The sequence below is a fragment of the Dunckerocampus dactyliophorus genome, chromosome 6, assembly GCF_027744805.1.
Source record: "Dunckerocampus dactyliophorus isolate RoL2022-P2 chromosome 6, RoL_Ddac_1.1, whole genome shotgun sequence".
Lineage (NCBI taxonomy): Eukaryota > Metazoa > Chordata > Actinopteri > Syngnathiformes > Syngnathidae > Dunckerocampus > Dunckerocampus dactyliophorus.
This window is the reverse complement of record NC_072824.1, coordinates 4,251,938-4,540,295: the sequence shown is the minus strand read 5'-3', so window position 1 is coordinate 4,540,295 and position 288,358 is coordinate 4,251,938. Positions and strand designations below refer to the sequence as shown.

The 288,358-nt window shown below is 43.0% G+C and overlaps 12 protein-coding genes and 2 long non-coding RNA genes across 29 annotated transcripts in view; 6 read left to right on the top strand and 8 right to left on the bottom strand.

Annotated features, from left to right (window-relative positions):
- Positions 1-17,998: 17,998 nt before the first annotated feature.
- LOC129182611 (organic cation/carnitine transporter 2-like) lies at positions 17,999-31,708 on the bottom strand. The gene is made up of 10 exons (XM_054778981.1): positions 31,301-31,708; positions 29,955-30,058; positions 29,720-29,874; positions 29,402-29,573; positions 22,910-23,036; positions 20,755-20,855; positions 19,867-20,081; positions 18,383-18,565; positions 18,162-18,297; positions 17,999-18,071 (listed from the first exon to the last, which is right to left on the bottom strand). Exons 1-10 carry the CDS (start codon positions 31,706-31,708, stop codon positions 17,999-18,001), a joined length of 1,674 nt encoding a protein of 557 aa, XP_054634956.1.
- Positions 31,709-69,495: 37,787 nt separating this feature from the next.
- On the bottom strand, positions 69,496-73,621 carry LOC129182199 (uncharacterized). The gene is made up of 3 exons (XR_008570587.1): positions 73,328-73,621; positions 69,696-69,821; positions 69,496-69,632 (listed from the first exon to the last, which is right to left on the bottom strand). It is a non-coding gene; the product is annotated as an uncharacterized LOC129182199 (long non-coding RNA).
- LOC129182198 (uncharacterized) lies at positions 71,225-73,059 on the top strand. 2 transcript variants are annotated; one of them, XR_008570586.1, is made up of 2 exons: positions 71,225-71,508; positions 71,902-73,059. It is a non-coding gene; the product is annotated as an uncharacterized LOC129182198 (long non-coding RNA). The 2 variants fall into 2 exon arrangements; XR_008570585.1 differs by having other exon boundaries at positions 71,225-71,733.
- A 1,618-nt stretch (positions 73,622-75,239) lies between the features above and the next one.
- LOC129182197 (cytochrome P450 3A40-like) lies at positions 75,240-93,719 on the top strand. The gene is made up of 13 exons (XM_054778001.1): positions 75,240-75,377; positions 75,461-75,554; positions 79,710-79,762; positions 79,847-79,946; positions 81,593-81,706; positions 81,777-81,865; positions 81,958-82,106; positions 86,000-86,127; positions 86,205-86,280; positions 86,349-86,509; positions 87,585-87,811; positions 87,891-88,053; positions 93,409-93,719. Exons 1-13 carry the CDS (start codon positions 75,253-75,255, stop codon positions 93,484-93,486), a joined length of 1,557 nt encoding a protein of 518 aa, XP_054633976.1. The 5' UTR covers positions 75,240-75,252; the 3' UTR covers positions 93,487-93,719.
- A 1,617-nt stretch (positions 93,720-95,336) lies between these two features.
- On the top strand, positions 95,337-107,940 carry foxk1 (forkhead box K1). Of its 2 annotated transcripts, none has more exons than XM_054777999.1 (9): positions 95,337-95,900; positions 99,236-99,451; positions 102,356-102,560; positions 102,643-102,789; positions 102,866-103,059; positions 103,229-103,401; positions 103,862-104,122; positions 104,190-104,360; positions 105,410-107,940. In XM_054777999.1, the coding sequence occupies exons 1-9, from the start codon at positions 95,455-95,457 to the stop codon at positions 105,529-105,531; spliced, it is 1,935 nt and encodes a 644-aa protein (XP_054633974.1). In that variant the 5' UTR covers positions 95,337-95,454; the 3' UTR covers positions 105,532-107,940. The 2 variants fall into 2 exon arrangements, with proteins under 2 accessions (XP_054633974.1, XP_054633973.1); XM_054777998.1 differs by lacking the exon at positions 105,410-107,940 and adding an exon at positions 104,491-105,378 and having other exon boundaries at positions 95,339-95,900.
- On the bottom strand, positions 100,346-146,549 carry radil (Ras association and DIL domains). Of its 4 annotated transcripts, none has more exons than XM_054777994.1 (21): positions 146,265-146,549; positions 141,584-141,668; positions 141,366-141,474; positions 140,475-140,982; positions 137,629-137,736; positions 137,224-137,339; positions 136,989-137,159; positions 132,920-133,559; positions 124,770-124,900; positions 123,877-123,914; positions 123,655-123,806; positions 123,441-123,553; positions 122,322-122,438; positions 119,039-119,162; positions 116,332-116,504; positions 116,110-116,260; positions 115,840-116,042; positions 111,041-111,347; positions 108,627-108,766; positions 108,412-108,551; positions 100,346-108,200 (listed from the first exon to the last, which is right to left on the bottom strand). In XM_054777994.1, the coding sequence occupies exons 3-21, from the start codon at positions 141,447-141,449 to the stop codon at positions 108,101-108,103; spliced, it is 3,516 nt and encodes a 1,171-aa protein (XP_054633969.1). In that variant the 5' UTR covers positions 141,450-141,474; positions 141,584-141,668; positions 146,265-146,549; the 3' UTR covers positions 100,346-108,100. The 4 variants fall into 4 exon arrangements, with proteins under 4 accessions (XP_054633969.1, XP_054633970.1, XP_054633971.1 ...); XM_054777995.1 differs by having other exon boundaries at positions 111,041-111,344; XM_054777996.1 differs by having other exon boundaries at positions 100,347-108,200; positions 108,627-108,679.
- A 507-nt stretch (positions 146,550-147,056) lies between these two features.
- On the bottom strand, positions 147,057-173,487 carry LOC129183068 (monocyte to macrophage differentiation factor 2-like). 2 transcript variants are annotated; one of them, XM_054779895.1, is made up of 7 exons: positions 173,218-173,487; positions 158,512-158,593; positions 156,990-157,150; positions 156,835-156,909; positions 153,977-154,078; positions 153,829-153,898; positions 147,061-153,227 (listed from the first exon to the last, which is right to left on the bottom strand). In XM_054779895.1, the coding sequence occupies exons 1-7, from the start codon at positions 173,229-173,231 to the stop codon at positions 153,024-153,026; spliced, it is 708 nt and encodes a 235-aa protein (XP_054635870.1). In that variant the 5' UTR covers positions 173,232-173,487; the 3' UTR covers positions 147,061-153,023. The 2 variants fall into 2 exon arrangements, with proteins under 2 accessions (XP_054635869.1, XP_054635870.1); XM_054779894.1 differs by having other exon boundaries at positions 147,057-153,227; positions 153,829-154,078.
- A 906-nt stretch (positions 173,488-174,393) lies between these two features.
- Positions 174,394-186,754, bottom strand: LOC129183111 (actin-related protein 2/3 complex subunit 1B-A-like). 2 transcript variants are annotated; one of them, XM_054779992.1, is made up of 10 exons: positions 186,441-186,754; positions 185,943-186,063; positions 179,275-179,379; positions 178,735-178,957; positions 178,513-178,620; positions 177,169-177,405; positions 177,003-177,078; positions 176,716-176,915; positions 175,193-175,283; positions 174,394-175,088 (listed from the first exon to the last, which is right to left on the bottom strand). In XM_054779992.1, the coding sequence occupies exons 2-10, from the start codon at positions 186,004-186,006 to the stop codon at positions 175,050-175,052; spliced, it is 1,143 nt and encodes a 380-aa protein (XP_054635967.1). In that variant the 5' UTR covers positions 186,007-186,063; positions 186,441-186,754; the 3' UTR covers positions 174,394-175,049. The 2 variants fall into 2 exon arrangements, with proteins under 2 accessions (XP_054635967.1, XP_054635968.1); XM_054779993.1 differs by having other exon boundaries at positions 185,943-186,024.
- Positions 186,755-191,485: 4,731 nt separating this feature from the next.
- On the top strand, positions 191,486-203,424 carry LOC129182610 (lipopolysaccharide-induced tumor necrosis factor-alpha factor homolog). The gene is made up of 4 exons (XM_054778980.1): positions 191,486-191,585; positions 202,248-202,373; positions 203,046-203,220; positions 203,307-203,424. The coding sequence occupies exons 1-4, from the start codon at positions 191,486-191,488 to the stop codon at positions 203,422-203,424; spliced, it is 519 nt and encodes a 172-aa protein (XP_054634955.1).
- On the bottom strand, positions 192,835-201,801 carry LOC129183122 (actin-related protein 2/3 complex subunit 1A). The gene is made up of 11 exons (XM_054780013.1): positions 201,522-201,801; positions 200,825-200,918; positions 200,594-200,698; positions 200,293-200,515; positions 200,079-200,186; positions 198,100-198,203; positions 197,920-198,028; positions 194,039-194,114; positions 193,773-193,966; positions 193,604-193,694; positions 192,835-193,513 (listed from the first exon to the last, which is right to left on the bottom strand). Exons 2-11 carry the CDS (start codon positions 200,886-200,888, stop codon positions 193,475-193,477), a joined length of 1,113 nt encoding a protein of 370 aa, XP_054635988.1. The 5' UTR covers positions 200,889-200,918; positions 201,522-201,801; the 3' UTR covers positions 192,835-193,474.
- A 25-nt stretch (positions 203,425-203,449) lies between the features above and the next one.
- Positions 203,450-259,322, bottom strand: abcg2b (ATP-binding cassette, sub-family G (WHITE), member 2b). Of its 5 annotated transcripts, none has more exons than XM_054778730.1 (18): positions 259,189-259,322; positions 258,755-258,980; positions 258,631-258,675; positions 232,323-233,266; positions 226,421-226,557; positions 226,195-226,254; positions 224,603-224,720; positions 224,382-224,537; positions 224,148-224,305; positions 221,791-221,942; positions 221,620-221,712; positions 221,402-221,553; positions 220,413-220,564; positions 214,825-214,914; positions 214,638-214,762; positions 212,846-213,184; positions 212,717-212,769; positions 203,450-212,645 (listed from the first exon to the last, which is right to left on the bottom strand). In XM_054778730.1, exons 4-18 carry the CDS (start codon positions 232,380-232,382, stop codon positions 212,325-212,327), a joined length of 2,166 nt encoding a protein of 721 aa, XP_054634705.1. In that variant the 5' UTR covers positions 232,383-233,266; positions 258,631-258,675; positions 258,755-258,980; positions 259,189-259,322; the 3' UTR covers positions 203,450-212,324. The 5 variants fall into 5 exon arrangements, with proteins under 5 accessions (XP_054634705.1, XP_054634706.1, XP_054634707.1 ...); XM_054778733.1 differs by having other exon boundaries at positions 212,358-212,645; positions 212,846-212,935; positions 213,030-213,184; positions 221,620-221,942; XM_054778731.1 differs by lacking the exons at positions 258,631-258,675; positions 258,755-258,980; positions 259,189-259,322 and adding an exon at positions 245,769-247,134.
- Positions 206,840-212,477, top strand: LOC129182504 (proline-rich protein 18-like). The gene has a single exon (XM_054778735.1). It carries the CDS (start codon positions 206,876-206,878, stop codon positions 207,794-207,796), a length of 921 nt encoding a protein of 306 aa, XP_054634710.1. The 5' UTR covers positions 206,840-206,875; the 3' UTR covers positions 207,797-212,477.
- Positions 229,251-236,336, top strand: hapstr1b (HUWE1 associated protein modifying stress responses b). The gene is made up of 4 exons (XM_054778736.1): positions 229,251-229,751; positions 232,230-232,310; positions 232,390-232,665; positions 235,288-236,336. Exons 1-4 carry the CDS (start codon positions 229,556-229,558, stop codon positions 235,524-235,526), a joined length of 792 nt encoding a protein of 263 aa, XP_054634711.1. The 5' UTR covers positions 229,251-229,555; the 3' UTR covers positions 235,527-236,336.
- A 14,767-nt stretch (positions 259,323-274,089) lies between the features above and the next one.
- The window catches only part of grin2ab (glutamate receptor, ionotropic, N-methyl D-aspartate 2A, b), a 225,499-nt gene continuing 211,230 nt past the window's right edge, over positions 274,090-288,358 (bottom strand). For 2 of the 5 annotated variants that reach the window (XR_008570670.1, XR_008570669.1), the window contains exons 15-21: positions 286,513-286,700; positions 286,030-286,268; positions 284,864-285,047; positions 282,981-283,728; positions 278,287-281,999; positions 275,295-275,348; positions 274,090-274,142 (exon numbers count right to left, since the gene is read on the bottom strand). Coding sequence is in view for 1 of the 5 variants with exons in the window: in XM_054778990.1 (XP_054634965.1) it covers positions 281,045-281,999; positions 282,981-283,728; positions 284,864-285,047; positions 286,030-286,268; positions 286,513-286,700 (2,314 nt within the window). In the remaining 4 variants the exon portion in view is untranslated. Of the gene's footprint in view, positions 274,143-275,294; positions 275,349-275,856; positions 282,000-282,980; positions 283,729-284,863; positions 285,048-286,029; positions 286,269-286,512; positions 286,701-288,358 lie in introns of those variants that run through there. The other 3 variants (XR_008570668.1, XR_008570667.1, XM_054778990.1) reach the window with 2 other exon arrangements.

Sequence of the window (288,358 nt, the reverse complement as noted above, 5' to 3'; positions counted from 1 at the left end):
CCATATTGAACCCAACTGAGACAATTGAACCAAACTGAAGCAATTTAATGACACCTGGGGAAGCCTGTGCAGGTGATTTGAGTTTAGTAGATGATTAGTGTGTGACACTCAGTTTAAAACATTCATGCCCTGCAAAATTTGGGCTGATTTCTTCACAGTATTCTAATTTTTTGAATTCCTTTTTTCGTGGGTTTAATGAGCTGGAAGCCCAAATTATGTAAAAATAAACAAATAAATACTTGAAATCGTTTAAATTGTGGGCCCTGAGTCTATAATCTATGAAAGTTTAACTTTTTGAATGGAATTATGGAAATTAAACAATTTTTCCATGACATTCCAATTTTTTCTGGAAAGGGTCTGTAATAGTCACAGACAGGTTATTAGCTGGACAAAAGTCTTGTCACGTTTTACACTTTATTGAAATTTATTCAACAAACATTTCTTTGTTTCAGAACAACATCAAAGCATCATAGCAACAAGCATGTTGAACATTTTTACCATGAGAGATTTGATCCTTTCAGTATCGGCTGTGGCTTCCCTTTGCTTGGATGACGGTTGACATTCGGCTGGGCAGGGACTCGTACAACTGGTTGATGATGGCATAAAACACAGCCTCACATGCCTTCCGCAGGTCATCTAGATTCTTTGGCTTTGTCTTCCAGGTGTCTTCCTTCATTTTTGCCCAGACTACAATGCTAAGACTACAATGATTCATATGAACCATAGTTCTCAACAATAGGATTAGTTAGGGAGTTATGAGGTTTTAACTTTATACTGTCTACCTATGACAAGACTTTTGTCCATGACTGTAAAGGACACTATTATACACTGCTCAAAAAAATTAAAGGAACACTTCGAAAACACATCAGATCTAAACTGGGGAAAAATGATCTTGAATATCTTTCCTGATAATAAGTGGGTGATGTATTAGTAACAAAATGATGCCACATCATTTGATAGAAATGAAAATGATCACCCTATAGAGGGGGAAATCAAAGACACCCCAAAAATGAAAGTGAAAAAATGATGCAGCACACTGGTCCATTTTGCTAAAATGTCATTGTAGCAACTCAAAATGATTCTCAGTAGTTTGTGTGGCCCCCACGTGCTTGTACGCATGCCTGACAACGTCGGGGCATGCTCCTAATGAGACTACGGATGGAGGAGATTCCAGGAGACGGGTAGTTACTCCAGGAGAGTTGGACAGGGCCATAGAAGGCCCTTCAACCCTCAGCAGGATCGGTATCTGCTCCTTTGTGCAAGGAGGAACAGGATGAGCACTGCCAGAGCCCTACAATATGACCTCCAGCAGGCCACTGGTGTGAATGTTTCTGACCAAACAATCAGAAACAGGCTCCATGAGGGTGGCCTGAGGGCCCGACATCCTGTAGTGGGCCCTGTGCTCACTGCCCAGCACCGTAGAGCTCGATTGGCATTTGCCATAGACCACCAGAATTGGCAACTACACCACTGGTGCCCTGTGCTCTTCACTGATGAGAGCAAGTTCAACCTGAGCACATGCGACAGACGTGAAAAGGTCTGGAGATGCCGTGGAGAACGTTATGCTGCCTGCAACATCATTCAGCATGACCGCTTTGGTGGTGGGTCAGTGATGGTCTGGGGAGGCATATCCCTGGAAGGACGCACAGACCTCTACAGGTTAGATAACGGCACCCTGACTGCTATTAGGTATCGGGATGAAATTCTTGGACCCATTGTCAGAACCTACGCTGGTGCAGTGGGACCTGGGTTCCTCCTGTTCCACGACAATGCCCGACCTCATGTGGCTAGTGTATGCAGGTAGTTCCTGGAGGATGAAGGAATTGTTACCATTGACTGGCCCCCACGTTCACCTGACCTAAACCCAATAGAACACCTCTGGGACATTATGTTTAGGTCCATCCGGCGCCGCCAGGTTGCTCCTCAGACTGTCCAGGAGCTCATTGATGCCCTGGTCCAGATCTGGGAGGAGATCCCCCAGACACCATCCGTAGTCTCATTAGGAGATGCCCCGACGTTGTCAGGCATGCGTACAAGCACGTGGGGGCCACACAAACTACTGAGAATCATTTTGAGTTGCTACAATGACATTTTAGCAAAATGGACCAGTGTGCTGCATCATTTTTTCACTTTCATTTTTGGGGTGTCTTTGATTTCCCCCCTCTATAGGGTGATCATTTTCATTTCTATCAAATGATGTGGCATCATTTTGTTACTAATACATCACCTACTTATTATCAGGAAAGATATTCAAGATCATTTTCCCCCAGTTTAGATCTGATGTGTTTTTGAAGTGTTCCTCAAATTGTTTTGAGCAGTATGTATTTGTATTAACAGCTCAGAATAGTTTAATAGTAACATTGAGTCCACGTTATGAGCCGTGAAGGTTGCCCTCAAGACACTACGTTAAGATGAATTCAGTCTGTATCGCGCAGTTGTCTAGTAACAATGAGGAAGTGTCTTTCCAAGGACGACTATAGACAAGTGATGTACAGTATGATACCAATGGTTTCGTTTCTGTTCCAACACTGATAAAATTCAGGTTGGTATCAGCAATACCGATCCGATAATGATACTTTTCAAATTCAACTAATGTGTCTGGTCGATTTTAAAAAGTGTATTTCATATCAGCATAAGGAATACATTAATTAACTAAATACATTTCGAATTTCAATTAATTTATTTTAAACCCTGGATTACATTGAGGTGTCAGGGTGGTTTACAATATAGCCAAAAAAAAGTGAAGTGGAAAATCCTTTTTTTTTTGCAGTGTTCTATCATCAAATACATGTAAAAGATAAAACATTTTAAGTTCATAAAAAGTAGTGGCAAAGAAAACACTGAAATATGTCAGTGATGATAATCTTGATGATTTTTAGATATCTACATAAGTTAATGTTTTATTCACGCGGAGTTATTGGGGCCCCATCAGTATCGCCAAGCTTCTTGCTTTGCAGCTGGTGTGTGTTAGAAGCAAAATGGAAGGCGTTCAAGGCGCATCCCATGCCACTTAACGCATGTGATGGTCAGCAGACACGATTGTTATTTACTGTCCAAGGTTCCTGTACTTGGTCAAGACCAACTGTTATCCAAGATTCATTGTATCATTACACGTAATGTACCAATTACGAGCATGGAATTTCCATTTCACCTACCACTATTCATAAATACACATAGAATAAACATCTCTGCAGGTTCTGAGAGCTTGTCAATATAAAGAAATATACTGTATGCGTTTGAATGTGGAATGTGTGAAAATGCTTGCAGCTTGTTGGCAAGCTTCTGATGCTAGTCATTAGCCACTTGCTATTTACGTTAGTGCCTGCTTGCTGTGGGTTTGCCTTTGGCTCCTCTTTCCAGTGTGTCATGGTGAGTGCCATTTGTGGTTCTATGCTTATGGTCGCACTTTGCCTTCGCTTACACAAAACATTTTGTAGCACTTTTTGTAGGGAAGTTGGCTGGAGGAGCATTATTCCCGGCGAGTGTCTCACATTCCTACTTTACGGCCTCACGTCACGCTGATCACAGGTTCACTGGAGACAGATAACGAAGAGGTCTCTCACGGGTTTGGAATTAAAGGGTGCCCGACATGATTGATCAACTTTGCTTAAAATATTATGAATTGTTTGTAATTATGTTCTACATTGTTGGTTTGTTGAAAACAAACGGTAGTTTAGCAAAAATGATATTTTTAGTTCATGGCGCAAGCCATGACGAACTAGCTCGCAGCTCAGCCTCATTTTTGGAAGTGACGTAGTGGGGCTTTTTTATAGCCTGTTTTAATGTACACGTGGCCTCACGTCATGATGAATGTTCGGCGTTGCTGCCCACAGTGAACAAATGGCTCTGAAAATATGTTTCTATAACATTTATAATGCTTGCAGCCTTGTCGCTATGGTGGAATAGTGTTTAGAAGACATGTAAACCAGACATGACTCAAGGCTGGGTTATACTTTCCGCTCGAACGAGAAATACGCTCGAGAGACCGTGTGTGACATTTCTACTCCGTGCGGCGTCTGCTCCCAAACTGCAGGAGGCAGTGTATCGAAAACAGGTACACTCGTCCTTTGAATGGGAGTGCTGCAATCACAGCTCGTCATTCTTCCCACCACGGGACTTGTACCCCGGCAGGAGAATGTGCGTACAAAAGGCATGCTGAACACGGCAAAAGAAAATAAAAACCAAACAACTTGACTTAAAACGCAACTTGTTTCAGTGTTTCTTTATGCTGAACCTACTGTGCGTCAGGGTAGGCTGCCTCAAAGCAAGGAAGCATAAAACAGGCTTTACTCTCTTGTGCCAACTTTGACGTAGTGGTCATTCTTCGTTGTCTAGTTTTTCTCCTGTGTACCGGCGGAATAGCATCCTTTTTCAAAATGCGTTTATACCGTACTTTCAAGCTAAATCCTTCATGTAAAGAAGGTGTTCTTTGACGCATTTGTCAGTGAAGTGATCACTGCAAAGGACAGAACTTGAGGTGGGTGTCCATCTCTCTCTCGTTCTCTGCACTTGCTTCGTGCATCGTTGTCTTAAACCTTTGTCTTTTGGAAAAGAAAGGAAACTTACTGTATCATTTGGATGCTATGAACATCCAGCAGCAACACAACTTTTTGGCATGACTATTTTTTTGTTTGACTAGTATTTTTTAGTATTGGCCCCACTACGTCACTTCCAGAAATGACACTAAGCTGCGAGCTAGTTCGTCACGGCTGGCATCATGAACTATAAATGTAATTTATGCGAATTTAATGTTGGCTTTCAACAAATCGAACAATGTAGAACATCATTACAAACAATATACAATATACTGTATAATATATTTAAGCAAAGTTGATAAATCCTGTACGAGACCCTTTAGGGACTCCTTTAGCAGCTGACCAGAAGTCAGCATTGAGACGACTGAAGTGTCAGTGGGGCTCCTGTGGCTGGATTCTATTCATAGAAGTTCCACTGTACAACGCATGTCCATGTGACTGTCCCTCACACGTACACGTCTCGTGTGGAGAGGAGACCATGGACACCACCTGGAAGCTTAGTGCTCCTAAATGTCAAGGTCGGATTGGAAGGAAGTTAGTTCTTCCTCAGCCAGATTTTCCATTAGGCAGACACAGGCAATTGCCAGGGCCCCATACGTCTCCCAAAAATCGATTATTATTTTTTCTTTGGTTTAAAGTACATATTACTGTTTTAATCTTAATTCACATGCTTGAAACAACATCAAAATGTGTAATCTATCATGATCGATTTGACTGCGTCCCGCTTCCCCCTCCCTTCTCATGCAATGGACTATTCCGTGTTGCTGCGCATGTGAGATTGATTCCGGAAGAGGGGAGCAAAACAAATTTGTTGGCATGGTTTGGATAAAAATTAAGCGGAGGTACCCCTGTGGAGCGGAGCACAGCAAGTATCGGTGTCACCTGCACAGAATTCAGTACAGTCGTCCCTCGTTGATGGCAGCGAATTGGTTCCAGACCCGGCCGCAATAAGTGAATTTCCCAGAGGTAGGATTTAGTATTAATAAATGGAATGTTTTCATAGTTATGGCATAGAAAACCTGTTTAAGATCTTCTAAATACATTTTTTAATCATTATTAGAGCTCTGAAGACATGAAATAGGAACGTTACAATCCCCGTATTTTAGTGATGCAAAAATCTGACTCAATGTTAAAGCAATGGGATCCAAATGCACAGTTTTCTGGTATGAAATTTACTTGAGCTTCTTTAAAACTTGGAGTAGAGAAGTCAATGAGGTATCAAATTAAAGTTCAGGTCATGTTTGATAAGAATTAATCACAGACTTGATTTTACATATTTCAAAATTTTGTACCATTCCTACGTGAAATAACACCCACCTTTATACTCCCATTACCCAGTATAGTATATAATCAGAAAAATAAGACACATAAGACATAAATAAGATAACATAGACACACGTTAGCGGTACTTTGTTTTTTTCTGGACAGCATACTTCCTCCATTAATAGCAGCTTTAAACTTGTGTTACCCAATGTGGTACGATACGATGTACATAAAACTCCTGCTAGAGCATCAGTGAGTGTCAGTGACACCTAGTGGCCAATGTAGAACACTGTACTACATCCACAATTAGAATGCTTCTGCCTTGTATTTGTATTTTTGTTGATTTATTTAGTTCATTCAGGCATTTTTATGCTTGAATGCTTAATTTAGGCCAAGAATAAGTACAATTTGCTTAAATATGCATTTTTTACAGCAATCATTAATACATTAATGCATGAATTAATACATTTTTGAAAAAACGCAATAGAGTGAGGAAGCGATATTCGAACCACCAACAACGACTTGTACTGCAGTTGTAGAGATGAAGATGAGAGTGACTCTTTCCATCACAAAGATGCAAGTATGAAGGCAGTAAAGTAGATTAAATGTTGCTTAATGTTCTTATCAATTACAGTAAAAGCGTTGAGATGAGTCACTCGTCAGGGAAAAATAATCCCCCAGGAGCTTAAGGACTTTATCTACCTCAGGAAATAGGGCAATTTTCTCATATTAACACTTGTTAGTAGGTGATAAACATTAATACAGTATTTAAAATCATTTTTTGGAGGGTGGGGAAAAGCAGGAAAAATTGGCCTATTTTCCACTGCCCACAAGGATGTGGAGAGCCCCAGTGACTGGGTTTGCCTTGGGCCCCCAAATGACTAAATACATGTATGCTGTATTATTATTATCACAACCGGGGGTCTTTGGATGACCACTGATGTCTTGCAAGCTAAGAATGCATGAAGGAACGGAGCCACGGCTTCAGGAGGCACTTATATTCTTGCACACAGCTTCAACTGTCAAGCCACGGTCTCCACACACACACACACACACACACACACACGCACACACAACACACACCTGTGGCCTTCAAAACAAGAACGCTGCAAGCCATACCTTGTCTAATTGAAGTAGCTTAGAGGATTAAAAAGATGATTAAAAAATCTGCGACTGTGCAGGGTAGCAAATATCGAATCTTGCTTTAAAAAAAAAGTCACTGCATTAGGCCTTTTTTGCCCTGTTTTCCATTTCTGCTGCTGTTTTTTATTAGTTTATTTTTTGGTATTAATTAAACAAGACGACTAAAGAAACAGCAAAAATGGGGCGGGGGAAAGCATAACGCAACGAGAAAATGTAAATTAAAAAAAAAACATTTGTTTTTTTTGTCTTTGACCTTTTCTGGCAGGCATCGCCACAGTGAGGCAATTAAACGTTTGATTTTTTTTTAATGCCAGATGACCTTCCATCCCATTTACCCGGGCTTGGGACCGCCACTGAACATCTCCGATGCTGGTTGTTCCCTGCCCGGGAAAGGAAACCGTGCCATCTGCAGAAAAGTCAGCAGCGTGTAGCATGAAATGTTGATTTACTAATAACGCTTTGTGGCACAACATATATGAATTTGTATGTGATCATGAATTTTATCCAAGCAGCCAGACCCTTTACTATGTGGCAATAAATTCCATTTCCTGTTTGATGGTTACTGTCACACTTTTGCCGCTTCACGTTGGCGTCACAGCAGAATATTTTGCTCCGCTTTTGTAACGGTGACATTTCCAGCAGATTCCAAGGCACAGGGGACTGCTTTGATTTGCTGTGATGCATGAAATCAGCCATGACCATGGCATTCTGGCTCGACAACATCATCTCTCCCAGCGTTCACGCTCAACTCGTGGCGGGAATGTAACTCACAAGAGTCTTTTATTTGAGGCTCACTATAAAGTGCACGTGCACGTACTTTTACTTTGGCATTTGAGAGCTAAACGGACGTCCCCGTGAGAGACCTTGCGTCCCACATGACTTAAGACATGGCTCATCAGCTGACGCTCGGCAGTGAGCAGATGACCTCAATGCTGCAGATTAGCGAGACACTTTTGTCGTCTTGTGAGTCCTGCAAGACGGAATAAACACACACAACTTTGACTGCATTCAATTTCACTCACTTCCACGGGTTTCTGCCCAACATGAATTTGATTTATTTCTCTGTTATGGCTTTACTTATTCAAATGTAATTTATTTTCTATTTATGATTCATTAGATTTATTCCCTGTTAGATTTTTTTTCTTTATTTTTAACATCTTTAATCATTTTATTTCTTTCAACACTGCACAAGCTACAGTATATACTGTCAGTTTTTTAAAATTTATTTTACTTTATTTTTTATTTGTTACTAATTATATTTATTCTTATTCATTATATCCATCCATCCATTTTCTATACCGCTTCTTCCTCATTAGGGTCGCGGGGGCATGCTGGAGCCTATCCCAGCTGACTTCGGGCGACAGGCGGGGTACACCCTGGACTGGTGGCCAGCCAATGGGAGGGCACATATAGACAAACAACCATTCACACTCACATTCATACCTATGGACAATTTAGAGTCGCCAATTAACCTCACCTGCATGTTTTTGGAATGTGGGAGGAAGCCGGAGTACCCGGAGAAAACCCACGCGCACACGGGGAGAACATGCAAACTCCACACAGAAATGCCCAGGGGAGAATCGAACCCAGATCTTCTCGATCTCCAGGCTGTTACTGTGTTGGCCAACGTGCTAACCACTAGACCACCGTGCGGCCCCCTTATTCATTATATTTATTATATAAATATTCCGGATTTCTTATTTTTTGTTTGTCACACTTAAATGTTTAAGATCGTCAAACAAATGTAAATATTAGTCAATGACAACACAACTGAACACAAAATGCAGTTTTTAAATGAAACTTTTTATTCAGGGACAAAAAAATACAAACCTACATGGCCCTGTGTGGAAAAAGTAGTTGGCCCCTGTTAAAACATAACTGAGATGAATTGAGATCTATCAGTGTGTAAAAGGTTATTAAGCCATTTGTAAAGCTTTGGGACTCCAGCGAACCACAGTGAGAGCCATTATTCACAAATGGCAAAAACATGGAACAGTGGTGAACCTTCCCAGGAGTGGCCAGCTAACCAAAATGCCCCCAAGAGCGAAGCGACGACTCATCCAAGAGGTCACAAAAGAGCCCACAACAACATCTAAAGAACTGCAGGCCTCACTTGCCCCAGTTAACGTCAGCGTTCATGACTCCACCACTGGGCAAAACCGGCCTGCATGACAGAGTTCCAAGACCAAAACCACTGCTGAACAAAAAGAACATTAAGGCTTGTCTCAATTTTTGTGATGATTGTGATGATCCCCAAGACCTTTGGGAAAATACTCTGTGATCTGACGAGATAAAAGTTGAACTTTTTAGAAGGTGTGTGTCCCATTACATCTGGTGTAAAAGTAAGGCCACATTTCATAAAAAGAACATCACACCAACAGTAAAATATGATGGTAGTAGTGTGATGGTCTGGGGATGTTTTGCTGCTTCAGGACCTGGAAGACTTGCTGTGATAAATGGAACCATGAATTCTGATGTCTACCAAAAAATCCTGAAGGAGAATGTCCAACCATCTGTTGGTGACCTCAAGCTGAAACCAACTTGGGTTCTGCAGCAGGACAATGATCCAAAACACACCAGCAAGTCCACCTCTGAATGGCTGAAGAAAAACAAAATGAAGACTTTGGAGTGGCCTAGTCAAAGTCCTGACCTGAATCCTATTGAGATGCTGTGGCATGACCTTAAAAAGGCGCTTCATGCTGGAAAACCCTCCAATGTGGCTGAATGACAACAATTCTGCAAAGATGAGTGGGCCAAAATTCCTCCACAGCGCTGTAAGAGACTCATTGCAAGTTATCACAAACGCTTGATTGCAGTTGTTGCTGCTAATGGGGGCCCAACCACTTATTAGGTTTAGGGGGCAATCACTTTTTCACACAGGATCATGTAGCTTTGCATTATTTTCTCCCTTAATAATAAAAAGTTTAATTTAAAAACTGCATTTTGTGTTCAGTTGTGTTGTCATTGACTAATATTTACATTTGTTTGATGATCTGAAACATTTAAGTGTGACAAACATGCAAAAAAAAAAATAAGAAATCAGGAAGGAGGCAAACACCTTTTCACACCACTGTATTTACTCCTATTATGACATTTTTAGCTTTATTTTTTAACATTTTGGGGTTTTTTTTAAAAACTATTTCATTTTTAACTTCAGTATTTCTTCTACTACTTCTTATTTCTTTTTTTTTTTACTCCAGTATTTACATGTAACTATAATATATTTATGTATCAGGGTTTTATTCTGCCGTTTCCAATGATCCATGAGTGAGATCATTCATCATACATTTTTCAATTTATTTATGATGAGTGCTATTGGCCAGGGCTGTCTTTAGACAATTCCAATGGCCCCTGGCAAATGGGTAATTATAAAAATAAACGTTTGGGCTGATTGACTTCTTTTTGCCTTTATCTGTGTGAAAGGATTTTTGTACTGTTTGACACAACCCTGAATTTAATTTGAGTGTGCAATTTTTATCACCGTTAGAGCTGTCAACTGTTTGTGTTTTATTTATGACAGGCAACATTTTAGTTGTACTCTACTTTATTTGCCAAGCACATCTCCACTCAAACAGTGTGGCTGTCGTCTTTATGTTATTTTGTGCTCATTTGTCATTATATAAAGGCATAAAGTCTGAATTCAACACTTATAATAATAAACTACTACAAGTTGAAGCAAATATTCTTTGGGCCTTCGGTGAGCTACTCAAAATCAGTGGGCGAGCTCGAAGCCCCCTGTGATAATGTCACCATCATAAGGCTGGACACACTAAATTACAGGTTTGACTGTCAGCCTATTAGTTTGAAATAGAAAACACTGATACCTTAGCCACCATTTACATTTAATTTGATGTCATTTTGTAGCATGGTGATATGAATTTTAGGACTTTAATAGTACACTAAGTTCACTAGCGCCATGAAGTGTAGGGTTATTAAGCTAGCAAGAACTTTATCGTTTTTTTCAGCTCAATTGTAACCTGTTGGGATCATCAAAAAAAAAATGTCAGACAAGATCAAACTTTCATCTTTAACAATCTCATGTGTACAAAGCTCCACACGGTTATTATTTCGCTTCAGCGCCACTTGAAATGTTTCAGTTTAAAGCCAAGCTAAGGTAGTTAGCATAAATTAAAGTAGTTTTCACAGGCCGGTTTCTGACGGTTTTATGTCGCTCTCTAATGGTTGGGAGGGTCATTACAGTGCTGGATGTCCACAGCTGTTATACTCATTGTACACTTTAAAGGGATAGTCGGGATTTTTTGACATGAAGTTGTCTGACATCCCCATCAGCAGTGTCGTGCATCAACAATGAGGTTTCCACCACTTCATCCTGTGAGCTGAGTTCTGGTTGGTTTTCATTGTGGAGGAAAGTAGTTCCGGCAAGTTGCTGGGGTCTCTTAAATTAAGCATTTGGCTTCTCAAAACAATATGCGTTCAAAAGAGTAATACATATGCATCACAAAACTGTTGCCCACAAAAAAGTCAGACCTCTCAATCAGTCTGTGTTATTTTCTCTCCATTTGTATCACTGCGTGCTTCCACTTGTCCATTGTTGTGTATGTTCTTCCAGTTTTTACATGCACGGATGAAGACCGATGCGACTTAGCATCACTGTTGATGCACCATTTTAAGCTGAATGTCTGGACATAACCTGGTCTTTATTTATTTATTTATTTCCCTCTGTCCTGTCCAGCCTTTAAGGCAGATAGAATTGTAGATCTAAATACCCTCAAGTGCTCAACAAATTTACTCTGCCAGGGAAAAGTGAGATACACTTCCCCTGTTATACAGAATTTATTTGACTTGGATGCTTTGTTATTATGCAAATTTGGAGCAGCCGGACCGGAGCAGGAGGGGACAGAGAACAAGAGAAAAGAAAACAGAGGGGGGGTGCAGGGATAAGAGGGGGACAAAAAAAGACAGAGACAAGGACAACAGCAGCAACAACAATTGTGACAACAAGAACAGAACAACAGAAACATACAATAGTACATCAGCAAATAAATGTCTGTGACAACTATAAAGACCCTGACGGAAAGAACAAAATAATATCAACAACCACAATGACAATACTGCATTGAAACAGTCACACATGATAGTAGTCATGGAATTATTAACTATGATAGTGATCACAATGACAATACTGCATTGAAACAGTCACACATAATAGTAGGAATGAAATTATTAACTATGATAGTGAACAGAATGACAATAACTGTAATGCACATCATTGTAAAAACTATAATCATATTGCTGACATCTCCGTCACTGTAATAAAACCAACAACATAATAACACCCTGGTTAACTCAGTGAGTAATGTGGGGAAGTACGTATGTACTGTGAGTGTGCATATGTTCAGGTATCTCTGTATGTGTGCAAGTCTTCATATATATGAAGGTGCGCGAGTGGGTGAGTGTGTAATTGTCACTGAAAGTGCATAAAAGGAGAGGGGCCCTCCTCCACCGCCATGAAAGCTCCGCCCCAAATAGCCAGGCCGAGACCCCACCGCCAAAAATCCACCAGGCCCACAGGGGCAGGCAGCACAAAGATCAGCCCCCCAAGAGCCAACCCAGAGAGCCCTCCCCGCCAGGAAGACCAGCAAGGGGCTGCAGAGAGGCAATCCTAACCAGAAACAGGGCTCCGGCGGGCTGGAGGACAGCCAACCCCTGAGACCGGCGAGACATCACACCCCACAAAGGCAGACGGACACCGGGGGCTGCACACCAGCAGGCCCAGAGACGCCCCCGCAACCGGAAAGAAATTAAATTAAATTAAATTAAATTAAATTAAATTAAATTAAATTAAATTAAATTAAATTACATTAAACTACATTAAATTACATTAAATTAATAAAAGCACGCACGCACGCACACGCTCATGCGCGCACGCACGCACACGCTCATGCACACACGCACGCACACACACACGCACACACGCACACACACACACACGCACACACTCTGGTCAACTGCTCGATACCCAGAACGTCCCCCACCAGGGACCCAGGGCGCAGCGAAGTAGTCCCAGACACACAACCCAGAACCAGAACGTGGACAACCAGGGAGTAGGAAGACCCCAGGCCACCCCATCCCACAGCAGGACGCTACCAGCAAGGCAGACAGAGGAGCTGGCGAGGAGGAAAGCCAGCAAATGAGCAAGCGGGTGGGCAAACGGGCGAGCAGCCGGGCGAACCACCACACAGCGCCAACCAGGGAGGCTGAGCACCAGAGCCAGGAAGGCGAGACCAGGAGCCGGACCCCACCAGCCACCGGGAGCCAGACCACCCACATGCCACCAGAGCCGACGGCTCACCACCCATGCACCGGAGCCCCACCCCCGACAAGCCTGCAGACAGACCGGGGGAGGCAAAGACGCAGACAGTGGCCCAGTAGAGCACAAGAACCAGTGGCCCCAGGGCACACGCCGCCCCCACCCCCACCCCACCAGACAGCCCGGCGCCCCAGCAGCGCAGCATCCACAAGCCACCACGGCGGCATGCGTGCCATCCTTAGTACCGGTACCCAGGTCAGTCCGAGGGAAGCACAGCAAGCCGACCCCCCGGCGCAAGCCCTGGCATCAACAGGCCCCAACGGCCCACCCCAGGGAAGGGCAGGCAAACCAGACAAAAGCACCCCACAAGCTAGGCCACCCCGGGCGAGCCACTGCACCGCGACGGCCAGTGGACAGGTCCATGGGCACATCCCCGACCCCGGTGGACAGGTGCCGCGGCAGGAGGTATCGCAATCCAGCCCGCTCCACCCGTGTATGTGATGAGGTGTGATTGTGTCTATTATACAATTAAAAATATAAATAAATAAAAGAGGACAGCTCTGAAGAACTGGTCTCTGTGTCCCTGAGGGGTGTATGTGTGTGCATGTATATGATAGGGGTGTATGTGGCTCATAGCGAACAATGCAACGATACAGCCGCTTTAAAAGACTGACAGATTCATTGTACAGGCAAGCCCGGCTTTAGACTCAGCATACCTCGCTAGCCTGCTAAACTCGCTTGGCAGTATACCCCCTGAAGTAGAGTTAGGTTTTAATCTGTGATTAAGAAAAAACATCACAGTTTTCATGAAGAATTTTGTGAAATAACTGTGATGTTAAAATTAGGGCCTATTTTTTTTGACGTTCGAATAACGTGAATACGTCCTGTTTGACCCTCGGCCCACACTGTAGTTTGAGAAATGCAGCAGTGGATGTGCAGCCACAAGCGGGAGCAAATATTGAGCAGAAATGGACAATGAAAAGGGTATTTTAATAGTAACTTATTTGTATCTACTGTCGCTGTGAGTTGAGTTATCACAGAGTACGTCGCCTGCCAGAGAGAAGTGAGAAGAGAACTGCAAGCTAAAAGCTGGGTTACGAGCTGCTAGTTAACGGCAAGCATAGCCGAGGACAGCTGTTTTACAGCTTGTGTCATTGTGACCATGACAGAAGATGAGAATGGACGTAAATAGCATGAGCAGCGCTAGCTTTGGCAGCGTGCTACAGTAGCTAGCCGGAGAAGATTTTCAACACATCAGCAAAACGTAAGTACATTATAGCCATCTAACGGATGTTATTCATAATGTATTGTGTAAAATTAAGACTGGAACAACATCAAATTAAAAGCGACCAGTTTCCTTGTTACCTCAGTTTTCTAAAATTATGAAGAAGCTATTTAATAACAGGTTGGACACATTTATTAATGAGAATGAATTACTAGCAAGCGGTCAATATGGTTACCGAGCTAACATTTCAACTTCTATGGCACTGATCGAAATCACGGAGGAAATTACAACTGCTATAGACAATAGAAGATGTGCAGCTGCAGTGTTTATGGATCAGACAAAAGCCTTTGATACAATTAATCACAATATTTTAACAACAAAATTAGAAAGGTATGAAATCAGAGGATTAGTTTTGAATTGGGTTAAAAGCTACCTAGCAAACAGGAAGCAATTTATAATGCTAGGAGAATATACATCCGGGAGTTTAAATACTACGTGTGGAGTACCCCAGGGGTCCATATTGGGACCAAAACTGTTTAATTTGTATGTCAATGACATTTGTAAAGTAACAAAGGACTTAATGTTGGTATTATTTGCAGATGATACCGCTGCCTTTTGTATTTTTATGAAGGGTTCTTTTAGGTTCTTTCATGTCGTTAAGTCCGGCAACTTTCCAAACCCTCTTGGTGACTTATTTTCTCAAAGGCACCTAGCAACAAATGTAAGGTTTTCTGGTAAATTGTTCTGCGGTTGGTGCTGTAACGTCCGCCCCACCTCACAGCGGCAGTCACAAGCAGCGAGTGCACCGTCAGCTCCCTCACGGCACACACAATCTGCCTATCCCGGAGTCACCACCTCGGCAATTAGCGTGTCACGGGCACCGAGCACATAATGTAGCTACTGTGCGCGCCTCTTTATAAAACATGTTATGCTCTCATTAATTACACACAGTTTTATTTTACAGCGCACTAACTTGCCTTGACTCATCTCAAAACTTCCTCACTTAGTTTTCTCTCCCATGCAGTGAGACTCACTGCATACACTAGCCTACCTCCCCTTGCCTTGCCTATCCAATCAGTGGTCAGAACACAGTCTAGATGCATTAACAGATTTGCGATAATTCGGATATTTCACATTCTTTTCGGAAATGCATGTCTCCTACTTCAGTGTTAAAAAAAGCATTGCGCTCGGCGAAGGGAGTCGCAACTAGGAGGTTGGTGAGCAACATGCGGCTCCGGAGCCGCGGGTTGCTGACCCCTGACATACAAGGTGTGTCTGAAAAGTAATGGACTGGTGTCACAAACAATTTATTTCAAGTCCAAACAACAGTTTACATGGTTTCACCTTCGAAGTAATCCCCCTCAAGTCTAATGCACATTCCATTCCTTTGATGCACTGCTGGAAGGATTCTTCTGGAATGCTCCTTAGCTCCGTCATTACCGCCTCCACGTCTCCAAAACAGGTCCCCTTGATGACTCCCTTAACTTGGGGAAAAGATAAAAGTCACATGGAGCAAGGTCAGCTGAGCAGGGAGGTTGTTCCAGCACGGTGATGTTCTTCTTGGCCAAGAACTGCCGGATGCTCTGGGTATTGTGAGCAGGTGCATTGTCATGGTGAAGCAGCCACAAGTTGTCCTGCCACAACTCTCGTCTCTTCTGGCGAACTGAGTGAAGCAAATGCTGCAGGACCTCTCTGTAGACATGCCGATTGATCATCTGGCCCCGTGGCAAGAACTCACGGTGGACGATGCCTCTCACATCGAAGAATGTGATGAACATGACTTTGGTCAAAACCATGCTGATCACATTGCAGTCAGGTTGGTCAAGATTACAGAAAACTGAGATTACAGTTACATAGTCCCAAAATATCATGTTAGATGATAACACAATTTGCTAGTCCTTCTTTTGCCCTGAGCTCATACCGCACACCCAGTCCTGTTACTTTTCAGACACACCTGGTATACCAACAACAATGTTTCATTAAACTAAGGACAGAGAGCCCGAACTAAAAAGGGAAATGACTCATACTACAAACAGGTGCTAGTGATTAACGTAAAGCATGGGAAACAGAAAACAGGACAAGGCAGGAAATATATTACAAAATAAGAGTCTAACCATAGGCATCAAAGGAAACATAAACACACTGTCACGCCTGCTAAATTACGGGCCGTGACAGGAAGGAGGGAGAAGCCATTCACAGATGGAGAATACATGAAACAATCGTTCATAAAAATATCAGCGCATCTATTCTCCAAATTAAAAACAATAAACAGGAAATGATTGAGGAAATGAAAGAATGCCTCTCTGCAAAGACAGTCAAGGACAGGACCAACAGAGTGGTTATTGATGACAATTCAGCACAGGTGTAAACGCAAACACCACTGATATGCACAAATGTGAACTCTGATGAGCTTTTTTATCGTAAAGTTGGCTACATTTTCTTTTCATTTTAAACAAATATGGGAACCACTCAAAAAGGCTTACAGCACATGTGTCAAACTCGTGCCATGGAGGGCCGAGACGCTGCAGGTTTTCTCTCCAACCAGTTTCTTCAGCAGGTGATTTAATTGATGAGCTCCTTCCCTCAAACTGAAGGTGTTGATCATTACAATCACCTGCTTTAGTGACTGGCTGGAAAGAAAACCTGCAGTGTCTCGGCCCTCCATGGCATGAGTTTGACACCCCTGGTTTACAGAGTTCAGTGTTTAAATGATTTCAGAGTAGGCCTACACATGCTGGCTGTACTTCTGTGTGTTGAATTTTGTTGTTGTAACAGGTAACATTTAAAAAAGATTACAATTTTATAAGCTGTGTAATGTTTTACAGCTCCTGACTATTGTTTTTTTGTTTTTTTTTTACTGGAAGAGGAGGCAAAATGGCTCTTTTGATGCTAAAGGTTGCTGACTCCTGGTCTACATCAACAAACGTAACCATTGAGTCATATCAAATCGTATCATTTGTACATGGTATCGAACTGTATCAAATAGTTCTGTTTTTAAAATATCTTGTCGTATCTTAACAAAGGTTGTTATTATCACAAAAGACAATTACATCCCTACTTATTATGCTGTAGATAAAAACTTCTTTCTATCTGCGATTAATTGGGATTGATTTATGAGTTAACTATGGACAAAATGTGATTAGTCGCAATTAAATGTTTTAATCGATTGACAACACTAGTTACAATACAAACAGGTGGATGTTGTTTTGATATATTTGATATATATATACACACATATATATATATATACATATATATATATATATATATATATATATATATATATACTTTATAGCTATATTTCTGATATATTTGCTGTTTGTTATATATCAAGAGAGAAATATCTTAAATAAAAAAATGTTGAGGAGCACAACTGATTCCCAGGTACCGTCCGTCGGTACCTTATCGGTTCAAATGTGTCAGGTACCCATACTTACTTTCAAGTAATAATGATAAAGTCTCATATGGGAAAACATGTCTTTAAGCCCATTGCCAAACCTAAGTACATTTTTATTCACACTATCAGACGATAAACTAAGTTAAGAAAATCCTTTTGAGTCGTTAAAACTTAGATTCATTATTCTGATAACCCTTTTTGCTCACTGCATGCTCCTTTTCTTCTTTGCCTTTTTGCCTGTGAAATATTGAAATATGTTTGGTAAGTTTGATAGTGTAGGTGTACCTAAAGAATTGGTCCTGGAGTGTACCTTGTATGTAAACTCACCTGCACAATGTTTGCATTTGCGTCATGGTCTCCGGTAAAGGCTTCCCAAACGTCTCTGGCAGCAGGAGACAAAGGAGAGCTCCGAAAATGCCCAATGTTCCCATGAGGATGTATGGAAGGGCTTTATAATACTGGCCTAGTGAGAAAGTATTGACACAAACAACCCGTTTGCACACCTCGTTAGGACTTAAACTGTACGACATGGAAAATTTAACACACACCGAGGTAGATGATGAAGGGGGAGATGATGGTTCCGACACGGGCGGCCATGGAGCAGCACCCCATGGCTGTGTTCCGAATAACGGTGGGGAAGAGCTCTGACGTGACGGTGTACACCACGCAGAACGCAGACGTTACGCCAAATTTGCCCAACATCTCCAGCAGCACGGCCACCCACTGTAGATCTGCAAGGTGCATGAAATCATTTGTGCTGTGATTAGCAGTGTCAAATTTACATGAGGCGGGCCCTCCAGGATTTTGGCCATTCACACAAATCCAACCAATCCCTGCAAATTCTGGAGGCCTCCCAGCTATGGCCAATGCCCGCAACTTCCCCGCACATTTTGGCCAATCATCGTCATTTTCGCCAATTGGAATTTATCCCCCCCTGCGATTGACTTGCGACCAGTCCAGGGTGTACCCCGCCTCTCGCCCGAAGTCAGATGGGATAGGCTCCAGCATACCCGCGACCCTAATGAGGATAAGCGGCATAGAAAATGGATGGATGGAATTAATCCCTGAGTAGCGCTCAAACATGCACCTCAACTGTCTAACCCAGGGGTGCCCACTATGTGAAGGTAGTTTGGGTCAATCACATAAACGTCACTTTGTATGACATCAGTCAGCTGACATAAAGCTCCCTTCCTGATTCGCTCTTGCTCCCCCGCGGCAATGGTGAGCAGACATCTCAAACTACACACAGAGATGCAATTTTTATCTTTATAATTACGATTAGGGCTAAACTAGCCAAGCGGTAAGGTCCCGACCAGCTACCGTCGCTGAACACGCAAGTCTGTGCAGCTCGCTAATCCACTAAACTCGCTTCGCCATATATCCCCCTCAAGACATGTTTGTGAGTTGGAGATATGCAGGTATATATGGGGTTGCAATTGCACTGCTGTTCATGTGTCCAGGTCAGAATAAAGTTATGAAAGAGTGTCAGACTCTGTGTGACTGTGTGGGGACACTACACTATGCTGTCTGGCGTCATAACAGAGATGCGTGGCTTGACATGATGTGCATATGTTAATTACACTCAATTTTTTATTCAAATAATGAAATAAATTAGTTGCCACTGTTAACGCGCTATTTTTGGCAGCTGTAGTCATGACACAGCCATACAGTGCAGTCAACAACGTCATGACTGGATGGCGGATACCCGGAGTGCACCAGCAGAGGGCGCTGTTGATTCAGTCTTATAATGCAAGGACATTGACTTGCTGATGTTTATGCTTCAGTTCTAGTGTCACACTGAAAAGAAAGGAAGTTATAACACTGAGGAATAGTGACAGAATTACAATGACTCAAATAATCACAATTACTCAAATATGGCATAATAGTATTCTTGAAAAGTGCAGCTTCCCCCAGTTGCTGACTATGCAAAAGATGAAAAGAAACCATAAAAAACAGGAAGCCAATAAGACTCAATGCCTGCCTAACTGCTAAACGACTGCTTCCTCCTTAACAGAAAGTCAGGTGTCGTTACCTATGGGAATGAGGTGAACACACAGGATCATGACTCCGCCCATCAGCAGCGTGGACGACTGGCACACGCGGCAGTAGCAGAAGTGCAGCAGCAGTAGGGCAATCAGGTAAGCCGGCACCTCCGTCACCGCAGACAGGAAGCAGTTGAAGTAGGGGTCACCATGCAGGTTGGAGGTGTTGAGGATCAACGCATAATAATTGATGGTGACGACAAACCTGCAGGAAAATGCATAAATAACGGAATGATGTCATGGAACAATGTAGGCAGCAAGCCTCGCTACATGAGCCCCGTCCTGCGTGTGCACCCACTACTTTATGGACAGCTTTGAAATAAAGCGGGCTTCTCTGCACATCTTAAAATACAAGTGTGGCTACTATTCATCAGTTTGTTGCAGACGTGGGAGCTGTAAGTTTGAGTGAATACACTAACCTAGCATGAAATCGTGTTAGCACTGTAGCTCACGTAGCTATGCTAGTGTTGTGCCCTTAATGGTACGTTGTTGTGTGTGATATATGGCATATATTACATTGGACATGTGCAGAGTTACAGTGTGTATGTCAAAAAAGTGGCTGAAGTACACAATAATGCTTCTTGGACACACACTCTGTCGGAGACAAACACAGCTCATTAGCATTAAAGCCACACACACACACACACACACACACACACACACGCACACACACAGTAGGGCTTATTAAAAGTACTTCTAAACGGTCTCAATTCCAGCATCAGCATCCAATACAGTATTGTGGACTCTAACGCTTACGTATAATTGCTGAAAAATGGTATAATGTGGGCCCTTTAAGGTTGGCAGCAACACAGATATTTGAGTTGCAGCACCGCATAAAGGCAAGAAAGTTAGTTAGAACACACGAATAATGCACGTACCACAGAAGTGAACACAACACGGTGATGGTTAATACGTTACAGCTCCTCAGGATGTCTCGAATGTTGTATTTCTTGTCTTTCATCGTCAGTGCATCTTCAATCTGGAACACAAACCAAAGATTTGAATTAGTAACTCCCTAAACATGTGTGGTGTTCTTTTTAGGACAAAAGAGAAACTACTTTTAAAATCTTTCTTAACAATATTTGTATTATAACCATTGTGTGGCCGCATGTAATCATGCATGTTAAACAGTTTAATTCCAGTAGATACAATAATTTGATTATGACCCCAAGTCGCCTCTGTGATGGGAGTGTCGGCCCCAAATGATCCCTTAGTAACTAACTTAGTCAGTACCCTTTTGTGTGCAGCAGAGGCTGCCATTGTGCATACAGTAGGTGTATGAGACAGCATTGAGCACATATGGCTATTACCAGAAAAATATCACGTTACAATGGTGGGACTTTTGCTGAGTGAGGGTCTCTGGGCCACTCTGGTTGTGTGTACTATGTGTCTTAGCACTGACAAAAGATTTAGGATGACAGCAGTACGGTACCTTGTGTGCACAACAGTCTCCTTTTAACCAAGTAGATGCTGAGACAACACTTGGCAACATTTTATGGGAACTAGGCCTGTCACGATAACAAATTTTGCTGGACAATGATTGTACTACAAATTATTGTTAATTATTTTGAGACCATTTTTTCACTAATGTAATGACAATGTATGGCATAATAATGTGAGTACACCGTATGAAAAGCAATAAACTTTCATTTCTCGAGAGTATTTAACATTGTAATTGGAATGTCAAGAGCTTTTAAAGACAATAAATTGAACAAATAAACAACATAATCAATTAAACAAAACAAAACCCCAATAAAAATAAAATTGACTCTGTCTATTTTAGCAAAAAATACAGAAATTGCACCTAGATAAAAATCACAATCAATCATAATATTTCGGATTTGGAATTAGTGTCACTTTTATTATTTTCTGAATATTGACAAAAACTGAGAAATAACCCGGAAATTTGTTGAAGTTGACATTTTGTGTCAATGCCGATGTCAGCTCATTTGCATATACACTTCTTTGATTCACTTTTAGCAACATTGTGTGTGGAATACACCGTTTATGTTGAATGAGGTGCGACATTTTGTCAAGGTTTGGTCACAGTGGATGTTTTGGATGCAGCAAAACGTGAGTTCCACTGTTTTGTAACATTTATCATTTCTTTGCCTTTGCCACAAACGTTTTCATGTTACAAATATACACAACTGGCACGAAGAAAGTACTCCGTCGTATATCACATGACACACACAGCTAGCGAGTAGTGCACTCGGTAGCGCGTAGCGCGCCTCTCCTCACTGGGACAAAAAGACTGAATGACTGACAGGAGGGTTCACTCGCTCCGTTCATTCCGCTGTAGAAGCAACACACCCAGGTGTTGACACAGATACACAGACTGAACCCTCTTGTCATCCAGCCTGTTTGGTCGAGAGAGAGGAGGAAAACATGCACATTTGAACATATAGAGGCAAAATTATCGAGTTTGTTTTGCGGGTAATTGATTTATTGATAATTGTGACAGGCCTAACGGTAACACCATGCCTAACCTTTAACTATATAAGGAGTGTGTATGAACAAAATGTGATATTAATATGACATCATAATTTTGGCCAATCAGAATAGCTACTAGAGACAGCTAATACCCTCTGCCTTAGCAAGAGGTCGTAAAAGGTGAAAAATTCAGTTGTCTTGGAATGAACTTTTTTGATTGTAGCTGGAACCTGCCTACAGTGCTTCATTTTGGACTTTGAATTTTTCATCAACCTGCAAAACTTAGAAATATTTTCACCTGCTCAAAACTTTTTGAGACGAGTCAGTCGAGATCCACATTTCTCTGAGACTTTGCTCTTGGACTTGGAAAACGTCTAGTTTCCTCCAAAGCAAACTTTAATTTGGACTTGAATCAACAGTGAAGAAAAGTACGACTATTTCTACAAAAAGGAACAATTTGACAAGAGAGTTAAAGTGACAGTGTGAGCGCCTCTTCGGGCAGGCCGAGACCCTAACAGCCGGCCCCATGCACCAAGTCTTGGCCGCCTGGATATGACGCTCCATCACATGTATACGAAAAACAACCTCAACCTGACATACCTCAGCTTGCGTAAATATTGCCTCTGGGATGGCAACTTTATTTCTCTTGGCAGCATCTTTCAGTATGGCCTCAGCCTCGTCCACACGGCCCTGAGAGAGCAGCCAACGAGGGGACTCGGGTATGAACCTGCAAGACGTTAATGCTTGATTTTTAGGGCGCTGAGAGGAATAACGGTGTAGTAGAGACAGAAAGTAGGTAGAGAAAAAAAATTCTCATTATCATGCTTCCAGGGCCGCACGGTGGTCTAGTGGTTAGCACGTTGGCCACACAGTCACAGTCTGGAGATCGGGAAGAGCTGGGTTCGATTCTCCCCTGGGGCATTTCTGTGTGGAGTTTGCATGTTCTCCCCGTGGGTGGGTTTTCTCCGAGTACTCCGGTTTCCTCCCACATTCCGAAAAAAAAACATGCACGTTAGGTTAATTGGAGACTCTATGTTTGTATATGTGCCCTGCCATTGGCTGGCAACCAGTCCAGGGTGTACCCCGCCTCTCGCCCGAAATCAGCTGAGATAGGCTCCAGCATACCCTCGCGACCCTAATGAGGAGAAGCGGTATATGGATGCTTCTTTACCAATACCGAGAAGTGATAACTTACAGTCATGGAAAAAATGATTAGTCCACCCTTGTTTCTTCAGTTTATTGATCCATTTTAATGCCTGGTACAAGTAAAGGTACATTTGTTTGGACAAATATAATGATAACAAATAAAGCTCATAAGAGTTGAATTTAAGAGCTGATATAGCAACTTCCATGGTTTTCTTGATAATAACCAAAATCACTTACGTTCTTACATGAATAGCGATAGCATTGTACTGCCAAAACATTTAACTCTTTTGGGCTATTTTTGTTGTTATATTTGTCCAAACAAAGCTACCTTTTAGTTGTGTCAGGCATTAAAATGAGCAAGAAACTGAAGAAACAAGGGTGGTCTAATCATTTTTTCCATGACTGGGGCGCCAGTGGTTCAGGAGGTTGAGCAGGTCATCCAAAAACCGGAAGGTCGGTGGTTCGATCGTGGGCAAGACACCACCTTGCCACCAGTGCTGTCCATGAATGCTGCCCATGAATGCAAATGAATGTTTGGTGGTGGTCAGAGAGGCTGTGGTGAGAATTGGCAGCCACGTTTCCATCACACTACACCGGGCAGCTGTGTCTACAGATTTACGTACTGTAGATTACCAACACCAGTGTGTGACTAAGGAGTGACTGAATAATGGGTTCACACTGATCCAAAAAATGTAGGATTATTATTTTGGTGTCAATTAAAATATAGGGGGAACTATGGTCTGCTCTCTCTGAGTGCTTCTGTAGTTATTCATGTCATCGTTATGATGTTATAATTCTGCATGTCGGCCCGCTAACTATCAGTCTAGTAGTATTCACTGTGCACCCCGAGTATAAAATATGGCAAGCAAAGCAAATACAGTGGAACCTTTGTTGGCATCATTAATTTGTTCCAGAAGGTTCGACTTTAACCGAAACGGACGCTAACTGAATAAATTTTTTCATAAGAAATAATGTAAATCCAATTAATCCGTTCCAGAAAACATGTTTTTAGTTTTACAATTATAGTTTTGCATGCAGTAAACAACTTCAAAGGCATATAAATGCATATAAATGATGAATGAACGGGATAAATTAACATTGAAGGTTACTTTTACCTTCACTGAAGAAATGATTCTTGATGTGAGTGTTCCCAAAGACATGATATGGCAGCGAGACACCACACGGACACCACCTTCCTGTTTTGCCATGAGTTATTTCTTCGATTCAATGGTGTTTCTCACCTCTGTAACCCAAGATCATCTTCTTCTTCTCCTTTCGGCTTTTCCCTTCAGGGGTCGCCACAGCAAATCAATTGCCTCCATCTAACCCTGTCTTCTGCATCCTCTTCTCTCACACCAACTACCTTCATGTCCTCTTTCACTACATCCATAAACCTCCTCTTTGGTCTTCCACTAGGCCTTCTGCCCGGCAGTTCCAAACTCAGCATCCTTCTACCTACATGTATATATTCCTTATCTCTCCTCTGGACATGTCCAAACCATCTCAGTCTGGCCTCTCTGACTTTATCTCCAAAACCTCTAACATGGGCTGTCCCTCTGATGTACTCATTCCTGATCCAATCCTTCCTGGTCACTCCCAGAGAGAACCTCAGCATCTTCAACTCTGCTACCTCCAGCTCTGTCTCCTGTCTTTTCCTCATTGACACTGTCTCGAGTCCAAACAACATCGCTGGTCTCACCACAGTTTTGTACACCTTTCCTTTCATTTTAGCTGAAACTCTTCTATCACACATCACACCTGACACTTTTCTCCACCTGTACCATCCTGCCTGTACACGCTTCTTCACCTCTTTTCCACACTCTCCATTGCTCTGGACTGTTGACCCTAAGTACCTAAAATCCTCCACCTTCTTGATCTCTTTTCCCTGTAAGCTCACTCTTCCACTTGGGTCCCTCTCATTCACACACATGTACGGTGTCTTACTGCGGCTAACCTTCATTCCTCTCCTTTCCAGGGCAAGCCTCCACCTCTCTAGCTTCTCCTCCACCTGTTCTCTGCTCTCACTGCAGATCACAATGTCATCTGCAAACATCATAGTCCATGGAGATTCCTGTCTAACCTCGTCTGTCAGTCTGTCCATCACCATAGCGAACAAGAAGGTGCTCAGATCTGATCCCTGATGCAGTCCCACCTCCACCTTGAACTCCTCTGTCACACCTACAGCACACCTCACCACTGTCTTCCAGTCTTCATACATGTCCTGTACCGCACTCACATACTTCTCTGCCACTCCAGACTTCCTCATACAATACCACAGTTCCTCTCTGGGCACCCTGTCATAAGCTTTCTCCAGATATACAAAAACACAATGCAGTTCCGTCTGGCCTTCTCTGTACTTCTCTATCAACATCCTCAAAGCAAATACTGCGTCTGTAGTACTCTTTTTTTTTTTGCATGAAATTATAGTGCTGCTCACAAATGCTCACTTGTGCCCTTAGTCTTGCTTCAACTACTCTTTCCCATAATTTCATTGTATGGCTCATCAGCTTTATTCCTCTGTAGTTGCCACATCTCACTTGTTCTTAAAAATGGGCACCAGCACACTTCTCCTCCATTCCCCAGGCATCTTTTCATGATCTAAGATCCTGTTGAACAACCCAGTCAGAAACTCTACTGCCACCTCTCCTAGACACTTCCAAACCTCTACAGGTATATCATCAGGACCGACGGCCTTTCCACTCTTCATCCTCTTCAATGCCCTCTTCACTTCATCTTGACTAATATTTGCTACTTCCTGGTCCACAAAAGTCATCTCTTGTAGTCTTTGTTCTCTCTCATTTTCCACGTTCATCAGCTCTTCAAAGTATTCTTTCCATCTTCTCATCACACTACTGGCAGTTGTCAATAGCCTTCCATCCCTATCCTTAACCACCCTAACCTGCTGCACGTCCTTCCCATCTCTGTCTCTCTGTCTTGCCAACCTGTATAGATCAGTCTCTCCCTCCTTACTATCCAACCTAGCATACAAGTCATCATATGCGCCTTGTTTGGCCTTTGCTACCTCTACTTTCACCTTACGCTGCATCCCCCTGTACTCCTGTCTACTCTCCTCAGTCCTCTCAGTGTCCCACTTCTTCTTAGCTAACCTCTTTCTCTGTATACACTCCTGTACCTCCTCATTCCACCACCAAGTCTCCTTGTCTACTTTCCTTCCAGACGACACACCAAGTACTCTCCAACCTGTCTCCCTGATCACATTAGCTGTTGTTGTCCAGTCATCTGGAAGCACCTCCTGACCACTCAGAGCCTGTCTTAACTCCTTCCTAAAAGTCATGCAACACTCTTCCTTTTTCAGCTTCGACCATTTGGTCCTCTGCTCTGTCTTTGTCCTCTTCATCTTCCTCACCACCAGAGTCATCCTACACACCACCATCCTATGCTGTTTGGATACACTATCGCCTACCACTACTTTACAGTCACTGATCTCCTTCAGATGACACCGTCTACACAAGATGTAGTCTACCTGTGTGCTCCTACCTCCACTCTTATAGGTCACCCTATGTTCCTGCCTCTTCTGGAAGAAAGTATTCACTATAGCCATTTCCATTCTTTTTGCAAAGTCAACCATCATCTGTCCTTCTGCATTCCTCTCCTGGATACCAAACTTGCCCATGGCCTCCTCATCACCTCTGTTTCCTGCACCAACATGTCCATTGAAGTCTGCACCAATGACAACTCTCTCTCTTCTAGGTATGCTCTGCATCACTTCATCCAAGTCCAACCAGAATTTCTCCTTCTCCTCCAGCTCACATCCTACCTGTGGAGCATACCCACTAACAACACTGACCATCACACCTTCGATTTCTAGCTTCAGACTCATCACTCTATCTGACACTCTTTTTACCTCCAGGACATTCCAAACCAACTCCTCCTTCAAGATAACTCCTACTCCGTTTCTCTTCCTATCTACACCATGATAGAACAACTTGAACCCTGCTCCTAAACTTCTAGCCTTGCTACCTTTCCACCTGGTCTCCTGGACACACAGTATGTCTACTTTCCTTGCTTTCCTTCCTTCCTCTGCATCATGTTGACCAACTCTCTACCTTTTCCTGTCATAGTTCCAACATTCAGAGAGTCCCTACTCTCAGTCCTATACTCTTGGTGTTCCTCTTCTCTCTCTTTCTACGGACACACTTTCCTCCTCTCCTTCTTCGACCAACAGTAGTCCAATTTCCACCGGCACCCTGTAGGTCAATAGCGACGATGGCGGTCGTTGTTAACCCGGGCCTCGACCGATCCGGTATGGAAGTCATAGGTTTGATTCGCATGTTTGATTTGGCAAAAGTTTTACGTCGGATGCCCTTCCTGACACAACCTACTGTATTTACCCGGGCTTGGGAACGGCACAATAAGACACTGGCTTGTATCCTCTTGCGGCTACATTACCTCTGTAACCCAAAATGAAGCCACAGAATGTTTCATGTGCCAGCATTTTGATAAAGAAGGTGGAAAACACGACTGAATTGAATTGAATTCAAGAAATGACAAAACAAGAAGGTGGTGTCCGTGTGGTGTTTTGCTGCCACATAGTGTCTTTGGGAACACTCACATCAGGAATCACGTCTTCAGTGAAGGTAAAAGTAACCTTAAATGTTTATCCTTTTCATTCCTCATTTATGTGCATTTTTATTTTATGAATGAAAAACTGTAAAAATTTGTTTTTTGTTAACATTTTTGAGAGACAACCACTGATGACATCATAGAGGGGCTACATCGCTGACCCCCAAATCCGGTTGCCATTTTGTAACTTAGCAAGGTAGCTTCTTTGTTAGAAGCTAAGGATGTTTTGTGATTAAAAATACATTAACAACATAGCTGTACTCATGTAATGTGTTAATAACAGGGCAAGACTCGCAACGTCTTGTACGCTAACCGGAAAATGTACATAACCCGAGGCAAAATTTTGGTGTAAATTTATGACCTTAACTTAAAAATACGCTAACCAGGGGTACGCTATCCGAGGTTCCACTGTATGTATAGAAATATGGTCAAACGCCACAATTTTTGAATGATTCCGTTTTTGCAAAAATCAAAAATTTTCGCTGAAATTTTTGCTTAGGTTTTCGTAAACTATCTTGGTTTTAATAGAATATTGCACGTAATAAACTGGTAGTTCCGCAAACAAAGCACCCTCCGCATTGCTGACTCGCTATCTGTGTATTTTTTATTGATTGCTAAATAACCCGCCATGTGTCAACAGTTCAATAAAGAAGGTGAGAAACACTATTGATTTCAATCTGGCCAGGATGTACGGGTCTGCATCAACAATAAACTCCATCTTTTCCTCATTTATAATTATTTTGCATTGTTTTCTGCATGTAAAAAAATAATTATTCTGTAAAAAGAAATGTTTTTTTGTTAATAGTTTTGAGTGTCTGGAACGGATTAAAGGGATTTACATTATTTCCTATTGAAAGAATTGTCAGCCAGTCCAGGGTGTACCCTGCCTCTCTCCCGAAGTCAGCTGGGATAGGCTCCAGCATTCCTGCAGCCCTAGTGTATAAAAAATAGCAGTATTAAAAAATGGTCAGATGGAAGGGACGAACTACCTCAGTTTTTGTATGTTTCGGTTTGCCTCAAACTTTTGGAACAAATTATTGACACAAACCGAGGTTCCGCTTTACAAATGAACTTTCGTCGCTTCTTTTTGTGTTTTTTAATGTCACAAACCAGACTGAGCCACCTGTGAGTGTTTTGAGATGGATGAGGGGTCCACAGCAGCGACACGTACCTTCATGTTAGAGTCTCCAAAAGTCTCCAATAACACGAGATAAAAGTCGCTGTTTTGAAAAAGAGCATCTTGAGGGGCCTGAATACTTTTTGTGATTAATTGGCCAGTGAATGTATGAACACACTGGAAAATTCTCTTAGTAAGAAATGTGTTATTTGTCAGGAGATTGTTGCGTGTTCACACGTTCTCACCACCATAGCGGTATGTATATCAGTCCTGATGCGGCCATTGGAATCAGCAGCATCCGCCATGACCGCAGAGCGTACGCCACCAGTGGCAAGAGCATGTATCCTATGGCTGCGCTCATGAAAACACCGAGGGAGCTGAAGACCACCCGAGCTTTGGAGTTCAGGATTTCTGTTCCTAAAAGCAAAACATTCACCAGTTTTTAAATAGCAATATGTCCTGATATAATCATCTGTCCTAATAGCTAATGTTAGCATTAGAACCCCACCAAAGCAGCCACCACAGCCCTTGTTTTGATAAAATCCAAAAAGCCCATAACATACCCAGCACAAACGCAATGATGTAATTGGAAAACCCTCCAGCACCGGCGAAAAAGAAGGTGAGAACAAAGATCTCCCAACTGGGGGAGAATATTTGTGCCGTCACAGTCACTGTCTGAAGGACCATCATGGTGAACAGGGCTGGCTTCCTTCCGTATCTGTTGTTAGAAAGGCAGAGAAATCCTTTTGAATGTGTCTCCAACGACAATGTGATGACGACGTCTCGTGATGCACGCACCTGTCCGACATCTGGCCTGAGACGAACGCTCCCAAGAGCAAGCCACAGTAATGGATGGAGGAGGACAGTGGGATTTTGTGTGCATCCCCACAAACCAGGTCCCACTAAACAATATACACATGTCAATTATTTGCAATGAATGAATCAGTTTATAAAACACACAAGTATGCATTGGGTAACTGCACCACTCCAATGCAATCAGACTGTAACAGAATAAACTTAAATTCAATTTACTGGGGTCTTGCTAAGCCTCTGTACTTGCCCCATAAGATTTCCCGAAGATCAACTATATAGTTTTTAAAATACAATCTGTGAGGTTGACACGCACATCGCTGCAGTGTCTGCAGTAATGTGGTCACGTGGTGACGACAGAGCTGACCCAGAAGGTAAAGCTCTTGATTTACCGGGCGATCTACATTCCTACCCTCACCTAAAGTCATGAGCTTTGGGTCGTGATCAAAAGGGCAAGTTGGTGGATACAAGTGGCCGAAATTAGTTTTCTCCGTAGGGTGGCTGAACTCACTCTAAGAGATAGGGTGAGGAGCTCGGTAATCCTGGAGGCTGCTTCTTCGCATCAATAGGAGCCAGTTGAAGCGGCTCGGGCATCGAGTCCAGATGTGTCCCTGGTGAGATGTTCCGGGCATGCCCAGCTGGGAGCGAGGAGGAGGCCCTTGGGTAGGTCTAGTAAACGCTGGAGTAATTACGTCTCACAGCTGGCCTGAGAATGCCTCGGTGGCCCCCCGGTGTCGTTGAAAGAGGTGGCCAGAGACCAGGAAGTCTGGGCATCCCTATTGAGACTGCAGCCCCTGAGACCCAGACCCCATAAGCAGGAGAAAATGGATGGATGGACTAAAACAAAAAAAAAAGAAACAAACAAACCAACCAATAATTAGTGAATTTAACGTTAGTTGGCGCAATTAATCAAACTACTAAACTTTTTGATTGTGTAACCATTGTGCTAGCCATTGAACTAAAAGCCCAGACTGACAACAGAATGTCTATTGCAACTCTTAAGGCATCAGGGAGCGATTACCAACATACGCTAAGCTGGCATCCATTAACTAGCATGTCTTTATATATTTTAGTTGTCAGCAATACCTCTCCGATTTGAAGGGATGCTACAAATGACTGTTTTAGGCCTTTAGTCTTTTATCTAGCTTTATTACATTTTAAATGAATACTATAATACTAAATAAACCTTATTTTGCAGCATTCTTGTGTTTGCTGTGTTTAGCTCAGACTTTGTACAAAGCTCTGGAGAGATGCATCATTCATTCTATTGATGTCAGAGTTTGAGATTCATCTTAGATTATCTTAAAAACATTGACTGAAGCTCTGCAGCTCACCTCTGTGATAATGGTCGACTCGTAAATGTCTTTGCTGTACGTCCACCCGTCTCTGCAGGCCTCCAAAGGAATCTCTGTCACGTTGCCGCCCATGTTTGGGACGATGCCGTTGTGCAAGTAGTTCTTGACCATCTCCAGGTTGGGTCTCGAGCAGGAGCTGCGCCTCTCCTCGCCACCCACCGTCTCCATGGGGATGGTCACGTTCCTCCACGCCTCGCTGAGGTTGGAGCTTTCGGGGATATAGCACTGGTGAGGCGGAGTGTCGCCGACAAACACGATATAGATGCTAATGAAGCCATTAGGATAAATACTGATGGCCAGCGCTATGAAAACCCTTCGGTGAAAGGCTCCCCAAGAGCCCAGAAAAGACGTGATGCTGTCATAGTCTCGAATTTTCAGGTTGGCCATGATTAGACTCTTTGTTTCTAAGTTACCGTCTGTGCTGTTAAGAGCAACTAAAGATCATGGACCTGAGACTACAGATTATAAACTTGCGTCATTAGACTGGTTACACAATTACAGCTGTAGGAGCTATTTATGTTGCTTTGGGTTTAGTTCACCTGGTTTGTGTTAGGGTAATTGTGGCGTGTTATGATTGGTTGACCACTGGTGGCGGTGTGGAGGTGTTGCATATATAGGTGCAGACGTGATAGTGCATGAAGGGAGGGTGACGGGAGGTCACACGGTTTTTACCGCTCACACATCATTGCACCGCTTTTACACCCTCCATACATTGAACCAGCCATAACATTTAGTATCTTCAACGTGTAATTCATTGTTTTATTCCTTTTATACTTAACGCATTGATTCCAACGTAAGCATCCGTCTGGACATGGCATTATTGGAGCGCGTTATTACCTGAATTCCCCGCACCCAGAAGCGACTAGGACGAGACGTAACTGTCGCTACAAAGTAAAAACCGTCCTCGTGGAAAAGGTAAAACGGATCTTTTGGAAAAGGAGCAAGCCACCTTTGGAATCACCCGGAAAGTTGGACACGCTGCACCTGCACCTAATCACCTGCACGACGGAGAAAGACGCTACATTCCCTCATCATCTATCATCGTTTTCTCAAGTGAGATCGATTAATTAGATGTGAAATACAATGCCTGTAGAAGACTTCTCCGGTGAGTGCAGTTATTCCTATTATTTATATATATATATATATATATATCTATATTTGATGGCCGTTTGGATCGGCTTTGAGGTGCTGTGGATTTCGGCGTCTTCCGGGAAATCACGCTGGCTCGATAGATAGCTAGTCTTTAGTGACGGTGGCACCTGTCAACTATTCACGTTTTAAGTGGACTTTCAGCTGCTCTACGTGTGAATATTTCGTGTTGGTGGCATTTCTGGGGCACATCTACCGCGCGTAAAGGCAGAGAAAGCACATCGTAGGACGTCAATGATGGCCGATTTACAATTGAAAATGAATGACATGGACAATGATAACACCGTAGCTGGACAGTCAGGTATACAAGATGAAAAAAGACAAGGAAAGCTTTCATGGAAAGGTGCCTCTTATGCTATTGAAAGAGCTCAAAAGCAAAGGAGTGACATTTTTAAACATGAGAGCCAAATCAAGGCACAAGTAAGACAGCTCTTATCATCAAGTACAAATGTTTCTGTGGTCAAACAGAATTTAAAAGATTTAAAGGCTTTGTGTGAAAGTGCTTCCGCTCTACATTCCACTTTGTTAAATGATTTTAATTTGCCTGAGGAAGAGCAACATAGGCAAAAGGTCTGGTTTGAGTTAAAAAAGGACGCTAATGATGAATTTATAAAAGATGTGCACCTTTGGTTGAACAAAAATTGTGGGGGCGATGGTGAAAATACATGCAATAATGTTGAACAAAGGAACACGACGACGTACGTCCAGAGGACAGTGTTTCCAGTGAGTACTCAAGCAAGCACAGCCACGCTTCAGGATCCAGCACGTGTATGTTACACCAGCAAGCCATGGCAGATCAAGCTGCTTTATTTGCAAAGGCTGCTACTCTTAAAAGGAAACATGAGTTGGAGGAAGAGGAACAGAGGCACAGGTTGGAAGCAGACAAAATAAGGAAACAGAAGGAACAAGTTGAAATGGCTGCTGTGGCAGCACGTTTGTCCGTGTTGGAGAATGGAAGCATAGGCGGAACATCAAGTGTAAATGGGAGGAATTCCTTTGTCGTCAAAGAACGTATTTCTCAAAGACGTAGTAGCCTTAACACACAATCAAAGGAGTGTGTGCCTGAACCTACCACAGTGACTGCTCAGCTAAGCTCAACAGCGCCCCCAACATCCATGCCTCGTATGGAACCTAAAGGATTCAACATGATAAACTCGAGTGCACAGGGACCTTTGCAATACCATAACCAGCCACTAGATGTCAACGTCAAACTTAATTCACAAAAAATAAAGGATGAGTTGGCTACTTGTAGGAACCAGTTGGGAAACGGTATGCCAATGTCAAGGGCAGTTTCCATTCAGCCTCCAGCACCACAACCACAAGCTTTGCATAACATACCGATACAGCAGTTACCCACGCTACAAGCTTCAGATGTAGCCACTAGCCCAATCTGCACCATCATGCAATGGCAGAATGAGATTACTGCCATGCTTGTGCAGCAGCAGTTGGCAGCTACTTTGCCTCAGCGTGACATTCCAGTTTTTGACGGTGACCCCTTGCAGTGCATTCCATTTATGAGAGCATTTGAGCATCGTGTTGAGCAAAAAACCAACAACTATTTGGATTGTCTGCATTTTTTTAGAGCAATACACCACAGGGCAGCCAAAGGAGTTGGTGAAGAGTTGCATGCACATGCCGCCACAGCAAGGCTACCAGAAAGCTAAAGAACTGTTAATGGAGTACTTTAGAAATGAACATCAGATAGCCTCTGGTTACATGGACAAGGTTTTTACGTGGCCAACTATAAAATCAGAAAACGTTCAAGAACTGCAGGACTTCACTTTGTTTCTTCGCAAATGCTGTAACGCATTGTCTGAAATACAGTACATGGAGGAGATGAATGCCCTGTCCCACATGAGGCAAATAATCATGAAATTGCCCTACAAGCTGCGAGAAGGCTGGAGATCAGCAGCTTATGAGCTGCAGGAGCACAGAGGCTTCAGAGCTACTTTTCTTGATATGGTTAGTTTCCTGGAGCGGCAGGTGAAGATCTTGTCCCATCCTCTGTTTGGCGACATCTCTGACACTAACTCCCGCCATGTAATTACATACAAGACAAAGGGTAACATCAAAGGCAGCAGCTTCGCAACATCCATCACGACCACGGTCACACCCCCTTCACCAGCAGTGTCCGAGTCACCTAAGCAGATGTTAGATTCAAAAAATATTTCCTCAGAAACCTGCCTTTGTTGTGAACAGTCTCATTCTCTGCTAGAGTGTCCAAAATTCAACATGGTTTCTCGTGAAGAGAGAGTTGAATTCCTCAGGAAAAAGGGAGCATGTTTTGGATGTTTGAGGGTTGGTCACATTAGCAGGGAATGTAGAAGTCGTCTCACCTGTGATACCTGCAATCTAAGGCACCCCACTATTTTACATTTGGCAAGAGATCAAGTCAAAGCAGCCGTGGCAACAGTGAGCAGGGCGCTTGTTTCTCACCGGACCAGTGTTTGTACTGGGGCCGGGGACCAGGACTATAGTCTCTCCATTGTTCCCGTTGAGATCAAGGCTAAGAAAGGAGATAAGATTCGGAAGACTTATGCCTTTTTAGACTCCGGGAGCACAGCTACTTTCATCACCTGCAACCTAGTAAAGGAGCTGAACTTGCAAGGCGTGAGAACAAACATCATGTTGCGGACAATGGGTCAGGAAAGACGGGTCACCAGTCATCGTGTGGTGGGGCTGGAGATCTCAGAGTTAGGAGAAAATAGATTTATAGAGCTTCCAGAGGTTTACACTCAAGACACCATCCCTGTCTCGACCGGCAACATTCCCCGTCAACAAGACTTGGAGAAATGGGAATATTTTAAAGGCATTAAGATCCCAGAATTGGACGCTGATGTGGGACTTTTGATCGGGATGAATGTACCAAAGTTATTTGAGCCATGGGAGATAATCAACAGCCAAGGTAACGGACCATATGCTGTGAAGACCTTATTGGGATGGGTAATAAATGGACCCTTGAGAAGTGCCGAGAGTGGTCCAGGAAGCTGCCCAACTGTTTATACCAACAGAATTTCTGTTGCCAAACTGGAGGAGCTGTTGGTGTCTCAGTACAATCAGGAGTTTGCTGAGAAGGCATTAGACGAGGAGTGTGAAATGTCAATCGAGGACAAGAAGTTGATGGAGGTTATCGAAAGATCAGCTTGTTTATTAAAAGGACATTATTGCATGGACTTGCCTTTTAATAAGGATGACATCATTATGCCCAACAACCGGTGTATTGTGGAGCATCGTCTTCAGAGCCTCAAAAGAAAATTTGGAAAAAATGAGTCTTATAAGAAGGAATACACAGCATTTGTGACTGAGCTCATCGACAAAGGCTATGCCGAAGTGGTACCTCAGTACCAGTTGAAATCAAAGGATGGGCATGTGTGGTATTTGCCACATCACGGTGTCTACCACCCAAGAAAGGGGACTTTGCGAGTCGTTTTTGATTGTGGAGCAAGCTATAAAGGCACCTCACTGAACGGTCAGCTTCTACAGGGGCCGTATCTTACCAATTCTCTCTTTGGGGTGCTGACTCGTTTCAGGCAGGAAACAATTGCCCTGATGACTGACATCCAGGCCATGTTTCATCAGGTGAAAGTGTCTCCAAAACATGTAGACTTTCTCCGCTTTCTGTGGTGGCCATGTGGAGACACTTCAGTTAGCCCGGTGGAGCACCGCATGACGGTTCATACATTCGGAGCTGTTTCATCTCCAAGCTGTGCCAACTATGCTTTAAGAAGGATAGCGGAAGATCATGCAAGATGGTACGAAAAACAAGTGGTTGACACTGTTTATTCCAACTTTTATGTTGATGACTGTTTGAAATCCGTGGCCACAGAGCCCGAGGCGGTGAAGTTGATGACAGACCTCATTGACCTCTGCTCAAAGGGTGGTTTTGAGCTTTTGAAGTGGACCAGCAACAGTCGGGCTGTTTTGTCAGCCATTCCAGAGAGGAGGCGCTCAAAGACCACCAGGCAGCTTCACTTGGAGCAAGATCATTTGCCTGTAGAGAAAGCTTTGGGTCTGAGCTGGTGCGCAGAGAGTGATACTTTCATCTTTCAGCTCAAAATGGAGGAAACACCGCACACAAGACGGGGTATTCTCTCAATGATCAGCTCCATCTATGACCCATTGGGTTTCTTGGCACCATACATTTTGCTACCGAAGCTGTTGTTGCAGCAAATGTGCAGACAAAATTTATCCTGGGATAATCCCATTCCAGAAGAAATGGCAAAGTGTTGGACTTCATGGCTCCGGGGCCTGGAGAAAATCGCGTCCTTTAAAATGGAGCGCTGCATCAAGCCCAGCAGCCTTAAAGGATTTCTGCAGGCCCAGTTACATCATTTCGCAGATGGAAGCCATCACGCCTATGGAACGGTGTCTTACCTGAGGCTACAGGTCGTGAAGGGACGTGTGCACCTGGCTTTTATGCTGGGGAAGGCTAGAGTGGCACCGTTGAAGCAGACAACTATTCCTCGCCTTGAGCTTACTGCTGCTGTACTGGCGGCCAAAGTGGACAAAATGTTGAAAAGGGAGCTGCCACTTCAGCTGAACAGCTCATGCTTTTGGACCGACAGTCAGACGGTTTTGAAGTACATCTGTAATAATAGCAAGCGATTTCACACCTTCGTTGCCAATAGAGTGGCTGTTATAAGGGAGGCAACAGAAGTGTGTCAGTGGAGATACATAGAGTCAAAGCTCAATCCAGCAGACGAGGCATCTAGAGGACTGAATGCAGACAACTTCATATCCTGTCACAGGTGGATAAATGGCCCTGACTTTCTCAGAAATCCAGAACAAGAGTGGCCAGAGCCCTTTGAACCCCAACTGGTTTCATCTGAAGATCCAGAGGTAAAGCGAGAGATCCTGATTAACGTCACTGATATACAGTTGGAAGACCCTACCACCAGGCTGTTGCATTATTTTTCGAGGTGGGCTAAGCTTAAGACTTCAGTTGCTTGGTTTTTGAAGCTAAAGGATGCTCTGCTGGGCTTGAGTAGAAAAAGAAAAGAGGTATCTGCTCTATTGGTTGCTGACCCTTCAGCTTATGAGGAGGAAATGAAACGGGTTAGAGTTGCTGCTTTTAAACAAGCTCTGTCAGTGAGTGACCTCCACAGAGCAGAAAACGCCATCATACGATATAGCCAGCACGCAAGTTTCAAAGACGAAATCAGTGCATTGCGAAGCGGAGCATCAGTTGTGAAGAGCAGGAGCACCATCTCCAAGTTTGATCCGGTATTACACCATGGTTTATTGAGAGTAGGTGGAAGACTCAGGCGCTCAGCCCTACCTGAAGAACAGAAGCATCCTGCTATCCTTTCCAAAAACCATCATGTTTCCAAACTCATCCTGCGATATCTTCACCAGCAGCTTGGTCATGCAGGAAGAAACCACATGCTCTCGGTTCTCAGGGAAAGATACTGGATTATCAATGCCAACTCAGCGTGCAGAAAGGTAATTTCTGAATGCGTGTTTTGTAGACGCTACAGAGGACAGCCATCTAAGCAGAAGATGGCTGATATGCCAGAAGAAAGAATATGTTCAGACTTGCCACCCTTCACCAACGTAGGCGTGGACAATTTTGGGCCTATTGAGGTCAAGAGAGGCCGAGCGATGGTCAAAAGATACGGGGTTATTTTTACCTGTATGGCTAGTCGGGCTGTACATTTGGAGATGGCACATTCATTGACAACTGACTCCTGTATCAATGCCATAAGACGTTTTATATGTTGAAGAGGTGCGGTACGCCAAATAAGATCTGATAATGGCACAAATTTCATTGGTGCGGAGCGTGAACTCAAGAAAGCTTTATTAGGAATAGACCACACTAAAATCCACCAAACTTTGCTGTCACAGGAAATTGACTGGATTTTTAACCCTCCTGCTGCGTCCCATTATGGAGGTGTGTGGGAGCGTCTCATCAGAATGATCCGAAAGGTGCTTTCCTCTGTTCTACGACAGCAGACACTAGACGATGAAAGCCTTCAAACCATCCTATGTGAAGTTGAAGCCATCCTCAATGGCCGTCCCATCACAAAGGTCTCAGAAGATGTACACGATTTGGAAGCCCTCACCCCGAACCACATTTTGTTGCTCAAAGGGAATCCTATTCTTGCTCCTGGTGCTTTTCAAGACAGTGACCTGTACGTCAAAAAACGTTGGAGGCAGGTTCAGTACCTCTCAGACCTGTTCTGGAAGAGATGGACAAGAGAGTACTTGCCTTTGTTGCAAGAAAGGCAGAAATGGTCCAAAACCCGGAGGAATTTTGCAGTTGGTGACATTGTGGTGATTATGGATCATACTGCCCCTCGTGGTTCCTGGATTGTGGGAAAGATTACCAGCACTTACCGGATAAAGATGGACTTGTGAGGGCAGTACAGTTGAAGACAAAGACTGGACTATTGGAAAGACCCATTCGCAAGATCTTCCTACTACAAGAAGCCCTTTGAGAAAGGGCGTTAAATTACTCACTTAAGGCTCCTTTTTTTTGTTTGAATTGTGCTGTGTACACAATTGGGGCCGGTGTGTAGGAGCCATTTATGTTGCTTTGGGTTTAGTTCACCTGGTTTGTGTTAGGGTAATTGTGGCGTGTTATTATTGGTTGACCACCAGTGGCGGTGTGGAGGTGTTGCATATATAGGTGCAGACGTGATAGTGCATGAAGGGAGGGTGATGGGAGGTCACACGGTTTTTACCGCTCACACATCATTGCACCACTTTTACACCCTCCATACATTCAACCAGCCATAACATTTAGTATCTTCAACGTGTAATTCATTGTTTTATTCCTTTTATACAATAAACGCATTGATTCCAACGTAAGCATTCGTCTGGACATGGCATTATTGGAGCGCGTTATTACCTGAATTCCCCGCACCCAGAAGCGACTAGGACGAGACGTAACTGTCGCTACAACAGCCAAGCCTGCACTTACTTGAGCAGTAAGAAATGGCGTCCACGAAATGGCCTTGTAGAATTCATGGAAAGTATGTTAATATTTAGCAAGATATTGTAAAACAGTACAATTATCGTCTTATTCCTGGTAGAACATGTTTTCACCACCATAGTGGTATGTATATCAGTCCTGATACTGATACTGGTGATGGGAGTCAGCAGCTTTCTGCCTTGAGCGCAGAGCGTACGCCGCCAGTGGCATGAACATGTATCCTATGGCTGAGCTCATGGAAACACTGAGGGAGCTGAAGACCAGGGAGGGAGCTTTGCAGTTCAGGAATTCTGTTCCTAAGAGCAAAACATTCACCAGCCACTTTTTAAATAGTGATAAGGCCTATTATAATGATCTATCCTAATAGCTAACATTAGCATTAGAACCTCATCCCAACAGCCACTACAGCCCTTTTTTGATATAATTTAGTAGTTTGGACAGCAATTTTCTAAACTTCTCATTTATATGAGATAGAACTACCTCATGTGCAGTTAAAACAAGTTTGTATTGTTTCAGGGTATTCAGTATGCTGTTGGGTTGTTGAAAAAACAAAACAACTGTTTTTGGCCAAAATTTTAATTGGTAGGTCAGGCTTTTTAAAATATCGGTGATCGGCCACAAAATTGTAATAGGAGCTCACTTCTAAATAACTGTTCACTGTTTCCGAGGAAAACATTTTGCCTGCTTGTTGCGCCAAATGCTCTGTGATGAGCGAAAAAAAAACATGGAGCTTCAACACACCTGCGTCGCGACGGAGCTTGTTTGTTTGGCGTGGTAGTGATGTGCGATACCACTGATTACGTTTCCAATACTGAGTAAAGACTAGTGTATTTCATATCATAGCTGTATTGATTAAATAAATTATAAATTTAAAGAAATTATACATTAATAATTTAATAATTAATTGAAGTAAATTATTTATTTATTGTAAGCCCTAAAGTATATGGAGGTACAATACATAGCCAAGCTAATCTACAACAACAGAAAAAACAGAGGACAAAATCATATAAAATATGTGAAAATGGTATTTTAAATAATAAAAAAAGACAATAAGTTACATTAGACTTATACAGACTTGATTGATCCACAAGGGAAGTTGTTTGGTTGCAGTAGCTCAATTACAGAAAAAACACTCTTAAATAAAATGCAGTGCAATATGAATAAAATATAATATAAGATAAACAAGATTTGCATATTTACAAATAGTGAGTAAAAATATACAGTAAGTAATACAAGTAAATTTACTCTTTATACCAGGGAGGACAGACAGTACAGCGCAGTGATGCTGTGAATTATCTTTTCCAGACAGAGGTGAGGTATTGCAGAACTGGATGGCAAGTAGAATGAATGAAGTCCTGTAGTGTTCACTGTGGGAGCAGAACTGGAGGAGTCTGTTGGAGAAGGAGCTCTGCTGCCCCTCTATTGTCCAATGGAGTGGGTGGGTGGGTGTGTCCTTCTGTCTCTCACTGTCACAAACGGCTCCAACTGTGTGCCGATAATTTGTCCAGCTTTCTGGTGCAGTTTGTCCAGACGGTTTAGATCTTAAAAAATAATAAAAGTTTTAAAATAAATGATTAATTATTAAGAAATACTTTGAGAATTAGGGCTGTCAATCAATTAAAATATTTAATCGTGATCAATCACATTTTGTCTATAGTTAACTCATAATTAATCGCACATAATCGTAGACAGAAATAAGTTTTTATCTATAATAAGTAGGTATGACAATGTCTTTGTGGTAAACGATTTGACACGCAACTACGATAACTACATACAATCGTATGTAAGAGGATAGGAATTTTGGAAAATCCTTGAACCCACCTTCTGACTTTGTCCCACGCGGTACAGATAGACTACTATAATGTATACTGTAAACTTACCCCATATGTTTACTCTGCCACGGTCGAGTTCCCATGCTGCTTTTTTAAAAAATCTCTATGTTCTTTTTTAGAAATGTCAAATAGCTCCGGGAAATCTGACACAGCAAGTATAGCGTACTGATTAGCATCCTGCCTGCTCATTGGTCGATCAATGAAACTCCCGCTGATTGGTCCTTGTCTGGGCGACAGCGATGAAAAGTTGAACATTTTTCAACTTTCTGGGATCGCATTGCAAGCCAGCATGTGCACGATGACACGCGAACACAAAATTTCACACGCACAAATTTTGCGTGTCGCTTGGCTGGACGGTGACACGCGATAATCGCCCTATCGCGCAGGTTCCATTGAAAATGAATAGCGATGTCGCCTCCCCTGTGTGGCGCCCATAACAATGAAAACTTTATTCACAATTCACACATAACTCTGTTTACGACTGTTTCCATTGTCTCAAATGACCGAAGTACAGTATCAAAAGTATTGATATTTTACTTTGACAATTGATTTAGAGCACGAAGAGCTGTATCGGAAGTATGTGTGATTTCATCATGGATATGACGGCAGTGGACCACCAGTTGACGTCACTTGGAGTCACGCTTTGTACTTTTGAGTCACCGCTACTTTTTTAAATGTTTTGTTAACAGTGGCGATGTCATGATATTTGATTAGGGCAAATCTACAGGTACAGTTTGTCAAATCCAGCTGTGTTTGAGTCATTCTTACCTCAAGGTGTGCATAAACTGTTACACTCTTGTGTGAGGTGCTACAATGGGGGCACTCCTCCAAGATGGTCTGTCATCCTGGGGTCAGACGCACACAGTTGGCGGTGGTGCAGAGGTTTTGGTGGCCTTCTATGGCGGAGGACGTCAAGAAATTCGTTGCGGCCTGCTCCGTCTGTGCCAGAAACAAGACTTCTCATCGCCCTCCCTCTTTTTGCTGTTTTGCCCCTACCCATCCCGTCTCGTCCTCGGTCTCGCATCACCCTCGACTTTGTGACCGGACTACCCTCCTCCCGGGGCAACACAGTCATCTTGAACATTGTGGATGACTTCTCTAAGATGGTTCACTTTGTTGCCCTGCCAAGACTGCCGTCATCCTTGGAAACAGCACGCCTATTTGTGACACATTTGTTTCGTATTTATGGCATTCCGTGTGACTGTCTCCGACAGAGGTCCTCAATTCGCCTCCCAGGTATGGTAGAGTCCCTTGATAGAGAGAGTTACGACATGACGAGTCGAAAAAATACGGTCACGTGACTCGTGGAGCCATCTTGGGGCCAAATTTGGGTTTGCGTTCGCCTTTATACAACAGAATACAACAGTATTCTTGGCTGTATTGTTGTTTATTCATCAAAAATGCCGGGTTGTTGTGCATTTGGATGCACAAATAGACACGACAAGGGTTTCAAGCTGTACAGATTCCCTTCAGATATCAACAGACGGACAATTTGGGAGAATAAAATCAACCGTTTGGACTGGAAGCCGAACTCGTCTTCAAAGCTGTGCGAGGTAGGTCAATTGAGAGTGTTCGGTCGCATGTGTTGTATTTGGTGTCCTCATTTTCATTTAAAATGCTTCAAAATTGTAGAAGGAATTCGCAATGTTAGATGTGAAGTGCAATAATGAAAAAAAAAAATTATAAAAATCTTATTATACTGTTTATAATCTGGCCCAATTTTAGATTTATATTGATCTGTATGGTCGGGGAACTTAATCTAAACTGCAGTTATTTTATGGGTATTACATTGAATACCTTAATATTCTTTATACCACTTTTTACATGCATTGTCGTACTGTGCACGCTTGAATTGGCTGCAACATGGCGGCGTAATCTCAGTTGTCATAACTCTCTCTATCAAGGGACTCTAGGGTATGGAAGTCCTTCTGCAAGAAACTGGGCGTCAGCTTAGCCTCAGGTCACCATCCGCAGACCAACGGCCAGACAGAGCGGGCCAATCAGGACCTTGAAGCGGCACTGCTCTGTGTCTGCCACCAGCATCCCCCGTCCTGGTCCTCCCACCTCCCCCAGGTGGAATATGCCCACAACACCCTCGTCAGCTCAGCCACAGGTATGTCGCCATTCAAGGTTGCCTATGGTTACCAGCCTCCGCTGTTCCCTTCACAGGAGGTGGAAGTGTCCGTACCATCCGTGCAGGTCCATCTGGCGGGAGACCATAGCTGCACTCAACCGGACGGCGGCACGTAACCAACGCCTGGCAGACTGCCACAGGGTTCTGGCACCTAATTACCGGGTAGGCCAGGAGGTATGGCTGTCGGCCAGGGACTAGTAAACCAGGTATGTCGCCAGGGGGCGTCTTATAAGAGGGGGGTATAATGTTACGCTCTTGGCCGTCGTGCTGCTGCCGCCTGTATGCTTTCTGTTGCAGTGCACCCTGTACCGTGGGGGCGGAGAGTTGCACACCTGCAAGCAATTACTGGGACTTTCATGAGCTCAGCAGCAGCATCTACTCGTTGCCAGATTGTACTACCTGTTACCACTTAGTTCGACTCCGGCACCCCTTTTCCCTGCTTTCTGGCTTCTGTACCTTGTAACGTGAGCTATACCTTACCAGCTAAATACCTGCCTTGTATTGTTATACTTACCTGCCTGGGTTAGCGCGCAGTGTTTTTTGTTACTTCTGTGCCGGTATTTTCCCTATCAGCCTTTTACTGACAGCATTTTCTGTTCACTACCCCATTTGTAGAGTTTCTGATTTGTGTTGTACTTTTCCCTTCGTGGACACCCTTTGTTGGATTAAATACCCTTTTTGTTACACTTTTGTCTGTGCTTCCCTGCGTTGGGATCCGCACCTTGCCAGTGGCGTTTGCCAGGCCTGACATAAACTACAGTTAAATCTAAAAAATAGACATAAAACAAACACAAAACAATCGGTTATCGTGTCTATCGGCCTTGAGAAGCAGAAAGTAATCAGTATCGGCTTGAAAAAAAAAAAATTGTCCATCCCTACTATTCTTAAGCTGTAACTCTTCTCAATGTGGTCTCGTGCTTATGGTTTTTAATTAATTTATGGAAGCTTATACATAACCACTATTATTTGCTATTATTAAAGTTTGTGAAATATAAGTGTAACAGTCAGTTACGCTGCGTACGTGTGTTTGTATCAGTGTATTGATTATCAGCCCCCCCACAGACACATAGTGTGCATGAGACGGCAATCCAGTCAGCTACACTGCATGCTTGCAGGCACACACACCACAACTGAGGGTGATAATTGACACTTGAAGTGTCAAGCATACAAGCACCCCAGTGCCTGGGACATGCGTTTTTATCTCTCTGGAAGATAGGACGACCAAAACAGCTAAGCAATTCATTAAAAATGCAGCTGACTCAGCGCCGTTATAGATAGAAGACCGGACTTTATGGTGCACAATCCTTTTGTAAGAGGCTCCCATGAGCTGCATGAGTGTACAGTGGAACCTCAGTTAGCCCCGGTTAGTGTGTTTTTCGCTAAATGTTGAAAATTTACACCAAGATTTTGCCTCAACAGGCTGGCCCTTGCAACTTTCTTTTGCGCCATTTAGGCGCAGGATAAAAACATTTTGCTGGACGATAATGGTCCTAAAAATTACTGCCCATTAACAATATTATTGTCAACATTATTTTGAGACCACTTTTTCATTCATGTAATGATAATGTATGGTACACCGTATCAAAAGCAACTTTCATTTCTCAAGAGTATTTAACATTGGAATTGGAATTTCCAGAGCTTTTAAATAAAACAAATTAAACAACATAACAAATTACACAAACAAAAAAAGAAAAAAAAACTGTGGAAATAAAATGGACTCTCAGTCTCTCTTAGCAAATGCTGCACTAAAATAAAAATCACAATATTTCTGATTTTGAATGAGTGTCACTTTTGTTATTGAATATTGACAAAAACAACCCTGAGAAATCACCCGGAAATACTCTGAAGTTCACACTGTGTGCCGATGTAGACGTCAGCTCATTTGCATATCCACTTCCTTGATTCACTTTTAGTAACATTGTGTGAGTTGGTCAAAGTACATGTTTTGGATGCAGCAAAATACGTTTGGTACACAATGAGGTCGTATACTTCGGGAATCACTGAAACGTAAGTTCCACCGTTTTGTATTATTAATTTCATTTAGCTAGCAAGTAGTGCACTCGCTAGCGCATAGCGGGCTTCTTGTCACTGGGACAAAGAAACTGAATGACTAACAGGAGTGTTTACTCACTCAGTTCAGAACCACCACGCTCACGTGTTGAGACATGCAAAGAGTGAAGCCTCTTGTCATCCAGCCTGTTTGGTAGCGAGAGATAGGAGGGAAACAAACACGCATGCGCATGTCAAAATACTGAGGTCAGGTTCATTTTTTGTGGTTAATTGATTTATTGATTATTGTGACAGGCCCAGCAACATTTTGGTCATGGTGGTTTTGAGGAGGAAGGTGTTGATCTCGTTGCCACGTTGTGACTTTGGGAACACTGACGTCAAGAATCACGTCTTCAAAGAAGGTAAAAGGACCCTTAAATGTTAATTTCTCACTTTCATTCATAATTTATATGTATTTATACAAATACATATAAATTCTTTTCTGCATGTAAAACTATTTTAAAAAATGGTGTTTTGTGTTAACATTTTTGGCTTTCTGTAATGGTTCCTATGGGAAAAAATGATTCGGTTTTCCTCCATTTCAGTTTGTCATCTGGAATGACAAAGTTACACTGGAGTTCTACCCCCAATAATCAACATCATTACAGGACTGAGATGAGCAGAGCATGTATTTTAATGGTGACGCTTTATCTGCAGTATTTATGGACTTAACAAAAGCATTTGATACAACTAATCACAGTATCTTCATTAATATATTAGAACGGTATGGAATCAGAGGGTTAGTCCTGAACTGGATAAAAAGCTACTGTCAGGCTGTGAGGAGCGGCGTGATTGGCTCCCAGGATGCAGACACAGGACAGGTCCAACAGTTCAAGACAATTTAATGAAAAAGCATAGATAAGGCAAAAAAACAGGAACTCAGGACAACGGTACAAAACTAAGAAGGGCAGAGTGGGCGAAAAACCAAGAACTGCACTCAGCAAACAAAAGATAACTGGAACTACCAATTGAGCTGGACGGATTACTGGACTGCAGGACAGCTGAGCAGTTTGGAGTGGAATGGCAAGCTGCAGCAGAAGGACAAAGGTGAGTGATAGCAAGATGTGTAGCACATGGTCTGGAAGAGCAACCATGGAGAATAATCCAGCGCTGGCTGGCTGCAGGTGAGGAGACTAAAAAGGGAACAAATGAGGAACAGCTGCAGGGATCCAGTAGCTCCGCCCAGCTCAGGAGGTGTCAGTATCTAAACAAGCCAACAGAGGAGGAGTGAGCCACAACATAAAACATAAATGGAAAAAACACAAACTACAATAAGTGACTGGCCAGTGTCACCAAAGAGCGTGGACAGCAATATGAGAAGCTAGGAGAACATACATCCGCAAGCTTAAATATCCTCACAGATATTAGACTCGACAGGGATAAGTCCATTTCTGCAAAGTAGGATTCGTTATTTATTAATAAAAACCTGTTTAAAAACCTTACAAATACGCTTTTTAACATTAGAGCCCTCTAGACATTAAACTACACCCCTATGGTCACCTTTACACTCCTATTACCCAATACAGTAGAAATATTACCCAATATTGTAGCCATAACATTACCCAGTATAGTAGACATAATATTACCCAATACAGTAGAAATATTACCCAATATTGTAGCCATAATATTACCCAGTATAGTAGACATATTACCCAATACAGTAGAAATATTACCCAATATTGTAGCCATAATATTACCCTGTATAGTACAACTATTGGGACTTTCTGGCTAATGTAATATTGCTGACCCCTAGTGACCAGTGTAGAATACTACATGGTGTCGCAACATCTTTGAATGCTGCTTCTTATATGTGTATTTTACTTCATTTAGCCATTTTTATGCTTGAAAATTCTTCATTTAGGCCAGTGGTTCCCAAACTTTTCACAGTTGCGTACCCCTTCAGACATTTGAACATGATGAATTGGTTAATTAATTTTATAGCAAGTAATTCTGGTTCAAAAATGTGTACTGTATTTTGCATGGTCACATTTTGATAATAGTTGAACATGAGCACTGATAGGTATTAGTCCTGTATATCTTTTACTTCAGCTGGATGTTGGTATCCTTCTGTTTGATTGGGTTGAACTTGAGCTTCACTTTTGTCCACTTGCAATCGCTATGATTTAAATCTGCATATTAATTTAATACCACATTTGAAGGGAAACTTTAGCAAACATGGTAAAGCAGTATCCAAGTACAAAAATACATAAAATCAGCGATAAAGCCTAATTTTCGAGAGAATTTCGTTTTTCATCCTGACACGTACATACACTGGCAGGTTTTCACAGTACGGCGACTGGAACATCAATATAAATTAAATCTTCACGATTAAACACTCTTAATGCACAGCATAATGATCAAACTAACTTACTTTTTCATATATTTCACACAGAGCAATGAACAACTTCATGCTCTGTCTCCTTCCTTCTTTCTGCTCTGACTGTGCTCTGCTCTGTGAGGCGTTCAGGCACTCTCGTAATTGTGAGTGTAAGCTGCTAATTGTTTCTCATTTTTATTCACATACCCCCTATGACAAGGGTGCATGACTAGGGTGTACACATTAGGGCTGTCTTAAAGGAAGTTTCCTTTAACGGCAGTCATTTTTTTGACACGCGATTGACTTGTGCACGTTTGACCCTCGGCCCACACAATAGTTTGAGGAAACGCAGCGGTAGATGTGGAGCCACAAGCAGGAACAAATATTGAGCAGAAATGGAGAAAGAAAAAGGTGTTTCGAAGGGTAAGTTCAGCTTCAAAGCCCTGTTATTTGTATGTAGAGTTACTATGAATGAGTTGTCACAGACTATCGACCATCGACTGCCAGAGAGAAGTGAGATGGTACTGGAGCGCTGCTGTTTTTTAATTGTCATACAGTGGTACAGTCAAACCTGTCTTAGCGGCCACCTTTATAGAACGGCCACCAGCCTATAGCAGCCACTGAAAAATCCCCCGCAGCAAATTTACATGTTATAGACCCTGTGTATAGCAGTCACCTGTCCAACGCGGCCAGCGGCCACCCATTTTGTCTCCCTTGGTCAATATCTGACCGCATATAGCGGCCAAATTACCGACTCAAGTAGAAGCTTCATGCACGAAAAAGTTTTGGTTTTCAATCAATGAAACCGTCGTGTGTAGACTTTAATTACTGAGTCCTAGCTCAGTCACAATCATTCACAAGATCCACACAAACTGTCAGTTGTTCCACATAAAAAAGCCGTCTTCTTTTGAGCTTGCTATTTCCTGGTCAAACATGTAACTTTAAGAGCATTTGCACCAAAACATTACCTGGCTGGGAACAGGACGTGCTCCCAGCGACGCTACAATAAAAAAAAAAAACATACGCTAGCATGCATGCGGCAGCGGGAGCAAAACTGAGTTCGGTTGTACTTACAGTAATTGAAGTATTTTAGAATGTACTCACGTTATTTTTCATCAATCCTCATCCACAAATCCATCAAAGTCCTCATCTTCTGTATTCGACACAAAAAAAGCCGTCTTCTTTTCCGTTCGCTACTAGTCTGTTAACTTGTCAGTGTTATTCAGCTCCGAAGCAAAGTAGGAAACTTCTCCTGTTGCTTCTGCCAACTTTATTTATTGAACGCGGCCACCAGACAGCAGCTCAGAACACACACACATCTCTCAGCATCGTCTCTCCTTCCTGCTTGCCCACAAGGCAAAGGTTAAACAAGCCCCACTACATAGCTGTCCAGCCAATGCCTGTAAGAAATGACAACGTTTATTTCCTGGTGTGCACTGGTCAATACTGTAATGCCGCTTGTTGTGGGGAAGGAGAGACTCACGTCGCCGATGCACTTTAATGGCTTTATTAACAGCGGAGAACACTGCAGGACTTTACATCCACGCCAACATAAACACACTTCCCAACTCTCTCCAAACTCACAGCTAGCACTGAGCCTAGCTCTCCTGCTCGGGACGCCCACCGTCACTTCCCGTCACTTCCTGATGAACTAAAGCTGTAATGACACTCTGCCATATAAAAAGTAAAATATAAAAAACAAGACATTACTAGTACAGCTTTGTTCTGTGGGTCGTGGATATATTCTATCAGTTATTATTAAGCCTCTAGCTTCCTTTTAGTAAGTAAAACCTTGGCTATGATTGCACTACATTGTCATGTAGACCTACAAAGTACACTTGGAAGAATAAGAGGTGAATAAATGTATTGCAACTGATGTGAAACTGATGAGGGGTAGGATTAAATAAGCTTTGCTTCTTCCTACTCCTTTTTGGACATGCAAAATTGTGAATTGTACTATGTGATGTGCTACTGTTTGACTTGTATGCATGTTCAGGATTAAAACCATGAACCATGATAATAACAAGCCTAGTAGTGCTGTACAACTTTTATCCGCAGTCCGCAGTGCCCTCTACTGGTCAACATTATTATTATTTTTATTTTTTTTAATTTTTTTTCCTCTACTGGTCAACATTCAAACTGGACCCCAACCTGTCTATAGAGGCCACCTGTCTATAGCGGCAACTTTTGCAGACTCCCGCTAGTGGCCACTATAGACAAGTTTGACTGTATCTTGGCATACGTGTGTGCCAGCTAATGAGTGTTTTTTAGACGCGAGCTGTCTCTCGGCTGATTTTTGCTTTGAACTGCCAAGCTAAATATTGGGTTACGAGCTGTTATTTACTGGCAGGCATAACCGAGGACAGCTATTTTGGGGGCTTGTGTCAATGTGACCATGACTGAAGATGAGAATGGATTTATATAGCATTAGCAGCGTGCCAGCTAGGCAGTTTTCAACACATCAGTAAAACACATGTGCATTATAGCAATCTCAATGATCTTATTTATTATGTATTGTGTAAAACTAAGACAGCAACAACATCAAATTAAAAGCACTAACTGAATACAGCCCCACCATCCACCAGTACGAACTTGGACTTTGTTTTTCAGAGGTGCACCACACAAATATGCACCTTAGCACTTACCTTTATGCATTCCCACATAGTATCAGCATTTGGACTAAGAAAAAGGGTGAAAGGGTAAAAATACAGTATAGCATCTGTGCTGCATGGGGGGAAAGTTATATGGTGCGTTCAAGGACTGTTGAACAAAGTGGGACAAATCGCCACTCGCATTAAACATGCAAAAACTGGGGGATTTCTAACTGTATATTATTTTTCGAATAGAATAATAGCCCATATTTCGAAAATGGATATCCCTTTACATAAAATTTGATATAGTTACTTACAAATTATTTCTTTTTTTTTTAAGTGTTTTTTTTTAATTTATGATTGCGCTTGAACGTTGGGGACCCCTGCCTTACACCGATTGATAGTACACATGTGACGTACTGTAGGTGTTACATCAGCACGTGAAAAGCCGGCCAAGTGTGTGTGTCCAAGTAGAAGTCGGTGCATTTGGTGGTACCACAGCACAGCTTCATCACTTTGACATTTACTAGTTGCTGGGCCTTTGGAGGGTTGTGTGGCATGTGTTCTCTGACCTGCTTACTCTGCGACAGGCAATCAGCCTTTCTCCATGATGTCTATGCCGTCTGAGGGGGTGACGAGGACAAGATTGTCAGTGCTGCTTGTGTTTCAACATGGCGGGGGGGCACTTTCAGAATGAAAAGTCTTTTACTGGGACATGTTGGGAAAGGCCAGTAATGCACTTGAAACGCCAATTGACATTTTATTGGAACAACATTTCAATCAGTGATATGTTGTTGTTTTTTTTCCATTGAAGTTGAACAGCTGCCACGCGTGTTAATATCCAAGCAGAAGCTGTAGTAATCCTACACTTGATCAAAGTCACTAGATTTGTCAGATCAAAACACGTAAATGTTCGGACTTGTCTGTAGCGAGCCTGGAGTGTGTGTCTGACATGAAGGAGTAGTGTGGCGACCGAAACGCCACTTCATAGCACACCTCATATGTAGAGGAGATCTGTGTTTAACAGCACAGTCTCTGTACAGTTTGTGGTGTGCTGTGTACTGCGATACTGCCCTCTCCTGTGCTCTTTTTGCAGTACACCCTGCACACCAACACGAGGAGATGATTGGCAACACCTGGGGCTGATTACCTGTGCTGCTCTTAAGATGCAAGCTCCCCAGACGATGTTGCCAGATCGTTGACTTCTACTCCTCGACCCAGGCTCCTCTGCTACCACTTCATGCTACTAGCTACTCGTAACACTTGCCTAGCCTTTGCTGTTTTTCCCCTGCGTGGACACTCCAGCAGCGTAAGCATCCTGCTAGCCTTTTCCCTGCCTGATTACTCGGCAGCGCCTTCTGTTACTTGATCTACTCTTTTGGTAGCACCTTTTGTTATATTGCCTTTTCCCGTCTGCCATCTGGGTCCCCCTTAGTTATTTGATCCTTGTTTGTACTTTTGCCTGCGTTGTACCTTTTTTCCTTTTGAGTTTCTGGAATAAACACTTCTTCCAAGCTCACGTCGTCTCCCGCATCTTGGGGTTCCAACCTGCGGCTCACTCCGTTCCCTGACAGAACGATCTGGCCAAAGATATGGACCCCGCGGAGATTGACCATTTTCGCTCAGCTCTCTCGCACCAGGGTGCGCTCGTGGGAGAACACTCGCGCTCCCTGCGAGAGATTATGGAGGCGCTCACTGCCATGTCCACCAACTTACAGTCGTTGGACTCACGCATGGAACAGGTGCTCGCCACCAGCGGCACGGGAGGCGCCAGTTCCGCCTCGGAATCAACCGCTACCCGCGAGTCCCAGGCCTCACGCTCTCCCCCTACCTCACACAGAGAGCCCAACATTCCACCGCCACCTCGCTTCTCAGGTAATGAGGCTTCGTGCGAACAATTCATCCATCAATGCACTCTGGTATTCGACCAACAGCCTAGCACATATGGCTCAGACTCAGCCAAAGTGGCTTTTATCATGAGCCTATTAGTGGACAAGGCAGCAGCGTGGGCTATCGCTTTGAGTAAATCTAACCCAGCGATACGCACCTCCTTGACTATTTTTTTGGCTGAGTTACGTAAAGTTTTTGAGCACCCCGTCGGGGACCGTGAGGCTGGCAGCCGCCTTCTGGACCTCAGACAAGGCAACCAGTCTGTCGCCATCTTCTCGGTGGAGTTCCGTGTATTAGCGGCAGCGAGCGGCTTTAATGATGCAGCCCTCCGCGGCATATTCCGCAAGGGTCTTCAGAGCCGTGTTATGGACGAGATCACCGTCCGGGATGATACCACCACACTCGATCAGCTGATCGACCTCGCTATCCGCCTCGATGACCGTTTGAGGGAAAGGGACCGCGCACACCGGGAACGGACCAATCACGGCGGAGCAACTGCACCCACGCCTCGCCGAACCAGGACCCCGCCTTCCAGAGGACACTCCCACAGCACCTCGGATTCGGGTTGGGACTCCTCCTCTACCGACGAACCCATGCAGCTTGGGGGACGACGCCTTTCATCGGCTGAACATTCCCGCCGGTGGCGCTTGCACTTATGCCTGTATTGTGCTGGAGACAACCACTAACTGTCGAGGTGTCCAGACAGACCCAGACGCCGTTCCGGATCGCCCGCGGGTTCGGAGAGCCCCGACATGCCGGTATCACCGCAGGATCGACCCTCGGGGGGGGATCGATCCAAACCACCTATCTGTGAGTATGCGGCGAGGGAGCCGTCCAATAAGACAGCTCCCTCGGGCCAACGTCGACTCCAATTGGCTGGGACTATAACGGGGCAAGGAATAAACATTTCCGTGGTTGCGCTCGTCGACTCGGGCGCCGACGACAATTTTTTGGATGCAGGCTTTGCCAAGAAACACAGCTTAGCTACTATTAGGTTATCTAACCCCAAGGAAGTTCACTCCCTAGATGGTAAGCTATTAGCCATTATTACCCATCAAACCGAATCCTTATCCCTACAACTCTCCGGTAACCACCTCGAGAGGATTAGGTTTTATGTCATTCCTTCTCAGTCGGCCCCGGTCGTCCTGGGTCTTCCCTGGTTGCGACTACATAACCCCACCTTTAACTGGGAGTCAGGCAGGGTTATCAACTGGGGGGGGAATTGCTATGCCCGGTGTCTCGTTTCCGCATTTTCTAAGGACTCGCCGCCGAAGAGGCGCGCGGAAAATATTAACCTCACCGGGGTTCCCCGGGACTATCACGACCTTAGCGCTGTTTTTAGCAAAGACTTGGCGTTAAGCCTGCCCCCTCATCGCCCGTACGATTGCGCCATTAAACTTGTTCCGGATGCGTCATTCCCTAGTTCTAAACTGTATAATGTTTCCCAACCGGAACAAAAGGCCCTGAGAGACTACATCTCTTCAGCCCTCGCTGTAGGTCTTATTCGGCCATCCTCCTCGCCATTGGGGGCCGGTTTCTTCTTTGTGTCGAAGAAGGATGGTTCCCTCCGCCCATGTATCGATTATCGGGGACTAAATGATATCACCATTAAAAACAAGTACCCTCTTCCGCTTATGGACACCGCCTTTTCCTCGCTCCACTCTGCGAGCATCTTTACTAAATTAGACCTGCGAAACGCCTATCACCTGGTTCGCATACGGGAGGGAGACGAGTGGAAAACAGCCTTCAACACACCTTTGGGTCATTACGAGTACCTTGTGATGCCGTTCGGGCTCACCAATGCACCCGCCGTGTTTCAAGCTCTTATTAATGACGTGCTGCGAGACATGATTGGCCAATGCTGTTTTATATACCTAGACGACATACTGATATTTTCCAATTCTCCACAGGAGCATGTGCAGCACGTGAGACAGATCCTCCAGCGGCTCTTGGAGAATAAATTATTTGTAAAGGCTGAAAAATGCGAGTTTCACTCCTCCTCCGTCACCTTCTTGGGCTACATTGTGGAGAAAGGCAAGCTTCGCACCGATCCCGCCAAGGTACAGGCGGTGGTCGATTGGCCTTCTCCTAAATCAAAGAAGCACTTGCAGAGGTTCCTGGGCTTCGCCAACTTCTACCGCAGGTTCATTCGTGATTTCAGTATCAAAGTGGAACCTCTGACGAGGCTTACATCTGCTAAAATACCCTTTGTTTGGACTCCGGAGGCGGAGAAAGCATTTAATAAACTTAAAACGCTATTTACCTCAGCGCCCGTACTCACGCACCCTGACCCATCCTTACAGTTCCTCGTGGAGGTTGACGCGTCAGACACAGGAGTGGGCGCCGTTCTCTCCCAGAGGTCCCCGGTCGACCAGAGGCTGCACCCGTGTGCATTCTTCTCGCGCCGCCTCACACCACCAGAGAGGAACTACGACGTGGGTAATCGGGAGCTGCTGGCCATCGTGCTTGCCTTGCGGGAGTGGAGGCATTGGCTAGAGGGCAGTACCCTGCCATTCCTGGTCATCACGGACCATAAAAACTTATCTTATATACGCTCAGCTCAGAGACTGAACTCTCGCCAGGCACGCTGGGCATTGTTTCTCACCCGTTTCGAATTCTCCATAACTTACAGACCAGGCTCCCGGAGTACGAAGCCCGATGCGCTGTCCCGGATTCATAGCCCTGGGGAGGAGACAAGGAACCCTGAGACCATCATACCTGTGACCAAGGTACTGGGGGCGGTCCTATGGGAGGTGGAGAAGCAAGTCACCGAGGCCTTAAGGGAGATCGACACGCCGGAGGGGTGTCCTAGGGGTAAGCTGTTTGTTCCTTCCAACCTCAGGTCAGAGGTCCTACAGTGGGCACACACAGCTAAGGTGTCATGCCACCCGGGCGTCCGACGCACCCTATTTTTGGCTTCTCAACGCTTCTGGTGGCCATCCATGGCCAGGGACGCCAAGGAGTTCGTGGCAGCCTGCTCTGTCTGTGCCAGGAGCAAAGCTTCCCACCGTCCTCCTGCAGGCCTGCTCCAACCACTTCCGGTTCCACCCAGACCCTGGTCCCACATTGCGCTGGACTTCGTCACCGGACTACCTGCATCCAGGGGTAACACTGTCATACTGAATATCGTGGATCGTTTTTCTAAGATGACTCACTTCGTTGCACTGCAGAAATTACCCTCGGCTCTAGAGACTGCCCGCCTGCTCGTCAGACACGTGTTTCGCATCCATGGCATTCCTATGGATATTGTGTCGGACCGGGGTCCCCAATTCACGTCACGAGTATGGAAGGCTTTTTGCCGGGCGCTGGGCGCCAATGTCAGCCTGTCTTCGGGTTACCACCCCCAAAGCAACAGCCAGACAGAGCGGGCTAACCAAGACTTGGAAGCAGCGCTACGTTGTGTGTGCCACCGACACCCCTCCTCCTGGGCGGCACACCTCCCATGGGTGGAATACGCCCACAACTCCCTCATCAGCACGGCCACAGGCATGTCCCCGTTCAAGACGGCCTACGGATACCAGCCCCCCCTGTTCCCCTCACAGGAAACGGAGATTGCCATCCCCACTGTGGACTCGCATCTCAAGCGAGCACGCCGTGTCTGGCGGGACACCCGCACTGCGCTGGAGCGCACAGCGGAGCGCAATAAGAGACTCGCCGACCGTCATCGCATCCCGGCTCCCACATTCCGACCTGGACAGGAGGTATGGCTCTCCTCCCGGGACTTGCCACTGGCGGGGACGCACAGGAAACTCGCGCCGAGGTTCGTGGGACCTTACAGGGTGGAGTCCATAATCAACAAGTCTGCAGTCAAGCTCAAGTTACCCCCCGCACTGAAAATACACCCGGTCTTCCACGTGTCCTGCCTCAAGCCTGTCAACGCTAGCCCTCTGTGCCCTCCGGCTGAGGCTCCGCCCCCTCCTCGCATCATCGATGGCCAGCCAGCGTACACCGTGAGAGCCATATTGGACGTGAGAAAAAGGGGGAGGGGGGTGCAGTATCTGGTGGACTGGGAGGGTTATGGGCCTGAGGAACGCTCCTGGGTCGCCCGCTCCTGTGTTCTCGACCCGCAACTTATCCGCGATTTCCACTCGTCTCACCCCAACAAGCCAGGTATACCGCCAGGGGGCGTTTTATAAGAGGGGGGGATACTGTGGTGTGCTGTGTACTGCGATACTGCCCTCTCCTGTGCTCTTTTTGCAGTACACCCTGCACACCAACACGAGGAGATGATTGGCAACACCTGGGGCTGATTACCTGTGCTGCTCTTAAGATGCAAGCTCCCCAGACGATGTTGCCAGATCGTTGACTTCTACTCCTCGACCCAGGCTCCTCTGCTACCACTTCATGCTACTAGCTACTCGTAACACTTGCCTAGCCTTTGCTGTTTTTCCCCTGCGTGGACACTCCAGCAGCGTAAGCATCCTGCTAGCCTTTTCCCTGCCTGATTACTCGGCAGCGCCTTCTGTTACTTGATCTACTCTTTTGGTAGCACCTTTTGTTATATTGCCTTTTCCCGTCTGCCATCCGGGTCCCCCTTAGTTATTTGATCCTTGTTTGTACTTTTGCCTGCGTTGTACCTTTTTTCCTTTTGAGTTTCTGGAATAAACACTTCTTCCAAGCTCACGTCGTCTCCCGCATCTTGGGGTTCCAACCTGCGGCTCACTCCGTTCCCTGACACAGTTGCTGGTCAATAAATTAGAATATGACCAAAAAGTTAATTGATTTCAGTAATTTCGTTCAAAAAGTGAAATGTGTATATTATATACATTCATTAAACACAGACTGAAGTATTTCAAATATTTATTTCTTTTCATTTTGATGATTATAACTGAAAACTAATGAAAATCCCACATTTAGTATCTCCAAAAATTAGAATATTGCTTATGACCAATAACAAAAAACTGATTTCAGAAATGTTGGTCAACTGAAAAGTATAAAGATGAAAAGTGTGAACATGTACAGCACTCAATGCTTGCTCGGGGCTCTTTTTGCCTGAATTACTGCAGCAATACAGCATTATTTTTGCATCACTGCAAAAATAAAAATGGATAAAGGATCAATTAAAATAACTGAATAAGTGTAATCAATTACAGCAAAACACTTAAACAAGTATTATTATTCCTTTGGATCAATTTAGCTATACAATATATTACCCCCTCACGGCATGAAAGATTTCTAACAGAAAATGCAACACACAAGAAAAAAATCCCAAAAGGTACACGTACCAAACCTGCTAGAAAAAAATGCCTTTTTTTAGCCATGCCATGCACCTTCCTTTCCTTTCGGGTTGAAAAGCAGTGAAAAAGTGTTGAATTAGATTTTCTTACTTATGGCCATGCAGGAGAATCCCAGGATGGCACATGTTATTACAATTGTTATTAAATGCATTAAACTCACGGCCATTATTTCTGTTTGAAAAACATTTTTATCTCTGTGCCGATAATATCACCCAAACATAAAAATGTATTCTGATTGCAGAGGTCATATTTTGTTCCTTTAATCCCGCTTATTATCTACCGACGAAATATAACAATGACAACAAAAATAGCTCACAAGAGTTAAATTTTTTGTCAGTACAATGCTATAGCTAGTCATGTAAGAACTTAAGTGATTTTGGTTATTATCAACAAAACCATGGAAGTTGCTAGATATCAGCTCTTAAATTAATCTCTCATGAGCTATATTTGTTACCATCATTATATTTGTCCAAACAAATGTACCTTTAGTTGTACCAGTCATTAAAATGGATCAATAAACTGAAGAAACAAGCGTGGTCTAATAACTGTATTTGTAGGAAACAGTCGGACCCATTTCCCGTGAGGGTTGGACTCTGCCAGGGCTGCCCTTGTCACCAATTTTGTTCATTACTTTTATGGACAGAATTTCTAGGCACAGCCACGGTGTTGAGGGGTTCCGGTTTGGTAGCTACAGGATTGGGTCTCGGCTTTTTGCAGATGATGTGGTCCCACTGGCTTCATCGAGCCGTGGACCTTCAACTCTCACTGGATCGGTTCACAGCCGAGTGTGAAGCGGCTGGGATGAGAATCAGCACGTCCAAGTCCCTGGTTCTCTTTCGGAAAAGGGTGGAGTGCCATCTCCTCGTCGGGGAGATGAGATCCTGCCCCAAGCGGAGGAGTTTAAGTATCTTGGGGTCTTGTTCACGAGTGAGGGAAGGATGGAACGCAAGATCAACAGGTGTCTGCAGTGATGTAGACCCCTGCATTGGTCCGTTGTAGTGAAGAGCCAAAAGGCAAAGCTCTCAATTTACTGGTCGATCTATGTTCCTACCCTCACCTACGGTCATGAGCTTTGGGTAGTGACCGAAAGGACAATATCGCGAGTACAAGCGGTATAAAATTATTAATATGAACTTTGCATAATAAAAATGAACTTTGAATTAAAAAAAAGAGTAAAATTAGCATGAAAATACAACATTTTCACAGCCTTAACTTTCAAATAATATATTTCAAGTATCTTATTTTTACTTTCAATAAATAAGATATTTCCAACTATAATAATCCTGAAACAATGTTTAAGTGCAACAGAAAATAAATAACAATGAGGTAAAATGCTCTTAAACAGTATTGCACTTTAACCTGAACTTTTTTGCACTCTTTCCAACATAACAGAAGTTCTTTTTCTGAACCAATTTAACATTCAGTCATGTCTGCAGTGGTAGAAATATATTGTAACTGTTCAAAGGATGTCTTCAGTTGCTTGTTCATTTTTGTGTATTCGTCGTCAATGTATTTTGTAAATGTTTTTCAGGACGGCAGAGTCACCCCCGCTCTCATTGGGATTTTCGACACGAGGGCTCCAAATGACTCAACGGTGGATAATGGAAGCATGTTTTCTACCACGTACCTTGCGACGAGTGCATTGAGCTCTGTGCGAGTTAGATTGAAGATTGAAGATTTTTATTGTCATATGCATAGTAAAACGGACAGTTATACTATGCAATGAAATTCTTATTCCGTTCATTCTCCCAAGAAAACGAAACGAACGAGCACGTAGCTTAGCCCTTACATCACAGTTCATCCAAGATTTTTGATTGGGGTATTTTCTGTAATACTTGGTGGTGGTAACAGTCTCTATGCATGTGCTAATGTAGCCAGTAACAGCGGAAGCATATTCATCCAAATCAACATGTACAATCTTCCCTCCCCGCTGCAGTTCTAAACACATCCCAGTTTGTGCAGCCAAAGCAGTCCTCAAGTACTTGATCAGTTTCTTCATTCCACACTTTAACTGCTATACTTACTGGGGGAGCTTGTTTAAGAAGTTGTCTGTACGTTGGATAAAGGAATATGGAGATGTGGTCGGCCTTTCCAAAGTGGGGTCTTGGAACAGCCTTCAAAGCACCTTTCATGTTGCTGTAGACTTGGTCCAGGATGCTATTTTTCCTTGTGGGAAAGCTTACATGCTGGTAATATTTGGGGAGAACAGTCCTGAGGTTGCAGTGGTCGAACTCGCCAGATATAATGAATACAGCGTCCGGGTGTCTGGTCTCGTGTTTATCAATGATGTCATGCAGGAGGCCTAGTGCGTTAGCGGTGTTAGCTCGTGGTGAAATGTAAACAGCAGTTAAGTACACAGCGCTAAACTCATGAGGCAAGTAAAAAGGTCTGCATTTTACCATCAGCAGCTCAATGTCCTGCGAGCAGTGCTTTTCCATCGTCTGTACGTCTATGCACCACCGTTTGTTTACGTAAACACAGACGCCGCCACCTTTGTGTTTACCAGACGCGAAAGTCCGATCACCCCGATACGCAGCAAATGTTTCCAACTGGATCGCCGAGTCCGGTATATCCTCCGTCAGCCAGGTTTCTGTGAAGGTGAGCACACAGCATTCCCTGATCTCACGTTGAGCTGTAATCCTTGCTCTTAGTTCGTCCATCTTGTTTTCAAGAGAGTGGACGTTGGGTAGCAGCAGGCTTGGTAGCGGTGGCCTAGTCGCTCTAGCTTTTAGCCTAGCATGCAGGCCGGCCTGCTTGCCTCGTTTACGCCTCGGATGCTTTGCTCGCCGGGTATTCAGCTCACCAGGCCCGCAGGCTGCTGCATTCTCCCGGCGCAGAAGAAAGCCAAAGTCTGAGAGGCTGAATGAAAGATCATGATGAACCCTGCCGATGTTCAAGAGTGTCTCTCTCTTGTACTGTAATATACTGCGTGAGTGCGTTGAATGTCCAAAATGAACAATAAAATAGCAAAAAATAGAAAAAAACGGGAGAGTGAGACAGAGACGTCTGCCATGGAGGGCGCCATCTTGCATCTCAGAGTTACATGCTGCTGGACAGTAAAATCGAGGTTGGCTTGTTTGTGTGGCGTTGGAGCTTTGTTTCCGTCACTGGGGCACACGCTAGCTGCAGCAGGCGGGCGAGCAATGAGCGGAGTTGTACTGCGACACAACTGAAGGTGCTTCATGGGGTTTGAATTGCTCGTCACAGACGTATACTGCTCAAAAAAATTAGAAGAACACTTCAAAAACACATCAGATCTAAACTGGGGGAAAAATGATCTTGAATATCTTTCCTGATAATAAGTGGGTGATGTATTAGTAACAAAATGATGCCACATAATTTGATAGAAATGAAAATTATCACCCTATAGAGGGGGGAAATCAAAGACACCCCAAAAATGAAAGTGAAAAATGATGCAGCACACTGGTCCATTTTGCCAAAACGTCATTGTAGCAACTCAAAATGATTCTCAGTAGTTTGTGTGGCCCCCACGTGCTTGTACGCATGCCTGACAACGTCGGGGCATGCTCCTCATGAGACTACGGATGGTGTCCTGGGGGATCTCCTCCCAAATCTGGACCAGGGCATCAATGAGCTCCTGGACAGTCTGAGTAGCAACCTGGCGGCGCCGGATGGACCTAAACATAATGTCCCAGAGGTGTTCTATTGGGTTTAGGTCAGGTGAACGTGGGGGCCAGTCAATGGTATCAATTCCTTCATCCTCCAGGAACTACCTGCATACACTAGCCACATGAGGTCGGGCATTGTCGTGGACCAGGAGGAACTCAGGTCCCACTGCACCAGCGTAGGTTTTGACAATGGGTCCAAGGATTTTATCCCAATATCTAATAGCAGTCAGGGTGCCATCGTCTAACCTGTAGAGGTCTGTGCGTCCTTCCAAGGATATGCCTCCCCAGACCATCACTGACCCACCACCAAACCGGTCATGCTGAATGATGTTGCAGGCAGCATAACGTTCTCCACGGCATCTCCAGACCCTTTCATGTCTGTCGCATGTGCTCAGGTTGAACTTGCTCTCATCAGTGAAGAGCACAGGGCACCAGTGGTGTAGTTGCCAATTCTGGTGGTCTATGGCAAATGCCAGTCGAGCTCTACGGTGCTGGGCAGTGAGCACAGGGCCCACTACAGGACGTTGGGCCCTCAGGCCACCCTCATGGATTTCTGATTGTTTGGTCAGAAACATTCACACCAGTGGCCTGCTGGAGATCATTTTGTAGGGCTCTGGCAGTGCTCATCCTGTTCCTCCTTGCACAAAGGAGCTGATACCGATCCTGCTGAGGGTTGAAGGGCCTTCTATGGCCCTGTCCAGCTCTCCTGGAGTAACTAACTGTCTCCTGGAATCTCCTACATGCGTCCAGGTACCGCAGTGATGCCCTGGTCCAGATCTTTCATTTTTGGGGTGTCTTTGATTTCCCCCCTCTATAGGGTGATCATTTTCATTTCTATCAAATTATGTGGCATCATTTTGTTACTAATACATCACCTACTTATCAGGAAAGATATTAAAGCTCATTTTTCCCCCAGTTTAGATCTGATGTGTTTTCGAAGTGTTCCTCTAATTTTCTTCAGCAGTGTACATACTTGTAGTGTCTTTGTACCGGGACACAACGTGCATCTAACATGTACATTTTTCTCTTTTATCTCAGTCAGATTAAAATAGTGTCGATACTTCCAGCCTGTAAATGCTGATTTTGTACCTGTCCCTGGCCCTGCTTCACTCGCCATCGCTCCCTCTTGTTTTGGTTGAGACCGCATGCAGCGTGGGATATGTGAGCATCCTCCCACTTGACTCCTCAGCCAATCAACACGCATGTGACCCGCCACTAACTGTCTCATCTCAGAGAGAGAGAAATGACCTCCCCCGCTGCCAAGCTTGAATCAAAGTAACGCGCCGCATTTCATTCTAATTAACTAGAACGCCGTTGCAAACATGACAACAGTAACTAGTTAGATTATTCTGTTAGTTATTAAGTAACGGCGTTGGTAACTTTGTTATGTTTTAACGCCGTTACTCCCAACACTGCTGTCAACCAGGAGAAACTCGGAGTAGAACCGCTGCTACTCCACATTGAGAGGAGCCAGATGAGGTGGCTCCGGCGTCTGGTCAGGATGAGGTGTTCAGCGCACGTCCAGCTGGTAGTGTAGGCCTCGGGGAAGATCCAAGACACGTCTCTCAACTGGCCTGGGTACCCCTGCGGGTTCGGGGTGTAGAATAGGCCCGCTGTACTCCCAGCAGGTCGTAAGAGGCGACTAAGTGGGACGGTCTGTTTGCCGTGGACTGCGACCCGTGTCGGTGGAGAAAGGGATCCTGGTGATTGAGTGGATGGTGAGACTGCGGTCCTCCTGAAGCAACACATCACTTTGGCCCTGGATTAATCTAGTCGGGTGGTTATATAGGCCTGGATATAACCAATCGGCTGGTGGTGTTTAGCCCTAAAATACAACTAAAGTAACATAATTAATATTAATTAATATTTACATTACTTTGTAATCTACATAACTGAATTAACCATCTTTATCTAGATTTGTATTTTAGAAGGCAGCTGCTCAATCAGGTCAATCTGGGTGTAACTTACTACGTTCAGAGTATAGTACTGCTGTATCCCTGTCGTCAGTATAAGATGTTTTTCCTTATATATATGGCGTCCCGTTGTTGGGCTCGGTGGTGGGTGGGGAGCAATGGTACTGAATCCTAAATCATTCAATATGGCATCTAAAACAAAACAAATGAAGAGAAGTAGATCAAGTGACTCTAACGAGGACCAGAAATCTTTCCCAAGATTTCTGGTCATTCAGTGTAGCGATCCGAACCAGCCACTCAAATTTTCGCCTTTCGCGATTAACAAAGGCATTGAGGGGCTGGCCGGATGTGTTAGGACAATATCCCGCCTAAGATCTGGAGATATACTGATGGAAGTGGACAGGATGGCACAAGCACATAATTTATTGAAGGAACAAATGAAAATCGTAGAAGTCGAAGCCTGTCACGAGATCCTCCTGCCAGAAGTGCTTCTGGTAGTGGTGCAGCTCGCAATGGCCAACAAACGAAAAAGCAAACAGGTAAAGTAAAAAGTGTTAAGCCAAAGCTTAATGTGCCACAAAGTTTAACTACTATAAATAAATATGAAGTTCTATCAATTGAGGGGGAAGATGATATGGACGTGACTCCCCCCACCACTCAGACGTCCAAAATACAAGTTGTCAAAAAGAAAGACAATACTTAAATGGGTAATGATAAAGAAATAGCCGTCATTCAATGGAATTGCCGTGGTCTGAAACCAAATTATGAGGAAATAAAGCGTCTTTTGTATGATCACAACCCTTCTGTTATTTGTTTATAGGAAACATTCCTGAGGTTGTCTGACAATATATCATTTCGGAATTATAACATTTTTAACACCTTCAGTAATTCTGTGGTAGATGGTAGACCTATCGGAGGCTCATCTCTTTTAATAAAAAAGGGAATTCCACATGAAATTGTGGATATTCAAAGCAATCTCCAAGCTATCACAGCTAAGGTAACACTGCATTGCACCTTTACTATATGTTCAGTGTATATTCCACCCAGATTTCAACTCTCTCAAACAGAAATGGATAGTCTGGTTGACCAGCTTTCAGAACCCTTTTTATGAGTTGGCGATTTTAATGCCCACAATCCCCTCTGGGGTAGTCAAAATGTAAACAGCTTTGGTAATATTGTTGAACGGACAATTGAACATTTTGATTTATGCCTCTTGAATGATAAGTCTGCTACTTACCTCCCCTCGGCCTCGGGCTCAATGACGGCTATCGATTTATCTATTTGCTCTCCAACAATTTTTATGGATTTTCAGTGGAGTGTACATAGTGATCAATGTGGCAGTGATCATTTTCCTATTTTTATAAAACTCGTAAAGTGTTTACCAGAAGAAAGAATTCCAAATTGGCAACTCCACCGAGCCAACTGGAATGCTTTTTCAGAACAGTGTTCACTAAATATAAATCATGACAAACTCAGACATACAGAAGATCCACTTAACTTTCTTTCTCGTTCATTACTTAACATAGCTACTAGCACAATACCAAAATCAAGTTCTTCCCCTCGTAGACACAATCCTTGGTTTAATACTGAATGCAAGGAAGCTGTAAAAAACCATTAAAAAAAAGCACTGAGGACATTTAAAAAACACCCGAATAATGATAATTTACAAAAATATAAGCAGATACGTGCTAAAGCTCGCAACATCATTAAAAAAGCAAAAAGACAGTCTTGGCAGAATTATATTTCTAAATTGAATATTCATACATCTATTCAAAAAGTATGGGAAATTATTAGAAAAATAAGTGGAAAGTACATAAGTAATTCTGTTTCCTATTTAACATAAGCAGATGGAAATAAATGTACAGAAAGGCCCGACATTGTGAATTTGCTAGCACAGGAATTTGAAAATAACTCATCAACTGACCACTATTCCCCAACATTTAGAATTTATAAGGATGAAGCTGAAAGTCAGGATCTTAATTTTCTATCAAACAATGAGGAAGATTACAACATCCCATTTAGCATTGCCGAATTGAGAGATTCAATCAAGAAATCTCACGATACGGCAACTGGCCCAGATGATATTCATTATCAGTTTTTAAAGCATTTACCTGATGTGTCCCTTTCAGTTGTATTGGATATTTTTAATAGAATTTGGAGAACGGGTGTTTTTCCCGTTTCTTGGCGTGAGGCTATCATTATTCCAATCCCAAAAGCCTGGAAAAGATGCATCAAAACCAACAAATTAAGTAGTAGTAAGTACTATTAAGTAGAAGTACTGTTGATCAGCTTATTTGACTAGAGACTTTTATTCGTAATGGCACTATTCGAGGTCATCATGTGGTGTCTGTCTTCTTTGATCTTGAGAAGGCATATGACACCACCTGGAAGTATGGTATTCTGAGAGATCTTTATAATGTTGGGTTAGGAGGCAGACTGCCGATTTTCATTAAAAACTTCCTCAGAGATAGAGTGTTCCGACTTCGCCTTGGATCGACCCTCTCAAAATTATACAATCAAGAAATGGGAGTTCCTCAGGGTAGCATACTTTCTGTTACTTTGTTTTTGTTAAAGATCAACAACATTGTGGACGTTGTCACCCCTCGGTTGGACAGATCATTGTTTGTGGACGACTTTTGTATTTCTTGCTCTTCGGAGAATATGCTGACCATAGAAACAATTTTACAGAACTGCCTAAATAGAATTGAAAAGTGGGCTGATGAAAATGGTTTTTGCTTCTCAAGAACAAAGACGGTATGCATTCACTTCTGCAATAAAAGGTCTTTACACCCTGATCCGGAAGTTAAAATAAATGGTTCTGTCATCCCGGTTACTCAACAAACAAAATATCTGGTATTTGATAACAAGCTAACCTTTAAGGCTCATATTGATCATGTCAGACAAAAATGCCATAAAGCCTTAAACCTTTTAAAGGTAGTATCTAAAATGGATTGGGGTGCAGATCGCATTGTCCTGCTACATCTCTATAGGTCTTTAGTCAGATCAAAACTTGATTATGGCTGTGCAGTTTATAGCTCTGCTCGAAAGTCCTACCTTGATAAGTTAAAACCAATACAAAATCAAGGACTTAGAATTTGCCTTGGAGCTTTTCGTACTTCTCCAATGGAAAGCTTATATGTGGAGGCAAATGAGCCTCCACTGCATTTAAGATATCAAAAACTATCTGTTAACTATGCAATCAAATTAAAGAATAACCCATTAAATCCAACGTATGAACATACCTTCAGACCACAATACCAGGTTTTTTACGACCTTAAACCATCTTCCATCAAACCGTTTGGCTTTCGTGTTCGAGAAGCTCTAATGCAAGTTCTTGGTACCACTGATGTATGATATTTCTCCATTCTTAGTACCCAATATTCCTCCTTGGGTGATCAGCGAGCCTTTAATTGACTTGACATTAACAACATTCAAAAAGGGCGTTACAAGTGATCTGGTCTACCTGGATAGATTTGGAGAAATAAGACACAAATATAGGAACTACAATGCTATCTATACAGATGGATCAAAAGATCACAATAAAGTAGGATCAGCCTGTATTAGTGGCACAATAAAAGAACAGGTTAGATTACCAGACAGTGCTTCCATATACACTGCCGAGTTGTTGGCTTTGAAAATGGCTTTGGGTATAATACAAAACACTGATGGAAAACAATTTGTTATTTTCACAGACTCTCTATCTAGTCTAATGGCTTTACAATGTAGAGATCTTAAACATCCCTATATTGTTCAGTTACTAGAATCATTATACAAAGTCGGTGTATTATCTAAACTGGTATTTTTTGTTTGGATACAGAGCCATATAGGTATCAAAGGGAATGAAAAAGCTGATATGTTAGCAAAAGAGGCACTTAATATGGCTGTAACAGAAATGAAGATACCCTATACAGACTTAAAACCAAAGATTAATGAATACATAAAAATAAAGTGGCAAACGTCATGGGATTTAAATCCCGGTAACAAACTCTACCAACATCAGCCTATAATTGAACCACGTACTACAATCCCATTAGCTAAGCGACGGGAAGACGCTGTGCTAACTCGTATTCCAATTGGTCATTCTCGCTTATCACACGCCTATTTACTTGCAGCAGAAAATCCTCCCCAGTGTATATCATGTAATAGTACACTCTCAGTTAAACATATTCTTCTTGAATGCATTGAGTTTGCTCACATCCGTGTCAATTTTTATAATGTACCTGATCTGAAAACCTTGTTCAGCAAAGTTCCGCGATCATGCATCATAGAGTTTCTTAAAGAAATAAATCTTTTTATTAGGTTTTAGATAATGGAAACGGGCCCTTTGGCAGGCCATTTTATTCAGTATCTAGTCTTACAGAGGAGACTTTAAGCCGCCATCCCGTATAAAGAAAAGCCACACCATTTGAACATTAAAGAACCTACCGTACTTCTCTGTTCGAAAAGAGTAGGGAATTTTGCCCGGTAAAGTAGGTCACCCTTTCTATCTTACAAGCTCTACTCCATAATTAAATTGATAGATTACACTCCCGAGAAACAGGTTTTGTCATTAATAACTTCACATATTAAGGTCCAGACACTTACATGATACTTTGTGTTGATAGTGTCGTTAAACTTTAATCAATCAATCAATCAACTGGCCTGGGATCCGCCAGGGGGAGCTGGTCGAAGAAGTAGTCTGGGCTTCCCTGCTTAGGCTGCTGCCCCCGCGCCTCAACCTCAGATAAGCAGAAGAAGATGGATGAATTCCATATTTCGCCTTGTCATGCCACTTGTTAAAAAAGGCATCGATCCCCAACACAACCTCACTTAAAAACAGTAGCCAGAAACATTGTAACGAATGTGGCTGGGCGTGTGATGGAGAAAATGCATCGAAATGAGAAAGGGCAAGATGGCTCAGGCTTGATGGTTTTGGCCAGAAGAGCTTCAAAGAGACCTATCGGATTACGCATCAACGGGTATAAAAAATGTAGAAAAAATAAATCAGTGTCACGTAGAAGATGCTGAAGAAGCAATGTCGACATTTTGTCTTAACTCGTAGGACATTACCCAAAAGATGGCGCTGTTACACCACAAATCACAGGAATGCACCTTGACGGAACTGGATCTGTTTTCATCCCCCATAACTCAGATGTTGATCGAGCAAAGCCAGTATGTTGACATTTTACCGCTGTCGGCTCTTACTAATGATGGATCAGTTGAATTCTTTATCCCAGGTGATGGTGGTAAATATCTGGATCTCTCAGACACACTACTTTGCCTTCATCTGCAAGTGACCAATGGGGATGGGAGTTGTTTGGCACCAGGCAGTCCTTCCACAAATTTCAGTCTTTTATTTGTTTTTTGCATTTCATCGTACATAAGCTGATAAGAGGTATAAATCTATACAATATTTTGATGCACACATCTCATCACATATTCACAGTTTTACCTTTTACCAAAAAACTTTTGCCACAACCGCCGGGGCCTGAAATCAAACATGAAAACGGCAACAGTAATCTAGGGTCAAAATCAACCTGTCCCATATCAACATTTTGTGCTAATAGCCAAACGGCAGAGTTGTTCCATCAGGCAAGATCCGTCTTTTGTTGTACACCACCCTTAACCTTTAGCCTTTTCATGAATGTTGTGTTTTTCAAATGAAACCCCCTTTTATCACATATAATATTATGCTGAGGCGTTTCAAGCGCAGCTGCCTCTGTCTGATGTGATTGAATGTAACCTTCTACGATAGTTTTGACGTTGTCAAAATCAACGCGTTCAAAGCACTCTTGTGTTTGTGTGATACCTTTCACCTTCACGACATTTTCCCACTGTCTCGGGTTTGGTAAGCGTAACTTTTAGGGCCCTGCGGCTGCAAATTCCTGAATGCTGTCACCATTCAATTCATCAGTCAAATGTCCCAAGTAATCTCCCAGTTTGAGAGGATTCTCCCCTTCTTTAACAACGTCGATAAGGCTGTCAGTGTTGAGTGACTGAAGCATAATTGAGTTTTGCTATAGTATAGAATATGCAAATGTCCTTTTTTCTTTTGGATGATTTCACAATCAAGTGTGTTCTCCAACTTACATTTGGCGCCACCACACGCTCTTTGGTCGCGTACTACCTGCACGACAAGTCTAGGATTAAGGTAAGGGTTAGGTTTAGGGTTAAGGAGTTTGGGCTAGCGTTAAGGTTAGGGGGTTTCGCGTTAGGTTAGGGGTTGTGATTAGGGGTTAGGGTTTGAGGGTTAGGGTCAGCGGGTTAGGGTTAGAGGGTTAAGGGTTAGGTTTATCTGGTTAGGGATACAGGGTTAGAGTTAGGGGGTTAGGGTTAGGGTTGCAGGCAGGGTTGGGGATTAGGGGTTAGGGCTAGGGTTGAAGTTAGAGAGTTAGGGTTGGGGGTGGGGTTAGGAGGTTAGGGTTAGTGGGTTAAGGGTTAGTTTTAGTGGGTTAGGGATACAGGGTTAGCGTTAGGGTTAGCGGTTTAGAGTTAGAAGTTTAGAGTTGGGGTTAGCGTTAAGGTTTAGATTTAGAGTTCAAGATTAAGGTTAGGGTTACGGTTAGGGGTGAGAAGACATCAGCCTTTGTCGACCTCTGCTTCTTTTTCCTCTGTCTCTCCATCTTCTTCTGCTTTGGCATTTCTTTCTGTATCTTTCTGTGAAATATTTGTATTATTGTATTATCAGGAAAAAAAACAAAACACATTTACTCACATTACCTGGTATTGCTTCTGAGTCTTGGGCATCCCTTGCTGACTCCTGCTCTGCGTCTGTCACAATAGAAGATGATTCTTCCTCTGTACCCCCGTCTTCTATTACTATCTCCTGTGCAGCGTCATGTAAATCTGTAATTCATGATTTACAACATTATCATCATGATCATCATTATTTGAAGTTAATTTAAGTCAGTATTTATCCGATATCTGGCTGTTCACTCTCTTCATCAACCTGTGGTTCAAAAACGTCCTTCTTTGTTTGATCATGTTCTTTCCATCCGAGTCCCTCTCTGTCTATTTTTAGACCAAATTGTTGTTTCATGGCCTCAATTAAATCTGTAATTTATGTTTCAAACTAGAGGTGTCCAAACTATGGCCTGTGGGCCAAATGCGGCCCGCCATCCATTTTTGACTGGCCTGTGTCTAAGTCTGAAAATATAATGCACTATATCTCTCATAGAACATGTACTTAACTGTTTTGTGCTTCTTAGTTTGAACACTTGGTGACACTACTGTCTTGAACAAGGCAGTGTCTCCACAAACAAAGCAGTCACAGGATAAAAATTGCAGCAGGTAACCAGAAATGGCTGAACCAAGGAGGCGCAAATTTGAAAGGTAGTGCTACGCGTACGACCCTATGATTGTTGAGTGAACGGAATCTACTGTTAAACGGGCATGTTGTGAACGAAATGCTCTCATCAAGAGAAGGGGCGGGGAAATCTTTCAATATTTACTCATCCTTATTCGTCCCTCCTCATCCCCTTTGGGAGCTGGATTCTTCTTTGTAGAGAAGAAAGATAAGTCACTTTGCCCTGCATAGACTACCGGTGTTTGAATTAAATTACCGTACTGTCAAAAATAGCTATTCCTTACCCCTTATGGACTTCTCCTTCACCCGGCCAAAATGTTTACCAAGCTTGATTTGCACAACGCTTACCATCTGGTATGGATTAGGGATGGAGAGGAGTGGAAGACAGCCTTTAACACACTGCTGGGACACTTTGAGTATTTTGTTATGCCATTTGGACTCACAAATGCACCTGCTGTCGTTCAGAATATGATTACGATGTTCTTAGAAATATGATTAACCAGTTGTGTCTACGAGTCCACCGCCTCTGCCGCACATGATCAATGGCCTACTAGCATACATTAGACTCAGAAGGAAGGGTAGGTGTCACAATGGGTGGAGCCACTGGTAAGGTGGTGGATCCCAAATGCAGAGACGACAGTCCAAAATCAAATACAAAAGGTTTAATAACAAAGGGTGTCCCGTAGCGGGGGAAAAAGTACAACACAAGAAAAGTCACAAACCAAAAGCAAGAACACAAAACACTGTCAGCAAAAGGCTGACAGGAAGTAACTATAATACAACTGAGAAGTACTACAGGCAAACCTGAGCCGGAACAACTGTGAGTATACAAGTCCAAAGCACAATAGTAAGCGGTAACGAAGGTGAGCCAGAAAGCAGGGAAGCAGGTAAGGAGCCGGACCAAGCGGAACAGGTAACGGGGGGTAGCAAGGAGTACAATCTGGCACTGGCTCCTAGTTGCCGCTGGGTATATGAAGGGTGCCTGATGAGATTGCCTGCAGGTGTGTGCTGGGAACTCCACCCACACCGGCTGAAGCTGCACAGAGAGCAAATAAATACACAGCAGGCAGCAGCAGAGCGACAAACGCCATCGTAACAGTAGGGGTGTGCAATATTTGGTCGACTGGGAGGGATATGGACCAGAGGAGCGATCATGAGTATACCGCTCCTGTATCCTCGACCCATCCCTTATCCGTGAATTCCACTCTCTCCATCCTGATAAGCCAGGTATGCCGCCAGGGGGTCGCCTTGTAAGAGGGGGAATACTGTCATGTGCTGCATTGCTGCCCTCTGCTTGTCATGCTGATTGGCCTGGGAGGAGTTCGTCACACACCTGCAAGCAATTCCACCTTGACTACTTATACCGTGCCATCACACACACCTGTTGCCTGCTCCTCCCTGCCTTAGCTTTCCTTGTGTTTTTGTTCCTGCCTGGTCTTCGGCAGTCGACCTGTAAGTACCCACGTTTGTTCCTGCTGCAGTTCAGCAGTGATTTTCAGTTTTGTATTTTTCTCCTGCTAGTTCGTGTAAGCAGCGCTTTCTGTAAAGTTTTGTCTTGTTTTTTCCCGAGGCTAGTTTTGAGTTGTACTTGTATGAGCTGTTCCTTTTTTTGTTACACAGACTTCTGCTTCTCTGCGTTCTACTTCTGGCGTTCCGCCAGTTTGTGACTCTTGGACATAATAAGCTGAGCTAGTAGTTAGTAGTAGCAGTGACATAGAGGAAAAGAAGCACACGTGTCCACTCTCATGTAAATGCAAATCATTCAATTACTCGTACTTAAATAAACAGGCATTGATGCTTTAACAGTTACAAACCAATGCACTGCTTTTAGAGGAACACATTTCTTCATTTAGTCCAGGGGTGTCCAAAGTGCGGTCTGGGAGCCATTGGCGGCCAGCAGCTTCTTTTTTATTGGGCCACGGCACATGGTGGAAATAAAATTAAACCAATAAAAAGGAGGAAAAGCTTGAATGTTGACACTGTAACACAAAGCTTTGTCTTTCATTATACATACTGTACGTTAAACATTTTTACTAAATATATATATTTTAAAAAAACATACCAATATCAAAGTGGCCCCCACATCCTTTGACTTTTCAGTATGCGGCCCTCGGTGGAAAAAGTTTGGGCACCCCTGTTTTAAATGATTATCATAATCGTATTATCCAAACTTAATGTACTGTATTTTGAAGGGTTTTATATCTCATTTGTGTTCTTATTATATGCATAATAATCTGCTAAGCCGCTCACATCCATTTTATACAGGTAGTCACACAAAACACATAGTGTTCTCATGGCCTGCTCTCATTATCTCATCCACACATACCTCACAACTGATAAGCAGCTCAAGGAGGGAGTACTCAAACCATAGCAACATCCTGCTTACAGCAGCTGGTTGACCTTCACAACGAACAAAGGCCCGCTTCTCACATCGCGGGTGCCACCCCACTTTGCTGATTGGTCCTCAGGGACTACAACACCACACCTCCAGAGACATCTAATTGGTCCTCGGGGACTACAACACCACACCTTCAGCAGCATCTGATTGGCTCTCCAACATCTACAGTGACGGGCGCTGTCTTCTCCCATTGGCTGAGGATCAACCTACATTTGCATCTAAAAATGTATAAGGACCGGGCAGGGATAGTTAGCTGTGCTCTTCCTGTCTGACCCTGTATTAAGACCAACCTCTGTGTAGGCCTATAGGGAAAGACGCTAGGCCCGGAGCTCCGATTGTATTAGGTTTGTTTGTCAAGAATAAATATTCACATTTGATTATATGGTAGTAATCTAGTCTCCTTTCCTCCAATTCGACACCCACGGGAATTGATGGCCTGAAGTCACAGGAGGCCTCTAATCCCAACAATTTTCGCGACCATAAGGCGCACCGTATCAAAAGGCGCAGGTATGGTAAAACATACGCTAGCCTAAAACATACGGTAGCATGCATGCACGCTAAAACATGCTAGCACATGTTTTTAAAAAGGCAGCGGGAGCAAAACTGAGTTTGGTTGTACTTTATTGAAGTATTTAACAATGTACTCACGTTATATTTGATCAATCCTCATCCACAAATCCATCAAAGTCCTCATCTTCTGTATCCCAAATGCACAGCGGGGCAAGTTCTCCATCAAACACGCCAGGTTCCCTGTCGTCATTGTCAGAGTCAGTCTTGTTGCCGTGCGGCGCCTCAGAACAAGTTTTCGGTTGTAGATGGATTTTAGCTTCTCCAACAATATCAACAAATATGTTTGATTTGGTATACTACAATTCCTACTTGATGTGACGTTATAAAACAAAAGATGTTCATCATAATTTTGTCGAAATGTCTGTGGAAGTGTATCCATCTACCAGCAGGTCAGACTGTTGGTCATAGAATTTGTGTTCTCTTTTTACAACAGTTACATGTCCTTGGAGATTTGGAGTAAACACACACGGAAAGGCCACGAGCCGGGGCGCAACAAGAATTGTCACCCCCTCACTGCTGGCAACGCCAGAGAGGAATAAAGTCCAGCCCCTCTTGAGGAGGACTTGTTCCATACTCCACCACGATAAGGTTGTAGCTCAGGGAGGATCATCCCTTAGCTTTCCATGTGTCTCCAAGATCAGTGGAGATGTGTCCTAACATTTTAAGAGCTTGCAGGTTGGTGGACTCCAGGTCCAGTGTCACGAATGCCTGGGCCTGGAGTTTGGATCCCAAGATGCAGAGAATGAACCGCACAGCCTTGTAACGCTGTAAAGACGTTTTAATTCAAAGGAGTAAACAAGGGAGTATGCAAAAAGGTATAACAAAAAGACACCGGGCGATAGACAAAAAGGTACTAACAAAAAGACACTGTCTAGGAGAACAAAGGGCAGGAAAAAAACACTTGAGTTAACAGAAATAGCTGCTGAAAACATAGCAGAATAACCTTAGCATGAGGCTGATAAATACTGCGGGATAAGCACGCAGGGCACGGCAGAATACAGAGAAAAAGAGACCAGTTGGAAGTTGACGATGAGCAGGTGAGAACAAATGATGAAGGAGCAGGATAATTAGGAACAGGTATGTGTAATCAACTCCGCTGAGCAGGACAGCGTCGTGCACTACAAGACACAGCAGACAGGTGGCAGCAGAGCGACACACACGGAACATGACATCCAGGGCAGTTGACATTCAGTCCAGCCATCTCAAAATCCAAACTGTCCATGTATTCCATTGTCTTTTCTAGATCATTAATTATATTTATTCTTATTTATTTACTCTTATTACATTTTTATTTACATTTTTTCTTATTGCATTTCTTAACATCTCTGTTTCTTCTTTTTCTTTCATGTAGCGTGTGTGTGTGTGTGTATTTCGGTCTTCGTTGTCCCTTCGAGGGGGCTTAGCTCACAGCGCAATGTTTTCCTTTAGTGGCTGTTATTCAAACTACAATTTCTGCTTCAAATAGTCATGAGACTTCCTGTCACTATCAAACCGTTTCTACATTAAAGCAATGAATTAGTATTTTTAAGCTGTTTGAATTAAAAGTGTTGCTGACAAATAAAATGAATAAAAGAATGATTTGGAGTGCAGGAGAAAGTGGAAAGGTAACAACCATATAGAGCTCTTTCACTTCAATGGAGCACCCCTTCGTTGGTGTTCATTTAGGGTATTATTATTATAATAGAAGTTTTTTTTTTAAATAAGCAAATGACAAAGCAGTGGGTTAAGCAGGTGCAAAAAGGTGAAAGGTTTGCACTAGTAACAACTCCTCTCCCAACGTGGCGCAAGACTGGACACGCCCGCAGCACAACAACAATGTTGTTGAAAACTGGTTGGTTGCCGTCTGCGTTCTACTTGTGTCTGAAGTGATATCATCAAGCCTCAGGATCATGTGACAGAAGCCATTTCCTGCCCAAGGCAGCTTTTATGCGGGCTCTGTCAATCATTGGCCTGCTGTCGTCTGATTGGTTGAACCTTCACACACTTGCAGGACTAACAACAACATGCTCCAACACACCACGTATAAAAGGTTGGCTACCTGTCTCAGCCAGACTCGATCCAAGATGGGCTTAGACTTCTCGGCATGGACGTGGACCCTCCTGGTGGTCCTGGTCACTCTCTTCATTGTGTGAGTACTTCTGTACTTTTTGTGTACTTTTCATGTACTATTTGAACATTCATGAGCTTTTCTCCTGTGCTTGTTGGCTTCAGCTACACCTACTGGCCCTACAAGACCTTCCACACATTAGGCATCCCGGGCCCCAAGCCGGTGCCTTTTTTTGGAACCATGCTGGCGTACAGGAAGGTTGGTCAAATCTAATAAGCCAGCCATCCATCCATCTTCTATGCCGCTTATCCTCACTAGATATGCCGGAGCCTATCCCAGCTGATGTGGGCGAGAGGCAGGGACTGGTGTGGACTAGACTGGACTGGACTGATCGCCAGCCAATCGCAGGGCACATATAGACAAACAACCATTCGCACTCACATTGGACACTATGGACAATTTAGAGTCGCCATTAACCTAACATGCATGTTTTTGGAATGTGGGAATGTGAGGAGACACGCCACGCACGCACAGAACATGCAAACTCCACACAGAGATGCCCAACAGAGATTCGAACCAAGATCTTCCCGATATTCTGACTGTGTGGCCAACATGCTAACCACTAGGCCCTCATTATTTGAAGTAGATTAGATTATTTGGAGTAACATAGCTCAGAGATCAAAGATTATTATGATATCATCAACAGGTTTTCAACTGCGTTACATACAATTGAAAAAAACACGGGCGAGGCGTTGAACTAACAAGAGCAAAGTTCCCTAATGTAAGGCAAGGCAAGTTTATTTGTAGAGTGCAATTCATACACCTTTTAAAGTGCTTTACACAAAAGAAGGCAAATAAGATCATTCCATAAAATGTACAATTATTCTAAAATCATTCCATAAAACATAAAAGTAGCCATGAATTAGAAGTGAAGAATGCAGATAGATTAGTTTCACCCCCTGAGCTTCTCAGATGCATCATACGACTTCAACATTAAAGAGATGTACTTTGGCGCTAGACCAGGGGTGTCCAATCCTTTTCTAGCGGGGGCAACATACTGAAAAATGAAAGGATGCAACTTTGCCACTTTGATTTTTTGTAAAATATTCTAACAAGTTACACAGAGTAGTGTGAAAGAGTGTTCCTGATTTCCTATTTTTAGCAAGTTTGCCACACTGAAAGGTTTCAGATCATGAAACAAATGTAAATATTAGTCAATGACAACACAACTGAACACAAAATGCAGTTTTCACATGAAACTTTTCATTATTAAATTAATTATCAAAACATAACATAACTGAGATTAATTGAGATCTATCAGTGTGTAAAAGGTTATTAAGCCATTTCTAAAGCTTTGGGACTCCAGCGAACCACAGTGAGAGCCATTATCCACAAATGGAGAAAACATGGAACAGTGGTGAACCTTCTCAGGAGTGGCCGGCCAACCAAAATGACCCCAAGAGCACAGCAACGACTCATCACAAAAGACCCCACAACAACATCCAAAGAACTGCTGGCCTCACTTGCCTCAGTTAAGGTCAGTGTTCATGACTCCACCATAAGAAAGACACTGGGCAAAAACGGCCTGCATGACAGAGTTCCAAGACCAAAATCACTGCTGAACAAAAAGAACATTAAGGCTCGTCTCAATTTTGCCAGAAAACATCTTGATGATCCCCAAGACCTTTGGGAAAATACTCTGTGGTCTGACGAGACAGAACATTTTGGAAGGTGTGTGTCCCATTACTGTACATCTGGCGTAAAAGTAAGGCCAAGAACATCACACCAACAGTAAAATATGGTGGTGGTAGTGTGATGGTCTGGGGCTGTTTTGCTGCTTCAGGACCTGGAAGACTTGCTGTGATAAATGGAACCATGAATTCTGCTGTCCTGGAAGAGAATGTCCGTCCATTCGTTGGTGACCTCAAGCTGAAACCAACTTGGGTTCTGCAGCAGGACAATGATCCAAAATACACCAGCAAGTCCACCTCTGAATGGCTGAAGAAAAACAAAATGAAGACTTTGACTTTTAGTCAAAGTCCTGACCTGAATCCTATTGAGATTCTGTGGCATGACCTTAAAAAGGCGCTTCATGCTGGAAAACCCTCCAATGTGGCTGAATGACAACAATTCTGCAAAGATGAGTGGGCCAAAATTCCTCCACAGCGCTGTAAGAGACTCATTGCAAGTTATCACAAACGCTTGATTGCAGTTGTTGCTGCTAAGGGGGGCCCAACCACTTATTAGGTTTAGGGGGCAATCACTTTTTCACACAGGACCATGTAGCTTTGGATCTTTTTTCTCCCTTAATAATCAAAAGTTTCATGTAAAAACTGTATTTTGTGTTCAGTTGCGTTGTCATTAACTAATATTTACATTTGTTTAATGAAATCTTAATCACAGCTTTGTGATATAATATTTTTGTAACCTAATTTAAAAAAAAATAGTTTTTGTTTGGTTCTCATAATATTACAACTTTTAAAAAATAACATTTTTTTTCTTTAATGATTCATCTTTATGGTACTAAAATGACATTATTTTTCCTCATAATATTAGGGCGTTATTGTCATCAAATTACATTTTTTTTGATAGATTGCAACTTTTTTCTCTTCAAAATTTGACTATATTTTTCTAAAATTACTCCTGATGTTTAGTTCTCTTGTTAAATTATAATTTTAGAATGTGCCGCGGGCCAATACAAAAACAAAAAAACAGCCGCGTGCTGCTAATGGCCCCCGGCCACAATTTGGACACCTCTGCATGAGACCATGAAAATACTTGTACACAAGCAGAGCTGTTTTAGGGGCACAATGTGGCGAAAGACGACTGTATTACTATTTTGTGTAATTAGTACAAATGTAATCATTATACCCAACCATTAATAAAGAATACAGGTAGAGGTCATGAACACACTGTAAGTATCCTTATGTTTTGAAATGGATGGTTCGTTTAGTTAAAAACTCGAGGTGTACGATAATTACGATAAGTACGATAATTATATGATGTCATACCGATAAATCAGATAGCATTAAAAATTGCTCTGATAACCGATCATTTAAAAAAACACTCCAATGAGGCGAGATTGCCCGTACTGTGCGGGTGAGCAAATCAAGCGCTCCTTTTTTCTCCTGCCTGTGATGTTAACGTCCAGTCGTAACTTCGCCTGAGCTGACTTGTAAACAAACTTTACGTTTTGCATGTAGTTGTACCAAATGCTTTGCGATGAGCGGGGAAAAAACATTGAGCACACATAAAACCTTGTCAGCTACCTGAAAAAAAGGTTTGCCAGAGAGCTCCGTGGCGTCACACTGGTTGCTCGGTGCGTGTGCCTGAATACAGTGCACCTTGCTGGGCCACAGCAGGTAGCTCCTCCCGCTCTATACTCTGGTTCTCCTGATAGTGGTGATGTGGTAGTAGTGATGTTGTGATATTTGATTAGGACAAATCAACAGGTACACTTGGTCAAATCCTCATTTGCTTGAGTCCTTCTTACCTCCAGGTGTGCACAAATTACAGCTAAATCTAAATTTTAAAAAGTAGATTTAAAAAAGTTATCCGTTATTGGTACCATATTGGTCTGGAGAAGCAGAAAGTTATTGGTATCGTTTTTTTTAAAAAAAAGATATCGTGCATCTCTATTAAGGACCCAACAGGTCATTACGAGGTCAGACGTTGGGATGCTTACCTTTGGGAAAACCCTTGAGGGAAGGAAGGCGTGTAAATGGCAGATTTATGATATAATTGGGGGCTCAGTTGAGACAGGATGAGTTCCAGACAGAAGATCTTGGGAATCGCCAACAGGAACTTGTAGACTGACCGTCATCAGACAACTAAAATATTGGAAGATCATGTGGGGGTGCCGAACAGGAGAAGAGCAAAAACTGGACAATGTTCAATATGCAGAAATATACAAGTGTTGAAAATTTCAGGATAAATAATAAGAAACATACAAAGTTGTGGGGGTTGGAGGGGGTTCATGTCCAGTTTGGCCCACAACCTAAAGTAGGCTTTGAGTTTTGGTCCCCTTTGAGTTTGGCACCCCTGGGCTATAATAATATAAAATGCTATGACACACATTGACAGCTACATAGCAGGAAGCTCATGTGATTGAATGGTGTACGTGCAGCTGATGACGTTTGTAAAGGTCCCGTGTTATTGCATTTTTCTACTTTAAATCACACAATAGTGTATTGGTAATGTGTTAGCCTTGACGCTGGAATTGAGAGAGTTTGACTGTGCTTTTAGTAAACCCTACACACGACCCGCAGCGTTTGAGCGCCTCTTCTCCCAGAAGTGGAGCAACCAATTGAGGGAGATGGTAGATTTTGATGACATTTGGTGTTCATGAACACACTTTACTGTTACAACATCATACAAAAGTCACTCCATCACTTGATTCTTGTTGTTTTGCAGGGTATTACCAACTTTGACATGAAATGCTTCAAGAAATACGGCAGCATGTGGGGGTGCGTTTGCCTTCCGATACGTCACGACGTTCTTTTGTTTGTTTGTAAACGCACTCAAGTCTCACCTTTTGCATCCACGTTTAGCATCTATGACGGCCGGCAGCCTGTTCTGTGCATCACGGATCCCGCCATGATAAAGACCGTTATGATAAAAGAGTGTTACTCTCTCTTCACCAATCGCAGAGTAAGCACACACATACACACACGCGCACACGCACACACGCACACACATTAGAAGTGGACCAGAAAGACAACTAAGCCCCCTTTTCTGTTTTGACTGGGCACCATCAAATCTGAAGTGGATCCAAAACAGATCTGGATTCTCTTTTATTTCATCCGGCAATGTGAACACAAAGTGGTCCAGATTTACTTTGTCTAGATCAAATCTGAAGTGGACCAGAAAGTAGACCTCTTCAGGAGAACTTGGAAAGTGACCAGAGACCCTTGTCTGCTGGTCCACATTCTGGTCCACATCATGCAATGTGAACACAAAGTGGTTCAGGTTCACTTGTTTTTGCCTTGTAAGGACAGAGGCTCCGTCAGATCTGAAGTGGATCCAAAAGAAATCTGCATTCTCTTTCAATTGAATGTGAACACAGTAGTCCAGATTCTCTTGGTTTTGCCTTGTATTGACTGAGGATCAGTCAGAACTGAAGTGGATCTGGGAGAGGTCTGGATTATCTTTTATTTGATCCTGCCATGTGAACACAAAGTGGTCCAAATTCACTTTGCCTGGATCAGATCTGAAGTGGACCAGAAAGTTGACCTCTTTCACAAGAACTTGGACAGTAAACAAAGTCCTGTTCACCTTTTGGTCCACCCTGAGTCCATCTGTTTTTAAGGACTATATGTAAACACCTTTTGCATAAAGAGCTTGATTCTGGTTTAATTCATCTTGCAATGTGAACACAAAGTAGGTCAACTTCACACATTTTTGCCTTGTTTTGACTGAAGCTCTATCAAATCTGAAGTGGATCTGAAAGAGATCTGGATTCTTGTTCTTTTGATCCTGCAATGTGAACACAAAGTGGTCCATATTCACTTTGCCTGGATCAAATCTGAATTGGACCAGAAAGTAGACCTCTTCCACAAGAACTTTGAAAGTGACCAGAAACCCTTTTCTGCTGGTTCACATCACTCAATGTGAACACAAAGTGGTCCAGGTTCACTTGGCTTTGCCTTGTATTGACTGAGACTCCATCAGAACTGTAGTGGATCCAAACCAGATCTGGATATCTTTATTTGATCCTGCAATGTGAAGACAACGTGGTCCAGATTCACTTTGTTTGGATCTGATTTGAAGTGGACCAGAAAGTGGACTTCACAAGAACCTGGACAGTGACCAGAGTCGTGTTTGCTTTTGGTCCACATCAGGCAATGTGAACACAAAGTGGTCCAGGTTCACATGTTTTTGCCTTGTGTTGACTGAAGCGCCATCAGAAGTGAGGTGGATCCAAAAAACGTCTGGATTCTCTTTCAATTGGATGTGAACACAAAGTAGTCCAGGTTCACATGTTTTTGCCTTGTATGGACTGCGGCTCCATCAGATCTGAAGTGGATCTGAAAGAGATCTCAATTCTCGTTCATTTGATCCTGCGACGTGAACACAAAGTGGTCCAGGTTCACATTTTTGCCTTGTATAGACAGAGGCGTCATCAGAACTGAAGTGGATCCAAAACAGATCTATTTCTATCTATCCAGATTCACGTAGCACTGGACTAAGTAGATCTGAAGCCGATCAGAAAGAGTGGCAATGGCAATGTGGCAATGTGAACACAAAAAGAACCACTATTTTTAGTCCACTTTAAGAGCGTCCAAACTGTGTTGTAGAACATACGCCTGAACGGGCCGCTGTACGACGCCGTGTCCATCGCCGAGGACGACAACTGGAAGAGGATCCGCAGCATCCTCTCGCCTTCCTTCACTTCTGGGCGACTGAAAGAGGTACGCCACTAGCTCTCCGTGAGCGCTGTGTGTGTGTGTGCGTGTTTGACGGGACCGTGCGTTGTTGCAGATGTTTGGCATCATAAAGCGCCACTCGGCCAACCTGGTCAGCAGCTTGAAGAAGAAGGCCGACAAGAACGAAGCTGTGGACGTGAAGGAGTGAGAGCGCCTCACCTCGTCCATCGTTTCAAATAAAACGCTCTTCGTCTTCTCCTTGAGGGTGAAAAGTTGTGATGTTTGCTCCTGCTCAGGTTCTTTGGACCCTACAGTATGGACGTGGTCACCAGCACTTCCTTCAGTGTGGACATCGACTCCCTCAGCAACCCCTCAGATCCCTTTGTCACCAACATCAAGAAGATGCTCAAGTTTGACTTTTTCCACCCTCTCTTCCTTACCTTAGGTAAGAATAGAACTTTGACTGGCGTTGTTGCAGTTGCTTCTTCTAAAGAGAAAGCGCTCCTGTCAAATAGAGGATCTTTGACTCGTGTTTTTGGCATGAGGCATTTAAAAACAGCACAGCACCGCTGTCATATCGAGGATCTTTGACCAGCATAAACATATTGCTTGTGTTTTCATTTATGACATTATTAGCCATTTGCTATTAGCCACCGTGTGTGTGTGTGTGTGTGTGTGTGTGTGTGTGTGTGTGTGTGTGTGTGTATTAGCGGTGTAACAGTACATGTATTCTTATCCTCCATGTGGGTTTCCACTTTGATATCTTGTAAAGCAACACATGTAGATATGCTAAGAAGTTATATATTTCAGGAAAAAACTGCATCTCAGCATTTCAGTAATAGGTGAAAAAGCAAATGATTACTATCAACTTCACTTTTTGCTCTTTTTTTCCCCTTCTTATTGTTTTTTTTTCTTCAAATGTTTCAACTTTCTTCTTTTCATAAATGTTATTTTCGTAATATTTTGACTTTATTCCCATAAAACTTTTTCCTCAACCTAATTTTCAAAAAATCACAATATTTTCTTTGTTTCTCATTATATTACAAGTTTTGATATTAAATAGATATTTTTATATCATATTATATTCTTATTATTTTATTCATTTATTTTTCAATATTCCAACTCTGTTACTAAAATGACATTTTTTTCTTCATAATATTACAAGTTTATTCTTGTAAAATTGAGACTTACATTAGAAAACAACATTTTTCTGCTGGTTTTATTTATTTATTTTTTTTAAATTATTTCAGCTTTCTTCTTGTAAAGTTTCTTCTTGTAATTATGACTTTATTCACACATTATTTAGACTCTATTCTCGTAACATTATAACTTTTTCCGCAACCTACATTTTCCTAAAATGACAACTTTGTTTGTTGTTTTGTTTGTTTTTCATAATATTAAAACTTTTTAAAAAATGTATTCAATATTTCAACTTTACGCTACTAAAATGATGTTATTTTTCCTCATAATATTATTATGTTATTCACATAAATTTATGACTTTTTCTCACTAGATTACAGTTTTTTCTCTAATATTTTTACTTTATTCTTGCAAAATTACAACTGATTTTTCTCTTTTTCTTTTCTCCGCAAGTGGCCCCGGGTTGCACTTTGGACACCTCTGAGCTATACAATCCCTCGTTTATTGTGGTTAATAGGTTAATTTTACGAAAAGTAGGATTCCTTATTTAGAAACAGAATATTTTTGGAGTTATAGAGCATAGAAAACCTGTTTAGAATCTTCTAAATATGCTTTTTAACATCATTCCAGCCCTCGAGACTGTGAAGAGGCCTGTGAAGCAGTGGTCTGAGGAGAGCAGTGCTAGACTCAGATACTGCTTCCAGACAACAGACTGGGAAGCGCTCTGTAGTCCTCATGGCAGTGACGTTGACAGTATGACTCACTGCATCACAGACTATATGAACTTCTGTGTGGAGAACACTGTGCCCTCCAAGTTGGTGCGGTGTTTTCCCAACAACAAACCCTGGGTGACTGAGATTCAGGCCCTGCTGAATAAGAAGAAGAGGGTCTTCAACTCGGGGGACAAGGAAGAGCTGCCCAGAGTCCAGAGGGAACTCTGGCATAAGATCAGGAAGGGGAAGGACTGCTAGAGGAGGAAACTGGAGAAGCGGCGGGAGCAGAATAATGCCAGGGAAGTCTGGAGAGGCCTGCAGACCATCACAGGCCATGGCAAAGGAGCGGGGAGAGACCAAGCCAGTGGGGACAAGATCTGGGCAGATGAACTCAATCGGTTTTTCAACAGATGTGAGTCTGCCCCCCCTTCCTCCCCTACCAACTCACCACTCTTCACCCCCACATCCCCATCCCAGCCATCCTCTACCCCCCTCTCCATAACTGATGATCAGGTGAGGAGTCAACTGAAGAAGATCAAAGCAAGGAAGGCCCCGGGACCGGACGGCATCAGCCCTAGAATCCTCAAGGACTGTGCTGACCAGCTCTGTGGAGTTCTCAGGCACTTGTTCAATCTCAGCCTGAGCCTGGAGAAAGTCCCGGCCCTGTGGAAGACCTCCTGTGTGGTCCCGGTACCAAAGACACCGCGTCCCAAGGAGCCTAACCACTTCAGGCCTGTCGCCTTGACCTCTCACCTGATGAAGACCATGGAGAGGATTATCCTGCAGCACCTGCGACCCCTGGTGGGCACTCAGCTGGACCCCCTGCAGTTTGCTTACCGGCCTGGGATCGGAGTGGACGACGCAGTGATCTACCTGCTGCACAGATCACTGCTACACCTGGAGGACAGCGGGAGCGCTGTGAGGGTCATGTTTTTTTACTTCTCCAGTGCCTTTAACACCATCCAGCCGTCACTACTCAGAGTGAAGATGGAGAGTGTGGGAGTAGACCAACACCTGACTGCATGGGTTATAGACTACCTCACCAACAGACCACAGTATGTGAGGCTCCGTCACTGTGTGTCTGACATGGTACTCTGCAGCACAGGTGCCCCTCAGGGTACGGTGCTCTCCCCTTTCCTCTTCACCCTCTACACCTCGGACTTCACACACAACTCCACACAGTGTCACATCCAGAATTTCTCCGACGATACAGCCATCGTTGGTTGTGTTTCGGAGGGGAATGATCTGGAATACAGGACGGTCATCAGGGACTTTGTCAGCTGGAGTGAGCTTAACCAGCTACAACTCAACACCAGCAAGACAAAGGAGATGAACATTGACTTCCAGAGGAAAACATCCCATTTCACACCGGTGAACATCCTGGGAGCGGACATAGAGTTGGTAGACAGCTACAAATTTCTGGGTGTTCACCTTAACAACAAACTGGACTGGTCCGTCAACACCCACGCCCTCTACAAGAAGAGCCAGCGTCGCCTCCACCTGCTGAGGAGACTGAGGTCCTTTGGTGTGTGCAGGACTCTTTTACTGACCTTTTATGACTCTGTGGTGGCCTCAGCCATCTTTTATGCTGTGGGCTGCTGGAGAGGGGGCAGCACGGACAGGGACAGGAGCAAGATCAATAGGCTGATCAGGAGAGCGAGCTCTGTCCTGGACGGTCCTCTGGACTCCGTGGAGGAAGTGGGGGAGAGAAGGATGTTGGCTAAGCTGACGTCCATCATGGACAACACCTCTCACCCGCTACATGACACTGTGGGTTTCCTTAGCAGCTCCTTCAGCAGCAGACTGTTACACCCACGGTGTTAGAAGGAGAGGTTCCGCAGGTCCTTTACTTGCGTATCTTGCTTGCTGCTGTAACAAGTGAATTTCCCTGCTGTGGGATAAATAAAGTACAATACAATACAATACAATACAATAGACATGAAATAACACCCCTATAGTCACTTTTACATTCCTAGTACCCAATATAATTCTCATAATAAGAGGAAATAAGACATTTAAGACATAAATAAGACTATAGACACATGTTAAGCATTGGGAGAGTTCCTTGTTGTCCTTTTCTTTACTTCCTGTTCTGTACAGTATTTCTTGAGGTGGCTGTTCTCATCAATGTAACACTACTGACACCTAGTGACCAGTGTAGAATACTACATATCATCACAACGTGATGATATGCATCTTTTGAATGCCTTATATTTGTATTTTACTTCATTTACACATTTTTAGGCTTGAAAATGCTTCATTTAGGCAAAAAAATATGTCAAAGTTTGCTTAAATATGCATATTTTTCGACTAATAATAGGCCGTGTTCACCTACGAAACAGCACCGACTTATTGATTCATATATTTTTGAAAACCGTGATAGAGCCGTGAAACTGGATGCAGTTTCGGCAGAAGTCCAGCCGTCGGTTCTTATCTTTATCTTTTTGAAAGTGTGAGTTGAAGTTTGTTGGTCTTTCTTCCACAGCCTTCTTCCCCTTCCTGGCTCCCGTCTTCGAGAAGTTAGAGGTTTCCCTTTTCCCGGCCTCCGTTTTAGACTTCTTCTTTGCGGCGCTGCAGAAGATCAAATCTAACCGTGAGAGCAGTGAGCGAGGGGTGCGGCGTCTACAACACGTTGTCAAGTGGAGTTGCCGGGGCTCTTTTTACCACAAGTGTTGTTTGGTGCTCCTCAGAGTCGTGTGGACTTCCTGCAGCTGATGATGGACTCCCAGAAGAACAACGACGCCACCGGAGCGGATAAGGATAAAGGTGCAATGGCGTTGAGGGGGTGTGGAGGCGTGTTCTGAGGCTGATCTTATTTGAACACCTCTGTGCAGGTCTGAGTGATCACGAGATCCTCTCTCAGGCCATGATCTTCATCTTTGCGGGCTACGAGACCAGCAGCAGCACTCTGGGCTTCCTGGCGTACAACCTGGCCACAAACCCGCACGTCATGAAGCGGCTGCAGGAGGAAGTGGATGCCACCTTCCCAAAAAAGGTAACCATGAGCCGCCCAACCCCGCCCTTACATACAGTAGAAGTCCTATCATGGGTGCCCCACCACTGCTATTGGACCCTGGCCACCCCCCCCCAAGCCCTACATGTCCACCCATATAGGTGGCCACTTACTGGTTCTTGGAACATAATGTGGATGTTGAATGTCTACACTGCAATCATACCCAAAGGGCGGAGTATTTAGGAGACCAAAGAAGGTGGGAGGGCCCAGTCCTCTATCTAAAAGCCACTCACCCCACCTGCAGCCCCTCCCCTCAATGGTACATGGTTGTATATTTGTCGAGATGGACTGTATACTTTATCTGTGTAGACACAGTGCAGCTGAAACTGGAACTAGAAGGCACCCCACTGCTAGTAGACCGTGGGCACCCCACCCACCCAGCCCCTTGATGTCCACCCACATAGGTGGCAGGCTTTTTTCCTATTTCATGGCTAATGATATAATGTCAAAGGTGGAATTCAAGTCTGCATTAAAGCAAGGAAGTTGGGAGAGCCCAGGTCTCTATAGTCGCCCACCCCACCTGCAGCCCCGCCCCTCAGGGCCCTAGTGTGCTCAGTTGTGTGGCTATAGAGATATGTACTGTACATGTCCTCACAGTGCAATTGGGAAAAGCATTTCCGCACCAGGCAAGTCTCCCTGGATGCACCGCCCCAGGCCCTACAGTATATGTCCACCCATGTACAGTAGGTGGTAGGCTACTTCCATAATGTGGATGTTGAATGTCTACAGTACCATCATACCCAAAGGGCGGTGTATTTGGGAGCCCAAAGAAGGTGGAAGGGCCCAGTCCTCTGTCTAAATGCCACCCACCCCACCTTCAGCCCCGCCTCTCAGGGCCCTAGTGGTACGTAGTTGTTTAGTTGTGTGGATATAAAGATATGTGCTGTACATGTCCGCACAGTGCAATTGGGAATAGCATTTCTATCATGGGCGCCCCAATAGCGGGGTCTCCCCGAATGCGGTGGCTTGTGGTGCGAGCTGGGAGAATTTCACACTTTATGAGATGATAAATGTTAATATGTTAACCAGAACGTGTGTGTGGGTGTGTTGAGTGCAGGCTGCAGTCCAGTACCAGGAGCTGATGCAGATGGACTACCTGGACTGCGTCATTAACGAGTCCCTTCGTCTATATCCCATCCTCCCACGCGTGGACCGTGTCGCCAAGGCGACCGTGGAGATAAACGGCCTGGTCATCCCAAAAGGCATGGTGGTCATGGTGCCCACCTGGCCCCTGCACCGGGATCCCGAGTTGTGGCCCGAACCAGAGAAGTTCAAACCGGAGAGGTAATATAGAAGGAGGAGGAGACGTTTTCTTCTTCTCTTGTCTTGAGATCAGTCAATGCCAATCAATGCGTGTGATCAGGTTCAACAAGGAAAACAAAGAGTCCATCGACCCGTACACGTACATGCCTTTCGGTGTGGGCCCTCGGAACTGCATCGGGATGCGCTTTGCTCTGGTGACCATGAAGCTGGCCTTGGTGGAGATCTTGCAGAGGTACAGCTTCTCCGTTTGCGAGGAGACTGAGGTGAGAGGACGAGCTTTTGTTGATTTGAAGTTTACAGTAACATTACTGACACCTTGTGACCAGTGTGGCATACTACATATCATCGCAGCGTCTTTGAATGCATCTTCTGAATGCCTTATGTCTCTATTCTACTTCATTTGGACATTTTTAGGCTTGAAAATGCTTAAATAGACAAAAAAATAATAGTAAAATGTGCTTACATATGCATTTTTTTTACTAATAGTTCAAGATTCAAGAGTTTTATTGTCATATGCACAGTAAAACAGGTAGTTCTGCTATGCAATGCTATGAAATTCTTGTTCTGTTCATTCTCCCAACAAAAGAAAGAAAATACAAGAAAATGAATAAGAACATAAACATTAATACCAATAAATTAAAAGCAACAATAATAAAAAGGCAACAAAAATATGTTCAGTGCTATGAGTGTGTGCGTGTGTTGCATGCGGCGTGTGTGAGTGCTTCGTTGAGAAGCCTGATGGCCTGTGGGTAAAAGCTGTTTGCCAGCCTTGTGGTCCTGGACTTCAAACTCCTGTGTGCTGTCCTTGATGAGGTTGTTTGTTCTTCGTAGGATTCTAGATTTATAAATGTCTTGCAGTGAGGGGAGGGCTGCCCCAACAATGTTCTGTGAGGTCTTGATCACCCGCCGGAGTGCCTTCCTATCACGTGTTGTACAGTTACCGTACCAAACAGTGATGGAGGCGGTAAGGACACTTTCGATAGTGCATCTGTAGAAGCAACTAAGGATTGTGGTGGACATGCCAAATTTCCTCAGTCTCCTCAGGAAGTACAGTCTCCTTTGGGACTTCTTCATAATTTGTTGGGTGTTGTGAGACCAGGTGAGGTCCTCGCTGATGTGTGTGCCAAGGAACTTGAAGGTTTTCACCCTCTCCACCTCAGTCTCATCAATAAACAGGGGTCTATGCGGCTCCTTTTCCCTTGTTCTTGGGTCAATGATCATCTCTTTAGTCTTATCTGTATTGAGAAGGAGATTGTTATCATGACACCAAGCTATGAGGTCCGCCACCTCTCTTCTGTATGATGTTTCAACACCACCAGTGATCAGGCCGATGACTGTAGTGTCATCTGCAAATGTAATGATGCTGGTGTTGTTCTGGGAGGCCACGCAATCATAGGTGAAGAGCGTGTAGAGGAGTGGACTCAGCACACACCCCTGTGGGGTCCCAGTGCTCACAATTCTTGCGCTGGATGTGCGATTGTGGACTCTGACTGACTGGGGCCTGCCTGTTAGAAAGTTAAACACCCAGTTACAGAGGGAGGGTGACAGGCCGAGTGTGAGGAGCTTATTTGTGAGTTAGTGGGGGCTGACTGTATTAAATGCACAGCTATAGTCTATAAATAGCATTCTGACATACAGTATGTGTCCTGGCCCTGTAGGTGAGAAAGGGCTGTGTGGATGGCAGTGTTGACTGCATCATCCGTGGACCGGTTCTGGCGATATGCAAACTGTAGAGGGTCCACAGTGGCCTTTCAAAGCACTTCATTACAATAGGAGTGAGTGCTATAGGGCGATAGTCATTCAAGCAGGTCACGTTGCTCTTCTTGGGTACGGGCACTATGGTGGTGGACTTAAAGCAGGTCGGTACAGATGCTTGTGCAAGCGACAGGTTAAATATGTCAGCAAGCACATCAGCTAGCTCTGATGAGCAAACCTGAAGTGCACGTCCTGAGATGTTGTCTGGGCCTGCTGCTTTTCGTGGGTTTGTTTTGTTCAGAACCCTGCGCACATCAGCTGATGTCACCATGAGAGGTGAGTCCTGTGTGCTCCCCAAGTCCAGCCACCCTCTCTGCTCATCAGGAGTTTGGGTGTCAAAGCGGGCATAGAACTCGTTCAGCTCATCTGGAAGTGTGGTTTGCCTGGATGTGGCTACGCTACTCCGCTGTCGATACTCTGTGATGTGCTGGAGCCCCGCCCACATGCGCCGAGGGTCTGAGGTGGAATAGTAGCCCTCCAGCTTCTGTCTGTACTGTCTTTTGGCCTCTCGTATGGACCTCCTCAGGTCATTCCTGGCCTTTTTGTAGTCATCAGCGGTGCCCATGACAAATGCAGACGAACGAGCACGTAGCTTAGCCCTTACATCACAGTTCATCCAGGGTTTTTGATTAGGGTATTTTCTGTAATACTTGGTGGTGGTAACAGTCTCTATGCATGTGCTAATGTAGCCAGTAACAACGGAAGCATATTCATCCAAATCAACAGTACAATCTTCCCTCCCCGCTGCAGTTCTAAACACATCCCAGTTTGTGCAGCCAAAGCAGTCCTGAAGTACTTGATCAGTTTCTTCATTCCACACTTTAACTGCTGTACTTACAGGGGGAGCTTTTTTAAAAAGTTGTCTGTATGTTGGATAAAGGAATATGGAGATGTGGTCAGCCTTTCCAAAGTGGGGTCTTGGAACAGCCTTCAAAGCACCTTTCATGTTGCTGTAGACTTGGTCCAGGATGCTATTTTCTCTCGTGGGAAAGCTTACATGCTGGTAATATTTGGGGAGAACAGTCCTGAGGTTGCAGTGGTTGAAATCGCCAGATATAATGAATATAATGAAAGCGTCCGGGTGTTTGGTCTCTTGTTTATCAATGACGTCATGCAGGAGGCCCAGTGCGTTAGCGGTGTTAGCTCGTGGTGGAATGTAGACAATGTTTGGAAAACTGTGAAAAAGCTGTGAAATTCGAAGCACGAAGAGGCGAGGGATTAATGTATTATGATAATGAAGGCAAGACCAAAATTGTACGAAAAAATACATTTAATTTACAAGAATGAAGTAGCCATTTTGCAGGAAAAAGGCCTCATTACCAGAATGATGTTGTAATTATATGACAAAAAAGTCACAGGATTATGAGTTGTCACTCAAAAATATATTGTTGTAATAAAGTGGTGATTTTATACCAATGAAGGTGGAATATACCTTTGAAATTGTTTGAAACAATTAAAACATACATTCATTAAAGTAATTAAGTGGTTAATTACTCAAAGTCATGATTTACAAGAAAAAAATGTAAACATTAAGCTTTTTTTTCTTTATCACCGAAGATTTTTTTAGACTCTAAATTGATGTACCTGAATTTTTTCCTTTCAATTTTGTGAACGGATTTTTTTTACATCAAATTATGTGAAAATGTCATTGCAGAAAAATTCATAAGCAAAAATGGGTGTGTTTTAAAAAATCAGTTTGTTAAAATGTGCCGTTTTAAAATTCAGTTGATAAAAATTCTGTGTAAAAAAAAAAAAAGAATTCAGTGCAAATAATATTGATGTTTTAAAACTCACACACACACAGACCCTGTGTAAAATGATGAAGTGGTGATTTTATAGGAATAACGTTGGAATATAACGTTTTTTTTAAACGTTTTTTAATTAAAGCATACATTAATTAAAGGGTTAATTTGTTTCTTTATGACAAAAAAAAAATTCTTGACTCAGAATTTATTTAACGCAGGTTTTGGCCTTTGAATTGTGTGAATATTTTTTCAGTTTGTTAAAATATGGTGTTTTAAAATTAAATGAATAAAAATTAAATGTAAAAAAAACCCTCACTTTAAACCGGATTGGCTGGCTCTGAGACACAATCCATTGATTCTGCCTTGATTTCCCAAACGTATACGAATTTTGAAACATTGCATTTACTTGGTCACTGAATTTTTTTAGCAACTGAATTTAGCAACTAAAATGCCATATTTTAATACACTGAATTTCACATGCGTTTTGCTTATGAATTGACCTTCAACTCTCACTGGACCGTTTCGCAGCCGACTGTGAAGCGGCCAAGATGAGAATCAGCACCTCCAAGTCTGAGTCCAAGGTTCTCGCCCAGAAAAAGGGTGGGGTGCCATCTCCGGGTCATGGATGAGAGCCTGCCCCAAGCGGAGGAGTTTAAGTACCTGGGGGTCTTGTTCACGTGTGAGGGAAGGATGGAACGCGAGATGGACAGGCGGATTGGTGTGGTGTCTGCGTGATGCGGACTCTGCATCGGTCCGTTGTGGTGAAGAGGGAGCTGAACCGAAAGGCAAAGCTCTCAATTTACTGGTCGACCTACATTCCTACCCTCACCTATGGTCATGAGCTTTTTGGGTCGTGACCAAAAGGACAAGCGGCCGAAATGAGTTTTCTCCGTAGGGTGGCTGAGCTCTCCCTTAGAGATAAGGTGAGAAGCACTGTCATCCGGGAGAAACTCTGAGTAGAAGCGCTGCTCCTGCGCATTGAGAGGAGCCAGATGAGGTGGCTGCTTCCAAGAAGCCTCCCTGGGGAGGTGTTCAGGGCACGTTTCCGACCGGGAGGAAGCCTCGGGAAGAGAGTATGTCTCTCAATTGGCCTGGGAAGGCCTCGGGATCCGCTGGGAGGAGCTGGATGAAGTAGCTGGGGAGAGGGAAGTCTGGACTTCCCTGCTTAGGCTGCTGCCCCTGCGACCCAATCTCGGATAAACAGAAGATGGATGGATGGATGGATGAAATTTTCACCATAAAATAATGTTTAAAAAAAAAAACTCAATCATTTCAGAAAATTCCAACTCAAAAAATTATGTTACATAGATCCAGAGTCTTAAAAAAAAAGCTCAGAATTTATTTTTTGTGTTTCATTTTGGTGAACTGATATTTTTTTTCCATGAAATTATACTGAATAAAAATGCATAAGCAAAATGAAAATTCACTTTGTTAAATATGGTCTTTTAAAATTCAGGCAATAAAAAGTTAAAAAAAAAAATGTAAGTGCCAATAATTGTGATGTTTCAAAACCCTGTAAAACCCATGTCACGTGACCATGCACTTTTCACCTGATTGGCTGGATCTGAAACACACTAGAATTCCCAAAGGCTTACCTATGAATTTTGAAACACTGAATTTATTTGCACTGAATTTTGTTTTGACCAGTCCAGGGTGTACCCTGCCTGTCGTCCGAAGTCAGCTGGGATAGGCTCCAGCATACCCCTGTGACCCTAATGAGAAGTGGGATGGATGGATGGATGGATGGATGGATGGATGGATGGATGAATTTTGTTTTGCACTACACTATATATTAATAAACATTTTTTATTTTTAGTATAAAATAATGCAAAAAAATCAGTTCACTAAATTCCAATGCAAAAAATTCAGTTACATACATTCAGTGTCTAAACAAATGGTAAACAAATGAACCTTCATAGATCATAGTATTACAAGACAGTGAAGGTGAACATTTTTGAGAATACAATGCTCCACTTGTCAAAAAATAATTGTATCTAATAATAATATTAATGGTTATGCGGTGTAAATAGCCCGTCAAACGGTCATCAGTAGACATGCGTTGACACGTCATGCTATCCTCCACGCATTGTTGACTTGCCATACTTCCTTCCCCACCAGGTCCCCATCGAGTTGGACAAACAGGGCCTGCTGGCGCCAAAGCGACCGCTCATGCTGAAACTGGAGCCACGGTCGTAACAAGCAAGCTAAAGGGAATCGTGTGTCCTCGCAACGCTCGCCGCACTTTTATAAAGAATAAAGAGCAGACAGACAAAGTCTTTAAAGGTATCGTGCTACTGTTTTGCTTCTTTCTTTTCCAATGCGGACAAAGACAACATGTTCCTTTGCTTTACTTTGGTGTTTTTACACTTTTATGGAAAGAATATTAAAACATTCCATATACACTCAATAAAGCTTTTATGATCGACACAGTTTGACTCTGGAACAGATTATTTCATGATTACATGATTTCCTTGGGAGGAATGAAAGAAAATCGAATATGGCAGCAGCATACAGGAGGTACACCTGCACACCCAAAATTAGCTGAATCAAAAGCATATCCATGAAAAATAAAATGTTGGTGCATTAATTCAGTGAGAAATTATGGTAAAAATATGTGCTGATGTGTACATTTAAATTTTAACTTTTATAAACATCCCTAAGTGCACTAATAAACATAAAATAAGTTTAAAACCTCAAAACTGAGCATTATTAAATAGAATGCTAATGAAATGTACCGTGAGTGTACGCACCCAACAGTACCCTCCTGTGGAGGTTCCGTGCAACTGCTCATCTATGCGGGCGCGCGTGTTTGCGTGCGTGTGTGTGTGTGAGAAAGATCCATTGTCCGTGTTTTTCAGCCGTCTTGTTCTTTCCATGTTTATAAACAGAAGACAGATAACAAGAAAAAAAGAATGAAAAAAAAAGGTTGGCCAACCAGCTTGTTCTGCACACACCACATGATCTGAGGGATGTGATTGGATGAAGGCCAACGTTTACACTTTCTCTTCTTACAACCGCCACACAAGCTCTGCTTTTACTGCACACACACACACACACACACAGTATGCACCTTGATTATCACTATATTGCTGCCCATCTGGTGTCAGTGACAGCTTCCACGCGACTCTTATTTTATCTGAAAGGGGTTATAACCAAAAGTGAAAAATATGTAAGCATATACATATATATAAATATATATATATATATGTGTGTGTGTGTGTTTTCTATGCTGTAGCATACCCCAGATAACATCTAAAAATATTGGTAAAATAAAAAAAAGACATGTACAAAATATTTTTACATTTTGAAAATATATGTACAAAATAAATAAAATATTTTTTTAATAATATTTTTATAAAATACATTTGATTATCTTTTATTGAAAATACATATATTTAATATATTATTATGTCATATTTCATATATTGATTTAAAAGCAATTTTTTTTTATTATTTTTAATAACAGATTATTTTTATTTATAAGATTTATTTAAGAATGTACGTCAAAAAAATATATATTTTTAAATATTTTCTTAATTATTTATTTTTGTACACATATACATATATATATATATATATATATTTTTTTTTTTTAACCAATATTTTTAAACGTTATCTGAGATATGCTACAGCAAAAAAAATTGCTGGAAGGATGGATGGATGGATGGATGGATGGAAGGATTTATTAAAAAAAATATTTTTCACAAATGTTGAGATGATGTAATTTTGAGTTGTGCTGTCCGAAAGGTGTGATGTGGTAATATGTTTATTATTGCACCTGTAGTTTGTTGAAGTGCATCATAATAGTTGATGCAGTGCTATACTTTTACTACAACAACCACAATAATAAATAGATGATTTAAGACGATTTCAGCACATTGTTTATTATATATACAGTATGTTATACTACAGTATTGTTATCATAATGTAAAGGACGTGGTGCATTTATTGAAATTGAAAGTGTCACTATCGTTTCCGAGCATCACCTGAACCCAGCACCAGTCCGGTTCCTCCTCAGTAGCGCCGTCCCTGTTCTTGCTTCCTGCCGGACTCCATGTTGTTCCGTCAACTCCAGCTAACAACTTTTGCCCGGAAAACTCACGTTGCAACTCTTCTGTGCGTGTGCAGTGTGTTTGACCCCCCCGCCCCTTCCCGCGAAACAACATGGCAGACTACCGGGACGACACCGGAGCTCGGGCGCTACTCGCCTTGCAGTCGGCGCCGTGCAGTCCGGTGCGAGTGGCGGTGACCTCGCACGGCTACCCCCAGCCCTCGCTCTCCTTTCCGGGGCCGCAGCTGACGGAGCCCCGCGACGCCGGCGGGATGCGCCCCGTCCGCCTGGCGTCTCCTCTCCCGCAGGCCCTGGCCAGACTGGAGGGCCGGGACTTTGAGTTTGTCATGCGCCAGAGGACGGTGACCATCGGGCGGAACTCGTCCCACGGCTCGGTGGACATCAACATGGGCCACTCGAGCTTCATTTCGCGGCGACACCTGCAAATAAGCCACGACGAGGCGAGTGGCTTCTCGCTGCGTTGCCTCGGCAAGAACGGCGTCTTCGTGGACGGCGTGTTCCAGCGGAGAGGGGCGCCGCCACTGCCGCTGCCCCGAGAGTAAGCTCCGCCTGTTAGCATAGATCATTAGCGACAGAGGCGTAACATTGTTGTATTATATATGTTACAAGGTGTTATTTGTTGGTCCTTTTTGCCGTTATTGTTAAGTAGCTGTCACAGTAATGTCACCGTTAACTTCAGGTAGTTTTTCTTTTAAAGTTTTGACAAGTAAAATGAATGAACAAAAGAGAATACTGACAAATGTTCTTTATTTGCCGCGGCTTAATATTTACATGCAATTTTAATACGCCATTTTAATTCGTCATGAAGTCATTTCCAAATGGAAGCTTCCAAGTTAGTGAATGAACCTCGCCTAGCCTAGCTAGTAAGCGCGTCTCAACTTTTAGTCGTTTTTTTCATTTAAATTAAATTATCAACAGGTTGAGATCATCTCAGATGACTTGTTCTGCCGTTTTAAATCACATATGTGTGCTTTACCGAGCTTTTATTGCCATGGCTAATGTTTCAGTAGCTTTGAACGTGTTGCTGTCAATGTAAACAAACGCAGCCCTGTAAACTCCACACGGCTCTCCTATGCTGCTAGAGGTGCGTTTGATTGTGCTGTTCCAAACGCCCGTGAAATGTAAAGTTCTCTTTTAAACGTATGCATTCTTTCCTTGTAGTGGTGGTTTATTTAAATGGAGTAATATGGTAAATAATTTTGAGGGCGTTTACTGTTTTTTTGTGGCTGTCAATCAGTGTTTGTATTGTGGGGGTGGGGGCGGGGCGTAGCTCTACTCTGATTGGCTGCTGTACAGTGTTTGGAGAGATGAAACCGGAAGTGGAGCTTGGCTGCAGGAGCACATGGAATAAACACAAGACTGGAAAAGCAAGGCCGCCTCCATGCCAGGGGCTCCATGTTGGTCTTAGGAACCAGAACAAAACATTTTTAATAAAGATAACTATCCTGATATGTTTATCGCCAAACTGTAATTTGAATATGAGCGCAACCCTTTCAGATTAAACTTTGGGGGTTTAATCATCATGAGTAATTGTCATACAGCTTTGGCTTGACTTTTTGTCGACAGGAATGTTTGTCTCAGCTATTCCTGTGACGTTAGTTGGGAGCATATTGTCTTTGTGCCGAGATTTCCTGTTTGCAAAAGCTCCTGATTGTATTTTCCACGTCTTTGCCAGGCCTGCTGCACTGAAGCACGATGTCTATTTTTCATGTGGCTAATTATAGCATCCGCAAAGAGTAAAGCTGTCTTCCATTGAGCTGTCTTTCTATCAGCTGAGATGTCATGAGTGCACTAAGGGTGGAATCTTTTGTGTAACCACTTCGCAGGCAATGTTTGGACTTCTTGCTGCTTTTCTTTTGGCGTGCACACTTGTGTTGAGGCACAGCAGATGTGAGGGTTGTCTCTTTGTGGATCTAGTGTTGCACTGACAGCTGCAGAAAACCAGCTCAGGCAAGGTAGAGGGGTTTTTTTTTTGTACTTTGCAGGATGTTGCAAAAGCCGCTTAAACGGTTGCAGAAGATGTCATGGAACTTTAATGTATATTCACTTTACCAGAAAGCCTTTATTTTGACTAGTGAATAATGCTTGAATTTTTAATAGGCTGTGAAAATGTGGATTTTTAGCACCTTGGCTTTAGGGATGGGTAAATTTTTTTGTTGGTACTACATTCACGTAAAATCCAAAGGTTCCTGCCAGTCTCTGTGGAGTGTAATGGCGCCACTGCTAGCGAAGTTCAGTTCACAAGTGAAGAAGACAAAGCCAGGGGGAGGAGGCAATGTTTACACCAACTAGGAGAGAAATTGAAGTTACAGAAGCTGAAATAAGTCATTTTTAAAGTACCGTAATTTCCGGTGTGTGACCGCAACTTTTTTCTTAGAGTTTGAACCCTGCGGCGTATGCGGCTAATTTATGACCATGTTCTACTACTAATCGTTTAGATACTGTGCTGCTCACGACTCAAGTGAGGAAACGGTAGCTCTTTCTTTGGCAGGAGCCAATCATGAGCTATAAGTGAACTCACGACGAGCTTATTAAACCATTGGAAATCACAGGAGGTCATTACTCAGTATAACAGTCTGACTCGCGGTGTCATCTTACAAAGAGCGGTATAATCATCACACAGCAACTTAACACTCAAAAGGTAGCTAAGAAATGTACAAGTTACAGTACGAATTTGCAGCCATAACCAATGAAATGCTTTGCTGGGACGAAATGCATTTTGGGAAAAAGTTAAAATAGTTGTTTTTAATTCTTAACTCTTTCTTAGCTACCTTTTGAGTTTTAAGTTGCTGTGTGATGAGTTTAGCGTGAGACAGTTTTATTGAATAATGACCTCCTGCAATTTCCAGTGGGTTGACAAGCTCGTCATGAGTTCACTTATAGCTCGTGATTGGCTCCTGCCTGTGCCACTTACTGTTCCGTGCGGCTTATATATCTACAAATCTGATTTTCTCTCTAAATTTAGTGGGTGCGGCTTAAACACTGGTGCGTCTTATACACCGGAAATTAAGGTACATTGATATAATAAAACCTACCAGTTAAATGTCAGAAGACATGAAATATCTATACCTGCCATAGCAGATCTTTCATGCTTTAGTCATTTGAGGTAAAAGTAACTAAATTACTGAGACCTTGTCTAAATGATATGCCGCTGAATGAATAAATTACTCTGATGTCTTATATTCTTTATTTTATGAGCTATGCTGTCATTTGAAATACATTACTTTTTAAAATGTATGCGTATTTGCACCACGTGTTGGAATGGTATCGCTGACACCAGCCTGAATTTTACTCAGTATCGGATCGGAAAAGAAATCAGCGGTATCGCAGGTCACTACTAACCACTTCTTCTAAGCTCAAGCAATTCAGTGACCACAATCGCCCTCTAGTGTTGTTGACGGAGAAGCGCACAAGGAAGGAAGATAGAAAGGAAGATAGAAAAGACGTTTGCTTCACATTCATTTCCAGTTCAATTTGTAAAGGAAAAGGTATATGAAAAGGTAAAGTTGAGAAAAAACATCACATAGTTGTTTGGTAAAATGTAAAAATTAGACTACGTTTTCCCTGTAGGGAATAAAATAAGTAGAATGGATCTGTACCAGGGTCAAACTGTGGCCATCATAAATTTGTATTAACTGTACAGGCAGGGACCGAAGCCACATATACAGGTATGTCAAAATATGTTGCTTGCCAGTATCCATGTTGTACTGAGCAGCCATGACAGAAACATGTCTACTACGCCGCGGTGGGTTCTGTGGTTATCGTCACACTCTTCCCAGCGTGTAAGACCATATGAGATGTAACGAAGATGCTGCTTTTCTGTGTTTTCTTCAGGTGAAAAACAAAATGTATTACTTTTTTTTTTTTTTGTAGGTGTGTGTTCCGTTTTCCCAGCACGGTCATCAAGATCCAGTTTGCGTCGCTCCTCGCCGCCGAGGAGCAGCGGGAAAAAGAAGCACCCTCTCCTCCCGTGCGCTCCTTCCTGCCACACATCTCCCCCCTCAAGATCAGCATTCCCACCGTGCAGCAGCACGAAGAGCACATCAGGGCCTTTGGGTCGCCGCTGCCATCACCCACAGGCACCATCAGGTACACACACACACACAAGTAAAAATAAACACCGCTTGGAGCATCATATTCCCAAACAAATGCCAAGAGGAAGCGTTTACACGTGCATAGAATTCAGTCTTTTGTTCAAGCTGCAAGTGTATCATCAGAAAATATCCTTATTGACTCCTGAAGTGGGGCGCTTAGATGCAAGCACACAGCCAGGGTGGAGAGCAAATAGACACCAGGGGCCTCGCCATGTGAAGGCTCCCAGCCAACCAGCAAAGAGAGAAAATTGTATACAATCACTATAATAGTAATAATTTAGAAAATATTGCTTAAGTTGCAGAAAAAGCCAAATTCCTGTCATATAAAACATGCATTGTAACAACCACACTTGCTTTCACCAAGTGTCCAATTTGCAGCACAATCTAATGAGGTCATTAGAGGAGGACCGGAGAAAAGTAGAAGAACGAAAAATTCAAAAATCAACCTGTACGACACCAAATGACCCACAAACCTTGCCCCCGAATATCCCCCAAGTCACGCAAATAATGCAAGGCAGGGCAACTCACAATATAGTTTCACACAGTTTGAAGTCAAGGCAACACACTGCATCACAAACAACCTGTACGCCTTCATATTGCACAGCGTGACAAAATAAACATTTCCTGGGATTAAAATTTTTCAGGATTGAAAAAACAATAAATTGGGGAAATTATTATGGGAAAATGAAATACAATAAATAACAATCATTTGAAAATAATTTAAAAAGTTTTAAGTTAAAAAGTTTTAAATTAGACTCTTACAAGTACTTAAAAAATGCACACAGTACTGTAAAGCACAAAAATGTATTACCGTAGTTCTGTCATTTAAAAACAATAATTTTAGAAAATAAACAATATTTTATTATCTTTTCCAGTACAATTTAATCATAAAAAATCATGTCGATTTTAAATAATATGCTGTATATGTTTTCTAATACAGTATATACATTTTTAATACTAATACAAATATTGGAGTGATGTGTGTGAAATACAATTAAATGTTATCCCTAAATCTGCCAGTCAAAGGTCTCCTCAAAAAAATCCACAAACAGAAAACTAAATCTTTGCAAAGAATTTGATGTATTTATTTATTGGCATTTTTACACAATGTAGACGAACTCAGCAGACTAAAATAATCATTCTCGTATGTCAGGGACTCGTGCACTTTTGGGGAAGTGTACATTCTTGCTCCATTTGAAACATGAAATGAAAATAATATGTAACGGCAAAAGTCTTAAAGGTGGTCATTTGTAGAAAAGGCAAATGAGGTCATTTGATCATAGGGAGTGTTAAAAAAAAAAGGTGATCAGGCAAACCTACGTTTTTAAGTGCTGCCATGTGACCACGTTGCTGTCTAGTTATTATCTTTCTTTGTTTTCCCATACTTCATAATCATGTGACAGTGGCGTAAGAGGAGGGGAGGACGGGGGCGGGTGCACTAATGTTGACTTGAGCGCCATTCAAGGTCCATATCTCACACATTGTTTCCCTTCTTGGTTGAAGATTAACTCCTTGCCTGCTGCTGCCAGTGTTAGCAACTCTGCTGTCTCGTGTGCTCAGCGGCAGTTTCGTTGTGCGCGCGTCCTCTGGTGGTGCTTTAGCGTCACTGCACCCCAGTCTTTCTCCTAATGAGCATGCCTTATATGGCAGGGCTGCAGCTGCACGGCTCCTGATTGGTCCAAGATTGTTTTGCTGTTGAGAACGTTTTTTTTGTTTTTTTTTAAAATGACGTCCATGGTGGCTTCCTTTTAGAGTGTTGCCCCCACCCACGCACATGGACACACAGTAGTCTGTTCCAACATGGGGTGGGGGGCACTTTAAAGGGGTGTCTAGCTATGCTGTGTGGCAAATACTGCACTACTAAAACTTTGAATACAAATAAAAATACAAAAAAATAACGCAGGATGAAAAGAAATCACACAGTTCCACATTCTCCACAACAACATTGGGGGGAATTCTTACTACTTCAACATTGTGCAACTGATGACAACCATTCCTGATGACAAGTGCTGACCTCATTCAGAACATCCCCGTTTCATTCATTTCAAAAAGCATTTCTTCAAAAGTTATATATTTATATACATTTTTTATACAATTTGAATGATTTATAATCATTTCTATTTTTGTTCCAAGTTGAACAGAATTGCTTCATGTGGGAAAAAAAATACAGTGAATCATTAGAATACATTTAATTTCTTACCAGTATGTGCGTGTGTGTGTGTGTGTGTGTGTGTGTGTGTGTGTGTGTGTTGCTAATGGCAAATCAGTGCAGTGTTTATGTTGACTTTGCTAACAGCAGCAGATGTTGTTGCATTTTCCTGCGATGGAAGCTCGCAAATAATTAACAGAGCGTTACTGATTGTTGCGTGTTTGCACCGTACGCTCGGCCTTTATGCTGACTTGTCACCATGGCGCTGAAACGCTTACTATGCAAATGTACGCCACTTGCAGATAATAATGCAGCATCACATATATCTTCTAAATGTTATTCTTTTATATAATCACGATCATCCCAATTTGATTCTAAGTGTGTGTAATTATTATATTATAATGACATTTTATTGTAATTTTGTCAAATGTGTATAATAATCATCATCATCTCAAGCCTTTCAGTTTTTATCATTATTTTAAACATTTTCAATAAAGCGCTCGCACTAATGTTGTGTCCAAAAATATATTTATAATTTCCACATTTTGATTTAATTTATTTTCCTCAGAAAGTTGGGGGGGGTTTTTTGAAAAATGCGGTAAACTGATGTCATACTGCTACCAGCCGCTAGAGGGCACATTGCTAAATAAAGCCCGCATCATACTGACAGCCGTTTCTAATATTTTGACCTTCCAACTTAGGCCAATAAGATAAAGAAAGAGGTGATGGGTGATTTCTTTCGTCTCTCAGCGTTCCCAACTCCTGCCCGGCGAGTCCCAGAGGCGCGGGGTCGTCGGGATACCGCTACGGCCGCAACGTGACCTCCGACCTCCAGCTGGCAGCCGAGTACGCCGCCAAGGCCATTAGCGAGCACAGGCGAAGCGCCACCGAGCAGAGGGGCGGAGCCGGTGAGCCGCGAGGGGAGTCGGCCATCGGCGGCGGCGACAGCCCCAAGGTGATGAAGCGTGTTGACATGAATCCCCGCCCCTTCACAAAGCCCGCCCACCTCCATGCATGTGGATGTGTCTTGTGTCCAGGATGAGTCCAAGCCGCCGTACTCCTACGCTCAGCTGATCGTTCAGGCCATCTCCTCGGCGCCGGACAAGCAGCTGACCCTGAGCGGCATCTACGCTCACATCACCAAACACTACCCCTACTACCGCACGGCCGACAAGGGCTGGCAGGTGTGTGTGTCGCCCCGCCTGAAAGACGGCCAGTACGGCCCAGGACGCCCCCTTTAACGTCTTTGTGCTCCGCCAGAACTCCATCAGACACAACCTGTCCCTGAATCGCTACTTCCTGAAAGTGGCGCGCTCCCAGGACGAGCCCGGCAAAGGCAGCTTTTGGCGTGTGGACTCGGCCTCTGAGATCAAGCTGGTGGAGCAGGCCTTCAGGAAGCGGCGGCAACGGGGGGTTGCCTGCTTCAGGACGCCCTTCGGACCGCTCTCGTCCAGGTAAGCCCACCTGTAGAGACGTCCGGACGCACGCTACATCTCCTGGAATGTCTTTGTTTGTCCTCTCTGCTCCTTGCTGTCGCTTGATTGGACAGAACCAAGTAAGTCCCTCCCCCGCGCTCAGAATGAGGGCATCCCTCCCTTAATGCTTTCTTCTTTTGTTTTCCAGGAGCGCCCCCGCCTCTCCGACTCATCAGGGACTACTTTCCCCCCCATCCAGCGGGTTGCAGACCCCCGAATGTTTGAGCAGGGAGGGGTCGCCTGTCCCGCCCGACCACCACGAGCAGCTGGCCCACAAACTGGCGGCCGTACCCGAGTACCGCTACTCTCAGAGTGCGCCAGGTGAGCCCGTAAATACTTTTTAGCGTTTTTCTAGTTTTTTTTAGGGTTTAAAATACCTGAGATTTTAGTCCACATTACTTTACACTGATTTCATTCAGCTTGGGCTACGATTTGGGTTGAAAGGAGGGCACCAAATGTGGTTTAGGGTTTCCAACCAGGGTTAGGGTTAGTTTCTAGCTAGGGTACCAAATGTGGTTTAGGGTTTCCAACCAGGGTTAGGGTTAGTTTCTAGCTAGGGTACCAAATGTGGTTTAGGGTTTCCAACCAGGGTTAGGGTTAGTTTCTAGCTAGGGTACCAAATGTGGTTTAGGGTTTCCAACCAGGGTTAGGGTTAGTTTCTAGCTAGGGCACCAAATGTGGTTTAGGGTTTGTAGTTTTCAAAGCTTGACAGAAGTGTGGCGTGATGAGAATGTGTGAGAGGTGGATGTAAATGTTCTGATAGTCATGCGTATCCATTCAGGTTCTCCAGTCAGCGCTCAGCCTGTCATCATGGCGGCGCCCCCCCACCCGACTGTAGCCCTGCCCCCCGGGCTGGGCAAGGCCCTCGCCCTCGTTCCAGGACAAGGACAAGTCCAGCCCGTCCACTTTCTCCAGAACCCGCCACAGTCCTCCGTCACCATGCTGCGTGTGGTCACCAGCGCCCCTCCCAATGGGTACGGCGCCCCCTCTGTCGGGACCACGGCGCCAGGGATGCAGGGGGCGGGAAAGAGCGAGCTGAGAGGTATTACGATGCCGGCTGTAAAAAGTGGGTGTTGCACGATGATTGACAGCTGCGATATCGTCTCCAGAGGCGCAGCTCAACCGAGAGCTGGTGATCCAGACGGTGGACGGCGCCGTGCAGGGGGCGGACGCACGCAACCTGGCGCCAGGTCTGCATCAACTTCCTGTCCGTGCCGTCACCCAGAATGGAAAACACACAAATGATGCAGTCGTCACGGCAACCAGCCTTTTTACAGCGGGTATGTGATGTTGTGATGACGAAAGGCTACTTTTTTAGTGGCAAGAACACGGCGGACGGGGACTTGATGAGGTGCTCCGCAGACAGGAAGACAAAATGCAGCTCAAGTCTAATCCCCGTTTCATGTCCAGGTCTGAGCAGTCCTCTCCAGATCTTGGCGGCCCAGGCCTCCAGCTCCCCGCCCGTCCTGCTGAGCCGACAGCCCGGCATAGGTGACATGGTCGGCGAGCCTCAGGCCAAGCGGCCCAAGATGGAGGACGGGGGCGGGGCTAGCGAGCATCAAGTCCCGCCCGCCCAGCAGCCCGTCATCGTCGCCATGGCGTCGCAAAGCCACGACCTTAGGAAGTGAAACCTCGCCAATGCCGGACTAAAACACCTGAAGGGCATCTCATGCAAAAGATGGGCTTTTCGTAGTTTTTAAATTTAAGCAAAAATTCTGCAGCGGACTTTTAACACTACTTGGTAAACGGGAACAGGCCAACTGCATCCTGGATTTGGGTGGTGGTCCCAAAGCGATGTTTCACCTTCCACTGGCGAGGAAGCCACCAAGAATTTGACTGAGGCGAGTGGGCGGAGTCGGGAGTTGCTAACCTGAACGTAGACAAAGTGATTGTTTTAATTTAGTCAGCGAGCGCCATGTGCACAGTTTTGTCTCGGCACAGAAATCGTGACAAAAGCCTTAAAAACCTTTTTTTTTATTTGAACCTTCTGAGCTTTTAGAACGTTAACGTGTGTGCTTCCGCGGTGCGACAAACGCGGGACGGCGACGCGACCGTGTCATCAGCGCAGGAAGTCCTTTAGTCCCGTGCGTCGCCCCGGCTTCTTAGGAGCTATTTTTTTCTTACATTTGGAAAAAATATTTTCTGTAAAAAAAAAACCCAACAAAAAACCAAACAAGCAAACAAAAAAATAACCATCTGTCATCAACACATGCATTGTAGATTTTTTTTTTAATGTCCCGTGGGTGTGATTGATTAAGATGAATGTTGTAGCACAAATTAAATCCACGTTGACTTAAACAGGTTGTCTTTTTGTCTTCTTTCCCGACAGGAAGTGATGGGGAACAGTTTCACCACGGGAACCCACGGTATTCAAGTCAACAAATTGTGTTGGTAAAAGGATACGATGGTGGCCAAATACAATCAGAAGTATTTGTTCAGCTTTACCTGTGAGATCTTGTCTGGACAGGAAACTGGTTGGTACAATTCCATGCAGAACATGGATTAGTCATCTTCCCTGTTCTCTCTTTTACCACATCCAATATGGCGGTCACAACGTATGATTCAACGCTCAGTGCGGCAGCTACGTCGCCAGAGATACAGATACAGAGATGCGCCCGATTCACTCAACCCGTGAGGTCACATCAGGTTCACGATTCGCCTGTTGGCACCGTCACGCGGCGTTAGCTAGTGAGTCTAGTGAGTCTAGGTTAGCGTTAGCGAGCCAGCGGCTAAAGACAGGAACAGGAAGTGGAAAGGAGAGTTGATTTGAGCCAAGGAGATCTGTTGCTTTTGCCACAGGGTTCATATATTCATATAAATGCAGTTAGAGTAACAGCTGCACAATTAATGCAATGTTGCATTTTTTTTTTTTTCAATTTTGCTAGCAGCAGCAGGGCAAGCGAACGAGTTAACAGAGACAAATACCCTACCATCGCTAAAGTGATGAGCTGTTGCAAAGTAAGAGAGTTACAAAAATGGATAGTTGCCAAACGTTCAAAATAAAATCAGGAGCGCTTTTTCCAAGTATGAGTTCCACAACGGCGATGGAAGTGGCTTTTGGTGTTATTTCATCATCTCTCTGATAAAATGGCGACGCGCAAACGGGCTGAAATTGTCATCAGGTTGTGTTTTCTACACAACAGACAAAAAGTGTTCGACACTGTCTCCGCCACTTACGCAATCTGTAATACATATTTTTGCTATTTATAACTGTAAATCACTGTGGTCTGTGTGTCCAGCCCCTCAGAGTGATGGCAACCTGGCAGGTTTCCCGTCTCTGCGCAATACGTACGGGAAATGCAATCGTGTAGCGCACCTACGTCACTTTCTCCCTTCACAAGTTTTTCCGACAGCGCTTCTGCGGCGTCACATGCTGTGGTAGTTTTTATTTTTTTACATGTATGAACATATACTTCATATATGTAATATATTGGGGGGTTATTTTATTAGTGACTCTTATTTAAAGACTTTGTTAGCATATGGATGTTATCGTCTTATGACAAAAGTGAACTATGTAAAAACGTAGGCTATGCACGTAGCGCAGACGTAAACGTCATATACCGTTACGTGTACCATACGTAAATAAATAGAATAAAACATCAAATGCAGTACTATAAGTGTAAACCATAAGCAGAGTGCAATGATGGATTCTTCTAGAGGTCCATCATCCATTTAGCTAGAGTTTTTTTTTCTAAACTGAGAAATACCATCCATCCAAACATATTTTACTAGCAAATGCTTTTGTAATTTTTCAGTGGTGTAAAAATGTATGGAACCAAGAAAAGACTGCTTATAAATTACCTACTTGCACCATGTATATGATCTAAAAAAAAAAAGACCAAATATGTTGTGGTTTCCCAAATCAACGTTTTTGGGAGTGGATTACACACAGACGCCGCAACGTGCGCTGATCCGTAAACCAAAGTCGCCGCCATATTGGATGTGTCAAGGCTGCGCTGTAAGTGAATACAAGGAAATGTACTTAATAAAGCGCCTTTCTACAAACTGAAATGTAAGTTAATGCCTCTTTAAAAGATTCACACACGCACTAATAGCCTTGGGAAACAGTTTGGCACCAAAAACAATGTATTTCATCTTCTCAAACTGTTGCCGAAGTATTTTAGTACGTGTGTGAATGTATAAATGAGAGGGATTAGTTTAGATTTGTTTGTAGAAAGGCGCTTTATGAAAGTAAGTACATATACTTGTATTCATTTACAGCGCAGCCTTGACACATCCAATATGGCGGCTACATTGCCGTATAGCAGCAGTGGACTAACCCCCGAGACGCAGCGTCTACGTTCACAACTTCTACATTGGCGTGGTGGTTGCTCACGCTCAGGGCAACACTGCCCTCTAGTGTGACAGCAGAGCTTTGCGGGCACTGCACCTCTGCTCTTCCACTTCACCAACAGCCGTTTTGTGAACAAAGTACAGTTCCACGCTGGATTCGCCAATATTCCTCCATATGATGACGTCCGATGTGGCCACTGACCAATCACAACAGAGTAAGCGTGGTCGGCTGCGGAATCGAGCGTTTCGGCTAAGAGGAAAAGAATGCAGAATTGATATTTATGAAGCGTTTTATTTAAAGAAACTTACTTTGGTGCCCCACAGGGATCCAATATTTGAAAATGAGCAGAATAGGACCCTTAAAAAAAGTTTGTCTTTGACTAGAAGAAAGTGTTGGTTATAATTCATAAGGATGATCACAAAATGAGATCTTTGGGTGGAGGGGAGGAGCTACAGCCTGGTTCCATCATCCAATCAACAAGCAGCAATGAATGTTTACAAACATTATTTACATACAAACAAAATAAATAAAAGCCAAATTCCTCCTTTAGTCTCTCCTAGGGTGTGTGTGTGTGTGTGGGGGGGGGGGGGGGGGTCACGTGATGCTCATCTGCATTTTGACTGACAGCTGGCACATTAAGTCCCGCCTACCAGACTGCCTGCTGAGTGATGAAAACAATGACAGTTCCTGTTGTGGGCGGGCGTGACTTACGTCACCCTCGTGAGGTCAACAGGATGACGCGCTGATCTTGTCTGAGACTTCCGGGTCAGACTTGGCCACCAAGAAGCGGAGACGCCCCCCTCCCAGTCGGATCAGATCCACCGCGCTGCAGGAGACGGTGAAAGAGCACCCGTCAATCAATCCATCAAAGTGACCAAGTGTCCTTTCAACAAGACACGCCCCCTTAGCGCCACGAGGACCTGTGGGCGTGGCTTAGTGTGTTGATTGTCATTGGCCATACCTACTCTGTGATTGGTTGGTCTGCCTATCAAGGGGTTGTGGCTTAGCAAAAGGTCACATGGTCACGTCCTGTTTACCTTTGGTAGTCCGCTCCGATCAGACTGGTCCCATTCACGGCCAGGATGCGGTCCCCTATCCTCAGCCGGCCGTCGGATGCCGCCGGACCCTCAGGGATGAGCGTGCGGATGTAGATGCCCGGCGCGTTGAGAGGCGTGTGCTATGGGGCAAAAAAAAAAAAAAGGTGATGTTGCATGACCAGCATGTGTCATGTGACTCCATATGTCGGACTCACCAGGCCGTCGATGAGTCCCATGCCGAGTCCGTATGGTCCCTTGTCCAGTTCCACTACAAACACCACACACATGTCATCAGGGAGGGAGGGGGCGCCGGGGGAGGAGACAGGGAAGGGAAAGTCACACCCACTAATACACCCTGCAGAGGACACACACACACACACACACACACACACACACACAGCGTCTTCTATGGGGTCTCACACACAAAGACAGGTGTAGGTGCCAATACTTATGATCGTGATGGGGCGGGGCTTAGTGGACATGCAGTCATGCACGTGCGCCAGCAGGGGTCGCACTCGTGCCATCGAGAAGTCTACTTTAATTGATGCTGGTGACAACCTTTGGACTGCTGTGGTGGATCAGTGAAGCACGCATGACGTATTTACCATTTACAGGGTGGGCCAAAAGGAGTTACCCATCGTTTTTTCTGCACTATTCAAAAATGCTTGCAGACAAACATGACACACATTGAACACAGTTTCCATACTTTATTGTCAACCACCAAAAAGATTTACATCTCAATATGGCCACCCTTTGCCTTTATCATAGCCTGGAGACGACCTGGCACTGCCTGGCATGAGCGCCGCACTATCTCTGCATCAAGTTTTGACTATGATGTCATCAAAGCTTTCTTCAAAGCGGTGACACTGCTGTGATATACTCTTGAGACCTCCCTCTCCAGGATAGACCAGATCGCAAAGTCCATTGGGTTGATGTCCGGACTTGATGGAGGCCACATGTTCTTGTCCCAGAAGCCAGGAAAGTGCTCCTTGCACCAGGTTTGTGTGACATTGGATGTGTGAGCGGGTGCACCATCTTGTGTGAAAATATACTGGTTTCCAAACGCATTGGTACACCATGGCAACACGTTTTCTTCAAGCATTTGAATGTAGACCTGGCTGTTCACTTTCACACCCTCCTGAATGAAGACCAAAGGAGATTTTGAGCCATCAGATGCAACAGCAGCCCACACCATGACTCCAGCTGGCTTCTGACGACGGAAATGAGTTCTGCAGCCTTCTGGTAGGTGCTGTGTACTATGTGCATAAACCCTGTCATTCTGGGAATTGACCACTGCCTGAACGGTGAAGATCTTCTCATCAGACCAAACCAGGACTTTGTTTGCGGCACTCTGGATCTCCTGCAGCATCATTTTCCCCCTGTGAAGCCGTTTTTTCTTTGAAGCGGCTGAAATTAGTTGTCTGTGTTGCATTTTTAGTGCTTTCAGTCTAAGATCCTGTTTGACAATTCTTCTCAATGAAGTTCTTGAGATGTTCACTTCCTTTGCTGTTGCCCTCATGCTCCTGCGAGGATTCCTTTGGACTCTCTTCCTCACCATCTCAACAACCCTTTTGGTTCGGACTGAACGTTTTCTTCCAGGGATTGGCTTGCTGGTGGTCTCGCCAGTCTCCTTGTATCGTTTCATGACATTGTAGACAGTCTTACGACAAACATTCACCTTTTTCATGATTTCCTTTGTTGTCAGTCCAGCCTCCTTCAAGGCCACAATCTGGTCACGCTTACCCTTCGATGCCATACTCGACACTCATTAGGAGTAAACAACTGAACTTTGGTACATCAAAAGCTATACCTTTTGAGAGAAACTATCCAAAATTTTAAGCTTCTAGGACAAAACCTAAGCGAACACGATAGAGATATGCGATGGGTAACTCCTTTTGGCCCACCCTGTACAGCATTCATTGACTGTAGAGCCAACATTTTAAAAACATTTTGCTTAGTATTCTTGAAAAAAATGTTATTTACAAAAAAAAAGAAAAGGCTGGCGTGCCATCATTGGGGGAGGGAACACAAGTCAAATGAGCCTGGGGCTGCACGAGTGCTGCCGGCAAGCAGGGGCGCTGCGGTCCATCTGAACAAACGTTTTTTCAATGAAACAAAAAAGAAATCTCAATCTGCGATGAAGCAGAAAACAAAATCTCTTTGAAATCCTCATCATCAATTCGACTTTTTGTCTTTCGCTTCTTTACCTCGTTTGTTGATGGTTTGTGCCGTTCATATTTGGCCTTTTTCTTCGATTTTCACATTTTTTGCAGGGTTTTTTTTCCCCCACAATGCGCAACAGGCCCGTAAAAGCAAACCTCTTTAACCTTTAACCTTTCATAGCGTAGTAATTAAAATACTTGGAAATTAAAAGACAGACAGACAGACACAGTAGATAGAGTAGATAGATGAGTAGATCGATAGATAGATAGATCGATAGATAGATAGATAGATAGATAGATAGATAGATAGATCTTTTGTATTTTGTTGTACCTACAGGTATGTGGTGAAAATGTCACATTTTCCTTCATTATACAAAATGATTATTAGTATTTAATAGTGATTGGTGGGTAGAAGTCACATGACGGCTGCCTTATCGTGAGCGCTACAATGGCGGCGGTCTCCCTACCTTCCACGCCATTGGCGATGAGTCCGTTTGCCTTCTTGCCGTCGCTTCTGCTGCCACAGCCGTTTACGGGCGGGCCTGCTGCTCCTCCTCCTCCATCGGGGTACAGCGGCGTGTTGGGAGGGGTGAGAAGGCAGGACAACTCGGCGCCTCCTGCTCGGGGGCGGGGGTGTAGGTGGACGCCGCCGTTTCTCCGCAGGCTGTGCGTTTGCTGCCCCGCGGCTCTGTCCCGCCCCTTTTCTTCCTCGCCGTCCCCGGGGGTCACCGAGCGAGGGCTGCTGTGCATCGCCGGGGGCAACAGTTCCCTCTGCTGCGACCAGGACGACCCAGGAGGGCAGTTGAAGGTCATGATGGAGGTCATCACGTGCAAAGAAAAGAAAGACACTTTTTAGGAGGGTTTCTGTGACGACCAGGACGTGTCATAAGAGTGGAGTTTGAGGGTGCAGGAAGGCCGAGGATTACGGTCTAGTCAGCCGTCCCCACTAATGAGACAGTCTAATCAGATTAAACATGATTTAACCATGTCTAGCTTTTTCTCTCTCTGTGTGTGTGTGTGTGTGTGTGTGTGTGTGTGTGTGCGTGTGTGTGTGTGGAGAGGAAGGTTTTGTCTTTCCTTTGAAGGCTTAAAGAGGAACTCCTCCAACCAGCACAGCGCTGAGGCTCATACCGTGTACGATATCGTACACCAGATTACCTTCATGGCTCTGTAAGCGTGTGTGTGTGCGTGTGTGTGTGTCTTTTCACCAGTACACACCAGTAGTAACATTCACATCTCTGGAAAGTGAGGATGTGTCCTCTTATAGGACACACACACGCACACACACCTACACACACACATACACAAACAGTTGATGTGTGCTTCCGAGCGGCACCCTGCATGAGGCAGTGTGTTGTTTCCACGGCAACAACAGTCCTTGAGCACATTTTTGTAGCATCAGCTGCACCTCCAACTGCTCTGCTGACCGTGTGTGTGCGTGTGTGTGTGCGTGCGTTCGGGGGATGAGTGGGTTAAGGATGCTCCTTGTGACTAAAATGGGTTCGATTCCCCAGAGCAGCATCGTGAGGGACGCCCTGAGGCAGCCACATGTCTACGTCTACTCCTCACATTTCAGCCATCACTTTTATGACAGCATAAGTCGTCAAGGGATCTTGGACATACTTTAGAGTAGTCAGTGTACAGCAATATAGACGTGTTTTCCACTACAAATGCCGTTATGATGAGCAGAGAGGGTGGCTGGACTTGGGGAGCACACAGGACTCACCTCTCATGTCGCTTGCACAAGCATCTGTACCGACCTGCTTTAAGTCCACCACCATAGTGCCCGTACCCAAGAAGAGCAACGTGACCTGCTTGAATGACTATCGCCCTATAGCACTCACTCCTATTGTAATGAAGTGCTTTGAAAGGATAGTCACGACCCACATCAAAAAGAGCATCCCGGCCACTGTGGACCCTCTACAGTTTGCATATCGCCAGAACCGGTCCACGGATGATGCAGTCAACACTGCCATCCACACAGCCCTTTCTCACCTACAGGGCCAGGACACATACTGTATGTCAGAATGCTATTTATAGACTATAGCTCTGCATTTAACAGAGTCAGCCCCCACAAACTCACAAATAAGCTCCTCACACTTGGCCTGTCACCCTCCCTCTGTAACTGGGTGTTTAACTTTCTCACAGGCAGGCCCCAGTCAGTCAAAGTCCACAATCGCACATCCAGCTCAAGAATTGTGAGCACTGGGACCCCACAGGGGTGTGTGCTGAGTCCACTCCTCTACACGCTCTTCACCTATGATTGCGTGGCCTCCCAGAACAACACCAGCATCATTACATTTGCGGATGACACTACAGTCATCGGACTGATCACTGGTGGTGTTGAAACATCATACAGAAGAGAGGTGGCGGACCTCATAGCTTGGTGTCGTGATAACAATCTCCTTCTCAATACAGATAAGACTAAAGAGATGATCATTGACCCAAGAACAAGGGAAAAGGAGCCGCATAGACCCCTGTTTATTGATGAGACTGAGGTGGAGAGGGTGAAAACCTTCAAGTTTCTTGGCACACACATCAGCGAGGACCTCACCTGGTCTCACAACACCCAACAAATTATGAAGAAGTCCCAAAGGAGACTGTACTTCCTGAGAAGACTGAGGAAATTTGGCATGCCCACCACAATCCTTAGTTGCTTCTATAGATGCACTATGGAAAGTGTCCTTACCGCCTCCATCACTGTTTGGTACGGTAACTGTACAACACGTGATAGGAAGGCACTCCAGCGGGTGATCAAGACCTCACAGAACATTGTTGGGGCAGCCCTCCCCTCACTGCAAGACATTTATAAATCTAGAGTCCTACGAAGAACACACAACCTTATCAAGGACAGCACACATCCACAACACTCATTATTCACACTCCTACCGTCAGGCAGACGCTACAGGAGTTTGAAGTCCAGGACCACAAAGGCTGGCAAACAGCTTTTACCCACAGGCCATCAGGCTTCTCAACGAAGCACTCGCACACGCCACACGCAACACACACACACTCATAGCACTTTATTTATTGATTGATTTATTTGTGTTATTTATCTGTATTAATGTCTCTTCTGTTGTTGTTCATCGAGGGAAAGGCTTCTTGAGACGTCATCTGTACTTCTGTGAAGAAGGTGTCGGACGTTTCGCTCCTCATCCGAAGAGCTTCGTCAGCGAACTAATAAGTGCTGGTAGCCTAGGCCTTAAATACAGTAAGAGTGGGCGGAATTGGTGTGCCAACACCCTCCTCCTATGGTTCCTTACACTAAGACTGGGCGGAGTAATCCTGCCATTAGCACCTCCGAACAAAGGGAAGTGTAGCTCCCTGTAGTTGGGTATGAACGACTCTGATACTGGCTTGTTAGCATCTATTGTTCTGGCTCGGCCCTGGCTTCACCTCATTTGCAAGACTAAGAGCTGTGGGTTTTGGTCTCAGTAACCTGCTGAACACAGGGTCCAAATTAAACCTCAAACCACCATTCCGATTCAATGATGGGTTCTGTTGTTTGACAAAAATAGCTTCCTTTACTCCTCTTTCAAACCATCTGTTTTCTTTGGCAAAAATCTTTACCTCGCTGTCCTGAAAAGAGTGATTGGTAGCTTTCAGGTGTAGATGTACTGCTGATTGAGGACCACTAGAATTGTCCCTGCGATGTTGATAAAGCCTTTTTTGGAGCATTTGCTTAGTTTCCCCAATGTAGTGCTCTTTGCATTCCTCATCTTTACAGTGGATGGAATAGACCACATTGCTCTGTTTTTGGTTTGGAGCCTTGTCTTTAGGATGCACTAATTTTTGTCTCAGGGTATTTACTGGTTTGAAATAGGTAGGAATTTTGTGTTGCCATAAGATCCTCTGGAGTTTTTCGGAGACCCCCGCTACATAAGGGACTACCACTCCTCTCCTTTTTGCTTCTGTGGGCTTTTGGGTTTCTTTCCCTACTCTCTTCTTTTGACATTTGTTAAAAGCCCACCGCGGGTACCCGCAGGTTGAGAGCGCTCTCTGGACATGTTGTGTCTCCTTTTTCTTTCCCTCAGCACTAGTTGGTATTTGTTCCGCTCTATGTTGGAGGGTCCTAATAACCCCTAGTTTATGTTGTAGTGGATGGTTTGATTCAAAAAGCAGGTATTGGTCAGTGTGTGTGGCCTTTCTAAAGACCTCCTGTAAGTAGCTGTCTGTCCTCTCCTATAATTACCTTGCAGTCTAAGAAGGCTAGTTGGTTCTCTTTAGTGTCCTCGCGAGTAAATTTGACATTGGTGTCCACCGCATTGATGTGATCTGTGAAAGACTGAATTTCTTGTTTTTTGATTATGACAAAGGTGTCATCCACGTATCTAAACCAGTGCCTTGGTTTTGTCCCTGAGAAGGATGTGAGAGCCTGTTTCTCCATCTCTTCCATGTACAGATTCGCCACTATGGGTGAGACTGGTGAGCCCATAGCACAACCATGAATTTGTCTGTAAAATTTCCCTCTAAACTGAAAATATGTAGCGTTAAGGCAAATTTCCAATAATTGGCAGATGTGGTCAGCACTAAGTTTTGTTCTCCGATGCAGAGTTGAGTCCTCGAGCAGTCTCTTCCTCACCACCAAGATTCCTCATCTTCGGATGAGGAGCGAAACATTCGACACTTTCTTCACAGAAGTACAGATGACGTCTCAAGAAGCCTTTTCCTCGATGGACAACTCCTGTACGACTGAGAGCCTACACAGACGTTCTGTTGTTGTTGCTTAATTGAATGGTATTTATGTTTCTTATGTTCTTATTCTTTTTCTTGTGTTTTTCTTTCTTTTCTTGGGAGAATGAACAGAATAAGATTTTCATTGCATAGTATAACTGCCTGTTTTACTGTGCATATGACAATAAAACTCTTGAATCTTGTTATTGTGGAAACACCTGGCAACACAAGTGAGCTGCACGATAACTGTGGCGGCAGCGTGCATGAGTGCTGCTGACCTGGTCATGCGTGTCACGGTCCGGGGTTGCACCGGCAGGGGAGTTGTGGTTCATTTTGTGAAACATGAGCTCATTCATGCACGTGAAGCAGAGAAAGTAAACATGGATATACTTTAGAGGAGTCAGTGTACATCTTCTATCGTTGAAAATGAGTCAACACACAGCCATTAGTGTTCGAATATCTGGCACTCTTGATGAACCACAGCTCCCCAGTGCCGGCCGCACTCGTGCAGCCCCGTTGCTCGTGACCACTGCTGCCATGTTTGAGTGTAGGCGCTATGGTAGACGCAAAAGCGTCAGCGAGGGTGTCTCACCTGAGCATCGGCAGCGGCGCTGTTGCCGTTGGCGAGCGTGGCGTGCGCCTGCGTCTTGGCACGCAGTCCCCACAGGAAGTGTCGCACATAGAGCAGCTGCCTGTAGATGCTGTCCTCCACGCGCTCGCCCTCCAGGTCCACGCTGAAGCCGCCGCTGGGCAGCACGATGGGCGGGTGGTTCTCAAAGCTCTCCAGGAGGTCCACTGTGAGTCAGTTGAAGCACGTTAGCGCCCCCTACAGCACTCGTGAGTGTAACTTGAACTTTGGCACCTGTTCTGTAAATGTAGGCCTCGTCCTCGCTGCTGGGCTGCCAGGCGGCCACGGGCCCCGTCTCGGCGGTGAGCTGGTACTGCGTGAGGATCCGGTGCAGCTGGACGGGCTTGAGGCTGGCGTGCTCGCTGGACAACATCCTCCAGCTCAGCTGCAACGTTGTTACATACAAACACAGATGACGCCGCGTGGAATTCTTTCGGCGCGCTCGTGAGCCGCTACCTGTGTGAGCTGCTGGGGGGGCGTGGCCAAGATAGAGATGACGCTGTTGAGTTTGGTGAAGAATTTGTCCGCCAGGTGGCCCAAACCGGATCTGCTGGCCCACTCGGACACCATCCGCAGACACGCCTGCATCTGCAACACTTTGGAACGCTGGAACCAACCACGGGACGGACCTGCACGGCACATTCATTCATTATCCTTTGCTTCACTGTTTTCACGGTCTTTTCCAATCACGTCATCGTACCGTCACACCGGATTTCCAACAAAACCAGCAGAGGACACAATTCACTCGGTTTGCTGCCTAAACGGGCTGTCAAAGGTAAACAAAGTTACCGTAATACGTCTGCATTGCTTCACTTGTTTTAGACATTTTCCACGCTGAGAAATGTAAATGTGACCATGATGGTTTATTCTTACAATTATAACAGTATATAGTATCATTTACAATATAGCTATAGATTTTATGTATGCCTCCACTTGTGTTCTACATTTTCCATGCTGAGACTACATTATATTAAAAATCTACATTAGAATTCAAACCAAAGATTTCTAATACAAATAGATATGAAATATAAATAATACTATGATACTATAGTAATAATATCATGGGTTATAATACCATTCAAAAACAATATATTTTAAAAACAGAACGAGTTGATACAGTGTGCAAATGATACAATTCAATGGTTACATTTGTTGATGTGGACATGAATCTTACATTATAAAATAAAGAAGCCAATTGTATAAAAGTGGCATTCTTACAGTATTTTCAAATGTGTATCCCCAAGCATGCTGTAAGGCAGGGGTCCCCAACCACCGGGCGGCGGGAAACGTTCAGGCGCAATGATTAAAAATCAATCCATAAAGAATTTGTAAACTACATCAAACTGTATAGAAAGGAATTTCAATTTTCCCCATTTGTGCCAATTGTCCATTTTGAATGTGAATTTCGTAAGCAGTTAAGATGTTTGGTAAAGTTCACTTTCATAAGAAAAAAAAGAGTGACTTTTTAAAGGCTATAAAAGCCTCATCTCATCACGTCTTTACTCCACTTTGCAGAAAAAAGGCTTTTCAAGTCTTTTTGTGGAAAAACTGCAGACATGACCTTTGAAATTGCAACATATGTTGCGTGGACACACACACACACACACACACACTGTGTGTAATAGGCTTACGTGCGGGCATAGAGTAATCTATGGGAAGCAGTGCACAGACAAGACGTCACTTAACCTCCTGGCCAAGGTGTCAGAGAGCTTCATTGCAGTTTCTTTATGCACACACACACACACACACACACACACACACACACACACACACACAACACACACACAACACAGCCCAAACAAAGAGCTCCAGTAGTGAGTGGTAAACTATTTAGCTGAGTGAAAGCACACAAGGGCATGGAAACAATCAACCATCGGTGTGTGTGTGTGTGTGTGTGTGTGATTGTCTATTTTGGGTGAGTCGTTACTCTGTAGGGGTTCATTCATACTCAGGCCAGCTGCTGGCCCATGAATGACATCAGAGCAGCCCACCATAGATTCAGCCCGCCATAACATCTTATGTGGCCCATGAAAACATGGAAATAATAAAAGGGACACATATTTTTTTTTATTTTTGTATATTTTTTTTAGTATAAAAAATATTTAAGATATTTTTATTTTATTACTATTAATTGTATTTATTTATACTATTTTATAGATAATAGAAAAAAATAAAAAAATAAAATCTTTCTTCTCCAAAACTTTCACCTATGGTGCATTCAAGGACGGCAAACGAAGGAGGAATAAATGCTTGGAAAAAAACAAATAAAACAACAAACAAAACAACAAAAATTGTGGGCGTTCTAACAGAATGTCTATTTTACCCAATAGAATAACAGCCCTTGTTTCCAGAACTGAAGTACATTTACTTAAAATTTAATTTTTTTTTTAAATGATTGCTTTTGAAAGTTTTCCACGACCAGGTTCGACCCCACCCACAGACCCCTTGGCTCGGTACTTCTGATATAGAGGATCTTTGACTTGCATTTTTTTTGCAGTAGCTCCCTAAAAACAGCAAAGGCTACTGTCGTGTGAAATAGATGATCTCTGACTAGTGTCTTTTTTATATTTCCGTTACTACAATCGCACAATCGCTGTATCAGTAACATTGTATCATGGGTTACTCTGTGTTTGCCACACCTCAAAGATGGCTAGATAACATGTGTGTGTGTGTGTGTGTGTGTGTGTGTGTGTGTGTGCCTTGCCAACGTCAGCTCCTCTGTTGCCATGGACACCAAGGGTGGAGAAATATCAATGAGCGACGACAGGGAGCCAGACGGGGCGTTCCTGTTCCTGCATTAATGTGAAGGTATTGCTGTGCTGTCTCTGCAGCCTAATGAAGACATATGACGTGTGTGTGTGTGTGTGTGTGTGTGTGTGTGTGTAGAGGTGCAGGTAAAGTGCTGTTTCCAGCATTTAGACCAGACCACAATAACAAACATTTGACCTTCTTTGCCCCTCCACGTTCCATCCCTGATGGAAGAAGAAGAAGGTGGAGTGCGGTGATGGGAATTAGAGTGCAGACAGCAGAAGGGCACTGAGGACAAATCTTACTTTGCCCCCCATGCCCCACACCCCCTGTCAAACTGCTGACAAGGACGCCCACGGGCACGGGCTAACAGCTGCGTGCCTCCTCAGGGAGGTCTCATGGAGGGTCTCCATACCTTTGTCCATCAGCTGGTTGAAGAGGGACACGTTGGAGAAGAAGAAGAGGTAAGCAAACATCTGAGCCTGGATCTCGGGATGGACCTGATAGCCCTGCAACAGCTCCTGGCCGCTCTGGAACACCTGCACACGCACACACATTAGTTTTCATCTCATCTATCATGTCTTCATACTACAAAATCTATATTTTAAACAGACAAAAATAATCGTTTTAAAAATGTATACCTATATTTTTATTGCATTGAATACATTTGAATGATTATTAAATATATTCAAATATCAATGATTATTCAAATGCTTCTAAAATAATAAGACAGTTAGATTCATTTACATAACTGCAGAAAATAACATGAACAGAAATTGAAATGGAACTAAACCATTTATCATATGATAAATGGTTTAGTTCCATTTCCATTTTATCCATTCAGTCATTCATTTATTATTTATTTAGATTATTTATCTAATATTAGCAAAATAGAAAACAATGAATGCAAATAATTCACAATGTATCATAAATAATAACGTTTGAGAAGCACATTTTAAAATTATTATTAGGGATGTCTGACATTGGCTTTTTTGCCGATAACTGATATTGTGCAACTCTCAATTTCCAATATGACCCGATACAGATACCGATACGTGCAACAACACATACCTTTTTCTTGAGTAAAATTGTTCAAAGTAAGTTCTTGTGTTTTGATTTATGTTATTTTTCAAAAAGATTTAATTTATTTTTAGTAAAAGGGGTATTCAATTGCTAACTTTCATGTTCTTATTTTATATTCTTATTTTAGTGCAATAAAACTATATAAATATATACACTCCTGATCAAAATCTTAAGACCAGTTGAAAAATTGCTAGAATTAGCATTTTGCACATTTGGATCTTAATGAGGTTTTAAGTAGAGCTACAATATGCAAAAACAAGAAGGGGGAGTGAGACAAAAAACATTTAGAAAAAGTCATTTATTGAAAACAACAATGAAACTGAAATAGGCTGTTTATCAGCTGATCAAAAGTTTAAGACCATCACTCAAAAAATAACAAAAAACTCTCCAAACCAGAAGAAAAAATGTTCTCAGTAGGACTCAGTAATGAGTAGCTCCACCATTCTTGTTCATCACTTCAAAAATGTGTTTGGGCATGCTTGATGCGAGTGTTTCCAGGAGGCTAGTGGGAACATTGCTCCAATGGTGAAGATGGCTTCACCAAGGGCATCAACTGTCTGGAACTGATGGCCATTTTTATAAACTTCCCTTGCCATCCATCCCCAAATGTTCTCTATGGGATTTAAATGAGGGGAACATGCAGGATGGTCCAAAAGAGTGATGTTACTCTCCCTGAAGAAGTCCTTGGTCAGGCGAGCATTGTGAACTGCAGCGTTGTCCTGTTGAAGAACCCAGCTGTTACCACACAGACGAGGGCCCTCAGTCATGAGGGATGCCCGCTGCAACATCTGCACGTAAGCAGTTGCCGTTTGACGACCCTGCACCACCTGAAGCTCCAGTGTTCCACTGAATGAAAAAGCACCCCAGACCATGATGGACCCCCCCTCCACTGTGCCGGGTAGAAAACATCTCAGGTGGGATCTCCTTGTCATGCCAGTAACGTTGGAAGCCATCTGGACCGTCAAGGTTACATTTTTTTCTCGTCAGAGAATAAAACTTTTTTCCACCTTTCAATGTCCCATTTTTGATGCTCCCTGGCAAAGTCTAAACGGGCACTTTTGTGGCGTTGAAAGAGACGAGGTCTCTGAATTCCTTCTTTGTTTTTTAAACCCTTTTCCCGCAGATGCTGTCTGATGGTTATTGCGCTGCAGTCGGCGCCAGTAAGGGCCTTAATGTGGGTGGAAGACCGCCCTGTGTCTTGATGGACAGCCAATCGGATCCTCCAGCTCAGCGCAGGTGTGATTTTTTTGGGTCTCCCACTTGACTTTTTTGTTCCATAATGCTCAGGATCTTACAGAAAAAGTAGAATGACTGATTTACTGCACCCAACCTCAGCAGCAATGGCACGCTGCGAGAGGCCTTGCTTATGCAGCTCCACAATCCCACCACGTTGAAAAAGAGAAAAAGAGAAAGCTTCTTAGCTTTACCATCAGGAGGGCATGACCGTGTGAATGCCTGACAGAAAATGAACATTTTGAGCAGATTTTGGCTTTTATAGCCTGTGGTCTTAAACTTTTGATCAGCTAATAAACAAACTATTTCAGTTTTGTTTTTTTTTCCAAATGTTCCAAATGCTTTTTGTCTCACTCCCCCTTCTTGTTTTTGCATATTGTAGCTCTACTTAAAACCTCATTAAGATCCAAATGTGCAAAATGCTAATTCTAGCAATTTTTCAACTGGTCTTACGATTTTGATCAGGAGTGTATATACACATACTGTATATATGATGTAATGTGAATCAATAATAAAGTTCTTATTTTAGCCATCTGAGAAGATGAAATCCATTGTTTTTGGTGCCTAACTGTTTCCCAAGCACATTAGTGTGTGTGTGAATGTATGAATGAGAGGCATTAACATAAATGTCTTTATAGAAAGGCACTTTATGAAATTAAGTACATTTATTTGTATTCACTTACAGCACAGCCCTGCCACATCTAATATGGCGACGTCGACGTACGGCTCAGCGGCGTCTACTTATACTGTTTTGACTGCAGCGCTTCCTGTTTCCCAGCGTGCTTTGCTGTACTCTTGTCATACATGGCTGCCAAGTTCCATGTTTGGGGCTCACATAGTTGTTGCTTATCCTGCATTACTCGCTGGTAGTGTCTTCTCTGTTGTTATCTACCTTCTACATTATTGCGTGATGGGTTTTTTTTTTTCGCTCTTTCTTTAAAGACACCGTGAGTAAGAATGGTATTTGGAATGGTAACCCCCCCGTATCGGCCCATCAGTGGCCCATATTATTGGACAACACTAATTATTATTATTTTTAATTAGCACATAAATAATATGGCACACAACTAGTACATTGTGTAAGTGTGTTTTTTTTAAAGTGCAATATCTGAGAGACTATTTTAACCTGCACAAGCTTGCTTTGCTTGTCTTGGCTGGTAATACCAGTGTGTTCCTCAGGAGGCAATAGTGAGTCAATGGCCTTGTTGTGGAAGTCAGCTGTGAAACGTTATTATTTAATCATTGTTTTATAATTGTTAACAAATATATATTGTTTTGATTTAACAGGACTAAAAGACCAACAATACATTTCTAACCACGATGTATAATACTATGTTGTTTAGGAGGAGAAGTGAGAAGTGTACGACAATACGAGCGTTTACCTGGAGGACCCTGCGTACAGGCTCTGGGAATCCTACGCCTCCTTTCCAGCAGGGCTCTGAGCTGTCCATCGGGAAGGGATTACAATCCAAAAGACCTGGAAGGACTACGTACAGAGCCTAAAAAAACACCACACACACACAAAGGTCACTTTCCCACCGGAACACACAATTTTCAGCAGTTTGCACATACGCAAATATGCAAAGAAAACTAGATGTGTGCAATTTCTGTAGAAATTGCGTGTGAATGCTGGCAATGCTGTACTCGCTGTCGAATCCTGCACCCCCAACCCTGAAGAGCTGATGCAGGACTGAAAAGCTGTTGCTAGTATGCTAACACCTAGCCCTGACAAGCAACTAAAATGCTGGAGTTAGCATGCTAACTGTTAGCACTAAGCGCTAGCGTTAAGTGTCAATGTAAGATAATACCTGAAAAAATGCCAACAATGCTAAAATGCCGATGTTAGCATTTAACAATGAACATGAAAACACTGTCTATATAAGTTTATACATTTCAACATAGCAAAAATGCTAACATGCTAATAGCTAGCATGCTAACACCTAACCTGAAAACAGTAAGGGTCTATGTATGTTTTTATCTTTGAAAAAACAGAAAAGCTAACACGCTAACACCTAGTATGCTCGTGCTGCTGACATGCTAATGGTTAGCATGCTAGCTTGTTTGACCAGGTTTAACAGGGACAACTGCTGCCACCTAGCGAGAAGCTTGTGTATCATTCAAGCATGCCGGCAGCCAATGCAATAACACACAGTTTTGTGGAGCTGAACAAAGGATCAAAGTAGTCTCGCACACCATACGTCACCACATCAAACAGTTCAGCTTAACTACTTACACTTCCGGAATCTATTGTTCTTCTAGGCCTTAACTCACTCACACTCACATATTGGCTCTAAACAAGCATTACTGCCCTCTGCTGCATGCACCATGAATTACAGCTCTGGAGTTCGCTTATAGACCAAATTGCATAGAAAAATATGCAATTTCCTACAAATACCAGCCTTCCGATTGCGAGCGCATGTGTGAAACTTGTCATACTTGGTGCAGTGCGCTTTGGGACGAGATAAGGGACGTTTCAGCTGTTAGGAAGGTGATGTGTTGACCTTGGTGATGTAGTAGACGCACTGCTGGAAGGTGTACATGATGACTTCCTCCAGAATGCTCATGGCCTCCTCGTTGGCCGAGATGGTTGCCGATAGCAGAGACTCCTTCGACCCTGGGGCCAGATAACAGAAGTGAGGACCCCTTGTCGTAGTTTGACTAATGTCAGTGTGTGTGTGTGTGTGTGTGTGTGTGTGCGTGCGTGCGTTTGCGCACCTTGCAATATCTCCATGTTGTGCGTGTATGACGGCACTCTCTGCTGAATGAAGTACAAGATCTCAATGGAGTTGGACATCCAGAAGAAGATGGTTTGCAGGTCTGGGATCAGGTCTGAGATGTTGAGCAGGGACAGAGAGGATGGGTCCTGACTGCAAAGGCACAATGGCGGCTTAATGACACACACACGCACGCACACACACGACAGGAAACGATACTCACTGCTGAGCTTGCTTCTGGGCCAACTCCTTTGTCTTCTCCTGCAACACACACACACGCACACACACAAACGGGAAAATAAGAGCTCATTAAACTTTAAGCACGTGCGTAGAAGACACACACATGACAAGAACTAAACACAGCTATCACATTTACACAGCCTGAGCGTTTTTTAGATGGTGACAAACACTCAACTTAAACTGGAAAGGAGACTCATCTCAAGCGCAGACGTTTCCAACCGTTTAGACTCAAAGGTATGCACAGAAAGTCCAACTAACCTTTTACAGGGGGCCAAAATACTTTATTTGCATTCGAACAATTAACGCAAGAAAATTTGATTTTAAAACACATTTAAAATAAAAATCACAAATACATAAAAAAATATAAATTATCATCATAGTATGAATAGAATTGTATTATGTATTATGTATACATACATCATAATAACATGACTTATTTTTACTTGTATTAGTTGTAATTTTTTATATAATTGTTATTCTAGTCCTAAAACTAACATACCAGTAAATTATAACATATTTCTTTATTATGTCTACTTTATTTTGTTAGTTATTTTAAAATACTGTACATTATTAAATTACATTATCACTGAATATTACGTATTATTCTATAGTGTGTGGGGGTGGGGGGGAACCTCACTAAAAGCATACTTTTCTGAATTTCACATTCCAGCTAAGAGTTTTAAAAAAGTCATGTTGGCAGGCTGCAGTTATCTTACAGTCCACTAGGGGCGCCGTGCTCAGCAATAAATGTGGGTCACGTGTGTAACTGAGCACAAAAACACCATACGACGCCTCGATCACCTGAGCCGACCCGGTTGACCGGTCCCGCTGGCTTCAAGTGCCTGAAGAGAAGGAAAGAGAGAGCCGTGCACTCACCCATGCCACCGTCTGGATCCGCCGCACGATCTTCAGCAAAAGTTTCCCGAAGCTCCCGGGCGGGAAGGCGGCGGCCGAGTGTTGTATGCAAAGACACAGCAGGTAGGCCGGCGTCAGTTTGTGGTCGTCGCCTGCACAGAACATACAGAAGACATACCATTGGCTCGCTGAAGACTCTAAAATGTCTTTGATGTTTATGAAAATAAAACGCATGGTCGTTTCAGTGAAAGACTTTGATGTTCACCAAAATAATGAACGTTAAGACTCTAATGTCTTAAGTGCTTACCAGAAAAAAGCCGATTGCTTAAAACCACAAACAGATCTTTACAAAGGTACATTTGCATACATGGTAGCATTTTCAAAGACTCTAATTAGTACAAATTCTGTACGTTAGTTTCAAGGAGGACTAATTAGTAAAGGTGTCTCGAGACAAGACGATGCATGGGACTTGGTCACCGAGAATGAGAAGAGATGAGATTTTAACATTCATTTTAGGAAAAGTACAATGAAAAAATAGGACTGGGCAAACCAACTTTATTTAACCAAGTTTCAAAAACATGCAAGTGTGTTTTGAAATGTTTATTGTCCCACAAACGGATGTGCAACAATACTATTGTCTATCATTTTTAGACCAAATAAACCACAGGTATGATAATATATAATAATAATAAATAGTATACCGTAGTCATGCAATATTTTCTTTAATATGTCATCGTTCACTAAACTTGTGGAATTGCCGTTTGTGACGTGTATTTTCTCACAGGCAAGTCATACTGTCTGTTATCTTATTTTATTTCTGCAATGAACCATGTTCCACAGATGGCCCCTGCGCCACCCTTTGGACACCCACGCATGTTTTGCCGGCAAGACGAGGCGCTGCCAAGCGAAGGAGGAGTGTGTCTGTTTCTGTCGGGTTGCATTGTGGAGGTGTTAGAGCTTCCGGGCCGGCATTGCATCAGAGGTGGAGATCCTGCGCGGTGGATACTTCATCTTTGTTGACCGCTTCTATTTCATTACCCAACAAACACATCATGCAAGAAACACTTCCTGTCTTTCACTTTTAATGTGCGGATATCTTCTGTGTATGAGGTGTGTTATGAAGCAGAGTCATGGTCGCCACAGCACGCCGTCATGCCGGACACACGCTCCAAGCTGCCCCGGTGCCGCTCCGGAGGGCAAGAGAACCAGAGTATAGAGCGGAGAGAGCCGCATGCTGTGCCCGCCACGGTGCACTGTATTTTGGACGATTTGGACTGGGCTGTCAACGCACACAGAAGACTGTGTTCTATGGCTATATAATCATAGAACCTACCTTAAGAAAGATTACACTGCAGGCTTTCAGAAAGAAAAAGTTTGCTTCTACCTTTTTCCATTCTTTAGTAATCTGCAGTAGAACATAGGTAAGTTTCAGGAAAATATCCGTTCCTGACTCGAAAAGGGAGAAAAGCAGCGTAACTTTCACAAATATGGACACAAATATCTCCTGCTTTTGTGACAGCTGAAATATCTAAACAACTATACCAACATAAACAACACACCTCAAAATAACTATTTATTTCCAAATATCACACCATGAACTATTTACAATGTTCACATTTGGAACTCAACTATGTGTGTCCGTGTGTGTGTGTGTGTGTGTGTGTGTGTGTGTACGTTTCAGTTTCCCTACAATGCATCATTTTGTAACAGCTGCCTGTATGCAAGGGCTTCCTCTTCCTGTTGCGTGCGTTTCTCCTTCCTCTCGTGATGCACTTCTGCCACCTAGTGGCCGTTTTTACGGCATTAAAATTGCTCCCAAGCCTAATCCAGTGGTGGGTAGTTGCATGAGCACCTCCTCTAGCCTCCCCCGCAAGGAAAAAGTAAAAACCGTATAAATACATTGTTGGGATCGGGCGTTCATGTTTATAAAAAGTATAACTAAGGTTTTGGTATTGATGAGTTAAAACGGTGATTGAGGTTGCAGACAAGTCCGGACACCAGCGTGTTTTGATCTGATAAATGTTAAGTGTGTGTTTCCAACAATGCCTAGCACACTTCCCCTTCCATATTACATTTATTATCATTCATACTGTAGCAGCAATGTCATAGTTCACAGTCTGATTGGCTTCTGGCCGCCGTGTTCTCACAAACCAATTTTTCTCCAAATGAAAAATCTTACGTCTTAATCTCGTCTCATGACACCCCTAGTATATTACGATTGTAGTTCATTGGTTCCAAATGAGCAAATGTTGTAGGTTTGTGGAAAAACTAATTCAGTGTACAATTGTTGAAGACTGCATTGTCTTCAGTGCATCCAAATGACCTATGCTAGGTTTGTTGAAGGCTCAAATTTGCCCTTGAGATCTGAAAAAATGTGTGTTAGGTTTTTGGAACGTACGTCTGGTTCACCGAAGACTACATTGTTTTGAATTTATACGAATGAAGTATGTTAGTGTTCGGTCTGGTCATTTTTTTTTTATCAACTGTGAAATAACTATCTGAGTCAAAAAGTAACAATTCATTCTATTTGGAGTGGATTCAAGCAATTATAATGCCAGAGCTGGAGAGAAAACTCTCTTGAATCTTGAATCTCTTGAACGGTCAGCCACCTCACCAAAGTCTAGCAAAGTCCGAGCAGTCTCTAGAGCAGCGGTCACCAACGTGGTGCCCGCGGGCACCAGGTAGCCCCCCACGACCACATGAGGTGCCCGCAAGCCTGCTTTTCATTCAGGTTTTCAGTTAATAATGTGAGAACACTAGAAAGAAAAGTATTCTGAAACATAAAATGTGAGTTGTGGATACCAGCATTTTGTGAATGTTTTGGTAAAACAAGCATATTTCATTTGTTTGGGTTGAAATAAGGTATGAAAATCATTTCTACAAAAATGAGTAGCTCATGGCCATTTTCATTTTATAAAAGTAGCTCTCACAAGAAAAAACGTTGGTGACCCCTGATCTAGAGTACAACTGAGCCTTTGGTGGAGGCGCTCCCAATGATCAGGAAACTTCCAGTGAACTGTTTCGTTGGTGTATTGGTCTGATCTGGGGCCCGTTGCACTAAAGTAGGATTCAAACATCCAGGATAAATGCCAATCCAAAACAAGAGCGTCTAGGATTAATTGCTTGCACAAAGCCCAAGCCAGTATAAGTAGACACGGATTAATCAAATCAGGTGAAACCAATCCCACATCAGTGCGCGTACGTCGCTCCCTTAAATAGACCCCACTATCGATCACAGAGTCACCAATTCACCACGACAACAAGAGCGCCGTACTTTCCCCCCCCGAGGTGGTAAAAGAGCAAGTAAAAAAGAAAGGCAACACTGCCACAGTCATTAAACAAAGAGAGAAAGCGTGGCAAAGTGCTGCAAAGGCGGTGTGCAATACTTTGTGCATAAGTAGGACACAGATACACACTCACAGCTCTGCTGAAACCATCAATAAAAACCATCAATAAAACAGTTAATAAAGTTATGTTTGTTGCTTGTTCAACAAATCAGGAAACTATGGTGTACAGTAATATCGATGCTTTATTAGCACATCACCATTACTCGCTCATAGCTTCAACGGCGTGTAAACTTCCGGTTTCCCCTCGAGCCCTAAGCCTTCTGGGTAATGTAGTGCACATCCACATTAACCAGCACTACACCTCAGAAAACATAGTCACACTGTGATTATGAATCAGTTTAAATCAGGGGTGGCCATTACGTCGATCGCGAGCTACCGGTAAATCGCCAAGATAGTTTGGGTCGATGGCGTAAACGTCACTTTGTACTTGTCATATGACATCAGTCAGCTGACATTAAGCTCCCCTCCTGATTTGCGCTCGCTCCCCCGCAGCGTTTCAAGCTACACACGAAGATGCAACTTTCATCTTTATGATTGTGATGATGGATGAACTAACTCAGCGGTAAGATGTCTATATCTATAACTAAAGTTATCTGTTCACTTGTAGTGGCTAGTTACGTAGAAAAAAAGTATTGTTTACTGGCTTGCTTGGCGTCATGAACTCTACTACAGAAATCAGTGTTTTCTACACGTTGGCTTCTTAAACTATTATTTCATGATGACATTAAAAATGTGCCCATTGGTGAAACCTTTTCAATATGTTGCCTTGACTTGGGCTGCGATTGTCTTTTGCATCATCATTTTAAATTCTCAAGGAAGTACTCAGATTATGTACACAACTATTTAGGAGTTATGTGGAATTATCTTTATTTCCTTATTGAAGTGAATTATGATAGCAACTACTTCGATTACCTGTAAACTTTGACAATGTGAATGTGAAATACTAATCATTCATATTTACAATAGAATTTCAGAGTTTACTGGTTACATTTGGTATATGTTATATGTTTTATAGAAAGAGGAAGATCATTTTGACTTGTACTTGCATGCTGAGAAAGTGTGTGCACTCCTGGTATACACGTATAACCTACATAAATACATACTCATACGTTTTTTTAAATAAATATAGTTAATATATATACTTTCTATATTTATAGTAGTACGTAGATCTTTGGGACTTGATCATTTTAAAAGTAGCTCGCAGGCTAAAAAAGTGTGAGCACCCCTGGTTCAAATGGTGGTGAAATTGACTGCAGATGTTAGTGAAATTGTGTAACTGTAACTCCATCAGATGTGGGGTTGTGTATTTTTAACCGAGTGGTTAGCATGTTGGCCACAGTCAGGAGATCTGGAAGAAATGGGTTCGAATCTCCGCTTGGGCCTCTCAGTGTGGAGTTTGCATGCTCTCCCCGTGCTTGTGTGGATTTTCACCGGGTACTCACTACCAATGTGTAGTGGGCAGTGGATTAAACATTGGTTTCCATTTATGGTGACTACTGACCGAGACAAGGGACGAGATGAAATACAGACCCTTTCAAAAAAATTAGAATGTCATGGAAAAGTTGTTTAATTTCCATAATTCCATTCAAAAAGTTAAACTTTCATAGATTATAGATTCAGGGCCCACAATTTAAACGATTTCAAGTGTTTGTTTATTTTTACGTAATTTGGGCTTCCAGCTCATAAAACCCACAAAAACAGGAATTCAAAAAATTTGAATACTGTGAAGAAATCAGCCCAAATTTTGCAGGGCATGAATGTTTTAAACTGAGTGTCACACACTAATCATCTACTAAACTCAAATCACCTGCACAGGCTTTCCCAGGTGTCATTAAATTGCTTTAGTTTGGTTCAATTGTCTCAGTTGGGTTCAATATGGGGAAGACTGCAGACATGACAACTGGCCAGAAGACCATCATTGATACCCTCCATAGGATGGGTAAGCCACAAACGTTCATAGCTAAGGAGGCTGGTTGTTCACAGAGTGCTGTGTCCAAGCATATCAATGGAAAGTCTAGAGGAAGGGCAAAATGTGGCAGGAGAAGATGCACCAGCAAAAGAGATGACCGTGGGCTTCAGCGGATTATCAAACCGGGAAGATTCAAGAATCTGGCAGAGATCCAGAAAGAGTGGAATGAGGCGGGAGTCACAGCTTCAAAAACCACCACATTCAGACGCATCCGGGAGATGGGCTACAACTGTCGGGTTCCTCGGGTCAAGCCACTTCTGAACCAACGTAGGAAGCGTCTCCACTGGGCCAAGGAGAAGAAGGACTGGACTGTTGGCCAGTGGTCCAAGGTCCTCTTTTCCGATGAAAGTAAAGTGTGCCTTTCATTTGGGAATCACGGTCCAAGGGTTTGGAGAAAGATGGGTGAGGAACAGAACCTAAGCTACCTGAGGTCCACTGTGAAATATCCACAGTCCATCATGATTTGGGGTGCAATGTCCGGTGCAGGTGTTGGTAAACTCTGCTTTCTTAAATCCAAGGTCACCGCAACAGTCTACCAGCATGTTTTAGAGGACTTCATGATTCCTTCTGCTGAGGATCTGTATGGAGATGCAGATTTCATCTTCCAGCAGGACCTGGCCCCTGCCCATACCGCCAGAAGCACCAAAACCTTGTTTGATGCCCATGCCATCACAGTGCTTGACTGGCCAGCCAACTCACCGGACCTAAACCCCATTGAGAATCTATGGGGTATTCTCAAGAGGAAAATGAGGGGCACCAGACCCAACAACAAAGAAGAGCTGACAGCAAGCATCAAGGAAATCTGGGCTTCCATAACTCCCAGGCAATGCCACAGGCTGATTGCTTCAATGCCACGTCGCATCGAGGCAGTGATTAAGGCAAAGGGATTCCCAACCAAGTACTGAAGATTGACCTATCGTTTTGAAAGTACCATATTTTGATTGATTTGATGTGATCCTAATTTCTTTCTTTTTTTTCCTGCAAAAACTGAGAAGTAAATGGTGATTTCTTCACAGTATTCTAATTTTTTGAATTCCTGTTTTCGTGGGTTTTATGAGCTGGAAGCCCAAATTACGTAAAAATAAATACTTGAAATCGTTTAAATTGTGGGCCCTGAATCTATAATCTATGAAAGTTTAACTTTTTGAATGGAATTATGGAAATTAAACAACTTTTCCATGACATTCAAATTTTTTGGAAAGGGTCTGTAGATGCTGGACCTTAGCTCGTACATATTAGCGACCCATCTTATTTATTATGCATTGTGTAAAACTAACAACATCAAATTAAAAGCACAAAATGATTGCAGACCCATCATCCACCAGTACAAGCCACGAGTTTTTCCAGAGAGAAGATTATAACCTCGCTGTTTGATGTGTGTGGTAAAACGCAGTGTGCTGGCATGAATTAATTTGAGGTTATGCACCAACAAATATGCACATTGGCACTCAATAAGGTCATCAAAACCTACCTTTATGCATTCCCACATAGTATCAGCATTTGACTCAAAATATGAGGTGAAAGAAAAAGGGTAAAAATACAGTATAGTAGTCTATCTGTACAGCGTGGGACAAAGTTAGCACGCACAATGGTGTGTTCAAGGACCATCGAACAAAGTGGCACATATACATGCAAAAATTATGGGATTCGTAACTGTATATTCTTTTTAAAATAAAATAATGGCCCATATTTCCAAAATTATTGAAAATACATGATCATTGAGGATCATTGAGGAATTCTCATCGTTTACAAGCTTAAATAAGTTTGCTAAATAAAGACTAACTTGTGTTGACGTTTCCAAAAAACGTCTCTTCCGATCCTTGCAGACTATATTATAAAAATAAACTTTGTCATTGCCTGAATTAGTCTTCTGTATGTGAAAAAAAAAAAAAATGTTAGCTTTGTCCAGGACTTTAAATTGTCTAGAATTTTTACAAAAATGTATGATTAAAGACTAAAAATTGTTTATGAGCTTACATATGCTAGCTTTGCCAGTCTTCAGCGTTGGGTTCGTCAAAGACATACTGTGGAACCTCGGTTAGCGTCTGTCCCGGTTGGCCTGTTTTTCGGTTAATGTAATAAATTTACGCAACGATTTTGCTTCAGTTTGTGTGTATTGCCTTTTAGCGTACAATACGGCATGCGTCTTGTCGCATTATTAATACACTGCATGAGTATGTGTTCTTCATGTATTTTTTTTAATCACAAAATGTCCTTCCTTGCTAGCATCCTAATAGCTAGCTAGCTAACAAAATGGCAACCAGAAGTTACGTTGCCGGCCAAGATGTCATCAGCTTTTACAATTACAGTTTACATGCATACAACAATTCTGAATGCATATAAATGATGAATGAAAGGGATAAATGAACATTTAAGGTTACTTTTACCTTCATTGAAGATGCGATTGTTGCCAAAGACACAATGCAGCAGCGAGATCAACCACCACCACCTTGCTGTTTTCACGCACGTCAAGAATCACGTCTTCAATGAAGGTAAAAGTAACCTTAAATGTTCATTTGCAAGGGCAAATTCATTCATCATTTCTATGCATTTATATACGTTTACATTTAGAGTCAGACCTCCTGGAAGGAATTAATGGCGCTAACCAAGGTTCCACTGTATTCTACAATCTCTCAATTGTCTTCAGTGTTCAATTACATCATTTAGGTTTGTCGAAGACACAAATTTACCTTTGATATTTGCGTAGATGATTATGAAAAACGTGTTTTACGATCACTGGATTGTCTTGAATGTAAACAAATGACGTATGTCAGGTTGGTTGAAGTTGATAAATAGTCGTGATATTGATTATGTTCATTGACGACTCTCAATAGAGAAATCCCCCAGTTACGCACCTCCAGGTTCTATGAGGGACATGATGCGGTTCAGCAGCTGGTCTTCATGGGCCGGATCAAACTCCAGGTGTAGCTTCCTCTTCTGTCCTCCTCTTCCTGCCTCCACCGCTGCTGTGATGGCCCCGCCGCAGCGAGATTTGACGGGGTGCGGTCTGAAGCTGCGTCTGGCGGGGGTGACGCCTGATGCTGGCACCGTCCTGTCCTTCAGCATGGATCCGCACACCTTACAAGTCCCATCCTCCTCCAGTCCGCCGTCATAGACCTGACCCAGGCTGCGAAGGCGCGCCAGGGTCTGGGCGGGGAGGGGCTTGGCGCCCGTGGGGTCCTTGTATAGGAAGATGTAATGCGCCCCGAAGGAGAGGAGGTCGCCGTGGCGCAGCGTGGTGGAGCGCTCGCAGCGGGAGAAGTTGACCAGGACGGTGGCGTTGAGGACCGGCTCCACAGCCACGCAGAAGCGCTGAGGGTCCGACGGGTCCTCTGGTTTGGCGCTGTGGGAGTGGCGGCGCAGTGTGGGGACGCGACGTAGGCGGCAGTGAAGCGGCAGGACATCCGGGGAGAACAAGCAGATGTTGGGACGGGCCGAGGGTGTCTCCTGACCGACTGTGTGCTGATCTCGGTTCAGCAGGTACACCAGGCAGTCCTGGAGGACAACATGGACATATTCTCAGGCAAACATAATTCTAAACATAAACATAATTATTATTATTACCGCAAAGTACAAACGATGGAAAAGCACTGCTCACGGAACATTGAGCTGCTTAGGGTAAAATGCAGACCTTTTTATTTGCCTCGTGAGTTCAGCGCTGTGTATTTAACAACTGTCTACATTTCACCACAAGCTAACACTGCTAACGCACTAGGCCTCCTGCATGACATCATTGATAAACACGAGACCAAACACCTGGACGCTGTATTCATTATATCTGGCGATTTCGACCACTGCAACCTCAGGACTGTTCTCCCCAAATATTACCAGCATGTAAGCTTTCCCACGAGAGAAAATAGCATCCTGGACCAAGTCTACAGCAACATGAAAGGTGCTTTGAAGGCTGTTCCAAGCCCCCACTTTGGAAAAGCTGACCACATCTCTATATTCCTTTATCCAACATACAGACAACTTCTTAAACAAGCTCCCCCTGTAAGTACAGCAGTTAAAGTGTGGAATGAAGAAACTGATCAAGTACTTGAGGACTGCTTTGGCTGCACAAACTGGGATGTGTTTAGAACTGCAGCGGGGAGGGAAGATTGTACTGTTGATTTGGATGAATATGCTTCCGCTGTTACTGGCTACATTAGCACATGCATAGAGACTGTTACCACCACCAAGTATTACAGAAAATACCCCAATCAAAAACCCTGGATGAACTGTGATGTAAGGGCTAAGCTACGTGCTCGTTCAGCTGCATTTGTCATGGGCACCGCTGATGACTACAAAAAGGCCAGATATGACCTGAGGAGGTCCATACGAGAGGCCAAAAGGCAGTACAGACAGAAGCTGGAGGGCTACTATTCCACCTCAGACCCTCAGCGCATGTGGGCGGGGCTCCAGCACATCACAGAGTATTGACAGCGGAGTAGCGTAGCCACATCCAGCCAAACCACACTTCCAGATGAGCTGAAAGAGTTCTATGCCCGCTTTGACACCCAAACTCCTGATGAGCAGAGAGGGTGGCTGGACTTGGGGAGCACACAGGACTCACCTCTCATGGTGACATCAGCTGATGTGCGCAGGGTTCTGAACAAAACAAACCCACGAAAAGCAGCAGGCCCAGACAACATCTCAGGACGTGCACTTCGGGTTTGCTCATCAGAGCTAGCTGATGTGCTTGCTGACATATTTAACCTGTCGCTTGCACAAGCATCTGTACTGACCTCCTTTAAGTCCACCACCATAGTGCCCGTACCCAAGAAGAGCAACGTGACCTGCTTAAATGACTATCGACCTATAGCACTCACTCCTATTGTAATGAAGTGCTTTGAAAGGATAGTCACGACCCACATCAAAAAGAGCATCCCGGCCACTGTGGACCCTCTACAGTTTGCATATCGCCAGAACCGGTCCACGGATGATGCAGTCAACACTGCCATCCACACAGCCCTTTCTCACCTACAGGGCCAGGACACATACTGTATGTCAGAATGCTATTTATAGACTATAGCTCTGCATTTAACAGAGTCAGCCCCCACAAACTCACAAATAAGCTCCTCACACTTGGCCTGTCACCCTCCCTCTGTAACTGGGTGTTTAACTTTCTAACAGGCAGGCCCCAGTCAGTCAAAGTCCACAATCGCACATCCAGCTCAAGAATTGTGAGCACTGGGACCCCACAGGGGTGTGTGCTGAGTCCACTCCTCTACACGCTCTTCACCTATGATTGCGTGGCCTCCCAAAACAACACCAGCATTATTACATTTGCGGATGACACTACAGTCATCGGCCTGATCACTGGTGGTGTTGAAACATCATACAGAAGAGAGGTGGCGGACCTCATAGCTTGGTGTCATGATAACAATCTCCTTCTCAATACAGATAAGACTAAAGAGATGATCATTGACGCAAGAACAAGGGAAAAGCAGCCGCATAGACCCCTGTTTATTGATGAGACTGAGGTGGAGAGGGTGAAAACCTTCAAGTTCCTTGGCACACACATCAGCGAGGACCTCACCTGGTCTCACAACACCCAACAAATTATCAAGAAGTCCCAAAGGAGACTGTACTTCCTGAGGAGACTGAGGAAATTTGGCATGCCCACCACAATCCTTAGTTGCTTCTACAGATGCACTATCGAAAGTGTCCTTACCGCCTCCATCACTGTTTGGTACGGTAACTGTACAACACGTGATAGGAAGGCACTCCAGCGGGTGATCTAGACCTCACAGAACATTGTTGGGGCAGCCCTCCCCTCACTGCAAGACATTTATAAATCTAGAGTTCTACGCAGAACACACAACCTCATCAAGGACAGCACACATCCACAACACTCATTATTCACACTCCTACCGTCAGGCAGACGCTACAGGAGTTTGAAATCCAGGACCACAAGGCTGGCAAACAGCTTTTACCCACAGGCCATCAGGCTTCTCAACGAAGCACTCACACACGCCGCACGCAACACACACACACTCATAGCACTTTATTTATTTATTTATTTGTATTATTTTTCTGTATTAATGTCTCTTCTGTTGTTGCTTAATTTATTGGTATTTATGTTTCTGATGTTCTTATTCTTTTTCTTGTGTTTTACTTTCTTTTTCTGGGAGAATGAACAGAACAAGAATTTCATTGCATAGCAGAACTACCTGTTTTACTGTGCATATGACAATAAAACTCTTGAATCTTGAAGTACAGTATCTCCTTAAGCCTCGTTTACACTTACACGTACTTTGCCCCTACAGGGATATTTTTTGTGGCCCATTTTTGTGATGCAAATGTATTAATCTTTTGAACGCATATTGGATTTCCAACAACTAAGCGGAACTATGTTCTTCATCACCGAAATCTGATCAGAACTGGACTTAGGAGACCAAGTAGGGGGTAAGTTGCTGTTGTCTGGACTACAATGCTGATGGGGATGTCATACAACTTTATGTCAAAAAAACTATCCCTTTAATTTAAATATTACAAAAATATATTGAATACAGAGCAGTGATTCAGCTTTGAAGTGAATGTGTATCACGTTTCTCATAATACAAACTGCCTGTTATAGTTGGTTGGAGATACAGTACAACCCGTTTAAGGCAATCCTGTTTATGTCGACAACCCATGTACGTGGATGGATTGGATAAAGTCATAAGCAAACGTATTTTTTATTTCCATTTTGTCGACCTCTTCTGTGAGACAGCCGACTTAAACGAGTTCCACTGTATTTCTGCCTGGCTTTGTCTACTGGTGTTGCTGCCGCACTCCCTGTCCTTTCCCTGCTGTGTGGTGCAGCAGACACAGAGCTGTGGCGGAAACTACCTAGTAGGCGTGGCCAATTCTTATATCTACCCATGTGGCAAACAACCTTGTAATCTGCCTAGCAACAACAGTGACATGACCAGGAAAAAACAAGCTCTGCAGGCTCACCTGTCTGTTGTACCCCTGCAGCAGCAGCAGGTGCGGCGACTGGTACAAGGAGTGGCGCACGCCCCCCTGCCCCGCCTCCTCCTTCTTCCGCCCACCGCATGCCGCCTCCCGGCCCCTGTAGGGCCCTGGCAGGGTGGAATAGTAGCGCTTGGGCTCGTCGCCGACTGACAGCTGCGCACACACACATTGGATTTACGGATGATTGACATATTCAAGGTTTGTGCGAGGTTCCTACCTGGTTGAGGCTGGTCTCGCTGAGGCTGCGACACAAGGACGAGTTGCTGGAGCGAGGCAAGGTCAGTGTCCCCTTGGCCCGGTTCCTCTGCAGCTTGCGGGCCTGGGCGTTGATGTCTTTAGGAAGTAAGACGAAGGGGAGGAGCTTAAGGAGTAACATCAACAATAATAAATACATGCAAATTCATAGATTTCGTGTATTGATGTGATGTGTATGTCCACTCATGAACCGGGACGCACTTTTCATATGGTGACATGTGACCACAAATCAGGAAGTGAACTGACCAATGTGGTGAAAGATGACACACATACAGGTGATGTGAAGGGGAGGGGTTGACGGGCAGGCAGGTGGCAGTGGTCTCCATGGCGATGACTGACAGCCACCCTACCTGAGGCCAGTCCCCACCTTTAGAGCCGGACGGAGCCGCCCGACCCGACCGCAGAGGGGAGCTCCGGTGTTTGCCCAGCCCGGACCGACCCATTAGAGCCGCCAGGAACTGGGCAGCTTTGGGCCCTACAGCGGGGGTGGGGAGGGGGTTGGGGGGTTAAGAGGCTGAGACAAAACAACGCCTCGCCAAAACATGACAGAACAGTACACACAAACACGCATGCACTACAGTGTGTGTGTGTTGTTAGTAGTGCTTCCGCTTCATGCAAACTCCATCAATCAAAAGTAACGCACAGTAATTGTATAACGTCACCCATATGATATCGTCTCGGCACATTCACAACGCTGGCTAACTTGAAAGAGTACCTGGCAGTACCTGCTTTTGCCTGCGAGGCAAACCGGGGCGAGCAGAGTAGGTACCACGCAGTGACAAAAGGGCGTATGACAAATCTATTGTTTCAAAATGTACAAAAAAAAGTCATTTGCATCTCTATCCAGATGCAATGGCATGCATCTCACTGACAGCACACACAATCCAAACATGCACATGCAAACAGCTACACAACTAGCGTGGCTGCATTAGTTTACTTTTGTGGAAATAAGGTTAATGTGAAATGAGTGCATGTACACCAGTGTACACCAATGTACACCAATGTACAGGAGGATATTTTACTCTCAGTTTGAATGTGTTGAGTGATAATCCTTTAACATCTGTCAGTCCATTCACACATCACGTTAACATCTGTACACCACCATATACGTGTAGTCATTCGTCCATCCATTCACACACATACACACACAATGTAAATACTGTATGTCTATCCATACACACGCATTGTACTGTATAAGATCTGCCTGTCCATTCACATATATGCATAATGTGAACGTTTGTCCATTCGCATGCACACGCAATGTGAACATGTGTCTCTCCATTCACACACACACACACACACATATTGCAAACACGTTTATCCATTCACATACACGTATACTATCTGTGCATTCGCATACACACATATTGTAAACACGTTTATCCATTCACATACATGTATACTATCTGTGCATTCACATGCACACATATAGTAAACATGTTTATCCATTCACATACCCACACGCACACAAATACTGTAAGAATGCGTCCGTCCATTCACATACACATAATGTAAACATGTGTCTGCCCATTCACACGCATACACAATGTAAACATGTGTCTCTGTCCATTCACATACACACATAATATAAAGATCTGTCTCTCCCTTCACATACACAAAATATAAACATGCGCCTATCCATTCACATACTGTACACACATAATATAAAGAGTTGTGTGTCCATTCACATAACCACATCATGTAAATATTTGTCCATTCGCGCACACACACCCACATATAAAGATACAATGCAAACAAATGTTTATCCATTCACATACAGATACTGCAAGAACGAGTCTGTCCATTCACATGCACACATAACAAACATGTGTCTCTCCATTGATAAACTGCCTTGATAAATTGACATGTGCATGCATGTTTGTTGGTGCTAGCAAGTGTACACACAAGAGTGCTGCAAACGAGTGCCGTGAGGAATAACAAGGAAAAGCAAAAGCAAATAGGTGATTCTCCTGAAAGCGCTACCAGCGAACGAGTGTTCACAGGTGCACCAGCGACAGTGCAGTGACTTTGCAGGTCATGACACACAGACTACAGAGATTTGAAGCTGTAGCCATGTGAAAATATATACAGAGGAAACAGTGTGGAATACTTTCTTGGTGCCTGTTGTGTATAAAACACCATCTGATGTCAATTCCAGCCCTTTTGGGCATCGTCATTTAGTGACATGAAAAGGTTTGTGACAAAGACAATGGAATAAATAATACAAAACTGTAGAACTTTTGTTTTAGCTGCCGTGATTCCCAAAGTATAACATCTCATTGTGCACCAAACGCATTTTGCTGCATCCAAAACATGTACTTTGACCAAACATTACACCTCATGAAACGTAACCAGCGTATTCCACACACAATGTTGATAAAAGTCAATCAAGGACGTGTATATGCAAATGAGCTGACATCTGCATTGACACATCAGGTCAACTTCAGTATTTTCGGTTATTTCTCCGTTTTTTTTGTCAATAATCAGACAATAACAAAAGTAACACAGATTTTAAATCAGAAATATTGTGATTTTTATTTAAGTGCAACCTTTGCTAAAAGAGACATTTTATTTGATATTTGTTTATTTTATTATGTTACTTGTTAGTAAAAAGCTCTTGACATTCCAATTCCAATGTTAAATTAAAGTTTACTGCTTGTGTACTCGTATTATTATGTCATATATTATCATTACATTCATTTAAAAATGGTCTCAAAATAATGTTGACAATAATATCGTTTATCGGCAATAATTTGTAGGACAATTATCGTCCGGCAAAATTTGTTATCGAGACAGGCTTACCATTCACATACAAATACTGCAAGAATGAGGCAGTCCATTCACACGTACACACAACGTAAACAAATGTTTATCCATTCACAGACACACATTCACACACATAACCTGTTTGTCCATTCATTTACGCACATACTGTAAGAATGAGTCTGTCCATTCCCATGCACGTAATCACACACATAGTTTGTCGATTCACACACACACACACACACACCTGTCCATGCATATATGTATACTAAACAACTATACGTAAACAATTTATTCATTCGCATACATACTGTATAATGCAAACATCTGTCTGCCCATTCACATGCCCACATAATACAGTATAACCACGTTTGTCCATTCACACATGTGGACATGCGTTTGTCCATTTTCATATAAGGCCAATTGTACTGAGGTTGTGTGTGTGCTCACCAGCCGTGATGGTGTCCTTCTCCTTGGCATTGAGTTCCTCCACCTCTGCTCTCCTGCGTAGCTCAAAACGGCGGGCGTGTCCCTCTCGAGGCTTCCACAGCTCCTGGAGCAACAGCGGCTTCTCGTTGTCGCCGAGCGCACGAAGACACTCCGTCCGCCATCCACCGCCGCCACCGATCACGCCTTCCCCCTCCAGGCGCCCAATTACGTCGCACAGGACGTAGGAGTGGGCAGCGTCCTTGTTGAGCGAGTAGCGCTCCAGCGCCTCCTTGACCAGCTCCTGGGCGCTGGAGCGGGGCGTGGCCAAGACGCTCTTGTAGTTGGCGCCGGTGCATATCTCGTCGCCAAAGATTTTCAGGACCCCAGGAGCAGAGCTCTGGTGGGACAGCTCGGCTGGGTCGTCCGCAGGTCGCTCCGGGGGCTCGGTCGTCGAGCGGCGGTCCCCGCGCGTGTTTGTGCCCACCTCCGCCGGGACGCGGTCGCGGTAGCTCAGAGTGCGGTACAGGACCTGGACAGCACACGTGAAAAAGTTGCTTCGCTTTATTTTCACAATTGTTTACGACCATTGCTACATTTTTACTGTACAAAGCAAAAGTACTGTACAAAGGGAAGTCAAGCTCCAAGTTGTCGTATGCAGGCCAGGCCACTAGCTGGCGATTATCATACAGAGCAATGATTCATTTTCAAATGAATGTCAATAAATAAACTTGTAGTGTGCTTTCAGGCATGTACATACAGTATATTTTTATTGGCTTATGGGGCAGTCATAAGTCTGCCCTACAAATTCTGCCTAGTAACAAGCAGCCAATTAAATGAGCTAATCCCGTAGCACACCAGGATTCCAGTATATTTGGATATGATATGTTTGTTAGCAATAAATCTATTTCTTACCTGCGTAAAGGTCCTGCTCTGGCGCTTCAGCCGGCTCTTGGAGGGCAGGGACATGCTGGCCCCGGAAGAAGAACCGTAAAACATTTTGCTGCTGTCGGTCTCTCACAAACTCCACAACGGAAGAGGACAAACAGCAGTACCATTAATTACGTTCATGATTCAACTTCATACATATTTCATTATTATTTGATCATTTTACCACGTGTGTGTGTGTGTACCTTGTTAAGTGCGCAGAGCACCAGGGGAAGGTTACAGTTGAAAATCAGATGTTTCATTTGCAAGTTTCTCTCTTTGGATCTTGAGCTGAAACAGTTAGTCCATTAAACAGCAAATGAGACCCCTTCAAAGTCAGGTTTAGTTCTTGTGCAACATTAACTTTTTTAGGCACTCTTAAATTATATTTTTTATCATATAAAAAAAGTAATTAAAATACAGTTTGGTAATCCATTCCTAACCATGTCAGTAAAATACGATATGGTATTTTTTTTTTAAATGACTTTGGGTCTGGAGGGTCAGAAGTGATTTCATCTGGATGTGATCCTGATTACCGTACACATTTAAATGTAACAAAGTTTAACAATTTATTTACACATGAAAATATTAGGAAATTCTAAATTTGACACCTAGATCTTTATTGGAGAATTAATTTTTTTTTATGAATTATTAAGTTTTGCAGTATTTAATTATGAGTATCAACAGTGTTACTTCACCATATTTCATTGTATTGCGTGTAGAGTTTTTCACTATTCTAATTACTGTGCTTATCTAGTGTGCATCCCGGACACATTCAATGAGGAGGTGTGTCTGTGCTCAGGCCACACCCCCTCTGCAGGTGCTCGAAGGCATCTGACAGCAGGGAGTCCCCGAACGCATCGCAGCAGCCGCCAGGCGTCTGGATGCCCTCGCTGGACAGCAGCAGCCTGGGAGGTGTTGTTGGAGCTGACTCTGCAAGTGCTGCCGGGATAACGTGACTATTTTAAATGCCTGCTAATCCACGCTAATCTGGCTACTTGGCCGCTGTTAACTCAAGACCGGGGCCAACAAACCCCTCCTGCCTGCTTACACACACACACACAAAGGCGGGCCTACATTTCGCCTCCATGACCCACGAGATGGTGTTTACGCCAAGGCACACAAGCTCTCCTGCACCGCTGACCTGCCGGCGTGCTTCCTTTTATTGGACACAAGGAAACAAACACTGACTCGGACAGATACGGTGGAAAATGCCCGCCAGGGGACGTAAGCAGCATAGGACATTGGAACGCGACGATCGTTCAGCTTTTGGCCTTTCGTCCTCTTGGGAAAAATGTTTTGCGCCTGGTTTTAGCAAACCTGCCATATGACATAGCAGAACATGTCGAGAAATGGCGATGTTATTACGTGTGGCTCAAATGTCCAACATACGTTCAGCATTTTTACTGTAATATGCTTGACTCACTCAGTGGCAACAACACAACCAACAGTCATCCCTCATTTATAGCGGTTACTTGGTTCCAGACCCAACTGCGATATAGGACTCAATGTTTATGATGTTTAGGATTTTTAACACTATTAGAGCCCTGTAGACAAGAAATAACCCCTGTAGTCACCATTACACTCCTGTTATTCATTGTTTACATCGGATTGCACAACTATTATGCTACGGGGCTCCAGACAGTCGCTAGCTAGCAAGCTAACAAGCTAACCAGTTAGTCTCCAATTATTTTTTTAATTTTATTTTTTTACTTAAAGGGTTTCAAACAAATTGGAGAAGAAAGGGAAAGTAAGAAGCCACAAAATGACCACTTCCTCACAGAATGGAAGGAGAACCATTTCTCACTCTGTATCCATAAGTACAAGGTAAGGTAATGCAATAAGGATGATTGCCAGAATACTACATATCACTTGCATTTCAATCTATTGACTAATAATAGACCATAGTCTACCACAAAACAGCGATTATGAATTAATTAATTTCCAGAAAAACGCAATATAGCAAGGGGGGGGGATAATTGAACCGTGATATTGCGTGGGACGACTGTATTCACAAAATAGGTTACAAAGAGTTACAAAGCTTTTAAATGTACATGCACAAACAAAATGGTGAATACGCTCGGCATTCACAAAATGTGTCATTACGTTGACTAGTTTAGAGCTCCTACGTTTTGTTATCACTGAAATCTAGCTGCGATACTGGGAATGCTCGACTCCCAGCATTCGGGTTTTGGCACAAAAAAAACCCTTTAATTTGTGAATGCTGAGAGACTGATGCATTTCCACAATGATCTTTATGTTCTCAATGACATTTACAGTGTGAATGCATAGCATTCCCACAGTTAGCTTGTCTCTCAGCGTTACCACAGTAATATGGCATAGCCATTATACGCTTTTTAAATGCACAAACGCAATCGTGTGATGACCTCACTGTCCCAGCATTCACAAAATGCGAATAGTTGACTCTCAATGGTGAGAACGTTTGACTCTGCATTCAAGACACGATTCCCATTGATGCTGTGTGAATGCTGAGAGAATGGTGCATTTTACAGGAATGACCATTGTGGCTCAAAAACATTGAATGTGTGAATGCATACACAGTGTGACTATATCACTCTCACAGCATTCCCACAGTTAGCATTAATGTTAGGACATCAGTTTTTCCGCATTCCCGCTGTAATGGGCGTCACACCCGGGAGGCGACATCGCCTCTACTGCATTCATTTTCAATGGAACCTGCGCGATAGGGCGATTAGCGCGAGTCACACGCAAAATTTTTGTGCGCGTGAACGTTTGTGCTCGTGCGTGTCATCGTGCACACGCTGGCTTGCGACGCGATCCCACAAAGTAGAAAAATTTTCAACTTTTCATTGCTGTCGCCCAGACGAGGACCTATCAGCGGAAGTTTCATTGATCCACCAATGAGCGGACAGGATGCTAATCAGTACGCTCTCGCAGGTAACGATGGGGGGAAAGGTAACATTTCTAAAAAAGAATAAGAATAAGAAAAAAAGCAGCGTTGGCGCCAGAGTAAACATATTGGCTAAGTTTACATTAATTTACATGGACATTTATGTAAGTTTATCTTCAATACTAGCAGGATCCGGTACTAGCAAGAGTACTTCATCAACACCGGCTGCTTTTCTTCCTCTGAACTACTTTGATGCCCCCAGATTCCCTCCACATCTGACAGCCAATCAAAACCATGGGAGACTTGTGCAATTCGCGTCACTCACCAGTGTAGCTGGTCACAGCCGCCCGGTGCCTCCCGTGTACAACGTTTGCTACTCGTTAGCAATGAGTTTTGCGAAACGCAGTTGTCGCCTCCCGTGTGTGGCACCCATAATGTGAATGCTTTGACTCTCAGTATTCACACATATTTGATGCACACTAGCATTACCGTTTTTTACAGTGGTACCTCGGTTAACGTCCGCCTCGGTTAGCATGTTTTTCAGTTAACATCCACAACCTTTGCTAAAATTTTGCCTTGGCTTGCGTTGGCCCGCTTGTTTAGCATCTAAAATACTGTCCGGTTTGTTTATGCAGCCATCTTGGATTACGCGAAACTCACTTGTGATCACGCAATGCATTGTGGGCCGTGGGCGCCATTTTAGGGCAACAGCGTTTATTTATATCAAGAATTGTAAAGAGATACACGACCTAACAAAATACATGGAACACACAAAAGAGAAAGGTGGCGGACTGTACAGAGAAAAAAGTGTGCAAGACCTCCGAATTTTACGGCTCTAAGAGAAGGCAGTCGCCATTTCAGAGGTATGGAAATGTGGCTGCAGTGCACACACATGCAGTACATGCATACAAATCTACAGTACTCTGGTGTTTCTTCCTCATTTGACATCCATAGCACTCATTTTTGCTTCCAACAACAAAACAAAAACATTCAAACTTACTGTAGCATGTTCGCACATAGCACACGTCACCTTGCCACCAGAGGTTGTTTTTTGTTTGTTTTTTTTCCATTTTCTATATTAAACGTACAGATACAGGTTTATTGGTTCTAGTACGTTGATATTTAGTTTGATATATTTTTTACATTATTGAAAATTGTGGTTGCAGCAGAATAATGTATTTATTTTGTTAAATTATGTTTTGTGGGGGTTTTTTTCCAATAAAACTACATCAAAGTGATGTTAAATGTTCAGTTGTCCATTCATTTGTCATTTGTAATTATTTGTGCACCATTTTCTGCATGTAAAACTATCATTATTGTTTATAAAATTGTGTTAAAATTTGGGGGTTTCTGAAACGGATTAATTGGATTTACATTATTTTCTATGGGAAAATTTGCTTTGGTTAGAGTCCATTTTGGTTTAAGTCAGACCTTCTGGAAGGGATTAATGACGTTAAACAAGTGCAGTGGTGCCTTGGTTATCACCTCATTTCACACAATAAATCTTCTGGTGTTGTTGTTTTAGGATTCTGCATTAGCACAATAGAAAGAATGCTTGACTCTCAGCATTCAGGTGAAGGCTTGGGTGAATGAACAGACGCATTAAGTGCCATCGTGCAAGTGCATCAGTCTCAGCATTCACACAGTAAAGCAGCACCAAAGAGAATGCTTGACTCTAAGCATTCACACAATAAACGAGGCTAATAAATAAATAAAATCTAACTTTTGAGCAGAAAAAGGGGCCTGCCGCCCTCCAGTCTGTTGACCCGATGGTCGCCAGTAGCAACCGGCCGAGCAACAAACGGCGGAAAATCCTCCAAAATTAATCCGCGGACGAGGCGTCACGCTCGGCGAGCAAGCGCGGCGTCACAGGTGTGTCTAATCAAGTGAATCAACGTGAATTCACGCCAACGGTGCTCGGGTTGAAGATAACTGAGACATTTTAGGGGCAGGTGGATAAAAGTTGTCGTGGTGGTCGGCTAGTGGATGTTCTGTGTCGGCTGGTGTTAACTCACGGTGGCTGCGTTGCGAGGCTCCATGATGCTCCTTCGAGGCTCCCAGTCCGCCCCCCTCTTTCTCCTCAAACGTAATCTATGTAAAACCACGAAGGGGGGTGCTATTACACAGCCGTCGCCCCCTCTCCGAGCCAAACCAACAAGGCGTCCTTCTCACAAACAACTCCGTTAACTCGGACCCCGAGCAGCCGCGGAGTCACCCCGGCTTGGTGCGTACATCTCGGCCGCCTGCCCGGCAATGCCCGCTGGCTCCGGCAGCCGCATTCCACCGTCCACGGCAGTTCAAGAGCCGACCGCTGACGGAAACACCCGAAGTGCTTGCTCGGCCCCTCGGCCACAATCACGAAGAGGGCGCCATCTGGTGGACAACAGTGGTCAATGCGCGTGACACAGAAACGCCAATAAATACATTTTGAATACTTTTCGTAATGGAATGAGACATATATGTAGTTTGACTATAAAAAGACCCAATTGTTATTTAATATTTGTGCTTATTTATCAAGTTTAGGTAATCTTTTCACTTTGTTGTTATTATTAAGTGTTATTTGTCTCAACATTTCGTCTTTTTCCTCATTACATTACACCATTTTGTTCTTTTTGCCATTTTTGCTGTTTTTATTTTTATTTCTACAATGTACCAGTGAGTTCAAATAAAACACCAGTTGCTGGCCGCAAATGTCCCCCAGGCTGCACTTTGGGTACCCACTTTAAAGACATGAAATGAAGTATTTGAGAGATGCATGACAGCTGTTTTATCACTCTATATGTAATGTTCCATGACCTTGGAAGTAGATTGAGTCGTACGCCACATTGAATGCGCCGCAGAAGCAATAAGTTGCTGAATAAATAAAATGTACTGCACGGTAACAAAAATGCTGAGCGGAGGCGTAAGAGTGCATGAAAAAGCTTGTTTTTAATTATTACTCAAAGAGAGATAGAAAAGATAAAAGCATTGTTGGCATCATGTCACAGCACAGAAGCACCACAGACACAATAAAACATTTGAGTCGTCTTAAAAGTCAGAAAGAAGAAGTCAGCAGTTTCACAATCACACAGTAGATAAAAACACAAAAGAACAACTTCTTTTTCACATACTTCTATGTTAGATTCATCCTCATGATGGCCAAACTGTCTGAATGCTCCATCAGCTCAAACACCTCCCCCTATTATCTCCACCTCCAACGTTACATCCCTCCACTCCATCTCCATCTGCATGATATTACAATCTAGAATGTTGTTTTCTACTTTAAGAGCGTGACATATGAAACACTTCTCAGTGAGCTGCGGCGTGAATTCTGTCATAATTCAAATATATTGGTATGAAAGTGTTTGCCCCCGTCCTGATTTCTTTTTTTTTTTTGCATGTTTGTCATACTTTAAATAATCAAATAATAAATAATAAATGTAAATATTAGTCTGTGACTACACAACTGAACACAAAATGCAGTTTTTAAATGAAAACTTTTTATTACTAAGGGAGAAAAAAATCCCAAACTACATGGTCCTGTGTGATTTGCCCCCCCTGTTAAAACATAACTTAACTGAGATTAATTGATGTGTAAAAGGTTATAAAGCCATTTCTAAAGCTTTGGGACTCCAGCGAACCACAGTGAGAGCCATTATCCACAAATGGAGAAAACATGGAACAGTGATGAACCTTCCCAGGAGTGGTCAGCCAACCAAAATGACCCCAAGAGCGCAGCGACGACTCATCCAAAAGGTCACAAAAGACCCCACAACAACATCCAAAGAACTGCAGGCCTCACTTGCCTCAGTTAAGATCAGCGTTCATGACTCCACCATAAGACACAGGACCAAAAACACTGCTGAACAAAAAGAACATTAAGGCTCTTCTCCATTTTGCCAGAAAACCTCTTGAAGATGCCCTGCGATTGGCTGGCGACCAGTCCAGGGTGTACCCCACCACCTGGATAAGTTCCAGCATACTTGAGTGACGATAAGCGGCATAGTAGATAGATGGATGGAACATCTTGATGATCCCCAACGTCGCATTTTAGAAAAAGAACATCATACCAACAGTAAAATATGGTGGTGGTAGTGTGATGGTCTGGGGCAGTGTTGCTGCTTCAGGGCATGGAAGACTTGCTGTGATAAATGGAACCATGAATTCTGCTGTCGACCAAAAAAATCCTGAAGGAGAATGTCCGGCCATCTGTTGGTGACCTCAAGCTGAAACCAACTTGGGTTCTGCAGCAGGACAATGATCACAATCACAATCACAATGATGACAAACATGCAAAAAAAAAAAAAAAAAAATCAGGAAGTGGGCAAACACTTTTTCACACCACTCTACAAGTATATTGGCAAAAAAAGAAAGGAATTCAAGCCAAATGGATCAATTTTCACACTTTCTCCCATCTGAAAAAGTAATCATCTGATGTCAAATCAGGACCTCGTCTTTCTGTATTAATAACAGAATTATTTGTGCGGAAAAGTCGCATAAGGAGGTTTGTCCTGGTTTTGATGCTGTGTAGTAAAGAAAGCAGCATGGATCACACAGTGTGTTTGGACGCATCTCAAAGCTGCAATTGGCCTTTTATCTTGGACCAATAACAACTCCAAAGAGGTTCATTCTGTCCCTTTCTTCTCTCCATGTTGGATCTTTACAGGCTTTAATAATAATAATAATAATAATACTAGAGGACATTTGGGACGGCTTGGTGCCGTACTTTGGAATGTGGACTTAAAGGGAAGCAGCTTCCGTGTTGATCCGATGATGCAAAAATCCTGAGAGGTAGTCTCCTGCTGCTGCTGCTGCTGGGAAAGATGCTCAACTTTGACATATGCTTGAAACATTACATTTTACAACCATATACAAATACTGCTTCTTTGACGTCATGCATTCATGTGTAAACATAGACCAGAGAGGCTTTGGATGATATAACACACACACACACACACACACACCTGAGATGGCTTCGTATTGGGCCAGATTGTTCAACAATATGACGGTATAGCTTCACTTTCCCATCAAATGTGGCACATAAACGGGACTTCAAAGGTTTTAGAACACGCTTTATGGAGCTCTGTGTGCACTTTAAAACATGGGCAGTGGGCATGGGCATGTGTTGCGCTGCTGACAATGAACCCATCAGCGCTGTTAACGCTGGCCGAGCAGTTTGCGTCTTGCCGCTATTACAACATTGGTCCTGTATAGCTGCTGTGTTGCGCAATACAACAATCATTGGCTGCTTTCCAAGCTACTTCAATCTTCTTCTACTATTACATCAACCCAATTGGCCCCCTCTTTGGTCATGTGCAGTGTTGGGAGTAACGCTGCTGTTTGGGTTATCTAATTCAGTGAGACTATTTCAAACGTTACAAGGCTGTTACAGTTGGCGTCGGATGTCGCTTCAGTTGCCGTTGTTTACGACCACTACCACACAGGAAGTGTACAAATGATATGATTAAATTTGGTACAATTCCATTCGATACAATTCAACATTTGTTGCATTCTTACAGTATTTTCCAATGTGTAAAAGAGCACGTCATATCACCAAGCGTGCTGTAAGGCAGGGGTCCCCAACCACTGGGCCGTGTGAAACATTAAGGTGCAATGAAACAGAAAAAAACACTTAATAAAATAACTTGTAAATAACTACATCGAATTGTATGTAAAGGAATTTTAATTTTGGAAATATGGGCCATTATTTAAAAAAAGAAAAATTTCTGCACATTCAATGTGAGCGTCGACTTCTCCCACTTTGTTCGATGGTCCTTGAACGCACCATCTAACTTTCTCCCACACTGCACAGATAGACTACTATACCGTATTTTTACCCTTTTTCTTTCACCTCATATTTGGTCCCAAATGCTGATACTACATGTGGGAATGCATATGATGACCTTATTGAGTGCTAATGTGCATATTTGTGTGGTGCACCTCTGAAAAACAAAGTCCAGGCTGGTACTGGTGGATGGTGGCTCTGTATTCATTTAGCGCTTTTAATTTGATTTTGTCCCTGTCTTAGTTTTACACAATACATAATAAATTAGGTCAATTAGATTGCTATATTGTACACATGTTTTGCTGATGTGTTGAAAATCTTTCCCGGTGACGAGCTAGCTTAGCTAATGTTATTTCCATCCATTCTCGTCTTCAGTCATGCTAAGCTACACAGCATGCACGACAATCCTTTTGCCGGCAGACCAGGCTCTCGCGTTGTTTAAGAGACGGAGCGATGCGGACTCTGCATCGGTCCAATGTGGTGAAGAGGGAGCTGAGTCAAAAGGCAAAGCTCTCAATATCCCGGTTGATCTACGTTCCTACCCTCACCTATGGTCATGAGCTTTGGGTAGTGACCAAAAGGACAAGATTGCGGGTGCAAGCGGCCGAAAGGAGTTTTCTCCCTTGGTTGGCTGTGCTCTCCCTTTTAGTGATAAGGTGAGAAGCACTGTCATCCGGGAGAAACTCAGAGTAGAAGCGCTGCTCCTCTGCATTGAGAGGAGCCAGACGAGGTGGTTTGGGCATTTTGTCAGGGCAGGTCCGATGGGTAGGAGGCCTCGGGGAAGACCAAGGACACGTTGGAGAGACTACGTCTCTCAACTGGCCTGGGAACGCCTCGGGATCCGCTGGATGAAAAAGAGGAGAGAGGGAAGTCTTGGCTTCCCTGCTTAGGCCCCCGCGACCCGATCTCGGTTAAGCGGCAGAAGATGGATGGACTGTCAACCGGTTGCGAGTCTTGTGATACCCGGTGCATATCTGTACAATGCATCCATCCAAGGATTTATGGCTGATTCTTATCCATCCAGGAGGCTGCTATTGATGCGGCTGCATCTCTCGCTTGTCAAACCAGAAATCCGGTCACATGGGTTTATTGTTATAGCTAGTCAACGAGATTTGTGGTTGCTCACCCAGGAAAACACTGCCCTCTAAGGTTTTGGTAGAGTATTGCAAGTCACACACTCCTGCCACTACAAAGCTAAATCCCGATTCTTTGCCATATTTGAAGGCTTTTCAAAAAAGCAAACAATAATTACTTTCCCTGGTAACTAATTACATTTATGGAGGAGTCATTCTGTTACTAATTCAATTACTTCTTTTGGAAAGTAATTAGGAAATATAACTAATAGCATTTTAAAAGTAATTTGACCAACGCTGGTCACCTGACACATTCAAGTAACTGCCGTGTTGAGGGGTTGAGCTAGACACAGTGCTGTGTGTTGATTGGTGGGCAGAGAAGGGTCACTTCCTGAATGGGAAGTTTGAAGGATTTTAAGGTTGGTGTTGCTTTCAAAGGTGAAGGTGTTCTAAAACCTTTGGCGGGATCATGTTTACGTGGCACTGTGCTGTCACTTGTGGCAGTAAAACGAACAAACTGGCAGTATCGACTTCCCCCGCTGAATCAGATAAAGCATAGTCATCCTACTCTCCTGCATAAATACTGTATGACGCTGTACATACCGTGGTCATAAAACTAACCTGCTTATATGGAAGCACACTGATTATAAATATAAATATATTCGTGTGTTTACCATAGAAAAACGCTAAAAGTCGTCCCTCGTGTATCGCAGTTAATTGGGGCCCAGACCCGACCGCAGTAAGTGAATTAATAGATGCAATATTTTTGTATTTATGGCACAGAAAACCTGTTTACGATGTCTTGAACATTATTAGAGCCCTAACACCCACATACTCACCTTTACATGTTTATTACCCAATGTAGTAGACATAATCAGAGAAAATAAGACATATTAGACATAAATAAGATAACAGACTCACAGGTGAGCAGTTCCTTGTTTTTTCTGGACAGCGTACTTCCTGCCTACATCCGCCATTACAATACACCGGTGTATTGTAATGGCGGCTTTAAATGGCTTTACACTCGTATTACCCAACATAGTAGACAAAATAAGAGTAAATAAGCCATTTAAGATGTTCATAAAATTCCTGCTCGAGCAGCGTCACAGTGAATGTGTTCCCTAGGGAACCTTAGTGACGAGTCCAGTGCCTGTCCCACCAAACAAGTACTGACACCTAGTGGCCAATGTAGAATACAGTACTACATTCACAACTACAATGCTGCTTCTGCCTCGTGTTTGAATTTCAAGTTCATTGAGTAAGTTAGGTCATTTTATGCTGGAAAATGTGTAATTTAGGCCAAGAATAAGTACAATTTGCTTCAATATGCATATATTCAACCATTAAACAGCCATCATTTATTCATTTGGGAAAAACCGCGATAGGGTGAGGGAGCAGTGTTTGAACTGCGATGTAGCGAAGGACGACTCTAAACCAGGGGTGTCCAAACGTTTGAAAAATTGAAGGATGCATTGATACATTTTTGTACATTAAAGTTGCTAAAAGCAATGAAACAACTGTATGCTTGGCTATCGGAACAAAACATCTTAGCTTCGTGTTCTAGGCGACAAAGCAAATGAGAGTAATACCTAATAATATATCTCATTCATTTTTTCAATTTTAATAATATGCCACGGCCAAAAAATGGCCCCCGGGCCACACTTTGGACAGCCCCTACTATAAACAGTCATGCTTGATGTGCAAATCAGCGTCAAAGTAAGTTGTGGAACACCATCTAGCGCGCTGATATATGCAAATAAATACCCAAGTCAACACAGCGAGTGTAAACAGTTGACACAAAGACACTGAATGTGAACCTGCAGATGCTCCCAGACCAGTCAACACACCCCTGGAAGGAAACTACAGCCACTTAGAAATGGACCGTAATGTTCTGTGGCGGCCAGTAGTCGGAGGGAGAAGGGGGGTCAGCGGCACTGTCATCTGGAGGTCCGGACCGGGCTGATGGGCCGGGCGTAGAGGTACTTCCAGATGGCGTAGTAGTGCACGGCCGCCCCCATGGCCACAAAGAGGTGCCAAATGGCGTGAGCGAAGGGCACAATGCCGTCGCTCTTAAAGAACACCATGCCCAGACAGTAGAAGGCTCCGCCCACCAGCAGCTCGCACAAGCCCGACTGCTCCGGCTGGGAGGAGGACGAGAAGGAGGATGATGATGATGGATGGAGGTGATGGGGAGGACCATTAGGGAGGGGCTTTGAAAGAAATCTCCTCTGTGAACGGTACATTTTTGAAAATCGGATTTTAAATGGAAGCGAAAATACAGTAGATAATAATAAATGATAATAAAATAGATAGTAGATCTACTAATAAAATGCGTTTTACTACATTTTTCACACAGGGCCATGTAGGTTTGTATTTTTTGTATTTTTTTTCTCACTTCATAAATCCAATTTAAATAAAATAACACTTTTTCACACCACCGTCCATACACTTAAAAATAGTAACTTAAAAATAGTAATGAAATAATCATGATTTTATAATTCAACTTAAACTATTTAAAAAATGTAAACAATGAATACAAAATATATTTATAATATGAAGAGAAAATGCATGCCAACAAGCATGCTAACCCAAGGCACCTGGGGAAGCTAACGCCATCCACTGTGTGCCAGTCTTGCACAGTCAGCACATTCAATTAATGGCGCCCTCTATTGGTTGTTGCCATGTATTATTATATATTTGATGCAGGGAGGCGACCCACAAACAGAACATCACGGTGCTCACCATGGAGAGGATGACCAAGGCGGGAAAGATGCCCATCACCGTGTAGCAGATCAGCTCCATGATCTTGTACCTGGAGGATGCCAAGCATACGTTAGTCAGCTTCACCAAGGTGCTACTTTTTCTTTCCAGGTCCAGCGTGCGCACTGACCTCTCGTGGAAGAAGAAGACGTAGGTGGTTCCAGACAGCGCCATGACCCACACCAGCCAGCGCATGTGGCTCGCCCAGGGGCCCAGTTCTCTGAGGTTCAGCCTGGTGTGGAACATCAAGATTTCTAATCAGATCCCGTACTGATGCCGAGGTATAAATTAACTACAGTGGTGCCTCGATTTATGTCCGCCCCGGTTAGCGCATTTTTCGGTTAGCATCACAAATTTTTGCAAAAATTTTGGACTGGTTCTCGTTCGGCCGCCTGTTTAGCATGCGATATGGCGCGCGGTTTTTAGTTGGGACCGCCATCTTGGATCGCGCACCCGAGACGAAATCTCATGATACTTGCACGTGATTGCGCAATGTTTTGTGGGGAACGGGAGTCATTTTTAGGGCAACGGCATTTGTTTATATCAGAGTTGCTGCTGCCAGAGAGAGATACACCACGTAACAAACATATGGACACACACGGAAGAGACCGTGCCGAGACCTCCGAATGTTACAGCTTGAATAGGAGGCGGCCGTCATTTCAGAGCACAACACACGGCCGTGCTGGGTCCCCACCTTCGTGTTTGTTTTTGACTCACATAACTGCTGGACTATGAGCAAGTACTAGGGCCACGTTGGAAAAAAATAAATAATCTGAGATTTCAAGAATAAAGTTGTAAAATTACGAGAAAAAAAGTAATAAATTTATCAGAATAAAGTCGTAAATCTACTAGAAAAAAGGTTCAATATTACGAGAACGAAGTCATAAACTTACAAGAAAAAAGTCGCACACACGAGAATAAAGTCGTAAAATGTACTAGAAAAAAAAGTTGCAACATTACGAGAATAAAGACATCGTATTACGAGAATAAAGTCGTAAATTTGCGAGAATAAAGTCGTAATATTATAATAGGTGTCATACATGTCAGAGGGAAGGAAACTTTCCTCTTGCTTGAGGCAAACTTTTATTTTGAACCTGGCAGCAAAACAGAGCAGTTGAGCACAAACAGACGTCTCACTTCCGCTGTTCTTGCCCCGCCCCCTCCACATGCCCAAGGCCAAAGGTCACATAAAGTCCCCCCTTTTCATAGCTGTCTCAGGCAATGCCTGTCACGACGGAGTATTAAAGGGATAGTTGGGTTTTTGCGACATGATGTTGTATGACATCCCCAACACCAGTGTAGTTCATCAACGGTGACTTACCCCCCCCACTTGGTCCCGTGAGCCCAGCTCTGGTCGGATTTCGGTGATGAGAAGCGTAGTTCTGGTACTGTAGTTGCTGGGGTTACTTAAGTGAAGAGTTTGGCTTCTCAAAACAATGTGCTGTCAAAAGATTTGCGTCACAAAAATGCCTCATCGAAGAAAAAATCAGACCTCACAATCTGGCGTAAATGCGACGCCATCTTCACCACATACACAGGAATGGACAGGCGACAGCGTGCAGTGATACATCGGAAGAGAGAAAGTAACACCGCGCCATTGTGAGGTTTGATTTTTCAGAGGAAGCATTTTTGTGATGCAACTCTTTCGAACGCGTATTGCTTTGAGAAGCCCAAGTCTTTACTAACATGACCTCAGCTACTAACGGAAATCCGACGAGAACTGGGCTCACGGGACCAAGTGCTATGTGCATTAGCAAGTGCTCATGCTAATCTGGTCGGGCCCAACTGCACTGTTTTGCTTTTCTCGTAATATTACAACTTTTTTTCGTAAATTTACAACTTTTTTCCTGTAAATGTATTACTTAACTTGTATTACTTATTTTTTCCCCCAATGTGGCCCCAATACTCCGTCGTACTGGACAAATGTGTTTCCAACAAAATATATTTTAAGCCTTCAATCCATTCTACATTTAGCATTCTTGGTTGTTTATCAGTGAAATGGGGCATTTTCACAACTCATAAAATCTCCCTCCTCATACATGGGTGGAACTTACCTTGAACGTTATTCTTTTATGGATATTCCATGAGTCAAATTTGACAGCAGCACCATGTTTTTTGGTGCTGTTATATGGTGTTTGTCCTTTTTTTGTCAAAGGGTGTCCACTACAGGTAAAATGATGTTAAATCAAATTCATTTCTCCATTTCATGTCATGTTTGTGGCATTGGCATTGCTATTTGAATGTACAACCGTGCATGTCAAGAGGCTTGTTAATAGAACTCTCTGCATAGATTTTTGTGCCATGAGTGTAGAAACGGTTACAAAAGGAATTGCCCTCCAAACATAATCTCCTCTCCTCCCCCTCCCTCTTTGAAAAACTAGGTAAAAGTGATGTTAAATCTTCATTTTCCATTATATATGTCATTTGTCATTATTTTTGCATGTAAAACTATCATTATTGTATATAAAATGTGTGGAATGGATTAATTGGATTTGCGATATTTTCTATGGGAAAACTTGCCTTGATTAGGGTCCGTTTTGGTTTGAGTCGGACCTTCTGGAGTGGCTTAATGACGTTAACCAAGGCACGTTTTCCCATAGAAAATAATGTAAATCCATTTAATCCACTCCAAACACCAAATATTAAAAAAAAAAAAAACACATTTTAAAAACAATAATTGTAGTTTTACATGCACAAAATGATGCAAAAATAATGACAAATGTTTTGGTTTGAGTCGGACCTTCTGGAGCGGCTTAATGACATTAACCAAGGCATGGTTTCCCATAGATATATGAAAACAATGTAAATGCAATTACTCCATTCCAAGCACCAATTTTTTTAAACAAAACACATTTTTATAAACAATAATGATAGTTTTACATGCACAAAATGATGCAAAAATGATGACATGTTTTGGTTTGAGTCTGACCTTCTGGAGCGGATTAATGACGTTAACCAAGGCACCATTGTTTATGAGAAAACACTCACCACGGAGCGTAGGAGGCAGCGATAAAGAAATAGATCACCATCCTGTCACACATGTGGAAACAGTGCTCCACACTCCTAACAGGGAAACACACAAGGTTGTAGTATAGTATATCTATATTGCCACGTCAACATTACACAACGAAGTGTGTGTGTACCGTAGGTGGCTCTTCTTCCAGGCCACAGTGTGAAAGAGGGTGGAGATGGTGAAGAGCGAGCTGAGGCCCGCCCCGTACACCCAGGCCGACACGCGCTCCCATTGGTCTTCCGACTGGAAGTGCAGCAGGGAGCTGCCCAGCAGGCTCGGGATTATCCATAACTACACGCAGTCACAAACGTACACGGTACCTGTATAGTCCACACTCATTACACTTGCATACTTTCAATCCAACAGCAATGCTTTGTCAAGCAGCGCTTTTTGTTTTGGTTTGTTTTTTTGATTTTATTTTAGAGCGTTTATCATATTATTATTTGGTGTGTTGATTGTTAGGCGTTGGTAACGCTATAAAGAAGAAAAAATGTCAAATAAAGAAGGAAAAAGCTCCTTTCATACTGCTGGTCAAGTTTTTATTACCATCCACATGTAGGCTATATTTATGCAGTATCATGGATTTTTACACACATACTGTATATATATACACATTTATATATATAATTCATTGTGTTTGCGAAATAACATTCATCCATTTTATCAAAGTGTGTTGATTATTACTATTATTAGTAGTATTAGTAGTCATAGTAGTACTATTGTTACTATTATCATTATTATTAGCAGTAGCACAACTGTTTTATTATTATTAATATATTATTATTTGTGTTTTTACTTTGTCATTTGGTGCTTGGTGAAAGCTGCTACCAGTACATCAATCTGATTATGATGCATATTATTAATAATAATTCATTAGTAGTATGATTCATCACTAATTGTATCACTAACAACAACAACAATTATCATCATCATCACCATGATTCTAACCATAATATCATAATTAGTAATTATGCTTATATTAATAAACACCATGATACATACAAAATGATCATCATAATAATTGACGATGGTTATTATTAAATTATAGCATTATATCATTTTTGCTACGGCATTTTCTATTCATTTTAATTTGGGTTTTCCAATTAGTTTAAATATTGTTTGATTTGTATTCATTTGCATTAAAAGTCAACTACAATCATTGCAATAAAGTACAGGAATGAATTAATACGCATTAATTATCATGATATCAAGAAAGTTGTAATCCAATTCATTCCAGTTCAAAGGAAGGATAATTGCTGTAAGAATGTTATATTGAGAATATACTCTTCATTCACATGTTTTGTTTTCTGGTGTATTGTTTCATGTTATTAGTAGTGGAAGGGTGCAATAAAGGCGTCCGCTTCCATCTGGGATGTGCATTGTGTCCGCCATGTACGCATGTTCATTGGATGACGGCATGGTTCATCACATATCCTGGACTTATGTGACTTCAGCCCTTGGTTGGTTGATTGTTATGACTGTCAAAGCTATTTATTATTCATCCAAGTGGTCGACTGGCGCACAGGAAGTGACCAAGCCATCACTAACTGCTGTGACACGGAGAAGGAGTGGGATTAAATCAACTCTGCTTCTTCCTGTTGGGATATGCTATTTTACAGGGTGTGTGTGTGTGTGTGTGTGTGTGTTTTTACCGCATGCGTGGCGCAGTTGGCTGCATGCTCATAGTCAGTGGGCTGGTATCTCTTGTTAGAAGGAACACGGTTGTTCATAAACCTGCAAACAATGGAAAAATACTATGAAATATGCAGGAACACATCCATCCATCCATCCATCCATCCATCTTCTATACCGCTTCTCCTCTTTAGGGTCGTGGGGGCATGCTGGAGCCTATCCCAGCATATAACATTTGTTTTTTCAACACTGATGGTGGTGACAAAAGATTTGTGTCCTTAAAAATAGCACTTCTGATCAGTATCGACACGTCATGTTATGTCACGGCGTCTGGGAACATCTGCATCGTCCAGGTGCTGTTTTTTTTTTTTTGAAAACCCCTCGACTGCACCCTGTTGCCTAGCAACCACACATCATGCTTCTTCGTGTTGCTGTGACAGCCCACGGTTGCCTGGCAACAAGAAGAGGAGGAGGACAACGGCGGACCTCTTCTTTCCTCTACACACACACGCTGTTTGCAGGGAAACCCAGACAAGCGCAGCAGCCTCTGAGGAGGCGGTGACTCCCCGAGTGATGTCACTGTCACCATGGCAACCGCCCAGCCAAAGGGATGCTCACCAGAACACACTCATGTTCCTGCGTAATTTAATAAAGGTGCCGCGAGGCGGACGGGGGGGGGTCCCAAGATGCAAACATGGCAGGCGCGCGCACGCACGCGCACACACACACACACACACACACACTTTTGCAGAGGCAGATTTCATAAGAGACCTAGATTTAGCGACGCTTCCTCCTCCCACGCTCACCCACTCATGTACAGCGGCAAGGAGAGGTTGTTGTTGTTTCTTTGCACTCAATTATTTACGCCAGAATTAAGTCTCACGTTCTCTTTTGCTGGCCTCGGCCTGACAAGACGTCAGATTGAGTCACACTGCTCAAAATGGAGGAGTCCGCCTGTGTCCCTTTAAAAGAAAACTGCACTTTTTGGGGGGGGATTTTGCCCATCATCCACAATCCTTATGTGAGACATAAACACGTCTTTCTCCTTTCTGTGCGTTCTAAAGATATAAAAACAGCTAAAAAGAGACAGCTAGGAATGCGTAACGGGACACATCTATTTCATCTTCTGAAAAAACCTCCAAAAGGCGGCAACAACATTTCATTCAAATAATGTGACCTGCTTATCAACCAAGCTACAGCCACATTATTATTGTTAACATTGCTACACCCAAGAACGTTACTGCCGTAGTGATACCTCGCCACACCACACCGACTAGCTACTAGCGCCGTACTCACAATGCCTCGGGTCACTAGCGAAAGGTAACGCTACATATTGGAGCTGCCGCCACTGCGGTTGTGTTTTGGATTTAACGCTAGGTGCAGCGTTCCTTTCTATGTTGCTAAGTGAAATCCAAACACCCAGGAAGGACGTTCCACTAATGCTTAAAATGAGCAAAATACTGCAAGTATTACACGTTATCATGAATGTACCTGCTACTACATGCGCACAGCATGCATATAAAACAGTAAAACCTTGTTGGGGCTTTTTGGAGGTGTTTGCATTCATCTTTTTATCTGTTTTTAATATCTTTAGATTTATATCTTTAGACATGCGTGTCCTTGCCTCACATAAGGATTGTGGACGATTGGCAAAATTCCAAAAATAAAGTGTACTTTTCCTTTAAGGTGCAATCTATGCTAATCTACCACACGGGACTGATGACTGGCAGCAGTTTGACGCCTGACCAGGACTTACAGTATACGAAATGTGGACCGCCACAAATAGACTGAGGTCAGCGAGAGAATAAAAAGATGTAGCAGGAGTGATGAGTGTTGCCAACTTAGCTAATTTGTCGCTACATTTAGCGAGTAATCAGACCCCTCTACAGTCCAGCTGGAACTGCTGTGGGCCCCTCCCCCATCTGAAAGCACTCAGAGGCGGCTCTGTCTTGTTTGGGACATTGAGGGGAAAAAAAGAAAAGAAAAAAGAAGCGTCAGAATAAAGTCTGCGTTTAGTTCCAAACATTTTTGTTTCGCTTTTCAGGTTTTTGACTCACTTTGTGCAAATGTGTCATGGACAGTTACGCAAATACATCATTATGTGAACCCGCACTGCTTTTCACAAATATGTCAATATAGAAATACATAAATCATGCTGGCCGCACGGTGGTCTAGTGGTTAGCATGTTGGCCAACACAGTAACAGTCTGGAGATCGGGAAGACCTGGGTTCGCCTGAAGTCAGCTGGGATAGCGACCCTAATGAGGAGTAGCAGTATAGAAAATGGATGGATGAATCATGCTGTTTCACTGCACAAACTGAATTTCAAGAAAGTAAAAAAAATCCCATTTTAAGCAACCATTTCTTATTCCTTTCCTAAAAAGAAAAAATATCTTTTCCAGCAATTTTCACCTGAGAAAAATCATCTTACATTAAGAAAGTAGACAATTCTTATGAAGATCATTTTTGCCAGAAATGAGTTCTTTTCTAGTAACAAGCTAAAAACCTTATTTGGATTATTCTTCAACAACAGATGATTTTATATTTATATTTGTCTTAAATTAAGAATAAATCTGGTTTCTAAACTTTCTAAATTTAAGAACACACAGAAAATATATCTACACTGCAAAAACTACATTTCAAGAAAGTCAAAAAAGTCCCATTTGAAGCAACCATTTCTTAAAGAGTTGCTGGTTTCGGACCAATGTGAAGGCTGCACGGCAACTTTTATAGAGCGTACCAAGACTCCCGTATTAAATCTAGTCATAAAATCTGTAAATGTGTCAAATTATTCAACTTGATTCAAGAAAATATGACTCTCTTTATCTAGTTTAAGAACGTAAAACCTAGTGAATTTACATGCAAACCATGGCAAAAAAGAATTCTGATAGAGTTTACGACCATAGGTTTTCCTAAATGAAGTGAATTTTAGATACACTCACACTTTAAAAAAAAAAAAGCAAAAATATATGTAAAAATGTAAATATATCTCATTTGCTTCACGCTTGTTGAAAAGCTCAGCGCGCTGAAGAAGTAACCAACATAACTGACATGCTGACAAAAAGCAATGTTAGCATGTTGGCCTCTCAATCAAGCAACCCCGTCACTACGCAATACGTACCCGGAACGCAGTCGGTTCCACTGGGTTCTACGCACGTGCAGAACGCGTCTACATCCGGTCGGCCTATTTTTCGGCAGTCGCATGTTAGGCATGTGTACTCTGCGCCATCCAAGATAAATCAAAATTTGAGAAATTACAACATAATCAATCTTTTTTTTTTTCTTATATTATATCCATGGTGCAAGTGGACAATTTATAAGCCCTCTTTTCTTTGTTCCATAAATTATTTTACGGCTTTTTTCACCACTGACAAAAATACACCCAAAAGCATTTGCTAGGAAGATACGTTTGGATGGATGGGAACTGAATCCTCTAGATCAGGGGTGTCCAAAGTGCGGCCTGGGGGCCATTTATGGCCTGAGACTGCTTTTCTATTGGCCCTGGGCACATTCTAAAAATACAATTCAACAGTAAAATTTAAAAAACAACAACAAAAATGGGAAAAAAGCAGTCATTTTACAAGAATAAAGACAAAATATTAAGGGAGTAAAGTCATTACCGTATATTAACAGAAAAAAATAGTCATGAACTGTTATCGGAAAAAAGTTGTATATATAAGAAACAAACCAAACAAAGAATTAAGTTGACATTTTAGGAAAATTAGGTTGGGTAAACGCTATAATGTTATGATCATAAAGTCAAAACATTATGAGTATAAGTCATATTAGTATGGCAAGTAGAACGTTAATATTTGTAAAAATAATTTAAAAAACAGCCAAAAAGTAATGTAAGTAGAAAGTCTATAATATTAATAATAATAATAATATTTGTCACTGATAAAATGAATACATATATCTTATATGTGTAAATATATATAAATATAGACATTATATTAAATATTTTGTTCGAGTTGGTAAAACAAAAATTTAAAAGTATCATTGCACTCTACTTCTGGTTGTTTACATCAAAATATAACTGCATTGTATGTGTTTGATTCTACTTATTTATATATGTTAAACGGAACCGGATATGACGTTTATGTCTGCACTTCGTGCACTGCCGAAGTTTTTACGTAGCTCATAAGACGTTAAAAACATCCGCATGCTAAGGAAGTCTTTTAACAAGAGTCACTTATAAAATGACCTCCCAATATATTACATATAGGAAGTATGGTTACTGACCATTTATGCTCAAACATTTCAAAAATAAGAACTCCCACAGCACGTCACGCCACAGAAGCGCTGCTATAAAAATTAGCTAAAGGAGTACGGGTACGTATTGCACAATGACAAATCCCTGTTGGAACCCGCACACTCCCCCCGTGGGTGTTGTCTGTGTACTCTGGCTTCCTTCCACGTTCCAACAATATGCATGATAGGTTCATTGGAGACTAAAAATTGCCCATAGGGATGAATGGTTGTTTTTATATAGGAAAGTCTCTCTTCCAGAATAATACTCCTACATCTAAAATATGTAAAAACGTTTAGTTTCATTCGAGCCTCATAAAAGCACATTTGATCTCAATTTAGGAACCTTATAAGAACATTTGGCTTAAATCTAGCTTTGCAATGAAGAACAACCTGCTTATTTTAGGACTCATTATATTCTTGAAAGTCCCAAGAGAAATATTCTAGTTATAAGAACTTTTGCTTACCCTGTTTTTTGCTTGAAATAAGAAAAGTTGTCTCCTTTGAATATGATTTGGGCTCCTTTCAAGTATGGCTGTTTTTGCAGTGTTCACGGTTGAACATGGCCTATTGTTAGTCACAAATATGCATACTTAAGCTAATTTTACAGATCTCTTTCCTAAATGAAGACTTTTTGAGCATACAAATGTTTCAATGAGGCGCATTGAAAGAGGTTGCGATGGTATGTAGTATTCTACACTGGTCACGAGGTGTCAGGAATGTCACAGTAATGGTGGTCTCACAACAGGCACAATAATCCCTACCACGAGCTACTGTTGTGGCCCTAAACCACGCTGAGCTAAAAGCCAACTCTGGAGCCCCGACGTCAATTCCTGCACGCCCCCCCACTCAGATTCCCAAAGCGCCGGAAATCATTTGCAGCAAAACACATGAGTACAAGTCTTATTTATGTCTTATTTTTTGTTTTAATGTCTACTATATTGGGTAATAGGAGTGTAAAGGTGAATATAGGGGTGCTATTTCACGTCTACAGGGCTCTAATATGAAATGGCGTATTCAAAGGTGGTAAAAAGGTTTGTGTTCTATGCTCTATGGTTAACTATGAAAATATTCCATGTACAAATAAGAAATCCTGCTACGTGGTTATGCACTTACCGCGGTTGGGTATGGAACCAATTAACCGCCATAAACGAGGGATTACTGCACTGAAAAGTACGCAAAGATTGAACAGTGCATTCAGCGGTTCAGAGAAGGTCGAATTCAGTTCACCTGCAAAAGGTTAGAGCGCATTTTAGCTTCACCAAAGCCAGATGTCCTGAACTTGTTTTGAAATCAAAAGCCAAGGACAAATACTAGCAGGCAAATATTCAAGTATACTGGACAATAACAGGCAAACCTCCACGTACCGAAGGTCCAGTTTGCATATGATTTGGTTTTCGTCAAGAAAGTCCTCGGTTTTCATTCAGGTCTGTTAGTCCTGCACTGTATCGTTCCGCGAAAATGGAGCGCCCCGACCGTCCGTGCCTTTTATTTATAAATATAAAAATGACATCACGTCCATGGCAAGCGCTGTGCTTTTGCTACCAGAGTTTTGAACTATTTCGGTGTCTTCTCGACCACACTTTGTGTTCACAAGTCTAGAATAGTTTGTTGACACCCCCGATTTACACTCAGTACGGCGACAGCTACGGATTAGCTGCACTAAACACATTAAAAGCGCCAACAGCCGTTAGCAAGTTAAGCTAACCGGCTAACCGCTACAGCTCGAGGCGGTTGCCTAGCAACAATGCCACACAAAACACTACAGTATATATCCTAAAATCACCAGACCTAATTCACGACATCTGTGATCGTCTTCCACTGTTTGCAATTTACTCTGAAAACTATAAAATGAGAAAGTCCAAAGACTACGCACACAGAAAAGTTAACGCTTTTAAGAAAGGTCTGGAAGAAGAACGATGGGAGGGAGTGTGTGTACAGTAAAATGGGGTGCATGAAGCCTTAGAACACTTTGTAAATATTGACATGAAGTTCTATGATAAGCACTGTCCACTGAGAGAATTGTCTAAAATGCAAAATGCCTGTTAGAAGAACACCACGTCATATAGGAGATTTATTGGACAAAAACTTCCGGTTCTGATTCCGATTCCTTGTTTTTATTCCGGTTCCGAGCGATTCTCAATTTCGATGTTTTTAAGTGACAGGGTCAGGCAGGCCCCGCCCCACTATTTGAGAAGTACTGGCTTACATCAAAGACGAGGTGCCCTGTTATTTCTACACCATGAACGTGTGAACATTCATCATGTGGATCGTACCTTTGCATGATATCATTGTGTTGCACCGAGCCGACCGCGCTTTTTTATGACGTCAAGCCAAGCTTTTTAGCTGCTTCTTCTTCGCTGGTTTTTCTTCCGGTCGGCAAAGTGGGCATCGAAACTAAGAATCGAAAAAAAACATTTGAACGATCCTGAGAATTGGAATGCCCAGCCCTAGAGTTAAGGTGTTAAGGGGATGTCATGTAAGGTCATGTCTCAATGTTTGGTGGCATTACTGCCACCTAGTGACCGGAATATTACATATCACTTGCATCTCAATATGTCTTGACTAATAAGTAGGGGTGTCACAAGACACGAGATTGGGTCCTCACAAAGCTACACTGTGTGTGTATGCTAGCAGCCCCGCCTCCGTTTACAATCGGTCATCCTAAAACTACTTTGACAAAAACAAAGGAGAGGTGAGCAATTTGTGTTTTACGTGACTGCCAACATTGAAATTGTTCTTTATTTACAAAACCCAATCAGCGTGCTCATTTGTCATTAAATTCAGGCATCATGTTTGAACAGAAAAATAAATACTACAAATAAAATACTAAGAAGTGAAGGAATGTTCTTTGGTGCACTACTCCACATCGGCTGGTGAGCTACTGCTAGCATCCGAGCTACCTGTTGGAGACCCGTGCTAGCATCGCTGTCTAAAGCTCTACACACGTGTCTATGTTGAACAACTTAGACGCTCTACTAGAGTTTTGAAGCAAGCCACAAGTATTCTAATGATAACAAGTAACACTTTAAAAAGTAAGTTGGCATGATAGCCACTTGTAGCTCACCTGTGGGACACAAACGAGCTAGCTAGCTACCGCCAGAGCGGCAGTTGCAAAATGGGTAAAAGACTCCAGCTGACTCCAACTGACTACACATTTTACGGACTATTTTTTATTTGCACGATAATAAGGACCACAATGACGCATCATTTTTTCTGGTCACACATGAGCTAGTGCCGACACGGCAGGCAGGCGATTCCGGCACATGTTTATCAAAATAAAGTGCAGTGAAACATTTTTTATGATATTTTAAATTGTTTTCAAACTAACAGTGGTCAGTGTGTGGATAAATAATAAGTTATATGTGTGTCTACATAGCATCTACAGTATATCCATTCATACAATATACAACCCCTGGCAAAAATTATGGAATCACCAGTCTCGGAGGATGTTCATTCAGTTGTTTAAATTTGTAGAAAAAAAGCAGCTCACAGACATGACACAAAACTAAAGTCATTTCAAATGGCAACTTTCTGGCTTTAAGAAACACTAAAAGAAATCAAGAAAAAAAGATGTGGTAGTCAGTAACAGTTACTTTTTTAGACCAATCAGAGGGAAAAAATTACGGAATCACTCAATTCTGAGGAAAAAATTATGGAATCACCCTGTAAATTTCCATTCCCTAAACTAAGACCTGCATCAGATTAGATCTGCTCGTTAGTCTGCAGTTAAACAGGAGTGATCACACCTTGGAGAGCTGTTGCACCAAGTAGACTGACATGAATCATGGCTCCAACACAAGAGATGTCAATTGAAACAAAGGAGAGGATTATCAAACTTCTTAAAGAAGGTAAATCATCACGCAATGTTGCAAAAGATGTTGGTTGTTCACAGTCAGCTGTGTCTAAAATCTGGACCAAGTACAAACAACATGGGAAGGTTGTTAAAGGCAAGCATACTGGTAGACCAAGGAAGACATCAAAGCGTCAAGACAGAAAACTTAAAGCAATATGTCCTGAAAACAGAAAATGCACAGCAAAACAAATGAGGAACAAATGGGAGGAAGCTGGAGTCAACGTCTGTGACCGAACTGTAAGAAACCGCCTAAAGGAAATGGGATTTACATACAGGAAAGCTAAACGAAAGCCATCATTAACACCTAAACAGAAAAAACAAGGTTACGATGGGCTAAGGAAAAGCAATCGTGGACTGTGGATGACTGGATGAAAGTCATATTCAGTGATGAATCGCGAATCTGCATTGGGCAAGGTGATGATGCTGGAACTTTTGTTTGGTGCCGTTCCAATGAGATTTATGAAGACGACTGCCTGAAGAAAACATGCACATTTCCACAGTCATTGATGATATGGGGCTGCATGTCAGGCAAAGGCACTGGGGAGATGGCTGTCATTACATCTTCAATAAATGCACAAGTTTACGTTGACATTTTGGACACTTTTCTTATCCCATCAATTGAAAGGGCGTTTGGGGATGATGAAATCATTTTTCAGGATGCAAAAACTGTGAAAACATTCCTTGAAGAAAGACACATAAGGTCAATGTCATGGCCTGCAAATAGTCCGGATCTCAATCCAATTGAAAATCTGTGGTGGAAGTTGAAGAAAATGGTCCAACCTGCAAAGCTGATCTGGCAAAAGCAATCAGAAAGTTGGAGCCAGATTGATGAAGAGTACTGTTTGTCACTCATTAAGTCCATGCCTCTGAGACTGCGAGCTGTTATAAAAGCCAGAGGTGGTGCAACAAAGTACTAGTGGTGTGTTGAAGTATTCTTTTGTTGTTGTTTTTTCACGATTCCATAATTTTTTCCTCAGAATTGAGTGATTCCGTAATGTTTTCCCTCTGATTGGTCTAAAAAAGTAACTGTTACTGACTACCACATCTTTTTTTCTTGATTTCTTTTAGTGTTTCTTAAAGCCAGAAAGTTGCCATTTGAAATGACTTTAGTTTTGTGTCATGTCTGTGATCAGCTTTTTTTCTACAAAATTAAACAACTGAATGAACATCCTCCGAGACTGGTGATTCCATAATTTTTGCCAGGGGTTGTATTACTTAACATCCATTTCAAGGAAAAAGAAAAATCATTTTTTAACATACAGTATGCTTTTATTTTGTAGTGGCACACCGCCACCAACCATTAATTACATGGAGCAGACATCCTGCAATATACCGAGGCGGGCAAAATGATCCAGTTCATTGTCACTCATTGTGTGTTGAATTCATTCCTTTATTAGCGTCCCAGGCCGAGCACCCACGAGTTTTTTCTGAAATCTTGTCACATTTGAATCTTGCGAGATCTTGTGACACCTCTACTAATAACAGACCATCGTCCACCACCAAACAGCGATGATATGCACACTGCATAGTGGAGATCCACGCATCCTCGAGGCTCGATGCCGCCGGAGTGGATCTCGCCCTGTTTTACAGAGCGGGATCTAAAACGTAAATGTTTCTTAATCTTCATGAAATGACTCCTCATTACACTCGAGGCTCATTGGTACTCGGTCACCTACTAGTCAGCGTGTCAGAACGTGTGATGGAAGAACGATGTGTGATAAACAAACAAGTAGTCCTAACTACAAGATAAAAGGTGGAGGCGAGTCTGGATGTAATTATTACGCTGTCTAGACTTTTAGAGGCGCTAGCCAAGATAAAATATATAATCATTTCATTTTGATGAAGTAATGGCCAATTTTAAATTAACAAACTAAGAATCAAGTTTATTTGTAGTTCTAAACATAATTAAGGTGTTTTTACTCACTTTTTTTGTCTCTCCTACGAGGTTCTGCTTCAAAAAACGGTTCAAAGTAAAGTATTTTTGAGTTGCTGCTGAAGTTTAAAAATGTCCTCTTAAACAGGGCACTTATTTTCTATTTTGTTCTTTTGTGCTTTTGGTATTAGCTGAGGATTTGAGCTTAGTTAAAGGTTTGTTCTAAAGAACACTGATGATTAGATTTGACTTTTTCTATATTTCAAAAAGAGAATAGACTATTTTATTTCAGCAGCTATTTTCATTTATTGAAACAACTTTGCACGCATATTTGACTTTGACACTGGAAAAAATATGGGGATATATACCGTCTATGGATATTCAGCATAAATACAATCGGGATATGAGTTTTGGTCCATATCGCCCAGCCCTATCTACAAATAAATTATAGAAGGGATTGAGCAAAGAAGTCCAACAATGCACTAAAATGAGCCTTTTCAAGAAAGAGTCCAAGCAGTTCATGTTCACAGCATACAAGGAAACACAGGTAGGAAACACCTGTGCAATCACTTCTTTCTACTGATTGACAAATTGGAACTCTATTGTACCACGTCTTATCATTTTCTCATGTTATTCCACAACTGCTAATGTTGACTACAGGAAGTGAACAAACAAAAGCGTTAGCAACTGCTGTGAAACAGAGAGGAGGTTTTTTTACGGCGTGTTTTTTTTTATTGGCCTGCAGCACAATGTAGAAATAAAATAAAAAATTGGCAAAATAGAACAAAAATGCAGAATGTGAAGACAAAAAGCTGAAATGTCGATACTAATAACACACATCTATGTGCTGAAATAACATTTTACCAAAAAATGTACTCATGTTTTTTTACTTAAAAAAATAATAAAACAAAATTCTTTTACAAAAAAAACATTAAAAATGTTTTTTTTGTTATATTAAAAATATATATATAAAAATATCAAAGCGGCCCGCTGCATTTTTTTGTTTTTTCACCATGTGGCCCACGGTGGAAAAAGTTTGGACACCCCTTCCAAAATCAATGAAACCATTACCATTAAAAGAACCTGCCATGGGGCCAAACAAAGGCACGAGTGGCAGCAGTTTGATACAGAAGTGTGAGAAACACCATTGAATTCAATCTCGTGGAGCCCTACGATTTCCGCGCTACGCAGTCACAGAATTGGCTAATAAAAACGGAATTTTCCGTTTAACGTGGAGTCTTGCGGAAATTGACAAAATGTGAATGAATGTTGGCTCAGTCGTGGCGGGATGTCATTACAAACACCGACCTGAACATGTTGAAACGGCGATACACACTGGCGGAACCTCCTCTTACGAAGCGTGTTAGTTTAGCAAGCCCGTGTGCGCGACGGCCAGCGGACAAGTCTACAGCCACATCCCTGACCCTGGCGGACAGGCGCCGTGGAATAGGTAGGAGGTACCGGTACCCCAATCCAGCCTGCTCCACCCGTGTACGTGATAAAATGGGATTGTGTCTATTATGCAATTAAAAATATAAATAAATAAAAGAGGACAGCTCTGAAGGGCTGGCCCCACATGCCCACCTCCCAAAACCGGGCGGGGGGGACCAAGGACACATGACGCGACAGCACTCACCACAACACAGGCTCGGGCAAGCTACGGGCCGCAGGACACACCACAGGCCCTACCCGGCCCGCCGGGACACCCAGTCCGGTCCAACCAACGCCTCAGAGACCGTACCCCCAGCACTGGAGCCCCACCGGAGGCAGCATCCACAGCGCCACCCCCAAACTGCCAAACACCACGCTGCAAGGCAGACCCGACCACCACCAAAACAACAGGGACCGCGCCCACGGGGCACACACACAACCACGGCTGGAAAGGGAGCCCCACCACAGCGACCACAAGAGAACCGGGCCCCACATAGAGCGGAGCACGGCCACACCCACGAAGCACGCGAGCCAGAAGCGCCAAGGAGGGACAGAAAAGCCCTGCCCCAAGCAACGCCGCAGACCAGCCATCACCGGACCCCCCCGCCCTTCCACCAACACGCCAAGGGAGACACCCCGGAGGCAGGCTGACAGCCGCCAGCTAGCAAACGGAGACTAGCCAGACACCAGCAAGTAGCGGGGCCAGCCCCCCGCCAGACCCACCCCCAAGGCCACCCAGGGACCACCCCACCCCAGAGTAAGCATCCCCCCGCCGATCCCAGCCAGCGCCACGCAGAAGAACACACCGCCCCTCGCCCGCACGGGCACCCGCACACCCATTCGCCCGCGGCCCCCACCCGCCCCACATCCACCACACCACAGCAACCCCGCCCTCGAGGGGAGAGAGGAAGGGATCCCCCCCACCCCAGCACCACGCACCCCCCAACCCAAGCCCAAACTGCACATCCGAGACCCCCACCACCGCGCACCCTGGGTATCCCAGCATGCAGGCCACAAGAAGAACCCTCCATGGTCCCCAGAGCAACCGATGAAAGCTGCCAGCCACCAGGGGAACAGCCTCAAGAGCTGGATAGCTAGCACACAGTCCCCACACGTCACACATAGCATACACTAATATACAGTATAGATCCAATACAATCAAATAAGTCATAAGTTCATTAAAAAAATAATAATTAAAATAAAATAAACATACACATTTAAAACTGCCCTCCCTCAACCAACCCAGCCACCCAGGGGAGATGAGATGCCTTTTAAAAAAAAGAAAAAAACAGCAGAAATGGAAAAAAGAGCTGATCATTTTACTAGAAAAAAAAGTTGCAATTTTACGAGAATAAACTTGTAATATTGTGAGGAAAAATAATGTCATTTTAGTAGTGTGGAGTTGAACTATTCAAAGAAAAATATGTTATTTTACTAATGCCGTAATATGAAATACAAATGTGATTGCTGGGGAAAAATTTATAATATGATGGGAATAAAGTCATAATATTACAAAAAGGAAATATATGAAAATTATGAGACAAAGTTGAAATATTTGGAAAATTTAACAGAAAGAATGGGGAAAAGAGCAAAGAGTGAAGTTGATATGAATAACGTGTTTTTCCACCTATATGACAGAGCTGAGATGAAATATACATAACTTGTTAGCAAAATATCAAGGCTGCATCCTTTCGTTTTCCACTATGTGGCCCTCACTGGAGGAAAAAAGTTTGGGCACCCCTGTTTTAAAAGGAATAGGGTCATTCCCACAGCGTTGGAAGCATGCCGTTGTCCAAAATGTCTTGCTAGGATGAAGAATGGAGGATGAAAGAGTCTATAGTTCAAGCTGTGACTGTCCTAATACTTGTGTCTGCAGAGTGTGGGGTTGTGTATCACGGTTGGTCATGATTCACGTGGATAATAGCTTCCACATGCACACCACTCATCTTCTCTGTCTTCCAGCTATTAAAACAAAGTGACCCGGCACAAAAACACACCACGCTGTCCCAAAAAGCAAGCAAGAGCCTGGAAGCGCGACTGAGTCCATCACTGAGTGACTTTCTCCCTGCCAGACCCAGCAGGCTTTGGCGGCCTCGTTAACCACTCCATCAAGATGGCTGATAATTAGCAGGCCACAGGCCAGTCGACAGGAGACACGCAACACGCAATGCAACACACAACGACACACAAGGCATTGTGGGGGCTGGATAAGCTTCAGTCCACTTAGCGGCTCAATAACATTTTTCACTTTATCGTCCATCCAAACACACTCACTCACTGGACACTTCATTAGGTACACCTCATCTCATCTCATCTCATCATATCCGATACAACACAACCTTCATAAACATAAAAGTAATAATAATAATAATAATGATAATGATAATACCCACCCTCCATCCACACTATCTAATATAACAAACCAACAAGTACATTGAATGATAAAATAATAATGTAAATAAATGAAATATTTTACTGATTTTAAAAACAAAATAATGGCAATATATATTACATATACTAAGTAATAATACATATCTCAAACAAGGGGTCCAATCAATACATACAATATTTAAGTTACATACTTACTTTGTGATTTTAATGATGTCTATAGAGGCACTGATCTAATAAACTGAGCTGCTTCTTGAATAATAAACTTAATAAGAATAAGATTTTAGTCTGCCTACATAACACAGGCAAAATATTAGTTGTTTAAAAATAAATTGTTTCTTATAACAAATAAAAAGGCATATTTTATGGAAATCAATACAAATACACTTGAGTGTAATTAATTACGACAATAGCCGTATTCTTTATACATATTTTGGAGGCACTAATTTAATAAAGCAAGCAGTTGACTGAATAATAAACGTAATAGTATATTAAAAATTGCATAATTTGAAATGTGAACTGAATGAATAAGGGCTGATCTTGCAGGCGAATCCAATGATATCAATCTATGAAATGTCTCATTGAAAAAGCAAGCCTATTTTCTGATGGGCTGACGTGTGAAGAGAAAGAAAGGAATGGAGTGGCTGTTGGAGTGCATACAGTGGTGTGGCAGCACCGTGCCATGCAGCCCTGCACGGTCTACTAACATGTGCACAAGCACTCCAAGCAGGAGGAATCACAAGTCATCGTCAAGCGAGACAAAAGTGTCCAAAACGATGCTCGTCAAGGCGATTGACGAAGATAATGACATTATTACATCTCGGCACACTCATTTTCATCACTGTTTGGTTGCTCGGCGACAACAGCAGCGAGGATGAGGAGGAAGAGGAAGAGGAGGCAAAAATAAAAAGGGGAAAAGGTATCTCCTTACCTTCCAAGAGTCATTGACAGAAGCAGTAATCAACAGTTGACAGCACAGACACGATGGCGGCCACCTTCAGTCCACTCCTGCCTGCCTGCCTGCGAGCTTCGGTTCTGATCCGTGATGCTCGTCTCTGCGGAGGAGGGGTGAGATTTGACGAGGCGGGGAAAGACTTTGGTGACGGCACCCTCATCTCAAGGAGCCTCCCGACAGGGCTGCCTCCGATGAAGCAAGACGGGAAGTGAGGGCGTCACGGCCGGTTGTTCAGGGGCAAAGGTGTATGGGTTGTGGGGGGGAGGGGGGAGGGGTCATCTGTGGCCAAGCGCCAGCCGTCTTCAGTTCGTGGGTGTCGACGAGGGAAGAAAGCCACGTCGCTCAGGCTCATTGGGATTTTCGGGTGCAGCTCTACAAGCTGCCGCTAGATGGCAACAAAGGCCGCCTTTGCAAAGCAAATAGTAGCACTAGCTGGACACTTCATTAGGTACACTCAATACTCAATTGCAGCCAAGACATGACGTTTTATCTTAACAATGGTAAGAAAATATCCCAATGGTACATCATAATTAAAGATAAAAAGTCGAAATTACGAAATAAATCTAAATTATGAGTTAAAAAATCTTTTTAAAATTTTTTTAAAAAAAAATTTAAAGTCAGAATTATGAGATAAAAAAGGATAGGAAAGTCATGGGATTTACAGAAAAATCAAAATTATGACATAACCAGTAAAAATTACGAGATAAAGTCATAATTGTGAGATAAAAAGTCGTAATTATCGAGAGAAAACGTTTAAATTCTGACATACAAACTGCACATGTGCCGAGTGTCATGTGACTAAGGCTCCAGCGAAGGCCTTGACACATGCAAACTGGGTATCTCATAATTTTGGCCTTTTATCTCACAATTAGGACTTATCTCGTGGTTTTGACTGTTTGTCTTCTGATTATATAACAGGCTTCCATGTAAGATGGTGTAATTTAGCAATGTTTTTCTAATATTTTGACACACAATAATAAAACAATTTAGTAAATACTCATCTGCAAGTAATTCGGCATTATTATACTTTGGACATTCTTTGATGATCTCAAATATATTAACATTTTTAAATATATAAAATGTATTTTTTCATTTTTAATTTCAATATAATAAACAATTATTGCAATGCAATGCAATATACAGCATATACAGTGGTGTGAAAAAGCCATTGTCCTGACCTGAATCCTATTGAGATGCCGTGGCATGACCTTAAAAAGGCGCTTCATGCTGGAAAAGCCTCCAATGTGGCTGAATGACAACAATTCTGCAAAGATGAGTGGGCCAAAATTCCTCCACAGCGCTGTAAGAGACTCATTGCAAGTTATCACAAACGCTTGATTGCAGTTGTTGCTGCTAAGGGGGGCCCAACCAGTCATTAGGTTTAGGGGGCACACAGGACCATGTAGCTTTGGATTTTTTTTCTTTCTCCCTTAAAACTAAAATGTTTCATTTAAAAACTGCATTTTCTGTTCAGAACAGACAGAACCAAGCCCATGTGAAGCAATCATTTTATTCATTAAATGCATATTATGACCAGCATAAGCTACTAAGAAGGACAACATCCTCTCATGATGGTTATTATCACCATCATTCTTATTATAATATCAAATACTGCTTTAAAAGCGTTCGGCCCGGTCGGCGCTCACAGCATGGAGTACCGTTGGCAGACGTGCGGTCTGACACTGACGCGCGTCTGCTGGTTTGACCTGCATATAAAAAATAATACCTGATTAAAATATGGCAAGAGAAGCTGTGTAATAAGGCAGCGCTTGTCTTCATATTCTCCAAAAAGAGACTTCTTTCTTCTTTTAGATGATCTTCAGGTTCTTCATGGCGGACTCCAGGGTCTGAAGACAACAACAGCCAACATTAACGCCACAGAGGACAAGCGGTGTACAAAATGGATGGATGGATGAATTTGTCTAACATTGTGTGCGTTTGTTTGCGTCACCTTTACGTCCCAGATGCACATGCCTCCATCCATGCCAGTGGTGCAGAACTTGGTGCACTGGTTCCGTCCTCCTTGCAGCACAGACATATAGCTGCAATACACACATTGGAGCAGCTGAGCAACACTCTTGAAGCAGCAATATTTCATCATAAAGTCACAGAAGACTTCAGAATTTCAACTGTGATGTCAGACCTCGGCTCGAGCGAGCGTCAAATCCTTTGTTTTTCATCCTTTCCTACAAACCCTTATTAGGGCTGTTAAATGAACTTTTTTTTTTGACACAAGATTAATGTGCACGCGTCTTGTTTGACCGTAGTTTGAGGAAATGCAGCGGCGGATGTGGAGCCGCAAGCGGGAAACAAATATTGAGCAGAAATGGAGAAAGAAAAAGGATGTTTTGAATGGTAGGTTTAGCGTCAAAGCCTTGCCAGATGGTTCTTGCAACAAGACCAAAGTTATTTGTATGGACTGTCGCTGTGAGTTGAGTTGTCACGGAGTACGTCCACTGCCAGAGAGATGTGAGAAGTTACTGGAGCGGTGCCGCAGTGGTACCTTGGCATGCGCGTGTCCCAACGCGTGTCCCAACTAATGAGTGACGCGAGCTGTCTCTCCGCTGATTTTTTGCTTTGAACCGAGAGCTGCGGGACAGTTTGTGTCTGAACGAGAAAACTTACTCTTGGCCTAAATTAAGCATTTTCAAGCATAAAAATGTTGAACTAAAACACAAACAAAAAGGCAGAAGAAGCCTTCTAATTGTCAATGTGGTATTCAACATTGGCCACCAGGTGTCAGTAATTGTTCGGTATGGCAAGCACTAGACTTGATCACCTGATGAGGCATTTATTGCAGGTTTAAATGATCTCACAAAAAGGCATAACAACATCATAATCAACATCATAATCATAATAACACGGGCTACTGTTGGGGCCATATCCCCTACCAGCTAAACCACAACTCTGAACCTCCGACACCAATTCCTGTCCTCCACATCTGTCACTAAGGTCCCCTGGGGGACCTACTGTGACACACACCAGCAGGAGTTTTATTTATGTCTTAAATGGCTTATTTACTTATTTACTATGTCTACTATATTAGGTAATACGAGTGTAAAGCCATTTAAAGCTGCCATTACAATACACTGACAAGCTAATAGCCACCGCAGGAAGTACGCCGTGTGCTAACGTTTGAGTCTATGCTATCTTATGTCTAATGTCTTATTTTCTCTTATTATGTCTACTTTATTGGGTAATATGAGTGTAAAGGTGACTATAGGGGTGTAATTCCATGTCTAGAGGGCTCTAATAATGTTACAAACCATATTTAGAAAGTTGTAAACAAGTTTTCTCTGCCGTAACTATGAAAATATTCAATCAATAAACGAGGGATGACTGTATGTCTATTTGAACTCTATGGGAAAAATTGTAATCACAAAATAAGGTACACATGCACCATCCAGCGACGTCCAGTCCAGTCATTTTTTATCTTATCTAATGGCGCAGGTATTCCTAATGAAGTGTCCGCACCTGATGCTGTTCTTGTGCAGGGTACTGAGGTCCTTGTCGGTGCTTTGGGTCTCAGAGGCCCGCCGGTCCAGGTTCTGGAAGCGTTCCCTGGCGCTGATGCCCTTCTGAGCCGCCTGCTTGGGAACGTCCATCTTGCCCCCGAAAGTCAAACCTCCTTTGGCGGCATCCAGCATGAAGAGCATGGGGCAGCAGTCATGACCCTGAGGGTGACAAAAAACAGTTAAGTGCGTGTGACAGCAGCGTTGGTGTTGGCGGTGTATGTCAGCACGACTGCTTTGAGTACTCACAGCGGCGACAAGGCTGTTCTCCGTGATGAAGGTGACGCACAGCAGAGGAAGTGTGTCGGATCTCAGGCTGCTCACGCTGTGGAATTCGCCACAAAAGGGTCACACACACACACACACACACACACACACACACACACACACACACACACTTCCTGGATGCTCCTACCTGCTAGTCTTGCCGCCCTCGGCGACCGATAGGGTGGAGTCATGTGACGTCCAGGCCAAGCGGTTGCCCGAGTGAGAGAAGCAGACGCTGTGCACCCAGCCGCCGCCCCCCGCTGCACTCTCAACCTCGGCTGCGGACCCGCCGGACTCAAAGAGCATCTCTCCGAAAGGCATCTTGCTGCCCCAAGGGGTGGGGCTGGGCTTCTCCTCCACCTCCTTGATGTAGGCTGAGAACACCCTGCCGGCATGTGTGCAAGGAGGACACTTCATTAGCTGTGTCAAGCTCTAGTCCTGTAGGTGGCAGTAATGCACATTCTGATCACACAGCTAACTTTTGTAAGTGGACTTTAAGGAAAGTGAATTCCTTACTTATCAGTGGTATATTTTGGTAGTCAAGAGCATAGAAAACCTTTAACATGTTGTAAAGATATTTTTTTTTACATAATTAGAGCCCTCTAGACATGAAATAACACCCCTACTGTATAGTCACCTTTACACTCCCATTACCCAATATACAGTAGTTGACATACGAGAAAAGACAAGACATAGAAAACCCGTTTACAACCTTCTAAATTTGTTTTAACATTATTAGAGCATTCTAGACATGAAGTAACTCACCTTTACACTAGTATTACCCAATATAGTAGACGTAAGAGAAAATAAGACATCAGGCATAGAAAATCTGTTTATGTTATACATTAGTTTTTTTTTAACATTATTAGAGCCCTCTGGACAAGAAATAACACCCCTATAGTCACCTTTCCACTCCTATTACCCGGAAAATAAGACATTTAAGACATAAAGAAGACTCGTGCTCGTGTGTGTTGCTGTAGATCCTAGGGAGCTGAATGGGGTGGACAGAAAGTGAGGCTGGGGGTTATGGCAGTAACAGTCGCCCATGTTAGGGATTTTTGTGAATGTTGTGAGATCATTCAAACCTGCAAACCAACATGACAGTAACATTACTGATACCTGGTAACCGGAGTAGAATACTAAATATCATCGCAATGTCTTTGAATGCATCTTCTGAATGCTTTATTATTTTAATTTACCTCATTTAGACATTCTTATGATTGAAAATGCTTCATTTAGGCAAAAACAACCCAACTAAAATTGCTTGAAGTTACATAATTTATTAGCGCCGCCATAATAAATCATGCACAAGTACCATATACTACATATTATGTTTGTAAAGGCAGAATTTGTAATACAGAGTGCGTACTGGACCTCAATAGATGCTTGTTATATTATGAATGACACCACTGGCATTGCTACCCTAACAAAAGAGTGCCAAAAACCCATCAGTAAGACTAATGCTAAAAAAATAAAATGCTTTACCACATACCTGCATTTGAAGTCACATGACCCGGCAGCCAGCAGCACATTGTTGGGGTGCCAGTCCAGACTGAGGATGGTGGAGCGTATCGGCTTCTTGATGTGCTTGCATACCCACCTGCACTACGACAACAAAGCCTCAATGCCTCAATCACACAGACAGACAGACAGACAGACAGACAGACGGGACAGACGAGACAGACGAGACAGACAGAGACGGAGAGAAGCCCACCAGTCATTCTCCTGCTCAAAGTAGCAGATGGAGATAAGGCGCGAGCCGCTGCCCACGGCAAACTTGTTCTCCCGCGGCGACCACTTGACGCAACGCGCCGCACGGTTGATGCGCAAGATGACCAGGGTGGGCTTCCACGCGCCCTCCTTCAGGGTCCACACGTAGGCGTTACGGTCCGCCCCGCAGGTCACTATGCGGTTACTGTCGGGAGCCCAGTCGATGCCTGCACGGGAGAGAAGGCGCATGAACTGAGCCGATGCCTTGCAACCAGGGGTGCACGGTAATTATCCGACTGGTAATTTTCAGGCTGATCCAACTTTGTTCCAGTTCTTCTTACCTTCGGGTGTGCACAAAATACAGTTAAATCTAAATTTTAAACAAGTAGATATAAAAATGTTATCGGTACCAGATCGGTCTTGAGAAGCAGAAAGTAAGAAAGGTAAGAAAGGTATCGTGCATCTGTGCTTGCAAGCACCCTTCAAGTCCAGGTAGTGAGCAGTGATGGTGTAGAAGTACGACTAGTATGCATTGCAATCTCACCTGTGACCTGCCCATTGTGCTCCTTCAGCTCGTGGATCTTGCTCCACTTGGTCCCATCCTTCTTGTAGATGTGGACCTCGTGGTTGTTGGGGCAGATGGCCACCTCTGAAAAGCGTTTGGGGGTGGGGGGGTGCAATGGAATAAATGTAAACCTATAAAGTGGATAAACACTACGGCTGCGACTAACAATTACGAGTATTAGTTATTAGCCTCAAGTCGCTATTTTTCCCCAATTTTGCAATTGTTTTTTTTTTTTTTTTACATTTTTCCAACTTATTTCTTAAATAATCTTTGTGAATTTTCTTGTCATAATATTATGACTTTATTTCCAGAATATTTTTACGTTATTTCCATAATAATAAAACATTTCCCTCAAAGTCATTTTCCAAAAATGACAACATTGTTTGTTTCTCATATTGTGACTTTTAAAAAATACCATTTTATCTTCAACTCTATGCGACTACAATGTCATTTTTCCTCATAATATTATGTATTTATTCTCGTAAAATTTTGACTTTTTTCTGGTAGATTACATCTTTTTTGTCTGCATATTTTGACTTTTTTTGCAAGCTAATTTTCCAAAAATTTCAACTTTATTCTTCGTTTTCTCATATTATGACTTAAATGTTTTGTTCTTTAACATTTCAACTTTATTCTGATAAAATTACAACTTTTTCCTCTTACAATTTTGAATTTATTCTCACAATGTAACATTTTTGCAACCTATTTTCCAAAAATTACAACTTCATTCCTTGTTTTGTTTCTCATATTACAATTTTAAAAATATTAATATTTTGACTTTATTCTACTAAAATTACAGCAGATTTTTCAATTTCTGATCATTTTTTTTGTTTTCCAAATACTTCAACTTTCTTCTTGTCAAATTCTTCTCAGACTTATGACCTTATTCTTATAATATTTTGACTTTCAGCAACCTAATTTTCCAAAAAATTACAACTTTATTGCGTGTCCTGTTTTTTCCCTCATTAATATTACAACTTAAAAAAAAACTTTTATTTCAACTTTATGCTACTAAAATAACATTATTTTTCCTCATAATATTGCTTTTTTTCTGGGGTTGTTGGTTTTATTGATTTATTTTTTTTGTTTTCTTGTTAAATTCTTTTTTCTAAAAAACAACTCCCGGGCCGCACACCTGCGGTAGACGGCCCAAATCAATATGACCCCAACAACAATTAAGGAATTTCTTGTTGTGTGAGGAAATGAAAAATATTCTCACTTGAAAAGTTGAAATCAGAGGACATTTGCTCGGGCTGGGCGATACAGACCAAAAGTCATACCCCGATATATTTATGTAGACTATCGATATACGATATCTATCCCAATATTTTTTCCACAATGTGAGTATAGACAAAGTCTGAAGTTGTGTAAAGTTGTTTTATTAAAATAAAAAAAAAAAATAGCCACTAAAGTAATATAGTCCATTCTCTTTGTGAAATATACGAAAACTAAAATATAATCAATGTTCTTTATAACAAACCTATAGCTATGCTCAAATCCTCATCTAATCCCAAAAGCACAAAAGAACAAAATATGAAATAATGTGCCTTGTTTAAGAGGACATTTTTAAATGTCAGCAGCAACTCAAAAATACTTTACGTTGAACCGTTTTTTTTTGTTTTTTTTTAGAAAGCACGACCTCGTATGAGAGACAAATGTGAATAAAAACACTTTAATTACACTTAAAAATACAAATAACCGTAATTCTTAATTAAAAATTGGTCATCCCTTCATCAAATAAAATCATTTTACTATTTTATTTGGCTCGCGCTTCTCAAAGTCTAGACAGCGTAATAATTACATCCAGACTCGCCTCCACCCTCCACTTTTTATCTTGTAGTTTTGACTACTTGTTTATTTATCACTCATTTATCGTTCTTCCATCACACGTTCTGTCACACTGACAGGTAAGTGACCGAGGCCCAAAGAAGCTTGAGTGTAATGGGAAGTCATTTAATGAAGATGAAGAAATATTTACGTTTGAGATCCTGCTCTGTAAAACAGGACGAGATCCACCCTGGTGACATCGCGCCTCGAGGATGCGTGAATCTCCACTATGCAGTGTGCAGCGGGAGCTTTACTTTCACTTTTATGTTCCCAAATACCAGAAATTCTCCAACAAAGTCAGAAAAAAGTAGCTAGATTTGTCGTAGTTGCTTTTGTAAAAATGTGTCACCAAGAGGGTTTGGAATGTCGCCAGATCCAGCACGGAGGGGGGCGGGGCGGCAGCTAAGGAACGCTGACACACAGAGCAGTGATGAGTGAGACAGACCTCCCTGTCAACATACAAGACAACAGGGCAAATGCAGTCTATATCGATATGAACGATGTGATTTTCATATCGTGCTTCAAAGAAATATCAATATTTGAAAAATAGCGATATATATCGACCAGTCCAAACATTTACATTTTTTAATTTAAAAAAACCCATTACTAACGAGTACTATTATAGCTGTCAATTAACTGGATCATCGATTAATCATTGATTCTTCAAAAACCCTTGAAGGAAATCATGGGAGACAACCGCCCTAGAACTTCAGGGACCTGGTGTTTTGCTTTTTTGACTACTTGATCTGAAAAGAGACGTTCACGCCTGATCCTGATGCAACCTGACAAGAGTTTGAGCTGTTTTGCAAGAAGGAATGTGGGGGAAATTGTTGCAAATGTGCCAGCCTGATTGAGACTTGGCATGGGCCTGTTTCAAGGTATACCACGGTATGAAAAAGTCACCATTTCAAAAGCTCTAAAATAGTCCGTCATGGAAATACTTCTTCTTGCCCCGTGTTATTCCTTGCAGTTGGAATTGCATGTGCTGAAACCACGGGCATGAGATGTGTTGCCAAAAGTCGGGCAACTTAAGCACAGCGGCGCCGGCGTGCTCTCGTAGGGTTTAACGTGTGGATTTAGTGTGTATTTCACATGCAATGCAACTAATGTGTCAGAACACAGCATTATTTAAGTACATTTTCCACATGTTAACGGGAATATCATTGCCTGCTAAGTCGCTTGTAGTGTCAACAAACACGTATTGACACTACACGTTGCAGCTTAAAAACGTATAGTAAATGACAAAATACACTAATATAACATTATGTGAAAACATTGTACTCATGTGAAAAATTCCTTCAAAAGGGATGCACATTTAGAACATTTACTGCATTTACAGTACATCAGGTTTCCTTGTTATACGCATGGAAGACCTCCATGAAGGCACACATGTCGTCATTCCACCGGTACCACCGTGCTGTTGTCATCATATTACTCACGCGGAGGGTCACCAAAAGTGGGGCAAGTGGTTATAAACAGTTTACTCTCCGCTGAACAACAAGCGGCAACCATGTACCAAACGTCGCTAATGACAATCACATGACCAGGAAACGGAAGTGAAACTTGGTGACGCAAGCAAATGAATAAAAACTCAGCAAATATACAATCCAACAATTCCAAAACACTTGGGGACAAGTTGTGACCTGCACATTCTCCACACTATGACATAATAACGTAACATTACCAGTTTTATTATTATGTTGTGACTAGGGGTGTCAACTCACATTTTCAACATTAATTCAAACTAATTCGGCAACCTGGCTCGTTTGTGTTGTTGGGCTCACTTTGCACATTATGAATATTCCCAAACGGGGGCTGTGGAATTTGGCTTTGATTTCCTCCTAATTTCCTGTACATGACATTGCATTGCTCCTCTCGAGGCTCCCTTGCTGCACTGTGTGTGTGTATGCTAGGGCCGCCACCCCCCCGCTGAGTTCGTACAGCCATGAGTCTTCTTGGGAATGATGCAACAAGTTTTTCACACCTGGATTTGGGGATCCTCTGCCATTCTTCCTTGCAGATCCTCTCCAGTTCTGTCAGGTTGGATGGTGAACGTTGGTGGACAGCCATTTTCAGGTCTCTCCAGAGATGCTCAATTGGGTTTAGGTCAGGTCTCTGGCTGGGCCAGTCAAGAACCGTCAGAGTTGTTCTGAAGCCACTCCTTTGTTATTTTAGCTGTGTGCTGAGGGTCATTGTCCTGTTGAAAGGTGAATCTTCGGCCCAGTCTGAGGTCCTGAGCACTCTGGAAGAGGCTTTCCTCCAGGGTATCTCTGTGCTTGGCCGCATTCATCTCTCCTTCAATTGCAACCAGTCGTCCTGTCCCTGCAGCTGAAAAACACCCCCACAACATGATGCTCCCACCACCATGTTTCACTATAGGGATTGTATTGGGCAGGTGATGAGCAGTGCCTGGTTTTCTCCACACATGCCACCAAAAAGTTAAATCTTGGTCTCATCAGACCAGAGAATCTTATTTCTCATAGTCTGGGAGTCCTTCATGTGTTTTTCATGTTTCTTGCACTGAAGAGAGGCTTCTGTCGGGCCACTCTGCCATAAAGCCCCGGCTGGTGGAGGGCTGCAGTGATAGTTGACTTTGTGGAACTTTCTTCCAGCTCCCTACTGCATCTCTGGAGCTCAGCCACAGTGATCTTTGGGTTCTTTTTACCTCTCTCACCAAGGCTCTTCTCCCACGATTGCTCAGTTTGGCTGGACGGCCAGGTCTAGGAAGAGTTGTGGTCGTCCCAAACTTCTTCCATTTGAGGATTATGGAGGCCACTGTGCTCTTAGAAACCTTGAGTGCTGCAGAAATTCTTTTGTAACCTTGGCCAGATCTGTGCCTTGCCACAATTCTGCCTCTGAGCTCCTTAGGCAGTTCCTTCGACCTCATGATTCTCATTTGCTCTGACATGCACTGTGAGCTGGAAGGTCTTATATACAGTAGACAGGTGTGTGCCTTTCCTAATCAACTCCAGTTTAATTAAACACTTTAATGGACTCCAATAAAAGGAACCATCTCAAGGAGGATCAGAAGAAATGGACAGCATGTGAGTTAAATATGAATGTCGCTGCAAAGGGTCTAAATACTTCTGACCATGTGATTTTCAGTTTTTCTTTTTTAATAAATTTGCAAAAATTTCTACATTTCTGTTTTTCTTCTGTCAAGATGGGGTCCTGAGTGTACATTAATGAGAAATAAAATGAACTTTTTTGATTTTGCCAAATGGCTACAATGTCTGAATACTTTCCGTACCCACTGTATGGAGACCGGCAAAATTGTCCAGATCATTTTCATTTACAGAGTGATTTACTTATTTATTATTGCGAGACAGTTTTTTTCAGAACAAGAAATCTGGTCACATTTTAATCTTTTGAGATCTTGTGACACCGCTAGTTGTGACCTTTTTGGAGCCACTGATTGCAGTTATTTGCATTTTGCTTTGTTTTTTTAAGTAAGAAAATATTGATGGTCTTGTGACATGAGTCGCAGGGTTAGCCACCGTAGACTGCATTAACAACTGCATTTTATGTATTTACAAATCATTTTTTTTTTAATTTTATTTTTTGTTTATTTATTTTTTTATTTTAAATAATACATATTTTAAATACATATGTTCCACTTCCGCCGCACGGTGGCCTAGCATGGTTCAGATCTCTGTCGGGCATCTCTATGTGGAGTTTGCATGTTCTCCCCGTGTGTGTGTGGGTTTTCTCCGTGTACTCCGGTTTCCTCCCACATTCATCAGGGTGTACACTGCCCGAAGTCAGCTGGGATAGGCTCCAGCATACCCGTGACCCTATTTGGAATTAGCGGCATTGAAAATGAATGTTCTACTTCCGTCTATCTCTCCATTCTATTATATTGTTTAAAAATGGTTGTTCAACTGAAACACTTTTTCTTCTTTTCAATAAAGATATTTCAAAATAACACATTTTAGAGCTGTAATTTTAATAACATGAAACAATATTTTTGCCCAAGGTTATCATACCGTTGCATGCCTAATTCACGCGCGCGCACACACACAGGGCTGTGATTGCAGCCAAAGGTGCATCTACTAAATACCGACCTGATGGGAGTGAATACTTTTACATTTGTTTCATTTATTGACACCAGTTTGTAAAAATCTGTTCTCTTTGACTTGGAAGTTTTTTCTTGTCAAAGCCAAATTATATGATTTGATTGATCAAAGCATTAAAAGGCTAAACATCAAAGGGGGATTCTTATACATTTTGAATAGACTAAAGTTGTACAAATCTGTCTTTTTCTTTATAGGCATTGTGCTTCAAACATTTCCGATATTTTTATATTTCTAACATTCTTACAAGTGTAAAAAGAAGTCAAGCACTGTTAATAAACACTGGCTGGAGGGGGTATCTGCAAGGTATCGTAGGATTGGCATGATTTCCTGTAATGTTTTCAAGATTTTTTTAAAACCTTGCTTTATTTCTTCCTTGCCATGTCATTGCGTCTAAGTGTTGCGTTTTTGGTCAATGGTTCACAGTGCATGTGTAAGTCTTTTTTCACCACTGAGAGCACATTTAGAGCGACATAGTCAGTATGCAGCTGCAGATGACTAACAGGAAGTGCTTGTGCAGCAGCACAAGTTCCTCACGTTCAGCACAGGAGCCAAAACAGCCATATAAGGCACGTTTACTGCTGGTAATTGAAAAAAAAATGTCTCTCTGACATCACGCCCTCAATCTGAGGAAACAGGAAATACCTTCCACAACCTGGGAGCCAATCACAACCCTTTGACTGTGTTCCACTACATGTATTTGTTTTCAAGCTGTGATGAATAACAATGGTGTGCAGTCAAACTCACCGCTTCCACCTTTGTTCCAGGCATGGCAGCTAATTGGTTCCAGCAGGAAGCTATGGTAGGCCATGACCAATCACAGGCTACCCTAGAAGCAAAACCAGGAAGTGGCGCAAAGTTGAGGAACCTGGTGAGCAAACACATAACGGTAACACCTCTACCAAAAAAAAAGAAAACAGAAGTAGGAGAGCTTAAAAAGGGTGAAGAAGATGCGTGTTAAAAATAAAAAGAGAAGTGATGAATGTGAGACTTTGGGGCGTCCTAGCTGTGGCAAAGCTGAGATGGTGTTCATGCGTCAGGCATGACAGGAATGATGCAGGTCATGCCTCACGTTGCAACCAAGTAGGAAATGATAGGTTGCTTGACAAGAACATCCATAATAGTAACATTTTATACAGTTCGTATGTTTGCATTGGGAGTGTCTCTTGCATTTCTTTCCCACTTCCCGTCTAGAAACATTCCCACTCAGTGCTAGCTAATCATTGATGCAGTCCATGCACTTACCCCTGGGGCAAGAAAGTAGAAGAGGTGGAGAGCCAGCAGGGAGAGGTCAAGGTGGTCGCAGAATCGAGGGGCTCTGCTCGCGGACTCTGGCCAGTCAACGCGAACGTCAACGACGAGTGAGCTCAGAGATGGAAGCTGGGCTGGAGCGGAGGAGAGGTCAGAGCCGGGGGGAGGGAGGAGCGAGCCAACAGGAAGTTTGAACTGCGCTGGAAAAGATATTTGGTGTCATCTACCTAACGGGGGGGGACACGGAGGGTGGGGTGCCACGGTGGGACACTGGCAGGGAGCACAATAGTACAAAAAAGGAGAGAGAAAGGCACACAAAAAACTTGTGGCGCATGAAAGGCTTCAAAAAAAGTGGGAGGCGCTTCGTTTGTGCAAAAAGAACAAGGCGGAAAGGGGGGAGGGAAGGGAGGGGGCCGGTGTCAATAATGAGCTCATTCTCTTCGTTATGCACAAAATCCAGAAAGTTGTTCTTGGGTGGGAGACTTTTCTTCTCCTCTAGAGCAGTGGTGGGCGGTGGGTAATGTAATGTAATATAATGCTATTTACTTAAGTATTGTGTATGAAAAACAATATATATATATTATTAAGACGCCCACTGGCGCTGTGAAAGCTCACGGTGTAGGAAGGACTACCACTAAAAGAGGGTCGAGTATTGACCGAGTCGTTCAAAATTCGAGTTTTTCTTTACTGAACCGGGACTCGCGGGCATTCGTCTCTGTTAACTCGTTCACTTACCCTGTAACCGCTAGCTAAATTAAAAAAGGAAACCAGCTAGTGTGACATTGTATAATTGTTACTCTAACTGCATTTGCATAAACGTATATAAACACAGTGGACAAAGCAAAAGATCTGCTCCTTCCCTCAAATCAACTCTCCTTTCCACTTCCTGTTCCTGTCTGAGCTGTGAATCGTGAACTTGATGTGAGCCACTGATCTGTACGAATAAAGATGACTAAAGATTTATTAGTACAGATCAGTGATGTGAGCTCACGGGTTTAGTGACACGGGGAGGTGGACTTCTTGCGCATGTGCGAGTTCCTATGATGACGTAGACGCCGCATTGTGCGCTGAAATACGTCGACGTCACCGCCATATTGGATGTGGCGAGAGAACGGGGAAGATGCCTAATTCATATTTTGCATAGAAATATACCAACTCGTTTACAGTCCAAACAAGATCTCATGGAATAACCTTTCACAGGTAAGGCTGAAAAAAACTTAATTGTATTTAGCCATTATAACATAATTTTATAAACAGAATTTGTAGACTTTGAGCTGTAGTGGATTCGCGTGGTGAATCAGCCTCCCAAAACTTTGTAGTCGAGTCAGTAAAAGGAATCAAGTTTCTCCATCACAACTACCAACACCACACTTCCGGTCTTCATATTAAAAGCACTGCATTATAGCTTGTTTGACTGCACTGAAACAAAGTCTCAGAAGAGTAGCTTCCGACATCAAATTAAAAGCACAAAAATAATTACAGACTCCCATAGTGTTTGACAGAGAGAAGACGATCACATTGTTTGTTGCTGTGCTGATAATAGCCAGTGTGCTAGCATGAAATTCACTTGACATCAAATAAATACGAACATGAGCACACACACAATAACGTCATCAAACCTCACCCTTATGCTTTCACACCCAGCACCAACATTTGGGAACAACAATGAGGTGAAAGAAGAACGGGAAAAATATAAAAGTCTATTTGCGGCAGCATCAAAGATGTCTCCAGCACACAATTACGGTGCGTTCGAGGACCACTGTGAATAAACGTTTTGTGAAATAATGAAACACAACGACACAAATAACTAAAACCTATGGGCTTTAACAGTATATTATTTTGCCATTAAAATATCTTATTTCCAAAATTGAAATGCATTAATAAAATTTGTAGTTATTTACAAAACTATTTTTAAAAACGTGTCTTTTTAAAATCCCTGCTATAATGGATTAGGCAGACCTTATCACACATAAAAGTTGGAAAAGTTATACTGTCATACATATCGCACTAAACCTGTCAATACATATGTTAGGACAAAATGTAGTAGTTTAACATTAACAATATTACATATGAGATCATTTGATCATACTGAATAAACTTTACATTTTTATGATGCAGGGCTCACATATTTTAAATTGCATACTGTTGTTCAGCATCAGTAATAAAATCGGATAAACAGCACACCGCAGCATTGGCACAAATTCATACTCCAAGAACAAAATCTGCAGATCAAATAAGACACTTTTTCTGCAAGAATAATGTCTCATCACTAGGAGATCATAGCACTATAAAAAGAATCCAATCAGATTGCATACATTCCATCATCTACACCTGGGGTGTCCAAAGTGCGGTGTAGGGGTCATTTCCAGCTCTTTTTTATTGGCCCTCTCATTAAAATGCTATCATACATTTAAACATTTTATAGTATTTCAATAATTGCATTAAATAAAACTATTAATGCTATATTATTATATATTACATTAATTTGTCACCTAGAGTACGATCAGAGAGATCAAATTACGTTAAAAGTAATTTAGTTTTTTTTCCCTGAAAATTGAATTACTTCAATATAAAACTAATTAGTTTCCAGCAAGTCGATCATTGCAATACTTCTTGTTGAAAACCTTCAAAGCTTGTAGATGAAGGCTGAGCTTGACTTGCAATTCGCTACTAAAGCGCTCGGGGGCAGTGTTTTCCTGAGAGTATCGATGTTGCTTCGTGTGTTGCAGTGAACGGCAGTGATTGGAGCCACAGTCACTACACAATCGGTTCTACGCATGTGCACAAACTGTCTACATCTGGTCGGCCTATTTTTCGGCAGTCACGTGTTAGGCAAGCTGATTTGTCCTACTATGCATGTGGAATCCACGTCATCCGTCAATCTATTTTACAGCAGTTAGAGCGTCAACATCAGGCAACAAGATTTCTACTATAAGCATGTGCATGTCACACACCCCCACTCCCAAAAAATGGTGAGATTGAAGAAATGACAGCATAATCTCACTTTCTTCTTATACAGACATAATCAAAATCTTAAAACCAGTTGAAAAATTGCTAGAATTAGCATTTTGCACATTTGGATCTTAATGAGGTTTTAAGTAGAGCTACAATATGCAAAAACAAGAAGGGGGAGTGAGACAAAAAGCATTTGGAAAAAGTAATTTCTTGAAAACAACAATGAAACTGAAATAGGCTGTTTATCAGCTGATCAAAGGTTTAAGACCATCGCTCAAAAAATTACAAAAAACTCTCCAAACCAGAAGAAAAAATGTTCTCAGTAGGACTCAGTAATGAGTAGCTCCACCGTTCTTGTTCATCACTTCAAAAATGTGTTTGGGCATGCTTGATGCGAGTGTTTCCAGGAGGCTAGTGGGAACATTGCTCCAATGGTGAAGATGGCTTCACCAAGGGCATCAACTGTCTGGAACTGATGGCCATTTTTATAAACTTCCCTTGCCATCCATCCCCAAATGTTCTCTATGGGATTTAAATGAGGGGAACATGCAGGATGGTCCAAAAGAGTGATGTTATTCTCCCTGAAGAAGTCCTTGGTCAGGCGAGCATTGTGAACTGCAGCTTTGTCCTGTTGAAGAACCCAGCTGTTACCACACAGACGAGGGCCCTCAGTCATGAGGGATGCCCGCTGCAACATCTGCACGTAAGCAGTTGCCGTTTGACGACCCTGCACCACCTGAAGCTCCAGTGTTCCACTGAATGAAAAAGCACCCCAGACCATGATGGACCCTCCTCCACTGTGCCGGGTAGAAAACATCTCAGGTGGGATCTCCTTGCAGTCGTCACCAGTAAGGGCCTTAATTTGGGTGGAAGACCGCCATGTGTCTTGATGGACAGCCAATCGGATCCTCCAGCTCAGCGCAGGTGTTATTTTTTTGGGTCTACCACTTGACTTTTTTGTTCCATAATGCTCAGGATCTTACAGAAAATGTAGAATGACTGATTTACTGCACCCAACCTCAGCAGCAATGGCACGCTGCAAGAAGCCTTGCTTATGCAGCTCCACAATCCCACCACATTGAAAAAGAGAAAGCTTCTTAGCTTTACCATCAGGAGGGCATGACCGTGTGAATGCCTGACAGAAAATGAACATTTTGAGCAGATTTTGGCTTTTATAGCCTGTGGTCTTAAACTTTTGATCAGCTGATAAACAACCTATTTCAGTTTAGTTTTTTTCCCCCAAATGTTCCAAATGTTTTTTGTCTCACTCCCCCTTCTTGTTTTTGCATATTGTAGCTCTACTTAAAACCTCATTAAGATCCAAATGTGCAAAATGCTAATTCTAGCAATTTTTCAACTTGTCTTAAGATTTTGAGTGGAGTGTATCTTACCCATGGTAAGTGGATAAATTATAAGACCTTCTTTCTTGGTTCCACAAATTATTGAAGTTATTTTTCGCCACTGAAAAAAATACAGATAAAAGCATTTGCTAGAAAGATATGTTTAGGAAAATAAAACAACTAGCTGAATCCTATAAATTAATCCGTCTTTGCACTCTGCTTATGGTTCTTTACATTCAAATATGACGGTATTTTATATTTTGTTCTATATAGTTCATTGCAGCCATCACCAAATAGCGGACCTCGGTCCGGATCCGGACCAACTGATGTCCCTTTGCAGACTATGATCAATTAAAGTGAATGGGATCTATAATAACAAATAACCAAGCTTGCGGACCGATCGCAGCGTCAGTTTGGGGGTGTAATTACTTTAGTTATTACATAACACCAAGCGCAGTGACGTCACTCAAAATGAGCCAATGAAATCGTTTTAGTTGCAGAGCGAATAAGAACCATCCATCCATTTTCTATGTCACTTAATCTTCAAATGAGAATGGCTTGCTCAAAAGTAAGAACAGTTGATTGGGAAAACTGAACTTTTAAAAGTGAAAGGACGGACTATTATGTTCATTCTTCCAGAATCCAGTGCCAAACCACTGTCTCACATGCACTGAAACTGTACAGCCCAGTATGAAAAATCTACAAGAGTCGTAGCACATTCATTTACAGCACAGCAACGTGCAAATGAGTCACTTAGGATCGTGTGGATATTGGAGCAAAACGAAACATCTTTCGCTGACGGGAGAGTTGTGGAGAGCTTCTGCTGCAGAGATCTTACTCAAAGGTAAACAAAAAGAGGAACTGTGTGACAAATTCCAAAATCAGCTACAAAAGTAACAGGAAAATTTGAAACTTTAAGAAAATGTACGTTGCAGCTTTTCTATTCTGTGAGACACAAAGTCACATTTTTGTATGTATTATTTGAGGGTTGTAGGGTGATGTGCAGGGTTTCATTACATTTGATAGTCATATGAGCTAGTCTGTTTCACACAATTTAAAGCAAAATAAGGTTCGGACCTTCACTGTGAAAAAAATTCCATAAACGGACGTTACTCAATTTTAATTGAAGACCCCCGTTTTATTGTGTTTGTATTTATTCATGTGTATTATACGTGACCGGATATGAGGTTTACGTCTGCGGCGTATGTGCACATGCGCTACGTGCACTGCATAAGTTTCATAAGCTCAGTATTGATGAATACAGACAATAGAAACATCCACATGCTAACAAAGTATTTTAATAAAGAATCAGTATGAAAATAACCACCCACATTTATTAGCTACATGAAGTATGGTTATTCACTATTTATGTTTATACATTTAAAAAATAACCACAGCATGACGTTGCAGAAGCGCTGTAGTAAACATTTGCGAAAGGATGTACATCTCGCGCATGCGCAGAACCTATCGCGTTTCTAGTACAGATTGCATAGTGACAGTCACATCCAGATGGTTGATATAGAAACCGGTACATAACGCGCCACAATTCACTGTTGGTAAGTAATATTTGAAATAGTATTTAGATTACCCGTTTCTGGAAAATAATGTTTGTAACGCTTTAACTCCTAACTCTGCTCCGTTAAGACAAAGCTACATGTTTTGTTTCAGCCTTCTTTATTGTACAAAACGTATAAAAATGGCCCCCTCGCATCTTTCAAGTTTTCTGTATTTGGACACCACTGAGCTACACTGTTCACAGCCACTAGGGGGCATGGCTGCTTGGTATTTGTGGATTGGTGCTATTTTTTAGCACCATTGTTTTTTTCACCACTCAGTATTGACACAACCAATGTAATTCATTTGCATTTCTGTATGTGTAAACATAACTCAAATCATGTTTTTCTGTTGTTGTTTTGGTACTTTTGTGACTCACATTCTGCCTCTTCTACTGCTTAACGCTCCACTCCATCTGGACACCATCTTTGTACCTCTGAAGAGTGGATACCTGCAAATACAAATGTAAAGAGTGAGGAAGAACATGACCAAACATCATTAGTAAACGGGCAGAGAAGAAAGACAACAGTCAAGGTGCCTTGTGTTCTGTAAATGGATCTCTTTATTTAACTTCCACCTGGGTTACATAGAAATCCTCCATCTTGTGTGGTCCTAGCATGGTAGCTACAGTGCGCTAAAAGGCCGTGGCGCCGTGCGACAGCCGGCCGCAACATGACGAGAGAACATCCATGACCCCCTGGGTCTTCTCTCCTAACTGTGACTTCATCACCCAACTACAACACGCTGATATATTCACATTGAGGTGATTATTCAGTCTGCTTTTTCTTCTTTGTTGATAAAACGCACCGCTTAGTGTTGAACTTTTGGTACTGGAGGTTAGAGAACATAAAAACACACAAGTCACATGTCACGTTTTAATACGCGGCTGAGGCTCCTCCCGCTTTCTGACGACCCAGGCTTCACTTTCGTTTTAAAAATCAAACAGCAACAAAAGAAAATCAACAGTGATGTCACACGTCAGTTCTGTGTGTGTGCGTGTGTGTGTGTGCGCGTGTGTGTGTGTTTTGACACCCCCACAAGAGTGTGTTAAGGTCTGATCAGTGCTTCGGCAGACACTCGATAAGTTGCGTGTTACTGGCTGCGTCGCAGGGGAGGGTGAGCTGGAAAGGGTGAGGTGGAGGTCGCAGCGTCTCTTCATTTTTCATTCACAAGATTTCTTCACATGATGCGCAGACCCTGGATAGAAGCTTCTAGACTCTGGGGAGGAGAAAAGAGAGATGATGATGCTGACAGCTCTGCCGTTTGTGTGTGTGTACGTGCATGCATGCAAGTGTATTTTATGTGTACCTTAAAGTCCCAAATAGTCATGGCTCCATCGATGCCTGTGGTGCAGAACTTGCGACAATCCCTTTTGTCCCCCTCATAGATAGACACTTGGCTGACACCGGAACACAAACAGAAATGCTTTGAAAACACATGATGGTAAATAATAAACATCCACTGTAACGTGGCCTACGTGATGCTGTTCTGGTGCAGTGTGTCCAGCGCAGTGTTGCGGTCTTCAGTGGTGGCCCTCTTGTCCATGTTCCGGAAGCGTTCCATGGCCGAGATGTTCCTCTGGATGCTCTGCTTGGGGAGGTCCAGCTTTGACACAAACGTCAGCACGCCACCGTCGTCGCAGCGGAACAACATGGGGCAGCAGTCGTGGCCCTGGTGGCGCACAAATGCGTTTAAAGCCTCGCCCAGCCGTGTGCCGAGTGAATGTGCATGTGGTGACCTTACCGCTGCTACCAGACTGTTCTCAGACACAAACATGACGCTGAGGAGAGGCAGGAACTCAGTCTTCAACTGCAAAGGACTAAAAGACAAAAAGATAATGACTCAAGTGCAGCATTTGAGTTCTGCTCTCTTATATTTATGTTTATGGAAAATTGTGCTGTATTTCTTTTTCCTAGGAGATACTGGTAATGTCACAGGTAATACACACATGTAGATACAATATTTACAAGCTATATGACCAAAAACAAAGCAAGATAAAAACAAAGAATGCACCATGACCGTCCAACCAAAACATAAACTTTTCAATTTTCATCATGGGTCTTTTTGTGTTGTAAGAGCTATATGTGCTATTTATCATTATTAATAATCTCAATAGTCAATGCAAAGTTGGCTGTTAGTTACAGCCCTACTCTCCCTCTACACTCATCAATTCAAACCTATGCAAGCTGGTGGGCAACAAAATATCAAAATCCGGTGAATTCCTGTGTTAGAAAAACTAAACATTAATTTTTTGCTAAGTTTTTTTGGGGGGGGCTGGACTGCAATTTTCAGCATAATGAATGTTTGTGATTTTTATATTAAAAGAGGACAGCCATTATTTGCAGGGCTCCAAACTGCGACTAAATGGTTGTATTTTGCAACTAAAATAAAAGACATTGGGCCTCATTCACGAAACGTTCTTACGCACAAATGTGTTCTTAAAGCCTTCTTACGAAGATTTTTGGCATTCACGAAACGTGTTCTTAACTCACAGTTCTTAGATCTAAGAACAAATTCTACGAACGCTCAGGAGGACTCTTACGCACAAGCAAAGCTTGCACTTTCAATGCGCAATCGCCCTCATGATGGATTTTGCAACCTGATCTAAAAAAATGTAGTGCAAATAAAATATCCCAACAATTATTTATCATCAAAACAACTAAAATATACTCCATCGATAAATATATATTCAAATCCCAATTCATCAAAAAAAAAGTAGCTGGCTGGACGTGCGCTGCGCAGAGAGAGAATGTAAAGGGACCATTAGATTTATTTGCTGAAAGCGACGAATATTTGATGTCCCGCTTCAGGCTTCCCTCTCTGTTCTTGCAGGTGTTCAGGATCATCAGAATAACATCGCAATGAAACGTGGTGTGTCTATTGCGCACTGAGCACCCCCAGATAACGACATGCGCCCCCAGCCACGTCTTGAGCCAGAGCACGGGTCTGCTGTATTAATTAGGCAGCGTCTAATCAAATGTAACCACAGAAAAAATACATTGTCACACACAAACTACGTATTTTGACTTTATTTTTCCATCATGATTGTGTAAATATTTTCTAGAGTTTCCGAAATGGTTTGGTTTCTGATTGATGGCCCACCTCCCGTTTCCTGCAGATCCCTCCGGTGCAGTCCAATCTTTTCTTTGAGTCTATTTTAAGTCAAAGCAGTTCTTTTTAACCTCTGCGGTGGCGCGTTTCTCCGTGGAAACGGCATTTATGTTTCCTGCAATGGTGCTCCATGCCGACTCTTTTTGGATGGCCTGATGACCGGTGGATACACGTGAAAATAAGGTGGTCTTGTGTTCGCTCACTCCTTGTAAAAGCATCTCTATTTAAGTATAATTGAAGTTTTTCTTTCGTTTGTTGTCCAGCTGCTCCTCAGTCTTGCCCTTGCGCGTTGCCATCTCCGCCTCCAGCTGCCCGTTGCGCACGGCACATTTTTTACCTTATATAGGAAATAATAGGCGGTGACCTATGCAAATTAGGGCTCACATGCACGGGCATTGCAGTTGGCATTCATCAACCTAAGAACACCGGTGCGAACGATTATCCCTACTTAAGAACGTGTCGTGAATGTGGCGCAGTTTCCAACCCGCGCCTTCTTAAGTACACTTCTTAAGAAGACTTTTAAGATGTTCGTGAATGAGGCCCATTGTGAGTAAATTTTCATCTACTTGCGAACGTGCGACCAGATAAAAGTATGTTTCCCGTATAGAGTTGACAAGGGACGTCCCTTGTTACCATGAGAATGAAAAACAATCTGTAAAATGTGTAGTCATTTGGTGACGACTTGTCACAGTCTAAGCCTATCGATGCCAGCGTGTGCTCATGATTGACTCGCACTGAAGTTGGACTTTTCTACGATCTTTGTTTACAAAGTTTCTCTAGTAGTGTGTCCAGCTTTAAAATAGTGACGCTATCACAGCATCTTAATACGGTAGGTAGCTCGTGAACTACCAGTAGTTCGCCATCTGATCAGTTGGGTAGCTCACCAGAGAATATTTGCTAAAACTCTTAGTAGTTATAACTGTTCAATTCAGACATGATGCCTGTATTTAATAACAAATGGCCAAATGGCCACAGACAGCATAAAGACAAAGAGCACACTGTTACAAATACTGTAGCTCAAATAGCTTTAATAGTGCTGGCAGTTGGATACATCTGCACCATCATAAACCCGGACACTCACTTTATAGTCTTTTATATTAAGCAGGACAGATTTATATAAGAAAGGTATTTAAATTACAGTATTTTATCCTGTTTAATTGTGTTATTAACTAAAAAAATATATTGACAAATTTACTTCCCATGTATTAGTATTACTTTAAAATAAGCATCAAATTCAATTCAGGTTGTTGTCAAATACTATATTTGTTTCACATTTCACATTTGTTCTAATGTATATGATGCCACCAATGAGACCTTCCAGAAGCTAGGGACAAAAACAAGGTGGCTAGACAAAAGACAGTTGCCATTTATTGTTTTTGAGTATTTATACAGTGACAATGAGAGGAAGTGTGAACGTCTACTTTGCAAGTCGGTTTCCGTATGCACCCCTAAATTTCCTGCTTGCGCTCCTAAAATTTTAAGTTAGGGGCCACAGTGCTCCTAGTAAAAAAAAGTTTTGATATTTGATAAATCGCACTCACCTCATATGAACTCCTCTGCTGCTCGGAGAAACACAATTTGTCTCTCTACAGTCAATGAGTTCTGCTTGGTTAATCTCTGACTAAACCACGTGTCAAACTTAAGGCCCGGGGGCCAGATGTGGCCCGCAACAGCCTGGGAATAATGTGTGTCCATAATGCACTTCATCTTTTTCCCTTCTAAATGTAAACTGCTCAAAAAAATAAGGGGAACACTTAATCAATCACAATGTCAATCACACTTCTGTGAAATCAAACTGTCCACTTTAGAAGCAACACAGACCGACGAATCAATTTCACATGCAGTTGTGTGTAAATGGAGTAGACAACAGGTGGTTGCAAGACCAACAATAATAATACATTTAATTTACATTGATAATTTTTGTGTGATTTTGTTGTCAGTGCATTCAAATCTGTAAAGGACAAAAGTATTTGATTATTTATATAAGTTGATCATGCAGCAAGATATTCCAAATGAATATGTCTGCTTGTCACCTTAACATTCTCACTTCAGAGCAACTTATCTATACATTTGTTAGTAAAAATATAATAATCAAATGCATGGGCAATTGTGTAATAATAACATAAGGTTGTATTAATTCATATTAGAGACACTGTATTGGCAAAATCAATATTTGCATTGTATGAACCTTTACTCTTTTACTATTTTTGTGTGAGCTTTTCACCCATCACTGCTTCTTTGAACTAGCTACATGTGTTCCGGTTGGCCTGTCTGCGCTATCGCACAGGTGGCTTCTTTTGAATAGCAGGAGTGTTCGACAACTGGTTTTGTGAACAATATTCAATGATTAGAAAAAATTGACAAAGCAACAGTTACAAGTGGCCCTCCGAGTTCAGCCATAACTGCTGATGTGGCCCTCAATGAAAGCAAGTTTGACAGCCCTGGGCTAAAGAGTAATAATGTGGTAATATTGTAACTTGTGTTACACAGAGGAGGCAGAGATAGAAACATACGTGGACGTCTTAGAGCTGTCCACCACAGTGACGGTGCTGTCATGGCTGACCCACGCCAGACGATTGCCAGAGGCCGAGAAGGAAACAGAATGGACCCAACCCCCTCCTCCTAAGTGGACCAACAAGCAGACCTGGTTTAGTGGCTTGTTTAAACCTTGTGTATATAAAAAAAAGACACACCTGCTCCTCCAAACTCTGCCAGCACAGCTCCAAAGGGCATCTTGCTGCCCCAGGGCGTGGGGCCTGGTTTCTCTTCAACCTCCTTAATGTAGGCTGAGAACACCCTGGAGAGCCCAAAGACGGGGGGAGGGACAGGACAGCGGGAACCAAAAAGATTTCCATTAGGGCTGGCCATGACAAAGTGATGTATCCATTTCAAACCTTGTAACATTTGTATCAATGAGGCTGTATTCATGGAGACACAAGAGATTTCACAGAAACAAACAAAAGGCACAGTTAATTCAGGCCCAACGAGTTTTCTACCTCAACAGGCTGACACAGAAATCAAAATGGAGAGTAAAAAAAAAAAAAAAAAAAAAGCAGTGAAGCACAGATCATACATTCCTGATCAAAATGTTAAGACCAGTTGAGAAACTGCAAGAATGTACATTTTGCACTGTTGGAGCTTAAGGAGGTTTTAAGCAGAGCTTCAACATGCAAAAAGAAGAAATGGGTTTGAGACAAAAACATTTTTGAGTAAGCAATTGATCACAACCAAGCATTACAGTGAAACAGGCTGTTCATCAGCTGATCATAAGTTTAAAGAGCACAGACTTAAAAAGGCAAAATGTTGGCAAAACTGTGGATTGAATGTGATTTAGTGTCAGGTATTCACACTGTCATGATCTCTTAAGGGCAAAGGCAAAATAGCTTTCTTTCTTTGAACACGGTGGGATTGTTGACATGCTTAAGCAAGGCCTCTCACAGCGTGTCATTGCTACTGAGGTTGGACGCAGTAAGACAGTCATCTCAAACTTCTTCAAACATCCTGAGGATTATGGAACATGTCCGTCAAGACACGGGACCATCCTCAGCCCAAATGAAGGTTGTTACTTGTGTCGAGTGCAGTCCAATAACCATCAGACAGGGTTTTAACTAGAAAAAAGTTATTCAAAGGCCTCGTCGCCTTCAACGTTTGGAATTTGCAGGAGAGTACCAAACATGGGACATTGAAAGAAAGTTTTATTCTCTGATGAGAAAAAACGTAAGCTTGATGGTCCTGATGGCTTCCAACGTTACTGGCATTACAAGGAGATCCCACCTGAGATGTTTTCCACACGGCACAGTAGAGGGGGCATCATCATGATCCTTCAATGGAGCAATGGAGCTTCGGGTTGTGCAGCGGCGCCAAAAGGCAACTGGGTATGTGGAGATGTTGCAGGGGTCTTCCCTCATGACTGAAGGCCATCGTCTGTGTGGCCATGACAGGCCTGGCTTTTCAATGGCTTCACAATGCCCGCCTGACAAAAGACTTCTTCCAGAGGAATAAGGTCACTCTTTTGGACCATCCTGTGTGTTCCCCTGATCTAAATCCAATGGAGAACATTTGGGGATGGATGGCAAGGGAAGTTTACAAAAATGGACATCAGTTCCAGACAGTGGACGCCCTCCATGGAGCCATCTTCACCACCTGGATCAACATTCCTACTAGCCTCCTGGAAACACTGGCATCAAGCATGCCCAAACCCACTTTTCAGTTGATTAACAAGAATGGCTCAGCTACTCATTACTCACTCCTTTTTTCAACATTTTATTTCTATTTTAGGGTTCTATTGAGGGTTTTTTGAGGTATGGTCTTAAACTTTTCATCAGCTGATGAACAGCCTGTTTCATTTTGATTATTGCTTACTCCAAAAAAAGTTTTCTCTTACTCCCATTTCTTTTTTTCTTCTTTTTTTTGTATTTTGAAGTTCTACTTCCTCCTTAAAATCCAACAGTGCAAAATGTACATTATTGCAATTTTTCAAGTGGTTTAAACATTTTGATGAGGAATGTATAATAATGACATTATGTGATACAATTTCAGCCACAGGACGGAAGCCTATGGACGTAATGGAAGTATTTTATGTTTAACTGCCCCACACGCGCCAATCGTTTTTTGTATGCGACCCTCAGTGGAAAACGTCTGGACAATCCTAATTTAGACCCAAGACGGTCACCTGCATTTGAAGTCACACGATCCAGCGGCCAACAGCACGTTGTTGGGATGCCAGTCCAGACTGAGGATGGTGGAGCGTACCGGCTTCTTGATATGCTTGCTCACCCACCTGAAGCACATTTTGTTTTAAAATGTTTAAGGTTCATGGACTAAAATGGGCCACAGTCCTTATTCAAGCGTTTTTAAAAATAAAATACACATCTTAATGATCTTACCAGTCATTCTCTGACTCAAAGTAGCAGACAGAAATGAGGCGGGCGCCGCTGCCGACCGCAAACTTGTTCTCCAATGGGGACCACTTGACGAAAGTGGCGGCTCTGTTGATCCTAAGGATGACCAGCGTGGGCTTCCACAACCCTTCCTTCTGGGACCACACGTAGGCATTGCGGTCTGCTCCGCACGTCACTATGCGGTCACTTTTGGGGGCCCAGTCGATGCCTGCCAAGAGGAACAACAGAATTTGAAGATGTCCTATTCACAGAGACATCAGTACATTTGGGAACTAGGTGATAATACCTGTAATGTGTCCGTTGTGTTCCTTCAGCTCGTGAGTCTTGACCCACTGGTTGCCGCTCTTCTTATAAATATGAACTTCATGGTTATTGGGACTGATGGCAATCTCTGCATGAAAACACAACAGGGGTTTGAGAAGGTAACTAAAACGAGCTAAACCAGTTCTAGGTCTTGCGGGAATGATGACTTGGAATGACGGAGTGCATTCCAAAACCAAAAAATAAAAAGTCTTACGTGTCCTGTCGCGGTTCCATGCGTGGCAGGTGATGGGCTCCAACAGAAACTGATGAAGGGACATCTTGTCTGGGTGTGGTCCTTCAGTAGAGCTCTGTACAGTCACACAGTGCAAACTTTATTACAGCTGGCACCTTTCATTAAGCAGCACTGAACTTTGCCTTCGCTGACAATTCACACTCCACGTCTGACAAAGCATAAAAAAACATCCCTCATTTCATTTTTATGCAATGCGACCGGTTATCTTTGAACTTGAACGCAACGTTAACCGGTTACAGCTAGCATAGTTATACAAGTACTAGCCAAGCATCACCACTCACAGCATGAAAGACGTCTTTAAATTCATTTAGCGCGTATTGCACTCTCCCACAAGATGAATGGTGTACGGCCTACTTGTGTAGTTACTATTTCAGTTTGTGTTAGTCATGATTTAGTCCACTAGATTAGTAGTCTGCCGAGCTAAACCCTCAAATTAGCTAACATATGATTTCATATCGTCGCTAGCTCATTTCACTGGCTAGCAAACGTCTCAGCCTTGTCAAGAGGGCCAACCGCCATCGAGGTTATTTTAATAAATCATATTCATCGCTTGAAAAAAAGACTATATTTCACAAGTAGGCCTCCCTTATTCGTAGCTACCGCGTTGTTTCCTGACAGGGCGACCGTGCATTAAAGCCAATCCCGCGGGCTAACTCACCTCTCGGCTCCTCGGTGTACTCCGACTCTCTGCACTCACGTTAGCCGGCAAGCTAAGCAGCTCTAAATGGGAATGGTTCGATGAGGAGTGGACGTGAATTCGCGGACTCTGGTCAGTCGACACGAATTCGTCCGGGAATGTTGAGGGAATGTCAAGACGGCCGGCGACGAGGTGTGTCCGGGAACATCCGGTGGGTGAAGTCGTCTGTGCGAAAGCCGCTGGTGCCTGACTGACTGACAGCTAGCTTAGCCGCATCGCGCTGGCCAGCCGCTATGTTCAAATCAATGAGCGCATGAGCAGAAAGAGCGCCTCTGGTGGACACTATAGGAAATGCATCAGACTGTCACAGCGCTTTGCCTAGGATTCTTTGGGATGATTTTTTTTACTCCCACACGTGCCACGTGCTTACATATTAAATACATCACACAGTTATTAGTATCATTATTATTAGACTCCTCATTGTCTTCGTCTTGCCTTTGCATTATGGGTAACATGTTCTCCAACCAATCAGAGACCAGTTCAATTAGTCATGTTACCTGGCAGGCCTGCAGGCAGGTAAACTTACTCAACACATTTGTTCTACAAGCAAACATGGAGTCCTTTTCCAACACGTCTGAGCACTTTCCCACACCTCCACCGTACTTCCTACCAGGTAGGTAACTAATACAGCATTCATTCAGGTGTTAAACAATCCTAACGTGGAGGATAAATGATGTTTGTGTGCAGATGATGGGCAAGCAGGGCAAGATGTGAAGATTTATCACGTTCACGCACCCTTCAGAGCTCCACTTCCTTCTTTTCCTTCTTCCTTTTCTCCTGGAGGGGGACCTTCCACACAGTCACCCCCGCAAGGTACCCGTACTGCATGCAGGGCCAGCTCTCGGATTTTTGGGGAGCAAAGTAAGATTTTGTTTGGCCTACGAAATCACGCATACTACTATTAGGAAAGCAGCACACATGTATGCGGCATCATTAAGTTTAGAAGTAAATTCATCACGAAGCTCTTTATTTGAACAAGATCTACTTGTACTCTAGCAACTGAACCAATAAAGAAATATAGTGGAACCTAGGTTAGCCTGCTTTTTGGTTAACGTTGGAAATTAACGGTAACATTTTGCCTCGGTTAGTGTTCAATATGGCGCGCGTAAAACACATGCATAAAGCAATTGTAAATGCAGATACTGTAAATGACTGAGAATGAAAATGTTTGGCCTGAACATTTCTAAATGAACACTTGTGGTTACTTTTACCAAAACGTAACCTTAAATATTCATTTATCCCTTTCATTTGTCATTTATACACATTTAGAATTGATTTCTGCATGTCAAACTATAATTGTAAAACTTTAAAAAATAAAAAATGTTCTGTGTTAACATTTTTTGTCCTTCTGGAACGGATTCGTTGGATTTACATGATTTCTTATTGGGGAAAAATGGATTCGGCTAGCGTCCGTTTTGGTTAGAGTCGAAGGAATTCATGACGCTAACAAAGATTTCTCTGCATTTTCCTTTTCTTGTCCTCCAGTGTCTGCACCCCCTCCTTTCACCCCCAGGACCAAGTTTGTGAACTACGAGACCGAGTTGTATCGCTCTCCTGCCCTGACCACATGTCCTTCCTGTCGCACCCAAGTCACCACCAGGGTCACCTTCCGGGTGGGAAGACACGCATGGCTCATGTGTCTCGTGTTGGCGCTGTGCGGGTGAGCCGAGACGCATTCATAGGCCTTAATCCCGTTATCTCGTTACTCAGTCGTGCACAATAAGGCATATGCTGATGTTGTTGCAGGTTGGTGTTGGGCTGCTGCTTGATTCCCCTCTTTGTCAAACACTTTAAAGACGCCCATCACAGCTGTCCCAGATGTTATCGTGTGCTTCATGTGCAGCACAGAACCTGCTGTCAGTGACAGCTGCTTTCACTTTTACATCGGCGGTCCTCGCCTTTTTAAATGAATATTTTTCAAGCAAGAAATAAATGTTTCGGTGGCAATATCAACAACAAAAATGTAATTTTATATGAGTGGGTGATGTGATGGTGTCGGGCCAGCATTAGATGTGTTTTACAGTAAAGCTAGAGTGTCACTCTGTTGAATGCGCACCTACACCAAAGCAGAACTCTTGACACAAAAGGAAAAAAAGTGCAATTTCTGTTTGTTAGCTTTAGAAAAAAACAATTTATGCTCACGCAGACATGCAAGAGTGATTGATAAGGCAGCAATATGCATGCCAGGCGAGTAGGTGGCGATGTCTGTTTGTAAAGAAACACTGAAACAATGTCTATGCAAGTACAGTAATCTCTCGTTTATGGCAGTTTATTGGTTCCAGACCCGACCGCAATAGGTGAATTTCCACGAAGTAGGATTCAACATTAATAAATAGAATATTTTTGTAGTTATGGCATAGAAAACCTGTTTTGGACTTTCTAAATACAGTTTTAACTTTATTAGAGCCCTCAAGACATGAAATAACACCCCTATAGTCACCCCTATAGTTACGCTCCTATTACCCAATATAGTAGAGAAAATAAGGCATATTTGACATAGTTCTTCGTTTTTTCTGGACAGCGTACTTCCAGCGTACATCCTTGCGGCTTTAAATGCCATTACACTCATATTACCCGATAGAGTAGACAGAATAAATGTAAATACACCATGTAAGACGTAAATAAAACTCCTGCTCCAGCAGTGTCAAAGTCAATGTGAGCCCTTGGGGCACCTTAGTGACGAGTTTAGTGCCTGTCTCACCCAACACCGACACCTAGTGGCCAATGTAGAATACAATACTCGATTCACAATTACGATGCTTCTTCTGCCTTGTGTTTGTATTTTATTTAATTTACTAAGTTATGCTTGAAAATGCTTAATCTAGGCCAGGAATAAGTACAATTAGTTTAAATATGCATTTTTTTTTTACTAATAGGCCATATTCAACCACAAAACAGTGATCATTTATTAATGTTTGAAAAACGGTGATATAGCGAGGCAGCAATAATTAAACCACGATATTGCGAGGGATCACGGTATGTTGCTTGGGCGCATAAAGTATACTTTTACTAGCGAAGCGTTCTTAGCACCAATGTTACAAGAGAAACGTGTTCCTCCATACGAGTCAAAGGTTGGATCCTGGGCAGGAAAATAAACGCTGTATCATTCCTTCAAAGCATTTATGAAGCATCCAGTCAGATCTCTCTGATTGATCCATTCCTTATACTGGTTAGAACCACCAGAAGGCACATTGGCATTGTGTCAGGGACTGCTTTACTATGCTGTGATGTGCCAACCGGCTATTTCGGCTGAGTCACATCATCCAGTTTCCACGGCTTGTTTTTTTTTATTGGCACACTGTAGAAATTCCATCATCTTCTTCCGCTTATCCGAGGTCGGGTCGCAGGGGCATCAGCCTAAGACGAGAGGCTTCTTCGTCCACCCCCTCCTCGCGGGTCCCGAGGCGTTCCCAGGCCAGTTGAGAGACGTTCAGGGCACGTCCGACCATTAGAGGGCCACAGGGAAGACCCAGGACACGTTGGAGAAATCAAATTAAACAAAAAAAGAAAGTTGGGGGAAAATAGAGCAAAAAGGGCATAATGTCAAGAGGAAAAAACTGAAATGCTGAAATAATAATTTTTTTCTTTAATTATACAGTAATCCCTCGTTTATGGTGGTTAATTGGTTCCAGACCCAACCATAAGTGAATTTCCTCAAAGTAGAATTCCTTATTTATGAATAGAATACTTTCTTAGTTGGAGGATAGCAAACTTGTTTATGACCTTCTAAATACGCTTTTTAACATTAGAGCCCTCTAAGACATGAAATAACTCCCCATAGTCATCTTTACACTCCTATTACCCAATATAGTAGACATAAGACAATATAAGACATATAACACCAGTTTACAACCTTCTAAATATGCTTTTTAACATTAGAGCCCTCTAAGACATGAAATAACACCCCTATAGTCACCTTTATGCTCCTATGACACAAGATAGTAGGCATAATAAGAGAATACAAGACATAGAAAACCTGTTTACAACCTTCTAAATATGCTTTTTAACATTAGAGCCCTCTTAGAGATGAAATAACACCCCATAGTCACCGTTATACTCCTATTACCCAATCTACTAGACACAATCGGAGAAAATAGGACACAAGTCTTGTGCTTGTGTGTGTTGCTGTAAATGTGTTCTGGTGCTAGGGGAGCTGCATAGGGGGTGGACAGGAAGTGATGATGGGGCTTCAGAGTTGAGTTTTAGATTGGCATGGGTTACGGCCCCAACAGTAGAGTGTTGGGGATTATTGTGCCTGTTGTGACATCGTTCAAACTGGCAATAAAAGTCTGGTGCTTGTGTGTCTCACCCAACATTACAGTAACATTACTGTCACTTAGTGACCAGTGTAGAATACTACATGTCACTGCAACGTCTTTGAATGCGCCTTCTCAATTCTCAAAAGCCTCATTTTGGCAAAAACGACATATCCATCCATCCATTTTCTATACCGCTTCTCCTCGTTAGGGTCGCGGGGGTATGCTGGAGCCTATCCCAGCTGACTTCGGGCGACAGGCGGGGTACACCCTGGACTGGTCGCCAGCCAATGGCAGGGCACATATAGACAAACAACCATTCACACTCACATTCATACCTATGGACAATTTAGAGTCTCCAATTAACCTAACATGCATGTTTTTGGAATGTGGGAGGAAACCCACACACACACGGGGAGAACATGCAAACTCCACACAGAAATGCCCAGGGGAGAATCGAACCCAGGTCTTCCCCATCTCCAGGCTGTTACTGTGTTGGCCAATGTGCTAACCACGAGAACACCGTGCGGCCCAAAAACGACATAAAAGATGCTAAAATATGCATATTTTTGACTAATAATAGTCCGTATTCAATGCTATTGGCTGGCGACCAGTCCAGGGTGTTCCCCGCCTCTGGGATCGGCTCCAGCTTAACCGTGACCCTAATAAGGACAAGTGCTATAGAAAATGGATAAGACCAGCATGTAATGTGAAGCCCTGTCACAATCGTCACATTGTTCGTGTGTGGACTGTTCCAAATCATCACTCTTACACATCCTTTGTGATGCGATGCGATACTTTTCATCATTTTGCTTCATAATGAATACAGTTTTATTTTGAGAATACAAAAAACAAGTTGCCACACTTTGGACACACCCGGTGGAAGGACAAACCTTTGGTGTGTGCTGATAAGGTGACACCAGCAGATTAGAAGTTCATGTCTATTTTAGATGGCTTAGCCTCACAGTCATTAGCATGTGAGGCCGCCTGGCGCCTTGTCCCCTCCCCTCCTGTCCTGACCAGGTATAAGGCGACCTCAGGGTGTCACCTGTCCAGTATATGAGGCTCCGGGCACCGAGCGAGCCCTGCATGGCCCAACATGCTCCAAAGTACCTCGCCTTCTTCACTCGATCCTTTCCCTCCCTGGCGGCTTTTTACTTCCTGAAGTTCCAGCGGAAGACCGAGCTCCTGACTTACCTCGTCCTGTGCGTCTCCAAAATGCCGTTCATACCACCCGTGTCATTAGCTCGCTCCATGTCGGGACTGACCGGGAAGGATAAAGCTGTGGACACCGCCGACAAGACAAAGACAAAGACTGCCAAAGAAGACAAAGGCAGCTCAGTGAAAGAGCGCCTGGCTTTGAACCTCAAGCAGCTGAGCAAGAAGAGCTCACCCAGGAGTCACCTGCCGACTTCTAGAGGACTTCCAGGGCCGCAGAAAAAGGGACCCCCAGAGAGCAGCCCTGCCTCCAGCTCGGGGGCGTCCCTGACCAAGACCCAGCAGCGCAAACACACCAACTCAATAAAGAGTGAACCTGAGCTGAGAACCAGAGCTAAAAGTCATCCAGACGAGACACGCTTCACACTAACTCTCACACCCGAGGCCGTGCTGCTGCTTCAGCGGAGGAACAGCGAGCGGCGCTCGGCCGCTAGGAATGTCGCCAACAATGCTGGCGTTTCCGTCAATGTCCCGGACTCCAGACGCAGGAGGGACCCGCTCTCCAGAAGGCACCCAGCCTCCGCCCTGCGCCACAGCGCCCCCGCAGGCCGAGCGGCTGTCAGAACTGACGTCAGCGCCATGGTGAAGGTGTCGCTGCTCAACGAGCGGCACAAGTACGACGACGTGGAGTACGAAGACGAGCAGGACGGCGGCGTGGACGAGCGCGTGGTGCTCAAGTGCACCGAGTGGCTGCGGGGACTAGAAAACACGCCTGTGTCGCTCGCGCTGAAAAAGAGTGCTAGCAGCATGAAAAGCTTCTAAAGGAGAAATTATATCGAGGAGATATTTTGAAGTGTTGACTAAGTGTATTTTTACACAACAAAAATCAAGTGAAGACATTTTCTTTGCAGTGCAGTGCCAGGCCAGGAGTTGGCAGTGTGACTTCTAAAAACACCACACAATGCACACAAAGTGCTTGTCCTCACTGATCTTATCTCAAATGTTCTTTTTTTTAATTATTCCTTTACACACAAGATTGTGTGATTTTAGGATGTGAAGTATGAAGTAGGTCGTGTAGTCTTAGCTGTAGTAAAAGTACAGCGGAACCTTGGTTAGCGTCACAAATGTACGCCACAATTTTGCCTCAGTTTATGACGCACATCTTGTTGTGCTGATACACTGTGTTCTTAATGTTTTGGGTTTTCTTTTTCAATCCCAAAACATCCTTCCTTGTTAGCTTGCTATTAGTGAGCTAAACAAAATTACAATGGTAGTGTCATCAGCAGGGGACTCAAAAATTTGAAAAAAACATGTTTTTATAGTTTTACAGTTATAGTTTTAGGTGCATAAAACAATTCTAAATGCACTGCAAGTGGATTTACATGATTTTGATGGGGAAAACGTCCGTTTTGGTTGGAGTGGGATCTCCTGGAACGAATGAACGACGCTAACCAAGGTTCCCCCGTCCTACTCTTTTTTTAAATTTTTTAAAACAATGTTTAAAAAGTCGTATTCATTTACACTGATGCGATAATAGCCATCGCAGGAAACTGTACAGAGGAGGAAGTAAAAAAAAAAGACCAACAAGGAACTATCCCAATGTTAACGTGTGTGAATCTATATTATGTCTTATTTTCTCTTATTATGTCTTGGGTAAGGAGTGTAAAGGTGACTATAGGGGTGTTATTTCATGTCTAAGAGGGCTCTAATATTGTTTTTAAAAAAGTATTGTTTCTATGCCATGAAAATATTCCAACAAGGCTAACACTGGCTTATTTTTCCAGCAATATTTCACATGTTACCCCTCATTGTAGATACAGTCATCCCTCGCAATATCGCTGTTAGATTATCACTCCATCAGGAGATCACGGTTTTTCAGAAATGAATGAAAAAATGATGGCTGTTTGGTGGTCGACTATGGTCTATAATTGGTCAAAACATATTGAAATACAAGTCATATGTAGTATTCTGGCCACTAGGCGGCAGTGATGATTAGTGATGTGCGATAACACTCATTTTGTTTCAGATCCAAAACTTAGTCAAATTCAGGCTGGCATTGACGATACCAATACTTAATTTCACCAAATGGGTCTGGCTCATTTTTAAGAAGGAGTGTATTTCATATCATACCATAAAAGAATATAAGACATTTAATGAATATATTCATTTAAAAAAATATTAATTTAGATAAATTAATAATTTAATCATAAATGTAAATGATTTATTTATTGATTTGAAACCCTGAAGTATACTGAGGTAGCAGGGTGATGTACAATATAGCCAGGTAATATACAACAAGAGAAAAACAGGACGAAATCATAAAAAATGTGAAAATGCTATTTTAAACAATAAAAAAAGAAAATAAGTAAAATAATAAAAGCATTTTCATAAATGATTAATTATTGAGAATGACAAAATTTAAAACACATGGCGTCATATACGATCAGTCAACGTTTCAACTAACTTCACCTGAAATGACTGAAGCATGGAAAATGATATTTTGATTTGAGAATCGATTTCAGAGCATGAAGACCTGGTATCGATCCGCACTTCACTACTTAACACTGCATGAAACCATGAAGTCAGCATGTCAGACATGATAAGCGTGAAAAAAAAGTTCTCCTCTCAACCCGTGTGGAAGTGGTAAGTTTTTGGCCTCTTAAGTTTAAAAGAAATAAACTTGAGGCTAGCTTGTTAGCTCGCTAGCTAAACATAGAATAACAGGAGTGTAAGTTAGTTAGTTAGTTAGTGTTATTTCAGGTCTACGGGGCTCTAATAATGTTAAAACTGTATTTAGAAAGCCAAAAACTGGTTTTCTATACTACAATACTCCATTTATTTGAATCCTATATTTCGGTTGGATCTGTAAGCAATGAACCGCTATAAACGAGGGACGACTGTAAATATTGGATATATTGTGTGTGCTTTTTTTTTAAACTCTGGCAGCTATCTTTTCAAAGTAGCTCATTTCATTACTGCTGTACTGCACTCCTCAGTACTGTATGTCAGTAGAACATATCACAAGCGTTGCTACTTGTAATCAGTGTAATTTCTGCACGGTGTCAAGTGTGTGCCTGCTTTACAGTCTATAAAATAGTACACTTGAGGAGCAGTAGCACACTTTGCTAATGTTCCTTCATCATAAGAAGCTTTGTAAGGTCTTAGACGTTGGCTTTAATGTTGCTGCACGCTTCCCACGTGCACGGGCCAGGTGTGCTTAGTGACAGATTATCCGCCATGCAGTCAAATATTAGAACACACATGTTCAGGTGGAAAACAGCTCCTTTACGCCACATGGCCGGACATTTCATTGGGGACATGCACTCATTCTGGCCCTTTCAATATGCATACTTCCACTGTAGTTTTAAATGAGGACTTTTCTCTCATAATAGTGGAATATTATGACCTTTTCACATTATGTTACAATACAAATTACAATTGGGGCTGTCAAAAATAACGCGTTAACAGCGGTCACTAATTTATTTCATGAATTACATTACATTTTTAATGTAATTAATGCATGCGCGCCAGAGCAAGCACGCCTCTCTGTTACGAGAGCAGACGGAATCACAGTGGCGCGTCCCCCCCACACAGTCACAGAGTCTGACGCTCTTTTATAACTTCGTTCTGACCTGAACACATCAACCGCAGTACAATTCCAGCACCATACACTGTATGTATTGTCACTACGCAATACGTACCCAGGATGCAATCGGTTCAACTGGGTTCTACGCATGTGCAGCACGCATCTACATCCGGTCGGCCTATTTTATGGCAGTCACATGTTAGGCATGTGTAATCTGCGCCATCCGTCCATCTGTTTTACGCAAGCAAGCAATATACGTCCCTCCTCCACTCCCAAAAACGTTATTAAGACAGATAGAAATTTGAGAAATTACAACGTATTATATCCATGGTGCAAGTGGACAATTTATAAGCCCTCTTTTCTTTGTTCCATAAATTATTTTATGTTTTTTTTTGCACCACTGAAAAAAATACACACAAAAGCATTTGCTAGGAAGATATGTTTGGATGGATGGGATATCTCCGTTTTGAAATAAAACCTCTAGCTCAATCCTCTAGATCAGGGGTCTCAAACACAATTTACCTGGGGGCCGCTGGAGGTAGAGTCTGAGTGAGGCTGGGCCGCATCAAGTATTGGGAGTAGGGCTGGGAATCTCGGGGTACCTCACGATACAACACGCAATACATGGCTCACTAACAATAATATCTTGATACAGTAATAGGGTGAATCAAATAAATAAATAATTTCACAGTTTATATTTCGCTGCATTCAGCTGGGATAGGCTCCAGCTTACCCGTGACCCTAATGAAGACAAGCGGTATAGAAAATGGGTGGAATTTTTTTTACCACATTTTGTAAGTGGCTCACTCACTCTTAGTTCAGTGTAGGCTTATGTGTGCATCCTACGAGTAACATTGGCTTGCTGCACGCCGTATTACAGTCATCTTTGAAGACAAGTCACGGGCCGCAAAATGTGACTCGGCGGGCCGCAAATGGCCCACGGGCCACGGGTTTGAGACCCCTTCTCTAGCTGATAGATCCATCATTGCACTCTGCTTATGGTTGTTTACATTGAAATATTACTGCATTTTATGTGTTTGATTCTACTTACGTATGGTACACGTAACCGGATATGACGTTTACGTCTGCGCTACGTGCATTGCGTAAGGTTTTACATAGCTCAGTCTTGGTGGATGTCATAAGACGATAGACACATCCGCATGCTAACGAAGTCTTTTAACAAGAGTCATTCATAAAATAACCTCCCAATATATTACATGTAGAAAGTATGGTTACTAATCATTTATGGTCATATATTTAAAAAATAATAACCATCACAGCATGTCATGCAGCAGAAGCGCTGTTGTAAAAATTAGCTAAAGGAGGAAGTGACGTAGTCCTTGCGCATGCAAGGGACCGATTGCGTTCCGGGTACGTATTGCGTAATGACATGTATCTCCAACTCACACGTCTCTAGTCCGTCCTTCCTGGGAATGACACTTCCTCATTCTCATGGCAAGAATGCGAGAAGCATTCAGGGACATCACAGGGACATCCTGTCATTTATCTTTCTGTTCATCAATGTCTTATTTTCTCTTATTATGTCTACTATTTTGGGTAATAGCAGTGTAAAGGTGACTATAGGGGTGTTATTTCATATCTACAGAGCTCCAGTAGTGTTAGAAACCATATTTAGAAGATTATAAACATGTTTTCTATGCTCTAACTGTGAAAATATTCCATTTAAAAATGAAGATGTCCTACTCGAAGCAATTCACTTACCACGGTAGGGACTGGAATCAATTAACCTCCGTAAACGATGGATTACTGTACAATGCCGCACATTGTTTCCTCCTCTTTTGTTAACAGTGTGGCCTTGATGGAGGTCTGTGAGGTTGTTGCAGATGGTCTTGTAGTGCGGCTGCTGTTGCAGCGTGTTGAGTGCAGTCCAATAAATGCTAGGAATAATGTACAGCAGGTCAGGGGATGAGTGTGCTTCACTTCCATCGGTTGATCCTCCGCAGTTGAACATAGGCCAAGAACATGCAGACCAGTATGATCCCCAGCAGGGCCACCTGGTTCTGCCAGAAGCCCCACGTGGAGTAGTCGATGTCCTGGTTGCGGAGGAACAGCTCTCCCGGGATGCTGCGGGAACCGAGAACTTGGGTGAGTTTGGGTTAAGTGTTGCTTTGATGAGACACGGCTGCGGTTCTCACATGCTGGTGTTGGAGTAGAACATCTGTCCCGCCATCTCGTTGATGAACGCAGCCTGACGGCGAGAGGAAAAAGAGATGCAGGCAAAACAAGTTACCCTCAGCTCCATCGTGTCCTGGTGTCTTACTTACGTTCAGTCCATATCTGAAGATGCTGATCCACTTGAGCCAGGAGAGCCAGCTCAGCATGGCGTTGAGGTTGACCAGGTAGCCGCCAAACACCTGAAACACACACACACACACACACACACACACACACACACACAGACGTGGCGGATAAACGACAAGAAGCCACTGCTGCGTCTTTGTGACTCACCATCATGAAGACAAAGGGCAGAGCGATGAGGATGTTGGCCATGGCGAAGGAAGACACGCTGGCGGAGACGAGGAAGGCCAAGCTGACCCCCGCCAGGCTGACCAGTGACATGGTCAGAGTGAAGCACAAGAAGGCAGCGAAGGCCGGCTTCAGTCCTGCATAATTGAACACCATGACCACAATGTATCTCACCGGACTTGCTCGTGCATTCCGTTTTTAAAAACTGCAGCATCTCCGAGAAGATGAGGATTTGATACAAAGCAGAGTGGGGGTTTGTTTATGACGTGACGGAGAGGGACGGACAAACAAGCTTGTGTCAACATAAAATGTGAGAGCCAAAGAATATATACATCTAAAAAATAATATAAATTCTAAAATATATATCTCTAAAAAAAATAACATAAATTCTAAAATATATATTTTAAAAATATATGAATTCTAAAAAAAAATATTTAAATAGTAATAGAATATATGATAGATAATATAATAATAGAAAATAAATCATACATAAATAAAATGTGAGGAAAATAAAATGTATACAATAATTTTAAAAAATCTAAACAAATTTAAATAATCAACATAAGTAGTATATTAAATGTAAAAATAAAATAATAATAATAATAATAATAATAATAATAATATGATATGATATGAATAAAAAGGATGAAATTTAAGTTGTGCAGGTGTGGACTACAAGTGTTTGTTCTGTGCATTGTACCATGCTCAATATTGGCTTTCTTACCCGTATCCCATATTGTTTATTTTTTATTACTTTATTTTACGGCATTATTATTATTATAAGTTTTCTTCTAATATTAACTGAATAAATCTGAACCAAATGAATTGAAAAATTCTAAAAAAAAAAAAGAAAATAAAGACTTAAGTAATTGACAAAATAGGTCATACATAAATCAAATGTTTAAAAATAGATATATGTATATACTGTATATACGTATCAAATAAAATTAAAAAAATACAATGAAAAAAATAAATAAATTCTAAAGAAATAGATTTCATAAATCAACAAAATGGTTGGATATTGGCTTTCCGATAGCGCTCAACACTTTATTACTATGGATGTCCGATATTATCGGCCACTGATAATTATCTGGTCGATACTGGCATAAAAATGTGATATCGGCCAACATCGTGCCGATATAGACCTTTTAGCGCCAACGTCGCAAATTTGCAACACTGCTGATCTTGCTACATCATGAAGTTGATACTGTGCTGCTTGCGAGTCTGTGAGGATAAGGTAACTTTATATGTAACCGAGCAGAGTAACAACAAAGTTCACAATGAACTTACCAGCTCCAATCTAACACTGTTTGTGCAAAAGAAGCCAAATACTGCAATATGCAGTACAAGTTACTGCATAGAAAAAGTTTCACTTTCGGTTTTGTCGTCAACCGTTTATGTCGGCGTCAGTCGGCCTGCCTGAGGGGTGTCCACTGGACTGACTAAAATTTCATCCGGATGTGATCCAGATTGCACATTTGGTGTCTTTCTGCGGGCTTTTTGATGTTTTAGTGCCACCACACGCTAAAGCTAGGCAGGCATTAGGTGTGTGTGTGTGTGTGTGTGTGTGTGTGTGTGTGTGTGTGTTACCCATCATGTAGTAGGCGATGGCCGAAAACAGAAAGATGGGAACGATGCGGTTGGGGATGAGGTCGGCAAAAATCTTGGAGAGGAAGTAGACGGACGTGCGGTAGTAGCCGCTGGAGTTCTCATGGCTGAAAAACACCCACAAAGGAAGGTTAGCGGCTAACAGAGGAATTCTCTGCATGTCACTCACAGGAAGATGACTCTCTCGTTGATGAAGAGCTCCACGGCGGAGAGATTCCCAAACACCATGTTGATGATAAGAAAGAAGAAAGCTCCGCTCCTGCAGGAAAGCATTAACGTCAGTCGATTGCATGCCATTCACTTCCTTCAGCATCAAATGTCACCAATGATCTGATGATTTCCTGTCACACTCGAGCACTCTTAGGTACAAGACTCGCTTAGAAGTCTTCTGTTTTGGCGTCACCATGGCTTACTTGCAGGTGTCTCGCAGTGAGGGAAATATCAAACTTGTTATTGGAAACGTTGGGTCTTTATTTGCAGCAAACACACACATTTGGGCTTACTAGGCAAACGTATACAGTACGTGTTTTCAGCACAAACTGTCCACCATGTTGACCAGTGGAGGGCACTGTGGGACTGCGGATAAAAGTTGTACAGCACTACTAGGCTTGTTATTATCCACAACCCACAGAACAAAGCTGTGCTAATAATGTCTTACGCTTGTTTTTAATATTTTACTTTTTATACGGCAGAGTGTCATTACAGCTTTAGTTCATCAGGAAGTGACAGGAAGTGACGGTGGGCGTCCCGAGCAGGAGAGCTAGGCTCAGTGCTAGCTGTGAGTTTGGAGAGAGTTGGGAAGTGTGTTTATGTTGGCGTGGATGTAAAGTCCTGCAGTGTTCTCTGCTGTTAATAAAGCCATTAAAGTGCATCGGCGACGTGAGTCTCTCCTACCCCACAACAAGCGGCATTACAGTATTGACCAGTGCACATTGTCTCACACCAGGAAATAAATGGTGTCACTTGTTACAGGCATTGCCTGGACAGCTATGTAATGGGGCTTGTTTAACCTTTGCCTTGTGGGCAAGCAGGAAGGAGAGACGATGCTGAGAGATGTGTGTGTGTTCTGAGCTGCTGTCTGGTGGCCGCGTTCAATAAATAAAGTTGGCAGAAGCAACAGGAGAAGTTTCCTTCTTTGCTTTGGAGCTGAATAACACTGACAAGTTAACAGACTAGTAGCGAATGGAAAAGAAGATCGCTTTTTTTGTGTCGAATACAGAAGATGAGGACTTTGATGGATTTGTGGATGAGGATTGATCAAAAATAACGTGAGTACATTCTAAAATACTTAAATTAAGTAAAACCGAACTCAGTTTTGCTCCCGCTGCTTTTTAAAAACATACGATAGCATGCATGCTAGCATGGTTTTAGTGTGCATGCAGTGTTGTATTGTATTGTAGAGTCGCTGGGAGCACGTCCTGTTCCCAGCCTACTTTGCGGTAATGTTTTGGTGCAAATGCTCTTAAAGTTACATGTTTGACCAGGAAATAGCAAGCTCAAAAGAAGACGGCTTTTTTATGTGGAACAACTGACAGTTTGTGTGGATCTTGTGAATGATTGTGACTGAGCTAGGACTCAGTAATTAAAGTCTACACACGACGGCTTCATTGATTGAAAAACAAAACTTTTTTGTGCATGAAGCTTCTACTTGAGTCGGTAATTTGGCCGCTATATGCGGTCAGATATTGACCAAGGGATACAAAATGGGTGGCCGCTGGCCACGTTAGACAGGTGACTGCTATACACAGGATCTATAACATGTAAATTTGCCGCAAGGGATTTTTCAGCGGCCGCTATAGGCAGGTGGCCGTTCTATAAAGGTGGCCGCTAAGACAGGTTTGAATGTAAATTGTAAAAAACAGATGTAAATACTACATTAAATCATACATAAATAAGGAAGTTACATATGTAATGAAAAATATATATAAATTCTAAAGTGATCGATTTCAATAATCAACAAAATAGTCATACATAAAATGTATTATTGTACTGTATATATCCATCCAGCCATCCATTTTCTATGCCGCTTATCCTCATTAGGGTTGTGGTGGTATGCTGGAGCCTATCCTAGCTGTCTTCAGGTGAGAGGTGGGGTACACCCTGGACTGGTTGCCAGCCAATTGCAGGGCACATATAGACTATGTGTATATATATATATATATATATATATATATATATATATCCCCCAGGACACCATCCGTAGTCTCATTAGGAGCATGCCCCAACGTTGTCAGGCATGCGTACAAGCACGTGGGGGCCACACAAACTACTGAGAATCATTTTGAGTTGCTATAATGACATTTTAGCAAAATGGACCAGTCTGCTGCATCATTTTTTCAGTTTCATTTTTGGGGTGTCTTTGATTTTGGACCACATTTTCCCTTGCCCGGACGCGTGTCACCAGGGCCCCCCTCTGCAGCCAGGCCTGGAGGAGGGGCACGATGGCGAGCGTCTGGTGGCCGGGCCTATGCCCTTGGGGCCCGGCCAGGCACAGCCCGAAGAGACGACATGGGTCCCCCCGCCAATGAGCTCACCACTCATAGGAGGGGCCAAAGGGGTCGGGTGCAGAGTGAGCTGGGTGGCAGCCGAAGGCGAGGACCTTGGCGGTCTGATCCTCAGCTACAGAAACTAGCTCTTGGAACATGGAATGTCACCTCTCTGGTAGGGAAAGAGCCTGAGCTGGTGCACAAGGTTGAGAAGTTCCGCCTCGATATAGTCGGACTCACCTCAACGCACAGCAAGGGCTCCGGACTCAGTCCTCTCGAGAGGGGACGGACTTTGTTCCACTCTGACGTTGCCAGCAGTGAGAGGCGACGGGCAGGGGTGGCAATTCTTGTTGTGCCCCGGCTTGTGGCCTCCATGTTGGAGTTTAACCCAGTGAACGAGAGGGTAGTTTCCCTCTGCCTTCGAGTGGGGGGACGGGTCCTGACTGTTTTTTGTGCTTATGCGCCAAATAGCAGTTCAGAATACCTACCCTTTTTGGAGTCTCAAGAAGAAGTACTGGAGAGTGCTCCCTCAGGGCATTCCCTTGTTCTGCTGGGGGACTTCAACGCTCATGTTGGCAGCGAGAGTGACCTGGAGAGGCGTGATTGGGAGGAACGCCCCCCCTGATCTGAACGCGAGTGGTGCTTTGTTATTGGACTTCTGTGCGCGTCACAGATAGTCGATAACAAACACTATGTTCAAGCATAAGGGTGTCCACATGTGCACTTTGCACCAGGACACCGTTGGCCGCACTTCCATGATTTACTTTGTGGTTGTATCATCGGACTTGCGGCCATATGTTTTGGACACTCGGGTGAAGAGAGGAGCGGAGCTGTCAACTGATCACCACCTGGTGGTAAGTTGGCTCCGATGGTGGGGGAGGATGCCTGTCAGACCTGGCAGAACCAAATGTATTGTGAAGGTCTTCTGACTGGCAGAGTCCCCTGTCAACTCACACCTCCGGGTGAGCTTCGACCATGTTCCGAGGGGGTTGGCGGACATTGAATCTGAATGGGCCATGTTCCGTGCCTCTATTGTCGAGGCAGCTGATCGGACCTGTGGCCGTAAGGTGGTTGGTGCCTGTCATGGCAGTAATCCCAGAACCCGTTGGTGAACACCAGTGGTGAGGGATGCCGTCAAGATGAAAAAGGAGTCCTATCGGGCCTTTTTGGCTCATGGGATTCCGGAAGCAGCTGACAGGTATCGGCAGGCCAAGTGGTCTGCGGCTCTGGCAGTCGCTGAGGCAAAAACTCGGACATGGGAGGAGTTCGGAGAAGCCATGGAGAACGACTTCCGGATGACTTCGAAGAGATTCTGGACCACCATCCGGCATCTCAGGAGGAGGAAGCAGTGCACAGTCAACACTGTGTGTGGTGGGGATGGTGTGCTGCTGACCTCGACTTGAGATGTTGTGGATCGGTGGAAAGAATACTTCAAAGACCTCCACAATCCCACCGACACGTCTTCCAATGAGGAAGCAGAGCCTGGGGACTCCACGGTGGGCTCTCCTATCTATGGGGCTGAGGTTGTCAAAAAGTTCCTCGGTGGCAGGGCCCCGGGGGTGGATGACATCCGCCCAGAGTTCCTTAAGGCCATGGATGCTGTAGGCATGTCTTGGTTGACACGACTCTGCAGCATCGCGTGGACATCGGAGGCAGTACCTCTGGATTGGCAGGCCGGGGTAGTGGTCCCCCTTTTAAAGGAGGAGGACCTGAGGGTGTGTTCCAACTATCTTGGAATCACACTCCTCAGCCTCTCTGGTAAGGTCTATTCAGGGGTTCTGGAGAGGAGGATCCGCCAGATAGTTGAATCTTGGATTCAGGAGGAGCAGTGTGGTTTTCATCCTGGTCGTGGAACTGTGGACCAGCTCTACACTCTCAGCAGGGTTCTTAAGGGTGCATGGGAGTTTGCCCAACCAGTCTACATGTGTTTTGTGGACTTGGAGTAGGCTTTCAACCGTGTTCCTCAAGGAATTCTGTGGGAAGTACTCCGAGAGTATTGGGTATCGGACCAGCTAATTCAGGCTGTTCGTTCCCTGTATGACCGGTGTCAGAGTTTGGTTCGCATTGCTGGCAATAAGTCAGACCCGTTTCCAGCAACGGTTGGACTGCGCCAGGGCTGCCCTTTGTTACCAATTCTGTTCATTATTTTTATGGACAGAATTTCTAGGCGCAGCCAGGGCGTTCAGGGGTTCCGGTTTGGTGGCTGCAGGATTGAGTCTCTGCTTTTTGCAGATGATGTGGTCCTGCTGGCTTCATCGAGCCGTGAACTTCAACTTTCACTGGATCGATTTGCAGCCGAGTGTGAAGCATCTGAGATGAGAATCAGCATCTCCAAGTCCAAGCCCATGCTTCTCGCCTGGAAAAGGGTGGAGTGCCATCTCCGGGTCGGGGATGAGATCCTGCCCCAAGTGGAGGAGTTTAAGTACCTCGAGGTCTTGTTCACGAGTGAGGGAAGGATGGAACGCGAGATCGACAAGTGAATTGTTGTGGTGTCTGCAGTGATGCAGACTCTCCATCGGTCTGTTGCGGTGAAAAGAGAGCTAAGCCGAAAGGCAAAGCTCTCAATTTACCGGTCGATCTACGTTCCTACCCTCACCTATGGTCATGAGCTTTGGGTAGTGACCGAAAGGACAAGATTGCGGGTACAAGCGGCCGAAACGAGTTTTCTCCATATGGTGGCTGGGCTCTCCCTTAGAGATAAGGTGAGAAGCACTGTCATCCAGGAGAGACTTGGAGTAGAACCGCTACTCCTCCACATTGAGAGGAGCCAGATGAGGTGGCTTGGGCATCTGGTCAGGATGCCTCTCGGACGCCCCCCTGGGGAGGTGTTCAGGACAAGTCCGACCGGTAGAAGGCCTTGGGGAAGACCCAGGACACATTGGAGAGACTATGTCTCCCAACTGGCCTGGGAACGCCTCAGGAACCGCCGGGAGGAGCTGGACGAAATGGCCGGAGAGAGGAAAATCTGGGCCTCCCTGCTTAGGCTACTGCCCCCACGACCCGATCTCGGATAAGCAGTAGAAGATGGATGGATATATATTACAAAATAATAACAATTCCTAAAAAAAAAATTTCAATAGTTAAACTAAACCATATGTTAGGAAAAAGTCAGATAATAATAAATAAATACATTTCAATAGTCATCATGTATAAAGAAAATGTAAAAAATATATCTAAAATCTTTAAAAATGTTTGAAAAATAAAATCAATTAATTCATGAAATTGAAGTTGTGCAGGTGAGGCGTGCCAGTGCTTGTTGTGTGCATTGTACCTGTTCTGTAATGCTTCAGGCAGGGTGAGGGGCATTTGGTAATAAATAAGTCCCACTAGAATGGCAAAGAAGATGTTGAGAGCCAGTTGGGCGTAAGACGTCTGCGGATTCCTCAGCGTGTTTAGGACCGTCCTGCCACACACCACGCGCATCTGCCGCACGCACAATGACAACACAGTACTTCATTTATGGGCCTGATGGCGTTATAAACATGGTTCATGTGGAGGGCAGCCAAGCCCACTAATAAAACACCTCGCAACAGAAAAATAATGTCATTGCAGTCGCATGAAGTTGCAATATTAAAGAAAAAAAACATTGTTTTTTTGAGTCGTAATACTATCAAAAACAAACAAACAAGGAATAAAGTTGTCATTTTTGGATAGTTAGGTTGCTATAATGTTGCGAGAATAAATTCAAAATATCACGGGAATATAGTCATAATTGTAACAAGAAAATTGACAAGATGAAAGTTGAAGCAGTTGGGAAAAAAAACAACAGAAATGGAAAAATCTGATGTCATTTTATGAGAATAAAGTCAAAATATTGAGAGAAAAAAATGTGCCATTTTATGAGAATAAAATCCTAATATTATGGGTTGAAATATTCAAGAAAAAATGTGTCATTTTTTTCAAAAGCTGTAATATTATGAGGAACAAACAAAACAATGACATAAAGTTGTCATTTTTGGAAAATTAGGTTGGGGAAAAAGTTATATATCGAGAATATTATAGGAATAAAGTTATAATGTTACGAAAAAAATGCAAAAATGGGGGGGAGGCAAATAGTGAAGTTGGTAGTAATAATATGCTTTTTCAGCTAGTATATGACACCTTCTTCTTGAAATTTCTTTCATTTTTCAGTATATGAGCAGTATATATATATATATATATATATATATATATATATATATATATATATATATATATATGTATGTATGTACTAGAATCAGCCTTAAATGAAAGCAAAAAGTCCTAGATGTAGTGTCTGACCTGGTAGAGGAAAGAAGTGGCATAATCATCAGTCTTGTGCTGAGCCATGATGCCATCAGCAATGTGGTGTTCGATACGGTCCAGCTCGTGCAGCGTATCCCGGCACAGCTGGGACTGATAGTACTTGACTGCCAAGATGTTCTTACAGTCAGCTGCAGAGAGCAAGCAGCCGTGATGAAGAGGCAGCGTTTAGCTTTGTGGTCTCGAGAGCACAGTACCTGTGTTGATTTCTTCTACAGAGGATTGAGCCTCGCCATTGGTGACATCCATGAAGAAATCAGCAGGGTTGTCCAAGGGCTCAATCTGGAAGCCTGAAGCAAAACATTGTGTTGATGCTAAAAAAAAAAAAAAAAACGACAAAAAAACATCATTGTGGACAAGCGTCTCACCCAGGTTTGTAAAGTACTGGAGCGCCCGGTCGGCCACCCCCGCGTACACCACCTCCCCTTTATGCATGAGAGTCAGGTGGTCGAAGTGCCGGAAGATGGAGAAGCGCGGCTGGTGGATGGAGAAGATGACGGTCTTGCCTCGCCTGGAGAGTCTGGAAACAACACACGTCTGTCACGTGACGTATACCGTGCACCCGCAAAGCATTCACAACGCCTCACTTTGTACATACAGTATACGGTGGAACCTCGGTAAGCGGAGTTTTCGATTACTGTCGAGCATTTACGCCAATATTTTGGGTGTATTTTCCGTTTAGTGCACAAGAAGTAGGATTAAATATTAATAAACTGAATATTTTTGTATAGTTAGAGCAGAGAAAACCTCTTTAAGACCTTCTGAATATGTTCAACATTATTAGAGCCCTCCAGACATGAAAGAACAACCCTATAGTTTGTTGTTTGTTGCGAGTGTCCCACTTTGTTTGACAGTCCTTGAACGCACCATTGTCCTGTACATACACTAGCCTTCTCCCACTCTGCACAGATTGTCAACTATACTGTATTTTTATCGGGGTTTTTTCACTTCATATTTGCTCCCAAATGCTGATACTCTGTGGCAATGCATAAAGGTAAAGTTTGGTGACATTATTGAGTGCTAATGTGTATATTTGTTGTGTGCACAGCTTCAAGTTAATTCATGCTAGCACACTGCCTGAAAAACAAACACCAACTTATCGTGGTGGATGGTGGGTCTGTATTCACTTTGTGCTTTTAATTTGATGTTGTTCCTGTCTTAGTTTTACACAATACATACTAAATGAGATAAATTACATGCTATACGACCCCCACCACCACCACCCCGGTCCACGGAGATTTGTGGGAACACGAGCCGGCCTAGGGGACCTTAGTGGCAGGTGGACAGATGTGAGGAGGACAGGAAGTGATGTTGGAGGTTCAAAGTTGAGTTTAAGCTTGTTGTGGGTTATGGCCCCAACGCTAGGTCGTGTTATTACTATGATTACTATGTTATTATTATTGTGCCTGTTGTGAGATCATTTAAAGCTGCAATAAATGCCTGTTGTTCTGGCGATCACGTCTGGTCCTTGTCTCACCGAACAATTGCTGACACCTTGTGGCCAATGCAGAATACTACATTCACAATTAAAATGCTTCTTCTGCCTTCTATTTCTATTTTAGTTAATTTAGCAATTTTTATGCTTCATTTGGGTCAAGAATAAGTACAATTTGCTTAAATATGGCATTTGTTTTACTAATAACAGGCTGTATTCAACCACAAAATAGTGATCATTTGTGAATTAATTAATATTTGAAAAAACGCCATAGAGTGAGGGCGTGATGTTTGAACAGCAATATCAGGACCTGATTTTGTGGTCTTATGTAGTGCAATTTTTTTTCACATTTTAATTTGAATTTATGCCTTATTTGCATAGTTATCATGTCCTTGCTCATTTCCTTCACAAAATGCCTGCAGAAATTCCTCTAAAATGCACTAGATAACAATAGATGCAATAACATATAACATAACACAACACAACACAACATAATAATAAATGTAATAGATGACACAGGCCAGGGGTGTCCAAAGTGTGGGGGCCACCGAGTAAACAAAAAAACAAAAACAAAAAAAACAAAAGAACAACAACAGCAAAAATTGGGAGAAAAGAGCAGTAATTTAATAAGAATAAAGACAAAATATGAGACTTAGTCAGCCTAAGTAAGTCTAAGAGAAAATAAGTTGAAATATTCAAGATGAAAAATCTACTTTTTAAAATTTTAATGTAATATTTTAAAATTAAAATTAAATAATTCTATACTATATTTAATTAATATATTATATTACATACTATTAAATTAGTATGTTACTATACTATTAAATACTTTTTTCATTATTTTTTTTAAATGGTCATAATATGAGAAACGATTGCAATTTCAGGCAATTTAGGTTGGGTAAAAATTACAATATTGTGATAATTAAGTCAAAAATATTTTGAACATAAAGACATAATATTAAGAGAAATAAAATGTAGGAAAAAAACAAATGCATTTGCTTGGCTTGACTTAAAAAAAAATAACAAATACATAAATAAAAGTAATAAATAAAAAAATTAAATAAATGAAAAATAAATAAAACATGTAACAAATGAAAGTGACTCACAGAAAGTTTAAAAAAACAATAAAAGAACAAAAATTAAAAAAAATGACTTCATGAGCATGTGAAAATGTGGTTCCCAGTTTGGGCCCATTTAAGAACCCCTGGTGTGCAATACAGATAAAAAAATAATAATGATAATCATAATCATAACAATGATAATTGCTTTTCCAATCTAAGCGAGCGGTACTTGTGCAGCAGGCCGATGATGCAGTTGGCGGTGTTGGAGTCCAGCCCTGTGGTGGGTTCGTCCAGGAAGAGCAGAGAGGGAGAGGGGATGAGCTCCATCCCGATGCTGCAGCGCTTCCTCTCGCCGCCCGACACCCCGCGCAGAAACTCCGTTCCGATCTGTGCACAGTGACACAACAACGACTCTCACTCTGACCGATTTGTGAAACAGCAAGGACATGAACGCACGTTGCACCTTGGTGTCCGCGCAGTCAGCCAGGCCCAGGTCGTCTATGATAGCGAGCACCCTGCTGCGCTTCTCTGCGGCCGAGTGGCGTCCAGGGTCCAGGCGCAGGTTGGCGCTGAAGAGGAGGCTCTCCCTGACGGTCAGCGTTCCCATCAGGATGTCATCCTGGGTACAAAAAGCCCCTGTGGTCATGTTTATGTCCACAGTCTCGTGTGACCGTGTTTGCATACCTGAACCACATAAGCAGAACTGAGCCTGAGGTCAGAGGTCACGAGCCTGCCATCCACCCGGACGCTTCCTTGCCGAAGTCCAGCGGGATCTTTTCTTCCCGCAATGACATCCAGAAGCCTGGTGAGGAAAATGTAACACTTCATGTGTTTCTTTTCTGTGTTTCTCATACTTGATGCGTGCGTCTAAAATCAGTATTTTCCCTCCTGGTAATATTAGAACGTGATTCTCCGAAAATTGGGACGTTTTTTTCCTAATAAGATGACAACATTTTTTCTCCTGATACTGTCTGTGACTTCATTCTCCCAGTAGTTCAACTTTATTCTCCTAATATTTTTCCATTGTTGCTGCTGTTTTTGTTTTGTTCTGTTTTTTTCAAAATTGCACTTGTATTTTATGGTTATTAAAAACTATGTATTGATTTATTTGATTTATTTCTACTTTTTAGCAACATTGTTGCTGTTGTTTTGGTTTAATTCTGCAAACATTCCAAACCTGTTTTAGTATGATTTCCCTCTCGAAATATCACTTTATTCTCGTAATGATGGAACTTTTTCCCAACCTTATTTTACAAAAAAATCTTGACTATTTCAACTTTACGTTTCTAAATTTCTTCCCCTCATAAGATTAATAATTGAATTTTGTTTTGTTTTGTGTGTTTCTCACACTTTGTGCCTAAAATAATTTTTCCCCTCATATTACGACTTTATTCTTATAAAATTCTGCCTTCTACGTATGTTAGAATATTATTGTCCCAGCATTTCAACTTCATTCTCGTGAAAGGACAACCCTTTTTGGTAAGATTACAACTTTTTTTCTCTTCATATTGCGACCTCATGATCTTAATATGCTTTTTTCCGTTTTAACTCTCTTTTAGTCACTTTTTTCCTCTCCTAATATTATGACTTTCTTCCCATAATACAGTATTTGGATTTTCTTCTCATAATATGATAACTTTTACATGAACAAATTTTCCAAAATAGCAACTTGAATCTTTGTTTTGTAAAAATAATTATTAGTTCAACATCGTGCTTCTAACATAATTATTAAAAATGTTTTCCTTTGTATTACGACTTTTTTCTCGTAAAATTATAACTTTTTTTGCTAAATTACATTTTTTGTATCTTCATATTATAAATTTATTGCTCTAATATTTCAACTTTATTCTCATAAAATTGCTGTCTTATTGTTTTTTCAGCTACCTTTTTTTCGTCCCATATTTTGACTTTATAATAATAAGAATAATAATATCACTTTTACCTGGCCAAATTTCCCAAAATTGCAATTTTTATCTTTTTGTTTTTTTCTTGATTAATTGAACTTCATGCTTGGAAACAGATACTTTTTTTTTCCTCATAATATTACAACTTAATTCTCCTAAAATTCTGACTTTTTTTCTCATAAGATTACAATATATTTTGTTGTTACTTTAACTTTGTTCTCGTAAAATTACTGCTTTTTTTATTTCAATTTGTGCTGGAGTATTTTTTTCTTTGTTTGTGGGCCAATAAAAAAAAAACACAGCGGTGGGGCACACTTTGGACACCCATGCTTTGGTGTTCTCAGGCTAGAGCTTGTGAACGTGTTAGCTTACGATGTTTTACCACTTCCTGTGGCGCCCATGATGGCGTTCATCCCGGGTCTCATGACGCCACTGCAACAACACAGTCAGTACAATATTTCATTAAGAAGCAAATACACAGATAAAGTGTTTTTTTTTTAGCTCATTTGTATTCATCACAATTCAAAGAAATAAAAACATGATATGGTCAAGGTGAATATTTCTGCTTTTAAAAGGAGGAGGACGGGAGGCGTCCTACCTGACATCTTTGAGGATGGACTTGACTGGACCTTTTCTGCGGCAGAACCTGCTCTCTTGGACACAGTAGTGCAAGTTGCTGAACGTCACCGTCGGCCCTCGCTCTTGGGAGTAGTCGTCCAGGGTGCAAACGTCCTCCTTCCCCGCGGACATGTTCAAACAATACAATGCCAAACAAACACAAGCCGGATGAAAGATCAGTTGAGAGACAGAGAGCAGATGACATGAAGTGGGATATGAAGAAGGTGCTAACCTGCAATGAACTGCGTTCTGCCATAAAATCTTCTAATCCTTGGACCTTATTTTGAAAAAGACACCGACCTCGCCATGAACTAATAATCTCAGCAACTGCAGCCAAGGTGCTCTGATAACAGCTTCATAGTCTAACACACGGGTGTCCAAAGTTCCGCCCTCTGATATTTTTATTGCCCGTGGCACATTCCAAAAATATAATGTAACAGGCAAACTAAAAAATAAATCAATACATGGAAAAATCAGCAGTAGTTTTAGAAGAATAAAGTTTGCAACACCAACATTGTAATATCACCAGGAAAAATAACATCATTTTAGTAGCATAAAGTTGAAATATTAAAGAAGACGTTTTTGAAGAACAAACATTTTTGAAGAACTACGTTGCGGTTAGAAAGCTTTGTTACGAGAATAAAGTCACAAATACAAGAAGAACATTTACAAGAAGAAAGCTGAAATTCTTTTGAAAAAACAACAATAGCAGAAATGGAAAAAAAAAAGCGGTGACTTTCCGAGAATGAAGTCCAAATATTAAGAGAAAGTTGTTTTTAGCGAGGAAAAAGGTTGCAACTTTGCGGGAAAAAACTTGTAATGTTATGAGGAAAAATAATGTCATTTTTGTAGCATAGAGTTGAAATGTTAAAGAAAAACATTTAAAGTTGTAATTTTTGGAAAATTTGGTTCCGGAAAAAGTTATAATGTTACGAGAACAAAGTCAAAATATTATGGGAATAATGTCATAAACAGGAGAAGAAAATTGAAATAGAAGAAAGTTGAAATAGTTGGGAAATGAAAAAAAACCCCAGCAAAAATAGAAAAAACAGCTGTAACTTTACGAGAATAATGTCCAAATATTACGAGAAAAAAAAATCTTATTCTAGTGAGAAAAAAGGTTGCAATTTTAAGAGAACAAACATAATATTATGAAGAAAAATAATGTTATGTTATTTAGTTATGTACCACAAAGTTGAGCTATTAAAGATAAAATATGTCATTTTTAAAAGTCGGAATATTATGAGAAACAAAACAAAATCAAGTTGTAATTTCTGGGGAATTTGGTTGGGGAAAAAAGTTCTAATATTGTGGGAATAAAGTCAAAATATTACAAAAGTTCTAATATTATGGGAATAAAGTCAAAATATTACAAAAAGCTTATTTATTATGTATTGTGTAAAACTAAGACATGAATAACATCAAATTAAAAGCACAAATGAATGCCAATCCACCATCCACCAGTTCAACTTCCAGTCAAGTTTTTCAGAGAGATGATTACATGGCTGTTTGAAGTGTGTGGTAAAAGGCAGTGTGCTAGCATGAATTAACTTGAGACAAATGTGCACATTAGCACTCAATAAGTCATCAAAACTTACCTTTATGCATTCCCACACAGTATCAGCATTTGAGACCAAATATGAGGTGAAAGAAAAATGGTAAAAATACAGTAGTAGTCTATCTGTGTGCCAAGATAAAGTTAGCACACACACAACGGACATGCATCAAATGAGGAGGATGTAACAGAGAGAATCCGGCCACTTTTCAAAATAAAACATCAAAAAAATGAAATGGAAATGATTTTTTCTTTCTGTGCAGCCCGGTACCAAATGACCCACGGCCCGGGGGTTGGGGACCACTGCAGTAGTGCATGTTACACTGCTGCAAACTACAAACACATTGTTGTGGTTATACCCTTCTGAATGGGGTCAATCAAAGGTGAGCACTTTTATCTTTGTCAACAAAAACGTCTTACATTGCAGTGTAATAAGTACGCACGTGTACTTCATCAAGTGTCAAGAGTGAATATTGGCGTCAAAACTACTACTTTGTCATCAGTGCATCACGTGCAACAAAATATTACAAACTTGTGTGATATTTAAAGTTATTTATGAAACGGTTGCAACAGATGTGGAATCAAACTGCGACATAAACATCCCTGTGCATCCCTGTACAAGCCCAAGCTAGCTAGAGCTAGCTAGTGGCTACCACTGTGTTTACCCCGGAAATCGAATGCGGAAGCGTACCTGACGCCATATCCGGTTTCCGCCGGCTTAAAAAAAATTGAAATACCTTTGAAATACCTTTAAATGTTCATATCTTCGACTATATGGTTATTGTGGTTATCATCGATTTATCTGTGTTGGTTTTTATTGAATAAAAAGTGATGTCCTCAAACCAGGCTGAATGCCTCCGGAAAGTACAGGTCGCTTCTTGGAATCCAGACAGACAACACGTAACTCGTTGCGTCACAGCCATTAAAGCTTTTTTATAAAGGCACTCTTATCGTGGCTGTACTTGCAGAAGCGGCTGAATGTGATCTCCTAGAATGAAGGTGTACGACTAACTTGCCGAACAACAGAACATTTGGACGAGCAAAACAGAGTGGCGTGCTTTTGCGATATCACATTACGGCCACGAAAGCACCGCTTCCACTGCCAGTCTGCCCCCTGCCGGACACAATACTGTAAACCAGGCCAAAAAGAAGAGTCTTTGGGGGCGGGCTCATTGTTGTTTTGCTTATGTTCTTCTCCTTTTTTGCCACTGTCCAATTAGACTTCGCGGTCGGCCCCGAGAGCCATGCTGAGATGTCTCTGTAGCCAATCGCCTTTCAGATCAAACCCGAGGCGGGCGGGGCTAGGCAAAGAAATTCTTGTGTTGTCATTCCATCGAGTTGCTGAGCTCGATGGTGTGTGTATACGCAGGGCGGATTGGTCATCGCACACAATGCGACTCTAGCGGCGACTGTGTTGCTTTTTCTTCGTTCTAGAACCTTGTGGAGCATTGTTCTCCTTCAGCGCACCGAACAAAGATCGTTTAAGTACCCGCAGATCAGGAGACCGTACATTTCAAACGGAGGCTAGCTTCTAGGCTACCGGCTAACGCCTTATTAGCTATGGAGGAAAGGAAGGAGGAGGGCGAAGCCGAGATCCAGGGGCACGGCCCGGAGCACTGGTTCTCCAAGTGGGAACGCCAGTGCCTGGCCGTAGCCGATCAGAATGAGCCGAGCGACGAGGAGACGGAACAGAACCAACAGAAGCTGTGGCACCTCTTCCAGAACTCGGCCACCGCGGTGGCTCAGCTCTACAAAGGTGAGGACCGGGAAGTGTCGTTGGTGACAGGCTGACAGCTAAAGGGGGTTAGCTTAAGGCTAAAGCTAACCTCTACGGCTAACTGGATGAGCAGACACAAAGGGCACCGGCTAACGCGAGCTAACCGCTTCAAACAACTTTAGCATTCCGCTCGCCTCACACTACATCACAGTAATGGTGCTTGTGCCTTTTGTTTGAACGCCTCTTATGTTTAAACGACATGATTTGTTATGCTTGCTTCTGTGGGATCGTGTTTTGTTGCCTCCTCAAGTTAGCGAGATGCTAATGCTAGCTGTAGCATCCAACCGGTCACAGCCTAGCGCTGGAAAAGTGCAACACCGATGTTAACCACACACGAATAATTGAGTCGACATGGAGTTCAGATAAAAATAATGCCTCTCTCACTCCGCTCCCGATGCTTTATCGCCACAAGGCAGCGGTCCTCGCAGTGATGCTAAGCTAAAGCTACTCAGCGGTCAAATTAACAACTCGTCATCTAGTTAGTTGACTTGAATTATTTGACTCTGGTGACGCAGACATGTCGCCCCCGCAATGGGCTAGGGGGGTCCCGGAAGGACCCAGGGCTCCAATGTGTGCCCCAAGTCCATTCGTCCGCTGTTTGTCGTTCATTTGCTGCATTCGCTCGTTTGGGTTGTCAAACGTTAACTTGAGGCAGCCATATAGGCAGAACGCACACTATTACACCAGCACCTTACATCACCACTGTGGTATGTTGTTTTCAAATAGTTGCCCCCCCCCCCCGCTGTGTATCTACAGCTGAAAATGGCTGCCCAACGTGATACTGCACCCTCGTCTGGACAAACATGATCCACCTCCAGTTAAGAAACATCTGCCACTAAGCAGCCTGGCAGCTGTGTTGTGCTTCAAGTCAACACAAGCTGGTCATCTTCTTGGAGCAGATTAAACGTCAGGATTTATCCGAGGGTTGAAACCTCGGACCTCACTGCTCTTGCACACCAGATGTTTGTTTGTGTGTAACACTAACCTCAACAGTAGGTCTGCCAAGCGAGTTTAGTGGGCTAGCAAGGTGTGTTGAGTCCAAAGCCAGGCTTGCCTGCACTACGCAGGTGGCTCTCCTCTAATGCCATGGGAATCTTATTGGAAGAGGTTTCAACATAAAATCGTTTATTAAAGCACCGCGGTTTTACTGTGTAACTCATTCGGAGACGGCATCACCGTTTATTGAGACCCCGGTGGACCTGGGAGAAAGAATTAAAACTTCGGGCAGCTATGACGGGAGCATGCGGCTTTTTCGAGAGTGCTGATGAGCGTCGTGCATCAGGAATAAAATGCAATATGAACTAGATGATGGTAATGTCAGAACACATTGTGTGTGAATGCTTAAGAAACTGAAAATGAGGTGGAAATGCACAAAATGTCAAAATGCAGAATGAATATAAGCCGAAGCCTCGATGAAATGGTGTGGAAATAGGCTGAAATGTAAAATGAAAGTGTGAGTGATACCTAGCACGATAGCACTGAGTGTTTATATAACTTTCTACTTATGAAAATGGTACAAATGCTACTATGCTTACGTTTGCATGCTAACAACATTAATGTTAGCATGCAGCATCTACCATGGCAGAGCTAAGTGCATATGGTAATACTTAGGCAATGTCACTAACATGCTAACCCCTAACATGATAGCACTGTTTATGATAGCATGCAACATCTAGCATGGTAGAGCTAAGTGCATATGGTAATACTTAGGAAAATGACACTAACATGCTAACACCTAACATGATAGCACTAACTGTTTATGATAGCATGCAACATCTAGCATGGTAGAACTGAAGTGTGTATGGTAATAATACTTAAGAAAATGTCACTAACATAATAACACTAAGTGTTTATATAAGTTTATACTTATGAAAACAGCTAAAATGTTACTGTGCTAATGTTGGCATGCTAATAATGCTAATGTTTGCATGCAAAACCTAGCATGGTAGTGCTAAATGTCTGCCAATGTTAATAATTATGAAAACGGCTTATATGCTACTATACTAATGTTAGCATGCAACATCTAGCATGGTAGAGCTATGTGTGTTACTATGTGAATGTTAGCAATGCAAACGTTACAATGCAAAACCTAGCATGAAGTGCCTAAAGACTGGTTTTAGCCCAGAATTTTTTAGTCCTCCAAGAAAAGATGCAGAATGTATATTGTAAAAAATAAAACAATCATAAACATTGCAGTTCCAAGAGGCGCTTCACATGTCTTTGCACTGGCCCTAAATATTCATTTGGTCAATGTTAGCAGACAATTTGGTGGAACAGTGACACCTTGTGGGCGCCACAAGGTACAGCATGTGGCATGCTGTGAAAGTTGCACAGTGTACAGCGTTCATAAATGTAAACGCTAAGGGTATAGTGTGGACGGTCCATTAGCAGGTGAGGGTTACGTAGTGGTTGTGTTGGCATGTGGCACTAACAGCACAATGTCAATGTGATCCACAGACAGAGAATGTCAGCAACAAGGCCTTTCTCTCTGGGTGCCCTTCCAGAACGCAGCCACTGCAGTCACTAACATGTACAAAGGTAGGTTCATACCTCACGCCTGCTGTGCGTCTTCCTGGGGTTCCGGTCCCCTAAAAGAGCCTCGCTTGTCATTGTGCAGAGAGCACGGAGGCCCGCCAGCGCAGCTACGACCTGGGGATCCAGATTGGCTATCAGCGCAGGAACAAGGAGGTGATCGCCTGGGTCAAGAAGCGCCGGAGAACCATCCGACGGGAGGACCTTATCAGCTTCCTGTGCGGGAAGATCCCCCCTCCGCGGACGCCCCGCGCCCCGCCTCGAGGTGCCATGGTGGCCGCCAGCCGGCCGCCGCCACCGGAGACCGGCAGTTCTGTGGAGACGGACCTGCAGCCCTTCAGGGAGGCCATAGCCCTGCACGGTCAGTACCAAACACACCTCATACGCACACACCACAACCTATAAGGCATACCTTGGTCTATGTAGCGACATGCTAGCTCATGGAGCCTCTGCAGCAGGTGTGTCCAAAGTGCGGCCTCGTGGCCATATGATATTATGGGATAGAATTCACAATCAACTCCTACCTAAGTGCAAGCGGCAGAGGTTGTGCTTTTGCCGTTGGTTATCTGTTTGTTTGTGTTCAGAATAACTCAAAGTTCCAAATGGATTTGGATGAAATTTTCAGTATTTTTCGGAAATGGGATATGGAAGAACATTTTGGGGGTGATCCGGATCACCGTCTGGATCCAGGAATTTTTGAAAGGATTCTTTAACATTGCCAGATAGGACCATTTTCGGCTTTGTGCAACTCCACAAAAATGGTCAGAGCAATTGGAGGGGGAAAAAAATACAAGACAAGCATCCATCCATCCATCCATCCATCCATCCATCCATCCATCCCATCCCATCCATCCCATCCAATCCAATCCAATCCTAATTAGGGTCGCGGGGGTATGCTGGAGCCCATCCCAGCTGACTTCAGGCGAGAGGCGGGGTCCACCCTGGACTGGTCACCAGCCAATCTATAATGCAGAATATGACAAAATAGGGGACCGTTGGAATTTTCATCCCAAGAAGACAACATATGAAGCTATAAACATGCCACAAATTTATATACATATGTAAATAAAATATAAATAAATATAAAGGGCTGTCAAAAAATGTGTTAACGGTAACGTATTTAATTAATCACACCTCTGTTATTACGGCAGACTGTGTTCTCCACTGTGCATCGACTCACTTCGTAACTCTTATTTCGGATGTACAATTTGCTACATTTAAGTATGCTGGAAAATACACTGAAAACAAGTACATTTACCTTAAATTACATGATGTCTTTGAACGCGCCCCTCATTGCTCATAACACTGTTTAAAGTGTTATTCAAATGTTCTGCTACTACCAGTATTAAAGAGACTAGTGTTACACAAATACAGTACATGTTTAGACTTGTGTGGTACCTTTTAGCTTGATTGACATTCATTTAATTTGGAGCTGTTTTATATTAATACATACAAATATACACTCCTGATGAAAATCTTAAGACAAGTTGAAAAATTGCTAGAATTAGCATTTTGCACATTTGGATCTTCATGAGGTTTTAAGTAGAGCTACAATATGCAAAAACAAGAAGGGGGAGTGAGACAAAAAAGCATTTGGAACATTAGGGGGGAAAAAACCAAAACTGAAATAGGTTGTTTATCAGCTGATCAAAAGTTTAAGACCACAGGCTATAAAAGCCAAAATCTGCTCAAAATGTTCATTTTCTGTCAGGCATTCACACGGTCATGCCCTCCTGATGGTAAAGCTAAGAAGCTTTCTCTTTTTCAATGTGGTGGGATTGTGGAGCTGCATAAGCAAGGCCTCTCGCAGCGTGCCATTGCTGCTGAGGTTGGGAGCAGTAAATCAGTCATTCTACTTTTTCTGTAAGATCCTGAGCATTATGGAACAAAAAAGTCAAGTGGTAGACCCAAAAAAATAACACCTGCGCTGAGCCGGAGGATCCGATTGGCTGTCCATCAAGACACTTTAATTTAAATTTCATTTAAATCCCATAGAGAACATTTGGGGATGGATGGCAAGGGAAGTTTATAAAAATGGCCATCAGTTCCAGACAGTTGATGCCCTTGGTGAAGCCATCTTCACCATTGGAGCAATGTTCCCACTCGCCTCCTGGAAACACTCGCATCAAGCATGCCCAAACCCATTTTTGAAGTGATGAACAAGAACGGTGGAGCTACTCATTACTGAGTCCTACTGAGAACATTTTTTCTTCTGGTTTGGAGAGTTTTTTGTTATTTTTTGAGCGATGGTCTTAAACTTTTGATCAGCTGATAAACAGCCTATTTCAGTTTTGGTTTATTTCCAAATGTTCCAAATGCTTTTTGTGTCACTCCCCCTTCTTGTTTTGCATATTGTAGCTCTACTTAAAACCTCATTAAGATTCAAATGTGCAAAATGCAAATCCTAGCTATTTTTCAACTGGTCTTAAGATTTTCATCAGGGGTGTATATATAACCCTTTCCTGTCATTTATCTTTCTGTTCATTAAATACAGTAAAAATGGGTATATTTCACACATAGTTGTTAATGGTGATTAATCATGATTAATTTTAAAACTGATTAATCTGATAAAAAAATAAATATTTTTTGTGTATATGTTGTATATGTATCTGTGGATATAGATAGATATGTGTGTCTCTATATTTACATTTAAAGTTGTAATAAGAGGAACAAAACACTATTAGGTTGGGGAATAAGTTAATATAGTTAAAAGATAATAGTAAAAAAGGGGGGGGGAAGACAATTTTCTGAGAATAAACATACTGTGAGGAAAAGGAGTGTTCAGTGGAATGTTACATTTTAGTGGCATAGAGTTGAAATGTTAAAAAATGAGATTTTTTTTAAAGTCCTAATATGAGAAACAAACAAAACAAAAAAAAATGGAATTTTTGGAAAATTAGGTTGTGACTTTATTCCCATAGTTATAATATTTATGGCATACTGAACTACGCCTGACCTCCCATGTTGTCCCCCTCCCCCCCAGGCCTCAGCGGCGCCATGGCCAGCATTTCCGTTCGTTCCGGCCCGCCCGGCTCGCCCACCCACCCCGCCCAGTCCCTGGGCCGGCGCAGGAACGGCCTGCACGACGTCGACCTCAACACGTTCATTGCCGAGGAGATGGCGCTCCATTTGGATTCCACTGCCAACCGCAAGCGAGGCCCCGCCCCCTGCAGTGACGTCATCACAGACTCGCCCACTCATAAACGGAACCGGATGCTCTGAGCTCCACCCCCACACCGCCCACCCCCTCCCTCCCACGAGGCCTACTTGTTGGACAGCCGATGAGAACTGAACCTCGGCTCAGCGCCAAAGCGCCATCCTAGCTGCATTGCTACGTGTAATAAAAAGTCAAATATTACAACACACTTCTTCCTCTCCTGCTCAATTTTGTTACTCATTCACGTTACTCGTTCTCTTATTTACTCCCCATTTGCTCAGTGCAAGTGCGACCATTTCATTTTTTCATCAAGACGTGCTTACAAGCCACTAAATTCTTCCTCCGTGAGAGCCGGACCCGATCCGAGTCTCGCGAGGAAGGCTGCGTTGCCGTTCCAAATGCTAGCCATCAGCGTGCTTGCATCACAAGTGGACCGCGTCCTACTCGTCCCCTGCCTTTCTGAGACGGCTGCTACACTCGCCGTGTGTGGATGCTACTTGCTTTTTACTGACACTCCGCTTTCGGGTCACAAAGCAGTCGCTGAGAGGCGTCATCAACCTTCATGTCCTGATAGAATATGCACTATTTATGTTTACACTCAGACTGACCTGTTTCATGTTTACATACAGGAGGACTTTAAACCCATTTCCAACAAGGCTTGCAATGCGCTTTTTGGTTTGTTTTGGAGAAATCACGCTGCTTTGTGATACAATCTTTATGTAATGTGTGTAAATAAACACGTAGGTGCTGTTATTATGTGGTAAATATTGTAAAAAAAAAACTAAACAAAAAAAACCAAGCAAAAACTCGTGCAAATGAATCATGTACAAAAAGTATTATGACAATAAAGGAACTACAACTATTTCACAAACCTCTTTTTTACTTTTTTTTTTTTACCACTACAAAAAGTGGAAAATATCTGAAAAGCAAGTGCTTATTTTTTTTGCTCAAGTATTTATCCCAGATTATGTCCATAAAAGTGCCTGGTAATGTGTTTTTAGTGCACTTGTCACCTTGATTTTGGATATTTCATCTATTTTAGAGTTCCTCTTTTAGTGGTGTGGGTCTTGTTTCAGGACAGCAGAGCTACAAGATCAAATGTAAATACTAAGGACGAGGAAATGTCATTTGTTTGTTCTTTCATTGGAAATATTGAAAAAAACCCCCACCTTGCAAAGAAGATGCAGTACCGGCGACCCGACACAAGGGGGCGACGGGGTTCTACTTTCCCACGCAATAAAAGCTGAAAGGCCACAATTACGCATCAGTATTTCCATGTTAACTATATATTTCATGTGTTTTTCTACATTTCTATTATTATGCATATTATTTTCTCCACCTTTCCGTTGCATTTTGCATTTTGATGTAGTAACATTGTCATAATGATGCTATTTTCCCAGCATGGGGTTGTTGCTGAAGGCCAAAGGCCAAATTAGGTAAGAGTGAAATGAAATATCCGACTGTTAAAGACGTCAAAGGCTACCTGGCAGCAAGCGGTGGGTGATAATGATAACAAATTATTACAATCTCAGCAATCTGAGGCCAATTTGAGGGAACTTTCGGTGCACTGCTTGGAAAGTGCATGTATTTATGTGCACGGAGGCTTTGCTGTGAAACTGTTGTGACAGAGGCAAGAGATGGCAGGTGAACACACTACACTACTACACTACACTATACTGCACACAACAGTAAAGGCAGAATTCATGCATGGGATCTCATTAGACGGCGTACCTAATGAAGTGACCAGTGAAGATTTCTAGCTGCCCGCAAAAGGAGCTTTTTTTTCCTGTGAAACAAATAGAAGCAGACTTTGTTCTGGCTGCATGATGTGACAGCCAGGCTGATCCTCAGCGGCGGCGTGCCGCCACGAATAGCTCCTGACAAAGCACCGCTGTCTCCCCCCGGCAGAGGAGAAGCCCTGACGCTAAAGATAGCAATAAAGGAGGTGCCACTTTGTCTAAAAGGAAGCTGCCAGGCCTTCAGCACACACTTGACCTCCATTGGGGGTGGAGGAGGGGTTGCCCGAGAAAGGAAAAGCCCCCACATGCGCACCTGCAGGACGTGAAAGAGCGTCTAACACAACATCCACACAGTCTGTCTAATAGTCCTACTGTATATTCCTTAGCCTCCACCACTTTGTCTTTCCTTTTCCCACGCCTCTCCCCAACAGGTAGTCTGCAAGGGAGAGACTGACTTAGTTAGCGAGTCACTTGGTCAGTCACTCTTCAAATAAGCCAGTGAGTGACTTAATCAGGGAGTTAGTTTACTTTGTCACCAGGATTTGTGCAACCGACAACCAATAAGTGAGGTAGTTGGTTGATTAGTGAATTAGCTTGACGGCTATTTTGTGAGTTAGTTTGTTTAGCAGGGTTTTGCATAAAGTAATAAGTTAGTTGGTTGATTAGTAAGTTAGGTTGTGAGTGAGTGAAGGAGCTACTTTGGCAGTGAGTGAGTTAGTTTATAAGTGAGTTTGCAAAAACTGAGTTAATCATCAGAATTTTACACGGACTAATACGGCAGTTGGTTAGTTGATTAGCAAGTATGCCCGTGAGTGAGTCACTTGGTGTGACAGTAGGTCAACTGGTGACTCACTATGGAATTGACTGAGTTAATTAGCAAGAGTTTGTTACTTATAAACCAACTGGAGTTACTTTGTGATTGAGGAAGTGAGTTTGAGAGTGAATTAGTTCACTGAGTTAGTTTGTTTGTTTACAGGGCTTTGCACAAACTAATGAGTTAGTTGGTTGATTAGTAAGTTAGGTTGCGAGTCAGTGAAGGAGCTAGTTTGGCAGTGAGTTAGCTGGACTGAGTTAATCATCAGAATTTTACATAGACTAACTAGCCAGTTAGTTGGTTGATTAGCAAGTATGTCTGTGAGTGAGTGAGGTAGTGTGACAGTAGTTCAATTGGTGAGTTAGTATGGAATTGACTGATTGAGTGAGTTAGTTGGCAACCTTTGTTTGCAATAAAGTTCATTAAGAGTTTACTTATGAACTCACTGGAGTTACTTTGTGAGGGAGTGAGTTTGCCAATGAGTTAGTTAACAGATTGAAATAGTTAACTCAGCTAATTTGTGAGCAGGATTTTGCAAAACTAATGAGTGAGTCAGTTGGTCGACTAGCAGGTTAGCTTGTCAGCGAGTGACTGAGGGAGGCAGGGATGGGGGAGTTAGTTTTACAGTCAGTTAATTGACGAGTTAGTACGGAATTGAGTTAGTGAGTTAGTCAGCAAGTTTGGTTGGAATGGAGTTACTTCTCAGGATTTTGCATGAACGTCTGCATAAGTATAGTTGTTGATTAGCGAGTGAGGTTGACAGTGAGCTAGTTTGCCTGTCAGTTAGTTGGAGATCGAGCTCGTCAACTGACTTAATTCGTTGTCAGGATTTTGCATAAGCAAATGGAGTTAGCTGGTTAGCAAGTTAGTTTGTGAGTGAGAGTTAGTCATGAAGATAATGCAGTAGTTCTCAGAGTAATTAACTAGGTATTGCGGGGCATGGACCCACCTGATCCAGCAGATGGAGCTGCCCGCTGCTCGTTGGCGCCAGCTTTGTAATGTGCGTTAATGACACCTGATGAGGGTTTAGGATTATCCTGCCTTGGTGTGGGTCTGCTGAGGTTCTTGGATTTATGTTGGAATACACGGAGACGAGCACAAGCTGCTTCACACCTCAAGAGGAGAGGAAGAAGCAACAAGTGGTGTCTAAATGTCCCAGAGATTTCCTCCAAGACAGCCATCTGGACTGTACTGATAGCACACACACGTCTGGTCATGTGACCCGTCACGTGCACGATCAATGGCAGCCAGTCAGACAGCTGGAGATCAATGACGCAATATTATCCCAGGAGGACAATGCTTGATGCTAATGACGCACACACACACACACACACACACACACACACACACACACACACACGCGCAATGGCACATAAACAGAAGCCAATCAAGCAGACGGAGAATTAGCACCCAGAGAGGTGGGCAGGGGGTTTAACGCCCCCCTCCCCAGGGACGACGCCAATCGTCAACACTTGTAGTTTTGCTGCGTTCACCAAGAGATTGACGCCTATTTTTAGGTCTGCTTGTGAATCTTCAAACTTGACCCACCTCCTACACACACCTCCTCCCCACTCCCAGCATCAACATCCGTCCTGCGTGTGGCCCTCCCTCCCTTCCATAAACTAAAAAATAAAAAAATAACTGGCTGATCACCATAGCAACACGTTATATATCTTCCAGCAATATTTAGCCAAGATGGAGGAGAGGAGCTGCTGGATGGATGAGGGGGAGAGGAGGAGGTGCTGATGGTGATGGAGGTGCATGCATGTGTGTGTGTGTGTGTGTGTGTGGGAGTCATGATGCAACTCTCAAAACAAAACAAAACAAAAAAAAAAACGGTCAATAAAAGAAGAGAGGACCTGCGGTCCCTCGAGGTGGCCGCAGGAGGGCGCCATCACATCGCCAGCAGAGCAGCAGAAGCTCATTGAAACGCCTCACACACCAAATATGTCGAAATTGCCTTTGGTTTGGAGCGATTGGGAAAAGGAGGAGGAGGAATGGGAAGAAGATTATGCTCTCTGGTTGGTGGGTGGGTGGTTTGGTCCCCCCCCGTCTCCTCGTCCCCCAAAAAAGAAACATAGGCAGAGCCTCCAAGTGGGACGAGCAGCATCGCATTGGAGGAGATGATTGAAAGGATATATAAGGAGGAGAAAAAAATGAATGGATGAGGAAGAATCGGGAGCGGGAATGATGGCAAGGTGCCCCCCCATACACCATCCTCCCCTGTAGCCCTCCCCTCCTCCTCCAGGCCTGAGGATTAGATGTTGTGCTGCTGGCTGCAGATGTGTTTTTGGTTTCATTCTCTATGAGGGTGACGTGTCACGGTGAAGGAGGTTTATTTTCTTTTGGGAATGGTGGGGGTGGGGGGTGTGGGGTGGTTGGCAGCATGCATGGATGAAAGGATGTAGGCGGGTATAAGAAGAGCGGTTTGAGTGGGAAGGAATAAGGAGGTTCTAACCATGACGGCAGACAGAGAAAAAGGTGTGCAGATACACGAATAATAATAAAGTTCAACACAGTGGAAAACCTCCAATGGGATGCACGGAACATTCTCCCATGAAAAAACTCATGGAAACAGATTATTGTTCCTGGGTCAAACTGCAGCCATAATAAAAAACAACCTTTGTTAATATATTTTTAGTATTATTCATATATTTTTACCTGGAAAAATATATATTTTCCCAAGGTAAAATATATTTTTACCTTGGGAGGTTTGTGAGTGCGTGGGTGAGCAAGTTTGTTCATAGGTTTTTTCGCAAGTGGGTTTGTTGGCAAAAGACTGAATCGAGTTATCTGCTAGCGAGTTAGTTTGCAAATGAATTATTCGGTAATTTTGCAAGTGTGTAGGTGAGCAAGTTTGTTTGCAAATGAGTGGCTGAGTTTGTTATCACAGTTGAGCAAAAACGCACTTAATTAGCTACAAACATTTGACATGGACTAATTAACTGGGTAAGTTAGTTGGTTCATGGAACAGGAGGTTAGTTTGTGAATGAGTTACTTCATTAGTTAGTTTTCCGGTTAGTTTGACAATGACTAAGTTAGTTGTCAGGATTTAGCAAAAAACGAATTGATTCAATTGCTTAATGATTGCCATCGAGTCACTCAGTTAGCGGTTGTTTGTCTATATGTGCACTGCCATTGGCTGGCAACCAGTCCAGGGTGTACCGAGCCTCTCGCCTGAAGTCAGCTGGGATAGACTCCAGCATGCCTGCGACCCTAGTGAGGGCAAACGCCATAGAAGATGGATGGATGGATGATAACGAGCGAGTTAGTTATACAGATTTAGTAAATTAATTGAGCTATCAGTTAGTTTGCCAGTGAGTCAGTAAGTTACTTAGAGAATGAGTTAATTATGAGTTAGTTTGAGATAGTGTTAATTTGTGAGTTAGTTTGCAAATGAGTCAATGAGTTTGTTATCACGATTTAGCAAAAACATATTTAAAGTTAATTAATTATAAACATTTCACATGAACTACAAACACAGTATAGACAGTCAAACTTGTCTATAGCGGCCACTAGAGGGCGACTGCAAAAGTGGCCGCTATAGACAGGTTGGCGTCCAGTTTGAATGTTGACCAGTAGAGGAAAAAAAAGGAAAAAAAGGGTCAGTCCGTGTTTTCAGCACAAACTGTCCACCATGTTGACCAGTAGAGGGCACTGTGGGACTGCGGATAAAAGTTGTACAGCACTACTAGGCTTGTTATTATCCACGACACACAGAACAAAGCTGTGCTAGTAATGTCTTACGCTTGTTTTTAATATTTTACTTTTTATACGGCAGAGTGTCATTACAGCTTTCGTTCATCAGGAAGTGACGGGAAGTGACGGTGGGCCTCCCGAGCAGGAGAGCTAGGCTCAGTGCTAGCTGTGAGTTTGGAGAGAGTTGGGAAGTGTGTTTATGTTGGCGTGGATGTAAAGTCCTGCAGTGTTCTCCGCTGTTAATAAAGCCATTAAAGTGCATCGGCGATGTGAGTCTCTCCTTCCCCACAACAAGCGGCATTACAGTATTGACACACATTGTGCACATTGTCTCACACCAGGAAATAAACGGTGTCATTTCTTACAGGCATTGCCTGGACAGCTATGTAGTGGGGCTTGTTTAACCTTTGCCTTGTGGGCAAGCAGGAAGGAGAGACGATGCTGAGAGATGTGTGTGTGTTCTGAGCTGCTGTCTGGTGGCCGCGTTCAATAAACAAAGTTGGCAGAAGCAACAGGAGAAGTTTCCTTCTTTGCTTCGGAGCTGAATAACACTGACAAGTTAACAGACTAGTAGCGAATGGAAAAGAAGACGGCTTTTTTGTGTCGAATACAGAAGATGAGGACTTTGATGGATTTGTAGATGAGGATTGATGAAAAATAACGTGAGTACATTCTAAAATACTTCAATTAAGTACAACCGAACTCAGTTTTGCTCCCGCTGCCGCATGCATGCTAGCGTATGTTTTTTTTTTTTTTATTGTAGCGTTGCTGGGAGCACGTCCTGTTCCCAGCCTACTTTGCGGTAATGTTTTGGTGCAAATGCTCTTAAAGTTACATGTTTGACCAGGAAATAGCAAGCTCAAAAGAAGATGGCTTTTTTATGTGGAACAACTGACAGTTTGTGTGGATCTTGTGAATGATTGTGACTGAGTTAGGACTCAGTAATTAAAGTCTACACACGATGGCTTCATTGATTGAAAAACAAAACTTTATCGTGCATGAAGCTTCTACTTGAGTCGGTAATTTGGCCGCTATATGCAGTCAGATAAGGACCAAGGGAGACAAAATGGGTGGCCGCTGGCTGCGTTAGACAGGTGACTGCTATACACAGGGTCTATAACATGTAAATTTGCTGCGGGGGATTTTCCAGTGGCCGCTATAGGCAGGTGGCCGTTCTATAAAGGTGGCCGCTAAGACAGGTTTGACTGTATTTAACTGGGTAAATTAATTGGTTAATGGAATGGATGTTAGTTTGTGAATGAATGAGTGAGTGAGTGAATGAGTTAGTTTGTTTGGAAGTTAGTTTGACAGTGAGTGAGTTAGTTCCCTGGACTTGAGCAAACTAATTAAGCTAGTGAGTGAATGGGTCAGTGAGTTAGTCTGAGATTGAGCTAGTTATGAGTTAATTTGAGTGTGTCAATTAGTGAGTTAGTTTCCAAATGAGTGGGTGAGTTTGTCATCAGGGTTTAGCAAACACTTGGTTAAAGTGAATTAGTTCTAAACATTTTACTAAATGAAAGTGTAGGAAACAATGAGGTCGATGCATGTTTTGTGTGCCTACGCGCACGAATGGCTGTGTGCGTGTACGTGTGCACGCGTCTGCGTACGTGTGTGCATGTGTGTGTGTATGCGCATGTGTACTGTGTAATTGAAGTGGAGACTGACCTTTGCTTTATGCAGAACTTAGTAGCATATACACACACACACACACACTTCCAAATCATTTCACACACACTACACACGTACAAAGCCACATACACATGCACACGCACACAGCCATGCGTGCATCCAGGCACATAGAACACGCACTGACCTCATCGTTTCCCATAACTTCATTCATTCAGTGGTCTACCATATTTAGTGAGTAATCATAGAACTATACTCCTTTTCAAAAAAGCAACAACTGACAACTTTAGGCGAGAGTAGACTTCTGCAGACTCTGCTATGCATGCACAAATCACTTTGTCATCATTGAACACAAAGTGAAGCTGCAAGCTCCTCCCTCCCAACTGCAAACAAACACCACATCAAGTAGTGACAGCAGAGCAGCTTGTTTCTTCTCAACATATTTGCTTTGCTTTTCTTAGTGATAATGACTTTCATTTCATGGCCATCATGGTCGTCATGGACCATTACATCATTAAGCCCCACCCCCCTACTGGGAGACTTCAACGCCCACATGGGCAATGACAGTGTGACCTGGAGGGGCGTGATTGGGGGAACGGCCCAAATATGAACCCGTGCGGTGTGATGCTATTGGACTTCTGTGGGAACCACAGTTTGTCCATAGCAAACACCATGTTTGAACATAAGGATATCCACAAGTGCACCTGGCACCAGGACACCCTGGGCTGCAGGTTTCTGGTCGACTTTATATCCGCATGTCCTGGGCACGCGCTTGAAGAGAGGAGCTGAGCTGTCAACTGATCACCACCTGGTGATGAGTTGGTTTAGATGGCGTTGCATGGGTACTGGAGAGTACGTGGGGGTTTCCCAACCAGTTTACATGTGCTTTGTAGATTAGAAAAGGCATTCAACCGTGTCCCTCAGGATAACCTGTGGGGGGTGCTCCGAGAGTACAGGATTCGTGGCGCGCTACTACGTGCCATTCGTACCTTTTACAATGCAGGAGCCTGGTCTGCATTGCCAGCAGTAAGTCGGGCCTGTTTCCGGTGAACGTTGGCCTCCGCCAAGTGTAAGTGTGAAGCTTCTGGGATGCAGCTCAGCACCTTCAAATCCGAGGCCATGGTTCTCAGTCAGAGAAGTGTGGACTGCACCCTCTGGGTTGGGAGTGAGGTTGTGCCCCAGGTGGAGGAGTTCAAGTATCTCGGGGTCTTGTTCACGAGTGAGGGAAGGTTGGAGCGTGAGTTTGACAGGTGGCTCGGAGCAGCGTCTGTAGTAATGTGGTTGCTGTACCGGACCGTCCTGGTGAAGAGAGGGCTGAGCCGGAGGGCAGTTCTCAATTGACCAGCAATCTATGTTCCCACCCTCACCTATGGTCATGAGCTTTGGGTCGTGACCGAAAGAACGAGATACAAGCAGCTGAAATGAGTTTCCTTCGTAGGGTGGCTGCACTCACCCTAAGAGATAGGGTGAGGATCTCGGTCATCCGGAAGGAGGTCGGAGTAGAGCCGCTGCTCCTTCACACCCATAAGAGCCAGTTGAGGTTGCTTGGGCATCTAGTCTGGATGCCTCCCGGACGCCTCCCTGGTGAGGTGTTGTGGGCATGCCCAGCCAGGAGAAGGCCCCGGGGCAGACCTAGGACACGCTGGAGCGATTATGTCTCACAGCTGGCCTGGGAACCTCTTTGTTGTCCTCCTGGTGGAACTGGAGGAGGTGGCTGGGGACCGGGAAGTTTGGGCTTCTCTACAAGACCTTATTGAGTGCATAATGTGCATATTTGTTGGTGCACAACCTCAAGTTATTCATGCTAGCACACTGCCTTTTACCACACACATCAAACGTCGTACTGGTGGATGGTGGGTCTGTATTCATTTTGTGCTTTTAATTTGATGTTGTTACTGTCTTAGTCTTAAACAATACTTAATAAATAAGAATAGATTTCTGGTACGGATCATGTAGTGACAGACCACCCGACACCTCTCCACACGTTCTCCATGATGAGACCGCTGCTTGAAGCACACAAGATGCCGCAAGACCAGAACATGACCACATATTAGCCGCATCACTGTATAAGCCGCAGGGCTCAAAGCAAGGCCATTGGAAATTACACTAAGCACTGTAACTCAGTTGATTGGGTGATTAGCATGCTAGTTTGTGACTTCCCCAGCGAGTGAGGGAGTTAGCCGGCAGGTTTGTTTGGCAGTGAGTGAGTTAGTCCTCTGTACACTTTTCTTACTGCTTTCTACGTGAGTCCTCTTCCTTTTAGAGATGCTGAAGTTTCCACTTGTATTAAACACACACACACACACACACACACACACACACACACACACACACACACACACACACACACAGTTCATGTCCTTGTAGTCCTCTAGTTGTGTCTGCTGGGAATGATGTAGCATTTTTGTGGCTGCTAAATGTTTCATCACCTGCAGTGACTTCATGAGTCATTAGCTTCCTCGCTGGCTTCCTCGCTGGGTCGATCGCCCTCGTTGGACTCTTGTGGCCGCATGGGATTAAAAACCAAAAAAACAGAAAAGCAAGAACATAAAAACACCCCACAAAAAACAACCAAAATATGAAATGTTATTTTCGGGCGGATGACTTCATTTGTGTAGTTGTTGTGTGGCGGTCAAGGACATGTTGTGGGTTTTGTTGTGTTGTTGTCGTCGCCAGCCCAGAAAGAATTAGCTGGCTAAAGTTCATTAGTGCAAAGGCTTTTTCAGACCTGACTAGTAGATGCAAACTAATGGATGACACACGCATACACATACAAGAAGAAGAAGATTTGTTAAAGAATTGCAACTGGAAGGATACTACAGACAGGGCAGACAATCCCAGTGTGCAAATGCAGTGAAGAAACAAACGGCCGTGATGAGTGACTTTCCGCAAAGTAGGATTCCTTCTTCAGAAATGGAATATTTTGGTAGAGTATAAAAAACCGGTTTACTTTCTAAATATGCTTTTTAACATAGTTAGAGCCCTCTCAAAATGAAATAACACCCCTAGAGTGACCTTTACACTCCTATTACCCACTGTAGACATAATAAGAGAAATGTATTTAGGACCTTGCAATATGCGCTTTCTCTATATGGTGTTTTTTCAAAGATTAATGAATTAATAAATGATGACTGTTTGGTCGTAGATTATGGTCTATTATGAGTCAAAACATTAAAATACAAGTAATAGATAGCATTGTGGCCACTGGGTGGCAGTAATGATACAAAACATTGAGACATAAGCTTACATTACATTACCTCAACACTGCATGAAGTCAGCCATGGCACGTCCCACATGATAGACTGGAAAAAAGGTTTCCTCCCGTCACATGTGGAAGTGGTACGTTTTTGGCTTCTTATGTTTCGAAGAAATAAATTTGAGACTAACTCGATAGCCTGCTAGCTAGTGGCCATCTCGAGTCCCTGCAGCATAAGAGTTGAGCAATGTGGTGTAAATGTAACAAGTTTAAATCTGTTGTTAATTTCACCAAAACACTTAAAGCATTATTGTTATATTTTGTATGTGTAAATATGTTTATTTACTAGTTTTGTATTGTGTGTCAGCGTGTGCTGGGGCGTGGTGACGTAGTTACGTCACGGTGTTACAACACGGTCTGCTAATTAAGTGGAAGCTAGCTTTGCTCACTGTGGACAATTTAGAGTCTCCAATGAACCTAACATGCATGTTTTTGGAATGTGGGAGGAAACCGGAGTACCCGGAGAAAACCCCACACACGCACGGGGAGAACATGCAAACTCCACACAGAAAGGGAGAATGGAACCCATGGAACCACTTGGAACATGCTAACCACTTGACCACCGTGCGGCCCACATTTTTTCACATTATTACAAAATGTGACTGTCATTTAGGCCACTTTTTTCCTGCTTTTATCATCTTCTAACAAGTGTGAATATGAGAATGAATGTGTGAATCCTCCTGGGAGATTATTATTACCCAACAAGTCAATCAGCTCAGTGCCTTTACTGTAATTGATAAGAACAGTTAGCAACATTTGACATAGTTTACCGCTTTAATACTCTCGTCTTTGTGGTGAAAAGCGTCACTCAGCTTCTCCTCGGTTGACACTGTGTCACGGTGCTGCTGTACTCGCGTCTGCGTTTGTGAAAAAGGTTGACACCTTCAGTAGTTTTGATTAAGCGCAACTGTCTTCCACTGGCGCTTTGCCTCTTCTGCGCTCCGCGTGGTAACATGGAACAGTCCAACGCATGACAAGGGAGGGGCGGCGGTAGACACACTTATGAAAGATGTTGCATTTTGATGTAGTTCTCAGCACGTGAATTAAGACTAAAACGGTAGTATGTACTTTAATTTGAGGGAAAAAAATTGATAATCAGTTTTTATGAGACGTTTGGGGCCCCCTGGAAATCTCAGGGCCTCAGGCAATTGCCTGTGTTTGTCTCATGGTAGGTCCGCCCCTGGCTATAGGTGTGTTATTTCACGTCTACAGGGCTCTAATAATGTTAAAAAACGTATTTAGAAAGTCATGCACTGGCTTTCTATGGTCTTACTACAAAAATATTCTATTTATTAACATTGAATCATATCGCGGAAATTCATTTATCGTGGTCGGGAACCAATTAACCGCTATAAACGAGGGGCCGCTTGAAAATGTTGACTTCATGTCAAAATACGTACAATTTGCTTAAACACGCACATGTTTTGACGAGGGGTGCTCCGATCCATCGGCCACTGATGAGTAAGGGCCGATGTCCATGAGAAAGCAAGTCGGGGCATATGCCCTGACTTGCTTTCTTTTTCTTTGTGTCCTGTCCAGCCATTAGGGCAGATAGTATGGTTGATCTAAACGTCCTCACGCGCTCAACAGATTTGCTCTGCCAGGGAAAAGTGTGGCATACACTTCCCCTGTTACACAGCATTTATTTGACTTTGATGTTTTGTTGTTATGCAAATTTGGAGCAGCCGGACCGGAGCAGGAGGGGATAGAAAAGAAGTGGGGGTGCAGGGATAAGAGGGGGACAAAAAAGACAGAGACAAGGACAACAGTCCATACCTGCTTTATAACGACGATCAACTCCGCCCCCATCTAGCCTACAGCGACCGTCTCCCGCCCACTTTTCCCCTCACAAAGCCAAAACAAGCATGTCTGCCGTGTGGGACTTCCTGTCGTTGTGAGAGTGGGAAGTTTTGCACTCTGCAAAACTTGCCACGAAAAAAGTCACACCGGCGTGGCGCGTTAAAAAGCTTTCATTTGGTGTGGCGTTTGGGAGGCGGGCACTTCGGGGTGGTGAGTTTTCGAGGCTCACGAAGTGATCACCGGCCAGGTGGCGGCTAATATAGCCTTAACGCGGGACAAGTGCCTGTATGTGCGTGGCAGTCGGAGGTCCGATGTCCCGAAAAGTGGTTGGATTCGTCGGACTGGAGGAAACCGGGTTTGCATCAAGCTGCTCTCGCATCCAAAGTCTCCTGAAAGAAGGCGCCTGATCCTCTAAGTTTCACCAGGGATTTTGAAAAAGTAAGTCAAATATGTAAATTTCATGGTTCTCCTTTCATATCATATAGCCCAGGGGTCACCAACGTGAGCCCCCCATGACCGCATGAGGCGGTCCATTAAGGTTTTCAGTTCAGAATGTGAGAACACTAGAAAGAAGTGCCTTGTGAAATACAAGATGCATTTGGTTCATGTTCTGGTAAAAACAAGCATATTCGCTTTGTTTGCGTTGAAATAAGCTATGAAAATAAATGTTACAAAAATGAGTAGTAGCTCTTGGCCATTTTCATTGTGCAAAAGTAGCTCTCACAAGACAAAATGTTGGTGAGCCCTGATATAGCCTATAGCAAATTTAAAAATGGACACTTTTTTAATCTATGGGCCGCACGGGGGCCTCGTGGTTCGCATGTTGGCCACACCGTCAGGAGATCGGGAAGATGGGTTCCAGTCTCACTTGGACATTTGTGTGTGGAGTTTGCATGTTCTCCCCGCGCATGCGTGGGTTTTCTCCGGGTACTCACATTCCAAAAGCATGCTAGGTTAGTTAACATGTTAGGTTAATTGGTGACTCTAAATTGTGTGAGTGTGAATGGTTGTTTGTCTATATGTGCCCTGCCATTGGCTGGCCACCAGTCCAGGGTGTACCCCGCCTGAGGATAAGCGGCATAGAAGATGGATGGACACTTAATTGGTATCGGCCGATTTCCCTCAGCAGCATAAAACCCTGATGGGATCCTATTTGTGACTGATAACAGGCCGTATTCCACCACAAAACAGCACGATTGTCAATGAATATATTTTGGAAAAACCGTGCTCGAGTGAAGAGTAGGCGATGTGGCGAGGGACGACTGTACATGGGTTCTTCCTTGGCCCAAGAACACTGTTCCGTGCTGTAGCTCAGATAATTTTTAGCGTAAATGCTAACAAAGAAACACAACAGGAATAAAAGCTCTTTTGTTGTTGATGATACATTCTTTGGCCACAAGACTTTGACGCTGCCAGAGAGCTATTCAGTGAAGAATCGCTTTACTTTCATGGTTGTTTTTTGACGTAGCAAGTCAAAGAATTCAACCTGTTTGTATGCTAACACATGCTAACTGGTGATAGTAAACCCAGCTCTGTTCCAATTCTATTCTACTTACTCTCACCATAATCCGGCGTACCACCATTTTTTGCTGTTTTAATCAAAAATGTATGGCTTTGATGGTAATTGAAAGTACTTTGTTTATGTTTTCTGTCTGCTGTCATGGTGCCTTTTATGTTGTGATGGAATAAAAGGGCCTATCAACAAAATGCATCATTAAAAAAAGCTATTTGGTTAAAGCGAGGAAGCTAAACCTCATTGTGGTGCTACAACACGTTTTCCGGCCACTAAATCAGGGGTGTCCAAAGTGTGATGCGGGGGCCATTTGTGGCCTGTGGCTGTTTTTCAACAAGCACACTCTAAAAATATCATTTTCAAAAAGAAAATTACAAAAAAAAAAACAACAACAGCAAAAATTGAAAAATCAGCAGGAACTTTACAAGAATAAAACCAAAACATTATTATGATAAATATTATTTTTTAAGTTGTAATGTTATGAAAAACAAACAAAACAATAAATAAAGTTAAAATTAAACTTGAATAAAGAACAAAATAGGTTGCAAGTTATGTTATGAGAATAAAGACAAACTATCATGGCAATAAAGTCATAATTACCAGACGAAAATTTACAAGAAAAAAGTTGTAGTTAAGTAGTTGGGGAAAAAACCCTGAAGAAATGACAAAAACAGGTCTAATTTTACGAGAATAAAGTCAAAATATTAGGAGAAAAAGTAAAAAAAAAATATATATATATATATATAAGAATAACGTCATTTTAGTAGCTTCGAGTTGAAATATTAAAGATTTGTAAAAGATTGAAATTTTAAAGAAGTTGTATTATTACGAGAAACAAAACAAAATGAAGTTGTCATTTTTGGAAAATTAAGTTTGGGGAAAAAGTTATAATATTATGGAAATAAAGTCTTAATATGAGAAGAACATTTACAAAGATGTTAGAAGAAAGTTGAAATATTTGGAAAAGATATATAACAAAGACCCAGCAAAAATAGGAAAATAAGAGCAAAGAGCGACGTTGATATGAATGATTCATGCTTTGTCACCAATATGACAAAGCTGAGATGAAATATTTTAACTTCTTAGCAGATTTGACTAAACATCAAAGGCGCAAAGTTTCATTTTTCAACTATGTGGTCCTCGTTCGAGGGAAAAAGTTTGGACACCCCTGCACTAAATAGTCATTTAATGAGTCGCTGCTAACTTGCAGTTGCTAATGCTAGCTAATCCTAATGCAGCTTTGTCAAGAGCGTGCTGGGTCACGGCTAGCCTCCAGTTTGAGTCCTTGTGTGCGTGTTAGCTAATATACGGATGTGCTTGTTTTGTCTCCTCATTTCACGTGCCCCAGCTGCCCAGAGAAACAACATTAGCTTGCGCTGAAAGCCCATTAAGAGAACAAGTCGCACGGGGGGCCAATAACGTGATGCTCGCAAACTGGTTATTCCTCATTGCCTCGCCCCACCTCAGCGCCAGCTTGGGTTATTGTCCACCTTTTAATCTGCACTTTGATTCCAGACAACGCTTCAATCGTTAAAGTCCACTTAGGAGCTCTTAGCGCCGCTCTTTAGCACCCAAAGTTAAGCCGCTTTAGCACCTTGGCTTTCCCAAAAAGCTGAAAGGGCCGCACGGAAGGAGGGCAATAATAACTAATAAATACATTAAAATGAATAATTATATATAGCTTTATTTCATTTTAATAGGGAGGAATGACTGACAATTGTTTTTGGATATTTTTTAAAATGACAATTTATATAATATTTCTGACATTAATGTATGAGTTTCTTTCATTTTTTAAAATAGTCTTTTCAAAAAATGGTCTCTTCCTGGTTTTTGGATGTTGACAATTTCTTTATTTGACTGAATGCATTTTACAAAAGTAACAATTAAAGCACTACAGTAACATTTTATGACAAGTTGATTCATTAAAAGAAAATTGCTTAAAATATGTTTGTATGTTGCCCATCATCTGATGAATATAACATTTAACATACCATTTATCACGTTTATGTACAGGGTTTTTTTTTATTTCGATATCAAGGTTTTAAAAATTGTCTGGAATGAGGGAAAATCTTCTTTTTGGATGTTGCCATTTTTTTCCTGGGCTACATGCATTTTGCATATTTGAAAAAAAAAATCTATTTTTTATGATAATTATATCATATTTATCACAGCTAATTGGTTCCAGAACCGACTGCGATAAGTGAATTTTAAGTGGGATTCCTTATTTAAAAATGGAATATTTTCATAGTTATGGCATAGAAACCCTATTTACGACCTTCTAAATTTTTCTAACATTATTAGAGCCCTCTAGACATGAAATAACACCCGTTTACACTCCTATTACCCAGTATAAAAGGAGAAAATAAGACATTTAATACAGTTTACCTTGTAGGGGAGCAGAATTGGTGGCGGACAGGAAGGGACGTCGGGTTTGTTTTCGGCTTTGTGCTAAGTGCGCATTCACATGAAAAAGGTGCGTTTCGAGAACCTTGTAGGTTCTCAAACAGTGCCGGCATCTCCAAATTAGTTACACAGTGAAACTGTGGCACTTTCACAGCTGATTTTAAGATGAACGCCTGGACAAAACCTGGTCCCTACCACGTTATGAGTTTAGCCTAAGTTACCATGGCGATACAGCTGCCTGAAGAGAGAGCTACCTTCACTGAACACGCAAGTCTCGCAGCTCGCTAACCCACTAAACTCGCTTTGCAGAATACCCGCATTGTGTGTTGTTAATGTTGTGGGGTTTTTTTTACTAAAAATTTGAAAAAAAAAAAAATTGAACTAAAAATCCAAAAAAAAGGTGAGTCTAATCTTTCTTTTGGTAGGTTCCATGTCATACATACTATTTACACTCCTGATCAAAATCTGAAGACCAGTTGAAAAATGGCTAGAATTTGCATTTTGCACATTTGGATCTTAATGAGGTTTTAAGTAGAGCTACAATATGCAAAAACAAGAGGGGGGAGTAAGACAAAAAGCATTTTCAAAAAGTCATTTATTGAAAACAACAATTAAACTGAAATAGGCCGTTTATTAGCTGATCAAAAGTTTAAGACCACAGGCTATAAAAGCCAAAATCTGCTCAAAATGTTCATTTTCTGTCAGGCATTCACACTGTCATGCCCTCCTGATGGTAAAGCTAAGAAGCTTTCTCTTTTTCAACGTGGTGGGATTGTTGAGCTGCATAAGCAAGGCCTCTCACAGCGTGCCATTGCTGCTGAGGTTGGCTGCAGTAAATCAGTCATTCTACATTTTCTGTAAGATCCTGAGCATTATGGAACAAAAAAGTCAAGTGGTAGACCCAAAAAAATCACACCACCACCCAGCCGGAGGATCCGATTGGCTGTCCATCAAGACACAGGGCTGTCTTCCACCCACATTAAGGCCCTTACTGGTGACGACTGCAGCGCAATAACCATCAGACAGCATCTGCGGGAAAATGCTTTAAAAAACAAAAAAGTAATTCAAAGACCTTGTCCCCTTCAACACCACAAAACTGCCCGTTTAGACTTTGCCAGGGAGCATCAAACATGGGACATTGAAAGGTGGAAAAAAGTTTTATTCTCTGATGAGGAAAAAATGTAACCTTGACGGTCCAGATGGCTTACTGCCATGACAAGGAGATCCCACCTGAGATGTTTTCTACCCGGCACAGTGGAGGGGGTCCATCATGGTCTGGGGTGCTTTTTCATTCAGTGGAACACCGGAGCTTCAGGTGGTGCAGGGTCGTCAAACGGATGCAGAGGTTGCAGCGGGCATCCCTCATGACTGAGGGCCCTTGTCTGTGTGGTAACAGCTGGGTTTCTCAACAGGACAACGCTGCAGTTCACAATGCTCGCCTGACCAAGGACTTCTTCAGGGAGAATAACATCACTCTTTTGGACCATCCTGCATGTTCCCCTCATTTAAATCCCATAGAGAACATTTGGGGATGGATGGCAAGGGAAGTTTATAAAAATGGCCATCAGTTCCAGACAGTTGATGCCCTTGGTGAAGCCATCTTCACCATTGGAGCAATGTTCCCACTCGCCTCCTGGAAACACTCGCATCAAGCATGCCCAAACCCATTTTTGAAGTGATGAACAAGAACGGTGGAGCTACTCATTACTGAGTCCTACTGAGAACATTTTTTGTTGTGGTTTGGAGAGTTTTTTGTTATTTTTTAAGTGATGGTCTTAAACTTTTGATCAGCTGATAAACAGTCTATTTCAGTTTCATTGTTGTTTTCAATAAATTACTTTTTCCAAATGCTTTTTGTCTCACTCCCCCTTCTTGTTTTTGCATATTGTAGCTCTACTTAAAACCTCATTAAGATCCAAATGTGCAAAATGCTAATTGTAGCCATTTTTCAACTGGTCTTAACATTTTGATCAGGAGTGTATATTAGGGATGTCCTTATCTGATCTTCAGGATCAGCTGTATTTGTGAAGATAGGTTAATATCATCTTCGGCCACGAGATCAATCGGTTGCCGTATCAAGTTCGGAACTCTGAGCCACACTCCAACATAGTAGGTGCAGTAAAGCGCCTCAAAGCTGGTTGTCACTCGATTCCCGCCACCCGCAAGAGGAAGAAAACGCACCACATGCAGACATGCCTGGACTGCTGTGTCATGGTGCAGGGAGCTCGCACGGGGAGTGTTGCTCTAACCACTGGTTGCTTAACAGGGGACGCACAAACACTACTAAACATGTCAAAACGGCGGAGAAGAACCTTGGTTACGGAGCGTGAATGGAAGCTGGCGGGGTTCGCTCAGTTTAGCGAGTGCATCTGTATGTGTGTGATTCAGACTGGATGCGTATATTTTCACCGTGTTGTGTTTTCCTGCTTTAATGTGAGGACCATTTTACAATGCCCACTGATGACGTGCAGGTTCCGAGTGAAAAAAGACAAGAGGCCCGTTTATTCTTGCACCCGGCGCGTATCAACCGTCAACTGCAATTCTCGACACACACAAGAGCACTCTTTGTTACATTTGTCTAATTGTGTAAACAAAATAAGGGTGTCCTTAAAATATCTTACATTAATAACTACATTGGAATGACCTCTATGACTCCATCTTCCTTAATCACAAGCACAAGCAGTACAGTTGGTTGAAGATGTTGTAGCAATATGTGCTGAGGCTGACATCCCATTAGAACAGTTAGCTAAGCTACATCCATTTCTCACTTACTGGACGAAATGGGCCAATCATGTATTGCATCAATAAATGTAAGAATTTGTGCATTTTATTCACTAACCCAAATAGCACACACTCTATGCTGGTAAAATAAGTGGAAAAGGTAAAAAACTCAATTAAAAAAAATTTAAACGTAATTGTTTTTTTCCATCCATCCATTTTCCTCCGTCGCGAGGGCAGCAGTCTCAGTAGGGAAGCCCAGACTTCCCGATCCCCGACCACCTCCTCCAGCTCCACCTGGAGGACACCAAGTCTTTACCAGGCCAGGTGTGAGACATAATCCCTCCAGCGTGTCCTAGGTCTGCCACGGGGCCTTCCCTGGCTGGGCATACCCGGAACACCTCACCAGGGAGGCGTCCGGACTAGATGCCCGAGCCACCTCAGCTGGTTCCTCTCGGTGTGAAGGAGCAGCGGCTCTACTCTGAGCCCCTCCTGGATGACCGAGCTCCTCACCCTATCTCTTAGGGTGAGTGGGGTGTGCTTTGGGTTGCGGTTGAGGGCGGGCGCCTGGGCGACCTGGTCTTCGGCGGCCAAATTTGGAATTCCCCGCCCCCAATTTGATCTTTTATTGGATGGACTTTTATTGGCTCTTTTATTGGATTAGGGACCTGACTCACAGAGGTTTGTTACAGAACCCAAACTATAGTGTTGGTCATGCTAAGTAAATAAAATAAAAAAGTCAATTCAGCAACACTTTGGTTGCATTATTTTATTCTTATTATGCTTGCTGCTTCAGTGTTTTTAGATGTTTTTGTCAGATGTTACTATGTTGTTCCCCAAGCAGTTCTCTCCTCCTATCACTGTGCGCTGCCGCCAGCTGTCAACTCATGCACACCTTTCCATCACCTGTTTCACAGTTTTTACTGCTGGGATTGTGAAAGTAAACACGTCTGACTAGCAGAAGACAAGTGCTGAAGCTGGACCCCAGCTGTAGATGTGAGTAGACTATACCTACATTCACTTTTTGACATCTTATTTTGACTGATTTCCAAATGACAGACATCGTCATTTTTTTTTGTTTTAGAAACGCACACACATAACATATCATGTGACCTGGGGCGTATTTAGTGATTGGGGCCCTCCGCATCCTTGTACTTTTTTTTTAAATTATTTTTTCAAGTAAGTTTTTTTTTTTTCAAAAGGCACTTTTTGCTGCTTTAGGAATCTGTCAGGCTGCGTTCACACTGCAGGTCCATTCAGATTGTTTTCATCATACATGGCCTGCATCTGATTGCTTCATGTCAGTGTAAACACAGCAATTACCATTTTTGTCAGCTACGCCTCAGGCCTCATTCGTACGTCGATATCAATGCGATATGTACTTCCTCGTCAGTGTCAGTGTGTCAGTGAAGCAGCTCATGGCAATGTCCCACCAACATCTCAAAATTCTTGCCCTCTTTCTTCTTAATCTCCTAAGCAGAATCATTTGGTTACAAAATATTGACTCCCGTTGCACAAAATCCTTGACATTGCCACAAACGCGTGGAGAGCACACACTGCAGCAACTCCCATGAACACACAGCAATGCTTGCGACGTCGCATGCACTTCACTTCTTCTTTCTTTTGGGAATGGGGAACGCTGCACATCGCACGGCCAAAAAGTCTTATGTTCGGTTGTGGCCGAGGCTTTATGTGACCCCACCAACTAGCCGGAACTACTTTCTTAAACACCAAAAACCAACCAGAACTCAGCTCACGGGACGGAGCGAGGGGGATTTCACTGCTCATACAACTTCATGTCAAAAAATCCCAACTAAAAGTGTTAACAGCTCCTAAATGTGAGCTTATTTTAAGGCAGCTGCTGTTAGCGCCCAGGTGCTAAGAGGCCGACGCCGCTATTAGCACCCGGGGTGTAGGAGCTAATGTGCGTGATCGCACCTGCCGTTAGCAGCTAGCAGCATGTGGCAAAGGCCCGCCAGGCGGAACTAATGCAGTATCTCATTTCATGACACAAAAGCTCTCTTCTGGCATTTTTTTCATTTCAATTTTCATGCCGAAAACCCCCAACGGTGCCGCCCATCCTGTGGATGATCACTGGAATTGATTTATTCCTGTGTGTGTGTGTGTGTGTGTGTTCAAACAGTCATCCATATAGATCCATTTCAATCAGCAGGCGCACACATCCGACGACTTTCATCTCAAGCAAAATCGCCAACTCATGTTGATTTGAACGCGGACCACTTCAAGCAGGCGCCCGGGGCTCGTCTGGCCCCACATACTCCTTTAACGTTTTCATCAGTTGCGTGTTAATTAACCGGCTTTCCCCGTCTTTTAAATATGCTAATAGGAATATGGTCTCATTAGCATTAGCTCCTCCTGCATCCATGCATTTATCCAAGCGCTAATTTGCGCTGACTTGCACTTTCATGCATGCATGAAGAAGTCACGTGTGCTTGCTTAAGTGTGGTCTTGCTTTGTGGATCCTTGCCATGTTGTGTGCACGGTGTTTGCACGGTGAAAGCCAGCCATGGCGGGCAGACTGAGGAGATATTTTGTTGCTGCAGTGTTGCTCCAGGCTAACCAAATGACCGCTAAGTCTCGTATTACTTTTTTCATTTTATTTTATTCTTAATTTTATTTATTATTATAATTATTTTTATTCTCATTTTCATTACATTTTATTATGATTTTTTAATAGCAACCTGCAACAAAAAAAAACAACACAATAAAGTGCCGGTGTCCAAAGTGCAGCCCGGGGGCCATTTACCACCCACGGCTGTGTTTTTGCCGGCCCTCAGGGCTTTCTAAAAACATGACTAAACAAGAAAAAAACCCAGTAAAAATGGGAAAAAAAGAGCAGTCATTTTACAAGAATAAAGACAAAATATCAACAGGGTAAAGTCATAATAGTAAGAGAAAAAAATTGCATGAAACTGGAAAAATTAAAGGAAAAAAGTTGTAGTATGAGAAACAAACAAAACAAAAAAAAATTGGTTGGTAAAAAGTTATAATATTACGATAATAAAGTCAAAATATTATGAGAATAAAGTCATAATATTACGAGAAAAAAATGTGCAATAAGAAAGTTGCAATATTTGTGAAAAATATAAAAAGAGCAAAAGTGTGATGAAAGTAAAAATGTCCTACTAATAACACAAAGCTAAAATGCAATTTGTTTTTGTTCTTCAAATAAAAAAAACCGTCATGACATATCTACATGTAACCCAGGTCTCATGTAGTTAATTTATAAATACTGGAGTGATTAATACAATAAGAGTGGGTTCGTGTGAGTTTGTAATAATTTGCAATGTATATTTCTGTCCAATTGTAATAAAGACCTCCACAACTGTATTTTAAACATAACAGATGAACATAAATTTATTTACAATATTTACACCCAAAATTCAAAATGACCCTTTCTGATGAAAAGAATAAATTTAAATAAAATAAAATAAAATACCAGATCAATTTGTATGTTCTGAGTCTTTCAAATGACCTCTTGGTCTCAATAAAGTGAGCAAAAATAAAGCACAATAATAACTGAAAGTGTCCAAACAGTACCACTATTTAGTTTCCTCGTTTAAACCCAGTTCAAACTTACTTCAACCAGTTGCAGGCCTGTGTCGTCGCTTGGGTGCGGTGAGGCCTACAAAGCAAAATGGCCACTTCACTCAAGAAGAGCACAAAATAAAAGCACGTGCACAATAAGTCAATTGGGTACTCACGAATCCTTATGGGTGGTTAGGGATACCGATAACGTGTGGATATGCAGTCTTCAGATGCTCTCTTTGATGTTAGCACAGTTAGCATCCAACAGCAAGGCAAGGCAGAGCAGCATCACTCAGCAGGCCCAGCCCAGAATCATATCCGAAACACAGCAAACAGGGTAAGAACACAGTACAGCAGCACAGCAGGAACAGCAGGGCCCATCCACCGGGAAAGCATCATCTCCTTTAAGCACATAAACTCCATTGAGCTACCATGAAACACTACATCATGTCGAATTAGCATTAGCTTTAGCTGGATACACATCACAATGCTAAATTATGATACCAAGGCCTAATCACATGTGCGATTGTTAGGCTAACTAGCGATTGCTAAATGGCATTACATTTCCATACTTTTACAGCTACAACAAGTAGTTACAGCATATATTCACCTTTTGCAGTTCACAAGAAGTTAATATCAGGACCACGGGTAGTCGACCTTTGATGATAAACTTATTTGTTACTACTTAACGATGTCTCCTTGTGCACTCTCCCTGCTTCCCGCTCCCTCTGTCTAACATGCACTTTCTCTTAGTCCTGCCCCCAACACTTTGGATTGGCTGTCACATTTACAGAGACCCAATGACAATACAGACATGAAATGATTGACAGGCTGCTACTAACGCGTTAGAAATACAACTACGACATGTTGCACATCAACCACACTTTCAAATAACAGATATTGCAAACGACTATAAAACGTTATTTATTCAACTATTAAACTGTAAATAGCTTATTAAACTGTAAATATGAGATGTATATATTTTAACCAATTTGAATATTATGAACTCTTTTAATGCATTATCACAATAATTAACTTCCTATCATGCACTGTATGTTGGATCATTTTATACAGGGCTACATACAGTACTTTGGTGGGTGTCAAAAATATAAAAGTGGCCCCCGCTTTTTTGATTTATCAGTATGCGCCCCTCAGTTGAAAACGTTTAGACACCCCTGACGTAAAGCCTTTAAAAATAAGAGCTTATTCTACGTTGTTGTTTTAACCCAAAAAGCATTGCTATCTGCACAATAAATATTGCAAGGAAAAAAGTGCACTGCCTTGTTGAGGTTGTCAACTGGGATCATTCCCAAAGTTCCTGCATTATTACTTACTTTCTATACATTTACATTGCATTGCAAGGCAATTACAACAAAAGGGTTTAATGACATGTAATAACATTGTTGTTTCTGAACAGATTCCAACAAATCCAGGGACAAAAAACTTGTCTCAGCCTGGACAATCGTGCTATTACTTTCTCAGCTCAAACTAGAATTGGTTTTGAAATACAGTAGATGCCCCTACAACGTAAATAATCCGCTCCGAGAACATTTATGTTATAAGGTTTTTATGTTATACGAAGCATAAAATACATGTAAATAGCCTAATCCGTTCCAAGATCTTCCCAATCTCACCCCTTTGGCCCTTCAAAATATTCAAAGTCCACCAAATATGGTGGGAAAATATAAGAAAACGTTAGCATAAACATAGTAGAGTAACATTCCAATATAAAATAAGGCAATAAATAAGATTACCGTAAATGAATAAAACTGAAAAACAAAAACAATCCTACCGTTCACGAGATGTCTTGATCAGGAGCGCAAGTGGAGGCAGGAAGGAGGAGGAGGACTAGCCTGAGTCGAAACGTGACTCAAAGAGTCTAGGAGTCAGCTGGTCTCACAGACCACGCACACGCGCTACACGATAATGCTGTGTGCAAAATTTTAATTTCTAACTTAACTTAATTGTTCATAAGTTAGTTTAATGGCAACTACGAAGAGGAAAGGAAGTTGAAGGGAGAAGCCTGTCTCTCACACAAACTCACGTACGTGCTGTATAACTCAGCCAATGAGATGAGAGCGTAGGCGGTCCCCGATAATCAGCCAATGAGATGAGAGCGTAGGCGGTGCCCCAATAATCAGCCAATGAGATGAGAGCGGACGCGATGCCCTGAAAATCAGCCAATGAGAGCGTGATGCGTCAGAAGGCGTCACCAAGTGTTAGTCTGAACTTGCACCGACTTGAGGCATTAATAAAGTTGATAGGAAAAAAAAAAAGACTTGCACTGACTTGACGCTTTATGTTATATGGAATTTCTTCTGTAATACGATGCAAAAACTTGACATAAATTATTTATGTTCAGTGGAATTTACGTAAAAGGAGGTTTACGTTATGCGAGGTACTACTGTATTGGCCTTTTTCGACAGGTCAGGCACATGGTTGCGTTTACCAAGCAGCCGATCAGATTGCTTTGTCGTCATCGCTATGCTGCTTACAGCCACGAGGGGGCCTACTTGCACAATGTCTGGCAACTGCTGTGACGTACTAAAAGGTGTTTTTAAGGTTCTTCTGTTTGGTTGACATTTCACAAAGGTAGTTTTTTGTGACCAAATGACTTTTCCATTTTGAAGGATGACAAAAAAAAGAGAGAAGTCATCCCTCGTTTATCATGGTTAACTGGTTCCAGACCTGACCGTGATAAGCGAATTTCCACCAAGTAGGATGTTGATAAATGGATTTCCATAGTTAGAGCGTAGAAAACCTCTTTATCACCTTCTAAATATGCTTTTTTAACATCATTAGTAGAGCCCTCCAGACATAAATTTATGCAAATAACACCCCTGTTAATACACTGTTAATACACTCCTATTACCCAATATAGCAGACATAAGTGAAAATAAATAATAAATTAATAAATAAATGAGACATAATAGAGAGTTCCTTGTTGTTGTTCTTTTTTATTTCCACTTGTAAACAGTATTGTCTCATCAATCGAACACAGGGGTGTCCAAACCTTTTCCACTGAGGGCCACATACTGAAAAATGAAAGCATGCAAGGGCCACTTTGCTAAAAAGTTATTTAAATTTCAAGAAAAAATGCATCTCAGCTTTGTGTTATCAGTGAAAAAGCCTCTTATTGGCATCAACTTCAGTCTTTGCTCTTTACTTCTCATTTTTGCTGTTTTTGCCCCCCCAAATATTTCATCTTTCTTTTTAGATAACCGTAAATGGTCTTCTCATTGGATATTATGACTTTATTCCATAATATTATAACTTTTTCCCCAACTGAACTTTCCAAAGATGACAACTTTATTTTGTTTTGTTTGTTTCTCACAATATGATGACTTAAAAAAACTACATATTTTTTCTTTAATATTTCAACTCTATGCTACTAAAATGACATTTTCTCTCATAATATCGGAACTTTACTCTTTTAAAATCGCGTCGTTTTTCCTGATTAGAATATGACCTTTTTCTTGTAATATTTTGACATTATTCTCGTGAGAAATTACAGCTGTTTTTTTCATTTCTGTTGTTTTTTTTTTAATTATCCAACTATTTCAACTTTCTTCTTGTACATTTTGTTCCTTGTAATTAAGACTTTATTTCCATTATATCTTGACTATTATTGGAGTAACATAACTTTATCTGCAACCTAAATTCCCCCAAATTAATAATTTTGTAATATTACAACTTCAAAAAGGATTTAAAAAATCTTTAATATTTCAACTTTGTTGTTAGGTTAATCGGCGACTCTAAATTGTCCATAAGTATGAATGTGAGTGTGAATGCTTGTTTGTGTATATGGCAACCAGTCCAGGCTGTACCCCGCCTCTCTCGCCCAAAGTCAGCTGGGATAGGCTTCAACATACCCCTGTGGCCCTAATGAGGATAAGCGGCATAGAAAGTGGATGGATGGATGGATGGATGGATTTCAACTTTATGCTAATAAAATGACCCAATTTTCATAAAAGAACGACTTTTTCTCTTAATATTTTGACTTGATTCTCGTAAAATGTATGCTGATTTTTTCCATGTTTGCTTTTTGCGGGGGTTTTCTTGTTAAATTCTATTTTTAGAATGTGCCATGGGCCAAAAAAAACCCAGCCGCGGGCTGGAAATGGCCCCGAGCAGCACTTTGGACGCCCCTGATATAACATTACTGACACCTAGTGAGCAGTGTAGAATACTACATTTCATCACACCCTCTTTCAATGCGTCTTCTGAATGCCTTGTATTTGTATTTTACTTCATTTTTATGCTTGAAAAGGCTTAATATAGGCAAAAAAAAAACACATTTGTTTGCTTAAAAATGCATTTTTGACTGCTAATAGGCCGTATTCCAACATAAAACAGCATGGTTTATGAATTCATGTAATATCTGTGATCGAGTGAATCCGTGGAGTTCAACACGCAAAGTGGCGAGGGATTACAGTAATGCTCACCTTTGAGGGACACTCGTGTTACAAATATGATTTTTGCATAAATGTGAGTGTCTTTTCCAGCCTGTCCTCACAGGTACAGTAAACACCCCGCGTCCAACTCTCTGCTTTATTTCCATCATGCTTCTCTTTGACTTTGTTTTCTTCCACATTGATGAATTGTTCCCATTCCACTTAACGTGATGGAGTGGAATGCGGCGGCCGCCGCTGTCAGATCGACCCGTCGGCGCAAAAAAAAAAAAAAAAGAAAAAAAAATTCTGCATGGAATGAAAAATGAGCCTTGCTTGCACCTGTAAGCATGTGATGGAAAACAAACGCCAGCGTGGAGCTTTTTCAGTCAACATAATTCCTCAACCTTGAACGCTGAGATTGAAATACACTCGAATTTCAAAAAAACACATTTCTCTGCACTCAAAGGTTAAAATAACCTCCAAAAGCCACAGGTACCGCTTTTATTACCCACTGTAGCCAATCAGAAGAAAGCCACAGGTGGAAAAGACACAAGAAGGACAAAACTGAATGGAATAATACATGTGGACTGACGCAGAAGTTTACATTCTTGTGCTTTCATACAATATTTTACTCACTTATCTAACAGAGCTGTCCTGCTAATTTTGTTAGTGTTCCCTCGTTTATCGTGGGGGATAGGTTCCCAAAATAGCTCGCAATAAGTGAAATCCGCAAAGTAGCCAACTTCTTTTTTTTGCAATGCTTGTGTATGTTTTAAGGCTGTAAAACTCCTCACCATGCACTTTATGCACCAGCAATAACATGTTCTGACATTTCTCTCTTGTTTAAAGACTCTCACAAAAGTTCACACCTTAATGATCAACACAAGAAATGATGAAGCCACTCAGGCATATTCCGCTCTTGTGACCGTGCCTTTTCGTCCTGGCGCCGTACTGTAGCGTTTTTGTATCCTTGTTAAAACATATTGCTGCAGGCGAACCGAAGATTCATTCACACAGGCTAGCAAGAAAGCTAGCGATGACACAGGAGACACGGCAGGACGGCACGAAGGAGATTGATTCACAATGTTCTACAGCCAATCAGGACGCAGAAAATAATGGGCGGTGCAGACAGACGAGACAGGGAAGAGCTAGACACTCAACTTCCCACAATGCAATTCTTCTGAAAGGGCCAGGCTCAGCTTGTAACAGCGTTCATACGGCGTAATAAAAAAAAAAAACACTAAAAAATAAAAAATCAGTGAAACAGTGAATCCGCAAAAGGTGAACCGCGATAGAGCGAGGGAACACCGTACAGTAATCCCTCGTTTATGCCACTTAATTGGCTGCAGACCCGACCTCCATAAGTCAATTTCCACCAAGTAGAATTCCTTATTTTGGTAGTTAGCGTTAGAGCAGAGAAAACCTGTTTATGACCTTCTAAATATGCTTTTTAACATTATTAGAGCCCTCTAGACATGAAATAACACCCAAATATCGTTCCATCACTATATTGCAGTTAATATATATATATATATATATATAAATATATATACGTAAATGATGGCTGTTGGTGGCTGACTATGGCCTATTATTAGTCCAAAAATATTGAAAGACAAGTTATATGTAGTATTGTGGTCACTAGGCATCAGTAATGTTATGAGACATGACGTTAGATCACATGACCTTTCACCCTGCATGGAGACTGGCTACTGAGCCAGCAGAGCCAAGCCGACATGCCGTGGCTGAGATCGGAAAAAAGAAGAAAGGTTCTCCTCTCATTCCGTGTGGAAGTGGTACGTTTTTGACTTCTTTGTCCTTCTTCCCCACTCTGTTTGAAACACTTAAGTAGGAATGCATCGATCAGGGTTTTGTGCTGCTGATATTGATCACATATATGATGATACATTTTCCAATTTATTTATGATAAGCACTATTGGCCAGGGGTGCTGTATAAGGGGGGGAAATCAGGGCAATTCCAAGGTCCCATAACTGCCAGAGGGACCAAAAAATAGATAATTATTAATAAAAATTAGTAATTAGTAATTAATAAAATGGGGGGAACGTGAATTTTTTCCAGAATTCCTGGTTGCACCCCAGCGATTGGCTGATATGAAAAAAGGAAGCATAAAATCACCTTCATTTAGACAAAAACATTTGCCTTACTTTTTGAAGAGAACATGCATCACTGGTGACACGTACAGAGGATGAGACGCCTTCTTTAAGGGGACTTTGCGTGTGAGAGTACATTGGTGGAACCCTAGCAGGACCTCCAGGAAGCACGTAGGTGGGCTGCAAGTGAGAGAGCAGTCGGCGGACCCGGGGTCTTCCACCGCCGACGTAGGCTGGTCACCACATCCGATTCATTCAGTTATCTTTTATTTATTTGCTAGCCTTCTGACTGTCACGCACATACAGGCCATACCGTTTGACTGATGATCACGCCGTGAGCCTCAAAAACTCAGCATACTTCGTCAAGCGTTTGTTCTTCAAAGCTTTTTAACGTGCTACCCCCGCAAGATATTTTTTGTGGCATGTGTTGGCAGGTACGTTCCACACGGCAGACATGTTTGTTTTTGTTTTGGCATGCCTGTGCAGCGTGACGGAAACTTGGCGGAGGACGCTACCCAGGCGTTAGTTAGGCCAAGGCACGACGATGCACGCAGGGATCACTGCAGCTGCAGGCTGCAACAGTACGTGCCACGGGTGATCGGCTTTAGTGATCGGTGTTGAAAGGCATTTATGGCATATGCCGATCACATGCTTTTTCACAGAAATCGGTGGCCGATTGATGGACTATCCCTATTCTTAAGTTTAGAATAAGTACATTGGAGAGGCTAACTAGTTAGCTCGGTAGCTTGCGATGCTAACAGTGGCAGTCTGTTGTCCCTGCAGTGGTCCCGTAGCCTGCGCAACGTGATATAAACAAAGAATAATCCGTTATGTCATGTCTAGAGGGCTCTAATAATGTTAAAACACATATTTAGAAGGTCTTAAACAGGCTTTCTAACCTCTAAGAAAATATTCCGTTTACTAATATTGAATCTTATTTGCGGTCTGCAACCAATTCACCGTGATAAACGAGGTATGGCTATAGTCACCTTTACACTCCTATTACCCAATATAGTAGACATAATAAGAGATAAATAAGACATATTATAGACTCACACATGTTAGCATTGGGAGAGTTCCTTGTTGCTTTTTTACTTCCTGTGGTGGCTATTGTCTCATCAATGGAACATTACTGACACCTAGTGACCAACCTCTTTGAAAGGACATACCTGTACGGTACTGTACACTCCAATGCTTTGCTTTAGTTTTTTTACTCAGTTTGCCAACGCGTCACGGCCAATTCTGCAACCGTTATGTGATGAGGTCATTAAGTCCCCCGCCACTGTGATGTTGTACAAAGTCCTAAAAGTTCTTTTTTGCAGTGATAAAAAACACTGAACATTACACGAAAGGTTAAAATGCATTTTTAAGGCTACCTTTTCGTTTCATGTCACTCATAAACCACATTTAAACCATAAACACCCTCATTTGCACCCACACTTGGCTTCGCTCATCCTTTTGCTGCCAAAGAGAGATGTAGAACCTTTGATATCGCGGCCAAACAGACGCCATGGCGGCACGATGTGTTGATGGACGGGCAAGCCAGACGTGAATCTGGAGGGAAGATATCACCTGTGACTGATGCAGGCGGGGTCCCCGCTGACGAGCTAACTGCGGAATGCTAATCAACACGCGGGGCGATGTTGAACACCTGCAGTAAGTCCAACGCTGCCGCACATCAACGTTGGTTGCATTTTCTCTCTTCTCTTCCTTATGAATTATATAATGTTTTGTCCGTGTTTGCAGACTTCTGCTGTTCTGTCTGTAGTCCAAAAGCTCGCCTTGATGCTGGACTCGAGACAGTTGAAACGTAGTAATCTCCGCTTTGCGTATGTGTAGCTTTAATGCTAAACGTGTACTTGATCCGCGTTACTGTGCACCTGTCCAAAGCAACAGACGCCATATATCACATACCACAACGTAGTATTAAGGAGTGGGACAAATTAATTGGAGCATAGCTACGTGAGCTAAAGTGCTAACATTGCATTTTAACATCATGCTAGGTTAGCCTATTTGCTGAAGAAAAACAAAATCAAATTTACATTCCTGACTATGGAACTTCTGTTCCAGACTGTCTGACGGGTAGTTGGCTTTATTTTAAGATGTGTAGCAAAGCCCCGACAGTCCAAGTTCGAACCACATGCGTCACGTCTTCAGTTCAGACGGCTTCAAAGAAAGAAATGTTGCTAGCATGTGAACAAACACCGCTGAGGTTGTACCATTTGGAATTCAACCCAAATTCTGGGAAACACACGCCTCTATGCGTCTTGGCCAAAAAAACCCAAGTGATCAGCTCCCACATCTGTAGCTCACTGATGGATAGCTGGCAGAGCTTTGTTTTAAGATGTGTAGCGAAGCTTGATGTTCTTACAAAGTAGCGTGCGTATACATGGGCGGGCTCGTCTACCTGGGAGCGGATCAGAGTTGGCGTCATGTCTATGAGGATGGAGGCCATGAGAAGGCACATTACTATGATCATAGATCTTTAAAAAGTCACTTTAGCATCACCGTGGCGCTTGAAGCTCACGTCGTATTGTTAAACAAACATACTTTGCATGCAACGTCGAGGTCTCTCAGTGCTGCCACCCTGTGATGAAAGGTTTGATCATCCAAATGACATTTGGAGTTATCCTCAAATGCTGAAAGGCTTCAAAGTGGCAAAAGACGTTAGTAAAAGTATCAAACATGTCAGCTAACCTGACTGAGTCGACACTAAAAGTCCATTAGTGCCACGACAAAAACAAGAATGGCAAAACGTTGAAAGGACGCCTAATAGCATCGCCGCTTCACAGCGGATTCTAACACAACAAAGAACAGACGTGCGTGTCGGTGAGTACACGCGTGCTATTAGTTGTCTCAGTCCAAAGTATGATTGGCTCTGAAAGGGCAGGAATATTAACTGCAAAGCCATGCAAGGTCATAGCACTGATGAAGCATCCAATCAGATTGCTTTGACGTCATCACTGTGCTGCTTACAGCCACTAGGGGGCGTACTTCTACGGTGTCTATGAAAGTTAGAACGTTAAAAATCTTCGTCAATCAGTCAAATTAATCAATCAATCAAAGGGTCTAAAGGAAAAGCTCTCAATTTACCGGTCGATGTACGTTCCTACCCTCACCTATAGTCATGATAGACAAGATTGCAGGTACGAGCGGCCAAAATGAGTTTTCTCCGTAGGGGGGCTGGGCTCTGCCTTAGAGATAAGGTGAGAAGCACTGTCACTGTCTGGCATCTGGTCAGGATGCCTCCCTGGGGAGCTTTTCATGGCACGTCCGACAGGTAGGAAGGTTAGAGGAAGACCCAGGACACGTTGAGAGACTATGTCTCTCAACTGGCCTGGGAACACCTCAGGATCTGCCAGGAGGGGCTGGACAAAGTAGCTGGGGCGACGGAAGTCTGGGCTTCCCTGCGACCCGACCTCGGATAATACGATAATAATACAATCGCGTGCTTCCAGGACAAGCGTCGAGGTGTGCTGCAGTGCGAGGTGTGTTTTTTAAACGAGTGGTGGAAGCACATGACGGAGCGTCTGTCTTCTCCAAAGCCTCGCTAGCTCCACGTCTTGCTGACATGTTTGCCTTCAAAAAGAAAAACAGCACAGCTTCCATTCGTCAGGTGCCGCTTCCTGCTTTTTTCTTTTTCTAATCACTACTAGTGTTCTGCTGGCATGAATGAAACGGCAAGTAAATCCATCAGGACCGTTAGCAGGCCTCTCGCTGACCTGGGGTCGCCTGTCAGCGAGGGCGTAGATCAAACTGTCTGATGGCACTGAGGAGAAATGCTCACGTTTTTGCTAAAATGTCCACATTTCGGATGCAAGCCAGGCTAATGCTAACAATAGCATGCTATAATGAAGTTTGCATCTAAGCATGCATCCAAAATTGAGATGCCTGTGTGTGTGTTATGTGTAGCTTTAATGCTAATGAGCTGTGTTTGTCTCTGACAGTGTGCGTCTCCAAGAAGCGCTGTTGTGTACTTGCTACACACAATCACTCTGCACTTGTCCAACGTAATCGATACCATACATCACATAATCACATACAACAACGGAACGTTAAGGAGTGGGACAGGAGGGCACAAACATTAGCAACACTAGCATAGCTATGTGAGCTAAAGCGCTACCGTTACATTTGATCATCACGCTAGGTTAGCATATTCGCTGAAGAAAAACAACATGATCAAACTTACAGCTCCCACGTCTGTAGCTGACTGACAGATAGTTGGCAGACCTTCATTTTAAGATATGTAGCAAAGCCTCTTTTTTTGTGGGTATTTGTGAGTATTCATGAGGTATCCATTGGGGATGCTACGATCGATCAGCCACCGATCAGAATCGGTCGGTCGGTCGTGATGGGCATATCCCGTGGCTAGCACTTTTGCAGGTTGCAGCGATCCTTTCGTGCAGTGTAGTGTCTTAACCTACCAAGCGTCTTTGGCAGTGTCGTCCTCCCACTTCCTGCAAAACACAATCAATCATGTCTGCTGTGCGGAACCTAACTGCTAACACATGCCTGCCGGGGATAGCACGTTAATACGGCATTGGAAGAACAACACTTGATGAAATATGGTGAGTTCTGGAAGCTCGCGGTCACGGCAGCCAACACTCACCCGTATGTGTGTGACAGTCCGACGACTAAGCTGCAACCCGAAAAGTAATTGAATTCATCGGACAAGATAAGCAGCCTTTCTCAGTGGTGGAAGACACCGAGTCACTTACCTGGAAGTTCCACCAATGTACTCTCACATCCAAAGTGTCATCCGCTGGAAGTTTCAGGGTGATATAGCATGTTGTCTTCAAAAAGTAAGTCAAATATGCTTTTGCCTTAAATAAGGTGATTTTATGGTTGTCACGTTCTCGGTGTGGTTTGGACCCCAATATGCAGAGACGAAGCCACGGAGTGCAAAAGGTAAGGGTACTTTAATTACATAAGCAGGAGAAACAAAAGGCGACAGAGGAAAGGCTCTGTGACAAAAGTGCAAGTACAGGTAAGTAAATTGTTTAAGTTACCGCACTGACTTGGAGACGAGAAGCATGGATAGCAAAGACAATAATAATGAACCAGCGCCGCACATTCGAACGCACTGGCCTTTTATCTGCCGTTAATGTTAATTGGCCGCAGGTGCGCGGCCACCAGGCGAGAAGCGGCTGCCTCTTCCGCCCCGGAGAAGGCACAGCCCGCCAAAATAAGAGCGCAGGACAGGGAACATTCGTTCCCGTCCTGCAGAACGTCACAATGGTTCCTTTTTTCATATCACACAGCCAGCAGCAGGGGTGCAGCCAGGAATTCTGGGTCCCGTAAATAATTGTATTAATTAATTAAATAAATAATTTATTAATTCATTTTATGAGTAATTACCTACTTTTGGGCCACCTGGCAGTCAAGGGACCGTGGAATTGTCCTGACTTTTCCTTGTTATACGGCACCCCTGGCCAATCGCACTCATCAGAAATACATTTCAAAATGTATAATTAATCCATGTGATCGTATCGGACGATTTCAGTCCTGGATGATCGGAATCAGCAGCATAAAACCCTTCTTCCTAAGCAAGGAAGAAGACCAGACCCCCCCCCCCCCCCCCCCCCCCCCCCCCCCGGCTACTTCGTCCAGTTCCTCCCGATGGATCCTGAGGCTTTTCCAGGGTCTTCCCTACCGGTGGACACCTCCTCAGGGAGGCAACCTGACCAGATGCCCGAGCCACCTCATTTGTCTCCTCTCATGGGGAGGATCAGCGCTTCTACTTCGAGTTTCTCTCGGATGACAGTGCTTCTCCCCCATCTCTAAGGGAGCGCCCAGATCCCCGACGGAGAAAACTCATTTTGGATGCTTGTATCCGCAATTTTGTCCTTTTGGTCACGACCTAAAGCTCATGACTATAGGTGAGGGCAGGAACGTAGATTGATCACTAAATTAAGAGCTTTGCCTTTGGGCTCAGCTCCCTTTTGTGAGATGAAGACCCAGGACACGTTGGAGAGACTATGTCTCTCGACTGGCAATGGGAACGCCTCGGGATCCGCCGGGAGGAGCTGGACAAGGTATAGAAACATCTCTATATTAGATGATATCATATTCCATCTATATTCCAACTCTACACACCTTGAAATAGAGGGCATCGAATAAAAAAAGGCCTTGAATTAAGAAACAAACAAAGCTGTCCTCCATCAAGTGGTGGGCACTCATCAGTAGCTGGAGTCAGGAGGGTTGCAATTTATAACCTGCAGCTTCAAGTATGAGGACGCAGCTCTCAATCAATCAATCACAGCTTGGACCGGACCACTTCATTATTCTTAGTTCTTCGTCTTAGCAAGACATTCTCTGGAAGTGGAAGCTGTTCTAGCTGCAAAGACGCCACATTTTCTTCACTTCTGACTTCCTGGAACTGTCCCAATACTTTTGACCACACAGCCTCTATTACTTCCTGCTTCCTGTACTTTCTCAGTAAAGTTGAGGGTTGTTTTTGTGCGCAGGTTAAATAGTTAATGCACTTGTTATTTGCCCGGACGCCACGTTGGGATCATGGCGTGCCGTTTGGCGTGCGCACCGGAAAGGTCATCAAGTGTGTATCGCGGCGTAAAATAAAGCGGGGGCTTGTCGGGAATCCATTTGCACCGACCGAGTCGGCACGTCACGTTACACGAGACAAAACTGCTCATTGGACGTGACAAATCTTCTCGCCGCGCGGCCGAATGACGGCTGACAGCCTCGCACACCTCATCAACTATTTAAGCAAAGTGTGTTTCATGCATGGATGTCTGCATGGGTGTGTGTCTGCATGTGTGTGTGTGTCTGCATGTGTGTGTCTGCATGTGTGTGTGCGTAAGGCAGCATAGAATTTCAGTGCATTTCCTTACACACACGCACCACCGCCTGTTTCTGTGGGCAGTGTGCAGCAGTGCATTGTGGGTATTCACTCAACATACACTGGCAGACATTTCTAGCAGATTTGCAACACAAACGATCAATCAAAATAAACACAAAAAGTCACATTTGTTGGTTGAACAACTGAATTCACTTTTCTTTGAAGGCAAGCAAGGTTTGATAAAAATCTACAACACATATCGCTACAACGTCAGCCTGGTCGAACACTCTCAACCAGGAGTGGCAGCTCGTTTTTTTATTCCTCCTCGGCGTATTGTAAAAATAAAATGAATTGATTATTAATGAGATACAGTGGAACCACGGTTAGCGTTCGCCGCGGTTAATGTCGAAAATTTATACAATGATTTTGCCTCGGTTAGCATACAATATGGCGCGCATCTTGTGTTGGAATACACTGCGTGAGTCCAACTGTGTTCTTAATATATTCTGTTTGGTCACACTTTACAATAAGGTACACAAAAATACAGTAGTTACTGAGGAACTAATGAAGAACTAATGAGGAACTAATGACTAAGGCCCATACATTTAGAGTAGTTACTGAATAACTAATGAAGAACTAATGAGGAACTCATGACTAAAGCACATAAATTTATACTAGTTACTGAATACCTAATGAAGAACTAACGAGGAACTAATGACTAAGGCACATACAGGTAAATTTAGACTAGTTACTGAATAACTAATGAAGAACTAATGAGGAACTAATGACTAAGGCACATAAGTTTATACTAGTTACTGAATAACTAATGAAGAACTAACGAGGAACTAATGACTAAGGCACATACAGGTAAATTTAGACTAGTTACTGAATAACTAATGAAGAACTAATGAGGAACTAATGACTAAGGCCCATACATTTAGAGTAGTTACTGAATAACTAATGAAGAACTAATGAGGAACTCATGACTAAAGCACATAAATTTATACTAGTTACTGAATACCTAATGAAGAACTAACGAGGAACTAATGACTAAGGCACATACAGGTAAATTTAGACTAGTTACTGAATAACTAATGAAGAACTAATGAGGAACTAATGACTAAGGCACATAAGTTTATACTAGTTACTGAATAACTAATGAAGAACTAACGAGGAACTAATGACTAAGGCACATACAGGTAAATTTAGACTAGTTACTGAATAACTAATGAAGAACTAATGAGGAACTAATGACTAAGGCACATAAGTTTATACTAGTTACTGAATAACTAATGAAGAACTAACGAGGAACTAATGACTAAGGCACATAAATTTAGACTAGTTACTGAATAACTAATGAAGAACTAATGAGGAATTAATGACTAAGGCACATAAATTTATACCAGTTACTGAATAACTAATGAAGAACTAACGAGGAACTAATGACTAAGGCACATCAATTTAGATTAGTTACTGAATAACTAATGAGGAACTAATGACTAGGGCACATACATTTAGAGTAGTCACTGAGGAACTAATGAGCAGAGTAGTTACTGAGGAACTAAGGCACATAAATTTAGAGTAGTTACTGAGGAACTAATGACTAACTAATGAGTAGTGGTTAGGGTTAGGTAGTTTGTTCTTCATTAACTTCTGTAATTTTGTGTACCTTATTGTAAAGTGTTACCGTTTGTTTTAATCACAAAATGTATTTCCTTGTTAGCATCCTGTTAGCAAGCTTACACAATGGCAACTGTAAACGGAAGTTACGTCGCCTGTCTATGATGTCATCAGCAGTTGACGCTCAAAAATGTTACCACAAAAGACGTTTGTATAGTTTTATGATTATAGTTTTACAGTTTTCCCTCACAATATCGCGTTTTTCAGGAATTAATTAATAAATAATCGCAGGGCGTACCCGCCAGTTGCCCGAAGTCAGCTGGGATAGGCTCCAGCATACCCACGACCCTAATGAGGAGAAGCGGTATAGAAGATGGATGGATGGATAATCGCTGTTTGGTGGTAGACTATGGTCTATTATTAGTCAAAACATTAAAATACAAGTGGTATGTAGAATTCTGGCCACTAGGCGGCAGTGATGACACAAAACATTGAGACATTCGCTTACATTACATTACCTTAACACTGGATGACGTCAGCCATGGCATGTACCACATGATAGAGTGGAAAAACGTTCTCCTCGCTTCTCAAGTTTAGAAGGAAAAAATTCGAGGTTAACTGGTTCGTGGCCGTCTTGAGTCCCTGCAGCATAAGAGTTGTGCAATGTGTCGTAAACAATGAATAAAAGGGGTGTGAATGTGACTATAAGGTTATTTCATGTCAATAATGTTAAAAATCGTATTTAGAAAGGCATAAACAGGTTTTCTATGCTACAAAAAACTACAAAAGTATTTCATTTATTGACTCCTATATTGTGGAAATACCAATGAACTAAATGCATATAAACGATGAATGAAAGGGATAAATGAACTTTCAAGGTTACGTTTACCCTCATTGAAGACGTGACTGTTCCCAAAGACGATGTGGCAGCGAGATCAACCACCACAACAACCTTCCACCTCTTCGAGAATCACGTCTTCAAGTTTGCGTACATTTTCTAGTTAGCCCGTAAGTCACTGAGCATGTGCCTAATGGTGCTAAACTTTGAGGATATGTGTATTGCATGTTTGCTAGCATGTCTTACAGAGCATTTTCAACACAGCCCATGGGGGTGCCACGCATGCATGTGCTGTCCTGTGTCTGTGCGGGGAAAAAAGGATGCTGGAGGACCCAGTAGATGAGAATAGATGTCCCAAGTTGATGCAAGTCTTGTTTCTTTGTGAGCTGCTTCATCATGTTGCACCCCCCCACCTCCCCTCATCCTCCTCTGCTCTTCCTCTCGATTCATCTCAGCGTTGGTCTTCCTGTGACGACTCACTGCCAGTATTTTTAGTGTGTGTGAGTAGGCGTCGCCGGGCCCTTATACATTTTCATGGGTTTGTTTAGCGTGTAGGCTGACACGCCGCGCTCCCTGCCGCCATCGCAAACACTTTAAGAACACGAGTGTGCACGCCAACACACACGCACACACACACGCACGTGCACGCATGTTGTTAAGTGTGTAGGCTGGCTACTGGTTAATGAGGATGTTTGCAGTCTCAAGACGAGCCAACAGCCTACAGCTGCTCTGGCAACGCCTCGCCATCCTCCATCTTGCTCTGTGACGCCGCCGGGCCCCTTGCATCTTCATCATCATCATCCAGGAAATTAATTATCCTCATTTATCTGCTTCATCTCACAGGCCTACATACAGCCAAACATGTGTGCATGTGTGACATGCGCGCCCGCCTACTTTCTATTAAGCAAGTGTGTGTAGGTGTGTGTGTGTGTGTGTGTGTGTGTGTGTGTGGTTACCTCGTTTAGTGGAACGCAAGCAGATGGACCATGTCAGCATGGATTGCACCTCCTCTAACACACACACACACAATGTACATATGAGGTATGTGGGATACAAATACGTGGATAAACACACATCCAGCTGCACCATCATGAACACATACACAGACACAATGAGGGTGTGTTATGAAAGTACACACACACAACACTTTTACTGCTGATTCCCGAAATACATCTGAGTCATGATAGATCTCATAAATACTGTACGGTGTGTCCTGGTACGGCTAGACGGACAAATACTGTAGTTGTTCAAGTCAGCACGCTTGCTAACGTTTCTAGGATACACGCATTGCGACAGCAAGCCGTTGGGACTGGTCAATCTCACCTACCCATCCTGTGTTGTTGACCAAAAGTCACCTCAATAGGGGGACTGTTGGAATGGAATATTTTCCCTCTGCTATGAACAAGACATGTAGAAGGCGTGTTGACAGCAGAAACATGACGATCACAAAGCCATCTTGGCCGATACAAACACTCTGTTCTCATAGCTATCTTACACACACACACACACACCCACACACCCACACACACACACAAAGTCACCATTCTAATCTCTGTCTGGGAGCGATTAGCTGTCCAAACTGAGACCGACTGGAGCCAGTTGAAATTCAACATCCCAAACAACTAAAAAAGGAAGTTTACACCCACTGTACCGTCTCTCTGACAGATCAGGGTTCCTGTTCAGAGACCGACTGGACTTAGTTAAACCTTCGTTGGCAGCTAATCGCCCTGATATTATATATAACTGTCCTAGACTCATTTCACTGCTGTTAGAACAAACAAATCTGGGGGGTACTTTCAACCTATAAAAAGGGCCGGCCCCATAATTTCCTAGAACAGCCATCACCAAATGGCAGATCTCAGTCCGGATCCGGATCCAGTGATGGCCCTTCACGCACGTGAGTAATTAAGGTGAATGGGAAATATAATATATACCGTAATCATGCTCGCTGACCGATCTGAGTACGACAAATTCATGTTTCTTTGCGTTATCTGTATGTTCCCTAGTGTACTTCCCAGTATGTCCTCAAGTGTACCTCACATATGTCTCCCATCAGGTTTTATAATTGACTTCCCAGAATGTTTTCCTACATTATTCTTCTTGGTTTAGTTCTCTAGTATGGTTCCCAAAATCATTTTTGTTGTTTGGTTCCCAATATGTTTCCCAGCATGGTTCCTGACATTTTCCTAGTTTAGTTCCCAACATGGCTTCCAACATACAGCATCTATGAGTGACTCTTGTAGGAAACATTTCTAGTTCAGTTCCCAGTGTTCTTCGCAACATCTCTGAGTGAGGATTGCAGGATGTTCCCCAGTTTAGCTCCCAGCATGTTTCCTAAACATCGGTCCTAGTTTAGTTCTCAATGTGCTTCCCAACATTCTCCTAGCTTAGTCCCATAGCTTCCCAACATGGTTCCTAACCAATGTTCCCTCTAAGCTGCGTGGCTGTGCAGTGGTGCACTGCTCCGGCATTCTCAGCGCACAGCAAATGTATGCGGTGCACAAAATAAAATCAACTATAAATAAAATAAACACATTTATTCAGGATATTTTGCAATGCAACTCTGAGTGACGGGCGACAACAAGCAGAAATAACATCCAACACAATGACGAACACTGTCCAGCCAATGATAAGATTTATGTTTACTTACGCAGCCAATCGATGCATTAACCGCGCGTTACATAGTGTATGCCGCTGTTTTCCAGGTTAGCGCATAGCTAATGGCGTTAAGAGACCTGCAGGCTGCTTGCTAACTCGTGTTGTGGCGAAACAAACACACACCACCACATCTACACACCAAGCCAAAGCGGTTCTTTTAAGGTGGACTGGAAGACGTGAACCTGGGTCAAATTTTTTTCTTTTTCAAATGAGAAAGGGCTGCTCTGAAAAACTCGGTGCAAAGCTAACATAGCAAGTGTGTAGCTTAACCCTCCATGTTGTACTAGCGTGCTTTTATTTTGATGGCCGGATTTACAGGAAGTTTTACGTCGAGTTTTCCTGAGTGTTGCCGAAGAGGCCGGAGATGGGTGTTTTTTTTTCGTTTTTTAATTTTTTTGGCATCAATTTCCAGGATGAAACAGTGCCACAGCAGGCTGTTGCAAAACAGAAAGGATTGACAAAATAAATGGTAAACAAGAAAAAACATGGAAAATGAAATGATAAACTAGGTGTTTCCGGCAAGATTCACATCATTTATTGGATGAGACAGTTATACGGCTTGTTTTGTCTGAGGCTGACATTAAAAAACAAACAAACCCGCTACATTGTGAAATACGCCTTGCGTTCTCTTGAACCCACCCATATAGAAAATACCACAGAATGGAGGCTGGACTACCTCAAGTTCTCAGGTTTTGGACGGGTGTGATACTACACCTGTGCACATCTGATGCCGCTGTTCCTAACATTTTCCTAGTTTAGTTCCCAAACTTCCCAACATTTTCTTTGTTCAGTTGCTAATATGTTTCCCAACATTGGTCCTAAGTGAGTTCCCAGTATTTTTCTCAACATTTGTCGTGATCTAGTTACTCTTTCCAAACGAGGTTTCCAACATCTGAAAGAGTGTAATTTCCAGTGTGCTCCCCAGTTTAGCCCCCGGTATGTTTCCCAGAAAAGGTTCCCACCATTAGTCCTGCTTTAGTTCCTAGTATTTTTCCCCAGCACGTCTTGGTTTAGTTACTCTTTCCAAACGAGTTTTTCAACATCTGGAAGAGTGTAATTTCCTGTGTGAGCCCCAGTTTACATGTTTCCTTTATGTTTCCTAACATGGTCCCTAGCATATTTCCGAGTTGAGTTCCTCTTTCCTAACATGGTCCCCAACATCTTCAGTAGTGTACTTTCCTTTCCAGCACGTTCCTCAGTGTATCTATCTTGGGTATGTTTCCCCACATTGGTCCAGGCATTGTGTCAACTCCAGTACATCTCTGAGTGTCGTCCCCATGAAGTAGTTACCTGCGTGTTGCCTTCATGGTTGCCAGGTAGCAGGAGGTTGGTGCGGCATCATGTGTTCCAAACAGGATGACCTACAAAGAGCCTCAGTGATAAAAGTAGTGAACATGACAGAAGATGATACAGTCGGAGTATTTGTGGACGACCTCTTTGAAATACTTCCACAGCACACAAAGTCCAATGAAAGAGGCGGAAGAGTAGAAAAATGTAACCTTTACTTATTTACACATTGTACAGAGGTACTGAGTGACAAGTTTTATGTACAACACAACTAGTAGCTTAGAAACCCCTGAACTTATACACAAGTGAGCACACAGCACAGACCCAAAGAAAAACACACCAATGCGCACACACGCACACACACACACCACCCACCACCACCCACCACCACACCGCTCGTGGACGTTTGGGGCCCGACATACCGTGCCCACTCGGAAACGTCATTTCCCTCATTGCACCGTCCTGCGGGGGAGGGGTTCCAGCTCCAGTCCAGCATCAGTGTGTGTTTCTGTGTGTCTGTGTGTGTGCGGCGTTGGTGTGTGCGACACGGTCACGTGACCCTTCGGGGAGGCGCTGCAGCAAAAAGAGAAACCACCAGAAGCACGAGCACGGTCATGCAAGTTTTAAAAAACTGTAAAAATCTCCAGTGATGATACAAAACTCATGCACACAACACACACGCACACACTACTCTGGTTGTGTGTGCGTGTGTGTGTGTGTTACATGAGATGGGTCAAAAGTTTTGAGTGGGATAAAGGGAAGGGAGAACAGAAAAATACAAGCACGCACACACACACTCTTCATCCATTGTCTTATATAAATGCCTGCTCAGTGTAAAACACACACACACACGCACGCACCTACACACACACGCACGCACTTGCACACAGAGGGAGGTAAAACAGCACAGACTCGTAGTGAAAGACAAGTCGGTGGGCGTACTCGGAACCGCTTAAACCGGACTCCTCATTGATGCCGAAAAGGCCGCCCGACGACGCAGATCTACTTTACCACATCACAGCGGGGGCTGGGGGGTGGAATAAAAATCTTAAAATCCAAATTAAAAACAAAAAAAAGTCACAGAAGAATCAAAAACATGCCAGTTTGCTGTTTTTTTTCTATCATCTGAAAAATAACAAGCTGTTTACCTAATGAAGACGCCACTTGGTACCATTCTAATCCAACTCATCAAACCAAATATTTGGAAGAAAAACTAAATAACAAACAAAAAAGTCTCTGTACATAAATAGAAATATTGCAACCTGATATTGTGCATATAACTCAAACCGGCTCAGCGCTCCGATTCTGTGCAGCCACTTCGTAAGATAAGATGAAATACCGCGCACCCTCGGGTGGGACACAGCTTGTAAATTCTCAATGCGACACCCGTGACCCCTCAGTGCGCCATCAAAATGAATGTTGTGCGTTGATCCATACCTGTCCACCCTCCCGTTTCACTTGGGAAAAGTACCCTATTTTTCTCTTCGTGTTTTGTTTTTACGTAGTTTCTGGTATTTTTCCCTGCCTGAGCAGCGCTGCTTCCAGTCTGCCTGGCAACATCGGCATAACACATCCTGTACCGTAGGCCTTCAAGATAAAAGCACACCAGTAAAATAACATGGTTGCACCACAGTAGGCGGTCGGGTCTTTACACCAGATCTCCCCCCCCACCCCAAAACCTGGATCATTTTTCCTGGGATGCTGTTGAAAATTCTGATGGAAAGACCAGAAATTTCCTTATTTTTCCAAAAATCTCCCTTATTGCCAAATGCAAATGTTGACAGGCATGCGTTGATCTTCTGGAACCCAGTCGCCATCCAAAGTAAACAATGTGCACGACTGACCTTCAATCCACCGCTAATCTACTCTAACATGACAGCATGAAGCCGCTAAAGGAAGAGGAAGTGGGTGGGGCTAGGAATAAGATCCAATATCTATGACACTGTACTCGTTATCTAACACTCGTGACCTCACAAGGCGCTGGAACCAAAGAAGAGAAAGAATCAAAAGAGAAGACATCAAATCATCCAGTGAATTCTGAGTATAAAAAAAGTGTTTTTTTGGTTTGTGTTTGGTGGCAAGTTATAAAATGTACAAAGTGCACAAAGAGCATCAACACACACACACACACACACACACACCCACACACACTGTAAGGGACCATCCTCCACTGCTGTGCATGTGTGTGTGTGTGTGTGCGTGCGCATATGACCCTGCATCAGTGTGTGAGCGTAGGTCAAGGCCTAGGAAGCATGCAGTGTGTGACCTGAAGGCTAGGAGCTAAGAGAGGAAGGAAGCTAGGATGCTAAATTATGTGTGTGTGTGTGTGTGTGTGTGTGTGTGTGTGTGTCCTCCTTGGAACACTCAGAACGCACACTCTCATCCTGAGAGGATTTCATTGGCGGCCACTTAGGGACCACCCCCCCTTTTTTGGAATGTTCAATTGGCTGACATCAACATTATCAAACAGTCTATCCCTGTGTGTGTACACAGTGTGTGTGTGTGTGTGCGTGTGTTGGGATGTGGAGACTCTGCCAACCAGGCTGCCACATGGAGTCTGCCCGCAGGTTCGAGTCCTGCGTGGCTCCGTGTGTGCTCAGAGAAGACACATGTTGGCTGCAGAGGGTTGAAGGTGCACACACAGCAAAAAAAAGTGCAGGGCTGGGCGGCTCCCCGTGACTCAGAGAAGCTGGGGGGGGGGATTCGTTCAAACACCCCGCCTTCTTGGAGATGCGCGTGTCAGTGACAGGAAGTGCGAGTCTCACACATCAGACTCGATACTAGGCATGCGCCGGTAGAGGCGGGGTCTGTTCCCGCCGGCGCTGGAAGCTCGCGGCGCCGTCACATAGCTCATGGGCTGGGCGGCGGCGGGCGGGACCATGTAGGCCACCACCGGGGGCTCATGTTGAGGGTAGAAGACCTGCGGGTCAACATGGTGCTGGTTGGCGTGGTGGGTGCCGTGGTTGCCGAGGGTGAACGACAGCGGCATGCGCTGCTTGTAGAGCTCATGGGCGGAGCTTCTCTGCGACATGCGCGGGGCGCTCTGGGAGGCGGGCTCACGCTGCGCCGTGCCCGGAGCCGACTGCAGGAAGGGATTGTGGGAGGGGCGATCGGGGAAGAGGCTCTTGGAGCGGCGGGGGAGGGGCATGGGGGCATCCAAACTGTGATGGTGGGAGGGGGATGGTGAGGGTGGACTGCGGCCGCTGAACGGGCGGTCAGAGCGCATGGTGAGGACGTTAGCATATGCCCCCTCGTCTAGGGTCAGCTCCCGCTCCCTGTCAGGTAGGCTCAGGCCGCGCAGGTGGGGCTGCCGCTCAGGAACGCCGTCGGGAACCACGTTCTCGTAGGAGTGCTGGCGACTCAGCTGCAGGTGCTGCGCTGATGAGGAGGCGGGAAGGGCGGACGGTGATGACGGCGTGGGCTCAAAGTGGCTGACCAGGTCGTCCCCCTCGCCCACCAGGCCCAGCTGGCTCTGGGGCAGGAAGTGGGCGAACATGTCGGCGCCGTGCGAGTAGTGCAGGTGGTCCTCGCTGATGTCATACAGGTTGCCCAGGTGGGCGCAGGCGTCGCAGCGGGCCTGCGGGGGGCGCACTGTGTAGAGGCCCGAGTAGCCGCTCAGCTTGGTCAGGCATGAGCGGCAGTGGCCTGGGCGGGTGCCCTGCGAGCTCACCCCCGAGCCCTGGGCGTCGAAGGAACCGCCGGACTTGTCCTTTACACTGACAGGAGAGAGTGAAAATAAAAGTTCACACTTGGTAGCGCATGCGCTGAAATACTCCAAAGCTAAAAGATTTCAACCCCTGACAAATCCTGCTCCTGTTTTGAAAGACACTACACAAACTACGGGCCTGGAGTCGAGCATCACTGATTGCAACTTAGGAGATGAATTAACGGTGGCACATGTTCGTGATAATCAGAGATGCTCCAATCGATTGCCCACCCATCAAAATCGGACGATTTACGTGAAAAAGCATGTGATCGGCATAAATGCCTTCCAACTCCGATCGCGAAAGCCGATCACCTGTGGCTCGTACAATTGCAGCATGCAGCCTGTAGCGAGCGTCTCTCGCCCGCTTCAAACTGCGCAGGTGTGCCAAACCCAAAACAATCATGTCTGCCGTGTTCTACTTGCCTGTCGTTTGTGATATAAATTTTGCATCCTGACAAACATGCCACGAAAAATATCTCACCGGAGTAGCACGTTAAAAAGCTTTATTTTAATATGGCATTTGAAGTGATCATCAATCACACAGCAGCTAAAGTAGCCAAAACGCCGGACACTCGCGTACCAGTCAGAAGGCTAAAGCGAATAACCCCCAAAATAATTGAATTCATCGGACGAGATGACCACCCTTCGTCAGTGGTGGAAGACAACGGGTTCGCTGGCCGCTCTCTCACTTGGACCCCACCTAAGTGCTACTGGAAGTCCTGCTAGACCTCCACCAGTGTACGCGATCTCACATCCAAAGTGTCCTAAAAGAAGGCGTCTTATCCTCGGTAAGTTTCACCAGTCACACATGTTCTCTTGAAAAAGTATGTTTTTGTCTAAATGAAGGTGATTTTATGGTTCCTTTTTTCATATCAGAAAAAAAAAAAAAGTAAATGTAAAAATGTACACTTATGTGATCGGTATCGACCGATTTCACTCATGGATGATCAGTACTGGAATGTGATCAGAGCAACCCTTGCGATAACGTTACCTGCTATGCGTGTAGGTGCTGTACTTTTTGTCCTTCATGGAGTGCAGGTCGGCCTCGGCGCTGTGACTGTGGTGCAGCAAGGTGGCGCTCAGCTGCAGGATGGGCGTGTCCGCTTTGTGCGAGTATGTGCTGTCTGGGGGGAACAGGTCGGGCGGGTACGTGTGGTCGTCACTGCCCCCTTGGCTCTCTCGCTGGTATGGGGGAGCGGACTGGAGGCTGGCCTGGTCCGAGTCTATGGAGTAAATCTTGGATCCTCCTCCTCCGCCTCCCCTCTTCCTCAGCTGATTGATGGGCTTGAACCCACCCCTCGCCGCCATGGAGTCTGAGTCTTTGTGCGACGGCGGTCGGCTGGAGCACTCCGAGATGTCAGAGTGCGGAGGCTCTTCGGGAAGGTAGCGCTGGCTCTTCATGGCCGGAGGTCCAGGTGCCGCTGTCGGGCTCGGGCCAGGTCCCGGCGCCACCACGGAAGGTTGGGTCTTCAGTGTTTCCACGCTTTTCTTCCAAAGGGCGCGAGGTTTCGATGGTGGACAGGCAGGCCCGGCGAGGCGGGTCTTTCCGTTGTCGTTGGTGATTGACAGCTGGGGCTTGCTGGGGCTGGTCTGGTGGGCGGGGCCTTTAGCCTGGGCGGGAAAGGGTGCCGCGTTGTTCAGGAGGTTTTTGTGGCGGCCGGACATTGACAGGAAACCCTGTGGACCGGTGGCGTTGCTATAGAGACCAGGACCCTTTTGAGGCAGATGCAGCGAGTTACCTAGGAGACGAGAAGAGAGGCACCTCAGGCAGCAGATAGCAAAGATGTTTGCATGGATCCACTTTGCTGATACTTTATCACCCTGCCTCTGTGTGTGTGTGCCATCTAATGTCTTTCTAACCAGGAGGCAGTGTGATTGATGAGCACATGCCCTGATGCGGTGTATGCAGTGTATAAAAAAAAGGTATAACTTCGGGAGGCTCCATTGAAGTTCCACAAAGCAGTACAGTCGTTTTGTTTTCATTCTTTTTTTCATGAGAGATGTAAGTTTGATCTTTTGGTTTTTCTTCAGCGAATATGCTAACAAGGTTGTTTAAATGTAATGTGAGCACTGTAGCTCACAAAGCCATGCTAGTTGCTAATGTTTGACTTTGTTGGTTATGGGGATTTGTAAGATAAACTTTCGAGGTGTATAGTTCCTAAAATGTCGTCAGGATTTCACATGGTGCGACCTCAGCGGTTCCAGCTGTGTAGAAGCAAACATCTCAGGTGGAATCTCCTTGTCATGCCAGTAACGTTGGAAGCCATCAGGACCTTCAAGAGAGAACTTTCTTCCACCTTTCAATGTCCCATGTTTGGTGCTCTCCTGGAAATTCCAGGAGGAGACGAGGCCTTGAAGAGCTTTTTTCTTCTTAGAAGCTCTGGCAGATGGTGTCTGATAGTCATTGGACTGCACCGGTAACAGCCTTCATTTGGGCCGAGGACGGTCCCGTTTCTTGACAGCTAATGGGATCCTCTGGTGACATTTTTTTGGGTCTACCACTTGACTTTTTTATTCCATGAGCCTCACAATGTTTGTAGAAATTTGAAATGTCTTACTGCGTCCAACCTCAGCAGCAATGGCGCACAACGTGATTCCTTGCTTATGTAGCTCAACAATCCCACCTTGTTCAAAGAGATCAAGAGATCATGACAGTGTGAATACCTGACACTAAATCACATCCAATCCAAGATTTTGCCTTTTGAAGGCTGTGCTTGTCAACTTTTGATCAGCTGATCAGCCTGTTTCACTAAGCAATTCAAAAATGTTTTGTCTCAATCTCATTTCTTTTTGCATCTTAAAGCAATTTTTCAACTGCTCTTATGATTTCGATCAGGAGTGTGTGTGTGCGCGTGTGCATGTGTGTGTCATCACCTTTGCCTGCCATCACGTCCAGGATGCTGGGCTGCAGCAGCACTGTGTTGCGTTTAGGCGACGACATGGCGATGGACTTGGCTGACTTGAGCAGGTGCAGCATGTTGGCCTGAGGACTGAAGTCCAGCTCGGGAGCCTTCTTCTTCATGTCGATGTGAACGCCGTGGATGCAGCTCCAGATGCCCTGAGGACGACAGCCGCATGAGACACGAGACCAAAAGGTGCGCTGGTCGTGTGTCCTCGCCGGCTAAATCAGCCGCAAAACTTTGACCTCATTTTGCTTCTTTTGTGTGCTGCTTTTGTGTGTGTGTGTATAATCTCTGGTGATTTAATTTGGGTGATGATGTCAGTGCTGCCTTTGAGTGCAAGGAGATGTTCCTCCTGGAGCCACTTAACCCCCAGAGTGTCAGTGTGAGAGCAGACACACACGTCGTACTCTCTTTGTAAAACACTTGATGTGTGAAATGCTGCTCGTCTGGAATAAAAGCTCTGCTACAGACACACACACACACACACACATGAATAATGAAACAAGCTCATTTGTGTGTGTTGGTGTGTGTGGGTGGGTGCAACCCACCCATGGACATGTGACCATATTTTTATTTATTTATTCATTTTTAAAGTGTGGTCTTTTCCTGCAGCCCACAGCAGGAAATACATCAGAGCCTCAGCTGGACTCGCAACGATCTTTCCTCGTTAATCTCACACCTCTACATCCTTGTGCACACACACACACACACACACACACACACACACGCACGCACGCACGCACGCACGCACGCACGCACGCACGCACGCACGCACGCACGCACGCACGCACGCACGCACACTTAAAAGAATTTTCAAAAAATGCTCCAGACATGCATTCATTCAGAGAAGTTGCTTCTCTTGTGAGCCAGCGAGGTTTGCCACTTGTCCACAGTCAGCAGGAAGAACCGGGGCAGTGAAGCCAACTCGCCTTGGCCGGCAAGGCTTGCTGGGGGGGACGGGGAGTGAGGAGGAAGTGTCGGCCGTCAAGATAGCGTCGGTGCAGAATGAGCGAGTCAAATCAAACAAACGGTTGTCATTTAGACACGTTAGTGTGACGTGTGTGATGTTCCTTCATGTAAGACATAAACCTTTACCAAACCATACTAGACAAAAAGCTCTAGCTGGCGTGGACTCACCCTGCTGATGGTGAAGAGGAGGCCGGGCCGCCCCGAGCAGACACCGGTGAAGCAGTAGCGCAGGCGCCAGTAGAAGAGGTGCTCAGAGATGAAGGTGAGGATGGACAAGCCCATGGCAGTGGCCAGCATGTAGAAGACACCCGCCATGTTGTCCACGTCCAGTTGGCTGGACATCACCTCGTTCTTCTCGTTATGGCAGATCCCCGTCAGCCACTGGGCCTCCAGCTCCTCCATCTCGCCTGGAGGAGATGAAGACAAAGGAGGTGAGGTGGAGGAGGTGACAGACTAAGACAGGCTTCTAAGTACTGATAGTGATGGAGTGGTAAGGAATGAGCATGTGTGTCTGTGTGTGATCATGAAAGTGCTTCACACACACACACACGCACGCACACAGGCAGTAATGATGATGAAATGGTGTGTTCAAGGGCTGATGGTTAAAGATAACGCTAAGCTAATTGGCAGCAGCAGCAGCCAAGGCTTCACCGTCTCCGATGATGCCGAGGATGGCCAGGTCCACCAGACGCTTCCAGTAGGATCCTTTCTGCAGCGCAATGCCGTATCCCGTGGTGGCGAAGATGTAGCCGCTGCCGATGGTGACCAACTTGCAGCCGTCGTCGCGGCCCGCCATGTAGTTGAGCACGGCGGCGTCGTAGATGAAGGCGTCCAGTTTGCTGCAAGACGAGGATACGCGCCCATTTAACACGTTTCGGTTTGCTCATGCACTCCAATAAAAAAGTGGATAAAAGCACAATTAACTGCCGCCGCCCCTCCTAGTGGCCAAGTTGGTGAATTACACTTGCATCTGCATTTTTTTTTTTTTTTTACGATAAAAAGGCAAAAAATTTGAGGGCGTACTTGCCGTTCGTTTGCTTGCTTTGCAGATCGCTTCTGTTTTACTGCCATTTCCTTGACTTTGTGGATTACTTACAGTCTTATTTTGAGTTGTTCTAATTTGTTATATTGTACAAGGTGGCTGCCATCTTAATTAAATGAATGAATGAATAATGACATGTTTTTATTACGCACATGAATGTAGTCACTGGCGAGTGAGTGTGTTGCAGGTTTTGACTTTTGGACGATTTTGTGTTTTACTTCTGTTATGAATTACACTGGGGGACACTCTATATGTTGCATTTAAAGAAAGACTTGTTTTTAGTCAATTTAAGTGTGCTGAGTTCAAATCTGAAGTTAGTTTTTTTCTGCAAGCTACAGATTTTATGCAATCTTTGATTTTTATGAAAAAATAAAAAAAATCGGGCATTATTATAGGATATTGCAATGTCAGCCACAAATCAGTATATTTAACAAAAAGAAACAGAAGAATAAAATGTGATTTTAGATTAAAGTACACCATTGTTAGAAGTGCCATATATTTTTTCTGGAAGCGTTTCTCAGAAAACAGTCTATCGCAACGTGAGATAAACGTCATTCAGAATGTTCTTCAGGTAAGAGTCAATCACAGCCAATAACGCCCATCACTTTCTGTCTGTACAGTATTTTAGTCAGATAGGAATTTGCGTTTGTAACTTTTGCGTTTGTACACTTTATCTGGGCAATCTCGTTTAATACTCCAGCAGTAGTCGGCCATCATACTTTTGTCCCAGCGACCTTGGTAGCATTCTTCCATGATCTTTAGGTCTTGGTGGTACCGCTCTCCTTGTTCGTCACTCACAGCCCCCAGGTTTTCAGGGAACTGGTCAAGGTGGCTGTTCAAAAAATGAAGCTTGATGCTCATGTTGCACCTGAGAGCACGAAAAGCAAGGAGCATTCTGTTCACAAGTTCATTGTAGTTCTCTGCCTTGTTGTTTCCAAGGAAGTTCTGAACGACTGCCACAAAGGATAACCATGCTGCCTTCTCCAAGGCGGTCATCTTGGCAACAAACTGATCATCACCAATGAGGGTTAGAATCTGTGGGCCATCAAACACACCTGCTTTGATCTTCTCGAACGACAACCCTGGTATAGCTGTGATGATGTGTTGGAAACATTCACCTTCGGTATTCAGTGCCTTGACAAATTGTTTCATCAAACCTAATTTGATGTGTGTAGGAGGAAAGGTGATCCTATCTCTGTTAACAATTGGGTCATGTGTGATATTTGGCATGCCTGCTTCAAGGGTTTCACGAACAGGCCAGTCCTTCTGGACCCAGTGTCTATCTCGTGCTCGACTGTCCCACATGCAGAAGTAACCTGGAAACTTGGTGAAACCTTTCTGTTGACCAAGAAGGAAGTTTACCATTTTCAAGTCTACCCAAATGATCCAGTTGTGCTCACAATATTTTAAGAAGTCCATGACCATTCTGATGTCATCATAGTCTTCCCGCAGATG

Excerpts from the sequence above, each read along its gene's own strand:
- abcg2b (XM_054778730.1), bottom strand. The coding sequence starts at position 232,382 with ATGACAAGCGAGGCTCTTTTAGGGGACCGGAACCCCAGGAAGACGCAC. Across the intron at positions 221,943-224,147 it reads ATCATCGGCCTGCTGCACAA|ACTCTCCAGGCGAGGCAAGA; the intron begins GTACCGCTCGCT and ends TGTTGTTTCCAG. Across the intron at positions 214,915-220,412 it reads CCTGAAGCATTACAGAACAG|GAGCGGAGCTTTCTTCTTTC; the intron begins GTACAATGCACA and ends GCTTTCCTGCAG.
- LOC129182504 (XM_054778735.1), top strand. The coding sequence starts at position 206,876 with ATGAGGCTCCGGGCACCGAGCGAGCCCTGCATGGCCCAACATGCTCCA.
- LOC129182610 (XM_054778980.1), top strand. The coding sequence starts at position 191,486 with ATGAGTCACTTAGGATCGTGTGGATATTGGAGCAAAACGAAACATCTT. Across the intron at positions 202,374-203,045 it reads CACACAGTCACCCCCGCAAG|TGTCTGCACCCCCTCCTTTC; the intron begins GTACCCGTACTG and ends CTTGTCCTCCAG. Across the intron at positions 203,221-203,306 it reads CTCGTGTTGGCGCTGTGCGG|GTTGGTGTTGGGCTGCTGCT; the intron begins GTGAGCCGAGAC and ends ATGTTGTTGCAG.
- LOC129183068 (XM_054779894.1), bottom strand. Across the intron at positions 157,151-158,511 it reads CCAACTGCGCCACGCATGCG|TTATGGATAATCCCGAGCCT; the intron begins GTAAAAACACAC and ends GACTGCGTGTAG. Across the intron at positions 156,910-156,989 it reads TGGAAGAAGAGCCACCTACG|GAGTGTGGAGCACTGTTTCC; the intron begins GTACACACACAC and ends TTTCCCTGTTAG.
- radil (XM_054777994.1), bottom strand. The coding sequence starts at position 141,449 with ATGTTTTACGGTTCTTCTTCCGGGGCCAGCATGTCCCTGCCCTCCAAG. Across the intron at positions 140,983-141,365 it reads AGAGCAGGACCTTTACGCAG|GTCCTGTACCGCACTCTGAG; the intron begins GTAAGAAATAGA and ends TGTGCTGTCCAG. Across the intron at positions 124,901-132,919 it reads GTCCCTCATAGAACCTGGAG|GCGACGACCACAAACTGACG; the intron begins GTGCGTAACTGG and ends TGTTCTGTGCAG.
- LOC129182197 (XM_054778001.1), top strand. The coding sequence starts at position 75,253 with ATGCTCCAACACACCACGTATAAAAGGTTGGCTACCTGTCTCAGCCAG. Across the intron at positions 79,763-79,846 it reads AAATACGGCAGCATGTGGGG|CATCTATGACGGCCGGCAGC; the intron begins GTGCGTTTGCCT and ends ATCCACGTTTAG. Across the intron at positions 86,128-86,204 it reads GTGAGAGCAGTGAGCGAGGG|AGTCGTGTGGACTTCCTGCA; the intron begins GTGCGGCGTCTA and ends GGTGCTCCTCAG.
- LOC129183122 (XM_054780013.1), bottom strand. The coding sequence starts at position 200,888 with ATGTCCCTTCATCAGTTTCTGTTGGAGCCCATCACCTGCCACGCATGG. Across the intron at positions 198,029-198,099 it reads GGCAGAGTTTGGAGGAGCAG|GAGGAGGGGGTTGGGTCCAT; the intron begins GTGTGTCTTTTT and ends TGGTCCACTTAG. Across the intron at positions 194,115-197,919 it reads GACAGCTCTAAGACGTCCAC|TCCTTTGCAGTTGAAGACTG; the intron begins GTATGTTTCTAT and ends TTTGTCTTTTAG.
- foxk1 (XM_054777998.1), top strand. The coding sequence starts at position 95,455 with ATGGCAGACTACCGGGACGACACCGGAGCTCGGGCGCTACTCGCCTTG. Across the intron at positions 99,452-102,355 it reads TCACCCACAGGCACCATCAG|CGTTCCCAACTCCTGCCCGG; the intron begins GTACACACACAC and ends TTCGTCTCTCAG. Across the intron at positions 102,790-102,865 it reads CGGCCGACAAGGGCTGGCAG|AACTCCATCAGACACAACCT; the intron begins GTGTGTGTGTCG and ends GTGCTCCGCCAG.
- LOC129182611 (XM_054778981.1), bottom strand. The coding sequence starts at position 31,708 with ATGGCCAACCTGAAAATTCGAGACTATGACAGCATCACGTCTTTTCTG. Across the intron at positions 29,574-29,719 it reads CATCATTGCGTTTGTGCTGG|GAACAGAAATCCTGAACTCC; the intron begins GTATGTTATGGG and ends TTTTGCTTTTAG. Across the intron at positions 18,072-18,161 it reads CAAATGCAAACATTGTGCAG|GCAAAAAGGCAAAGAAGAAA; the intron begins GTGAGTTTACAT and ends AATATTTCACAG.
- LOC129183111 (XM_054779992.1), bottom strand. The coding sequence starts at position 186,006 with ATGGCCTACCATAGCTTCCTGCTGGAACCAATTAGCTGCCATGCCTGG. Across the intron at positions 178,621-178,734 it reads TTTGAGCAGGAGAATGACTG|GTGGGTATGCAAGCACATCA; the intron begins GTGGGCTTCTCT and ends GTCGTAGTGCAG. Across the intron at positions 177,079-177,168 it reads GAGGGCGGCAAGACTAGCAG|CGTGAGCAGCCTGAGATCCG; the intron begins GTAGGAGCATCC and ends CGAATTCCACAG.
- hapstr1b (XM_054778736.1), top strand. The coding sequence starts at position 229,556 with ATGGAGGAAAGGAAGGAGGAGGGCGAAGCCGAGATCCAGGGGCACGGC. Across the intron at positions 229,752-232,229 it reads GGTGGCTCAGCTCTACAAAG|ACAGAGAATGTCAGCAACAA; the intron begins GTGAGGACCGGG and ends TGTGATCCACAG. Across the intron at positions 232,311-232,389 it reads AGTCACTAACATGTACAAAG|AGAGCACGGAGGCCCGCCAG; the intron begins GTAGGTTCATAC and ends GTCATTGTGCAG.